At 49.8% G+C, this 285,359-nt stretch overlaps 6 protein-coding genes across 8 annotated transcripts; 3 read left to right on the plus strand and 3 right to left on the minus strand.

Moving 5' to 3' along the window:
- Positions 1–11,627: 11,627 nt before the first annotated feature.
- Positions 11,628–129,568, plus strand: Ctdspl (CTD small phosphatase like). 2 transcript variants are annotated; one of them, XM_038322380.1, is made up of 8 exons: positions 11,628–11,726; positions 99,014–99,168; positions 107,103–107,135; positions 114,282–114,383; positions 117,512–117,568; positions 120,843–120,935; positions 124,653–124,838; positions 126,112–129,568. In XM_038322380.1, the coding sequence occupies exons 1-8, from the start codon at positions 11,648–11,650 to the stop codon at positions 126,235–126,237; spliced, it is 831 nt and encodes a 276-aa protein (XP_038178308.1). In that variant the 5' UTR covers positions 11,628–11,647; the 3' UTR covers positions 126,238–129,568. The 2 variants fall into 2 exon arrangements, with proteins under 2 accessions (XP_038178308.1, XP_038178309.1); XM_038322381.1 differs by lacking the exon at positions 107,103–107,135.
- A 12,422-nt stretch (positions 129,569–141,990) lies between these two features.
- Positions 141,991–156,452, plus strand: Vill (villin like). The gene is made up of 19 exons (XM_038323296.1): positions 141,991–142,115; positions 142,249–142,323; positions 142,593–142,798; positions 144,468–144,576; positions 146,017–146,127; positions 146,427–146,626; positions 146,979–147,057; positions 147,140–147,238; positions 147,717–147,852; positions 148,189–148,289; positions 150,616–150,753; positions 150,858–151,016; positions 151,623–151,802; positions 152,256–152,401; positions 153,614–153,758; positions 155,236–155,421; positions 155,612–155,683; positions 155,806–156,063; positions 156,253–156,452. Exons 1-19 carry the CDS (start codon positions 142,050–142,052, stop codon positions 156,364–156,366), a joined length of 2,580 nt encoding a protein of 859 aa, XP_038179224.1. The 5' UTR covers positions 141,991–142,049; the 3' UTR covers positions 156,367–156,452.
- Positions 156,453–156,658: 206 nt separating this feature from the next.
- Positions 156,659–178,486, minus strand: Plcd1 (phospholipase C delta 1). 2 transcript variants are annotated; one of them, XM_038322357.1, is made up of 15 exons: positions 178,346–178,486; positions 169,933–170,097; positions 166,299–166,527; positions 161,141–161,270; positions 160,808–161,039; positions 159,944–160,145; positions 159,703–159,847; positions 159,479–159,628; positions 159,234–159,392; positions 158,850–159,009; positions 158,523–158,639; positions 157,591–157,769; positions 157,367–157,499; positions 157,135–157,284; positions 156,659–157,015 (listed from the first exon to the last, which is right to left on the minus strand). In XM_038322357.1, the coding sequence occupies exons 1-15, from the start codon at positions 178,377–178,379 to the stop codon at positions 156,930–156,932; spliced, it is 2,271 nt and encodes a 756-aa protein (XP_038178285.1). In that variant the 5' UTR covers positions 178,380–178,486; the 3' UTR covers positions 156,659–156,929. The 2 variants fall into 2 exon arrangements, with proteins under 2 accessions (XP_038178285.1, XP_038178284.1); XM_038322356.1 differs by lacking the exon at positions 178,346–178,486 and adding an exon at positions 173,166–173,319.
- A 7,952-nt stretch (positions 178,487–186,438) lies between these two features.
- Positions 186,439–232,888, plus strand: Dlec1 (DLEC1 cilia and flagella associated protein). The gene is made up of 37 exons (XM_038322290.1): positions 186,439–186,849; positions 190,219–190,369; positions 193,516–193,626; positions 194,994–195,181; positions 195,314–195,534; positions 196,482–196,560; positions 198,549–198,636; positions 200,075–200,248; positions 201,082–201,218; positions 202,619–202,711; positions 203,205–203,295; positions 203,806–203,968; positions 207,548–207,740; positions 208,427–208,485; positions 208,798–208,966; positions 209,279–209,372; positions 209,529–209,659; positions 209,808–209,966; positions 211,308–211,447; positions 218,931–219,084; positions 219,588–219,698; positions 221,617–221,747; positions 222,193–222,387; positions 223,176–223,246; positions 223,640–223,791; positions 225,538–225,656; positions 226,024–226,094; positions 229,073–229,275; positions 229,353–229,466; positions 229,562–229,687; positions 229,812–229,906; positions 230,053–230,137; positions 230,287–230,496; positions 231,013–231,174; positions 231,881–232,034; positions 232,261–232,384; positions 232,470–232,888. Exons 1-37 carry the CDS (start codon positions 186,439–186,441, stop codon positions 232,591–232,593), a joined length of 5,253 nt encoding a protein of 1,750 aa, XP_038178218.1. The 3' UTR covers positions 232,594–232,888.
- On the minus strand, positions 232,727–241,988 carry LOC119809112 (3-ketoacyl-CoA thiolase B, peroxisomal-like). Its single transcript, XM_038321890.1, is given in 13 exon segments — positions 232,727–233,097; positions 233,443–233,536; positions 233,539–233,587; positions 233,676–233,731; positions 233,988–234,167; positions 234,314–234,492; positions 235,234–235,314; positions 236,291–236,389; positions 238,189–238,231; positions 239,033–239,112; positions 240,642–240,699; positions 241,524–241,617; positions 241,751–241,988. Coding segments are annotated over 13 exon segments (1,260 nt in total). The 5' UTR covers positions 241,922–241,988; the 3' UTR covers positions 232,727–233,021.
- Positions 241,989–258,500: 16,512 nt separating this feature from the next.
- On the minus strand, positions 258,501–278,029 carry Slc22a14 (solute carrier family 22 member 14). The gene is made up of 11 exons (XM_038323749.1): positions 277,901–278,029; positions 274,231–274,743; positions 273,088–273,191; positions 272,721–272,875; positions 271,713–271,881; positions 263,749–263,869; positions 263,414–263,511; positions 262,920–263,134; positions 261,636–261,744; positions 260,043–260,237; positions 258,501–259,485 (listed from the first exon to the last, which is right to left on the minus strand). Exons 2-11 carry the CDS (start codon positions 274,741–274,743, stop codon positions 258,888–258,890), a joined length of 2,277 nt encoding a protein of 758 aa, XP_038179677.1. The 5' UTR covers positions 277,901–278,029; the 3' UTR covers positions 258,501–258,887.
- Positions 278,030–285,359: the final 7,330 nt, after the last annotated feature.

Here is a 285,359-nt window from a genome sequence, read left to right on the forward strand (position 1 = left end):
CAACGTTCCTCCAACCTCTTTCTGTGGAATGCTGAGGTGGCCCAGACCACAGCCAGCTTCTTTTTTGATGTTTATCCCAAAATAATTCCCCAGATTCCTAACCCACGCCTTCTGTTCTTCAGGCTCAAGGTCAACCTTTCCCTGAGACTACCTTCAGCAAAGCTTCTGACAGCTTCAGGGGCTTTGACGATGTGTGACCGCCCTGCTAGAGCTGCTTCTGGGGCGGGAGAGGAGTCCCAGAGCGACAATGGATATGTCCAGCAGAGAGGAGTCCCAAAGCGACAATGGATATGTCCATCTTAGCCCTGCACTCACTGTGTGAGCAAGGAAGCCATCCAGCCTCACTAAACTTGGTTCCTCATCTGTGAGACACCACCGTTGGGCGGGGACAGGTCCCCGGTGTTAGAGCGTTTGCCTAGCCTGCAGGAAGCCTTGGGCTCCATCCCCAGTGCTGGGAAAACTGGGTGTGGTGAGGTGGAGACAGAAGGCTCTGGAGCTCCAAGTCCTCCTCAGCTACATTTGAGTTTGAGACCAGCCTGGGCTCTCTGACATCTTGTCGCGGGTGTCTGGGAGATGACTCAAGTGCAGACTGTACAACTACGGGGACCTGAGTTCAGGCCCCACCCTTCCAGCACCCGGTATACAGCCAGGTGTGGCAGCAGTCAACTGTAATCCTAGTACTGGAGAGTTAGAGGCAGAGGGTCCCTGGGACTCATTGTACAGCTGATCTAAACAAAATGCTGAGCTCAAGGGTCAGTGAGAAACCCTGCCTCAATAAGACCCAGGCCATGGAGGGAGACACCTGGTGCTGACTGTGGCCTTCACATTGTGCACACGTGCACACGTGCTGGGATTAAAGGTGTGCGCCATCACTGCCGGGCTTGTTGTTTTATTTAGTAGGTCCGTGCGAGTGTCTACATGCCTGTCCATGCACAGTGTGCGTGCCTTGTGCCAGTGGAGACCAGAAGAGGCTGCCAAATCCCTTGCCACTCGATTCGTAGCCAGTTGTAAGCTGCTATGTGGGTGCTGGGTCCTCTGGATGAGCAGTCGGTGCTCTCAACTGCGAGCCATCACCGTGCTCCGGGTTTTCTTTTTCAAAGGCACTAAGATTTGGAGTAATGATTTGCCCAATTATAACTTGGTAAACGGTAATAAACTGAGCCAAACTGATCTCTCTCTCTCTCTCTCTCTCTCTCTCTCTCTCTCTCTCTCTGTCTCTGTCTCTCTGTCTCTCTCTCTGTCTCGCTCTGTCTCTCTCTGTCTCTCTCTGTCTGTCTCTCTGTCTCTCTCTCCAGAATTTAAAGTAGAATTATTGAATTGCTTGCAAGAGGACTGGGGTAGGGGGTGGGAGCACACCCAAAGAAAATCAGAAACGAGAAGACAGAGGTATCTTATTTGTGACACATGCCTTACCTGAAGGAACTGGTTCTGGTCTGGAGTAGCCCCAGCCCTGTGACTCTATTTCTAGAACTTCCCTGGGGAACCTAGTCGTTCGGAAACCCACCATGCGGTGGACTTCCTCGTGGAAACTGGGGTGTGTTTCTGTGAAGCACTAAATGTGCAGAGATGCCCCCTCCTCTGCTCAAGGACCCTCAATGCTGGACCTTCCTGTGGGGGTCTATTTCCTGCAGCCAAGGGAGACTGACCCCTTTGGGGACGCATACTGCCCCTGCAGAGCTCTGTGTACTTGAGCAGGCAGGATGAATGTCAACTCCTCATCCCTATCAAGGACTCCCAGACACAGCAAACAGAATGAGTTTAGGGAGCTCTCAGAGGTCTAGCCAAAGCCAGCTGGCTAGGATTTTCATTTGCCCAAAATATTTTGATGTCATGTTTTGCAAATACATTTTAATGGTTCCAGAATTTCCATAAATTTTACTTCTTTGGACCCATCTAAAAGCTCAGACCAGGACAGGAATGTTCTTCCATGTCGCACACCTTCCAGAAGCTTATGGGTCACAGACCATGGTCTGGGTGCCCCTGCCCACCTCCTCTCTATGCACCCTAGCCAGCCATCTCTCAGGTACGGATCTTCCAAGGCAAAGGACTATCTAAGCCTGCCAGGGCGGACACGGTCATTCTGTGGGATTGGGAGCCTCACCTAAGAATGAAGGTTAGCAATGTAAGTGGGGAAATTGGCAGCGTGCGTGGCAGTTTGTGAGACCATTCGCTGGAACAATTAATGAGGCATGAGCTCAGGTGTGAGAGGAAGCCAGCAGGCTCGGCCCTCATCACCCAGACGTCTGTGGAACCCCGGGTGCCCGTGGGAGTTGTTGGTGCACACCTTTAGTCCCAGCACTCGGGAGGCGGGGCCAGGCGATCACTGTGAGTTTAAAGTCAGCCTGGTCTACAGAGTGAGTTCAAAGACAGCCAGGGCTACACAAAGAAACCCTTTCTTTCTTTCTTTCTTTCTTTCTTTCTTTCTTTCTTTCTTTCTTTCTATTTCTTTTCTTCTTCCTCCTCCTCCTCCTCCCCCTCCCCTTCCCCTCCCCCTCCCCCTCCTTCTCCTTCTTCTTCTTCTTCTTTTTCTTCTTCTTTTTTGTTTCTGCCTGTATGTATGCTGCAGGCCAGAAGGGGGAACCAGATCTCATTACAGATGCTTGTGAGCCACCCACCATGTGGTTGCTGGGAATTGAACTCAGGACCTCTGGAAGTCTTCTTAACTTGCTCCTCACCTCTGAGCCATCTCTCCAGCCCTGAGAAACCCTGTCTTTAAAAACAAACAGACCCCATGTGCAGAGCCAAAATGAAATCGCCATAGAGACTCCCTTCCTCTCACTTGCATGTGGAGTCTGAGACCTAGAAGGCTGGATTCAAAAGCAGCTGGGGGAGTCAGGTCACGCTGTCAGGGCGGACACATGGAGGCCCAGGCAGGGAAGATGGTGATGTATAGGCAGTGCCAATGCAGAAAAACCAGCTGGACAGATAACCTCATCACGTGTGCCTTGTGCCTGGTATGTAGCTGAGCCTGTGTACAGTTGAGCATGTGGCTGCTTATGCCAAGGTGTCTGCCTGTTGCCAGACCTGCTCAGCCAGGGCCCTGCCCCTGGGAATGATTCCAGCAGGCAGTGTTGCCAGGGCAGCCTGCTGTTGAAGCTGATGTCATGAATGACTGGAGAAGACAGTAGCCTTTTCAGATAGGGCCACACATGCAGGTAGATACATCAAATCACACGCATGAGGCTGTGTGTGCATGGGACTGTACATGCATGGCTGCTTCTCATCAGGAGCCTGGGACAACACAGTGTGGGGGACAGGACATAAAGGGTGAGGTCCCACCTAAGGAACTCCAGACATGAAGTCAGCTCTGGCCTCTCTGGTCTTTCAGGACTCAAAGCCACTTCTAGGTTGAGTGCAGATGGGGGCTGCTCACTCTGCTCAGGAGTTAGTCCTTCACATGGGGGTCAGGGTTGGGCTATGTTCTCTCCCATCTCAGGTAACCATTCCTGTATCCAAGTTCCCTGGGTAGAGAAGATTGGAATTTTGGAGGTAGTGGGGATTTCTTGGGTTTCTAGATATGCTGAGAATATTCCATCTTGGATCCCAAAATTTTCCAAACCCTTCCTGAGCGATTTTATAACAAGTCTCCTCCCAGCTCCCGTGCTCATCAACCGGGCTGCCTTTCCTTTGCCTGTGGCCACCATCCACATCCATCATCTCAGAGACTGGATGCCAACAGAGCACATCAGTCGGCTTCCTGTTTTCTGACCTCTCCAGGTCCTCATATTCCTGAGGACTTTTCTGTTAACCTCTGAGGGAAACCAAACAGACATGTCAATCATGTCAGCTGGGTGCAATAGCACAAGCCTGGACCCTCTGTGGCTAGTAGCTAGCTCAAGGAGCCTAGTGCCACACCCAGTGTGACATGGAAAGGAACTTACAATATTCAGCCACCAGGGGGCAGGCTGCACCTGCCCGGCCACTAACTCATTTCTGGGCCCTTCTTGGGCATGGGTATCTTTATAAGTAGGATGTGGCATGTAAGTCCCACCTGGGGTCAGGTAGAGGGCATCCGTGGGGATGTAGGCAGAGGGGAGAAGATGTCTAGAAAGCCCCCGGACACAGAATTCAGTGGGGAGAATCTATGTGATGAGGATGGTGGGTCTTGGTAAGTGGATGGACCATGATGCTGAGAGTGAGCGGTTGAAACTTTAGGAATGTCATGCCCCAAATCTCAAGCCTGCAGCCATTCTCTGGTTACATAAGCTAACAGACTCACTGCTGTGCCTCAAGCTGCCTTGGGTTCTCCTTTCAACCCACAGACATGCTCTAGTTATGTTTGTTCCTTGCACAAAAAAAGTTACCAGTGTGTGGGAGCTGGAGAGAGCTGGAGAGATGGCTCAGCAGTTAAGAGAAATCCTGGGTTCCAATCCCAGCACCCACATGGTGGCTCACAACCATCTGTAACTCCAGTCCCAGGAGATATGACCCTCTTCTGGCCTCTTCAGATAGTAGGCACACAGACAGTACACAGAAAGACATACATATAAAACACTCATGCACATACATTAAAAATACATCTTTTTGTGCCGGGCGGTGGTGGCACATGCCTTTAATCCCAGCACTCGGGAGGTAGAGGCAGGCAGATTTCTGTGAGTTCAAGGCCAACCTGGTCTACAAGAGCTAGTTCCAGGACAGGCTCCAAAAGCTATAGAGAAACCCTGCCTCGAAAAACCAGGCTAAATTCCCAGCACAGCCTGGCCATCTGGAGTTGGTCACACACAGCCTTCTCTGGACACACTGGATGTGGAAATCCACTAGCCCAGAAAACTGAAGCCCAAAGAATGGCTCCACGTAACATCTCTGAGATGGCTCCACACAGAATAATCAGCTCTCCTTGCCCTCCGTGGTTACCCCTCTGCCTCTTCTATCTAGTATCTAAGCCTGCAATACTGAAGCACAGAGATCTAGTGTGGGGGAGGCATGACCTGCCTGGCTGGAGTGGGGCTCCTTGGAACTTCCTGTAGAACCCTGGCCTGGTACCTGCTAGGAAAGGAGAGATGTTTGCTGGAGAAACCTCACCCAGGTCCTAAAGTGTCCCCAGGAGACAGGCCTGAGGGCAGGCTCTGCTGTGCAGCCACCTATCCAGCCACCAGGAGTCTCACTCTGTCCAGAAACTATTTCCCATCTTTCCCAACAGGAGAATCATCACCAAGCTCTGCTCCCGAAAGAGCTAAGGGGAAAGCACGGGAGACCCATGAAGGCAGACTGGGAAAAAGACAGTGACCAAGAGGCAGCATAAAGGCCACACATACTGACAGGACACAGGACCAAGAAACACACTGCTGCTAACCCACGTCAGCTGGATGTGCCTGCTCACATCATCCTCACCCTTCTCCCTTCTTAACTCCCAGTGTCCCGGATGTTGCAAGGCTTCACCTGTCCATCACCAGACCCCCATCTCAAACCCAGTCTCTTCCAGTGCTCCTCACCCACGGCTGCTCTCTCCACCCCCACTGAGAGCTCGTCTCCACACGCACCAGAGTGGAGGCCGGCTGCCCTCACTGGTGCTGCTCATCTGCCTTCCCATCTGCTCCCAGGCCTTGCCCCTCAGGGCTGAGCTCACCAATTCTAGCCTTGTGTGCATTGGGAATCTTTTTTTTTTTTTTTTTCGGAAAGATTTATTTATCTATTATTCCTCCTGCATGTACATGCCAGAAGAGGGCACCAGAGCTCATTACAGATGGTTGTGAGCCATTGTGTGGTCGCTGGGAATTGAACTCAGGACCTCTGGAAGAGCAGCCAGTGCGCTCAACCCCATGCACTGGTACTCTGATCTCTGATCTCCCACTCCGTGTGCACTTTTTCTCAGCTCATAGACTCTATGTTTCCCATGGCCCTGTTTCTGCTGGTAGTGTTTCATTTGTGTGTCTTGCCTTTTCCAATCTTTCCTGCTAGTTTCCAATTCAAGGAACTGTATTTTAAAAAGCTTGGGGTAGTGGTGTACATCTTTAATCTCAGCCCATGGGAGACAGAGGCAGGAGAATCGCTGTAAGTGCCAGACTGGCTTCATCTATACAGGAAGTTCCAGATCAGACAGGGCTACATCTTGAGGTCCTGTCTTTAAAAAAAAATTGAGGATGACCACCAATGACATATGATCCATGCATCGTGACCACTGGTGGCATAGGATTCGTGGGTGGTGACCACTGGGGTGGCATACGATCCGTGGATCGTGACTACAGGTCTCGAAGCCAGAGGTCCACATTAGAAAATATTTAGATTATATATGAGATCCCAGAAACAGATATGAGTAGTAGTCTACTTTTACAGATAGATAAAAGCTGGTATGGCATCTTTAAATTTGGTCTGACTTCAGTGGGTGAGCACTAGTCGTATATACTAGAACAAGGTGAGGTTGCCGCATGAATGCTCTTGGTAGGGTCAGAGCCATTGCCGTTGGTTTTGTCAAGAAGGACAGGAAATCATGTAACGTACTTAGATGAGAATTAAGAAGGGGAAGGAGAAGAATTAAGAAGGCTATACAAATGGGTGAACCCAATACCAATCTCTTCACAAGCTCTTCTTGTGCTCTCAGAATGGACACCCCTAGGCTGATTTACACTCTCTCCCTTGGTCATGAGCTTCTTGTTCGTAAAGACAGACGCAGTGTGAGTATAGTCCCTGTCCTTGTGTTGGCTTGGGGTGCTTTACAAAGCTGATTGATAAAAGACTATCATCTGGGAAAAGCAGCTGTCACTAAAGGGTTAATGTGGTACATGCATGAAAAGCAAAAATTTTGCTAAATTAAGAATATGTGCTAGGCGGTGATGGCACATGCCTTTAATCCTAGCACTTGGGAGGCAGAGGCACACAGATCTCTGTGAGTTGGAGGTCAGCCAGTATACAGAGTGAGTTTCAGGACAGCCAGGGCTACACAGAACCCTGTCTTGGCAAACACACACACACACACACACACACACACACACACACACACACCAGAAGAGACATCATGGTGAAAGATTCCAGGGAGTTCTGAAATATACTCAAAGATCTGTTCTTATACTTTTTGTTTCATAATTTCAATAGCACTAGTAACTCAATCAATACATAAAATTGAATCAACAAAAGGCGGGCTGATGTTGGACCAATGGCAATACTGCTTGCATATGTGTCGTGGATCACGGCTACAGGTCTGGGAGTCTAAGGTACACATCATAAAAAAGAAGGAAATAGGATTGTAAAACAATGCAGCTGAATGGCAGCTTGCCTGGGAGTATACATGAAGCCCTGGGCTCAGTCCCCAGGACTTGGAAATAAGAGTCACGTGAAAGCTGTTTTTATTTATTTATTTGTTTTGTTTTGATTGAGACAGGTTTCTCTGTGTAGCCCCTGGCTGTCCTGGAACTCACTCTGTAGACCAATCTGGCCTTGAACTCAGAGATCTGGCTGCCTTTGCCTCTGAGTGCTGGGACTAAAGGCAAAGGCCACCACGCCAGATCTAAAGCTGTTTTTACATCACTGGCACAAGAGTACTAAACCAGTATTTCATATTAGGGCAGTATTCCAGGGAAACACGACTTCTCCTCATCCTTTCAACTGTTTCTGAGCCTTGATGTGGTTGACCTCCAATGGCTGCCATCTGTCCTCTGGGTACTGGGGATGAGTTACTCAAATTGGCAAAGAGCCACAAACAGGAAGAGCCACACTCACGCCTGATCTATGGGAGAACAAGGTAGCTCAGCTCCATAACCCCCACTGCCTAGATCAAAGCAAACAGAAGGCACTTAATAAATGCTTGCTGAAGCCAGGTGGCAGTGGTGCACACCTTTAATCCCAGCACTCAGGAGGTAGAAACAGGCAGATTTCTGTTAATCTGAGGAAATAAATAAATAAAGAATTTTCCAACATTTATTTTGGTGCATTTGCTATGTTTGATTCATCTTGTATATATAGTTTAATAACTAAGGTATGTATATATTCCCATCATGGTTAATCTGTGGGCACATACTTTAATCTTTCATCTGCAAACCAAAGTACTGTGTCTTCTCAGACTCTTCCTAGGATACTATGAAATTATTTATTATAGTTATAATAATTATGTCACCACATGAAAAACACACTTAAATTTTTAAAAATTTACTCCTACAAATAGCTGCACAAATGATACCAAAAGAATGGCACTATCAATAGACACACTAACATAGAAGAGGGAAATTTTCATAGGACCCGCCCCTAGACAAAGAATTATGGGCAACTAATGCCTGCTAGAAGAATTAGCCTCTCTCAGGGATGAGCCCCATATTGGTTATCCAAGACGAGCTGGTCATTTCTGAAGCCATATACACACAAACAACAAAGATGGACTCTGTGGGTTGTATTTATAACATGTGCATACATATCCACATATTTTGTGTGCAACAAAAGTACTCACGTAAAATGTATTTTTTTTAACTTATGTGTGCTTTATCTGCATATATGAATGTGCATCATGCATGCACAGTGCCCTCAGAAGCCAGAAGAGGGCAGCATATCCCTCTGGGACTGGAATGACGGTTGTGAGCAGCTATGTGGGTGCAGAAAACCGAACCCCTGTCCTCTGGAAGCACAGCCAGAGCTGACAACCACTGAATCACCTCTCCATCCCTGCCTCCATCATTTTAAACATGTGGTTCAATTTGGATTTTATACCTACATAAAAATCTTGTCCGCAATGGCAAGGAGAAATGGAGGAAAGTAAAGACTGGTTTAAGGGTGGGATGGGACGATGGGTAATGCTTTTCTTTGATTTCTGTTAATAAATTGAATTCTTAAATGAACTGACGATGGGAGAGAAAAAGGACTCGGAAGAGTTCTTCCTCCCCTGATGCGGGATTTGTGCTGCTCCCAGCCATGATCAGGAAGCTACTTATGGGCAGGGGCAGTGGTCATAGATGAATTGCTATTCAAAGTGCCCAAAATAGGCAACTGTGCGTGCTCAGCCATTCATGGGCCATCTCCATCACCCACCCACCCCCACACCCCCGCACCAAGGCTCAGGGAACGCGTGGAAAAGGAGGCAGAGTGTGAAAGCAGGATAGGGGAGAGAGCTCTGATGTTTCCCTCTTTCACAAGTTAGCCCAGGGCAGCTGTGGGTGTCTGCAAGGCCAGGCAAGAATTCCAGCAATGAGTAGGGAGGGGCCGGGGGCCCACAGCACCTAGGAGCTCTGGGCAGTTGATGGCTGCCGGCGCCGTAAGAGTCGGTTTTCTTGAGACGTGTAGCCACCGGTGAGTTCCCCACGCCTCAGTGGCTGATCCCACAACCATGTGTTCAGACTAACAATAATCAGGGCAAATAATTATAAAGGACACGAAACTGGATGGGGGATGGAACGGGCTGCTGCGGGGAGCTGTGGGATGAAATGATCAAGATATAGTGTATACATATGTGAAATATTCAAAGAATAAATTTAAAAAGAAAGGAAGGGTGAATGGGTGAAGATGGTGGGGTGGGGTTTGAGGGACTTGCAGGTGATTTCAGACCCGGAGAATGGTAGAGGATGCCCGTAAGGAAAGAATTGTTACTGCCAGGTCCCCCTTCCCTCCCCCGCCCCGCCAAAATCACTGCTACAGAAAAAGCTAAGCAGGAATCTCCACACGTGTGAAAATCGCTTCCGGTGGCCCTTGATGTACCAATCCAGGGCTTAAACACATGCCCAGGTGAGCCCAGATACAAGGTGGGACAGGCGTTAGACTGAGAAGGCAAGTCCTGGGCGCTACCTGGCTTTAATGAGTCTGCTTCTGCGAGGGTTAGCGAGGTCGTGCCGGGGGCGGAGGGCGCCACACGCTAAGGCTCGCCTTCCTCATCAAAAGGACCCTTCGCGCTTCATGGCTTGGCTGCCCCTAATACTCATCGGAGTCCCTAAGGTGCTTTGAGAGAAGAGCAGTCCTGGGCGAGCGGCTCCAAGGGCACCTGGACGCCTTCTTCATGCACAGTCCCAGGATGTCACTTGCTTGGGTGTGGGAACAAAACGCTGACTTCTGGATCGGCAGCTCGTCCGCAGACAGGCAGGCCTTCCTCGAGCTCCGGGTGCAGAAGTCCTGCCCCTGGGCAGTTTCCCACAGTGGGATTCTCCCGACACCACTCGCTCACACCCTACCAGAAGCGCTTCTGGAAGGTTCTTTCCAACTTTGCGGATGCTCGCCGGTGAACACACGGCTTGCCTACTGCCGGGATCCCACCCGCGTGGAAAAGTAAGCTAGTTCCACCGGACCTCCCCTCTTGAAAGCCACCGCGGGGTGGGGGGGAGGCAAGTGCGCGCGCAAGCGGGAGAGGGGGCGGAGCCAGATTGTCTTCTCCAGCCCGCCCATACGTCACGAGGCTCGGCCCCGCCCAGGCAGCGGTGATTGGTAAGCAGGGCGCGCGAGCGCCCGAGGCCCGCCCTCCCCGCAGCGGTGCACCGCCCACCGGTTGACAGGGATGCAAGTCTGGCCTGCAAGTTGGAACAAGAAGATGAGGGCGCCCAAAGGCTCAGCCCCTCCAAAACTGGTGGCTGTTACCCCGGACCTGGCAGCAGCCAGACGCCCCAAGTTCTTGAGTTCTAGCCCAACTCCGCTCCCGCAGGCCACATTCCACCCTCAGCCACCCACATCCTCCTTTCAGTCCCCAGAGACACCCACAGCCCCACGTGCCAGGAGGTCTAGCTTCGAGGACGCACTGTTCCGCACAGCGACTCTCATCCCTATTGCTTCTGCGGACTGCACAGTGCGAACCGGGTCTGCGGACTCCCCACGCACCACTCACCGGCTCCTCACTCCCGGCCCAGCATCCCCTCCTCCTGGCCGCACACCCTAGCTCTGCATCACCCCAACTCTGTGCTCGAACCCTTCCGCAGCCCCGCTCCCCTGCGGAACCCTCCGTTCCCAGTTCGAGCGTCAGGACGTCCCTCACCCGGAACCCACTAGCGATTGAAAACGTCTCCCACGGCGTCTGGCCTCCGGGTGAATAAACCTCCCTGGGCCTCAGCCGGCGATCCCGCTGCACCAGGGCCTCCACCGCGCGCGCCCCGCTCATCCATTCCACGCTCCGTGGCCCACACCCCATCGCTGAGCCTGCTCCTTCCCCCGGGCTCCCCTGCACCCTCCCACCTACCCCGACGCCCCTCGTGCCCCGCGCGGACGCCGCAGCCCTCGGCCACAAACCACACCCCGCGCACTGGGCCCCCGAGTCGGCCCTGCACCCCTCTCCCGGGCGGGCGGGCGGGCAGCGCCGGCGGCGGTGGAGGCTAGTCCTCGGGCCGGGACACACCCACCCGCCCGCCCTCCCCGCTTTCCTCCCTCCCTCCTGCGCTCCCTCTCTCCCGCCCTCCCGCCCTAGCACAGCGCTCGCTCCTTCCCTCCGTCTCCCGCTCGCGCTTCCCGCGGCGCCGGGCCTCCCGCTCCGCCTCCCCGAGCGCGGCTCTCCCGGGCGCGGCTCCGGGGTTCATGCTGACGAGGCGGCGGCCGCTCCAGCCCAGCGGCGGCGGCGGCGGCGGCGGCGGGAGCTGGGGCGCGGGCCCCGGCCTCCTCTCTTGGAGCGCGGGGCCGGGCGGCGGGCGCGCCCCGGCGGCGGCGGCGAGCGCCCCACCGCGCCGCGCCCCTGCGCGCCCCCTGCGCCGCGCCCCCGCGCGCCCCCCGCGCCTAGCTTGCGGGGGGCCGGGCCTGCGGGCGGCCGGCGCTGCGCGCACCCATGGACGGTCCGGCCATCATCACCCAGGTGACCAACCCCAAGGAGGACGAGGCCCGATCGCCCTGCGCGGGCGAAAAAGGTGAGGAGGGGCAGGGGCAGCTGCCGCGAGGGGCGTGAGTGCACCCCGCGTCGCCGGAGTTATTGGTGTGCGTCCGCACGGGCGTGGGGGAGGGGTACACCGAGCCGGGAAGGTGCGTGGGTGTGGGGTGCGCCTGGAGCAGAGGGAGGCTGCGAGGGTGCGTGTACCAGCTAAGCTCGTGTGAGTGTGCATGAGCGCCCGAGAAGTTGGGATCGGGTGTGTGCACACTGCACAGAGCTGTTTTAAGTGTGCATGTGGTGCGTGTGACAGGTTGTGGGTGCACCTACGTGTGCGCGCAGGCCAGCTGGAAGATTGTAAGGGCGTGTGTGCTTCTAACAGATTGTGTGTTGCTGACAGGCTGTGTGGAGTTTGTGGTCTTATGTGGAGGTCTGTATGCATCTGAGAGGTGACCGAGTGTGTGCAGAGCCGGAGCCTGGGGACGGTGGATGAGTATGTTCACTCCTGATGGAGTTGGTGTGCGTGTGATCGTATGCCTACACTACCCGACTGGCAGAACGAATGCACTGTGTCTCTCTACTGTAAGTGTGTGTGTGTGTGTGTGTGTGTGTGTGTGTATCCGCCGCCCTGACCAAGAAACTGTGGGTACAGGAGTGCACACATGCTTGTGCACAGCACAGTGAGGCCATGTCTTGAGAATAGTTGGTTGTGCAAGTGGAAGAGGAGCTGTGCTGACCCCACAGCATCACATACGTACAGGCACACGCGCACACTTCCTTCCTAGCTCTTGTCTCAGAGTGTGAGGAACTCCAAGGCCTCTGGTGATTAGGGTGGGGGTGGGGGCTCTAAGCAACACTCTGTTAGAGCTTTGGGGAACTGGTCAGGGACCCAGCCGGCAATGCAATGTTGCTCCTGGTTTGTTTGGGGGCATATTCTGGCCCCAGTCTTTTTCTCTGTTTACTTTTTTTGCTCTCTTTCTTGGTCTGTTGACCCCTGGGAACTGCCTGGAGTCACTGTGTGTCCTGCAGGTTGGACAGACTGTTTTGAAGAGCTGACCAATCTGGCTTGGTTTGTTCTAGCGACTAACTCTTGCTTCACTGTCCTTCTGGCATGTGCAGGACAAACACCCTGTCCCCCTCCCCAAGGACCTGCTTGCCCCCTCCAGCCTGTGTGCCTGTGCAGTGAACAGGGACTGCAGCCCTCCTGGGAAATAGGATGAGGATGGAGGAACAGTCCAGCACTTACCCCCAAGTAGGATCCCCGGACAAGCCAGGAGAATACAGAGACTCTCCAGAGGTCCCCTTGGGTGGGGATTTGCCATCCATTTCACCCCGTACACTGTAAACACTGCCTGCATCTACAGACTGGTTTTCTAAATGTAAAACAGAGAATTCAAACTCCCCAGAAGCCTTTCGTGCCCTATAAAGGTTTTGAAAACCCTGCAAGAGGGTTTGGAGTGAATTCCACGCCTGCCTGGGGCCTATGTGGATAGCCCCTCTGGAGTCTAGCCTTCCCACCGTAGGAGCTGGAGTTTTGGGGACCCTGGCTGGGGATGTCCCCTTGGGGAGGGTCTCTGAGCTTGGTGAACCCAGTGGTCCTCTCTACTGTGGACTTGTAGCAAGAGCTGTGGCAGGCAGCTAGGGGATACTTGCCAGGACCCGGGCCCTCTTGCCGCTCCAGCCTCTGAGCTGCAGTTTTGCAAACTCCCTCGTCCTCTGCCGGCTCAGGTTTCTGAAGCAGAGTCAGTCTATAGAAAAGCCAGACCTTGTAGCGTTCCTGGAGTTGCTTGCCTCGTTGGGCTTGTTGACATTGCTTTTCTGGACCGGCCTTTCATATCGTTAACAGTCTATTTTGTTTCAGTGTCAGCCTGGTTACTTGTTAACTGATTAGGGGAATTCCAGGCCTGCTGTCCTAGGGTGGGGTGCCTGGCTAGTAAAAGCCTTAAAATACCACTAACATGAGTTTTTTACTCCAAAAAGTTGATATAATTTTGATTATATGTGGTATAACAAAATACTTGAGAATCATTGTTTTATCTATTTATTTTTAAAAATATTTTTGGCTTGGTTGGGGCCTGGCAGTGTTGGAACACGCCTTTAATCCTAGCACTTGGGAGGCAGAGGCAGGATGATCTATGTAAGTTCAAGGCCAGCCTGGTCTACAGATCAAGTTCCAGGACAGCCAAGGCTATATAGAGAAATTGGGGGGGGGGGGGGGAATTCGGCTTGTGCCTTGAGAGTCCCACAGGTATTCAGCTTATCCTGATCATATCCACCCCCAGTTCCCCTTAGCCCCCTCCAACACACGCTCCTCCCACCTTCATGTCTATTCCTGAGAATCAGATTTGAAACAGATTCTTTAGAAGAACAAACCACCAAACGGGTTCAGCAGTGTTTCCAGATTAAGTACGCTGGTATCTTTAGATAGGCAGAACATATTTTATATAATTTAAATGAAGACAGACAGTCATTTTGTCATTAAATATTGGACCTGCAGTGTTTGGAAGTGTTTGTGGTATGAAATTGATTGATGGTTTTTTAAAAAATGTTTGCTTCCATTATTTATTCTGTCAAATAGGCATGACAGAGACCAAGCACTCTTGGGTTTGATGGGAGGGATGAAAGAAGCCGTATATTGAGGACTCTGCCCTGTGTGCCAGTGTGCCACTGCTCCACAGCCTTTGTCTCAGTGTCAAAGACACTGAAAAGAAGCTGGATGTGCTGGCAGCAAGTTGAATTACTTCTTGACATAGTACGTGTCACCTTAGCCTGTCTCTCTGGGCTGTTCCTCCCCGTTGTATGTGTGAGGCTCCGAGGAACCGTGACCCCCGACAGGCTAACTGTCCCCACTTTGCTGTCACATAGCACCCAGAAAAGTAGTCAAGAGGTAGGAATGAGAAAGCCATGGGAGAAGAAAACCAAATGACAAGTGTGTTTGTGCACGACCATTCCCAGGTCATCTTGTTAAACACTTAGGTGACTTCCAGGGTTCAAAGCTGACATGTTTTGGGAGAAAATTTAAAAAAAAAAATAGCACAGGTTTTACTTGTCGTTAGCATTTATTTATTTGTATTTCATTTCTGTGGGTGTTTTGCCTGCATATATGTCCATATGCCATGTGTGTGCCTGCTACCTGTGGAGGCCAGAAGAAGGTGGTGTTTGATCCCCAGGAACTGGGGGTAAGGATGGTTGTTGTGAGTCACCATGTAGGTGCTGGAACTGAACCCTCTGAAGGAGCAGCCAGTGCTCTTAACCAGCCCCAGGGGTGCAGGCATTTTCAAGAGTAATTTAATACTTAAAGCGTAAGGAATGCTTTTGGCTGCAAGTAACAGAAAACCAGGCTTCCGGCAGCCTAAGCCAGCTCCTCCTTAATGACAAGTGACTCCTGTGGCCCTCGGCAAGCCGCTCTGATGTTAGAGCCAGCATCACAGTGAATCTCGTGGCTCCCCCACCCCCACGTCGCATCCTGGCTGCAGCCCAGTACTCACTGAAGTGTCATCCTCAAGGCAGGAAAGTGGACAGAGCCACTCATGTTTATCCCTCTTACCTGGAAAGCCGACCATTCCCAGGGGCTGCTCAGTAAACTTTTGTTCATGTTTAATTGGCCAGAACTGGATCACGTACCCTCCCTTAGCCTCAAACAAAATCAAGGAAATTGTCTAGCCCACGTAGGGAAAAGAGAAGACCATAATAGAGGGGACCAGTGTCTCTGTGTCTCTGTCACAGAGGTATTACCTCCTCTGCACTCAGAGACACAGCGCGATGATGTCACTGCTGACGGCATGGCTTGCTATAGCAACATTCCCAGCCATCCTGTGTCAACAGGTGAGTAAGGCTGGACTGTGGGCCCTCAGTCCTGCAGAAACAATGCTCCCAGGCCATCGGACCAGACAAGTTCAGTTACATCTGAACATATAGACATGTGACTTTCTGAGACATTCCAAAGTGAGAAATCTCAAGAATGACATAACAGTGTGATCCTATCTTGTTTTTTTTTTAAATCAAATACACAAAACTGAACAAATGTCTAGGAATGCACATACAAAAATGAGACAAATGTACAGAGATGATTCCCTTGGGGCAAAGGCTGAGTGGCAAGTGAGGCAACTTTGGCTCTTTGTTTAAAAATTGATGAAAATGTGCTTTTGTTTTATGGATGAATTTTTTTTAAACCAAGAAAGGACATTTCCCCTAGCTCTTTGGAAAGAAATAATTTGAAAGAATTATACAATAACAAAACAAAACCCAAAGAAACCTCGATTAATATGCAGAAATACCCAGAACATTTCAATGCTAGCTAAACAGCTGATTGTTTGTGAGCTAATAGGCTTGCTAGAGGTTACCACAGGCTGGTGTATTTGTGCAGCTATTCGGGCCCAGAGTCTTGTGTCTGCTTCTCATAAATGTTTGTGACCCTTAGTCTTTTATTAAATATCATTCTAAACTTTTAAATTTTTATTTCATGTGTATGGTGTTTTACCTACATGCATGTATGTGTACCCTTTGCGTACAGAGGCCAGAAGAGGGAGTCAGACCAAGGCTGGAGTTACACACAGTTGTACATTGTCATGTGGGTGCTGGGACTTGAACCCGATTCTCTGAAAGAGCAGTTTTTAGTCATAACTGAGAGTGTCCAACCTTGGAGGTACTGACAGAATTACAACTAAGAGAAGGTTCTTCTAAGCTATGATCATTTCACAGACAGGATAGGCTGAAGGGAGGTTCACACTAACACTTTGTCGAGGGGTGTGTGAGACAAGGTCTCATGAAGTTCAGGCTGCCCAGGAATTTTCTGTGTAGCCTTCAGTTAGCCTGTACCTCCTAAATGCTGGGGTTGCAGTCCTGTGCCAGTGTACCCAGTTAATTCAGTTTTTAGAAGTAAACATTTTGTCACGGTTGCTGCTGTTGTTGTTGAGACAGGTTTCCCATGTAGCCCTGTCTGTGTAGATCAGGCTGGCCACAAGCTCAGCAATCCCCTGCCTCTGTGTCCCAGTGCTGGGATTAAAGGTGTGCACCCTGCACCAGACTTAAGTTCCCCATGCCCAGCTTACACTTTTATTTAGGCATAACTGTAGATTATATGTTGTTACAAGAAATCACACAGAGCCAGGTGTAGTGTACCCTCTATACTTGGAACTCCTGAGACCCAGATCACAGATTCCAGGCTAACCTGTGACAAGACCCTTCGAAGAGGAAAGAAGGGGAGGGGTCACAGAGATCCTCTGTCTCCTCTGCCCTGATCCCCTCAGTGTTAATATTTTCAAGACTTTGAATGGCTTCCCAGCCAGGATGTTGAGAATGGCCTTATCGAGGCAGAAGTTACATTACCAGGAGACAGCCTTTTCCCTCCATCCCTGCACACTGGCAACCCCTACTCTGTTTTCTCTTTCCAAAGTTTTGCCATTTCAGAAATGTTGGCTCGGTGCGGTCAGACAAAATGTGGTCTTTTCAGTTTGCTCTTTCCCCCCAGTGTGATTCTCCACGGAGTCATTCGGTGGTTGTTCATGCTAACATTTGGGCTTTTCTTTTTCCTTGCTGTGTATTATTCTGCGGTGTGAGCAGCCTGCAGTCTGGTTGTCCTTCCTCTGAAGATAATCTGGGTTATTTCTACAATAGGGGTATTTTGATTAAAATTACTGTATACACGTATTAACATTTTACTTGGGTCATGCGACGACCACATGTTTATTCATGGTTTTTTATTTAAACTAAACTACTGTTTCCTTGAGTAAACACACCATTTTGCTTTCTTAATAGCAAGTAGAAGGCATCTGTTTCTCTAAAGCCTCTCGAGTATTTCATGTCATTTTTAAAAATTATTTTATTACATGTATGTATATGGTATGTCCTGTGCTGTCACAACTGCCTCATTCCCTGGAGACAGGGTCTCTCGCTGAACCAGCCTAGTGACCAAGTCCCTACTACCCTTGTGGCTCTGTTGCACACAGCATTGGGGTTTCAGACTTGTGCAGCCACATCTGGCTTTTTAAGCGGGTGCTTGGGTTTTGAGCTTGATCCTCATACTTGTACAGAAAGTACTTTTCCCCACCAAGCCATCTCCCTAGCCCCAGCCATCACATTCCTAAAGGCAGGGAGTGGCCACGAATTGTATTTAAGATTGAATGATGCGGGCTCAGAAACAGTGGAGTAAGACACAGAACTCAGAAACAGACCCACACAACAGATTTTAAACAAGCTCAGGTGAAGAACAGGGTCCGTGAAGATGGCTCAACTGTTCAGAATAACTCCCCAAGCGTGAGAGTCTGTCAGTCACGTAAAAAATCCGGGCATGGGTTGACTCGCATCAGGGTTGTGTGATTCTCAGTAATGTGGGATGTCCGTCTGTATATGTGTTGCTCTTATTGGTTAATGAATAAAGCTGCTTTGGCCTATGGCGGGGCAGAATATAGCCAGGCTGGGAGCAATATGGAAAGAGAGTAGGTGGAGTCAAAAAGAGAGGCCATGTAGGTGCTGAAGGAGAAGGATGTGTCAGAACCTTACCTGGTTAGAAATGGGTTAATTTAAGATGTAAGAGTTAGTTAATAAGAAGCCTGAGCTAATAGGCCAAACAGTGTTGTAATTAATATAGCTTCTGTGTGATTATTTGGGTCTGGGAGGCCAGGAAACCGAGCAGTCTCTGTCTACATTTTAGTAAGCAAATCTTATTAATGTTGCACTGTGCACTCTTCTTAAAGCACTTAGAAGTTTGGATGTGGATGTTCATGTGTTCCGTGTTAGCATGAAGACATATAGTTGCAGTTGTATACTTATCCTGTGTCCTTGTCGTTGAGCTCACTGATTTGCTGTGAGCCTTTCTGTGGATTCCTGCAAGTTTTGATGTAAGCTATCTTGTCAAATAAGAATATTTGTTTTTCTTCGTTGGGGCTGTTTGTCTTTTATTTATTTTTCTTGCTTTATCACACTGACGAGAACGTGGAACAGTAAATTAAGTTACTGGTGAGGATGGATGGATGTCTTTGCTTGCTCCTATCTTGGTTACTTTCCTGTTGTGGTAAAACCATGAGCGAAGCAACTCACAGAAGAAAGGGTTTATTTGGGCTTAATGGTTCCAGCGGGATAAGAGTCCCTCATGGTGGGGGACAGACAGCAGCAAGCAGCAGGCTTGACGGAGGACTAGAAAGCTGAGAGCTCACATCTTCAGCCACGTGAAGGGAGAGAGCCGACCGGAAATAGGCGAATGACTTTATATGTCAAAACCCACTACCAGTCATGTACTTTCTTCCAGCCAGGCTTTACCATCCAAACCCTCCCCAAACAGCTTCACCATCTAGGGCCGAAGTGTTCAAATGCCTGAGACTGTCGGGACGCTTCCTCTCTAAACCAGGACAGCTCCCAGCTCCCAGAACCAACAGTTTCTACAGTAGCTACAGTGTCAGTCGTCAGAGTTTGTTTGCTTGTTTTGAGACAGGGTTTCTCTTTGTAGCCCTGGCTGTCCTAGAACTTGCTCTGTAGACCAGGCTGGCCTCAAACTCACAGAGGTTCCTGATTTAATCCTGAGTACCAGAACTAAAGGCGTGAGCCACTACCGCCTATTCCAGTTGTTAATTTTTAACTCATTGGGTTGGTGAAGTTCTCTCTGTCCTGGGTTTTCTGAGTTTTGATATTGAAATTTTCCATAGGCTTTGCCTGCATGAGTGAGGACAGTCATTGCTAATTGATGACAGAGCACGTTGACTTTCGACTAAAAACCCAGCCTGATCTCCTTGAATAAACTGCTTCTCTTGCGTACCTCTTTTCCAAGCCTTGATAAACTATCTGTGGCCCTGTCTAGAGTTTCACTTATTTCTATTCTCTTAAGTCGACTCTTCCTGACATCAGCCCCATGAAATACGTCAGGAGCTCTCTGTCCTATGTTCTGGAACCAACTGTGTGGAATTAGCATGTTTATTTTCCACCGAAATCATCTGGGCCTGGAAATTTCTTTGGGGCAGTTTTTAAATCTCCATATTCAATTGTTTTTCAGTAGTTGCAGAGCTGTTTAAATAATCTCTTCCATACGGGAAGACTTGCGATAGAGTGGGTTGCTTGAGGTTCCATACATTTCATTTCTGCTGACAAATGTCTGTGCATCGGGCCTTCGTAGTTCTAATTCCCTTGCCATCTTGCTGATGTGAACAGAACGAATAGCAATGAGGGCAGTGGTCACTTGTGACCCCGTATTATTGTTTTCTGTCAGTCTTGTTAGGGGTATCTCAGTTTCCTTAGACTTTGTTCATGTTTTTTTTCTGCTTCTCTATTTTCTTGTGTTCAGTTTTCTCATTTCTTTCTGCTGCTTGGTTTGATTTGGGTTGGAGAGAAGTTCTGAGACCCAGGTGCCCTTTGGCCTTCCTGGTAAATGCGTTTAGAGCCGCGCACGTCTAAGCACTGCTGTAGCAATCCCCACGCATTTTGACATTTCCACTTTCATTCAGTTCCCTGCGATTGTTAAGTGAACTTTAATGTTCAGAAGAGCACCGGGCTCACGGTCAAATTGAGCAGAAAGCTCGACACAGCCCCCAGCGCCAAGTGTGGGGCATCCTCCCCCACGGTCAGCATCCAGAGCTGAGCTGTGATTAAAGTTTTATGACCCTGCGTCTGCTCATCATTATCGCCCGGCACAAGAAGTACACATTAGGGCTCACTGTCGCCATTGTCCGCTTTATGAGTTTAGATAAAGATGCAGTGATATGTGTCCACCGTTACAGCGTCTAGCAGGATGATTTCACAGCCCTAAAAAACTTCTGTGTTCACCCATCCTTCCCAACCCCCAGCCTCTGGCAACTGCTGATCTTTTCTAGTGTGTCCATAGGTTTGCCACCTCCTCCTCCTCCTCCTGCTGCTGCTGCTGCTGCTACTACTGCTGCTGCTGGTGATGGTGGTGCTTCTTCTTCTTCTTCTTCTTCTTCTTCTTCTTCTTCTTCTTCTTCTTCTTCTTCTTCTTCTTCTTTCTCTTCCTCTTCCTTTCCTCCTTTTTTGTGGTTTTTTTTTGTGTTTGTGTGTGCGGTTTTTTTTGAGACAGGGTTTCTCTATATAACAGCCCTGGCTGTCCTGTAACTAGCTGTAGTAGACCAGGCTAGGGATACACCAACCCACAGAGGAATTATTTTTTAAAGATTTACTTTATTTGTAATTCATTCTCTCTCTCTCTCTCTCTCTCTCTCTCTCTCTCTCTCTCTCTCTCTCTCTCTCTCTCTCTCTCTCTCTCTCTTCCTCTGTGTGTGTGTGTGTGTGTGTGTGTGTGTGTGTGCATGCGTGCACATGTGTATAGGTGTACATGTGCGCAGATGAATATAAGGACCAGAAGGCAGCATCAGGTGTCTTTCTTCAGGAGCTGTTCCCTTTGTTTTTTGAGACAGGGTCTGTTATTGGCCTGGAGCTCACCAATTAGGCTAGTCAATGGCCACTGAATCCTAGGAATCTGCCCCTTTCTGCCTGTCCAGTGCTGGGCATACAAGTGTGTGACACCATGTTCTGCCCTTCAATCTGGGTTCTGATGATCAGCTCAGGTCTTTGTGCCTCACAGTGTATGGCACCGTGCCCTGCTCTTTCATCTGGGTTCTGATGCTGGAACTCAGATCTTCATGCCTGCTCTTTAATCTGGGTTCTGACAATCAACTCAGGTCTTCGTGCCTCACAGTGCGTGGCACCGTGCCCTGCCCTTTAATCTGGGTCAGCTCAGGTCTTCATGTCTGCACGGCCAACACTTTCCGACAATGCTCCCTCCCCCAGCCCCGCAGATCCTCTTGTTTTTGGTATTGAGTAACGATGTGCTCTGTAGATATGCGACAGTTTAGTCATAGTTCACTCCTGGAGGGACAGCAAGGTCACTCTGAGCAACTGTGTCCATGTCTTTGGTAGAGACGAGTTTTCAATTCATTTGGGTCAAAACCCATATGAGCTTGGTGTGCTAAGCATATTGGGTTTAATTGTAAAGGAAACAGCTGTGCTGTTTTCCAAAGAGGCTGTATGATCATTAGTTTTCATTAGTTTAATTATGATGCATCTTGGCATAGATTTCTTTGATTTGTTTATTGCCAGTTCATTTTGCTTCTTGGGGTTATGTCTCTGGCCAAATTTGGGGAGTTTTCAGCCATTATTCCCCTGAGTCCTTTTCAGCCCTACCCGTTCTTATCCCCTGAGATGCCAGTGACACCATTTTTTTTTAAAAAATTAAAACTCAGTTATTTTTATTTTATGTGTATGGATGTTTTGCCTGTATGTGTGTGTGTGTGTGTGTATGCGTGTATGCATGCATCACAAGTGTATCTGGTACCTGTGGGGGCCAGAGGGCACAGGACCCTCTGGAACTGGAGGTGTAGAGTATTGTGGGCCACTATGTGGCTGCTGGAAAAGGAACCTGGGTCCTCTGTGAGAGCAGCCGTTTTAAGTACTGAGCCGCCTCTCCAACCTCCACGGTCCCTTTTGTTACTGTAGTCCTGAAGGTTAGTCAATGCTGTTCTAGTGACTTTTTCCCTTTCAATCCCCTCTTGTTCAAACTGGGTAGTTTCTGGTTCTCTCCCTTCGAGCTCTGCTGTAGAAGCTACTCACTGGGATGTTTTCCTCACACTTCTTTCATGGGTGTAGCGTGGTGTGTGCACATGGGCACGAGGTGGACACCAGCTGTCTCCACATGTCCTCCACTTACATCCTGAGGCAGGGTCTCTCACTTGAACCCACAGCTCACTAAGTTTTTCTAAATCTAGCTTGCTATCATGCTCCCGGGAGACCCTTCACCCTCTGTGCGCTGGGATCACAAATACATCACCATGCCCACCCAGAGTTTACATGGCGGCTGAGGAATCTGAACCCTGGTCCTCACACTAGTGTGGAAAGTGAGCCATCTCCCAGGCCCCAGCCATGGGCCCTTTCATTCTAAGTTTGTTTCTTCTGTATAATTTGTTCATTGCTGAGGCTTTCTATCCCCTCCCCTCCCTCCATTTGTTTCCAGTGTGCTTCAGTTACTTGTTGGGGCATTTTTGTCATGGCTGCTTTGACGTCTTCCACCATCTCTGTTATCGTGGTATTTCCATCTGCCGATTGCTCTTTTTCGTTCAGTTTGAGATGTCCTGGGTTTGGTATAACAAGGGAATTACAGTCAAAACCTGGAGATCTTCATGTTATGACAAGACTCTGGGTCCTGTTTAAGCCTTCCGTCTTAGTTAGGTTACTCCCACTTGGCTCTAGCCAGAAAGGGGAGCCCTGCCTTGTTCCCATTCTTTCCATTGGCCTCTTCTGACGTCTGCTGGGCAGAGGAGGGAAGTTCAGTGTCCACGTGGTCTTAAATAAGTTACAAGGGACTGGCCTCTTTATCTCGATGGGTGTTGAAAGCCTTGGCGCTTCCCACACCTCCGGTGATACCATCCTAGTGGACAGGGAAGCGTCTTCCTACTGGGTCAGGGTGGGAGGCCCCACTGGTCACGTGGTCGCCACTTACATCTCTGGGCTCATCACCAGCCCTGAACTGTACATGGCCTTCTTTGTCGCCATCAGGGCTAGTGACTTAGCTCACTGCTCCTGATGAGAGTAGAGTTCTTGGTTAGTAGTCCTCAGCTATTTACTGGTATTTAAGGGGCAGGTCCACAAGGGCATGTGTGTGTGTGTACATGCGTGCGTGTGTGTACGTGCGTGTGTGTGTGTGTGTGTGTGTGCGTGCGTGCATGCGTGGTGTTTGATTGCAAAATGGTGATTATTATCTGGAATATTATAGTTTCACCAGATTTTCCTTTCATCTCTGAAATTTTTCTTTCATTCCTTTCATGGCCTCTGGGTTGCAAAGAAAAGCTTTTCTGGGACTCTTATCTGCAGCTGCGCTTTTTGTCTTTCATATGAAACTTCTTGAGCAGTGGGTCTTGGATCCATGAGGCAGAAGGGGTCCCCAGGGAAATCGCCATATTGTTCTTCAGGCCTCATGGTCGCTACCTGATTTGCCTTCTCTCTGCTTTCCAAGATTGGCTTGTTTGTCCCTCATACAAAGTCCAGAGGGTTAACTGTGTTGGGTGGGAAGGAGAGGAAGTGAGCGCATCTACTCTGTCTTCCTGGAAGGCCCTCAATTAATGTTTAATCTCAGCCAAATTAAATACTAATTTATGTAATGGTTTTGACACAGGGTGTCACTCCGTGCCACCAAGTTGGCTGTTCTCACACCTCAGCACTGAGGCGACAGGCACGCATGAGCAGCCAAATTAGATACTTCAAAGACTGGAGTGGGATAAGTTGTCCTTTTGAGGCTCATTGCAAGGGTGGGTGAGATGGCTCAGCGTCTAAAGATGCTGTCCACCCGCCTGACAAGCCGAGTTTGAACCCCAGGACACATACGGTGGAAGGAGAGAACCAGGAAGTTGTCCCTGACCTCCATACGTGTGCTCTGCTGGGCGCCCACCCTGGAAATAAATAAGTGTAAGAAATCTATATATACGTTTTAAAGATTTGTTTATTTTTAATTTATGAGTACAGGTGTTTTGCCTGCATGTATGACTGGGCACCGCTTGCATGCCTGCTGCCTACAGAGGCCAGAAGAGGGTGTCACATCCCTGTCAACTGGAGTTCCAGATGGCTGTGAGCCTGCATATGGCTGCTGGGAATAGAACCAGGGTCCTCTGCAAAAGCAGCCAGTGCTTCCCCTCACTGAGCTATCTCTTCAGTCCCAAATACTTATGCTTTTTTTTAAAAAAAAAAAAAAAAATAAAGCCGGGCGGCGGTGGCTCACGCATTTAATCCCAGCACTCGGGAGGCAGAGGCAGGTGGATCTCTGTGAGTTCGAGACCACCTGGTCTACAAGAACTAGTTCCAGGTCAGGCTCCAAAGCTACAGAGAAACCCTGTCTCGAAAAACCAAAAAAAAAAAAAAATTTATTTCAATATTATGCAAGTGAACATGTAAAAGTCAAATTCTCTTAGTACTTTCAATATCTTAAAAATTCTTAGCTGGTTTAATCCCAGCATTTGGGAGGCAGAGGCAGGTGGATTTCTGTGAGTTCGAGGCCAGCCTGTTCTACAGAGCAGGTTCTAAGTCTGCCAGCGTAAAATAGACACTGTCTATGAAAACAAAAAACAAAACAAAGAGCAAGAAGATAAGAATGGATTAAGTCTAAAGTCAACTATAGACCAGTAGGGCTACCGGGACACCAGTAATTTGACTGGCCTTGAAAGGGTTAATTTATAAGCTTTAGCCTTCACACAAATTAAACTCCAAGTTCCCCCACTTTCCTAATATAAAATGTGTTTTTAAGCTGCTGTTCTGTTTGGTTAGTGAGAATGTTCAGCTTTGTACCTTTAATTTTATTTCTCAGTTAAGGAACTCTCCATTTAATCAAATAGAAATGCCTTTTTGGGGTAAACACAGAATAGTGGGTCTGCATTTAGTGTACGTGGCCATCAGAGAGAGAGAGCTTCCTGGCAGGTGACTGGGAAAGTCTGCTTCTGGCTCAGACTGCCTTGGACGTGGGCCTGTAGTCTCCAGAAACTTGTTTCAGGATGATTTGCCGGAGCACCCCCCTGATAGAGACACCCCGCCCTGTGAAGAAGGACACTAAAAGGAAATCCCACACTAGCTCAGAATCGAGTATAATAAAGGGTTATTTATTTAGGGGTAGACTCACAGATCACAGTCCTCTGCTTGAACAGGGAACAGCAACGGAATTCCGTAGAAGGAAGAGAGAGGGAATGCGCTTAATATCGGCATATATAATATAAGAATCCCCGCCCAAGGGGGGGGGGTAACTTAAAGGCTACTGGAAGTAGAATTTCCTATAGCACCCTGCCACCCCCGCCCTTTGAGACATCAGGATGGGGTTCTCAGAAAAGACCTCACACCGTAGATTTTAATTTTCAGCCAAAGGGCTTTTCCCTTTTTGTCCTGTAGAAGGGACAGGCTGGCAGTGGAGGAAGAGACAGGGTCATGTGAAGGGGGCTGCAGGTCACTAGACCTTCAAGCCGGTAAGTGGCAGAGAATGGGAGAGAACTGGCCACAAGTGCGTCTGCACACATATGTAAACACTGTACATGTAAATATCACTCCACCACTGATCCAGAGGAGATACAGTACACAAGCCAGAGGTGTCTGGAAAGGACGATGGATCCTCTTGGGTAATAGTGAAATTATAACATACACCTTAGAACTTATTTTCCATGTATTACATCCTTACTCATCAGACATTTAAAGTTAAGAGTTGGGCATGGGTGTATGTTGGGGGGGGGCTTTTTAAAATCCCTTTTGTTGGGCTGAGAAGATGGACTCAGTAGAAAAAATCATTTGCTTTATAAACTCGAGGACCAAAGTCCTACTCCCCAGAACCCATGCCACTGCCAAATGGGAGTGGTGACTTGCCTCTAATCCCAGCAATCCAAAGGTGGAGACTGGATCCCAAGAGCAAGCTGTCTGGCCAGACTGCCTGAGAGACCCTGTCTCCATAAGTAAGGTAGAAGCAGTCAAGGATGCTACCAACGTCAGCCTCCACACACGTGCACACACATGTGAGTGTGAGCCTCCCACACACATATACACACACTCTTTTCTCCTTACCTTTAAATACATCTTTCCTCTCCTTTAGTATAAAAAAATGGGAATACATAAGTGATTTGACATGAAGTTAGGTGACTGCTTGTCTTCCCAGCTCCGTGCTAACAACGTACAGCAAAGCAAAGGCTCTGGAGCCCCTGGAAGCTGTAGGTTGCCATGTGGACATTGATATTTGGAATCACAGCAGCAAACATGGATGGTATAATCCTCCTGAACCAGGACCCAATCAAAACCCGTCTTTATGGTGCCTAGGATTACGCAATAGTGCGTGTTGGTTCTGAGGAGCTGTGTCAAATCAAAAACTGAAAGGTTTCTTTGTAATTATAATTTGTATTAAGGCTGTTTGCCAGAATGTTCCCAAATCCTTGTACTGTAGAGCGCTTTAAAAATTGAAGCAAAGTGGCTGAACATTTGATGGCCGGAGCTATTCTTGCTTTTCAAAATTAGTACGTAACCAAAGACCGCATGGCGATGTTCCAGCACCCTGAAGAACAAACTGCTTTACCTTGTCAACATGGCTTGATAAATGTAGCCTCGTAGGGCCAGGAAGAAAGAATATAGTGCTCCAAATTGTACTTTATGTATTCCAGGCCAGATTTGGCTTCCATGCTTGGCTGTTTGTTCTGTGTTGAACTTGCTGAAGCCCAAGACAGAAACCATTGACTCTGAGTCCAAAGACCTCAGTCAAGGCCGAATTTTCTTTCCCCTTCTTCAGGAAATAGAATATATCCACTTTTGTTTACAGTCGTATATTTAATGGCAGTCATCAAGCAGTTCTAAAATCTGTATTGTTGTTAACTTTGTTTAATGTATAAGCACCAGCAACTGGGTGTGTGTGGGGGGGTGGGGGAGTGTATTCATGTATGCATGTGTGCAGGTGTGTTCATGTGTGTGCATATACAGCTGTTTACACGTATGTGCGTATGCAGGTGGAGACCAGAGGTCACCCTAGGTTTGCTTCCTCAGGTCCTTGACACCTTGCTTTTTGAGACAGGGTTTCTTGCTTAGCCTGGCTGTCATTAGTTTAGCCGAACTGGTCAGGTCGCCAGCCCCAGAGAGATCCCTGTCTTCACCTTCCCTCCTCTGAGATGACAAGCTCTGCTGTTGTGCCCAGCTCTTTGTGGGTGGTGGGGATCTCACTCCAGTCCTTGTGCCTCCAGACCCTTACTAACTGAGCTAACCACCTCCCCAGCCTGAGAGTTAGTTTTTCTACTCCATGGGAGGCCCTAGCACTGCCTTAGGACTGACTTCTTCCCTGAGTGATTTCAGGGCTTCTTTTTGTCTTTGAAGCAGGGTCTCCCTGTCTAGCCTAGGCTGGCCTGGAGCTCGCAGTTCTGCTTCAGCCTCCCAAGTATTCAGCCTCCAAGTACAGGCATGTACTTGTCACACTCGATCGCCTTGATTGATCTGACGTTTAATAGATGTGTCAAGGTAAATTTACAGAGAATAAAAATACACATTTACAAAGCTGCGTGAGTCTTGACAAAGACAACCATGAAACCACCGTCTCTATCAAGATAAAATGTTTCCACTGGCCCAAGATATTCTCCCTGGCAGTTCCGTTCTGATTCCAAGCCAGTGACAGTCCCAGTTGATAGGCTGCTTATCTGCCTTTGATATTGTCATTTCTTTTGAGTGGCTAATGGCGTCTTATCAAGCTGGGCCTTTTGGTATTTTGTTTTTATTGGCTCTGGAGACCGAACCCAAGGCTTCGAGCTTGTTAAGCACACATTGCTGTCCCAAGCCTGACATCCCGATGATGATGCCGAGAATCTTACTTTAATTTTAAAATTTTCAACTAGGTTGTTGGATTTCTTATCATTGATGTCTTTTAAATATAAATTGAGATTCATGTACTTTGTTATCTATGTGTTTTGCGAATGTTTTCTCCCAGAGAATGCAGCGCTGGAGAATAATCCAGGCCCTTGTACTTCACATGCTAACCCCCCAATCCTACCTCCGCCAGCCCAGCCAAGTCTTTCCTTTCTCCCATGGGAGTACATGTGGTTAAAGAAACACACACACACACACACACACACACACACACACACACACACACACACCCTAGCTGGAGCAATAGCTCTAAGTCCTGGGCTTAGGTCCAGTAGATCAGATGTCCTCTTCTGGCCTCTGTGGGCACTGTGTACATATGATGCACAGACACACGTGCCGGTGAAACACCCATACACATAAAATTAACATAAATCTTTTATGTTAGAAAACCACATAAGGTCAAATTTTACCATCTTAAAGTATACAGTTCATGGGTACCAAACACAGTCCTACTGTTGTACAGCCATTACTCCATCCATCCCGTAATTCTTTCATATTGTAAAACTGAAAGTATCGGTTAAGTGGTAAATCGGTATTTTCCCTCTTTCCATGTCCCCTAGCAACCACCGTACTGCCTTCTGTCTTTGTTCTTTGATTTTCCACCCTTCCTTTTATCTTTCGGGAACTGGTTTGTGACCCTTTAGCAGAACACCTTCGGACTCCATCCATGATGTAGTTATATGTCAGAATTTCCTCCCGACAAACAGTGTTATGTCAGAAGAGTCGTGATTATTGTCCATCTTTAATTTTAAAGGTGGATGATGGCATTCTCTTGTCTGTATCTGGCTTCTTTGCTTTTCCCGGTTTGTGGGCGCTTTGGTTGCTTCTGTGGTTTAGCTTTCATGAATACTGCTATAAACCTTGGGGTACAAACATTTTGACTTCTTGCTTTGAGGTTCAGGGTTTATGCTTACGTGTAGAATTGCTAGACCATCTGGCAGTTCTGAAACCCCTCCATGCTGCTTTTCCAGGCATCCTGACAGCACGAGGATCCCAGCGTCTTCTGAGCACGCTTGTTCTTTTTCTGGGTTTTGTTTGCTGTGCTTGCTTGCTTCCTTGGAGTCAGGGAGGGTTGGGACAGAGGCCCTGAACTCCTCTGGGTCTTCCTGTCTCCGTCTCCCAGAGTCCTGAGGTTACAACATAAACCACCAGAACTGGCTTTTCTGGGTTTTTTGGTTGTAGATATCCTCACAGCTGTGAGTGCTGCTGGTGCCTCTCCAGAGTGGGGACTTCTAATTTAGATCAAGTCTAGCTTGAATCATGGCTATAGTGTCATGATGGCCTCACTATTACAAAGACTCTCTCCGGGCACGCCTTTAATCCCAGCACTCAGGAGTCAGAGGCGCACAGATTCCTGTGAATTCAAGGCCACCTGGTCTACAAGAGCAAGTTCCAGGACAGGCACCAAAGCTACAAAGAAATCCTGTCTTAAAACAAAATAAAAACAAAGACTTTCTCCTAGGTTTTTTTGGAGGGGGGGGAGGAAGATAAAAGCAGTTTACATCATTCCATTTTTTAAACTGTTTTAAGTAAAATATGTGGTGTGGGTTGAGGGCTATTTGTTTTCTTAAAGGTTTTTGTTTGTTTGACAGGGTTTCTCTGTATAGCCCTGGCTGTCCTGGAACTCACTCTGTAGACCAGGTTGGCCTCAAATTTAGAGAGATCCTCCTGTCTCTTCCTCTAGAATGCTGGGATTAAATTCGTGGGCCACCATGCCCAGCTCTTAAGGATATTTTAAGATAGGCTTAAACATAAGAATTAGGAAAGAGCTGTGCAGAAGAAAACAGTCACCCGTAAGGAAGGGAGGTTCCTGAAGGGAGAGTCATCCACCTTGGTTTATTGAGATAGTATCTACCACTGACCTCATTAAATAGGCTGGACTAAAAGCCAGCAACCCACCTGTCCCCACCTCCCCAGCACTGGGATTTCAAGTGTGTACCATCAAACTGGACTCTTAAAAAATGGATTCTGGGGATCAAATTCAAGTCACTTTACCAACTGAGCTATCTCCTCAGCCCCAGGTGTTGAATATCTTTGAGCCTTCATTTCATAGCGAGTGGTAAATACCATATAGAGTTATTACGAGAATTTGTGACACGTGAAAGGCATTTGCCAAACATATAAACATTTAGCAAACACATCCTAGATTAATCACTATTGTTATCTCTGATTGCTTACTCGGTAAATATTTGTTGAGCAATCCTCTGTCCCGTTCAGCCCCAACAGGTTCCAGAACGCACATGCCAATAGACCTAGCTATTTTATTTGAAAAATTATTTGTTACATTTTGTGTGTGTGTGTGTGTGTGTGTGTGTGTGTGTGTAAGCGTGCATGTGTGGAAGTCAGAGGACAACCTGCAGGCATTGGTCTCTCTACCATGAGGGTCCCAAGGATCAACTCAGGTCATCAGGCTTAGTGGTAAATGCCTTTACTCACTGAGCCATCTCTCTGGTTCAGTCTAGCTTATTTGGCTATTTACTATGCTTAATCATAGTGCTCTAGGATGTACAAAGAGCCACGGATGCTCTCACTTCACGATTGACATGTGTTAGGCTCACTACACGTGCGTCTTATTTCATGCTACTTTGGAAGGTCAATACCATCCACCATGTGGCAGAGGAAACCAAGTCTCAGAGGAGTTAAGTAACTTTGATGTAGCTGTGCACCTACCTGATTGGAAAGCCAGGAGTTAAACCTAGACTGTCGGGCCCTGACATTAAAAGGAAACTTGAAAAATACATGGGAACTACCACAAGCCCTTCCGATTTATGTTTTGGAAAATAGCAGCTACCCTTCTCTGGAAGATGCCTCTCCTTTGCTCCTTCCACAGGCAGCATTTTTAATGGGATGTGTTCTTTGGCTCACCCAAGATGACAGAGCACATTCTCTTAGGATGTGGTTTCTTCTGTCTGTTATCTGTATAATGAACTGTTTCCTTGATTCTTGCGCTGTCTCTCGACACTCTTCAAGTTAACTTACAAACCATAAATGCTGGAAGTTAGAGACACTGAAATTTATTATAAAAGTCAAGACTCCTAGGGCTGGAGAAATGGCTCAGCTGGTATTGTTCTTGCTACACAAGTATGAGGACCCACGTTCAATCCCCAGAACCGTGTAAATAGCCAGGCTTAACTGCATACACCTGCCCTGGTGAGGCAGAGACAGAAAAAGCCTTGGGGCTTCCCCAGCTGGTATAGCCAAACCGGCCAACACTCAGATCATTAAGAGACCCTGTCTCATAAAACAAGGTAGAGAGCAATTAAAGAAGATACCTAAAGTCAACTTCTGCTCTTCACATGCATATACAGGCATGCACACATACACACATACACCCCCCACACAAAGATCCAATACCATTGATTTCTGTGTGCATTTGTGTTTTGCCATGGGTGTCAGGTCCCCTGGAACTGGAATTACAGACAGTTATGAGCTGCCATGTGGTTACTGGAAATTGGACCCTGGTTCTCTGGAACAGCAGTCAATGCTTTTAACCACTGAGCCATCTTTCCAGACCCTACCATTAATTTCTAAACCCACTGAAGAAGTGATTCCCTAGCCTTCATGTGTTCCAACCACATCGCTTCTAGGTATATAATTAAACAAAAGAGGAAGTTTGGGGTGTTTTCTTTTTTGTTGTTGTTGTTTTAGTTGAGCCAGGGTGTCACTGTGTATCTTTGGCTGTCCTTGAAGTCACTGTATAGACCAGGCTGGCCTTGAACTCACACAGATCCGCCTGCCTCTGCCTCCCAAGCACTGGGATTACAGGTGTATACCCTGCACCTAGGTGGGATGTTCTCAATAGGGAAACAACACACCAAGGTGACTCTTAAAGACAGTCAAGTCCCGTTGTATTGGTCAGAGTTCTTTTCTGGAAACCACAGACCATGGATTCCACCTGCTCATAATTCAATGTAGGATATCTCTATTACAGTGCTGGCATTGTCTGAAGTGAATTTATTTTTATAATTTTATTATAAAAATAAAAGAAGATCATTTCTCAAAAGCCCACTGGCTTCTCTTTGGAGAAGCAGGGCTGAGATCTGGTTAGAAAAAAATCATAGAAAAGCAAAATTCTTAATAAATACATTGAGGCATACTTAATGAGATGAAAAAGGAATGTATGAGACTCTCAGTGTTAGTAGTACAAAATATTTGATGTCTGTGATGTGTATACATATGTGCATGCATATGTGTTTATGTGTGTGAGTGAGGGCGTGCCCCAGAGCATATGCAGAGGTCAGAGGACAGCAGATATTGTTCCTTGATGCCCACCTTGGCTGGGCCAGGCTAGCTGGCCTGGGATTCTGTCTCCACCTCTTGTCCCGCTCTAGGAGTGCTGGGATTGCACATATGAGCTGCCCTGCCTGCCTGTGTGAGTGTTCAAGGGATTGGAGCCTGCACAGCAAGCTCATTTTTAAAGACAACTATAACAAAACACTAAAATTCTCTAGAGATGGGTAGTTGGATACATAGATCCAATATGTGTTTGCTAAATTTATTCCCTGTATTTCTCATAGGTTTAAATTTTTCATAATGAAAAAAGATTAATCCTGGACTCTAGTTGAAGATTAGCATCAATTTTTAAAGACTTTACCTCTATATAAGGACATGAATTCCACAAAGTGGGGAAGATGCAATCATTGCATTTAGTTGGTTCTTCTCCCAAAAGGAGAGTGTTCAAGAAGATTGTGGGCAGTTTAGGAACTCCTCAGGGAGTTGAGCTCAGTGCTAACACAGCTGTCCCGGGCTGTGCAGTGGGCCACATCAACCTTCAGTCTTGGTTTTCTTCAGGTGACCTTCCAAAGGATGTTGTAAGGGTTTGCTCAGTAGCTTGACTTTGTGTCAAGCACCAGCTACAAAAAAATGCCTTGAATGTCCTGTTTACGAATGTGCAGTCTGATGGTCTGAGTGTGTCACCAGAGGGTAGATTGCCTAATGTGCTGGTTCCACTCTGTTACCCTGGGGGTTTATTTTAGGAATAAAGGACTTGAACTGTTCAGTCAAGTTCTTTATATTAAGGAAGGCAAACATTATTTTAGAGAGGGAACAAAGACATCTGTGAAATAAAAGGTCAAGACAAGTCCACTTGAACCAGAGGTTCTCAACCTTCCTAATGCTTCCTAAACCTTGAATTTCTCATGTTGTGTTATGAATCATAATGTAAATATCTGCTATGAGTGATATCTGACATACAACCCGTAAGGAGGTCATTGAGAACCACTGTCTTAAGAGCAATTCAGCCAAAACAAAAACAAAACAAAACAAAAATTCCTGTTTGAAGACCCTTACTGTCCATAGCACGGAAGCCCGTTATGACTAACCGGATGGGTTTTCTGTTTGGACAAGGGCTCTGGTCCCTGGTGGTCCAGGTTACCTCTAGCCCTGTTTCTTTAGGGCAGGAATTTTCAAGCCAGAGCCCGCAGGTTCCCCAAGAGGCCCAGGGGCCAGAACTTCAGGGAGTTCTGTAAACTTGAGTGGAAGGTGGGCAACAACTCCATGCCGTGCTTACCAATGCTGGTGACCCTCCGTCTTGCTCAGAAGAGGTCAGCTTGGGGTCTTCCTCTTTTCGAAAATATCAGGATCCTGCTGGGCCTCAGAAAACATGTTTGGGAATTTTATTCTTTGGAAAACTTTGTGTGAAGCCAGTGCTGTTTCTGTCTGCATTTTTGTGTGTTTTCATGCACACATGTTCACGTGTATGTGTGTATGTATGTCCAGGTGCACATGCATGTTGTGTGTGTGTGTGTGCATGTGGAAGCCAGATGTCTTCCTTGGGTGCTCTTTTCCTTGTGTTTTTTCCATTGAAGCTGGAACTTGCCAGTTGGGCTGGACTACCTGGCCAGCAAGCCCTAGGGCCCTCCTGCTTCTGCCCTCCCCCTTCCCACTCCTCCCTCCCACTTCCTCCAGTGCTGGGATAGCAGTTGCATGTCGTCGTCACACCTGTTGCATGTCGTCGTCACACCTGTTGCATGTCGTCACACCTGGCATTATAGTTCGTTTTGGTTTCTGAAGCACCAAACCTTGGTTCTCTCACTGAACTCCCCACCCCCCATGGTTTATTTCATAGATAGCAGAGTGTATTTGTAAAGCCCTTGGGTCCTGGAGTTTCTTTGTAAGCAATGTTTTCAGTGTAGATTTAATTTAATATCCGTTTTAGCAAGTTTCTTCTTCCTAGGAATTTGTCCGTTCAGACTGTGTTTTTGAAATAATAGGTGGTGGAGCTGGGCTTGGTGGCCCATACCTTTAATCCCAGCACTCCAGAAGCAAAGATTTTCCTTTTTTCTTGAATGAGGCACAGCCAGACAGATCTCCTTGAGTTCAGTGACAGCCTGGTCTACAAAGCAACTTCCAAGACAGCCCAGGCTGCACAGAGAAACCCTGTCTGAAAAAACTAAAATTAATTAAAATAAAAATGAGGAGTATGCATTGTCATGTTACTCATCTTTAATGCCTACCGGATTATCATCTTTCATTCTTGATATTTGTAATGAAAATGAAGTAATGGCCTCGGGATCTGCGTTGAAGAGAGTTCTAAGAGCTACCTACCCAGAGACTGTTTACAGTCTATACTACGCAGGAGCTGAGAGTAGACTAATCTGTCAGCTTCTTTCAAGAAATCTGCCAGAGGAGCTAGAGGGCTGGCTCAGCAGTTAATAGCACCGACTGTTCTTCCAGAGAACCTGGGTTCAATTCCCAGCACCCACATGACAGCTCACAACTGTTTGTAACTCTAGTTCCAGGGGATCCGATACCCTCACACAGATATATATGTATAAATATATATGCAGGCAAAACACCAATGCACATACAATTTGAAAAAATTAAAATTAAAAAAAATCAGACAGAGGAGTCAGTGGGATGGCTAGGTAAGTAAAGTCATTTGTCACCAACTCTGGACTTGAGTTCAGTCTCCAGGACTCACATGTTGGAAGGAGAAACCTAACTCCCACAAATTGTCTTCTGACCTATGCACCCACACCATGGTCCTCCAACTCACCCACGCGCTCTCTCGCTCCCTCTCCCTCACACACACAATAAAAATATCCTAAAAATAGTTTAAAAATTACATTTGCCAGAAATAATCTCCTTGACCCACAAATAATGGACACAGAGTGATAAGCTTATCAGTAGGGGGCAGGGAAGCAATTGTGTTATGTTATTTACTCCCCGGGATTCCCCCAGTTTCAGAATGTAAAGCGTTGACTTGGAGGGCTAGGGAGTCACTGGGCCTACAGAACACCAGTCATATACAACCAGGTCCCCTGAAGTCTCTGCTGAATTAAACCTTATATCCCTCTGCATGTGACTGTATATGTATTCGCTTCTGCTGTGATAAAATGCACATGGCCAAAAGCTACGTGGGGAAGGAAGGTTTATTTGGCTTAGGTGTCTTGGTCACCTCCCATCAGTTAGGGAAACCAAGGCAGGAGCTGAAGAAGGCCATGAAGGAATGTTGCTTACTGGCTTACTCTCCACACTTCACTCAGAGTCACTGCCCACAGTAGGCCCCTCCCTCCCATGTCAATCACTGTTTGTTTGTTTTGGTTTTCTTTTCTTTTTTGTTTGCTTGTTTGTTTGTTTAGATTTTTCTCGCAGTTTTAGAGCCTGTCCTGGAACTTGCTCTGTAGACCAGGCTGGCCTCAAACTCACAGAAATCCACCTGTCTTTGCCTCCTGAGTGCTGGGATTAAAGGCCAACACCACCCAGCTTGTTTTGGTTTTTCAAGACAGGGCTTCTGTGTGTAGCTTTGGCTGTTCTAGAACTTGATCTATAGACCAGATTAACCTCCAAGTCACAGAGATCCGCCTACCTCCAGTGGGATCACGTGTGCCATCACTGCCTGTTCCGCAACAGTCATTACTCAACAAAAAGCCCCCCACCCCAGACTTGCCTACAGGCCCATGGGATTGGGACACTTCTCCACTGAAGCTCCCTCTTCCCGGATGCCTCTAGCTTGTGTGGTGTTGACGAGTTAACAGCACGGTAGCACAGAGACTTGTTTGAGGCACATTATCTCTGGGTGCTGGATGTTAGAGGATGCTTATTTTCTTCCCAATCTTCTGTATTATTTAAAATGTTTTGCATGAGCACGCATCATTCCTACAAAAATAGCACAACTTTCTAAGGAGCTTGGCAGGAACAAGAGGAGAGGGTGGTAGGCACGGAGTGTGTGTGCGTGCATTTTTGTTGTGTCTTAGGGAAGAAGGATTTGAAGTTCTGAAAAAAGAGTGGCAATCAACAGAGTGAGGAAGACTCCGGCCCGGACTCCAGTACAGACATCAGCCTTAAAGGGACAGGACACTCTCGTCTTCGTGAGGGACGCAGAGATGAAGATGCTGGGGAACTCCGGAGCTGCACGGAGGGAGAAGTGAGGGTGTTTATAACCCATGGCTTCCAGTGTCTTGGTGAAGTGGGAGAAGAACATTTGCTGAGAATGGGAGCAGTAAGACCAGGGGTGGGGTCTCCAGTGGATCTGATGGACAGTGGGGGAGACATCTGATGGGCGTGGCCAGCTGGGCTGTGGCTCCTGTGTGGAGCTATAAATACTACACTGGCGAGGAAGGCCAACAGTGTGGCTGGACAGGCCTTCTTTCAAGGAGAACCGTGCTTGGATCTGGCTGCGGGGAGCAGACAGGCTTAGCAGAACGTCAAAGGAGGAGAGAATTCAGAACACTCAGGAGCGACCCTGAGATGGCTGGCCCTTGCATCAGGATGCTAGGAACAGTGAATTGGAGAAATACTTACTTGGAATTTGGAGCACGAATCCAAGCCAGTCCTTTGGCCAGAGGTGCATGGTGCAAGAGGGGCGTTAGAATCCACACATTGCAGGAGTTCCTTGGGTCACAGAGGCAGCAATGGAGTGATCCCGATGTGCTCTGGCCTTTTGGGCAGAAAGAGCGCAAAGCAGGAGCTAAGATGTTAGCTCCAGGGGCGGAAAGACGGCCAACTCCTCAGAGAAGGCTCCGTGAGTCCACTGACCCCTCACTCGTGGGGCTCTGGTGTTTCCTTGTCCTCCTGTGAAGGGCAGGTTGACCAGAGGGAGGGCAGAAGAATGGTCTCAGAAGGGAAACAGAATGCTCTGCCGAAGTTTCTTACAGAAGAGAGGGAAGTGGGATGAGGTGGGCGCGCATACCCCCCCCCCAATGAGAAAAGGGGTACGCAGAGTGGGGAGCAGGATTGAATGGTGGAGGGCCACTTGCACGCAGGTTTTCCACAGGAAACACTGCCCTGGGTATTCTCCGTTTGCTATCACAAAGTGCCGTCTGCTCACTTCAGAAGAACCTACAGACTAGCAAAAGCAGAAGGAAATAAACAGAGGAGCCGAAAGAACTACCCATAATTCCCAGAGTGTGGGAGCTTTTCCCATTGATAAGTTCTTCCCCTGCAGTTCCCACCGCCACAGCTTTGGGCCTTGGAATCAGCCTGACCTCTGGCTCAGTGTCTCTCCCTAGCTGAGCCTGGGTGCCTGCCACAACCACACTCTCAGCCTCTCTGTCCTGTGTTCGGCCACAGTCATCTTCCTGGTTTCCAGTGCACCTGGGAACCAAACTGTTTGGTAGAGTTCTTGTTGGCTCCGTCTGTCTGGGGTGTGTGTGTGTGTGTGTGTGTGTGTGTGTGTGTGTGTGGTCTGCACACATGCACGCACGCCTGCGCTTGCCTGCCAATAGTCTACAGCCAAGGACACCCAGGCCAAGCAGACCTGACCTAGGCAGTCTTGGGCAGTTAGAGGAGATAGGCCTGTGGTGTGGCTGGGATAAGGCACTGGTGAACTGTGAGTTTATGTCCCTCAAAGCCCCCATTTAACCTCCCTCTGCCTCCTTTTTTCGTCTGTAAAATGAGAATAAAACTCATTAAAAATCATCACAGTTATATTATAAAAATAAAAATAGTCCCTCCCTGACCAGGATGGACTATCAGATCCACGCAGGTAAGGCACTCGAAATGGCATTTGGTATGTAGCAAGGGATCCATGAGGGTTTGCTGCTAAGATTATTCCACAAACACTGTGAGGAATGATGAGGCTCCGGAGGGCACTCTGCTGCACGGGTACCGGTGGGGAAGTTATCAGTCCCTGCCTGGTAGCAGGAGCACACATCCGAGGAATGACTGGAGGTGTGGTAACAGCTCTTCACAGCACTGCGGAGCGCTGGAGGTAAACACGCTAGGTGTTTGCCAAGGAGAAGGTCAAGCCATGCATAATTTAAGAAATACACAGCCGTTGTGACTCCAGGGCTTCGATAAGGTGGCAGTTATGTAACAGGCTGTAACCATGCAGATGAGCAGAGAGGGATGTGGGGGTCTGGGCGTTCTGAAGAGTAGTGTGACTGCCAGGGCAGAGGCTGTGAGGGACGGACAGGCTGCACTAGGTTTCATACAGTGTGGGTCTAAGGAGATCCGTGTGCTCCCATGTTGTATGTGTTACCGTGGCAGCAGGACAAACAGCCTGATGATCCTTGCCAGGCGAATGCCAACAGGAGGATTGAAAGTTGGCCTTGAATGAGATAAATCAGCACTGCTTTCTTCCTTCTTGTTAATGTTTGTAAGCCAAAGTCAGATTGCATCAATGTGCTGCTTGGTTTGGGTCAGCTGTTAAAACCTAGACATCTCTGGAAAGAAGAAATCTCAGTTGAAGAATTGTACCTATCAGATTGGCCTGTAGGCAGGCCTTTGGGGCATTTTTATATTTAATGATTGAAGGATCAGTGCCACCCCTGGGCAGGTGGTCTTGGGGTACATTTGAAAGCAAAATCAGTAAGCCACGAGGAGCAAGCCAGTAAGCAGTGTTCCTCAGAGGCCTCTGGAGGTTCCTGCCTCCAGGTTCCTGCCTCGAGTTCCTGCCCTGACTTCCCTTCGTGATGGAGTATAAGTTGTAAGGTAAAGTAAACCTTCTTCTCCCCAAGGTGCGTTTGGTTATGGTGTTTATCACAGCAAGAGATACCCAACTAAGACTAGGGGCCAAGGAGACAGCTCAGTGGGTAAAATGTCTGCACAAGCCTGAAGACACGAGTTTGGATCCCCAGAATCCATGTGACCCCAGAACTCCTGTGGAGGGATTAAAGATGGGCAGGTGAATCCCTAGAGGATCATAGGACAGCGGTAACAAGACTCTGGCCCAAACAAGATGGAGAAGAAGGATGGACCCCTAAAGGTTGCCCTCTGACCTCCACACACTATGGCACATGTATTCCCACACCCATATGAGCATGCACACATACCTGTAACACGCACACACACACATATTTTATGATGCTCCTGTAAAGCCACACTTGGGTTGATGCCATCAGACGCAATGATGCTAGCTTCCTGATTCCATGCATGGGTGAGTTAAGGTGTTGGGAAGCAGATTCTAGTGGCTTATTTCCATTTGAGGGTAGAAGATGTGAGCCCTTGAGCACTTGCCGAGTGGTCCCATGCTTTAGACTTCCCTGTGTGAGTCATCGGTACCTTTTGAGATGGAGACTGACTGGTTTAGATAAACTTTGCCGTTAGTCATACCACGAAGCCCAAAATTTCAGAGCCAGTTTATTTCTAGAACCATCTGTAGAGTAAGCATAAACCTCACATCCAAGGAGCTGCCTGAGCAGCTCTGCTATCGCCAGGCTTTTGGAAGTGATATCCAGGCAGGGATGGTTCTGGACTTGGGGTAGAGTGAGTGAGGGGGCTGCAGCCCACTAGGCCATGCTGGAAGCTCTGCTCTGTCCCAGAATGCCATAACTTGCTATCTCCCTTAGCAAGAAGCTGCTGAAGAATTAATTAGTCCCTGGGAGTGGGGAGGCCCAAAAAAGCTTTGTTGGGTTGTATCCATCATTTTAAATTGGGTGTGGTGGTGCAAGCCTGTGAATCCCAGCACTTGAAGGCTAAGGCAGGAGGAGCATGAGTTACATGGGAGCCCAGACTATGGGACAATCCCGTAGCTCAAAAGGAGGGAGGGAGGTGGGCGTGGAGGGAGATCCGTAATATTCCTCTGCTGCTTTTTAATTATTTTTATACGTCTATTTGCTGTATGTTTATGTGTGTGTGATGAAGTGGGTGGCGGGGACAACATTCCGGAGTCTGTCCCCTGCGTCCACGGTCTCCAGGGACTGAATTCAGGTGAATAGGCTGTGCAAGCACTTTTACCTGCTGAGCCCCGAGTAAACAATTTTAATATTTGTAAATGAGAACAGAATTTGGAATGTCACTGCCACCTGATCGCGTCGTGTGGGAGATGGGAAGGCCGGCTTGCAGGCCAGGAGGAGGCAGCGAGCCTGGAGACTTAGCAAGCGCGCGCCAGTCTTTATTGAAGGCAGGGACTGGGCCCCGCGGCTGGAAAGGACAGTGGCTGAAACAGTCCCACTCTTTGAAAGTTTTCAGAATGAAGTTTTAAAAAGTGACAGCATATTTGAGGACAAGGAGAACGTTTCGGAAGATAAAAATATAACTAGCCACTTTAGAAATGTAAAGTAAAGGCTAGATATGAAATCAAGAGTTTGCAAAAGACAAGAGAACAGCCAAGCATGGTAGCCAAGCCTCGGGCCTCCAGTGCTGGGAGGGGTTGGGGGCAGGGCCCAGTTCCACTGGCCAGCCATTCTAGCCAGTTGGTGAGCACAGGGCTCAGCAAGAGACCCTGCCTCAAAACATGAGGTGGAGCGCAAACAAAGACACCTGCTGTTGATGTCTGGTCTCCACAGACACATGCACGCGTGCGTGCACACACATACACACAGGTGACACAGATGAGGAAGAAAATTAGAATGTTAGCCACGTAAGTTCTAAGGTAGAAGATCATTGAAAATAAGGAAAGGGACCGGAGAGACAGCTCAGTGTTTAAGAGCACTGGTTGTTCTTCCAGAAGACCCAGGTTCGGTTCCCAGCACCCACGTGGCAGCTCACAACCGACTGTAACTCCAAATCCAGGGCACCCACTGCCTCCACGGGCACCACACACACACGTGTTAAACAGGGATACATGCCTGCCAAATAAACATACACATAAAATAAAAATAAAATCTCGAAAAAAATTTAAGCATTAAAAACTAGAAACACTGAGTAGTAAAAGCCGTTTGTCAGTAATTACTTTGTGCCATGGTGGCACGGTCCTTACAGAGCGACTTAGAGCAAGGAGGATTTTGTTTCGGCTAATAGCTTCTGGGGGTTTCAGTCCGTCGTTGTGGGAACGGCCAGACAGAGGCTGTGCCAGAGTTCACAGCGTGGAAATGGAGGGCAGAGTCTGCTCACGTCGCTGGCGCAGCAGGACCAGGAGAGAGACTGGAGCCGCGGCCAGGGCACCACCTTCAGAAGCCTACTCCTACTGATCCACTCTGCCAGCTTGCCTCCACTTCCGGAAAGCTCTGTAACCTTCCAAACCACCCCCGCCAGTGGAAGCCAGGCATTCCACATGTAAGCTTCCGACACTTCAGGTTCAAACCACAGCCCTTCAGAAACAGGGGAGCCATGTCACAAGCATAAATAAATGAAAACCAGGACACCGTCAGACTTGTAAACACAAGTGCCAGGAGCCAGGAGACAAACTCAGCAGAGTTCTGGGACAGAATCATTTCCCATCTAGAACTCTACACTCCACTGAAGCTTCAATCAAGTGTGAAGATAGAAAAAAGATGTTTTTAAATCCTCTTCTGTGAAACAAACAGAACAAGAACTTCAGCAAAATAAATAAAAATAAAAACAGAAACAGAACCTAGGAGGCATGGAACAATCCATCATAGAAAAGCAGGCAGGAGACGCCCAGTGTTTTGTAAAATAGGCTCAACTGTGAAATGCACAGGTACCCGTTCCACTTGGGAAATAAAGATATCAGAATAGGCAGGTGGTGGTAGTGCACACCTTTAATCCCAGCACTTGGGAGGCAGAGGCAGATGGCTCTCAGTGAGTTCGAGGCCAGCCTGGTCTACAAAACAAGTTTCAGGACAGCCAGGGCTGTTACACAGAAAAACCCTGTCTCAAAAAACAAAACCAAAAAAACCAGAGTATTTGGAAAAGGTGGATTGCATGGGAAAAAAGCAAGTGAAATAAAAAAGAGGGGGGGGGGAGGTTAATTAAGGAAAAATAAGAATATGTAGTGAACAATTATTAATTATAATGTAAGGGGCGGGGAGATGTAGATGGTTTAAAAGAGATAAAACATAAAAAATAAGACGTTAGTAGAGAATGGATAAAATAGATAAATCAAGACACGCATGGGAGATACCAGGCTGGAGCTCACATCATTGTCTCGCTCAGCCCTCGGAGGCTGCTTCTTGCAGTAGATGGGAACCAACACAGAGACTGTAACTGCACAGCGTGCAGAGAGTGAGAGATATCGGTGCACTCTGTCCTAAATGGGATGCCTTCATCAGAGCCCTCCCCTCAAGGCTTGGGGAAGATTCTCAGAGCAAGCAACCAATATGACTCCAAGGAGTTGGTCCAGGCACACAGCAGTACTAATTATATGAAAACACAGAGACTGTACATACATAAGACCTGCACAGGTCCACACCAGACAACAGGACTAATTAGATGAACTCACAGAGACTGCACATTCGTGAGACCCGCACAGGTCCACACCAGACAGACCCCTGCACCGAGAAGGGGAAGTGGATACCAAGTCCACCTTAACCAAGAAGCTGTGTGTGCAATTGGTACCTACTGGGAAAGGGGAAAGCAGTTTCCTCCAAGGGGATGTCTTGGGTCTAAACTACTACACTCCAGGGCAGGCTTCATACCTCAGACTGGTTGATCAACACAAAATAGACTCCACGTGGGTTTTTTTTTGTGGCTTTTTGTTTTGTATATTTTCGCTTTTTGTTTTTGTTTGGTTTGGTTTTGAGAGAGAAGGAGAGAGAAAAGACATGGAGTTTGGGGGCATGATCAAAATATATTGTATGAAAAACATTTTTTAATAAAGAAATTCTTCTTGAAAGAAAGAGATGGATGGATGTGAGCAGGTAAGATGGCTGGGTGGGAAAAGCACTTGCTGCCCATCATGATGACCTGAGCTTGCTTCCCAGGACCCACATGGCAGGAGGAGAGTACAGACTCCCACAAGTTGTCTCTGAACTCCTCACACATCCTGACATACATGCATTCTCACACATAAACACACCCTCTCACACAAAATAAGCAAGCATAAAAAGCAGGAAAAGAAATGGCAATATCAGTATATTATCTGGTTTAAATAAAGCCAAAAGAATGTTCAAAGGGGAAGGACACTTCTATTTTTGAATAGTTTGATGTAAAACATGGTTTGCTCTGATTAAAACAATGAAGAAAGGGCCTAAAGAGGTGGCTCGGTCGTTAAGAACACTCTTCCAGGAAACCCAGGTTCAATTCCCAGCACCCACATGGCAGCTCACAGCTCACAGCTGTGACTCCAGTTGCAGGGGACCCGACACCCTCACACAGACACACCGAATGCACATAAAAATGACAAAAATTCTCAAAATGAAGAAAAATGATAAAAGGTTGAAGCTTTGTTAACAGGAGACTCAAGCCTGTTCCATCCAACGGCATTTGCCGCCGCAGGCATCCGCAGCATGCAACCGAAGTCTTCCTCGGGTTTATGCTTTCTGTCTTGAGGTCGTCTGTCACAGGATGTCCCTTGGCAGGTGGCCAGGCTGTCACCTGCCAGAGTCATACCAAGTTTCACACGAGGTTATAAGGCTGAGCAGGGCTACATTCTTCATAACAGGAAACAGGAGAAGAGGAAGCAGGAAGGAAGGAGACAATCCCCTTCATAGGAGGATTTAGGAGAGGATTTGCCACTTTGTGGTTGAGACTGCTCCAGGGAAATCCTAGCTGAAACCCAGCCTGTGACTGTGACATTGCCTGGCCTTTCCACGCCTCCTCCATCTTCTGAGGCTTGCCTAATCCGACCCAACGGTATGTTCCCAAGGCCAGCCCTGGATACAGAGATAACCAAATGGACACAGCCCTTTCCTTTCCTGTCCCTGCTGCACACTGGGCTGGATGTGCCGAGGACTCCGTGCAACCCCAACCCAGGCACTGGCTTGAAGAACACAGAGTGGACCAGATTTCCTTTTCTCCCTACCTCTCACCCTGAGGTGGCTTTCTCTCCATCCATCACTGTTGCTGACATGCAGTGCCTTTTCGTGAGCCAGACAAGACTAATCCATGCCTGGGCTCACTGAGTCCAGCTCTAATTGACCGTAGGAGATGTCAGTTGTTTGCCTCTCTCTGCTTGTACTATCTGAATGCTGTGATTGTGGAGAAGGTCCTTTGTACTCCTCCACACAGATGTGTAGAACAGCAGCCCAGGTGACAGCTAGGCCACAGCTGTTGAAAGAATGTTTTTTAGCTTTTAGGTATTAAGAGACCTTAAAAACGCTTACCCGTTTATTACAGAAATAATGCATAGCCAGGCATGGCTGTGCATGCCTGTGAGACCAGCATGTGGGAGACTGAGGCAGGAAGATTGTGGGGTCCAGAAGTTAACCTTAAGTGATGTAGTTTGACACACGGTATCCCTTTTGGCCTGGCAATCTTCCTATCTCCATCTCTGTAGATGCTGGGATGGACAGATACTGGCCACCACATCAGACTTTTCCACGTGGGTTCTGGGGACCGAATTCAGGTCCTCGTGCACTTTACTGACTGAGCCATCTCCCCATCCCAGTCCCTATACTTTAAGGGGCCCCAGAATAGAAAGACCCTTAAACTTGAGTCCTTTGCAGGGTGTCAATGGGTGACCCTAAACAGCTCATTGAAAATGATCAGTGGCGGCTTCCCTGCCTGTGTGGTGGTGTGTCATTTGCAAGAGGGAGGGACAGCATCAAAAACACTGCACGGGTGTAAGTGTACGCGTTTGCAAGGCGTATTTTAACTTTGTTCCCTGATGTTCGCTCTCACGCCACTCTCGGTGGTAGCTCTCCGACATGGTCACTGAAAAGGAGTGCGCATGGGAACGAGAGCGGCAGCGAGCGTGCAGGAGGAAGGGCAAGGCCTCCACTTCCTGTGCAGGGCGGGCTGGACATCTAAGGCCAGTGAAGGGCAGCCAAGGGGAGGAAAGGGAGTTGAGGGACAGTCTGTTCCGTTGTGCCGACATGTGCCACCGGCCGTGGGGTGGACTTGCTGCTGCAGAACACAGCTGACCTTTGGGAGGCCCTGGGTGAGGCACCCTTTCTCGGGACAGAACCCAGCTGCTCTTTAGATTTCAGAGACGAGTTCATAATGAGTTTGGCAGTCAGCTCAGGATATGAACAGTTTGGAAAACAGTCCGCTTGTAGGTTTACAGAGGCCAGGACGGTATGAAGGGAATCTTTGTGTTCCCAACAGGTTGCAGAAAAATTAGCGCCTAGCAACCACTTTCAGAAAGAATGGAGAGAATGCAGGAAGGTCAGAGCAGGTGTGCAGAGGTCACACTTACTGACTGCTGGCGGAGGACAGGGACCATTCCTAAACCAACAAGTTCACCAAATAGACTGATTCAGGTTGAGATTTCTACCACAAATATTGACTCCTTCAAGTTAGTTCTCTGGCCTGGGTGTAACCCTCGAGGACAGCCTGGCCTGTTTTCTTTCTTCATCCCTGTTCTTTTACCTACCCTCCCCTCCCCTTCCTTTTGAACTCTTAGCAGGTGAGTCTTCTTAATGGCCAGCTCTGCATTCTCTCTCCCAAGTCTTAATGTTGAGATGAATAGCAATAGCAAATCCATTTTCTCCAAGTGTGGTTGTGGGGAAAGTGAGAGAAGAGGCCGGGAGAGCCTAACAGAATAGAAATGACAACCAGATCACATCAAAGTAGCTTCTTGCCTGCCCTTCAATAGTAAAAGAAAAAGTAAGGGTAGATTATTATGTTGTTTCCCCCCACCAGTTTTAGTTGCTTTTTAGTTAATTTTAAGACTCGTATGAATTGGTATGCAGAGTACCACACGGCTAGCCAATGTTTAGTATAAAATCAAAGGGTACTAGGGTAAAGAGATGGCTTAGTTTGTAAAGTGCTTGCTACATAAGCTTTCAGACTTGAATTCAGTCCCTAACACCCAAGCAAAAAGCTATTGCACCTATAATCCCAGCACTGGGGAGACAGAGATGGTTATTTCTGAAGGTGCTGGTCAGCCAGCCTAGGTGAATTGGTGAGCTCCATGTTCAGCCAGAGATCCTGTCTCAAAGAAAATAGTGTGGAGAGTAACTGAGAAAGGCACCCCATGTCATCCTCCGGCCTCCACTTACGTGTTTGTGTTTGCATGCGCGTGCGTGCATGCACATACACACACACACACACACACAGTTTTACCTAAAGTTTACAACAGCTGGGTATGGCATGGTGATGTATGCCTATAATCTCAGCACTTGGAAGACAGATGAAGGAGGATCAGGAGTTCAAGGCCAGACTATGCCACATACTCAATTCAAAGCCAAATGAAAGAGCTTGCCTCGAAGACATAAAACATTAAAAGTAAAATGTGTGATAAAGGTAATGCATATTTACTTGTCTTCATTTTTGAGGGTGTAGAATTTCAGTTGAAGGTTTTTCTGTAATGCTATATGCCGGCACTCCAGGTTTGTGACAGAAATCTTCATAGTCACCACAGTCCTTGTAGGGTCTGTGTTATACGCAGTTTTCCTCTGGCTACCGTCAAGATCTCCGTAGGTCTTTCTCCTTCTGGTTTCTTTGTATTTATCCTGCTTTAAGTTCCTTGGGCTTCATGAATGTTATCAATTTGTTGATCTTCTTAAACCCATAAAATCAAAGAATTTCCAGCCATTATTTTTTCAATAGTTATTCTGTCTTGTTCTTTCTCTCTTTCTTCTTCTTCTGGGGCTCCAGTTACACTCAGGGTCCTTTGAAGTCCTGCAAGTATGTAATATTCTTCATCTTTAAAACATTTTTTCCTTTTTCTTCTTCAGATGGGATCATTTTCGTCAGTGTTAACGCCATAGGCCCTATCTGTGGTCTGAGTTGTCACCCTTACCCGATGATTTAATGATGATTTAATATTTTTTCACATATATTAGGAGGTTGTTGTTGTTGTTGTTGTTGTTGTTTGGGTTTTTTGAGACTACTGTGTCTCTCTGGCTGGTCTCACAGTCACAGAGATCTGCCTGCCTCTGCCTCTGCCTCTCCTATGCTGGGATTAAAGGTGTGTGCTGCCACACTTAAACACGTTACAGATTTGCGGTCTAGAATTTCCAGTTGGGGCTCTGGCATAGTTTCTAAGTCTGTGCGAAGGTTTCCCACACATGTCATCTCTTACTGTTTTCTTTAAGCCAATGAGCACAACCGTAAGAGTTACTTTGAAGACGCTCACCCGTTAATTGTAACACAAGGGATATGCGGAGGTCTCTCTTGATGGTCTCTAATTGAACACGGGCTGTCAAATATCCTGTGGTGAAGAGCCTGGATTCTCTGCTGTTCTTCTGAGGAGCTTTATTGAGGAGTGAGGGATTGTTTGTTTGTTCTAGGTACCAGTGATTAACTTGGTTAAACTAAAACCACAAGCTCCGACTCCTGCTCGGGCACCTCCTCATTCCCCAGGTATTTTGTTTGGAGTCCGCTGAATGCATGTGTGATTCAGGGTCAGCCAGAGGTGTGGGTGGTTCTTACACTGAATGCGTTTACGGCTTTCCTGGCTCTTTGCCGTCTGGATTGCTGCTGCAGCTCCCAGTGGCCATGGCTAACAGGAAATGTCCCGAGAGCCAGTGCTCTCTGCTGGGCTTCCAGCACCAGGCCAGCTGCAGCGCCCGCACGGCTCAAAGACAGACTGAATAGGAAATCTGCATCTCTCCCGTCTCCTAGGTGTCAGCTCCTCCAGAGTAGACTCACTTTCTGTCTCGTAGTTTGTCTGGAGTTCATGTAAACTTATTGTATATCATTATATTTTTTGTCCTGAGTTCTTAGTTGTTCTGTCCAGGAAATCAATCTAGTATCAAAAATGTGGTGGGTGGAGAGTGGGGATTAAAGCAATAGCTCCCCCATGGAGGAGTAAGGGTTGCTCAAATGTATACAGCAGGCAAAACGCACTGAGCGTACAGCTAAGATTTGGGCTTGAGACCGTGGAGATAATTCAGGGGGTCAGTGCTTACTGTGCAGCCATAAGAACCCAAGTCCAAATCCCTCCACAGAAAAGCTGGGTACACGTGTGCGTGCCTGTAACTCAGCGATAAGCCCATCCAGAGTGCTCAATGGGCAGTCATTGAGATTCCACTTCAGTGAGAGACCTTTCTCAATGCAAAAAGACGAAGGGTAGAGAAAGATACCCAGCTCTGGCTTCCACATGTATGCGCATTGGCACACACACAGACAGTTATGTGCATGCATGGCACGCATGCATACCAAGACGTGGGCACCAAGATGTAAAAACCAATACTAAAGCATTGCTAATTTACTCAGTTGTGCTGAGTTACTCAAGGAAAATAAAACACCTATTTTGCAGTGTGTCAGGGAGACTGGATTGATGAGCGTAGAGGAACGGCGGTGTGTGTAGGGGAGGATAAAGCGACTGTAGGAAAGATGTTGGTGGTCGAATCCACGTGGCCTTTGGAACTTTGCCGAGGGCTTCAATTTTTTCGTCCAAGATGCTGACTGAGATGTGAGAGGGCTGCTTAACCTGTCGCAGACTCGGTGAAACACCATGACTCCATCCTTCCTGAGCACCCGCCTTTGTAAACAGGCAAGAAAAGCGTGGCACAGACACATGACAAGGGCCTGTGTACAAATCAGTCATGTCCTCCCTACACTGGAGGTTCGCGGTCAGAGGACACGTGGAAAAGAGCCTGTAATAGCTGAAGGCAGGCGTGCTGGATTCTCTCTGAGGTGCCCAGTCGGGGTGTTCGGGGGAGTGAGGGCGTGTAGAGGGTTAGAACTGCGGAGGCTACATGGGAGGGGTGAGGGGCCGTCACCAGGACATGGGAGCCCAGATGCAGAAAGGAGCCTGTGTAACTGGCGTGATATGAAACAGAGCTAGAAGGAAGGACCAGAGCCTCAAAGACTAGCTTGGATTTTCTTCCTAACAGAAGAGACTGCATCTTCGAGCAATGTGAGAGATGGACACCCTAACATGCAGCTGTTTATCTGGTACCCAGCAGTGCAGGGCACCCAGATACAGTTGGCCCCCACCCGTGGTGTGAAGCTTCATATTCCCTTCTGTGCATCTGGCGGAGTGCCCGTGCCACCGTGAGTTAGAGTGGCACCTGAGGGTTCCTCGGGCCTTCCAGCTGTGGCGACTGGTGATTGGGTGGCTCCTTGGAAGCACGGCTTCTGAAGCAGAAGAGCGTTTTCTTCTGTAATAAGGCTTCGCTGTGAAGCCAGCTCACCCCCTTCAAGTCTTGCCTGTCCTGAATGAGGATGAATCCTACATCCAGAACCCACCGTGTCCAGTTGTTAAGGTGGACGGGATCCTCGCGGAAGCTTGCAAACTCTCGCTCACGTAGAGTCCCTCTGACTTGTTTCTTGGCTCTAATTCACCTCACCGCAAACACATAGGAACCACAGTTCTCTAAGTCCCTCACGTGTCTGTTCTCTAAGAAGCGGACAGAGATGGTCCACATTCACGCTCGGTCATGCAATGAGTCCATCAAGACCTTTTAGTGGAGAGGGTCTTCTCTCAGGAGACCCCAGGGGAGGGAGGATTCCCCAAGTTGCCTCAAAGAGAGGAGAGTGTTTCACTAGCCCTAGGCTCCAATGAAGAGGAAAAACGCATTATTAACTCTGCTGGGGAATGAAGGCTGCCGCCGAGGCTCCGTGAGCAGTGCGTGAAGTGTGTTCTGACGGAGCAGACAGCATGCTTTCCAGCCACATATCCTGTCAAACAATGATCATAAGTTGAGTTAGACCATATGAAGCTGCTGTTCTGTGGGCAAAGTGCAGATATTAGCAGTTTCCTATAGGAAAGCCCAATGGCGATAATAGCTATAACGTGGGTGCTGCTGCCCCTGCCGCTGCTGGTGCTGCTACCGCTGCTGCCCCTGCCGTCTCCACTCCCCTGCACCATGCCCAGAACTCCGCACAGATGCTTTCACTTCTGCTCGTTCTATTAAACGCCGCTCGCTGCTGGCTTCACTCACATTCCATTTGGTCATTAAGCAGGATCGCCAAGGATCTGCTGTGCACCGAAGAATACACACCGATGGCCAGGACAGAGTTTTTACTCTCACAGATGCAGAGCAGCTCACAGGGAGGGCAGATAATAACAAATGAATAAAAGATTAGAGACGAGAGGGTCAAGGCACTTGCCACACTGACAACCTATGATTGGTCACTGGATCCCACAGCAAAAGGGGAGAACTGACTTCCAGAAGTTGTCCTCTGACCTTCAGACACACACATGACACAAGCACATGCCTTCTCACATACATGCAACAGTAATAATTACTAATTTTTTGTTTGTTTTTTTGAGAGGGTTTCTCCATGTAGCCCTGGCTGTCCCAGGACTCACTCTGTAGACCAGGCTGGCCTCGAACTCACAGAGATCCTCTTGCTTCTGTCTCCTGAGTGCTGGGATTGAAGGTGTGCACCACCACACCTGGTTAACAATAAACTTAAAAGTGTTGGTTAATTCATTAGTTGCAGAGTACAATGGGTGTAGGAAGGCAGTAAACTAGTTTCATCCTTGTTGCTATGACAAAAAGCAGCTTAGAGGAAAAAGTGTTTAATTTGCCCCACAGTTCTAGGGGACAGTCCATCACAGAGAAGTTCAGGACGTGGGGACTTCAAACAGCCAGTCACATCACACCCACAGTCAAAGCAGAGAAATGGATGCATGTGTGCCGCTTGCTTGTGCTCAGCCTGGTTTCTCCACTCCTACACAGTTCAGGACCCCATGAATAGGGAATGGTGATGCCCACTGTGGGCTGGATCTTCTTACAGTTCCCCCAAAAACTTGCCCACAGGCCAACTCAACGTAGACAATCCCTCAATGAGGTTTCTTACCAGCTGATTCTAGGTTGTGTCAAGTTGACAATCAAACATACAGCAGTTATCTGTGTTAACAGTGCCAGGGTGAGCCTGGTGTGTTTTGTCAGTGGTTGGAGAACAAAGGAGTGTTGATATGCCATAGAAACTAACAGGTACTAACCTCTTGCCATAACCAAAGCTTGACATAATCCGGTACCCAGAGAAATCCCAGTGAGTAAAGCAGTCAGATCACCGACAGGACTGTGTGGGTCTTCTGTCGTAGACATAGGGAGGTGAGATACCAGAGACACTTACAGAAACAGTTGCTGCAGAAGCAGTAAAGTCCCAGGCTGGAAGACAAAAAAAATGGTCTTGGCTAGAGATGTCCATTTGAGACCCACCAGTTTAGGTGATAGTTAACTCACGAGAGTACAGGAGCTGACCTGATGAGCAAGAGTCAGCCCCAGTCTTAGGGAGATCACAAGGTGAAGACAGGCCTTCCGTATCAGGGGCCCTGCTTTTTCTCCCCTGTGGGCCGAGGTCTCCTCACTGATGCCTGTATCCCAGAACCACTCTGACGTATGTCCTCAACTGTAGCTGTCCTGTGGTCTGAGGCACGAAAAGAGCTCCTCAGCTGCTTCCTCTGTGTCTGGCATTAGGTGTCCACTGCAATAGTGAGTGGACTTGAGATGAGTCTAAGTCAAGAAAAATGGAAAGGACAGGTTAGCCAAAGGTCCGAGGGCCAGAGATGAGCATGAAGAGAGATGGCCAGGGCTCTGCAGAGGATTTCGGAGGCCTCGAATTCCAAACACCATCCACACCGGGTCTCCCAGGAGTCAAAGACAATCATAGGAAAGCATTGCAAGCTGAGGTTCCCATTTTTAATGGCTTTTCTTTGCTTTGCTACTTTTTCTCTAAGTGGCCCTAGTGGGTTACTTAATATCCTGGGCCTCAGTTTGCCCATTTGTAAAACTGGAGTAATCATGGCACAGATTTCTGCCCGTAAAGAGCGTCAACCATGGCTGACATGTGGTCAGTGCTCAGATGTTTTCTTTGAAGAATTTATGGAATTTTTAGGACTGTATCAGAGTGAACAGCACATGCTACTCTTGCAGAGGACCAGGGTTTGGTTCCTAGTGGGTGGCCCATGTCACAACACCTGTAGATCCAGCTCCGGTGGCGTAGAGCTGATGCCCTCTTTTGGCCTTGGCAGGCAGGGCGCACACATGCACAAATTCATACACAGGCATACATGTACATACATAATCATTTAAATGATTTTGATTTAAAATTTTTAATGCATTTAATTAAAAAGAGCTTGAGGAATCTCTCTGCCCTATAACTAGCTCTGAGACTCCGGTGTGCCGTGTCCCTTGCCTTCCATGCTTGAGAAGACAGACAGGCTCAGAGAGAGAACTCACTGTGGCCAGGCCTTTCACCACAGTGACATCTTGCCTACTAGGAAAACAAGAGTGTGCTGCCTGGGAGCGAGGTCACAGAGCTGTGCCTGGGTTAGAAGCAGGAAAGCACAGCATCCCTGAGAACCAGGCGAGAGAGTGAACGCCGAGAGGATGGAGCTTGGGGCCATGTGACGGGGATGTTACACATAGGCCCTAGCTGTGCAAGTCATCTGGGGTCGGCATGAGAAGGAACAGATGGTGCCGACACCAAGCCAAGGGTGTCTGGTAGGAAGACTGTCTCACGGGTGGAAGGCAAGGGACACAGCCACCTTAGTCTCAGAACCAGCTATGGGGCAGAGAGATTCCTCAAGTTCTTTCTAAAAATTATTTCATTTTCATTTAACAAGTTTTAAATTAAATTAAAATTAAATTCATTAAACCCGTTACGTTTGGGGGATACTGTTTATCGATGTCAGCAAGGGTCACTTTTGACAGTGAAGGAGATGTTTAGCTTCTGTGGCTAAAGACTTGAAGGAAGAAAGGGAACAGTAAGGTAGTCAGAGTTTGTGACATCGCTTCTGAAACATAGAGGGTCTTCCTTTTGGTTATATAGAATGTTGTAAACATCACATTGGTTGGGCGTGAATATTTTGTCTGCATGTATGTATGTGTGCCGCATGCGTGCCTGGTGCATGTGGAGGTCAGAAGGCAACATCGGGTCTCCAGGAGCTGAAGTTAAGGATAATGAGCCAGGCCGGGCGGTGGTGGCGCACGCCTTTAATCCCAGCACTCGGGAGGCAGAGGCAGGCGGATCTCTGTGAGTTCGAGACCAGCCTGGTCTACAAGAGCTAGTTCCAGGACAGGCTCCAAAGCCACAGAGAAACCCTGTCTCGAAAAACCAAAAAAAAAAAAAAAAAAAAAAAAAAGGATAATGAGCCAGCCATGGGTGCTGGGAATCAGACTCAGGTCCTCTATAAGAGCAACGGGTGCTCCCAGCTGCTGAGCTGCTCCCCCAGCTCCCTGTGTTAGTTAGACTTGCATGGCCATGGCCGCAATACAGCCTCTCAGGGTTTCAGAGGACGCTGCCATTGGCAGAGAAGCCACTGCCATGGGAGCGTGTGGGAGTCTGCACATAGCACAGAAGATGATGAAGCAGAAAACAAGTTTGGAACCAGGGGTCAGGTTCTAAAGACCTCTTCTAGTGAGTCCACCTCCTAAAGGTTCCACAGCTAGTGTCCAAGCAGGAACAAAGACAGGAAAGCTGAGGCACTGGGTCCAGCAGTGAGGGCATTTCCTCCCGTGACCTAAGGACTAGACCCTACCTCTTAAAGGGCCCACCATCTCTCCTATTGCCATACTAAGAGCCAAGCTTGCATCACATGAACTCAGAAGGGGACAGACATACCCCAGACATAGCCATTAGGCTAAACAAGCAATTTTTCTGGTACAATGAGAAACCTGGAGAGAGCCTGTCTGGGGCTCATATGGTACATCTATGGCCCCATCTGTTTTCGTCCTACCTGTCCTTGGCAGTGGCTTTTACCCTTGTGCACACTACACGGCTCTGCCTTTTCTCTGAGCTGAGTTGGAAGAAGGAGAAAAGAGAGAGCCCTATGCCATGACAGCGAAGCTCTTTTCAAGACTCTGGGCAGTACTGTGTCCCACGGTCACCTGACTATAAGTCAGGGAGATGTCTTATCTGGGCACGTTGCCATGCCTAAAGATACGGAGAATTCTGTTACGAGGGAGAAGAGGAGGGTGTTTGATGGGTAAGCAGCCATCAGTGTCTGTATCAGTGGGTCGTTTGAACTTTTTGAAGCTCGGTTTCGTCCAGTCCCGCCCTGTGCTACCCCATCTCTTTCGGCTTATCAGAGCGATGCCTCATTTGTCTCTGGGATGAAAACTCTCCGTGAAGATCTCTAGGGATGTGGGAAAACTCGGCTCACATCACAGCAAACAGTCCATTCCCCGCGGGTCTCTGTAGCTCTAGTGGCCTCTTGGGCACCTCGATGTTCAGAATGCAAGGAGTTGTGGGGCCACACAAACACATTTAGAGTTTGGCATCCACAGCTCCCGACTCTTGGTGTTCCGTGCAGAGATGGAATGCTCACCACCACTAGCCGTCAGAGAAATGTATATAAAAATTACACTGGGACTCTATCTCATTGCAGTTGGGATGGCAGTCCAAAAGCAACATGCCAGTGAGAAGGAGACAAAAGGGTACACTGATGCACTATTATGAGAAGGTGAGCTGGCCGCACCACTGTGGAAATCAATGTGGAAAAATAAAAATAAGAACTAGAAGCACACCTTCTGTATGGCCCAGCTATAGCACTTCTCAGTATTCACCCAAAAGACCCAAGTCAGCACATCCCCGAGATCCTTGCACATCAGTTGACTGTGGCACCATTCACAGTAGCCGAGTTTGAGTGGCCTAGGTGTCCACCCACAAGACTGGGTAAAGAAAACAGGTTGATGTATACCATGGAAAATAGGTTGATGTATACAATGGAAAATTTTTTCAGTCATGAAGAAGGAATTTAGATCATCTTCTGGAAAGTGGATACATGTAACATGAATGGGGCCAGCTTGTTGGGATTTCTGTCCTGCCTGGTACCCCACAGACGGCAAGCCCCAAAGAAAATCACACAGAGATCTCTATAAGTTATAAAGCTGATTGGCCCATTAGCTCGGGCTGCTTATTAGCTCTTGTAGCTTATATTAACCCATTATTCTGATCTATTTTTGCCATATGGCTTGGTACCTTTTTCGGCTGGCAGGTCACATCCTGCTTCCTTGGTGATCTGCACAGAACCGGGAGGAATCTACTTCCTGTCTGGTTTTCCCGCCTATACTTCCTGCCTGGCCAGTCAGCATTTATTTAAAACATGATTGACAGAATACAGACAATTCTCCCACACCAGATACAACTGAAGATCCCCATATCAAGTAAGTTAAATCAAACTCAGAAAAGCAAATATCACGTTTTCTCTCGTTTTAAAGATACGTAGAATTATTTATACTGATGATGCAAAAATAGCGATAAGGCCTGGACTTGATGAGTTTTTTCAACTTGACAGACATCTCCAGAATCACCTGGCGGGGGGGGGGGAGGGATGTCATCTATGGCTGACTATGACTGTGGAGTTATCTGGACTGCATTGAGTTAGGGAGACCCATTTTTATTGTGGGCAAGAATCGTCTTCATCGGGGGATCCTGGGCTGTGTATGATAAAAAGAGGGAGCTGAGCATTTGCGTCTTGATTGTAGACGCAGTGTGACCAGGGTCTTGCTACTTTGGCTTCCTATCTCCATGGACTGTGCCTTTGACTGAACAAGAACAAACTCTCACTTAAGTTGCTTTTGTCTGGGTATTTTATCGGGGCCACAGGAGAAACTCAGACACTGGGGAACAAAAAGGTGAGAAGGTGAAGGGCAACATGGTGGGGGGGACATGCTCAGATAACATTGTCTATATGCGAAAATAGTCTCGTGTAATTCGGTGGTGGTGGTTGATTGTTGGTGGGGTGGTAGTGGTGATTGGCAGTGGTTGGTTGGTTGGTGGTGGTTGTTGGTGGGGTGGTGGTGGTCATGGTTGGTTGGTTAGTTGGTTGTTGGTGATGGGGTGGTAGTGTTTGGTTAGTGGTGGTAGTGGTGCTTGGTGGTGGCAGTTGGTTGTTGGTGGTAGCAGTGGTGATAGTGGTGGTGATGGAAGTTAGGTCGTTTTCTGGGAAATGATGACAGTGAGATACAAGGACTTGGGGAAGAGCAGCCAGAGACCCTGCTGGCCTCCTGAGGCAGACCTTTTCATTAGGGTAGAAAGCTGCTGCTGGTACTCCCTTTATCTCCAGCTGCCGAGCAGTGCAAGGCAGTTTTGGGGACTTACGAGGAAATGTGTGTGCACAGATTTCGAAATGGTGCCTCGTGTAAAAGCTTCTTTGCTGCTGTTACTATAGGTGCAGCAGCAGGGCAGCACTGGACCCTGAGGTGGGAGACCGGCTTGGAAAAAGTTATGGGCCACACAGCATGAGTGCTCACACTCTCAGTAACTGGGGGAGGGGTCGTGGGGAAGACTGATGTGTAATGTTCCTCCCGTCCTTCGGTTGTGTAAGTTTGGACACCAGTAGAGTCTGCCTGGAGCCTTGGGGTCAAATGCTAAAGGCAAGCAAGACTGTCCTTATCACAAGCCCATCTAAGCTTCTCACTTAGCAAGTGATGTGTCACATCCTGACACAGCCCTACCAGATGTCTCCTGTGTGGCTCTGAGGTGGCTTCCTAAGTGCCAGGCACAAGCTCAGCCTCTTGCCATGAGAGCCAGGTAGGTCCCCTTATTCACATCCCTATAGAGAAGCCACCGCGAACCAGATGTTGTCACTGGTGGGGTCAGAGTGCTACTGCTTCTAGCTGGTGCCAGGTTCCCGAGCCTGCCGGCACTACCGCTAGGTTAGACAGAAAGTAAACATGGGACCCAATCTTCCTCACTATATCCCTGTCACTTACTCTTGTGGCCTGCAAACTGCCTCAGTCTGTCCAGGGCTGGAGAACTTGATAGAAGAAGAATTCCTGTGAAGAATTATGTAGAAGAAAGTAACCTGGCTGGCTGCTAACAGAACAGCCCTTCATGTGACCACATATAACATTTGCAACCTAGGCAAAGAAGAAAGCCAGATTGAGACAAACCACGCTCTGTGTGTATGTTCGCGTGTGTATATGTGTGTGCATGTGTCGGTGTGTGTGCGTGGTGTGTGTGTGCGCATGTGTGGTGTATGTGTGTGTGGTATGTGTCTGTATATGTGCAAAGGTAGAAGCCTGAAGCCCACATCAAGTGTCTTCCTCTGTCAGATCTCCACATTTTTTTTGAGATAGGTTCCCTTACTGAACCTGGAGCTCACTGATTGACTAAACCGGCTAGCCAGTGAGCCTCAGGCTGCCTCCCCAGCCCTGAGATACAGCAGTGCCCACCGTGCCCAGCTCTTTTCATGGTAGCTGGGGCTTGAACTTGAGTCCTCATGTTTGTGCAACAAGGAATTTACCAACTGAGACGTCTCGGCAGCCCCTCTCTTTAGAGTGTGAATACGAACTCCCTTTAGAGGAGCCTCTAGACCCTAGAGTTCTGACCTCCCCAAATCTGAGAAAGACCCTCAGTGTGAAGAGATGTGCAGAAGGAGACGTGGTTCCCCAGGGAGAAGAGCCACCAGAACAAAGGGGGAGTCTGAGCAGAATGGAGTCTGCTTCTGTTTTGTGTGTGTGTGTGTGTGTGTGTGCACCAGCATGTATGAACGTTCATGAGTGTACATGTACGATATGAATCATATGTGTGTCTCTGTCCCCCTTGTGTTTTGAGACAGAGCTTCTCACTGGGATCTAGGCCACAGGGGTCAGCCTGTCTCTGCCTTCCCAGTGGCCAGATTACAAGCGTGTGTCACCATGCCCAACTTTTTACATGCGTTCTCAGGCCACACATTCATGTCCTCATGCTTGTACCACAAGCACTGTACCACATGCCCTACCTCCAGCCTGGGAGGTTATTTTTCTGTTCACCCTTGCACCCGGACTGCAGTATCGAAACAGCCTCTCCGCTCAGCTTCCTGACTCTGGGTTGTTGCTGCCTCCTCCTCCTTTTCTCCCCTCACCCCCACCATCATCACCATCTCTTTGGTGACTTATCCAACACAATGGAGTCAAGTCACTCCTCTGCTCCCAAGCCTTCAGAGCTGCTCTACTGCCTGGAAAAAAAAAAAACAGGAAAAGGTGGGAGAATCTTCCTCTGTCATCTGCCCCCACCTACCGCTCCGAGTCTCATGACTTTGTTCTGGAAAAGAATGGAGATGAGATGAATGAATGTAACAATCGGGAGGCCCAGAGAGAGTTCTGGAGCGTTCTGCTTTGTCGATAGAGCTGTGGTGATATCTGATGGCAGCGATCGTCAGTGGCCATCGCCGCTCCTAGTGATGCCGTGGCCACTACTACACTTATTGATACAAACGTGTTTTTCAGAGAGTTAGGGAGTTTGTCTTGCTTCAGAAAGGGACAAGGTTGATAGGATTTCTGCAGGAAACCGAGACTCATAACATTCTGGTCTTTCCCTTTGAACTCCTCATGCAGATAGTGTCTTCATAAAGGATCTCAGTGACTCGTTCTTTTTTTAGCCAGCCAGTCCTCTAGTCAAGTTTTGAGAGACTTGGGAGAACATGTGATTTTTTAAAATATCCTGGAGTATTTTTCCAGGCCTGGGCAGCTCGTGGGTCAATGCACAGTTATTTCCGTATGTGGGTAGGGTGGGAGAGCACAGCCAGGTCACCAGGGGCCAGGGCCAGGCTCCTCGAGCTGGTGGCTGAACAGAAATGCTCCTTCTCTCCCTCCTCCTGCTGCTCCTAGCATCGAGGTGCAGATTTGTCTTCCAGACCCCTCTGAGTCAGCATGCCTGTACCTGCTGCCTGGTGTTGACTCTGAGCTCAGATCCCTTTAACTTGTGAAAGCCTGGACTTTCCACTCCCAGCTTGTCACAGGCAGGTTTGAACCTCCGGGCTTTTGAGGAGTAGCTGGGGGGAATGTGGACTGCCTCCGGGAGGGGTGGCTTTGGAATGCACCATTCAGAAAACAGACACCCACAGGCCTAACTGAAGGCGAAAGCCTGTTATGTTTCTAGGCTGGAGCCTGAGTCATAGAGTAGGGTACCTGTAAGGGGGCGTCCTGGAATCAAAGGGAATAGTGTGGATTGGCCTGGCTGCTGGGTGACTTCTCAGACCAATTCTACCGCCGCCACCTGTCACTTCCCACCTACGTTCCCCTTCGTAGGCACAGAACTTTTCAAGGCAGAGGGTGAGTGAATTAGTTCCTGGTCTAGATGTTCTCCGCCCCTCCCCCCCAAGCTTTTTCCCACCCTGTCTGTGTCCGTCCTGGAGGGACTATAAGAATGGACTCCCTAGCTTCCTGACATCCTCTTGTCCTGTTTTTGCTCAGTGGGGAGCAGGGAGAGCTAGAAGGAAGTATTGATTCTCCTAGCTCCGCCCTGTGACATCACCAAAGATCTGGACTCCTGCCTGGTACTGTGCAGTCTAGTTCCAGTGAGCTCTCTTCCCTCTGACCGTGTACATGTGCCACTGAGACAGGTCCCAGAGACCTGCAATCAGGCCCTGAATAAATGGCACCCTGATTAGACTCCTCACTGAGAGTTCCGTCTGCTTGCTGCCAGAACGCTGGTGGATAAGATTCCTATGATCTTTTCGGATTCGGAGAGAGCAGAGTGCCCAGAGGGAGCAGCCAGCCCTCTGGGGCAACTGGTGTTTCACCAGGATCCCAGGAGACAAAACCTGATGAAAACAGACCTCTAGAGCCAAAGTTCCCAGGATGCGGGCTCTCTGGAACTCTACCTAGTTAGGCACAGACTGTTGGGGTTTGGTTTCCAAAGAATGCACAGAGGAATGTTGTCACTGAGGTGGGGAGAGAGCCACGAGGACCACCCTGCTAGGCTGGCTTGTCACCCGCCTTTGCTTTTCCGCTGAACTTTCCCGGTGTTCCTACACTGAAACTGCTCTTACCCTAGCCCACCATGCACCGGCGCCGTGAGGTTCCCATGATGGTGCCTGTGCCTGCTGTGTGGAATGAGCCGTCCGTGTGGACCTGCTGTGTAGCTGGCATGTGCGGTCCTATGGACGTGCCTGTGTAGCTAGCATGTGGCCCTGCCTGTGTAGCTGGCATGTGCAGTCCGTGTGGACCTGCCTGTGTAGCTAGCATAGGAGAATTGCAAGCATAAACTGCCCTCATTGTGATGATGGAGCCTGTGTCCAAGTGGACTGTCACCCATGTTAAAAACTTCCTTTCCTCTTCTCTGGAATGTGCATTGCTCAGATAGATGTGAAGCATAATCTCAGAGACATCAAATTAGACAATTATGCCATCAAACAGCAGCCAGATCTGGAATTTGTGTTCTGCCCTTAAGGGTCTTAGAATCATTCACACACAGCCCTTCTAAGAACAGCTGCTTCAAAACGGGTTCAAAGGGAGGGAAAAGGGTAAAAATTAGGAATTTTTTAAAAATTTGGACACTCAATTATTAAAGTTAGCATTTTTTAGAGAACTATGTTATTGTTTGTTTGTTTGCTTGTTTGTTTGTTTGTTTCCGAAATAGGGTTTCTCTGATTGGCTGTCCTGGAACTCACTGTGTAGACCAAGCTGGCCTCGAACTCAGAGATCCACCTGCCTCTGCCTCCTAAATGCTGGGATTAAAGGCGTGCGCCGCCACCACCCAGCTGAGAACTATGTTCTTAAAAATTATGCCACCTGCAGTTTTCTCTTAAAAACAGAGACTTAAGGATGTTTGCCCTACCCGTTTGACCCTGTAGAAAATATGCCGAGCCGTGTGTGCATGTTCATGTATGTTATGCATGTGGGATGAGCAGAAAAGCTAAGGGAGACAGGGCTGGGGTGGCAGCCAGGCCTGGAAAAGACACCATGAAGTGCCTGGAGGGACACACACTGTCCTAGTTTCACTTCCGTCCCTGACAAGCAGTGTAAGGGGGACAGGCGTTATCTATCTCTCTGTTCCAGGTGACAGCCATCAGAGCAGTCACAGGGACACGGCTCAGGGGATCTGGTCCCATCACATTCATAGCCAGGAACAGAGAGCAAGGAACGCATGCGTCTTTGCCGTTCAACTCACTTTCTCTTTTATACCGTCCAGGACCCAAGCCCAGGGAATGATGATGCCTCCCATCGTGGGCAGGTCATCCTACATCCATTGCTGTAATTCCTCATGGGCATGCCACCCAAACACCAACCTGATTGACCCAACTCCTCATTGAGACTCTTCCCAGGCGCTTCTAGACTGTGTCCCGCTGACAGTTAAAACCCACTGTCACAGAACACCAAGGGGCGTTTATCAGGCAGATGCTGGGCCTTGCCGCACATAGCACGAGTGACTCTGAGATCAGTGCGTAGTGGATAAAGAATAAAGTACATCAGGTCGCTTCTCTGTAAGCTGAACACGGGTGCTCGCAGACATGCAGAGCACATGTTGGGAGCACGACACGGACACTAGCTTCACTCTGAGCACATCCTGAAGTTTTCCTCTGGGTTGAGGGAGGTGAAAGTTAGCCTATAGGCCCTACAGGGAAGCTTGGATACACAGGGTCTTTGCGAGGTGTCAGCCCTGTGGCTCATGGTAAATGGAGCCCTCTGTTCTTAAGGTGGAAAGCAAACAAAGTCCTCAGCATGTCGCCCCCGTGACTGTGCATCGCAAACCACAGGTGGTTAAGGGAAACAAAAGTCCCTTTTGTAGGGTCAGGGCATGGACGCAGCACAAACACTGCTGGAGACCACATGAAAGGCGGGATACCGTGAGCCAGCCTCCAGGCTCGCCTCTGAAAACACATCACCTGGCAGCACCCGCCAAGTGGGTGAGCGTCCATCGCTGCCTGCAGGAGTACTCCAGATTTGGCTGTGCATCAAAAAATGCCCTATAGGGAGTGGAACCCATGGCAGACACATGCAAACCCGTAGGAAAAGGATGCTCGGGGCATGGTGAGCAATGTACTCGCGCCTCCCCCGCCTGCCCTGCAATCTGTCTCTGTGACCACATTTTACCTAAGCTATCTCTCTATATCCTTATCTTTGTTATTTTTATTTCTTGGTTGTATGTGATTACGTGTGTGTGTGTGTGTGTGTGTGTGTGTGTGTGTGTGTGTGTGTGTGTGTGTGTGTAGGGCAGAGATTTGACACCGAGTGACTCCTACTACTGGTCTCCATCTTTTCTTTGGAAGCTGGGATCTTTCTCCAGTGCTCACTATATGGCTAGACTGGCTGACCAGAATGGTCCAGTACACTTGTCCACACAAACACGGACGCAAACACGCACATGCTCATGCTCATGCTCACATGCACCACTCCCCACCTAGCACTAGAATTAAGTGCAGGACCGGGCCTCAGCCGTATATGGGTCCTAGGGACTAGAGTCAGGTCCTCATCCTTGGGACTTTAATACTACGCCGTGCCCCTGGGACCCCAGTTTTCTTTCCTAGTGTTTCAGTGAGCTATGTTTTCATTTGCTATATAGACCGTATCAGTCAGGCTGAAGAGGTGGCTCACTGGTTAAGAGCACTTGCTGCTGTCCCTCAACTGAAGAACAATGGATAAGGAAAATGTGCTACATTTACATAATGGAGTACTACACAACAGAAAAAACTGACATCTTGAAATTTGCAGGCAAATGGATGGAGCTAGAAAACATCATATTGAGTGAGGTAACCCAGACCCAGAAAGACAAATATCATATGTAGTCACTCATAAGTGGCTTTTAGACATCAAGCAAAGAAAAACCAGTTTACAATTCACAATCCCATAGAACCTAGACAACAAAGAGAACCCTAAGAGAAACATACATGGATATAATCTACATGGGAAGTAGAAGGTATCCTTGGTGCATATAGCTTCTTCATAGTTTAACTGAAAACCTCAGGATATTAGGACCTGGGATTGTGGAGTAAAAACATACACAATAGTGATGTAGGAGTGTTTCTATCTATCTGCTGTTTCATTGGTTAATTAACAAAGAAACTGCTTGGCCTGATAGGTTAGAACATAGGTAGGTTTAGCAGACAGAACAGGATGCTGGGAGTGAGGCAGATGCTTCAGGCATTCGCCATGCCTCTCCTCTGTGGGACATTCGCCATGAAGCCAGCCACTAGGTCAGACATGCTGAATCTTTCCCGGTAAGACACCACTTTGTGGTGCTGCACAGATTATTAGAAATGGGTTAATCAAGATGTGAGAATTAGACAATAAGAGGCTGGAACTAATGGGCCAGGCAGTGTTTAAAATAATACAATTTGTGTGTTGTTATTTTGGGTGTAAAGCTAGCCGTGTGGGATCCGGGCGGGATGAAAAGCAGGCCTGCTCACCTCATCACTACACAGTAGCACCAGTGGGCTAGCATAGTAGCACACACCTTTGATCCCAACACTCAGAAGCAGAGGCAGGTGGATCTCAATTGAAGGCCAGCCTGGTCAGCATAGCGAGTTCAAGGCCAAACAGAGCTAGACAGTGAGACGCTGTCTTAGAAAGGGAAGAAAGAAGAAGGGAGGAAATCTTCTACTCTTGGGACAGGCTGCCAAATTGTTCTCCAAAGCATAGTAGCAGTTACAGTTTCCCTAGAGTAACAGCAATTATTGACATTATATGCTGTCTTATTGCCTTTTGTCATTGGTGGGTTACTGCATAGTTAGACAGCTAGCTAGCTAGTTTGTTAAAAACATGGGCACTCTAGCCCAGACTAACCTGAAGCTCACTTTGTAGCTCGAGCTATCACACACACACACACACACACACACACACACACACCTTTCTTCCTCAGCCCTCAAAGGCTAGAATTCCAAGCATGAACCGCCAAACCCCATTAAATGTTTTTCTTTATGAAGAAACTGGTTCTAACTTACTGGTTTCTCTGTTTGTTTTATTAGTCAAATAAAAATCAAGATACGCTTTTTTGGCCAAATTTAAGAAATTTCCCAACATTCCATAATGAAAACCACATCAAACTTGGGGCCTCGAAAGTAGGCGAGCCAGGTCTACACTCTGCAACTGTGATGTCCTGGACCAACACATCTCCTGAGCGCTCTGTTCTCTACATCCATGAGGCAAAAACTGTGAAATCCACCTGGAAGGTGGTGGACAGAGACCAAACGGACACCTATAGAGTGACCTTGTTGCTCCTAGCCAGTCTGTAGCTCAGGACTGAGCAGGAGAACTGAGCAGCAACTTTGGAGAAACTGTCGTTACCCAAGACTGCCCAACACAGCCCTGAGGCTGGCTGTTTGCACAGGCAGCGGCTCCTGCACTGGCAGCGGCTGCCTCCTGCCAGGAGCAGGGAACAGTGGGGCTCTTGTTCTGGCGTGGCTGGAAACCAGCTTCCTGTTTTTCCTGGTGTGGGGCTGGCGTTTTAATCAGCGGCAGGAGGAAAGGAACGGTTCTGGGTGGGTAGCCTGTGTCCCACAACCCTGCAGCGAGGAGGAGTCTGGCTTTCCCTCCAGGGACTCCTGTGGGTCACAGAGTCAGAGCTCGGTGACCTTGACCAGGACTGCACAGCCAGGCTAACCAGGGGAGGGAGCTCAGGGCAGCACATCATCGTCACTTCTCATAGGTCAGTGCCTGTGGAAGCCGATGCTGGTGCGTTTAAAATATAAGGCCGATTAAACAGGAAGCTTCTATTTCCCCAGAGTCAGTGCACCACACATTCCTGCTCACTTCACATTCTTGGACAAGCCAGACTCCTGGTTCTCTCGCCAGCCACAGAAGGGACTCTAGACAAACGGCTTACAAAAACGGGAAAATAACCTGTGACTGCATCACTGGGTTACTGTGACGTGTAAATCAGGTCTTCATAGTTTTGAGTCCCACACTAGCCGTGCAGTACTTAACACACAGTCTAGAAATTTCACTTGCTAAACACTGGACCCATGCCTCAGCGGCTAAATTTTAGTTAGAGACCTGGCAATCCATTTTAAAGATAATCGGAGGAAGTTTCTCAGCTCACTAAAAGTGGAAAGTACAATGGCTTAAAAATTCCACAGGAGTCAGGCAGGCGGTGGTGGAATCCAGAGTTTTTGGGAGGCAGAGGCATGTAGTATAGAGGAGTGTGTGGATCTCTGAGTTTGAGGCCAGCCTGGACTACAGAGTGGGTTCCAGGACTAAGCCAGAGCTACACAGATAAACTCCCCCCCCCCCCCCCCGCAAAAAAAAAAAAAAACAGCAAAAAATCCTCAGGAGTCTATCAAATGTGTCTGTTAGTAATAAAATAAAAATACTTTCTTCCTAACTGCTCTGGTTTAAAAAAATTCAGGGGGAAACAAAGTTGGCTTGGTGCCAACATTGGTGTGCCTTGGTTTCATGAAGACACAAACTGCCTTGCTCCCCTCCAAGGGGCGGGGCTGGAGAGGCGGGTGCGAGGTGTGAGCTCACCATTTGTGGACATGGCCCCTGCTGTCTGGTAGGTAGACTCCTAGCCACGGCTCTTTAGTCTCTAGCTTTGTGAAACTGGGCTGGCCTGGTTTGCAGCTAGGAGTAGGTTTGATAGGTGTTTGCAGTACTGTCCTGTTTCCTGTAAGGATATAAATTGAACACATATGGCCACTTAAACCACAGAATTTTGCCCTTCTACAAAGCATGTTCACATCATGGATGAGCCATGCAATGTGGCCTACTTCTCCTTGGGCCGTCAGAGCCAAGCATCCACAGCCGGTTTGCTCGGTCCCCAAGAGCAGCCTGGGGCACGGCATTCTCTGGGTTTACAAATGGATGAAAATATAATGCAGCTGCAACCACAGTGCATCTGAAACTTCAGAACGGAGTCAGGGCCGCAGAGGAGTGATGTCCCTTTGGTTGATGATTTTTATTTCTTCTTTGAAAATGCCGCCCTTTTAATCCACAACAGTCCACCACCACTACTCTCTAACACCCAGCCTCCCTCCCAATTAAATGCTCTCCCTGCTTTTTTGAGACAAGGTCTCACTAAGTAGATCAGACTAGCCTCGAATCCACCCATCTCTGCCTGCTAAGTGCTAGGAATAAAGATGTGCTGCACCACATCTGGCGTCTCCTTTTTTGCTGTCATTAGTAAAGCCAGAGTCCACTTAGTGTGGCCCACGTGGGTATGAGACCGGCTACTGTAGCACGGACAACCCACCAGTGGCCATATCCCTAAAGGCCCTCAGCAGCCATCAACGGCCAACAGGTCTTCCACCACGGGTGGGACCTCAGGGGCTCCTCCTTGTCACACTGGGCTTTTGCCTGGCTTGATCTTGTGCTGGCAGCCACACCTGATGTGAGCCGATGTGTGCAACGGCCATGGTGTGTCTGGAAGCCACGGTTTCCCATCCCTCCTTCCCCTTCACCAGCTCTTATATCCTTTCCACCGTATCCTCTGAGCTTTGTCTGGAAGGAGGTTAATGATATAGTTGATTAATCCACAGCTGAGCACACAAGGTTATTTTTATCAGACTTTGATGAGTTCTGAGTCTCTGTGGTAGCCACTAGCCACTGCCACTGCCAGGAGAGTAACAGAGATTTGCCGAAGAACAATGTTTCTTCTGGTCTGTTTGGTTTAACATGGTAAAGGAGTCCCAAGGCAGGTTTCAGAGTCAGTCTGGGAGAAGGAAGAGAAAGGGTAGCAGCAGAACCAGAAGGTGGTTGATCACCATGCAGCCCTGCACACTTCTCTGCAGAGAGGCAAGAGGAGGTTCTGGGATGCCGAGAGTGAAAGTTGAATTAAACTCCCTGGGTCACACAGAAGAAAGCATGGAAATAGAAGGGGACTTGGGGACAGGGTTTGGCAAGGAGAATGAAAATGACCAAAGCTTATTACACACACACATACACACACACACACACACACGCGCGCGCGCATCACTGTCAAACAAACCAAGACTAAAACCTCTGTCCTAAAGCAAAGCTCTCGAGTTAATTATGCTTTATTATATTCATCTATGCCTTCAAAAGCATCTTGGCTGATGTCTTTGGAGGAACTGGAGGGATCAAACATTGGGCTTTCACAGCTCCGTGGTGAGGCTCAGAAGTGAGGAAGTGTCTGATTGGCGGAGAACCCATAGACGGGAGGCCAGGTCCTCCCTGCAGTCGTCGGTCTGGCTCCCTACCTTCCATGCAGGCCCTGTAAGTCCAAATCACAAATCTGTAATAGGGTTTGGGTAGAGAACCTCGATGTTGGTTGACGTTAAGATCATTTCTTTGTAGGCAGTAATGAACTACCGAGTCTTTGTGTGAGAACCAGGCCCAGGAAGGCAACTAAGTATTAGCCAGGGTTGTAAGGCTCCCCTAGAGAAAGAGGAAGGGTTGCTGCATATTTGTGAAAAAGAAAGAATGTTAGACAGTGTGTGTGTGTGTGTGTGTGTGTGTGTGTGTGTGTGTGTGTGTAAGGGGGTGATATGCTCTTGGTCTCTCTAGTAATAGTGCAGAAATGTGTTAAGTACCTAGTTACTGTTGGGAAGGAAGTCTGCCACGAAGTAAGTGGATCTCGTCAGTGAATTAACACTGTCCCAATTCCACAGATGCTTACTGACCTTCAGTCACCCATTAGTCACCAGATGATGGCTGACAATCTAGTTGGTTACTGTCCCCACTTGTCTTCAGCGGCACCGGCACTGTAGCCCAGCCTCTGGCTCTCCTATGCTGCCCTTAGTTTAGTAGGCTCTACTTACTAAATACTTGTCTGAGCTAGCCTCTCTGAGTGCTTTATAGGCAGGACTTGAACTCATCTTCATGACTTTCCTCTCACAGGTATGGGCCCCAAGGTTCCATGCATGGTTTAGTCAGAAACTTCACAAATATGTAAATGAGCACAGAGCGCTGGCTCATGCCCATCATCCCAGCATTCGAGTGACAAAGACAGGAGAATCAGAAAATCAAGGGCAGCCTAATGGATGTATGAAGTCCTAGGCCAAGGTTGCATGAGACCCTACATAAAAAGAAAAAAATCAGCTGTGTGGTGGTGGCACAGGCAGGTAACTACATACTACAGAGTGAGTTTCAGAACTGCCAGGGCTACATGGAGAAACCCTGTCTTGAAAAACTAAAAAGGGGGGAAAAGTACATATAAATGAAAAAATAGTATTTAAAACCTAGGTTCTATCTACTATGTTATATTATGTACCCTTTAACCCACATTTTTGGAGACATGGTCTTACTATGTAGTCCCAACTGGCCTGGAACCTGCTATGTGGTCCAGACAGGCCTTGAACTCACAGAGACCCAGCTGCTTCTTCCTCCCAAGTGCTGACATAGAGCCCCACATCACCATGCTTGGCTTCTATGCCTCCTAAGGGGGCCATCAAAACAAACCATAGCAGCCCATACCCTAGGCTGCCTGGGCTATTTGGGACTATAAGGACACAGGTCCAGAATCCCAGATTCTGTACCGACCGTCACCCCGCCCCCCCCCCACACACAAAATGATGTTTGGTTTTGTGGGAAAGTTATCTTGTTTGTGGGTAGAGGTAGGAACTAGAAACTCTGAAAACTGGAGATGTTTAAGTTACTTAATTCTGATTTCAAACCTGAATTTTGATGACCTGGCCCAGGTGCTTCACAGATGAGGAAACTGTGATCTTCAGTGGATGATGAGTCTTACCTAAAGTACACAGAGCAGAAGGATGCTCTCAAGGAGCCCAGCCCAGGGTCCCTTCTCTGAACATCTTGGTACTCCAGGCATTTTCTGAACTTTTTATTCTGTTGCTTGATTTGTTAGTTCTTTGGACCAAGGCACCTTTTTTTGTTGCTGGGTAGCAATCTCCAGTAATCCCTGGGACAAATGCCTTTCGGCCATCTGCATCTCTGTTTGTTGGTGTGTTTGTTTGTTTGTTTGTTTGTTTAAGGCTGCTGCTGGGCTGCAAGCTCCAGTACCCACTGGGACAGATGTCTTGCCACCATTTGCATTTCTGCATGAGTCTTTAGGTCAGTTTGACTGCCCAGTCTCCAGAAAGTGAACAAGACTTGCTCTGGTTTTCATTGAAATGGCATCGAATTTGTCGTAGATCAATTTATAAATATTCTTTACAGTATTGAACCTTGACATTCACAAACATGATATATCCTTCCATGTGTTTATAGACTTAAAATTCCTGCAGATAATATTTGGAATTTGTCTATGGAGAAGTCTGACATCTTTGGTTTACTCTTACATTTTGTATTTTGATGTTAGCATATGTTATGACTTTGAGTATCTTCCCTTTTCTAAATGCTTTCTATTCTCTTATGTATGGGTGCAGTGTTTATGTGGTGTGTGTGTGTGTGTGTGTGTGTGTGTGTGTGTGGTATATGTATGTATGTAGCATAAGTGTTTATGTAGCATATGTGTGTGGTATATGTGTATATGTGCTATACGTGTGTTTGTGGTATATGTGTGTGTGGAATATGTGTGTATGTAGTATATGTGTCTGTGTGGTTTACATGTGTATGTGGTATATGTATGTGGTATATGTGTGTATATGGTATATGCATGAGTGTGTGTTTATATGCGTGTGTCTTGCTCTATCACTCTGCCTTGTTCCCTTCATTAAGGAAACCTGGGCCTGGCAGCCAGGAAGTCCCGGTGTTCCTACGACCCTTTACCCTCCATCCTGCACCCCAATGCAGGGTTATTAGTGTGACCACACCAGCTTTCTATACGCATGCTGGGGATCTGAACTCAGGTCCTTTGCGTGCACAGCAAGTGCCCTTACCCACCAAACCATCTCCTCAGCCCTGCATGTTTATTATTTGTTAAACTAGCCTTCTGTCTCCCAGTTAAGTATATGTGCAGATTCTCTTAGATCACCAGTATGCAACATCAGACATCTGAGCGAGCCCCCCACACACTTCTTAGCGCGCTTGCACCGACTGATGCTTCATGCGGGCAGTGACAGCCTCCGTCTCAGCAGGAAGCGCCAGTGTTTCAGCGGAGGATGATGGGTGCTATAGATAGTTATTTATAGTTACTTACCAGATTCCAGAAGATTCTATCTCGTCCTCCTTTACCAAGACTCTGCCATAGATGGCTGTTGACGTTTACCACATTTTTTTTTCTCTCTGAACCCGTGAATGGTCATTTGGTTTTCCTCCTTTCTTTGAGTGTGGTGGCGTGGACCCATGGGTTTGGGGTCTGGCTTGGTTAGACTCAGAAAGTGAATTTGTTCCTGATTTCTGGAAGGGTGTGTACAAGATGGCTGCTATTTCTTTGGAAGGAGTTATGTAATATCAATGCTGTTTTCTTTCCCGTCTACTGGCATGCCATGAGTTCATTCAGGAAGTGACTGCTGTTTCAAGTGTGGTGGTGCACTCAGGAGGCAGAGACTGGTGGGTCTCCTGAGTTCATAGGTCAGTACTGTTACTTCTTTGGAAATAACCCAAGCCACCCTCCCCGGCTGCTTCTAAGACTTTTCTCTTTGTTTTTGAGTATTTTCCTGGGTACTACCTCATCGTCAGCTAGTCCACTGGGGCCTGTGCATGTAAGGTGTAAAGCCGTGCTTGATCATATTCTTGTTTTAAAACATTCTTGGTTGCTGTTTCCTTTTGTTTTTATAATTGCATTTATTATATGTGCACACACCTGCATACCTGTGTGTGGAGCTCAGAACACAGCTGGCGGGAGTCGGTTCTGCCTTCCCCGTGAGGGTCCTGGATATGACGCTTAGTCAGGCTCAGAGAGCAGCAAGAGCCTTCCCCTCCCGAGCCATTGCACCGGCCTTCCCGCCGTCCCTCTGCTCTGACCTATGGCCTCTTTATCTTTGTAGTGGAGTCACATGCCTCTTAGTCTTCCCGCTGCATACCCCTCTATCTGTCTGTTGTCTGTCTAAGATGGGTCTCATGTAGACCAGACAGGCCTTGAACTCAGGATCCTCCAGCCTCCACCTTCCCAATGCTCGATGCGGTTCCAGCTGTTTCCCTGTATATCTTCCCAGCTCCTCTGTTTTCTACCCTTCCGTGGCTGAGTTTGAAATAGATTCTCCTTTTGATCTCTCAGCGAGTTCCTTGATTTGCTCTTTCTCACTGAATTTCAAGTGCTGAATCCTTGGTTTTAGGTTTTGGGGTATTTTTTCCATCTACAATTTCTACTTGTTCTTTTAGCTTGTTCTGTTTCTGGTTTCCCTGGAAACTATCTTTTACCTCTTTGAATTCTCTTAAGTACAATGTCTTTTAAAAATTGCATTCATGTGTATGAGTGTATAGGTGTGCGTGCGGCTCACCTGTGCAGGGCAATTTTGGAGCTGGGGATTGATGTTTGAAACGTCTTGTTCACTTGCTTCTCCGTGTTTGTCTGTACGTTGTGTGAGGCAGGGTCTCTCACCGAACTTGAGACTAACTATTTCAGCTAGACTGGCTACCAGTGAGCCTCCTACCTCCACCCCTACCTCCAGCGATTCTGTTACAGGTGTGTGCCACACCCCTGGCTTTACCCAGGTTCTGGGATCCAAGCTCAGAACCTCATCCTTGCATGGCAAGCACATTACCCATTGAGCCACTTCTGCAGCCCAGAGTGTAATTTTTAAAAATTCCCTGTTAATATTTACATTAAATGCTGCTCCCTTAAAGGCTGTTTTTATTGCCCGTGGCTATACTTGTCATATATTTACATTGTCTTGTAGTCTTGGTTATTCTTGGTTAAATGGCAGACATCATAGATAATACTTTATAGAAATAACCAGAACCCTGGGTTGATGCTGCCCTTCTTCAGGGAAATCTCTCCCTGCAATCTGGAATCGGGTTCAGGGGGCTGCTATGCCCGTGAGAAGCAGCCTGCTTAGTGGTGTGGCCATCTGGAAAGGAGGCTTTGGTTGTGGTCAGTTCCACAAGATGTCCAAAGCACTACTCTTAGACTCCTCTTCCAGAAGTGGCAGACTCCTAAGAAAACAACAGCACCCAGCGCCACACACCTCTCTGGATTTCTCCTGAGTTTTGGTTCCATTATTCTTTACCAACTGCTAATTTGCCATATCTTCAAGGAAGATCTTTTAACATATATTATGTATGTGGGGGAGGGGTGTGCGTGTGTCACGGTCTTCTTGAGGTCAAAGGAGAACTCGCAGTGGCCAGTTCTCCTTCCGCCACGCGTGTCCTGGGAACGAGCTCAGGCCATCAGGCTTGGTGGCAGGCACCACCATGCCATCTCAGAAAGCCCCAGAAATGTTTTTAAAATAGTTTCCCATATTTTCTCATGTCCAATAGGTGGGTTACGCTGAGTTACCTAAGCTGATACTTCCTAGTAGGGTTTCAAGTGGCCCGTTTACTCAGTGCTTGTGAGTTGAGTTATGGCCTGCAGAAATCTGTGCCAAAGTAGTAGCCCCCGGCATTGCTTAAGATGACCTCATTTGAAAATAGGGCCGTGATGAGGCGTGAATGATCGGCAGTTAAAATTAACCAGACTAGCTTTAATAAAGGATATTCAACTTTAATAAAGGGGAAGAAGGGGAACTAACAAAACCAGGGTTCCAGAGATTCAGGGGCGCAGGAAAACAAAGAGAAGGAAACAAACGCACATGGGTGTTTTATAGGCTATTTGGGGCCCCGGGGTGGGGGGGGGACATACCCTACATGGGTATCATACAGCACATGATTGGCTGAATCCCCCCCATCAGGGCCATGGTAGATTTAAGTGGCTAAGGAAAGGCTAAATGGGAAGAGCGCACCCTTTATTTGTGTGACACTTGTCCTTAGAAGAAGAGGACCTGAAGTAAGCAAAGGCAGAGTCATGGGGAGAAGACAGAAGCTAAGATTGGAATGGTGTCTATTAGCCAGGGGACACGGGACAGTCTCACAGGTAAACAGCAGAAGCTAGCAGAGGCCAGGAAAAGGCACTGGCCCCACCAGCCTGGCAGCAGACGCCTGGCCCTCAGAACTGGGAGATGGTGAATTCAAATCACCTGGCGTGTGGAGCTTTGATGCTTTGAGTCTATTTCACCTAGGAAATAGACTCAGCATCTTATCATATGCTGAGTGCATGCCACAAGCCACCTTGTTAGGCGCAGACCTCTTCATGGGAAGGAGGGAGGGCAGCTGGTGCCTGAGAGAATCATGTTAGAGACCCAGAGGCTGAGAGAAAGCCTCAGCACTATGTGTCCTGCCTTAGTTTATGTGTATGCTTGTGTACATCTTATGTGCATGTGGCCATACTGTGTATTGCGTGTAAGAATGTGCATTTGTGTGTGGAGCCCATAGGCTGACATCAGCTGTGTTCCTCCATTGCTCTCCATCTTGTATGCCAAGGCAGGCTCTCTCACTTGTACCCAGAGCTTGCTGGCACACCAAGTCTAGCTGACCCGCATGCTCCAGGGATCCCAAGTTTCCACTTCTCAAGGGCTGGGATCACAGGTTGCCATGCCTACCCAATATTTCTGTAGGTGCTGGGGGCTCCACACTCTTGTGCACCAAGAACTTTACCTGCTGAGGCATCTCTCCAATCCAGTGCCTTGTTTCTTTAACTCCGAAGATAGAGCTCAGCAAGACGTGAATAATGCCGTTAATTCACAGTGAATTTTCCCCTGGGTTTGTAAAAGTAAGAAAGCACTTGTATGTACTATTTAATAATTATGGCACATTATTTCCCTAAAGGGTTAGATACTTTCATCATAATTATTTAGAAAATTGACTAATGGTAACTTGTCCTAAATTATATCCCCACATAGATGAATAAGTTTAGACCTTTGATGTCATCTAAATTGGAACATAGCCCCCTCCCTCAGATAGCAGACCACAGACTACCAACAGCTTCACCAATAAATGTTTCCATTTAGTACAGTGTGTTGAGTCATCAGATTCTGGGTCACAGCTTTCTGAGGGGTCTGACAGGTTCCCGCCCTCAGTCAGAGGCAACTGTAAGCAACACGGCCTCCTTTCTTTAACCCACCAACCCTCACTGAAGTCCCAGGCATCCTGGTTGTGGTGTTGAATAACACACGATGATGGGTACACTGTTGTACTTGGCAGCAGATGTCCAGAAAATAGCCAGGTGAGCCCAGGGCAGTTAGGAATTGAGAATGGTGTGCATTGGCTGAAGGTTCTAGGAAGGCATTTCCAGGTTCAGAAGCTAAGGATTAAGGAGTAGGGAGGATAGAGAGGCGTGGGGGTGCTCCAGGGGAGCTTGCTTAGTGTATGCCTTGGCATGATGGACTAATGGGACCGTCTTCAGTGCCTAGATTTAAGCCACCTCTTTCTCCTGTACCTTTATTATAGAACTCTTTAAGGAATCCACCTGGCATCAGGAAATGTCAAAGTCTGATGTCTTAAGAGCCCCTCCCCTTCTTACCCAATGGGACTCCGTGATGGTTTTAATAAGAATGGCCCCCACATGCTCATATATTTGAATGCTTAGTCATCAGGAAGTGGCACTACTTGAGAGGGATTAGGAGGTGTGGCCTTGTTAGAATAGGTGTGGCCTTGTTGAAGGCAGTGTGTCACTGGGGCTGGGCTTTGAGGTTTCACTCTCTTCCCTGCTGCCTTTGGATCTGAATAGAGAACTCTCAGCTACCATGCTTGCCTGCATGCGGCCATGCTCCCCACCATGATGATCATGAACTAAACCTCTGAAACTGTAAGCAAGCCCCAATTACATGCTTTCTTTTTATAAGAGCTGCCGTGATCATGGTGTTTCTTCATAGCCATAGAACACTTGATTGCTGGTCAGTAGTGGTGCAGCCCTTTAATTCCAGCACTTGGAGGCAGACAGGTGGGTCTCTGTGAGTTCCAGGCCAGTCTGGTCTACATAGTGAGTTTCAGAACAGGCTCCAAAGCTACAAAGAAACCCTGTACTGAAAAACCAAAAATAAGTAAATAGATAAAATAGAACACTGACTAAGATCAACCCTATAGCATGTCTAACTGAGCTAAGGCCTTTGCCCGTTTTGAAAGACCCCATTATTGTCCAGTTCAGGCAAGCCGGGATCCTGGTGGCTTTGTGCTAGCTATTCCCCCCAGGGTTTCCAGAATTCAATGAATCTCTTGAAACCTCTAGCCTCCAGGTTGCTGTCTGGATGGGTGTGCCTAAGACGCTACATCTCCTTCCACTCACTTTCCACATTCCTGTCCATTGTCTTCCCAATGGTTCCTATCTCCTTCTCTTGATTTAATATCAAGACTTTGATTGGCTTCAATGATTCACAGGAGCCGTATTCTTTTCTTGTGGGTGGATTTTATACTTTGTTTGAATTTGTTATCCTACCAAGGAATCAGGTCCCATCCGGTGTTGAGAGCTGAGCACCCTAGGATCTGTGGGAACAGGAAGGACCTGTAATTGTGATCCTCCTGCCTCTGCCTTTTCAGCATATACTATTGACGTGTTCCCCCATGGAGAGAGTGGGGCCTTGAACTGTAATAGAATTTGTGGCTGTGGGATTATTCATCATTCAAATGATGAAATGTATTATCAGTAATATATTCAGCGTCCTGCCAGTGGTCTTCCCTCAGCTCTGCAAACCCCTCGTGGCTTGACTGGATCAGGCCCAGCTGCCTTTCCTGGACAGCACACACAGCAGCTCCTCTCAGGGTTTAGCGTTCCACACAAGTGTCCTTGGAGGTTACTGTTTTAAAAGGCTACCTGGTGATGTTTTAAACATTTGAAGTCTGTTCTTCCGCATAGCAGGCCTGTCATCCTTGCAGGTATTTAGGGGACCCATGTCTTCCAGCGTCTGCCGAATACTCTCCCACTCTGGGAAAACAGCGTTGGAACTTTGCCTTGCATTGATAGCACATGACGGGGCGGAGTCTCTGAATACATTCTCACCCCTATCTTTATTTTAAAAGTGATGTGTGAAGTAGAAACTAGACTAGGAAACCAGTGTGGCAAGTGTTGGGGGCCACTTGCAGGAGGGGTTATTTAAGGACGCTATGTGTTTTCTGATCTGGAGCCAGGTCCTGAAGAAGCTGAAGGATTGGGAGGCTGTGGAGAGCTGAAGAGTCGGTCATCCAAGCCTGCAGCGGAGGGAGAAGGGATGGAGAGAGGCCTAGGGTGCCCCGCCTCGGGAGAGTGGAGTGTGTTTGTGGGGCCCTCTTGGTTAAAGAGAGGTGCTTTGTGAGGTCCTGTGGGAGACCAGGATGGGGGTCTAGCTGGTTCCTGTGAGCCAAGTGCCCGAGAGCCACAGAGGAACTGATCAGAGCAATCAGGGCCCAGAGAGAAAGCTAATTTGAAGATGGGAATTATGGCGGCACAGACACCTCCCTGCCTTGATGGGGCTTATGTTTCCTCTGGCTACTTGAGAGAGAGAGGGAGAGGGGAGGGAGAGGGAGAGAGACAGAGAGAGAGGGAGAAAGAGAGAGGGAGAGAGACAGAGAGAGGGGGGAGAGAGACAGAGGGAGAGAGAGAGGGATGGAGAGAGACAGAGAGAGGGAGAGAGGGAGAGACAGAGAGAGGAGGAGAGAGAGGGAGGGGGAGAGAGGGGGAAAGAGAGGGAGGGAGAGAGAGGGAGAAAGAGACAGAGAGAGGGAGGGAGAGAGACAGAGAGATAGAGAGAGAGGGAGAGAGAGACGGGGAGAGAGACAGAGAGAGATGGGGAGAGAGGGGGAGAGACAGAGAGGGAGAGACAGAGAGAAGGGAGAAAGACAGAGGCAGAGAGAGGGGGAGAGAGTGGGAGAGAGGGGGAGAGACAGAGAGGGAGAGAGACAGAGAGAGAGGGAGGGAGAGAGAGACAGAGAGATAGAGAGAGAGGGAGAGAGAGACGGGGGAGAGAGGGGGAGAGACAGAGAGGGAGAGACAGAGAGAAGGGAGAAAGACAGAGGCAGAGAGAGGGGGAGAGAGGGAGAAAGAAAGAGGGAGAGAGGGGGGGGAGAGGGAGAGAGAGAGGGAGGGGGAGAGAGAAGGGGAGAGAGAGAGACAGAGAGAGGTGGAGAGAGAGGGAGAGAGAGGAGATGGAGAGGAGAGAGAGAGAGGGAGGGAGAGAAGAAAAATACAAATGACACACTCTGTGCTTAAAGCAACACAGATTTATTCTTTTTTAGCTCTGGAGGTCAAAATTCAAATACTCCCCCCAGGTTAAGGATGAGGTATTATGGGCTGGCTCCCCGGGTCCTCCCGGGAGAGTCAGCATCTGTACCTCAGGTGGCTTCTGGCAATTCCACTCTCTTCCTCTTTTGACCTTTGCTTTCTCGCAGAACCTGTGTGTGTTGTGTTTCGTGTTCAGGGGTGCTTGTGTGGTTCAGGAGAGTTCCACCATCCAGTGATCGCCAATCAAATCAAATAATTGTCACATTCCTAGGTTTCTCAGGAACGGTAGCGTAACAGTGTTAACACAGAAAGCCAGGGATTCGTGATGTCTGATTGAGTCTTGGGGCTATGACCGGTACCAAGTCTCAGGGCTATGCCGGCCTGGCATGTTGCCATTGGTCACCAGACTGCGCTTCCATTCAGTCAGTTGGCTGCTCCTGGCCTATGCTGAGTCTCAGGAGGTTGAGTACTAGGGGGACCATTCTCCACAGTGGAAACAGGGCTGTGCATGCCTGCTCTGGGTCCTTAGCATGGACAACTCCATCTCCAGCTCATTGACAAGTTGGGTTGTTCTGTAGCTTGCTTCCGGTTTTGACTTCATTTCCCCGGGCTCCGGAGCACCTGCCTGATGGGATGGGTTCCTATGGGTGCTGAATATATCCTTCAGGGGCCCTGCAGAAGGCATGGGGCTCTCTTACCTTCTCCCACCGGGAACTGTGGTGAGCAGTTAGACACCAAAGACTTTTCTCTTCGAAAGCCTGCTCTTCAAGGGTGGAAATTTGAGCTGGGCATGGTGGTACACACAGAGACAGTAAACTGAGGCAGGAGGATCATGAGTTTGAAGCCAGTGTGTCTTGAGAGGAAGGGAGATAGAGAGAGAATAATGGACACGTGAGAGCAGGAGGAAGAGAGAAGGCAGAGGGAGAAGAAACAGAGATGGGGAGGAAGAGGAAGGAGGAAAGAATTCCAGGTGTAGTGGCTGTGAGCCCAGGCCATAGTGAGCTACACACACTAAAACCCATCTCAAAAAGCAGAGGAGGAGGGTGAAGAGCTTTCATTAGGGAAGAAAAGCACTGGGTGTATCCATATGACCTCTTCACCCTGTCACCCTTTGCCCCATCTTCCCTTCACCTCGTCACCCCTTCAGCCCTCGCCCCTTTACCCCATCACCCCTTCACCCCACACCCCTTAAGCCCCTTGCCCCTTCACCCTGTCACTGCAGAGCTTTTCAGAACTCGGGGGGGGCTAATGTGCTGCATTCTACCAACTCTATGGAATAGGGCAAATGATCTGGTCTAGAGCGAGCTAATAGCTCTGCCCCTTCTGGTCTCATCCTCTCCCCTGAACCACCATCAAAACCTTACCACCACCACCACCACCCCCCCGCCCTTCTCTATTCTGTGGCACCACTGCCTTATTTGAAGTCTTGATGTCTCACCCTTTCGGTACGGGAACAGCTGGCCTACAGGAAGGTGGTCCTTAACACTTTCCCACATCCTGGAACAAGATATACAACTTGTGGTTTCCTCTTTGGCCCTACAGTAGTAGTCCTCGCTTCTGCAAGGTCACGGGTCTCTGAAAACTTCATACCAGGTCATGGGGGTGAGGACCTCAGCTTGAGGGAGGACCTAGCTGAGATCACTCTATCTGATATCCCCTGGAAGCTACTGTCTGGGTTTCAGTCCCAAATGCTTTCCTCCCAATGAAGTCCTGTGGTGTAGGATGCCAAAGTGGTGTTGGTCTCTCTATAGAACCCCACTGGTCTGGAAAGCGGTTCCCTGGGCCTTGGGAAGCTGGAGCAGCAGCGACTGTGAGATTCCCTAAGGGAAGGTAAATGGTTCAGAGCTCAGGCTGCTCAGTCTTGTGTGACTGCTTCTCCTGTCATGGTAGAAGGAGGATGTTACTTCATTAAAGGAACCAGCAGGCCTCCTCGTAACAGGTGCCAGATGAGCTTTGAAATAGATGACCACTCCTCCTTGCACATGGCTTTGTTGAGCTCCTCATCAGCCTTAGGGTCCGCAGGGAGCACCTGTTCCTCGTTATCATACGCTATTGGTGGAAGATGGTATTCCAGGTTCCAGACGAGAGGTGTGTGCGTGTGGCCCGCTCACAGCAGAGGCCTGCCCCTGTCTGGCTTGGCGCTCTGTTCTCTCTGGGGACTTCCTTCTGGTCCCGTGCTCAGCCTGCAGACCTGGCAGCCATCAGTACTGCTGGCGTTTCCATCACGAGAATGCTGAAGGCTGAGCTCACCAAGCCTCCTTCCAAACCTCAGTTGCCTCGTCTTGTACAACATCACAACAGCTCAGAGCCACGGAAAGCCACCCGAGGAGCTGTGAACAGGAAGGCAGCCAGCCACAGCCCGGTTTCAGAAACATCACTCTGCAAGAGTTGGGGCCGGGAGACTTGTCATCGGGCTGCTGCAAGGCTCAGGGATGCAGGAGCCATGTTTGTACTGGGAGCCTGCTGAGCTCTGGAAACAACCAGGCTCCGGTGGTCGACAGGGGGGGGGGGGGGGGGGGGGGGGGGGGGGCGGTGGGTGTGCAGACAAAAATACAGGATGTGCTTGTTCTTGGGAGTGACGTGTAAGCAGTCAGCTAGAAGAGCCTTGAGTCCTTTTGGGAACCTCTGAAAATGGCTTGAAGACTTCCAGAGAGCTGCTGTCCCAACCGGTTCAAGTGTATCTTAAAATACCTGATCTCGGCAGAGTGGAGCGCTGTGTAGGAAGAACCACGTGTTATTTCTCATTCCATGTTCAGTCCCCAAAGTGTGGAAGCTATTTTGAAAGATGAGCTTTATGTGATTTCATCTAGAGAGGTTTCTCAGGGTCATTTGTTAATTTTTTCCCCATTTGTGAAATTATTGTGTCTTAGAAAATTCATGTTAAAGAACAAATACCTATATAAGTTCTTTAAATTATCTCTTTAAAAGTCCTACTCATAGCCAGGAGTTGGTGGCGCATGCCTAGGCAGAGGCAGGTGGACCTGAGTTCTAGGCCTACAGAGCGAGTTCCAGGACAGCCTGGATTACACAGAGAAACCCTTGGCGGGGGTGGGGGTCATACTCATAGAAATTTGAACTGGATAATTAAAAACTGAAAGCCCTCAAAGGTGACATTCTGACATGCACATTCCGTGTGAATTGCAAAAACTGTTATGCCTTGCTGTCTATTGATCTATTTTCTTTTTAAAAAACAAAACACCATGCTTGTAAGCCCATGCTGTGTCTAACAGCATTGAATCGCCCATGCAGGCTATCAGAACTGGTGCCCGGAAGGGAAAACACTGCCCATTTGATATCTGCTAAGCTGGTCTGAAACACCTGGTGTGCTCCTGAAGGGTGAAGCTCCACATGGAACCAAAGGTTACAAGCAGCAACTCCTCTGTTCCAGGGTCAAGGCACTCTGGTCAAGCCTCAGCCTGAGTTCCATCCCAAGGACCCACATGACTGAAGGAGAAAAACCATGCCCGTGGCTCTCATAGGTTGTACTCTGACCTCTGCGCTCATGCTGTGCCATGTGCCTGCATACAGCACACAATCGTGCACACACATGTGTGCAATAAATAAATAATGTAAACACATCATTAAAAAAAATTCTCCTATTCCACTTTCTCCTTAAAACTAAAAAGCAGAGAGATGTCCATGTTTCAAAACTTAGAGAAGCCGGGCGGTGGTGGTGCACGCCTTTAATCCCAGCACTTGGGAGGCAGAGGCAGGCGGATCTCTGTGAGTTCAAGGCCATCTTAGTCTACAGGAGCTAGTTTTAGGACAGGCACCAAAGTTACACAAAACCCTGTCTCGAAAAACAAAAAATCTTGGAGAAAGGATACTGACTGTGCCTGGGGGCGGAGACCTCATGTCAACAGAACTGTTACACGCTCCCAGGAAGGCCAGAGATGAAGGTCAGCTGTAGGCCTCCTCATCTTAGTTTTGAGACAGGGTCTCTCCCTGGCTCTGGAGCTCACCATGTTGTCTAGACTGCCTGGCCACAGAGCCCCCAGGAGCCCCCTCCTGCCCCTGCTCTCCAGCCTGGGGTGAGGAGTACATACCTAAGCACCTTCAGGCTGGCATGACAGGCACTCTTCTCACCAAGCCCCCTCCCCGCCCTCCTGAGTTTCTTTAGCTATTCAAAATTATCTGTTCTGTTTTGGGTTTATTTGGTTGGTGGTTTATAGGGTTTGCTGTTGCTGTTTGTTTTAAATTATTGAGGTAAGAATTTGATAAAAATTCAAAGTAAGGGTATTTCGTAAGTTGGCCTTCAGAGAAGTACCGCATGTGCTGTTTGTATGATAAAAATATATTTCTCTTGACCTGCCATGTACTCCTTTGTCTGTTTTAGTCACTGCCCCATGATTAGAGCTGTTTACCCATGTAAAGAAGGAAATTGAGGGGGCTGTGAGGTCCAGAAGCGGTAGGCCATCGAGAGACTGGGTATGTGCCAACTTTACTTCCATTTTGTTCTGTCGCTGCCAGCCTTGGCAGGGAGGATGTCCAAGAAAGAAGGCATCCTAAGGAATGACCCCCCAGCAGGCAGCAGCTACGATGTCCCAGGCTTGTGTTTATCTTCTTATCTGCGCAATTCAAAATAATGACAAAAGTAAATATTTGGGACCAGGTTTATTTTGGTCAGACAAATTCCAGCCTGCTTTCTAAAATTAGTGAGTCTGTGGGATGCACGCGGCTTGGGGCATCCTGCCGGAGAAGTTTGTCTGGGAGTTACTCTGTTCTCTTCCTTACTGTTGCTGCCTTGGGAAAACGTGCTTTTTAACGTCCCTCGTGTCTGCCCCCGTGTGCAGACCCCGGACTGGTGGTGGAGCGGCTCTAACCAGCTACTTTGGTAGGCTCCCACCGCCTGCCCTCACCAGCCGATGCGGAGTCGAGCCGCCTCTTCTGCCCTTCGCTTCGTACCCTGCCAGACCTGCCTTCAAAGGAAAGCTTCCGTCCTGTCCCTGTCCCTCGGGGGAGCGTTCATAGACCACCTTCCCACCGTCTTTCCCCTGGTGGTACTTGTCAGTCGGCAAGTTATTCTCATTACCTCCGGAACACATTGTAACTTTCCATTTCTCCCATATAAGTGTCCCTTCTTATCTACCCGCCTCCGTGGCTCCGGCTCCAGGCTCTGCTACTACACTCCACTTCCTGGGCAGGCCGCTGAGCCCAGGGGGGTCGCCTTGGCTGACTAAGTATTCTCCCTGACTTCTCTGTCACTATCTTTTCCCCTCCGTCCCTAGCACAAAGGAAGTCCCAGAAGACTTTTCTGTTTCCCCGTCCCTAAATTGTCCTTGACCCCGGGGAAAGGCAGGCCCTCCCTGCAGGCTTCTGGGTGTCTAGATCCTTCAGCCCTTTCGTAGGACGTAGCAGAAACAGCTGCCCCACCTCCCACAGTCACTCACTCCCAGGGCCTCACCCTGCCCTTACCTCCCTTTCCTCACTGAGCTGACTTTGAGGGCTTGTGACTTGTGCCCTCAGGGAGTTCCTTGCTTTATTACTCTCCTGCCACAACCCTGAAAGTTTCTCCATTTTCAAACCTTTGCACTAAGTTATCCGAACTGTATCCCCAGTTCTAGGAGCAGAGAAAGTGCTGGCAGTCAGTGAGAAGGAGGGAGGACTGGGGATGTTACTCTATAAAGAGTGAAACGCTTGCCGTGGACCTGCCTGTGTGGACTATATGGCCTGAGTTCAGATCCCTGGCACTCTTGTAAAAGTGGGGCGTGGCAGCACGTGGCAATGCCTGTCACTCCAGAGTTCAGGGGAGATGAATAGATTCCTGAGACTTGCAGACTAGATGAATCAGTAAACTCCTGGCTCCGTGAAAGACCCTGTCTCAAAATAAATAAATGATTAAATAAATAAATAAATAAATAATGATGAATGGATGAGAAAGGAGGACAGATACCAAACACTGCCACATGCATGCACAGGCAAGCTCATGCGCGCGCACACACACGTGTGCACACATACCAGGCACAGGCCAGTACACATATGCACATACATGCACAGGCAAAAACACACGCATACATGCATGCACAGGCAAACACACACAGAGACACACATGCATGTACAGGCAATCACTCAACACAGGCAAGCACAGGCATGCACACATGAGCAGACACTACACACACAGTTGAGGGTAGGAGGCAACACAGAAGGGAGCCCGTGGGGGCTGGACGTGGAGGAGGAGGATGGGAAACGCAAGTCGATATGAAATGCCTTTCCTTCTGGTTGGAACATTCTCTGATGTGGAAAGCCAGGGCGCTCCTCACCAGTGCTGGCTCTGGGACCTGTGTTGAGCAGTTGAGCAAAAGGCAGCCGTTACTTCCTGGGACACTTGGAGGGAAAAGCTGCTCCTGTCGCCTCCAGGACCCTAACTAGCTTGTCCTCTTCTCCATCCACTGCCTCCCTGATCTCCCCGCTGTAGCCATACGCACCTTGCTATTGGTTTTGAGAGACCCTCCTCAACCTCTAGAGTTTATTTTTGCCTTCCTTCTGCTAACTTTGGGCTTTGTTTTTATTTTTTATAGTTCCTTGACATGTAAAGATAGGTTGTTAGTTTGAAATCTTTCATTTGTAAAATTTATTTTGTGTGGCTTGGTGTTTTGCCTGCTTGTCTGTCTGTGTACCCTGTGTGTGCCTGATGCCTGGGAAGACCAGAAGAGGCCTTCACATCGCCTGGAACTGGAGTTACAGGCAGTTGTGAGCTGTGAGCTGCCATGTGGGTGTTGGGAATCGAACTTGGGTCTTGCTCTTAACTACTGAGCCATCTCTCCAGACCATCGGTCTTTCTCCCAGTTTCATGTAGGCATTTACAACTATCAGCTTCTCTCGGTACCACCTTTGCTGCCTTTGTCTTAGGGTGTTGTGGTTTTGTTTCCATTGATTGCTTCTTTGGCCCACTGGGTGTTTAAGAGTGTGTTGCTTTGTTTACATGTGCTTGTGGGCTTCCAGTGTTTCTCCTGCTGTAGATTCTTAGTTTCGTCCCACTGTGGTCAGAGGAGACTTATTCTGTGACAACACGTGATCTGTTCCAAAGAACGCTCTGCGTGTGCTTGAGAAGAATGCGTGTCCCGTGGTGTCTGGAATGTTCTGTCTGCGGCTCCTAGATCCGTTTGCTCTCACTGTTCAGTCTTGTTTTCTTATTGGTGTTCTGTTATTCAGAACGGGATTGTGAAATATTGTGATGTTATCTGCTCTTCAGTTTTGTCAGCCTTGGCTGCTCTCCCCCCACCCCACCCCCGACATTGGGAATTATAGAACTATTGTATCTTCCTACTGAATTTATAGAGTGTGCGTGTAGTGGGCCAAGCATGTGAATGTACAGGTGTGCATGCCCATACAAATGTATGCAGAGATCATAGGAAGACATTGGATGTCTTCTGTGCTCTCTCTCTCTCTCTCTCTGTGTCTCTCTCTCTGTCTCTGTCTCTGCCTCTCTCTTTTTCTCTATTTATATATACATATATACTCATATGTATACATACACATATAATTGCCTTGCAGCAGGATCTCTCTCACTGACCATCTGGTCTAGGATAGCTGACCAATAAGCCTCAGGTTCCACCCATCTTTAACCCCTGAGTGCTGGAGTACTATCTAGGTAGGCACAACTGAGGTGCTGGGAATTCAAACTCAGGTCTTGTGCTTGCACAACGGGTGTTCTTGCTCACTGAGCCATCTCCCCAGCCCCTTCATCAATCACATGATGCCGTCTCTCTCCTGGGACAGCTCTTGACTGAAGTCTGTGTTGTCAGCTCCACTTGGTTTGACCCTGTTTGCATGGACCATCTCCCCGCCTTTTGCTCCTAGCTTGTGTATACCCTTCTAGGGACTCTGAGTCTCGTGTGATTGGATCTTGATATTTCTTTCTGAGTTCAGCCACTTCATGTGTTGTGATTGGAGTTTAATCTATCTATGCCTAAAGCAGTTATCGATAATTACCATTTCCCTGTTTTCTGCCTTGCATGAGTTCATTTGTTCCTCTTTCTTTCTGTGTCTCATTAGTGTTTTTGTGTGGTGACATGGTTCAACTCCTTTCTGTTTCTTTAGTTTCTCCTCTATAAGTATTGTTTCTATGGTTACCATGGAGATTGCAGGAAACACCATTCAGTATCATGAATCTATTTTTGGCTGGCAGACGATGCCATTCAACCTTGACATAGTTTTCAGGCATATACAAAGGGGATTTTTAAAATCCTTTTCACTCTACCCCTTCATTAATAACTTCAGATAGAATTAGCTAGAACTGGTGGATAAATATCTTATGAATCTAAGGCAAGTAATTCCCGGTAGGATTTGTTTTTAGAATTTGGTAAGTAACTCTGACATTTGTCTAGAAGTATGAAAGGTTAGACCAGCCAAGACATTTTCAAATAAAGGGCTTCTGCCATTAAATATAAAATAGTAAATCTGTAGTCACAAGACTGCATTTTACTGGCACACATAGGGAACTGGGTTAGATTAGAATACAGAACAGAGCTACAGGCTGAAGAAGTGCACAAGGATGGGTTGTTGAATAGATAGTAGGATACTGGGTGTCTTTTGGGGTGGGGGGAAAAGGCTCATTAGTATATCCGAATATTAGTATATTCAAACCAGAGATGACCCCAAACAAAGAGATGTTTACTTTAAAATATACTAGCAGAAAAATATGAATAGTGTATCAAATTGAGTTAGAAAAGAATGTCTTTAAAAGATTGTTGGACTTAGGGGTAGGGAAGGTGGAAAATGCTCACACGTGCATTTGATACCCAGTGCCTTAGAACAAATGGCAGGCATGAAGGAAGGACAATGTTAGAGTTGACTCTCTGGAAACCTAAAGGTTCTACCTATCCATAGCTACTCTCTCCAGATTCTCTACGGCCTATCACAGATGCTGTTTGCAGTGCACAGCACAGTCAGCATGACAGAGGAGCCCGTGATACAACGCCAAGTCATCCCCACTGGAACAAAGGGGAAATGAGTAGAAACGGGCTGCCCCGAAGTGTTGGGTTTGTCCCCCATGATTCTCAAAAGAGCTAGAAATGCCACCAAGCCTGCCGGAGGCTGCAGAGCCCGACTGACCACCAAAAGCGTGCGAATTAAGCACACAGCAAGTTGCACTTGGCGCCTTTCAGACAGCAGAGGCTGTGAGCTCTCCATACCGCCATCGGGCTCCTGTTCTGGGTTAAGGTGCACATCCTGCATGTCCCACTGGCATAAGGGACAATGTTGTAGTCCATTCTGTCCTTCCGTTGTGGGCCCTGGGAATCAAACTCGGATCGGCGGGCTCGTGAGGCAGATAGATGCTTTTGCCCACTGAGCCTCCTCTCCCGCCCGCAATACTTTAGAGGGATAACGGGCACAGAAAGGCTGTGTGTGCTGCGTTAGTGAGCACAGGAAGACTGCGTGTGCTGCATTAATGTGCACAGGAAGACTGTGTGTGCTGTGATAATGTGCACAGGAAGATCGTGTGTGCACAGGAAGACCGTGTGTGTTGTGTAAATGTGCACAGGAAGACCGCGTGTGCTGCGTTAATGTGCACAGGAAGACCGCGTGTGCTGCGTTAATGTGCACAGGAAGACCGTGTGTGCTGCCTAAATGTGCACAGGAAGACCGCGTGTGCTGTGTTAATGTGCACAGGAAGACCGCGTGTGCTGCGTTAATGTGCACAGAAAGGCTGTGTGTGCTGCATTAGTGAGCACAGGAAGACCGCGTGTGCTGCGTTAATGTGCACAGGAAGACCGCGTGTGCTGCGTTAGTGTGCACAGAAAGGCCGTGTGTACTGCATTAGTGAGCACAGGAAGACCGCGTGTGCTGCGTTAATGTGCACAGAAAGGCTGTGTGTGCTGCATTAGTGAGCACAGGAAGACCACGTGTGCTGCGTTAATGTGCACAGGAAGACCGCGTGTGCTGCGTTAATGTGCACAGAAAGGCCATGTGTACTGCATTAGTGAGCACAGGAAGACCGCGTGTGCTGCGTTAATGTGCACAGGAAGACCGCATGTGCTGCGTTAGTGTGCACAGAAAGGCCGTGTGTACTGCATTAGTGAGCACAGGAAGAACGTGTGTGCTGCGTGGCCTTCATTGCACTGTTTTTGTGTTACTGTCTCTTTCAGATGTAGAACTCACAACTGTTACTTTAATACATGACAGGAAATCCTGCAATACCTGGAGCAATGACAACTCCCCCTCCTTTTCACTGCCCTTCATACTCCTGGTTTTTTTTCCCAGAAGCTGTCCTCTGACCCCAACATTAAAACAAACACACTAACAAATGTCAGGCCATAATTTTTTTAGTTTATGGTAGTGTGCCGCATGTGATGTATGTATTGTGCGTTTCTCATTGAGGCAGCTCCACATCACTGGCAAGCAATATCGAACCAGGTTGTGAGCATCGATCTCTGGGTTTTGAGAAAAATGCTTTTTCCACCTTTGTCATCTTCTCTAAAACTTCTTAACATCTTTAGGATATAGCAGGTGGCCCATCAAAATGAGGCTGTGGAAGGATCCGCTTTATGAAATAGAAACTAACATTTCAAGTAATATTTACTACATTTTCCTATAATAAGTATGATATAAATTGTGGTCATTTAGAAATGGTAGCTCACAATCAAGAAAAGCCTAATATGCCCTCCAGTCCCGTGAGCCAGAGAGCACTTGACATAATGATGCTTTTTACATGAGCTTGTATTAATTATTTTATAGGAAGCAGGAATTACCATCTTTGCTTAAAAAAAAATAGTGGGGAGGGGGAGGTAGCTCAATGGGCCGTGCTTGTCGTGCAATCACGAGGATCTCCCTGGACCCTCAGAACCCAGGCAAAGCCATGCGTGCATAGCTGTGCGTGCAGAGACATATGGGCAGAGATGCGTGGATAGAGACAAGCCTGTGGGCATGGTGGTTCTTAGTGCTCAAGAGGTGAAGACAGAATCCCCAGGACAAGCTGGCCCTCCAGACTAGATGCAAGGTGAGCTCCAGTATCAATGAGAGAATCTGCCTCAGTGAGTAAGGTGGAGAGAGACCAAGAAGAGCACCCAGACTCCACATCCATGCACAACATGCACACATACAAACCACACACATACACACGCCACATGCATACACACATGCACACATGCGTGTGCATACCACAAATGCACATCTCAAAAAGAAAAAGAAGAGGCAGGGAACTGTGAGCTTTGTGCCCAGTCCTGGGAACTGATGTGAGCAGCATGGATGAGGAGTGCTTAGCAGGACTCTCACAAAGGGGTACTGTTTGCCCCTGCTCTCCCCAACAGACTGCAGGAGCTCCGCCTTTTCAGTGTTCTGTGCTTTGGTTCATTCATCCATTCATTAACATCTGCGATGTCTCCCCCATAGTCTCGGGCATTTGAGCTCTTGGTCCCCAGTTGGTGGCGCTGTTTAGGGAGGTTTAGAAGGTGTTGATTTGCTGGAAGATGCTGGAAGAATATCATCGCTGGGCAACTGGGCAGGGTTTATAGCTAGAAGCGCATGACGCTTGATGTCTCTTTGTTTCATGTTTATAGTTGGAAGGTCTGAACTGTCAACTTCCTGCTCCAGCTGCTGTCTGTGCTCCAGACCCTTACCCTCTGGAGCCAAAGCCAAAATAACTTTCTTCTTTTAGTTGCCTTGGCCATGGCAATGGTGTCTTAGCACAGCATTGAGAGTAAACCATTGAGCGTGTACTTGGGCAGGCCTGTGGTATACCAGTACAGGGATGTGAACAAGATTGCTAAGGCCCCATAGCCCTGTTGCTCACACCTGCAGAGCTTACCCAGCCCATACTGCTGATACAGACAGGGCTGGAACAGGTCTGAGATAGTCGTTGATGCTCATGCATGGCACACACACACACACAAACACACCAAGGCGAAGGTTCACTCCTCCCGGACGCACAGACTTTCAGTGGTTGCCTTCTGCTTATAGACCAAGGGCTGCAGCAGCAGCTACTCCGCTGGACTGCCACATGGCTTGCACTGTTGCTGCTCAGACCTCATATCTGCTGCTGTGGTAAAACACCCTGACAGAAAGGAACATATGGAAAAACGAACTTGTTTTAGCTCCCAACGCCAGGTTCCAGTCTCTCATAGAAGAGAGGTCAGCGCACAGGAAGTTAGAACAACTGGTCCCATCCACAGTCAGAGCAAAGAGAGAGTGGATGCTTGCCTGCTTGATGCTCAAGGACCCAACCCAGAGGACCATTCACCCACTTTCAGGCTGGGTCTTCTCGCATCAGTTAAGGAAATCAAGGCACCCAACCCAGGCATGCTATCCCCCCTCACCTGCCCAGACATGCCCACAGGCCAAGCTGACCTAGACAGTCTTTCAGTGAGACTCTTCCCACCCAACTTGTGTCAAGTTGACAGTTAAACTAATTATCACAAACACCTCCTGGCATGTGACGTGTTCCTCTTCTGCTTCTCAAACAGGTTGTTGCCGGTTAGAGAGTGGGCACTGTGTGAGTGGCTGGGTCTGCGTCCCTGCGCTCACCTCCATTTGCTGGGTGGCTCATTTTTGTTCGGTTAATAAGCACAAAAGAAGGGCTTGCTTTTTAAAACACCCTTTATTTGATGACTGTTAAGTTTTAACCTGTTTCCTCTTTAGTGCATGAGCTGCCTAAATCCCATGCGCGGTTAGTTATTACAGCTCCCCGTGTAAAAATACGCTGTGCGCAGTGATGGCTCAGAGCTCGGACCCCAGCCTCACACAGCCCAGCTTGTTTAACCAGCCCTGCTACTTAGGAGCTCAGTGAGTGGCCCTGGTGACCAGGGCCAAGACAAGTGCTGAGGCAAGGAAGGGGTTCCCCGAAGAGTGGGGGCTCCTAGGCATCAACCCTGAGAGGCTGTGCTCTGGGTACGTCTACCCGCTGCGTCTTCCTAGCAAGACCTGGCTCCCTTTGTAAGTCATGCTCACTCTAAAGGGAAGGTAGAGCTTTGAGGGCTCAGATGCAGGGAATGAGACCCAACGAGCCGGAAGAGTGCTCGGAATCTGGGTGTCTGTGTTCTCGTGGGGGAAATGGGCTGGTTATGATTCGCACTACACACTGTGAGGAGCAGAGATGGCGTATCTAAAGGGCCTTGCACAAACACACTCAGCAAATGGAAGACCGGGGACAGGGAAACAGCTGTCATCCCAGAAGGAAGCGGTCAGCTTCCTGCTGGGGAAGCCATCACAGGCACCGTGTTCCCAGAGGTGGCTCTTTCAGACTGTCCTATGGAATTCCCTGGGGAAGTTTGTCTCATGAAAATAAAATGGGCACTGATTGGATGGACATCTTGAAAGCTACCTCTTTTCTTGACTAAATCTTTTTTTTTTCCCTAGATGTTTGGGTTCTCTTTTGGACTGTGTGGTCTGCAGCCCAGCCTCTCTGGCCTCTCTCTACTCTGAACACTCCCCTTTTATCCCAACAGAGGGATAGTCGTGTTTGTTGACCGCTCTTTCAGGGCGGATAAAGGAATGTGATGTATGCACACACTGCCCAGAATTTCCTGTTAGACACCCATTCTAGACCACGGCCTGGGAGGCGGTCCAGAGATAGGAGCCCATTCTAGGAGGGAAGAAATAGTGCATTCATTTCTTGGTTGGCCTCCGGAAAGGGCCTCGCCCTTGCCTGCCTTTTAAGAGGGCATTTAGCTTTCTCTAGCATGATGTAGTTGTGAATTCAGCAGTATGGTCTCTCTAAGATTGTAATTAATGCGCTCAGCTCTAACATTCCTGTGTGTGAAGCAATAGCTTTACCTAAGGCACGTTTGATATTCCATTCCAAAGCCAGCACCATGGACGCGTGGACATCCACAAGGATGCCGTGCACAGGGCTTATTGTTCTGAATCTGCTACGGATCACTCCTGTGTGTGTGATGGGGGTATGCAGGTTCATACCCCCCACTAAGAATGGTGGGTTCCTGTTCTGACACCATCCTCAGCCAGCAGGCCTCAGCAAGCCTTCTGCCTCCGTCCTTCATAGTGCTGGAGTTGCGGTCGCTTTTGAGATGGGAGCGGGGACGCAAACTCTCACATTCACGCTTGCACAGTTAGTGCTCTCACCCGTTGAGCCATGCCAGCCCCCCAGCCCTCAGATTACTGTGCAGCCATTGGTCGTGCTCTATCACATCACTAGTCGGATGGGTATGTTGTTGGAGGAACCAGGACCCGGGGGGTGGTTGAAATGGCAAGAGATTGTCTTCTGGACTGTCGCAATACGGGAAGAGCCCTCAGTCTGGATCCTTGGTGCACTCTGAATGTGGCATGGACAAGCGGTGCTCATAGCCGAGCAGAGTGGAGGTCCTGGGTGGACGGTTGCTGGGAGAAGCCAGCGGTGTTGGGGGAGGGATTTCCGGCCGACTAGCTGTGGGATTCTTTGTATGTGGTGGGTGTGCCCACAGCAGGAGTGGGAGGGTCAGAGGGCAGCCTGTAGGAGTCCGTTCTTCTTCCGTCATATAGTTTCTGGGGGTTAAACTCAGGTCAGGCGTGGCCCTAAGCACTGTCACCAGTCGACCCATCTCTCAGCCTGCCCATCAAGATTTTCAGTGAAGACGGGCCAGGGTTGTCACCTGAGGAAGGGTGGATGTGGGGCGTGTGCCAGGGAAAGGCACAGGAACTTTGCTGAGGTCACCGCGTAGCTCTGGTAAAGACACAGACGGACCCAGGAGCCTCTCTACCATCAGGGTAGGCGAAGGTTGTTGGCGATATGTGAGCTTTCCTCTGGACTGTGCTGTCTTGGGTGATCCCTGTGCCAGGCACAGGCGAGCTTCGTGTCACAGGAACTAAACGCAGCCCTTCGCGTTCGCTGCTGCTAAGAGCCAGCCTTAATTTTAGAGATACTTACATCGCGTAGCAAAGTCGGCTCGCTGCCCTTTATCCTAACTCCTTATTTTTAATTACATTTGCTCTTGGACCTCTTCACCCCCACCCACCCTCCCTGCTTCCCACAAATCTCTTTCATGTTTATGTCTATTCATTTGGTTTTGTGGCCCACTGAGACAAGCCAGTGTCATCTGTGTGGCCATGGGTTTGGAGCTCTCCATTGGGACCTGGAGGCTTTACAATGGTACAGTCAGTCCTTCTCTCCCAGAATCTGATCAGTTGGTCTGAGGTCGTGCCCCGAGAGCCATTCCTTGGAGTGTGAGCCAGAGCAGAGTGGAGGGTGGATCACAGCCCATGTGGTAGCTATGCTCAGGACGGTGAGCACACAAAGCCTGAGTCAGTGCAGACCCCAGAAGGTTGGTGGTCCTGAAGCTTCCTCACACCCTAGCTCTAAACCAGATCCAGTCCACAGAAAGTGTAAGGTCAGCGGTTGGGTGGCATGTGGCTATTGCGTGGCATGTGGCTGGTCTGGGGACGTTTCCACATTTCTGGGGACTGCAAGGAAGCCATAGGATCAGGAAACATAAGATGGTGACCAGATATTGCCCTCTGCTTGTGTAGATCCAACTCCACTGTAGTCTCCCCCCCCCCCCCCCCCCCCCCCGTTGGCATAAACTCAGCCAAGACTCTAGTCACGTGATCTTTAGACTACTCTCCTTGGGCCACTGGAGAACCGAATGCCGTGCTCCATCTTGGTGAACTTGCTCTTAGACACTTGGTGTCTTTGATGAGCGCACGTTCTGAACACATTTTATACACGATCTCCTAGAAGGGATCTAAGGCCACGGCTGACACTAAGCCTCACGCGTTGAGACTTTTCCTCATTGCCTGTGTTATACTGGTGTTTGTGTATACAGACATCTTCTGTGCTCTGGGGGTAAGACTTGAAAGGGCCACTTAATGTCCTAAGTTTAGAATTCACATCACCAAAACCAAAATGGGTCTGCCTACATGTTTTCTCCTAAAACCCGGCTGTGTCTATGAGGACAGTTGTCTGGGTACAAGCTAAATTCTTACTGTGCACAATGAGATGCTGCACAGAGCCCAAGTCAGCTGCCATTTTTACTCTGTTTCAAGTTGCTGGTGGGTCTTTGCTGTTATGTGAACATACATGCTTTTGCTGCAGGCACGCTGCCGTGGCAGGCACGGTGCTGCGGGGAGCGGGGAGCTGTCGTTCTTGCCGTTTAAGTAGATGAAGTCATGCAGCTAACGAGAGGGCTAAGACAAGCACCTCCCACTCCCTCCTCCTCAGTACCTGATGAGCCCTTTCTGTTTGAGGGAACTGCATTGTTTATCTGTTGTCTGCACATGCGCGAATGTGTGTTTAATGTATTCACAAGTGTGTGCGGGTCAGAGGTGGACATCAGATGTCCTCCCCAATCAATGTTCCACCGTATTTTTTCAGTCTCTTACTGAACATAGAGCTCACCAGTTTGGCTAGATCCAAAGCTCTCCTACTTCTGCATCCCCAACCAGGGGGATACAAGCATGCACTCCCACATACTGGGGACCCAAACTCATGTACCCATGATTACAGAACAACCACTTTTTACCAACTTAACCGCCTCCCCAGTCCACAAATACTTTTAAAAAGTTCCAGGAGGGGCGGGCAAGGAGTGCCTTGCAGCGCATATAAGTCAGAAAACAAATTGGAGGAGTTGCTTCTTCTTCCACCTCGTTGAGGCAGGGTCTCTATCATGCTGCGTTCTCCAAGCTAGCTGGCCCACAATCTGTGGTTCTCAATCTGTGGGTCTTGAACTCCAAAGACCACCAGAAAACACAGATATTTACATTACAGTCCATAACAGTAGCAAAATTACAGTTATGAAGTAGCAACAAAAATAATGTTATGGTTGGGGGGGTCACCACAACATGAAGAACTGTATTAAAGGGTCTCAGCATTAGGAGGTTGAGAACCGCTGGTCTAGGTCCTTCCGTCCCCACCTACCATCTCTCGGTAGGCGTGCTAGGATTATAGGTATACACACTGCATCTAGCTCTATTATGTGGCTTCCAGGGATTGAGCTCAGGTCGTCTGACTTGTATAGCAAGTTCTTTCGCCTGCTGAGCCATCTCCCTGGCCCCTGCACCCACTTTTAAATAAGTTGACTTCTAAGGGAGAAATCCCACTCTAGACTCTTAAATAGCCCGTGGGGCTGGATTGCAGTGCCCCATGCTGCCCACATCAAAGCTTCGCTTTTTGTATCTTGATTTTTTTTTTTATTCAGTGTTTCTCGTTAGACTTGACGCTCCTCAGACTGTGAGGATAGTTAGTGCCTAAGACGTTGACCACTGCTCTCCACTGCCTAGCATGAGAGCTTCCTTTCCCAGAACTGAGTGTTGCCATTGAAATCCGGTGAATTAATGGGCAGTGGTGGTGCACGCCTTTAATCCCAGCACTTGGGAGGCAGAGGCAGGGGGATCTGTATGAGTTAGAGACCAGCCTGGGCTACAGAGTGAGTTCCAGGACAGGATCCAAAGCTAGAAGAAGAAGTTGTTTTTTGTTGAAGAAACTCATGTAAACCTAGCTTAAACTAGCTTAGAGTAGAAGGGAATCTGTGGTTTTACATAGCTAAAAATTCCACAAGGGCCTGGTCTTGATAATACTCTATCTTGGGAGCTCTTTCAACTTTGGCTTCCTGCACAAGGGTGGCTACCAGCTCCAGGTTTCTTAGGAAACCCAGGGAGAAAGGACACCCCTGACAGCTCCAGGCACGAACCTGCTGGACCGAGTTCAGCTGTGTGGACTGAAAGCTAGTGAGGTGGGAGGCCATGAAATAAACGGAGGCACATTTTTTAAAGATTTATTTATTTATGTTATGTATGTGCTCTATCTCCACATACACCTTTATGCCAGGAGAGGGCATCAGTTCCCACTACAGATGGTTGTGAGCCACCATGTGGGTGCTGGGAATTGAACTTAGGACCTCTGGAAGAACAGCCAGTGCTCTTAATCGCTGAGCCACCTCTCCAGCACCCTAGGGAGAACTTTTTAGTATAAAGCTTAGTGGAGTCCCAGCAGGCGAAGCCTGTCAGATGAATGCCATGTTCCCCTTTAATGATTTTAATTTGTTAATGACTTCATGAGGTCACTTCTTGCTTCTATCCAAAGAGACCGGGAGACATTCTGGAAGCTTCCCATCCTGTAGGATCAGGCACTCATTTCCTCTGAGGAAAAGGCAGCTGCCACAGTGTCCACTCCAAGCCTTATCTGTAGATGCTTCCAGAAGTTCCTAGCCCAGGCAGGAGAGTGAAGGCCATATCCAAAAGCAGGAAGTGGATCTCATTTGTGGAGGTGAGGTCTAGAAAGAAGCGGTAGGGTGTGCCCAGAAAAAGAGCCTGGTTTCTGTTTCCCTCTGTCACCCCCTCCAGAAGACACGAGGGTCATGAAAGCCAGACCCACCTCCAGCACTCCTCGCTCACGTGACTTCCCTCTAATGCCCTAGGGGACTGAAGAAGTTGAGCCACAGATTTGCTCGTCTGCGTCTGCCAAGTGTTCACCTTTAGAGGAGATACCCCGGGCGGTGGTGGCGCACACCTTTAATCCCAGCACTTGGGAGGCAGAGGCAGGAGGATCTCTGTGAGTTTGAGACCAGCCTGGGCTACATAGTGAGTTCCAGGACAGGCTCCAAAGCTACACAGAGAAACGCTGTCTTGGAAAAAAAAAGAGAGAGAAACACCCATAGCCTAGCCGACAGGTAGAGAAAATGGCCTTGAGCATGGTCTCACCTTCACAATGAAGAAAGAGATAGAGGGTGGTCCCTCACAGCCTGTGCTAGAACCCCGCTGGGAGAATGTGCTAGATCTGCTGGCCTCCTCGGTGGTCCCTGCCAGTGAGCAGCTTCAGGCTAGGACTCCAGGGCCAGCCTAGGAGGCAGTGCTCAGCAGAGAGCTAAGCGTAGCCCTTGAGGGAAGTGAGCTGTGAGGGGTGAGATAGTGGGGACTCTGCCTCTTCTCTCCTGAGAACCTGCCCTTTCCCTCAGAAGACAGCAGCCAGCAGCGCTCACTGGACACTCAACCCCCTCTTTACCTTGCCCATCTCTGCATCCAATGTTGAAAGCAACTGAATAGAATTATTTCCTGAGATTTGTCTAGCTTTGCTTTTAAAGTGCAGTTTATATAACTGAGACCTATTATAATAAATGTGTTTCTCAGTTGGCAAATGCCAGGAGAAAGAAAAAAAAATTTACTTTCGCGACATCCAGCCTTTATCCAGAATTTACCAGCAGAATCATTTCTGCTCCACCAAGCAAACGTAGATAAGACCTGATGAGACGGCTCAGCAAGGAACGGTGCTTGCTGCGGAGCCTGGAGACCCGAGTTCAAGCGCCAGGACCCACATGGTAGAAAGAAAAAACTGACACCCACAGGTTGTCCTCCAACCTCCACACACACACATGCACGCACGCGCAGAGAGAGAGTAAATAAGTAAATAGCACGTGTTTAATAATGGGAGAAATAAGAAAAACAGAAAAGAAAAGGAAGTAAGTGCATTGCTGAAGAGACTCCAAAAAGAAATTAAAGATTGACTTTTTAATTATGTGTAGATGTGTGTGCAGTGCCCAGAAAGGTCAGAAGAAGGCCTTGGAGCCCCTGGAGCTGGCGCTACAGGTGGTTATGAGCTGCCAGCATGGGCACTGGGAACCACACTTGAATTCTTTACAAAGGGATTCCCCACTTTGACCACTAAGCCATTTCTTTTAAAAAAAAAAAAAAAAAAAAGCCCTAATTTTTTTTAAAAAAAAAGACTACTGATGGTTCCAAGAGCTAGCATTTGCTGGATACTTATTAGACTCTATTATCAGTACTTATAATAAAACATTTAATTCTCACAACAAACTTGCAAGGTATGGCCATGTCTAATGTCCTTATTCTATGGACACAAAAACCCAGGCTTGAAGAAGTATGAGAACTTCCCCAGGCCCCGTGCTGTTTCTGGTTGAGCCATTGAGAGTACCTATGCAAGTGGGCTCCAGAGCCTGTGCGCTCTCTCTCTCTCTCTCTCTCTCTCTCTCTCTCTCTCTCTCTCTCTCTCTCTCTGCATTTGGTAGGCTTAGTTGTCACGTGGGTCCTGTGGAGAAGTTACTGTGGGACAAAGATCTGTAGCAAATCAATTCAGGACACTACCTCAGCAGTTTAAGGCCTCTGCCTGGGGGGGGAGAAGAGCCGCTGAAGACAGATGTGACAGCTACTTAGGATTCAGAAGGGCCTAGTGAAAGAGAAAGGGGTGATGATTAGAGTTGGGGAGCGGGGACCGCAAGCCCCATTTAGCCGTGTCAAAGACTGGGGGAGCGGAGACCATGAGTCCCATTTAGCCATGTCAAGGGGGAAGGCCAATGAGACATCCAGAGACGTCCATCCCACATGTGGGAGAGAGATAGGGGCCAGAGGCTCCAGCCACTCAGTCTTACGCTCACTGGTCCTAAGGAATTCTGTCTTCTCCCTACTCCAAGAAGGGAGGCAAGGAAACCTGTGCACTCCCACCAGCCTCCATACAGCTCAGCCTAACTTCTCCTGACTCTAGACAGCGAGGGATCCAGTGGTAGAAATGTAAGTGCCTACTGGTTCCAAGTCTCAGGTTGTTTGATTGATGATTGATTAGATAAATAGTTGTTTGTTAATTAGTGTGAGGAATGGTTGTGTGAGCCAAAAATGAAGACAGACCTTGGAAGGCACTCGCTCTTGGGCTGCTCAACATCTCTGAGACACAAGCAAGCCATAGACTTGCAGGGAAATGTACCATCAGCTAGAGACCAGCATGTTGTTGGGCTGGGTTTGCCTTCAGTGGGGCGCTTGGGAATTCATACATTAGAAACAGGCCCACTTGGGTTCCACTACTGGCACCAGCAAGTGCTAGCTGCTCCCTGTCAGCAAGGATGGAAGCAGTGACCCCTATAACCTCTGGGAGTTGTGAGGAGTCCAGGAGGTGGGGTTTAGAAAGTTGGCTGTCAGTCAGCTTGATGGTAGTCATATATTTACCAACACTGTTCACATGTGCTTGGGAGGCCACCACCTGTTGGTCCAGTGGCCTGACCCAGCCTTTGAATCCTGAAATGGGACCACTGGGGCGCCATGATGTACCCTGAAGGATTCATGAAGAAGAAAAAAACATCCAGCTTCCCCAGGATTTATCATTTTATAATGCATCGGGTGTGTTTGTGTGTGTGTGTGTGTGTGTGTGTGTGTGTGTGTGTATACACGTGCGTGCATGTGTGTGCGTGCACACATAGAGGTCAGAAGAGGGCATCAGGTTTTCTCTGTCAATCTCTGCTTACTTCTTTAAGGCGTGGGCTGTCTCTGAACCTGGGGCTTGAGTTTTCTCAGTGAGGCTGGAAGACAGTGAACCCCAAGAGGATGTTCAGAGCTGGGGTTACAGGTGTGTGCCGGATGCCCGACTTGTTCCACGGGTATTAGAATCCAAACTCTGGTCCTTACTATTGCGTATCAGTGCTCTTAACCACTGAGCCATTTCCCCGGCCCCTAAGGGTCATGCATGGGGGCTGCAGACCACCCACGTCTGAGCAGTAGCTTGGAGATCATCTTCCCAGAATCCCCTGGATGCATTCGGTTTTGCTGTTACCAGGAAACTAATTCCTAGGATTGTGATCACTTGGGAGGAAGGGCGCTGAGCGAATCACTAAGTTCACACAGTGAAGAATAGTGCCAGATGGCTCGTGAGGAGAGGCGTGTTCTCACAATTGTCCTACTTTTAACACGCTTCCCACATCACTAAGCTTCAGCAGGGTCTCTTCTCTTAGACTACAGCTCTGAGTACTGCAGACCCACCCAGCCATGGCATGTGGTAGGACTGCCCCGGCCACATTCCCAGGCAGAAGCGCCTGCCCATCCAAGTTGTCAGTCTTCTGCCCTGAGGTGTGCTTTCCATCTGTGCCAGATTTTGCCTTTTATTTCTGACTTGTGGCAACCTGTCCTGAGCCCTAGATAAATAGAAAGACCCATCCCTCCTTCAGATGCCTCCCATCCAGGGCAGGCCGGGGCACAGCGTTGGATCTTGAGAACTTTCCCTGACTCTCCAAAGCCCGTGCTCTGAGCATCACACATGTCTTTGAGCTGTTTGACCCCTACAGATGACCATCTCCATAACGCATGGAAGTGTCCAGGCTCCGAGCCTCTAAGTGGCTCTTGCTTGTTGTCCAGTGGGAAGATGCTGCTGAGGGAGGGTCAGGTCTGGTTTATTCATGAAAAGACTGATTTTGAAGTGTCTTGTTGCCTGGTAGGAATGCTTCGCCTCCTCAAGCTGGGGAGCACAGGTGGCAATGCCCCTGAGGACTGTGGCGCCAAGGAGCCAGCAGCCCCACAGAGCTGAAGTCCCAGTGATTTGTCCCGCCTGTGGGTTGGGCTGCAGGGCCCCTGGAGTCAGGTCTGAGAAGCAGCTGCACATGCCAATCCTCGCCCCCACGTGTTGCCTCAGTCATCCACAGTGTGCTCTTTTTCTTTCAGCTTCCCAGCGCAGCATCAGCCTGAAGAAGCAGAGGGGTCGTAGCATCCTCAGCTCCTTCTTCTGCTGCTTCCGAGACTACAATGTGGAGGCCCCTCCACCCAGCAGCCCCAGTGTGCTTCCGCCACTGGTGGAGGAGAATGGTGGGCTTCAGAAGGTCAGTACCTACGGAGAACTGCTGTCAGTAAAACTGCAGCAGCGTGTCTGTCCCGCCGTGGCAGATCCTCCCCCAACAGTCTGTGAAATGTGTGCGCAGCCATTGAAGACGTGGGTTCAGTCTTTTTAGAGAAAGGATTTCTGGTCCTCCCATCTAGCAACTGAAGGGCATGCATGATGGAAATTTATGGCCAACGAGATGGCTCAGCTGGTAAAGGGGCTTGCTGCCAAGCCTGATGACCTGAGTTCAAGCCCCAGAACCCACATGGTGGGAGAGAATTGACTGCCCCATGAGGCATCCCCTGACCCTTTCATACACACTGTGACATGGGTGGGCATATACATAGATCTGTACATACACGTGCGCACGCACACACAGCAGAGATGAATATAACTTTTAAGAAGGAACCAGTAGCAGATATAGAAGCAGGCAAAGTAAGATAGAGACAGAGCAGACCTTGCAGTGAGTATAATTGTGTAACAACATGTGTTTAACAACAGCAAAGTGGAAGGGCTCCATGTATAGTGTTTGCTGGGGTGTGTGTGTGTGTTAGATTGTCATAATAGGTCAGAACCCAAAACCACCCATGGGCTGTCTGACAGACACATCTGAAACAAAATGACTCAGAACAGTTAAGAATATAAGGATAAACAAAGAGACACCATCCAGGAACAAGCAAAGAAACCAGGTTATATTAATTTCTGTCAAAATTGGATTCCAGATTAAGAAAAAAAAACAATATTGAAAAATGCAAAGGAGATTATCCATCAAGAACATGGTTAAAAATTACAGACACGGAAGTCATAAATAAAACTTTATGTTCCAAATAACATGAACAAAGAGCATAAGCAGAAGAAGAAGCTGCTGTGGGGCAGGAGAGAGGGCTCGCATCTCTGCTGTTCGGAGCAGAGGGTGAGTTTAGTTCCCAGCACCCACGCCAGGCAGTCACAGCAGCCGTGATTGTAGTCCAGAGGCTAGAGTGCCCTCTTCTGTCTTCCATGGGTGTGTGTACACATAAACTAGATATTTAAATAAGGAAAAATACAACTAGTCAAATGTCGGATGGATCAAAACAACTGATTGTTTTGGTGTATGGCTCAAAATATGAAAAATATTTGATGCGGCCAAATGAGTAAATTAAGACTATCCTTTTCCTGTCTGTGAGGTTTTTAGAAGGTGATATTTGGGTTTGGTGTGGGAGTGCAGGGGGCAGCATAGCGTTAAGTGATGTAGAATGTGTGCTAATTGGTTTACATTTCCGAGAGGACATTTGGCAATGCGCAATTAAAATCTTAGAGTATGCCTGTTGTTGATGAAAGCAATTTTATTTCACAGTTAAAAAAATATTGTTATAAATGTACAAAGATTGATCCAGAAGATGCTATCCAGCATGGCTTATATGATCCAGGAAGGTGCCTGATGCAGACCTCTCACCTACATACATGCACACAGACACACATACGTGTACAGACACAAAGCTAGCATTCCTTGAGTCAATGGAGGTACATTTTCAGACACATAATGATTTCAAGAAGGGGTTAAAGGAAAAAAAAAAAGAGGTCGTTGGTTAAAAGAGCTACATCATAGCCACACAGTCAGTTACCGTCTTGGTTAACAGTGACATATCCTGAGGAATGGCATGTCATGATTGTTGACGTAAAGAAATATTCCCAGTAGGGCTGGGAAGATGGCTCAGTGAGCCCAAGCCTGACCGCCTGCGTTCAGATCTCCAGAACCCACATAAAAACATTAGTGCAGTATCTTCGGGGAGTCAGCAGAAGCCTGTGGGCCAGCCAGCCTGCTGTACACCTCAGCAAACAGCCATGGGCCAGCCAGATGCCAGACACTGCGGGAACAGCAGAGGGCCAGCCAGCCTGCCGTATGCCACAGCAAACAGCCATGGGCCAGCCAGCCTGCCGTACGCCGCAGCAAACGGCAAGCAAGACTGGAAAGACACAAGACAAACGCTTGTTTTCTCTAGAGGCCTAAGAATGACCTGAAATGCCAACCACCAGAAGAAGCCCATGAACTCCCTTGGGACTGATTTAAACTGCCCACTGTAGTGTAGCCTCAGGTCCATGTTGGAAAAACTAGCGGCTAAGACTCCTTCGGGGAAAAGCCAGCCTCCACGGACAACTCAGGACAGCCATTGGGATGGAAGAGACTTGTGGGGCTCCAACATCTCACAGCCCTAAACACAAAACCTCAGGAAACAAGGGAGACGGTGAGAGCAGCCATTTCTGAGGACTGAGTTTAAATTCTGGAAAAGCAAAATTCAGACCAGAAACGCAAAGATGGAAATTGTGAGGAAGGAGAGGAGCCATCTAGACCAATCAGCAAACAGGAGTTCCAGAAAGAAAGATGAGGCAGATTTTTTTTTCTTTAGCTGAAAAAGACAGATTGCACCTGCACTGCTAAGCTCACTGCTTCTCCCACAGGATCTGGACACAGCAGTGCACACGCCCAGGGACCGGGCGCTGCTGGTGGAACTCCCTCAGTTAAAGGAGCGCAGCCTTTTGTTTGTTTTTTTCAAACCCAGAGACAGGGTTTCTCTGTGTAGCCCTGTCCTGGAACTCACTCTGTAGACCAGGCTGGCCTTGAACTCATAGAGATCCGCCTGCCTCTGCCTCCCGAGTGCTGGGATTAAAGGCGTGCACCACCAGCACCTTTACCCCCTGGCTAAAGCAGCACATTTTACAAGCTACCAGAACACTTTATTCCAGTGAAAGCAATTATATTAGTCTTGGTTATATTTGTCTTAGTGCAGGTTACTGAGAGGGAAAAAGCTAGCCCTGGCTTGGGAGGTACCGTTAAGTATGAACGTCTGAGTTCAGGCCCTTATTTCTCCAGGGCAGCTGAAGATAAATAGAAGCACAGATTAAACAGAGAGCACAAAACAGAGTGAACCAGTTTCTGCTCACAGGTGAGCAAGACGCCGTCTCCTGGTTTGACAGATTCAACCATGCGCCATTACCAAGAACATGCCTGCCATCAAATGGCGATGGTTTGGGCAACAAGTAAAAGAAAATCAGCAACCAGTAGCTTAAACTGATTGCTTTTCTCACATGCAAAGACTGAGTCAGTCGGGTGCTACGCTGGTTTAGATCCCAGCGATGACATAAGAAACCCAGACTGTGTTCCTCCACTAGGCCATCTCTCTGCTCGGCTACCGCTGGCCTCATTGCCTCCCTCCTCGCACCTGAGATTGACATTCATGGGTGATGGGGAGCTCTAGCATTGTCCGTCTCCTTCACATCTTGCTTTCATGGAAAACCCAGAACGTGGTCGGAGGGCTGCCCACTTGCAGCAGGGATGACGTGCAGAGGAACTCATCTGGATGAGTTTCTAATCTCAGCCAAAATGAGGAATGACCCATGAGTATGTGGCCCAGTCAGCACGAGTGTAGTTGTATTTCAGTGACAACCTTGGGCCAGCAAGATGATTCATTGGAGAAAGATGCTTGCTACTAACATTGACGACCTAAATTCTTTCCCCAAGACTGTGACAGAAAGAGGACTGCCTCCTGCAGGCTGTCTTCTGATCCGCATACACTTCAAGCAGTGGCTTATGTTCACCCCCAAGCATGCACACACAATGCTAGAGAGAGGGGTCAGTGTTAAGAGCGTGTGCTGAGGACCCAGGTTCAGTTCCTGTTACCACCTGTTGGCTCGCAACCATCCGTAACTCCAGTTTAAGGGGTTCTAGTGCCCCTTCTGACCTCTACAGACACTGCAACATGTGACACACTCACACACACACACACACACATGCAGACGAAATAGCTCACACACATAAAAAGTAAATATTTTTCATCTTAAATTTCATTTATGAAATAGTTTGGAGAGCTATTAGGAGGATTTTATGTTTCCTTTATCCATCATTTGTCATAGATTAGCTGAGTCTTCTATGGAAATGCAGTAAGATACAAATCTAAAACATTCCAGTCACATTTCAAAAAATGTTTCAAAAGAAGTGCAATTAAATTTAATCATATTTTACTTAACCCAATATATCCAAGGTTCAAACATGAGATCAATAGAATATTGTGGAGATAATTTCTTTTTATCTTACCAGTTCAGGAACTAATGAGTGCATTTTATATTCGCACACATCTTAGTTTGGGCTAGCCACGTCTCATGGACTCAGTGGCCACCTGTGTGCCGCTGTGTGCAGCAGCTCCACGCATCTCTTTCATGGGTGTACAGTGTTGATGGCCTAGTGGCTTGGCTTCCTTAACTGTCACATCCCTGAAGGTTTTGACCCAGAAGCAAATGTATGTTGGCTTTAGTGGCAACAGCAAGACACATAACTATACCTACCTAACTTCAAAGGCAGTGAAGCAGAACCTTACCATGTACCCAGAAGGGAAGCTGGGATGACGGGGCACAGAGTGGCTAATGCCTATTACAATGAGTACTGGATCGTTTCCATAATAGCGTCTAACATGGTATAATAAAGGAGAGCAGGAAGGAAAGAGAAGGGTCCAGTGTACAGGAAGACTGAACTGAAGGCAAGAAGTCTAACTGCTAAGGCAATATTAGTATCAGATCGAGCAGAACTGAGTCAATATCTTAGGGGCTGGAGAGATGGCTCAGTGGTTAAGAGCACTGGCTGCTCTTGCAGAGGCCCTGGGTTCAGTTCCCAGCATCCATATGCAGCTGCTCACAACCATCTGTAAGTGTCCCTCTGGGGGTTCTGATGCACTCCTCTGCCCTCCACAGGCACCCACACACATCACGTGCACGCACACAAATAAAAATAAACACATTTGAAAGCATTAAACACAGTGAAGACATTGGCAGTGATAAAAGGTCTAATAAATGAGGTATTTCATGGCCCTGCCATCCTTCCGCATGACCAAATATATGACCAAGTACAAGAAGAAAGCTGTGATAAAATCATGATATAAAGCTATTCTGTCTTCTGAAAATGAGCAGCAAACAACACAGGCAAATCATTGGTAGGTTCTGGCTGGTGGAATAAAACAGGAAAATGAAACAGTTGTTATAAATATGGAAAAGTTATAAAATTAGCCTTGCTTGTGGACGGCGTCACTGTTGATATAACCGACCGAGAGAGATAAAACTGATTTGAATGGCTGAGAGCTTGCTCTGTGTGCTTCTGGATGGGCTTACATTCGCGTGGAAGGAAAAAATATCAATGATACTGAAGAAAGCTTAAGGAAGAACACACTGAAGGACAGCTCGCCTAGCAGATGTGACTGTGGTGTGTGTAGCTGACATTAACATACAAAAGGAGAGTCCACTGTGGCTCGTCTCCTGGCCCCAATTCTAAGCAACTCTCTCCATGCATTTCTGTCCTGCCCTGCTTAAAAACGATTGCTGCCAGTGGAGACCAGGGCTCGGCTCAGCAGGAAAAGGCTTTTGCTACCACACCTGACAACGTGAGCTCCATCCCTGGGACCCACGTGGGGAAGGAGAGCATCAGTTCATGCGAGTTGTCCTCCAGACTCCACGCGTGCAGTGTGGCACATGCAAAATGAATAAATAGGTGTAATGAACATGTTTTTAAAATAAGAGAAGTAAGACACTGTCCCTGTGGAGAAGTGACCTAAGTGAAGGGAACTGGGATCCTCAGTTGTCCCTTGAGATGAACACCTTGTCAAGGTGTTCCTTTGGGAGCGGTGGTCTCAGAATTACTGTTTATTCATGGCTTGTCTGTTCACAGTTGCAAAAATGTCTTTTTAAATAGCTCAGGGTTGTTGTTTGTTTGTGTGTTTGTTTGTTTGTTTGTTTTTGTGGGTGGCGGGGCTGGAGAGAAAGCTTAGAGGGTTAGAATTGGCAGCTCACAACCCTCTCTAACTTTAATCATGAGATCTAGCACCCCTTACTGGCCTCAACGGGCAGCAGGCACACATGTGGTATGCAGACATACATGCAATCAAAACACCCATACACATAAAATAAAAATAAGTCCTTTTAAACTTAGTTAAACCTAAAGTGGTGCTGTCTACAGAGCAAGTGGGACCCTGTGAGTGAGGGAAGCTGCCTCCCACCAGTGCCCACTGAAAACAGGCCAACAAGCCCACCCATGGAAGTCGATCTCAGACCTGACTCTACCGAAGTCTCCAGGACTTCAGTAGAAGACCGTGGGCAGAAGGGAACAGGCAACGCTGAGCTGCCTTCCGCACTGTAAAGAGGAAGGTTTGGGACCTTTTTCAAACATTCTGCAGTCACTGGAGCCACCTCAGCTACACCCTGGACCTGCAGGCCAGCAGCATCCAGAGACTAAGTGACCGGAAGACTCCAACAGCAGTTACCATGGAGGACCCCAGGAGTACAGAGAGCATAAAAGGGATTACCAGAAACACAAATACATACCCCCATCCACCATACCACACACACATAATCCATACATATACCTACCCTCCCTACACACACCCCTCATAGCACACACATGCTCACACATACCCCCCCACACACACGTATATGTACACACACATGCACTCCTCATCCCCACATACCTGTGGCTCAGTACTTCTGTGTGTTCACCGTCCATGGTCTGTCGGCCCTTGGCTGTGCTCCCGTGGCCACTCCACACATACACTCAGCTCATGACCTGTGTTTCTGAGGCTTACTGAGTGGGGCTCTGTGGTCTCCGGCTGGAGCAAGGCTTCCTCCATGGCTTTGCCTCCAGGAGCACTCGTCCCTGCTCTGGGAGACGCCCTGGCGAGGCAGGCCACAGATGCTTTACCTGTGCCGCTGGAGGACATCCTCGCCCAGTCATCTCCCAGTGTCACTGATCTTAGGGGCCAGCACTTACGAGCTTCTGGTTAAAATCTCCCTCCCAAATCCAGACACTGGGAATGAAGTTCCCTGCGCCAGCTGTTGGACACCACCGGGATTTGATTAGCGTGTGCTGTTGTGTGGGAGAGACGAGCAGCTCCCCTCTGATGGAGGCTGCTTAGAATTGTAGAGAGGCCCCTCTTGGGGGCCTCCTGGCAAAAGAACAAGCCATTCAGGTCATCTTCGGAGAAAAGAGGATTGCAATTATCCCCCCCCACCCAGAGGTGATGTCGAGGGGCCAGAGAAAATTGGGAAGTCACCTTGTGAGTCTTAGCAAAGCTACCAGGAGGTGCCAGCCACTTGCTTTTGCCATCAAGTTTGGCCTTCACAGGAGACCATGACGCTGGTGACCACCTTGGTAACCATGGATACATCTTTTCCCAAGTCCTCCAACTGGAGACATGAAGCAGCACATCTCCCATATGAGAAAGAAAAACACACAAAGTAAATATGACTTTTTTCCCCTTGTATTAACATTTATCAGGGCTATAGTGTCCCTGCCAGCCTGCAAGGCTGGAATTCTGGGCTGAAGCTCCTTGAGGCCCCTCCTCGGGGAATGAACATTCTTAAGGCCCTCAATGAAAACAGTGCTCTGTTTCCCTTAAAGGGGAAAGCTGCATTGGTAGCCTGGGAGGGAACTTCTTGTACCTTGCCCTGTCCCCCCTTTTCCCTTCTCTCCTCCACCCTAGGACCTGGAGCGGTCAGGCATTCCTTGTGATCCGATCAACCTACCCCCCTATCCCTGTGTGTTCTAATCGTATCCTTTTAGGGGGGAAGTTGCTTGAAAACAAGAAACAAGCCAGTTATTAAAGGGGTGGGGATCAAAATCAGAGTGTTCGGTTTTGTTTTTAAGTTACAGTTGTATTCCTGGGAGCAGGGCACACACTGTTTAAATAAACAGAGAGGCCTGAGCCTCGGAAGCCCTGCCTTCTTGTCCGGGAGGGGTCTGGAGGCAGCTTGGGCCTGTTCCCTCCCGGAAGTCCCTGGCTTCCTCTGCTCGCTGCCACCAGGGTGCAGGGGTGGGAAGGCCATCGCTGTGTTTCTGCTCAAGAGAGCTTAGAAGTTTTTTTGAGAATGTGGTCTCTTTGTTTTCCATCCTGACAGTGATTTTCTTTTCTTTTTCCTCAGGGTGACCAGAGGCAGGTCATTCCCGTACCAAGTGTATGTATCTTTATCCAGTTCTATTAAAGCAATGCATGAAATCCTTCAGTGCATTTCCTGCTCAGGGAAAGGTTTTCCAACGTGCTTGCTTTTGTTGAGTTTTATCATGTGGTGTAAACAGCTATATTCTGCTGAGAGAGAGAGAGAGAGAGAGAGAGAGAGAGAGAGAGAGGCAAGAAAACAAAGTTAGCTTAAGCTGTGTACAGAAAACAGACTCTGCGGCGTTCACCCACTTCGCCCCTCTTTTCTGCAGTCCTCACCTCCTTCCTCCCAAGAAAAACCTCCCAGCTTCAGTAAACCAGATGGCTTGTGCCCACCCCACCCACTGTATTGCACTGGGCCAGCTCCTCTGATCAGGAGAGCAGCACACACTGCCCAGACTCACTTCTTCACAGCAGAGTTGGGCTCACTGAACCTGCTCGCTCTTCTGGGGCTGCTTGGCTGCAGCTCTGGACTGAGAAGAACTTTTGGGCTTAATCTCCTTAAACTCTGAGGACCCAACCAACTCCTCGGAGCCCTGGGCCACCTGCTCTGGAATTGTCAGGCCACTTCACTAACCCTTTGAAAACCTTGAATTCCAGAGCGTCCCCAGGCCTCCGCTGGGCCTGTCTTCCACTCTCCTGTGTGCCCCCCCTCTCCTTCTGCGCCCCCCTCTCCTCCTGCTCAGCCAGCATCACTCCATATCCAGCTACTTCCCAGAGGAAGCCCCATGTCCTCAGGGAAGGATCCAGTTTCTAGAACAATCTGTGAATTGGTCTTTTAGTCTGTGAGGATTACCTGATTCCTATTATGGGATTCCAGTCTGTGTGTGTGCTTTGCCATATTTCCTGAAGCCTCCCAGAAGTACAGCCACCCTACACTGAATAGAGTGGGTTTTATGAGTTTGGATTGCCTGAGATTGCAACTGGCCCAAAAAAATCAATCACTTTGCTTTTCTCAATGCCTAGGGGTTGGGCTTCCCTGGGGGAGAGACTGACCAGGCCAGGTAGCCTCTGAGCCAGTGTTTCCAGCAACACCCAGCAGGCTCCATCACGGGGCTTCCTTTAACCTCTACGAAGGTATTTTCGTGCATTTTTCTTGCACAAGCGTCTGTATTAAATGGGTGGCAGCATCTATTGTCCTCTGAATGTCACTGCTGCACACAAAGGTAACTCATGGCGGGCTGTAAAGCTGGCCAAAGGAAAGTAGCTGTGGGCCATGCAAACTGCTGAGGAGGAAACCGGGCACAGAATTCCAGCATAAAGTAAACAGGGCCGAGAAGGTTTGTAGTGAAGAGGCGAGCAGGCCTGTTTTTCATCCCGCTCGGCTCCCACACGGCTAGCTTTACACCCGAAATAACAACACACAAATTGTATTCTTTTAAACACTGCTTGGCCCATTAGCTCTAGCCTCTTACTGGCTAACTCTTACATCTTGATTAACCCACATTTAGTAATCTGTGTAGCACCACAAGGGGTGGCTTACCGGGAAGATTCCAGCCTGCATCCATCTCGGAGAGGAGAGCCATGGCGACTAACTTCCCTTCTTCCCAGCATTCCCTGCCCTATCAAAAATCCAAGGCAGTTTCTTTGTTAACCAATGAGAGTCCTCCATCAAAGGTTCCTTGTGTAATTTGTCTTAGCATCGGATCGATGAACTCCAGGCTCTGTCCTACATCTACAGCAGACAGTGGGGCACATGTGGCTCTTGGGACAGGTTTCCGAAGAGGCAGCACCTGGCTGAAGTAACTCTAATCATGTCTTTGTGTTGATGCCCCCCAGCCCCGTACTGGGAATTACCTTGTGCACATTAAACCAGCTCTCTACCACTGAGCGACATCCCCCCCCAAGCCCCAGTTTGCACCTCTAAATGATGATATAAAGGAAAACAGTTCCACCATTGGGCATGGTGTCACCTCCACTGCCTGCTCAGCATGCGGAACTAAGGACAAGGTCAGCTAGGCTCAACTCAGTCCTGAGGTTTGCGTCTTGGCATCTCTGGTAAAATCTGTGCTGACTTCCCAAGGCCCCAGTCACTTAAGTAGAGTGACCCTGTGGAGCAAAGGGTGTTCTGGGTAATACTGAGTGACTGAAGCTAGGTCCGCATCAAAGGACTAGATACCTAAGCAGCTTCAGGACCAGGTCCCCTGGACTCCTGAAGGCTTTCTCCAGGAAAGACGAAGGGCCATCTGAAGCCACGGGTGCCCAGAGCAACTGCTGGCACAGAATCCCCCATCTCTGCTTCAGGCCCCACCCCCACTTCTCTCATTCATATGCTGGTGTTTTTGCATGTGCAGAAGTTTCAGACTTTGAACTTTTTATTCAACAACAATTCAAGCCAGTAGTTAAACTTTAAATGATGGGAAATTAACATAAGGGGAAAAAGGCTCTCCGAGCAGTGCCCACATTCTAGCATAACTCTTGTTAATGTTTGTCCCACCCTCTCAGAAAGCTCCCAAGCAAGCATGTTTATACACATGAGACTGTGTTGCTCCCGCCATTCTGCAGGCCGTCTGATGCCAGTCACGGACACCCTGAACATCTTTGCACAGATCAGCATATGTACCTCTGCCTCATTGTTTTGCCTGCCGCTGACCGCATTCACGTGGCTGTTTGTGTAGTCACAAGCGTTTGTACAGGAGTGGCTGTGCATCCATGGGCCTATCCGTTGAGTCCTAACGGAAAACACTGGGTCCAGCAGCCTAATCCGCATTGTGAGCTGTCGAAGCCAAACTGCCCTCTAACACCGATGACTATGAGATGACCCCATTCCCGCTCAGAAATGCTTTTCAGAAGCTTCGAGCCTTTACTATTCCAAAAGCGAAGAATGCTGTTGATTTATTGCATTGACTGGCATCTGTGGACCAGCGAATATGAGCAGTCTCTCACTGGCCGCACACCTTGCTTCCATCCTGCCTGTCTAAGATTTTTCTTGTCCTCTCTTTTGTAAATGTTCAGGAAGTGGTGCTTGGGCCTAAGAGAAGGAGCTCAGTCGGTAAAGGTGTTGCCAAGGCCAATGACCTGACCACATGACAGAGAGAGATCACCAACCCCCAGAGTTGTCCTGTGACCTCCATATGTCCACATAAACGCATGCACGCGCACGCACACACACTTTTTAAGGTTTTAATGTGAAAAGACTATAGTGTATCTTTTGACCGTGTTTTCAATCATTTTGGCCACAAAGAAATTTTAATCTTCTATAGGTAAATTCATCTGATGTTTTATGAGTCCTGATTCTGTGCTTTGGGAGATCTATCCACTCTGTAGCTGTGACTCATGACCCATGTCCTCTGAGATTTTGATGTCCTTCATTCATTTAGAAAGCATGGGCTAGTCTCCAGTGGCCGCTCTGCTGCCCTGAATCTCTACTGAGCCCTCATCTTTGACACACCACTGGAATGACATGTTTACCGGACTGTTGAAATTTTCAGTTATTAGCTTTTGTATCCCACCTGTGGGCTTGGGAGTCAGGGCTTCCTCGCTGGGAAGCTTCATGGGGTTTGTACTTATGGTCGAATGTTGACGGCTAAGGAAGAAATGTAGGGGATGGGAAGTTCACATGGCTTGAGATGAGCTTGTGAACGTGGCGTCCTCCGTGAAAGAATCCACAGGGTCTATGACCCAAGTCCTGTTGTCCCACACTCTTGCTGAAGTTCACACTCAGAGGCCCGACGGTATAGCTGAACATTGAAGTAAAAGGGAACAGCGGGATTGACTTAACAGTCAGTCTGTGTTGTCTGCCAAAAGCTTTTAATAAAACTGGAATTTCATTTCCAGACTTCAGATGGCAAACCACGATGCCTTTCTAAACTTCTGTGTTTTTGCCCCATCTTGCAAGTCCCATACGTGCATTTGTGTAAGTGACTTTGTATAGAAGAGGCCATTCTTGCCAGGCAGAGGTGGTGAACGCCTTTAATCCTAGCCCTCTGGAGGCAGAGGCAGGCGGATCTCTGTGAGTTCAAGGCTAGCCTGGTCTGCAAGAGCTCGTTCCAGGCAGCTCCAAAGCTACAGAGAAACCCTGTCTTGAAAATCAGAAAAGAAAGAAAAGGCCATACTTTTATCATACTCAGTGGCCTGTGCTTGTAACCCCACTACCAGGAGGGTGAGAGTTCCAGACCAGCCAGAGCTAAATGGCCAGCAAGGTGAGTTTCACAACCCGCGTTCACCCCTAGAACCCACATACAGGTGGAAGAAGTCAGCAGAGCCCAGAGTTGTTCTCTGACTTTCACACATAAGCCACGACACGCATGCATGGCATCAGGTGCCCACACGCAGTAATGATAATTAAAAAGGGTTTTGTTATGTTTTAATGACTAGCCTGGTGGTACAGGCTTCTAATTTCTGCTATTTGGGAGGCTGAGGTAGAGTGAGTTCAAGGCCAGCCTGGGTACCTTGGTCAATCTTGTCTCGCGTTTTCAGAAGGAAAAAGAGGATAGGTGCGATTCCGTGCTAGGGTGTTTACTCAGCCTGCATGCTGCTCGGTTCAGCTTACAGTTCTACTGTAAATATTCACGGCACTTCTTGATGTAATGGGAGTTTTCCTTGTTCTTAAGCTTTATGATGACCTCAGAGATTTGGTTAAATCTTCAAGTGACTGATTCAACACACTATGGTGACTTTACCGTGTCTTTGTATTGCCATGCACATGGCTGGCTGACCAGAGGTCTTAGCACGGGCTGAGGGATCTGCATTCCTCCCGAGGAGACCCCGGAGAAGCTGTGTGAAGGGCTGGATTGATGGAGCTCTCCCTCCTTCCTCTCTACTGTAAAATCAGTGGCTTACTTAGCCAAGTTTCACCCCTCTGACCCCTCCTTTCCTGCATCATGTGGTCAGAGCTGTTTTTCTTAATTACTCTTAACTCAGTCAATGCTTATACAGTGTGGTACATATGCTGAGAAGGTCATTTTTAGTCTCGGGCTTGGGAAATCTCTGAGCCCTTTGGGCAGATCTTTGATGTTTTCAGATCTGTGAGGGGTAGAATTGCTAGAGCCTTGTTTCCCAGGCTAGCAATTTAAGTGACTGGAGTTTTAAACATCGCTTTAGTAGCAGTGTGTGCAGCCCAGAGGAAGGCTGGAGGGAAGGATGCTCGACCTGGGTGGGGGAGATCGAAAGGGGAAAAGTCTTACCTGTCCGTAGTCTTCACAGTGAGACTGTGTCTGTCACAGACTTGTATGATAAAATCAAAGCAAATTTTACCATGGTCATGCGCATACCTTCTGCTGTGGCACAAAGAATTCCCTATCTTTTGGTTGTGTTCAACCCTGCCTTTTTAAAAAAAAACATGTTCTCGTACAAAACTTCTTGAGAGTTTATCTTTTTTTTTTAATGCCCTGCTGACTCCGTCGTTTATAATGATGGAAACAGGTCCCCTCTCAGTCCCTGAATTCCACATCAGCAACCAGGGCACATCCTACCTCCCTTGCTAGTGCCGGAGGCCGTGGGGGACAGGAAGCCAACTTCCGTTAGAGCTCTGGGAAGTGGGGCCTTCTGGGCTTTCTCTTCCCCATGATTTAGAAAAAGGCATCAATGCCAAGCACCCCGGCGTTAGGACTGCTTCTGGCCCCACATGTCACCTCTTGCTCAGCCCCTGTCCTGGGTGATCATGGTACCTGCCTCTTTAGCTAACCTGCCCTGTGGCTTGCACTCACTCTGCAGCTAGCTAGGGTTCAATTCTATTGTATTTGCAGTCCTGGAACTAGCCCTAATGTCCCACACATGCCAGCACTCTCTCACCGAGCTAGATCCCCAGCCCTACCCTTGGGCCAGGGTCTCGCTAAGTTGGCCAAACAAATCCCTGAACTCATTGTGTAGCCTAGACAAGTCTGGCTCCTCCTCCTGCCTCGGCCTCCTGAGCAGCCCTCTTGGGATCACAAGTGTGTACCATCCAGCTTCAAAATTACTATTCTTTTTCACTTAGCTAATGTTCAAAAGTGAAAGGAACCAACCACTTCACAGAAAATACCTCTGATTTCATGCTTGCTTGTCTTGCTTGAAAAACTCCACTGTTCATTCTTCCGTGGCTGAATCTAGATATTTAATTATGTTTTGTTTTGCATCAAATATTAAACAGTTTGCAGGAAAAAATTAACTAGTTAACATTAGCCTCTGAACATACCACAGTCAATTAAAATACTTCACATTATCTCTGGAATGAGGCACGGCCCAAAGAAATAAATACTCGGAACAGAGCAGGCTGGCTGAAATCACAAAGCATTGTCGTTAGCTCTTTACGACCCCACCACAGGACAGGATAGGAGTCAGCTGCTACGAGAACAGATTGGGGAAGTGGGGGGCGGGGGACTGGCTTAACACAGCAAGTGGATTAAAGTCTAACCTGATGTAAGAGGTACAGATGCTCCAACCATGGGTTTCACGCCACAACAGTGGAGGTGCTGTGCCCACCATTTTCAATTTTAATACTTGAAGGACAACTGTTGGTGGGTCAACAGCTTCTCTTCAGGTATTTAAGAATGCCAGCCATGAGGCTGGAGAGACAATTAAGACTTTGTGTTACCTTTGTAGAGGACCTGGATTCAACTTCCAGCACCCACAAAGGTGGTTCACAGCCCTAACTGCAGTTCCAAGGATTTGACGCCCTCTTCTGGCCTCTACAGGCACTGAATGCACAATGTGCACATACAGACCAGCAGGCACACATGCGTACACATAAATAAAAGTATCACGGGTAGAAGATAGCTCCAAAGTTTCCTGACATGTTACAGTGAAATTTAGGCAAACCATGAGCCCAAGAAATAGGCTGTGACGTCAGAATGGTTGTTACATGTAACTGTTCATTTCTTATGTGATTCATCTTAATAATAATGGCCACCCTGTGGGTGCCAGGGAAGTGCTGGGTGGTTGAGTACATCTGATAAACATCTGTTTTACATGGAGCTATAGTTGCCTCGACTGATAACAATAATAAGTGTCTGAGGTGATATTGAATGCCAGGCACAGAAAGACACGGTTTCAGTGGGACAGAATCCCCATTGCAGAATCTCTGTTGTTATTGCTTTTAGTAAAGGGACCTGATAAGCCTGACCGGGCCTCTAAATGTCTGCTTTCATTTGCACCCTCGTTAATGTAATCTCTGCTGTTGTAGAGGTGGGGGGAGGGTCAGCCTCTTATATTGAGTTTATAATATTGATTTTTTTTCTTCCTTTAGCCACCAGCTAAATACCTCCTTCCAGAGGTGACGGTGCTCGACTATGGGAAGAAATGTGTGGTCATTGATCTGGATGAGACCCTGGTGCACAGTTCATTTAAGGTAAATTCCACATTCAGAATCTCGTGGGGGTCTTTTTGACATCATAACCACTGTGTGAAAAGGGTGAGGGCTGTGGCTGTGTGCGTGTGTGTGTGTGTGTGTGTGTGTGTGCACCCACGTGGGCACATGACTCCACTCTTCATGAAGAAATCCCAAGAACTCAGGGTTTGCCCAAGTGGACATGAGCTATGATAGTTGAATATTAACACATTGGTTTGGGGAAGAAATTGCTGGGCTGCCAGTATCACCAAGTACTTCCTTGAGGTCTGGGACTTCTGCACTCTCAGCCCGGTAGAAATGCTTTTAGGTTCAGGTGGTATGGACAATCAGTGCCTGGGGATGTGATGTTTTTGAGGTAACTGGAGCACTATGCATCTTATTGGGTGGGGCATGGGGTGGGGTATTGTTGAAAACTGTTGGGCACCCTGCTGCCCTGGTTATGTTTCCAGGTTAATTTTTGAATGAAGCCTTGTCCAGTGGACTGGGCCATTCATTCCTACTGTTCTCCCGCTGGGGTTGCTTGTTTCCTTCGGCTAACTGAGTACCCACCCTCACAACCCCTCTCTGTGGGCGATGAGCTGCCACTAAGCTCTGTCTAAGTGAACGTCACTCCACCTCCCGGCCAGGGACAGTTACAGCAACAGAGGGCCTCCGCACCTACGTGGCAGGAGCTACGTTAAGACAATGAGTTCATTCATTCCTCCTCAAAGTAGAAGAAATTGTTTAAGGGAGGCAGAGGCTGCCAACATTTGGAATAGGTGGTTGGTGTGCTGGAGAGAAGCAGTGGGTGTTGAGCCTGGTTCTGGTCACCGTGGGCTATTCCCGTCAGTGAAGCTGCTCTACCCTGGCCGGTGCCACTACATTCCTCCTCCCCCACCCCCTACCCTGAGATGCCTCTTGCTTCAGTGAGAGATGTGACTGGCGCCACCCGTGATGAGCTGGGTGTCTCACCCGAGCCCTTGGCATTCCTGTCAGGCCATCAGGCGGGAAGAACCATCAGATTTACCATGCACCTTCCTGTTGGGAACAACATGGTACATGGTGCCTTCTCACTGAGCAAACAGGACAAGGCCAGGAGGCAGTCCCTGAAGGCTTTGGAAGGTAACTAACCTGGCTTGTAGGACCACCTCATTACCCAGCATTCCAAGGGCTGGACTCTTCCAGGATTGGTCCTGGGGCCACGGTGGCCTTGTGTCCAAGCTCGACTCCACGGTGGCCTTGTGTCCAAGCTCGACTCTAAATGTCATTGCAACATTTCCCCTTCCATGAAGCAAGCGGCTTGGGGCTTCATGCACAGAGCAGGGTCAGTTACTGTCATAGCATAGAGAGCACTCTCCCAGGGTGCTCTGGACAGACTGCCCAAGATTACCAAAGGTTCCTGGCTCCAAGGCAGGACCTTGGCAGCCCTGATGTCTCTGGACCCTGCTCAGACTGCCACAAGCAGTAAACATAATTTCCTCATTTCTTTCCTGACCTAAGTACATTTTAGAATTATCTCTTACTTTTTTATTTATCTATTTTTGTGAGTTACATGTATGCCATGGCACTTGTGTGTGTCTGTGTAAGGTCAGAGCACACTTTTAGGGTCAGGTCTTTCCTTACACCATGGGTTCGTGGGCTCAAACTCATCAGGCCTACCCAGCACTGAGCCATGTTTCCTTGATGCCCCGTCTCACGGGCTCGGCCTGAGCTACTTTAACAATTCAGGTTAGGGTTTTTCACGTCGTGGGCATCTCAGTCTTTTGGGAAGTGAGCGCTGTGGCCCTCTGATGTGACACACAAGCTCAGGACTCCATATGGCTTCCATCGCCCTGGCACATGAGAGCCTAGCAGCCGTGCTTGGCAGCTGAGGCTGATTCTCCTCTTACTTCACCGTGTGGAGTGTGATTTCATAATCCAGAGCCTTGTGACAGTTATTCTTCTATCGTTTTTCTCTGTTTCTCATAACTTGATATTTCAGTGGTAAAGTTATGAAATTTTGAGTTTATCCCTTGCTTTTCTACCCTGGGAACAGATAAACTATGGTCTTAAACCTCAGCAGCACCCCCACATCTGGGTGCTTTGTGGCAGGATGTTGGTCTAGCACACTGCACATAGTGATGGGGCAATGGTCTAGCACACTCCACATTTTTCAGTTTACATGTCAATGAAGAGTGTGCGGTGCACGGATGAACTTAAAGGCAGATCCGGTTTACGGTCTAACCAGAGGTTCGGCACACCCTCTCCACCCAGTGGCCACCATGCACTTCCTCTGTGTTCTGTGTCTCTCTTGCCCGCAGGATCTGCATGCTGATGAGTCTTTTGGACTGTTCCTTAATTTTCCTAGCTTGTGAAATTCTGTTTAGAATACATATGAGCCTGTCATTGAGCTACGATGACTGCTAAAGTCCTATTTTATTTCCAAACGCGTCCACTATTCCCCAAGAGTTATGCCCAATGCCTGTGATGTTGTGGGTAGGATGGGTTTTGTGTTTCTTAGAACAGAGCAGTTGAGAGGGTGGCTGCCTTCCAACCCCAGAGCAAGAAACCAGGCCAGGCCACCAGGCAGGGCTTGAGGCTGCTGATGGAGCCATGGGGACCTATCATGCCCACCACCACAGCAGCTGTACAGGGCAGACACTGGAGTCCAGAGCGGGAGGTCTGCCCAGGCTCCTGGTAGGCGGCATCTGTCTTTCTGCTCGCTGTGGGTCGGTGCTCTGTGCACTGCCAAGCTGCCCACACTGTGCGTCCAAGGACAAATTGCTTTTCCAGTGGTGGTGACTCTGGCCAGTAGGCTTTCATCGCTGCCCCCTGGTGGCCAACATTGGTTCCCCTCATCCTGTCTGGGCCCCAGGCAAGGGCTGGACTCTCTGAAGAGCCGGTTCTTTTGCCAGGCTGTGCCACCCTTTGTGGTGGAGGCAGGGGAGTGACCAGGAGGTTGGACCAGGATGCTGAAATGCCACGACAATCAGAAAGAAACGTGCCTTCCTGCTTGTGTTATTTCAAGGACCCAAGGCATATGCCAGCACCCTCCTGAACTGTTTCCCCCAGTTATCAAAATATTGGTCCAGGCAAGCTTTTTTCTTGCTAAAATTTCCAATTTTCTTTCCCCTTTCAGACGTATTAATCACAGTTCCTTTTCTCTCTAGCCCATTAGTAATGCTGATTTCATTGTTCCCGTTGAAATCGATGGAACTATACACCAGGTAAGAAATCGAAGCCAACCTGGAGTTGTGGCGAGCATTTTCTTCTTGTGACCACATTCCCTGCAAATGTCATTTCTAAATTCTCATCTCCGTGGTCATTTTATTCCAGCCACAGGAAACAAACTTTGTATAATAAATACAGTGACCCAGGCGTGGAGACAGAGGCAGACGGATCTCTGAGTAGGAGGCCAACCTGGTCTACAGAGCGAGTTCCAGGATAGCCAGAGTTGATACACAGAAAAATCCTGTCTCAAAAAACCAATAGGAAATAAATGAGTGCAGTAAATGAATTCCTACCTCACACACATTTGTCTTACGCCAGGCTAATGAGGGACCTTTTCTGCTCACAATCGTTAAATGTGATTGTTCTTTGGTTTGATTGATTTAGACTTTCGGGAGTTTCTATTTTCATTATTTTATTACTTAAAAAAAATACCAATCCAAATTCTCACTCCCTCCTCTCCTTCCACTCCCTCCACAGACCCTCCCACCCCACCCCCTCCAATCCTAAGAGAGGGCCATGCGCCCCTCGCTGTAAAAAGTCCAAGCCCATCCCTACTACATCTAGGTTGAGCAAGGTTTACATCCAAAGAGAATGGGGTCCCAAGAAGCCAGTACATGCCGTGGAGACAATCCCAGTGTCACTATCAGTGGCTCCTCAGTCTGCCCCAACTGTCACCCCCCTTCTGCCCACCCCAACCCCACCACAGGCTTGACATCCAGTTAATGTCCTCCTGTGATTGCTTTAGGCCACTCTCCTAGCATGCAATAGGGAAATACCACAAATCAGCCATTATGGGACATCTTGGGAAGAGGTGTTTTGTTTTTGTTTTTGTTTTGTCTTTGTCATCAGCAAGATTTTCTGGAAACGGCTTCATTTATGAATAGATTAGAAGCGTGGTAGAAGACCTAGCCTTGGAGGTTAAAGTAGAGGCAGCTTTTGTCAGATTCCCCTTAGGAATGATGGGACCGTCTCCCCTAGTGACATCAAGGCCTTAAGGGGAGAGTATCTGGCCTCAGATGGCAGGAGGGAACATCTAGTTCCTAGGCCACATGGGATATCGTTTCTTAATGATGTCAGTAAGGCCCCGTGACGCTTGAATGCAGTTACAACTGTCCAGGCCTGTAACAAAAGTCAGCAGTGTAACCACCTCACTGCCCAGATGGGGAAACTAAGGCTTAGAGAAAGGGTTGGCTCAAGATATGTGAAAAGTATCAAAAGGAGAGTCCTGACTCCCGAGCCAGGGTTCTTTTCCTTAGACTTAGACTTAGCTTTGCAGGAAGCCGGACCTGGGAAAGGCGGTGTCTCCACATCTCACGCTTTAAAGCCATGGTAAAGCCTGAGCTGCAGGCACCTGGGCATTAACATTCGCAACCAGCATCTGCTAGTTAACCCGGCATCCGACAAGCAGTTCGGACTTCTGCACTGAGTACTGTGGTCGGAGAGAGCTTGAGATGAGGCACGGGAGGGCTGCCCAGTGGCGTGGAGAGAAAGTAATCCACCACACCATGTGACCGCGAGCATGCGCAGCTCCCCCAGCCCCTTCTCTTTGGCCCTAGACACCCCGGGGCTGGGATTAGAGACTCCGAAGTGGGAGGAAGCCACAGGTGCTAAAGCAAGAGGACCAAGGCCCTGGCGAAGGCCGTGGCCTCGTTCAAGTAATCCAGGATAGGCTGTGCAGGTCCCAAGGGGCCTATTCTTGGTTACTTGCACGGGGACGCGGGCCTGGACGCCGGCATCCGGGCCCAGGACCCTCCTTTCTGCCAAAGGCGCCAACGTCAGAGTTCCCTGTCAGTCTCCAGCTCTTTGCACGTAGCTAAGCGTGCTGTCCAGGCACAGGACGGGAGGCCACGCCCAGTCACTGGCTCCAGAACCAAGGAGTGTTGCGAGCAAAGGGGGTCCTGCGGCTGCTGCAGCCACAGCTCTGTCCTCAGCCCGAGCCCAGCACCCCAGCTCAGCAGGGTCCTATTGGTACTCAATCTCACGTCCCTCTGGCCCCAGACCCACTTTCAGCTAGCCGGGCGGCGCTCTCCCACCTAGCCGTTGACCGGCACAACACCTTTTTCTGGCATGCTGCGAAACAGTTGTTTCCACGTGGGAATGATGTCGTCAGCGGCAGTGTGTTCTCTCTCTCTCTCTCTCTCTCTCTCTCTCTCTCTCTCTCTCTCTCTCTCTCTCTCTCTCTCTCTCATTCTCTGGCTGCCTATGATTGGCTGGGCGGGCGCATGGGCCCCAGCCCAACACCACACGTGTTGTCAAGCCTCCAGGTCCCGCGTTCACACTTTGCTCAACCCATAAGCTTGATTCCTTACTCAGTGTGAGAACTCCTATTGATCCTTCAAGGTCAAGGCCAGATGTGATTCTCTGTGACTCCCTCCTCTGGAAAGGAGAACTGTCTTTAATGTAAATGCCACCGCCCTGCTCTGCCCCCACCCACCCCCTGCCCCATGATGGGTGTTGTATTTGCTAATTTCTGTAAGCGTATGTTCAAGGCTGTGAGCCTGGCAGGGGTAGGTAGGCCTGTGTCCATCCCATTCAGCCTTGTAGCGGTACCCAGCAAAGCGCTGTGGCCTAGTAAATACGTTGCGTTTTTAAAGAGATAGGCTAACTTAAGTGGAATTTATTCAATTTTTAATCTGGTCCTCCCTCTTCCCACATCTTCTCCCTGGCTTTTCTTTCTTTCTCTTCTCCCAGTTCCCTGAGACTCACTTCACCTCCAGAGACAGGAGCCTTGTGGTCCTGTGTGGCCCGACTGTGGGAAAGAGGCGCCCCTTGTCACTCTGGAGTACTTTCTGTGTTCCCACATAAGCAGAGTAACCTCCATGGTGTTGAGCAGAAAATCTTCAAGCATTTTAGCCCCCGGGGCCTTTTTATGGGTTGGGGGGTAAGGGGTACATTCAGAGTAGAAGGCAGCAGCCAAGCCTCGACTTCCAAAAGCACAGCACATAGGCTGTGGCCTGCGTCCACCTAGGGACTGACTCACAGTGGGTATCTAAACCCACATGGGATGAATGAGTGGCTTTACCTGAACACGGCACAGCTGTGCCCCACACTAAGACACTAAGACACTCGGCACCGTGGTCAGCTTCCCTTTCTCCTTGTGAGGAGTGTCTACTGGCATACCTGGAACCTACAACCAGGTCTCCAGTCCAAACCTCAGCAAATCGCGCACAGATAGGCCTGGCAGCAGCAGGAGGCCCCCTGGGGCAGCTCTGGATGCCCAGGCCGTCCAGCTGCTGTGTGGCTGATGCCTGTTTTCTCCTCCCGTTGCAGGTGTATGTGCTGAAGCGCCCACACGTGGACGAGTTCCTCCAGAGGATGGGGCAGCTCTTTGAGTGTGTGCTCTTTACTGCCAGTTTGGCCAAGGTGCGTCCTGCTCCCCCGCTGCAGACTCCCAGCCGTCGCCCCAACCCCTCCATCCTCCACTACCCCCCCAAGCTGCCAAGAGCCTTTTGTTAAGGTGGAGGAAGCTATTTTTGCGGTGACAGGTTCCCACCCCAGATGGGATGGATGCAGGCCATGTGCATACTGCCAGGCTGAAAGGCTTCTGGTTACCATGGTGACAGGGAGCATTTAGAACAAATGCTCCATGAAAGTTGCTGTATGCAGCCACCTGAAACCAGTTATCCACAGCCGAAATCACAAGACCTGTCCATTGTGGCTACAGAAGGATGGCTGCCCAGCACAGGCATGGTGGAACATCCCTCACCCACTGACTGGCAGCCAGATGTTCGAGGTCTCGGTGTCCCTGGGTTTAGTGGCCACAGGTCTGGGGGAGGAACAAGTAGAGACAGGTATCAAGTGTCCCTTGTAGGCATGGGCTGATGATCGTTCTGACTGGCTTAAGGAGCTGCCTGGTTTCTGGTGCCGCCTCGGTTTCCTCCTGTTTAATTGGGGCTAATTCCATCTGCTTGATGGAGTGGATTAAATGAAGTAGCCCACGTGGATGGTTAAGCATAGCTCCCAGCTCCTATTAGGCAGTCGTTCATTGAGCCCCTGCCATCTTCTATGCACTGCTCTGGGAACTGTCACGGGGTAAGCATTCCTGACGTTCAGTGTATAGGATCGTACGTGTTGGTGAGGCTGATAGCATCCCGACAGGGCTCATTGGTACCATGCTGTGGGCAGGCAGAGCAGGCCCCTAGCTCCTCCGAGGTCTTCCCACCATGAGTCTCACAGAGTCACGTAATCCACTTGGTAGCATCCACAGTGTCTCCATGAGCACCTCAGAAACTCTGAGTAGCCCCAAAGATGAGCTCTGTGGTGTGCAGAACTCCAGGAGCCACCAGCAGCCTCCTCCTTCGTGGCCTGTCTGGACAGCACCCACATTCTTCTACATGTTGAACCTGTGACCTCGGGTCCTCAGCACTGCTCCGCTGGCTGAGGCATTCCCGTCTGGGTGTGTCCTCTGTGCTGACCAAGGCAAGGGCCACCTATAGAGCACACCGCCAGCCTCATCAGCTGGCCTCACCATGAGCTGCTGAGGAGAGATCCCACACGTGGGCTTTGTTCACTTGTACAGAAATCAGAGCATGGCCTCAAGGAAATAGTCTTCCCCAGTGGTGCCAAGACTAATTGTGTGCGCAGCCTCAATGGTGCCTCTGATGCTGCTCCGGGATGCTCAAGAACCTGGAGTAATAAACAGCCAACTAGCAAGGCGAGGATTGCACCAGTGCGTTGGACTGGGGCTTGTTTTTCCCTCGGCAAGACTGAAAACACTCTTCCCTGGCATTGTCCCCAGTGTTCGCCTAAACATCCTTGTTTGGGCTGCTCTTCCTGGGCTGCTCCCGCCTGCCCCACCATCTGTTTCAGTATTATTCTTGCCCTTCAGAGCCAGACCCAGTCCCCAGTGCAGCCCTGTATGTAGCCTTTCCAACCCCAATGACCAAGTCGTAGCGAGGCGTGGCCAGAGTTCTAGCTCTTGATGATGAGTTTAGCTCAGTGCTCAGCCTGCTGCATCTATACAGTGAATCTCCCTGCCTCCTGCCAGGGCCTGCAGGTGCAGCCCACTGCCTCCCAGACTCCACGGTATCTGCTGCTTGTCGCATATCCTGTCACTCATCCTCCCTCCACACGTGATAGAGCACCAAGGACACAGAAGAGAAGAGATTGTGCCCCTGCCTCGGGCGCCTGTAGGCTTCATCCTAATCTTGCAAGCCTGGAGACCCAGACACTTCCCTAAAAGATGATTGACAGGACTGGAGAGATGGCTCAGCACTGATGCCCTCTCCTGGATTCTGTGGACACTGCACACATATGGTGCCCATACATACATACATACATACATACATGCAAGCAAAATACACATAAAAACAAATCAACCTTTAAAAACATTTGAGGGATGATTGCCACTTCTGGAGGTAGCAATGAGGAGAAAGTGATGTCATCTTTTTTCGTGCGAGTCAACCCTTTGTAGAGCGCTCACATGCCCCTTGGCCAGCTTCACCCTAATAGTGCTCTGAGCTGCTCGGTCAGTGGGAAAGGCAGCTGCTCCTGGACTCTGCCCCACTCAGGATGTCCTTGGAGTGGAAAGGACTTTCCCACGGATCCAGCTGTAGCGCATCTACTACGGCCTTGGTGACTCAGCCTCAGGTGTTCTCTCCCTCCCTGGAAGGGTTGCAAACCCTGGCTGTGGGCCTCATTTTGGCCTTGCTGGTGGATCCAGGCCTCGAGTGAGGCCTGCAGGACAGGGCAGCAATGGGATGTGCCGTGTGCCCTGTACCGACTCTGAAGACAGCAGGTCAACACTGGGGATTCTAATCAGGGCAGCGGTAGGATATGCTGCGTGCCCTTCAGCAGCCACTCTGACAGCTGGGGGTCAATGAGCTGGGAGGGGAGGCCAGCAGGAAATAGGAGCTTCCCCGGCCAGGAGAACTCGTCCAGGAAGATGCCTTAGATCTAAAGAAATGAAGGTGGGAGTCAAACTATTTTTGGAGATGAAACTGACAGGAACTGCTGACGGATTCGATGGGAGAGACCTGTAAGAATGCAGTGCTCTCTGATATACATGGAGAGGGAAATACCACAGTCCTAAAATACTTCCAGCTATTCGGTCCATCTTTTATAAGTGGCCTAAGAGGCTGATAGGATGGCTCCGTGGGTAAAGGCACCTGCCGTGCAAGTCTGGCAATCTGAGTTTGATCCCTGGAGCCCACGTAGAGGTGGTAGGGAAAAATGGTTCCATAAAGGTGACCTCTGACCTCCACGTGCACGTCATTGTGCACTTGTGCACGTGAACATAAGCGGCAACGATAATAATTTTTAAGTAAAAAAATAGAAAGTAAGTCCGAGAAACTGGGAAGGTGGCTCAGTAGGTAAAGTGTTGCTCACGCTTCCCTAGAATGCAGAGAACCAAGCGTGGCAGCCAGCGTGGCCCCTGCAGGTCCAGCACTGGGGAGACAGAGACGGGGTTCCTAGGGCTACTTAGCCAGCCAGTCTGACTGAATTGGGAGCTACAGGTGCAGGGAGAGACCCTCACTCAAAAACTAAGGTGGGGACAATGGAGAAAGACACCGACGATGACCTCACGCGTCCGTGCACACCTGTACATGCACACGACCAAAACAAGGAGTAGTCTAGGCAGTTTCTTACAGGGCCACAGATCTGCAGCTTCGTAACGCTGTCCACTTTTCTGAATTACTCAGAAGAGCAGGCCTTGCCCTCCTCCCTCCTCCCTCCTCCCTCCTCCCCTGACACTTCGGGCCGCCTCTCTTCTCTCTAAAGCTCCCCCACCCTCGCCCCCACCCGCCATGAAGCTGCCTGCCTCTGTGTGACTTCTTTTTTTTTTCTTAACATGATTTCCTCCAGTCTCCTCTGAACAGCTGCCAAAATTTACAGCTTGCCAGACCTGGGGTTTTTCTTTCCAAATCTAATAAAATACACCAAACAAAAAGTCCAGCCTGATATCATGACTCATGCCTGTGATCTCAGCACATGGGAGATGGTGGCCCAGGAGGACCCTATCCTGGGCTGCTACGTGGCACACATCTTGCTACCCTACCTCCCCGCCAAAAGGGGAAGTGTGTGCTGGTGTCGTAGGTGGATTTCTGGCTCTTCCGGCTTCATAGAGACTCTTGTTTCCAGTATGCAGACCCTGTGGCCGACCTCCTGGACCGCTGGGGCGTGTTCCGGGCGCGACTCTTCAGAGAATCCTGTGTTTTCCATCGTGGGAACTATGTGAAGGACCTGAGTCGTCTGGGACGGGAGCTGAGCAAAGTGATCATTGTGGACAATTCTCCCGCCTCCTACATCTTCCACCCAGAGAATGCAGTAAGTAGTCCAGAGAACGGGCTGTGTCTGCCTCCCGCTCAGGCGCCTGCCAATCAGGAACCACTCTGAACACCTGTGCAAGGGGGGCTCTGGGCATTCTTGGGTTTTGGTTTTTTTGAGACTGTGTAGCCCTGGCTGTCCTGGAACGCTGTAGACCAGGCTGGTCTGGAACTCACAGAGATCCACCTGCCTCTGCCTCCCGAGTGCTGGGGTTAAAGGCAAGTAAGCACCTTATGTCCCTTTTTAAGTCTAGAATTGTATGTCTCTACTATTATAAGGGGGACACGACCATATTCAGCTAAAAGGTAAGAATAAACCATCAAACTACTGCCTCACAGTTAAATATGTTCCTGTTGCCAGGTGTGGTGGTGCCCGCCTTTGATCCCAGCACTCTGAAGGCAGATGATCTCTGTGAGTTTGGGGCCAGCCTAGCCCACATAAAGAGCTTTAGGCCAGCCTGGCCCACATACTGAGACCCTTTAAATAAGTAAAGAGATTCATGTTAACGAGTCAATCCAGTTCCACCTAGTGCACCTGGCAGTTGTCGCCAGCAGATAGGGGTGTGTCCGCCGCTGCCATGGTTCCCTTCCACACCTCTGTTCCTTTTTTAAAAAAATATTTTATTTATTTATTATGTATACAATATTCTGTCTGTGTGTCTGCCTGAAGGCCAGAAGAGGGCATCAGATCTCATTTAAGATGGTTGTGAGCCACCATGTGGTTGCTGGGAATTGAACTCAGGACCTTTGGAAGAGCAGGCAATGCTCTTAACCACTGAGCCCTTCTCTCCACTCCCACCTCTGCCTATTTCTCCATGGAGAACTAAAGGGAGCTCTCTCTCTTTGCTGTATCTTCCGAATGCCCTCAAATTCGACATTCCATGTTTACCTGGTCACTGCTAAGCCTAGGCAGGAGCTCTGCTTCTCTTTGACACAGCTTAAAGCAGTGGCCCTAAGGAGAGTCTGGACCCATGTGCGTGGACTGGGCTCTGTGGTTGGTGGTTGACAGGTAACCTCTGAGAGGCATCCAGGGCTCCCATGGCAGTGGGGCCAGCGCAGTGCCATAAAGAGCTTTGAAACGGGCATCTTTTCTTCATCGGGAGCACTTCCTGGGGCTCACTCACACGCCCTGGGGACGTCTGCCTCACTGAGCCACCCCCTACCCCTGTGTCAGATCCAGCACTGACTCCGGACCAGCTGCTCTCAGTGCTCGGGAGCAAACAAGGGACGACGGTGACGGTGTCGCCCCTAGGTCCTGACACGCTGTCTTGCAGGTGCCTGTGCAGTCCTGGTTTGATGACATGGCGGACACAGAGCTGCTGGACCTCATCCCATTCTTCGAGGGCCTGAGCAGGGAGGACGATGTGTACGGCATGCTGCACAGACTCTGCAGCAGGTAGCCCCTGGCTCGGGACCCTCCCGGCCTCCGGGTCACAGGGTGAATGTCGCCATTGCCTACCTGTTTCGTTTTGGGTTTGTTTGTTTTTTCTTTTTTAAAGAACAGAAACAACTATTTTAAAGGAAAAAAAAAAAACTCTTTTAATAGATTTCATAAAAGGACATGCATTTTACCAGATTCGATTTTCTTAAAACATACCAAAAAGAAAAAAAAAAGGAAAAAAAAAAAGAAACCTTGGTCTCTTTCAGACGCCCTTTCAACTGTCCTCCCTCCCAAGAGACAGCCCGTCCCCTTTGTCACGAGTTGGGGCAGCTGACCCAACTCAGAATCTCTTTCCTACAGGATGAAGTGCCTTTTTGAATGTTATTTTAAGCTGAGAGTTACTTTTTGTATACGACCTATTTCCAGACATCTTTTAGTCTTTTACTGTCTTAGGTATGCTAAGACGACAAACAGGACAGTTTTCTAGAACCTGGGAGCCTGTGAGTGGTGGGGTGAGGATGTGGCCAGGGAGAAAGCGGTCATGGGAGCCTGCCTCCCAGCAGGTGCGACTGTCAGCCTGTGGCGTGTGCGGGATCCCGCTCCCTCTTACAGGAGTCTTCTCGTGACGCTCGTGGTCCCCATCCATTTCTGGCCAGTCCAGAATGTACCTTCCCATGGCCCCATGCTTTATGAAGCAACCAATTCCTTTTATTATGATTTCCCATGTTGATAAAATTTGTCTTGAGGTTGCATTTTCCCCTTGAACGGTGACGTTAGGGTCACATCTGCTTTCCCACAACGGTCACACGTCTGTCCCGTGTTGTTTTCCTGTTGTCAATGGTTTGAGGAGAATAGTTACAGAAAACCCTAAAACCCTTGGACTATCAAGTCTTTCCTTCCGAAAGCTGGGTACACGTGGAGCTGTGTGGGACTTGCTGCTACTGCGCTGCCACCAAATGGAACTGACCAGCGGCTGTTACACTGTTCTTTGCCACTGTGCCTATGCTCAGAATATGCTCACCGCTAAACTGCAGGTTTGGACAGGGTCAGAAACGGGGCCCGCCCGCCCCATCAAGCACGGCACCAACTGTCTCCCTTCCTTGGCCCTGGCCACCAAGAATGCTGAAGGGCACAAAGGGTTTTTTTTTTTTTTTCCTTTAAATAATTAAATAAATAAAGGGCCAGACCAGCGCTCAGGTGTGGATCCACTTCACACCGCAGCCAACATCAGAGCCTATGGAAGAGCTCCCCTGTCTCGCCTGAGAACCTGTGGCCTCGACCAGCCGCCACCTCCATGTGGCCCAAGTCCAACTCAGCCTCTTTGGAAGCACAGCCTCTTCAAGCCAAGGGTTGGGGAAGCCTGTCTAAATGGGAGACTCGTTGCTCCAAACCAAGGAGAAGGGCTCCTCGCTGGAGCACAGGGGTCTCTTTCGAGCCATTCCCTGTTGGGTGTTCAGCAGTGCTGTGTTAACGTCGCTCCCCCGAAGAATGAAAAGAGCCCTTTCGTGTTGGCACCGTTGCCTTAGTCCTCTGGGTTGGGCCTCAGCTAGATTTCTGCTGGGAGTTGCTGGCACTAACAAGACTCAAAATCAGGGGTCAAACTTTAAAAAAAAATTTTTTTTTTCTTTCACAAAATAATGAAGCCAGCTACCTGGCCTACCTTCCCACAGTGCTTTGGTCTGGGAAACCACTGTGCATTCAGAGCAGAAAAACAGAGGGATCATCAGATCTCCTGACTTTCTGAGTGTTCCGAACCCAGCGATCCCTGTGCCAATCACAACAGAAACTGCCCCTTTGCTAAGCATCACCACAGATAACAAGTTACGTGGCAGATCCACATACGCCATAAATCCTCACGGACACCAGTCATTAGCCGATCCCGCTGCCTTAAGTGTCTTGGGTGTTGCAGTGTCTGCCGCTTGTTGATTTCCACGCAGAGTGAGGCCCGGATGAGAACCTCAGGTCATCTGTCACCCGTGCCTCTTGCTGTACCGGTGTCACGGGCCTCAGTTTGGAAAAGGGGGCAGAATGGACTGAAATTCCAGAATATTTCAGGGGAAGTGAGCCTAGAAACAGTGCTCCGCTTCAGACAGGTTCGAGTTCTGGAGCTGCGCATGGCCCAGCCCTCGGGGTACCGGGCGGGGAGCCCTGTTCCTACCACCGCAAACATGGGATGTCTCGGGTGCGTGGCAGGGCCTCTGAGGCTTCTGAAATCCGCACCTTATTTGACCAAGCTCCAAAATGCCAATTTTTCTTTCTTTAAAAAAAAAATCTGCTTTATGTACATAATTGAAAAAAGTCTATATTTTTTAATCAGTTACTTGTAAATGAAGCAATAGAATTCTAACAAGGCCAAGAAAGGAGACGAATGTGTGAGGTTTATTTTCTTAAGGTAAATACGGGTATTGCTTTTAATTGTTAGTTTATTAAAAGTGTGGGCTTGAAAATTTATCAGCCACTTCTGTGTGCCATATCCTCCCCCACGTTACCAAAACACTCCATCTCCTTAGCCAAAAGAAACAGCTGACCTCCCAAGTTCTGTGATCCTCTCAGCTCCACGTTCGGACCACTCTCCTAGACATGTGCTTCCCATGTGAAGGTCTGGGACAGGACGGGCTTGGGATTGGGGACTCCAGCCTATGCCTTCTGCATGACCTCAAATGGGGGCTTCCTGGGCACCCTGACCCCTGATGATGTTAGTGTTCTGTCTTCCATTTGTTCTGGAATCCTCCGTGTTGGTCTGTGGTTTCATGCACTAGCTGTTTGTAAACAATGTGTTTGTGCCCTAATAATACCGCCTGTCGCCCATGGCAGTTGGTGGGGATTCCTTTGACGCGGCGCAACGTCGATGAGATTGGGGACATGAGAATGTCCAAATGACACTAACTTGTCATGGTTACAGCATTTGAAGTTGGGGTACGAAATGAAACCTGGAAGTGTGTATAGTCTGGCAGCGTTTTACAACCCTGGTTTCTAATAAAATCCGGAAACACACAGCCCTGTTGGTCAAACACTCGTGACGTGTGTGCCTCTGCTTCTCATGGTGCTGTGCTGGACAGCTGGCACGCCAGCGGTTGGGAAGAGTGGATGGCCTCCCCTGTGCAAACGTGCTGGCTGCCTCTGCTCCCATGTCACTGTATAACTGACGGTGTCTGTCCCTGGAGCCGCCCTGCAGATGGACACCCCAGCTGTCGCGATGCTGGTGTCTGGGGGCTTATGGTTTTCTGCCGGATGCTTGTGACCATCCGGCGCTGCTTGGGAAATACTACATGTGGAATATGCACGATTCTGGGGACAAGTATTGTCAATCAGTGATTTCCCTCCTGCCAAAAAATAAACTCATGAAACTGCACTGTCTCATGGTTGACCTGCTTCTCCAGAGGTAGGGCCTGTTGTTGGAGTTTTTTATTTTTATTTTTTCCTTCCCCTGCACACCACACCCTTCTCTGGACACTGTGGGTCTTGAGGTCGTTCTCACTTCTACAGAGCAGGGTGGAAGGGAGCCGGGCCACAGCACTCAGTGCCAGAGTTACTGGCACCTAGGGTAAGAAAACCATCCAACCCAAATTGCTCATAATTTGAAAAGGGGCAGCTGCTCAGCCCTCTGGCCCTCTTTCCCCAGACAGGGGGCACGACTCCATCCTCCCATAAGGACTCCAGCCCTACCAGCTGAGGAGGGTCCTGGGACAGTCCCCTTGGGATGGAGATGGAGCCCTGAGGACCACATTGCCACCACAGGTCCTGGGTACCTCCCCATCCCAGCAGAACTGCCCAGCCAGACAGCAGTCACTTTGCCTTAGCCTGACTCTGACTACTAGCGTGCCCTCAATCCTTTTCTTCAGTCTGTTCCCCAGTCCTTTCTGCTGCCACATCCTCTGCTGTTTTACACCCCACAAACACAGGCTTAGTGAGTGCCCAGGCAGGTGGAGAGAAGACCGTTACAAAGAGGACACTAAACTGGGACTCGGGGTTCCCTGAAATGTGCCCTGCTCTTTCCTAGTTATGACAGGAAGAATGGGAAGGAGGGAGCAGAGCAGGCTAATTGTCAGTTGGTGAGATGGACAGGAAGTGCCTGTGGACTGTGGTCAGGGTCCCTGGAGTATCCAGGCCTGTTCATTTCCCTTTGCTAGAGATCATCAGGATGCTCGAAGCCAAGAACCTCTAACTAGTGAGGCATCAGGCTAACCCCAGAACAGGCTGGACCTTCAGGCTATGAGACAGAGGCATACAGGCCCCTAAGCTTTCCAAACAAAACCCCATCATAGCTCTAGTTGTAGCTACACCGAGAATCACCAAAGGTTGAGTGCATTCCTCAACACTGCCCCCGCCCCCCCACACGCACACAAACACACACATCGCCTGGGGGGTCTTAAAGGTACCAGTTCCTGAAGGGTGACAGCTCTGTGGGTGACGAGAGTACTTGCTGAATCATAAGGCCCCGATACTGAAGTCCCAGCTCCCACATAGGATACAAGCTTCTAAAACAAGCGTAAGTCCCTTAAATACACATAAATGCCAGGAGTGGTGGCATGTCCTTCCAATCCTAGACCTAGGGCAGCATAGCCTGGGGGATTCCTGGGACTCCCTGGAAGTCCAGCCTAGCCTACCTAAATGGTAAACTCTAGGCCAATGAGAGACCTTGACCAAAGGCGGTAGACAGCATCCTGAAGATGACATTCCAACCTCCCACATGCATGTGTATTCATGCGCCTACAAATGCAAAACACAAACATGCTCATACACCCAAATGCATGTACAGAAGGAAAGGGCTAGGCTCTTCAAAGCCACCGTGGCACTTTGACTCAGATCTCTCAGAAGGGGAGCCTTCCTTAAAAAAACTCCCAAGTGACTAGAATGTGCAGCCCAGGCTGGGAACAGCTGACTGGCTACAGAGGAGTGGGAAATTTGTCCCCCCCACGGTCCCAGGTCTGGTGCCCACACAGTGCAGCTGCCGTGTGCAGGGTTTGGGGAGTTGCCATACAGCTTTCTTGGGAGATGCTTTATACATGGTCACTGCTAAAAGGGAACCCAGAAAAGCACAGGAAGTCCTCCCTGGGTGCCAGGAGCCTTTCCATGGCCAGAGTATCGTCGGTGCTAGCTGAGAGTCCTGGTTGAGCGTCCGGAGCGATGGCTCAGCAGTGAAGAGTACCGCTGCTCTGGCGGAGGTGGAAGCAGTTCCCAGCCCCCTTATCAGGCGGCTCACAACCTCTAGCTCCAGTTCCAGGGGTCCAGTGCCCTCTTCTGGCCCCTGTGGGTACCAGGTACATACATGATGCAGAGACATATATGCAGGCCTTCACACAATACAGGTAAAATAAAAATATTTTTCTGTAAACCTTGGCTAGGTCAAGTGAATGGGAGCCCAGGTCACCTGCCGGGAGCAGAACACAGCTGTTCACTCTCCTGCATCAAGGGTGGGACGGTGCTCTGCCCCAAGCTGTGTCCTAGCTATGTCCTCGTGGACATACTCCACTCACCGCTACAGTGAAGAGACGGTGAGGCCGTTTGCACGTGAAGAGGCCAACGATTCATCTGCCCTGAGTACCTTACAGTCCCCTGACACACACAGGACCTGATTCCCCAGGAATTCCTGCCTTGGGGTTGAGTCATTTCTATTTCCTTGTCCTGCAGCCAAATGTGAGGACCCAGCAGTCACAGAGGTCGGAGTAGAAGGGACAAGAACTGGAGGATCTCCAAGTGCTCCAAGTTGTTAACAAGGCTAGAGTCAGGTGACCCTTCCCATGCCCCATCCTCCCCCTGCAGGGAGATTGCACACCAGCCTGGGGGAGACTAAGCTGAGATCACCAGGGGGCCGCGGGGTGGGGGCCTACCGCTACTCCCTCACCTAGGTCAATATTGACACGAAGAAGGTAGGGCCCTGGAGATAAGCTGGCAAGAGCATAGAGCCCCAAATCCCTGGAAACCCACGGATGTTTTTGCAGAGCCACCTGGGCCAGAACTCAGTGGGATAAGGAACTTAGCAGACAGCACAGCCAGGCAAGCCCAGCTCATCAGACCCCAAACTAACGGCTAAGGATTAGGGTGGGTATGTCCACAGGGGAGGGGTGACCAAGAGAGAACGTGAACCAGAACCCCTTTCTTGCTCTGGGGAAGGAGAGAGAAAGAGTAAGTACCCTGTCCTTCAGCACTCAGTACTGAAGGAACTGAGCCTACCCCAGTCTCAGTCTCTTCTCTTCTTTTCTCTTCTCTGCTCTTCTCTTCTCTTCTCTTCTCTTCTCTTCTCTTCTCTTCTCTTCTCTCTCTATCATAGGTGTAATGGCCACAAGATGACCCAAGCCAGACACCAAAGTCAGGTCCTAGTCTGCCTGCACATCTCCAGGCTCTGCAACCACAGGTCAAGGGTTTGGGGATGGGGATGGGCACGTGAGGGGTGGGGTGGTTTTGACGCAGAGAATTTTGAGAACTTTTGGAGGAGCTTTGTGTCCACCATTAAGCTTCTGGGGCTGGACTGCACTAAATGGGGCATCTTTCCCAAACTGGGGATTGGAGGGGTATCACCCTGGGAAAGAAATGCCAGTTCGAGAGGGAGAGGGAGAGAGAGAGAGACTGAGGTCTGTCATCAGAGGGCGCCAGAGTAGGAGCAGAGAGCAACTGCGGAGAGAATTCCATGCCCTAGTTCCATACAGAGCATCTGCCTGCTTGCATGCATGCACACACACACACACACACACACACACGCACACACACACATACCATATCTCATGGGACAAATCACAGCAGCGCACTATCTGACTAACTGCAGTTGCCATCAGCTGCTATCCTTAAAGGCACAGCACTAACGGGACCTTGCCCTCAAGGGGCCCACATTCTTCCTGCGCCCACAAGTCCCGGAGAAGGGCTCAACTGAGTTCCAGGGGAGGGCATGAAGCAGGAAGCAAGAAATGAGTGGGTCAGGAGGCTGCTTCTCCGTTGGCAGTTACGTTTGAGCTAAGAGCTAGATTTAGGGGAGGCGGGCAGGCCCTCAGGAAAAGACACCGGGCAGATAAGCGGTGTGCAGAAATTGAGAACAGAATGTGTTAGGTGCCTTTGAGCTATGGAAAGCCCCACACAGCTAGAAATCATGAACCGTGGAAGAGCGCCCAGTTGTGCAACTGGAGAGAGGTCCAGGTAACTTGGGCCTCGTTCTTGCTCTAGCATCGGAGGCTTGGGGACAACAGGAAGAGGTGAAGATGTTTAGGTGAGATGCCTCCCTGTAGCTGATCAAGATCATAGGAACAGAAGGTGCGATGGTGGAGGGGGCGTAGGGAGTGTTGCTCAATGAGTATTTAGAATTTATAGAGTGTAAGCTCCAGTTTTTATTCTCTGTGTGTGTCTGTGTGTGTCTCTGTGTGCCTATGTGTGTCTGTATCTGTCTAGGGGGAGTGGAGGAGTGGCATGGGCACAGGTGTAGCTTCCCTTGCGGAGGCCAAAAGCTGACATCCGGATGTCCTCCTCAATCATGGCTCCACCTTATTCTTTGAGACAGAATCTCTCACTGAGCCTAGAGCTCACCTAGGATCCGGTCACAGATACCCCACTGCACCCCCAGTCTCAGTGCTGGGCTACAGGTGTGTGCACCACACTCAGCCTTTATGTGGATACCAGAAATCCAAATTCAGTTCTTCATGTTTCTGCAGTAAGTGTTCTACCCGCTGGGCAATCTCCTCAGCCACGTAAAGTTTCTATTTGGGAAGCCAGAGAGGTAGAGATATGGATGGATGGCAGTGACGGTCAGCGTCCCCATGCCACAGAATTGTACACTTAAAAGTGTAGGGTGACCGGGTGGTGGTGGCACATGCCTTTAATCCCAGCACTCAGGACTGAGTGAGTCCTCTGTGAGTTCGAGGTCAGCCTGGTTGATGTACTGAGAATCTGTTTCAAGAATAAACAACAGCAAAACTAAGCGATGGCCTAGATAGTATAGGGGAGGGTGTGGGGGCTGTGGGTCAACACTAGCTCATCGTCTTGCAGGAGGGGCTTAAGCAGCCCTTGATTGTGATTGTTGGAGTGTGGTAAATATTTTTGTTTTGTTTTATGAAACAGGATCCTGCGTAGCCCACACTGACCTGGAACTTGCAATCATCCTGCCTCTACCTCCCCAGTGTTGTGATTATAGGCAGGTGCCTCTATGCCCTAGGGTGGTTTTAAAAAATTTAATGTAATGTGTTGTTTAAGATTTCATTCAAAGCCAGGCGGTGGTGGTGCACGCCTTTAATCCCAGCACTCGGAGGCAGAGGCAGGTGGATCTGTGAATTCAAGGCCAGCCTGGTCTATAAGAGCTAGTTCCAGGACAGGCTCCAAAGCTACAGAGAAACCCTGTCTCAAAAAAACCAAAAAAAGGGAAGGAAGGAAGGAAGGAAGGAAGGAAGGAAGGAAGGAAGGAAGGAAGGAAGGAAGGAAGGAAGGAAGAAAGGAAGAAAAGAAAGATTTCATTCAAGTATACAATGTATTTCGATGGTATTCAGCCACTACTCATCCGCCTGCCTCCTCCCAAGCCCACCGCCACACTCACCAGTCCAATAGGAAGACAGATTTGATGTGTTCAGTTAGCCTTCTAGATATGCAGGTTTCGCAGCTCTGGATTTGACTAACCTGAATAAGAAGACTTGATGGAAGGCTATGATTACTAACCATGTTTAGCTGCTTTTCTTGTCTGTCCCCGGGTGTGACAACTGTGTACAGTGTTACATTGTTTTAAGTGTTACCAGTAGACATGATTGATTAAGTATAGGGAAGGGGCAGGGGCTGAGTGTCAGTACTAGCTCATCATCTTGTGTGAAGTGCTTAAGCAGCCTTTGATTTGGGTATCCATGGAGAGCATAGTCTTCTTACAGATAACAAGGCATGGCTGTATTTTTAAAAAATTATGGCAGACTTACTGGCACAGTCCTATAATCAACATTCTGAGGCTGAAGCAGGATTGCTGCAAGTATGTAACAGGTCCAGCTCCCAAATAATGACACATAGATTTCTTATTAATTATGAAAGCTTGGTCTTAGCTTAGGCTTGTTTCCAACTAGTTCTTATAACTTAAATTAACCATTTATATTAATCTATATTTTGCCATATGGCTTGTTACTTCTCCTCCCATCTGGCTGGCAAATTCCAACTCTCTTTTCCCCAGAATTCTTATTTCTTCCCAAAAGCCCCACCTGTCCTCTCCTGCCTAGCTATTGGCCATTCAGCTTCTTATTAAACCAATCAGCAGGAGTCTTGGCAAAGACACTTTTTCACAGTGTACAAAAAGAGTATCCCACAACATGAGGATGAGACCAAACTGGGCTGTATATGGAGACGAGAAAGAGAGAGAGAGAGACAGAGAGAGAGAGAGAGAGAGAGAGAGAGAGAGAGAGAGAGAGAGAGAGAGAGGGGAGAAAAAAGGAAAAAAGGAGGGAGGAGGGAAGGAAGGAAGGAAGGGAGGGAGGGAGGGTGGGAGGGAGGGAGGGAGGGAAAAAGGAAGGAGGAAGGGAGGTAGGAAGGAAGGATGAGGGAGGGAGAGAGGGAGGAAGGGAGGAACAGAGAAAAATGAAGCAAAAGGGGACTGCAAGATGGCTGAGTGGATGGGTAAAGATACTTGTCGAGCCTGATAACTTGAGTTTGGCCCATTGGGATTTATGTAGCAGAAGGGGGAACCTGCCTGCACAGATTATCTTCTGACCTCCATATACATCCCATGGTATGTGCGTGCGTGAGCACACACACACACACACACACACACACACACGTAATAAAAAATAAATCCAAGTCCCTCTGGCCGCTGTGTGAGGGGGGAAGATGTGGGGCCAACTGGTCGAAGCTGGCTCCCAGAGCAGGGCGGTAGGCAGGAAGCAATGTGACTGCCCGGTTCAGTAAGGAGACTGAATCTAGGTGTGGGGACAGGGGATGAAAATGAGGCCCCAGGACTTGGAGGAAAAGTAGAAAATTGAGAGGGACCAAGGCCTGAGCTGTGTGCCTGCTGACTTTCGAGACCCCAAAAGAGACAGAGGAAGGAACGTCGGTGACAGAACCAGCTGCCCCTGGCAACGTGGAAGTGTGGGAACAGAGACCAGCAGACTGGTAAGAAGGAAATGGGAAGGAGTGGAGACTCAGGGACACAAAGAGGTCAGGACAGGCGATGGGTGCATAGGTGGAGCCCAACACACAGAGATACAGGTGTGCCTTGACTACCGCGACCCAGACCCAGAGCTGCACACGTGACTGTGACGCAGACAGTAGACTGGACCTGTTAGGTATGCCCAGCACAGTGGGCATTCCCAGAGGGCTCTGTTTCCAGCACTCTCGTACTCCACAATCAGGAGGAGTAAGAGGGGCAGCCAGCGTGTGGAAGAGATTTCTTTGCTGCCGGGACTCCATGGCCTCTCCCACGATGGGTATCAAGGCTCCCCAGGGAGGGCTATGCTGGGCAGCCAGCCCGAGGTGGAAGGTGGGGGACTGGGAGATGCTGGGAGGCAGCCCCGGCCATTTTCTTCACCTGCTAAAGTGACCTCAATATCACAGTTGCACTACAGTGGGCTGAACCCCTGAATCCAGAAGACCCCTCCCTCTGGGGGGACAGTCGCCCATTTGAGCTCCCAGGAACAGAAATCAGTGTTTTTTCTGCCCAGCTCAGGCCTCCACCCCTTTCCTTCCCTGCCCACTGGTATCGAAGAGGTGAGTCTACCAGGCCATGGGAAGGGGGCTGGCTCCCAGACGGCTTGGTCAATATTTATCAACTGACTAAGTCTGAATACCCAGTCCATGCTGCACAGATCTCTGGGGTGTGTCCTGCAAGGCAGGAGCTGGGATTGAGTTACAGAAGAAGGGAGGGGCGATGGGCAGAGCCTGGTAACCTGCCAGTCCTCGCACTGCCCACAAGCAGGGTGAAGGAAGGTGCAGGAGCAGTTCCCAGAAGGTAGGCCTTGGCTGGAGGGGACTTGGGAACCAGGTGGGGGTAGAGGAGCTGGCCTTCCGGGGCTCCGGGTCACCCAGAAGGGCTGAAGGCTGGCAGAACTGAGGACAGTCCCAGGGTGAAGCGGCCCTGGTGGAGGAGGGCTACTCTGGCAAGCCAGCGTGAGGGAAAGAAGTGGCAGATTTTGCATGTGGGTGAGGTCTCTGTCACCCCTAGAGTTGGTTTGCCTAACTCCTCCCCACCCGCCTCCAGCAGGCTGTGCTCTCCCTCCTGGAAGTTGAGCAAAGAAGTCTCAGGGTTTACCCTCAGGTACCCAAGGAGGAAAGAAGGTACTGGGAGGGGGGCACCTTGAGGAGAAGGTCCATCTGGGAGGGAGAAAGAGAGCCCTGGGGAGAGAAGGGGAGAGAAGTCTGCACAGTGGGTTAGAGCCCCTGGGGGAGGGAGAAGGAAATCAATGTAGGAGATACAGGAACCCTGGGAAGGTAAGAGGGCTTCTAGGGGGGACGAAGGTCAGAGGGCATGGGATGGCAGCCTCTCTGGGAAGGTACTGGAAAATCAAAGGGGGTATCCAGGGGTGGGGGCTCGTTGGCCACAGGTGACCCTCTGGGAAAAGACGGGAGCTCTGGAGGAAGGCACCTGGAAGAAACCATGGGGTGTTTGTTAAAGGAGTAAAGAGACCCCACACTTTAAATGTCTCTGCCCTAGCAACAGGGATGGGGTTGCAGCCCCAGTCTGACTCTCCACGGGGCTATCAGGGCACCTTCCCAGCCACCCTTGGGATGATGCTGCCCCTCCCACTGAAGCCAGCTAATCTGCCTGTCCTCTCCTCTGTGGCCCTGAGGATGGGCAGTGATCTTCCCACCTCGATGCGGTCCGTCTAGTTACATGACCTGTATACCTTCTAGCTCTCGTCTCTGTGCCTCGGGTCCCTGCCTGTCTGGGTACCCGGTCACTCTCCTGTCGCGCTGGTTTTCCATATCAACTCTGTGTCTTTGCTGAAGGGTCCTGTTGCCCGTCATCCTACCCGCCATGGTGTATCATAACGTTTTCTGTTGCTGTCTGTCATGTATGTCATTACTGCACAATGGTGACAACTGGAGGTGCTGTTAGCATGCCTGGTGACTCCCTTCCGCGCCCGTCTTGCCCAAGCCTCAGTCAGTCAGCAACTGTCTATGGGTTTGTCCCGCTCCATGTTGGGAGACCCAAACTGGCTCATGATTTCCTCAGGGTGGTAGGAGAGGCTGGCACTGTGTTGTACCTGGCTCCTGCCGCGCACCGCAGCCCCCATCTGCACTCTAAGCGCTAGAACCCAGTTCGCGAGCTTCGGGCAAGGGGCTGGAGGTTGAGAATACACACGCAGAGACAGACCGACACACAGACCTTCAAACACTGGTACCAAAAGCCCCTCTTTAATAGCACCAATGAGACTTAAATACACTGCAGTCAATGGCCAACAGGTGAAAATCCCATCCTCTGATCCTCTAAGCTAGGCACAGCTTCTAGTGACTTCAATTAGAAGGTTCTAGCAGGGAAGAGTTGCTGAAGGCCAGGACTCATTAGTCCCAACAGGCTCCCATCACTGCCCCAGCTCACAGCCTCCCCTGGTGTGGCTCTGCATGGACAGCCCCCTGCCCCACTCCCTTCCCAGGCCACCTTGTTCTGAGCCCAGTCCTCAAGGGCCCTGGACAAAGGAGCAGAGAACGTGAGCCACCTAAGGTTCTGTATCTCTCTTCTCTCATCTTGTCTGCTCTCCCCTGTCACAGAGGGCATCTTGCTGTTGATGGGGCCGGGCTGGGGTGCCCAATCAAGAGAATGCGGTCACTGCTGCATCAGGGCCACCCATGGGAGAGACTCAGAACCCAGTGACTGTGTCTGCAGTGAGGAGAGGCGGCTGGCAGGATTTCGGTTAGATGTGGAAGTCACACCGAGGAGTAACCAAAACTTCCCTCTCCATGCCTGTAGAGCCCATAATTGTTTGCCATTTCCAAAGCAGGTGTGCAGGGATGTGAGAGGACAGTGTTGGCACACCCCTTCTCCACAGCCCTTGGCTGTGTTTCTCCTCTACCCGCTCAAAACGACTGCGCACGGACTCCAGCGAGCTCAGAGGCTGTTTGCAGCACCTGTGTGTATATCCGGCCATCTTTCAAGGCTGGATCAGGAAAGCAAATGCTTCATTGGCCCGACCCTCTCTGGTCACCTGAGCCTGTCACTTGCTGTAGATTCCATCACAGTCGTGTATGGAGTCTCTGTCCTGAGTTAACAGAACTTTTGTCTTGTTTGTCAAGCCTGTAGAGCCAGTACCAGTTTCCAGTCTAGGTGTCACTCCCCGCGTCTAAGATTCGCTTTTATTCCAGATGCTGACGTGCACGCACAGCCTGTCCTGGCTACAGAGCCGTCCACAAAGATTTGTCTGCTCATGGTGCCTGTTCCTGTCTAGGGACAACTGTTTACTTTATGGTAATGTTATCAGAAGTTTGAGGGTCAAAGCTTCATCCCTGAGGGTCCTGCAAGCGAGGCTCAGTCACCCACACTCACCAGGCCAACCAAACAGATAGTAATGAAAAGCAGTGAGAGGAAGTTTAGCCAGTGCAGCCACAATGAGCTGAGGAACAAACAGAGTAGCAGTGGCCACAACTATGAGGGTTAAATGGCGCACACGAGGTTTGCACATGAGGTTTAGTCCTGCTCAAAGTGCAGCCCGGTCCGCCACTGACCCACCATTGGCTTTGTTCTCTTTGCTCCAATCTGCCCAGCAAGGTGTTGTGACAAGTTGTCAGACTGTGTGAACTCTCTCTTTGGGAGACAAGCCCTCCCTCAAGCCGACCCTCCCTCCAGAATGAAATTCCTGAGGACATTCCACTTGGGAGGGGTGTCACAAGTCACAAGTGTCTCTCTAGAATATCCTCGCATTTGCGGGATGGCTGGCTTGTCTCTACGACCTGATGGCAGGGCCTCTTCCACTTTAGAGCCATCTTCTGTCTAGGTGTGTTATGCGAGTTTGAGTCTCCCGTGTGACCCCGTGATCTTTTTAGGGGGCTCTCCCCTTTGCTCTGCCTGTCTGAACTGACCTGGGTGGAAACTCGTTCGGCATGTTCCAGTGGAGCATTTCTCACAGGACAGAGGTTATGTTTGTCTGGCGACACCCACCTGCTCCTGCAGACATCACTCCTGCTTTCAGAACCCTAGCCGCTGTATGCTCCTGCTTGCCGGTGGACCTGCGGGCGGGGCTCATCCACTTCCAATCTGACCTATATAGTCTGTCTGCTTTGCAGGACTCAGGGGTCCCCACATTCCCCCACAGAACCCAGGCCTACTTCAGAATCCTGCTTGTGTCCAGAGTGACACGTGCCTGCCCACAGTGCTGGCTTCCCTGTGACTCAGCCCGCAGCTCCGTGCCTCTCTGGTGACGTCAACACCTTTGGCATAACCAGGCTGTAGATCCTCTGCAGGCTTACGGAGCCTCAACTCTTGGGCAAACTCCCTGACCTGACTGCAGGGCAGGCGTCTTTTTACAGACCTGAAATCTCTTTGCAAGGCCTCATGGTGTCCCCACCTAGTCTCATCGTCTATTTGCTGGAGGTATCCTACATGCGCGGCTCTGCCATGTCCTACAGGGCTCTTCCAGGCTTTAAAGATGGCCACGGCAGCACTCGGGAGGCAGAGGCAGGCGGATCTCTGTGAGTTCGAGGCCAGCCTGGTCTACAAGAGCTAGTTCCAGGACAGGCTTTAAAAAAAAGCTACAGAGAAACCCTGTCTCGAAAAACAAAAAAAAAAAAAAAGAAAAAAAAAAAGATGGCCACGGTGTGGTTCCTGCCTGCGGAGCCTTCTGTACTGGTGTGCTTGCCTGTAGCTTCAGACGCTGCGCCTTCTACAGAGTCCTTTCTTATCCCCATTAGCATAACCATCCCCAGGCTGCGAAGCTCCTGTGCGCCTGCAGAACCCATACCTGTTTGCGGAGCCTTTCTCAGCTTCCGGTCTTTGCCTGTTTGCCAAGTCTGTCTGACCTTTCCTGGGCAGTGCCTGGGTCTCCCCAAAGCTGTCCTTGTATACATGGACAGCCCCTGTTTGAAGCTCTCCTTTCTCTCTGAGAGCTTGAGCCGTTCAGTGCTTCCTCAGTCTGCAGAAGGCGTGGCTGTTTGTGAAGACCCCATCTACACAGCCTAGGCCGGTGTCTCCTTACGCGCTCATTTCTAACTCTGTCAGACCTTTGTGTAGCCGCTGCCTTTCCTTGAGGTCAGAACCTGTCTTTCCATACAGCCTTGAGCCCCACTGCTTCCTTTTGTAAGAGTCTAATTTGGCACTATCTGCAGTAACTGTCCGGAGTCTGCAGACCCTAGGTCTGGCTAAAAGCTGTCTGCGTGTTTCTTTTTCCCTTTGATTCTTTTAGACAAGATCTCCTGTAACTCAGTCTGCCTCAGATTCTCTCTGTAGCTGAAAAGAATCCTGAACTTCCGATCCTCCTGCCTCCACCTCCTGGGTGCTGGCATTAAAGCCATGCAGCACCACACCCGGTTCTGTGTGGTGCTGGGGGTCAAACCCAGTGCTTTCTGCATGCTAGGCATTCTACCAGCTGAACTACACCTCAAGCGCTTGGTGGCCAGTTTCTAACTCTGTCTCCAGATGTTGCTGCTAGCTGAAGGGCGCTCCTGGCCAGAGAGCTCTGCCTGCTGGAAAGCATTCCCACAGACAAACCAGGTTGCTGTATACCTGTCACTGTGCCTCTCCCGGTTTGCTGAAGTTTACCCAGGCCCCTGTAAGCCCATCCACTGTACCTGCCTGGTTTGCTGAAGTTGTATGTTTAACAAAGGTTACATTCTCTCGTGAAGGTGCTTTGGAAGCTTTGGGTGGCAGAAGAACTCTTGCTCAGAGCCTGTAACATACACCTGTGTTAGCAGAGGCTATCCCCCAATCTCTGCATCACCATCGTTCTTGCCTAGCCAAGGATGGACACCAACCAGGACCTCCCAGCCATTGACAGCCACAGAGCCCTCCAAATATGGATTACCGAGGTGAGGAGCAAGACCAGATAGCACAGCCTGGGACATGAATTAGTGTCACCATCCTCTCCCACCTCCCGGCTACTATCGCTGGCCGTCATAGGCAGAGGTCCCTAACTTGCTTCTTGGTGACCTCCTCTCTCAGGACCTAAAGATGCTGCCACTGCCTGAGAGGGCTCACGGGAATTTCTTCGAGGAATGCTGCTATATCATCCTTCACGTAAGTCACTCGGGGAGTCTTTCTGAGGGCTGGCATGGTCCAGAGCTGAAGAAACTCAGGCCTGGAAATAAACTCTGTCTTGAGATCAGAAGCCCCCATATCAAACGCCACCCACCAGGGGCTGCCGCCTTGGGGCCTTCTAGTCCCATTTCCGTCATAGCCTCCATCCAAGCACCTGTGCACTGGCTCCACCTCACTCACTCTCCCACCACGCCCTGGAGCGAGCCTAGTCCCTTCCCCCTCCACATATACAAATGCCTGAACCCTAGGTCCCTCAGAGCCCAAAGGCTAACCAGCGAGGATCCAGCGACCTGCACTACTGGATTGGAAAGGAGGCCAGCGCGGAGACCCAGGGGGCGGCAGTTACTTGTGTGCAGCGCCTCCAGGAGGTTCTAGGAGACCAGACGGTGTTGCACCGAGAGTCACAGGGCCATGAGTCGGACGGCTTCCACAGCTATTTCCACCCGGGAGTCGTGTGAGTGCTGAGGAGCGGGGGACAGAGAGAGGGGACACAGTGTGCGAAATACTCTGGTGAGGGCACCCTGAGATGCTGGCTTTTCTTTGGCTGACCAGTAACGTGCGTGCGTTTGTGCGTGTGTGTGTGTGTGTGTGTGTGTGTGTGTGTGTGCTAGTGTATGTACTTTGTTAAGATATGTAAGCTCACATACATTCCACCCATCTCTAGCACACAATTCAGTAGTATAAGATGCAGGTAGCCAGCCGGGTGGTGGTGGCGCACGCCTTTAATTCCAGCACTCGTGAGGCAGAGGCAGGCGGATCTCTGAGTTTGAGGCCAGCCTGGTCTACAAGAGCTAGTTCCAGGACAGGCTCTGGAAACTATAGAGAAACCCTGTCTCGAAAAACCAAAAAAAAAAAAAAAAAAAAAGATGCAGGTAGCCATTACCACAATTAGTTTTAAAATATTTTCCTTACCCTGAAAAGCCCCCTGACTTTGGGCAGTCTCCTTCCGGGTCCTGCTTGCATCCTTTTCCCTGCCAGAGGCAGCAACTAGCCTGCTCTCTGTCTATGTTTGCCATTCTGGAACTAGACAGAAAGTGAACTTCCATGGCTGACTTGCGTTCACTTTGTCTTAATCTTCTCCTGTTCCATTGCCCACCCATGCCAAGGATGGAAGCCAGAGCCTTGCCCACATGGCAGGCAAGCCTCGACCACTAAGCTCCACCCCTCCCTGACCCTGTTGTCAAGATTCACCCATACTGTGGCATGTGTTACTTGACTTCATTTCACTGTGAAAGGCTCATCCGCTGTATGAATCTACCATGTGTTATCAGCTCAACAGCTAGTGGACATGCGTGCTGCTTCTGTTTGGAGTTATGAATAGCGCTACTGTGAATATCTGTGGAGCAACTGTGGTTGATCTCAGTCTGTACCGGGAGTGGTCACCAGTGTTACCTAGGGCTTGCTTGGTCGTGCTGGGAGAAGTGTCTCTTTTACTTTTCCTACAAGCCTTTGTTTGTTCATTCGTTTGTTTGTTTGTTTGTTTGGTTGGTTGGTTGGTTGGTTTTTCAAGACAGGGTTTCTCTGTGTGTAGCTCTGGTTGTCCTGGAACTCACTTTGTAAGCCAGGCTGGCCTCAAACTCACAGAGATTTGCCCGCCTCAGCCTCCCGAGTGCTGGGCTTAAAGGCGTGCGCCACCACACCAGCATTCAAATATTTTTTTCATCGTCACATTTTTAGATTGAAAATGATTAACCTAATTGCCAATATTAAATCATTTTTGTTTCATATCACTGGGTTGAATATTTGCATATAGTGCAGACAAGTCTGTGTGTGTGAAATATACATGCCACACCATGCATCCTGTAGATGGGCATGCATACCTGAATATCTACCACCCAGATAGGCCCTTCCATGTACACACAACTAGTCTCACCTGAGCAAAAAGTACATATGAAATCCCCAACTTTACCCCAGTCTACACAGTTCTACATGCTAATAAGCAATGCACACTTGTGCTTCATGTACGTCATGTGCTCATGCATACACATACTTACATGTACTCAGACACATGTATCACAGACACATACCTTCCCACACATACTTGCACATGAGCATATGCTCACTCCCACACTCATTCCTACACAAGGTGTGTTTTCATTCACGGGTCCCAATTCCTTCCTCAGCTACAAGAAGGGAGGTCGAGCCTCTGCCCTCAAGCACGTGGAGACCAACGTGTACAATGTCCAGCGACTGTTGCACATCCAGGGAAGGAAGCATGTGTCTGCCACTGAGGTGAGAGCAGGCGGGGACACGGTCTGACCTCCAGACTCACAGGGGCTGAGTATCCTGAAGCATGAGAAAGGCAGAGAATGTGGAGAGTGTATGGAGCGGTGAGGAACAGTTCCCCAGATGTCCCATCTCACTAAAGAGACTCAAGGCAGCCTTGGGTTCCCGCCCGACCTCTGCTCTGCTGCTGGGCCCCTGTCTTCCCTCATGCCTTGTGGGCAGAGGAGGCAGAAGCGGTGTGCACTGGGCCCTTGAAGGCAGCACGATGGGAGTGTGATAGCCTCACACCTTCTCTCACACCATCCATCGTCTCACACACACACACACACACTCACACTGTCTACCCCGTCATCCATCCATTGTCACACACACACACACACACACACACACACGCACTCACACTGTCTACCCCGTCATCCATCCATTGTCACACACACACACACACACGCACTCACACACGCACACTGTCTACCCCGTCATCCATCCATCGTCACACACACACACACACTCACACGCACACACACTCACACTGTCTACCCCGTCATCCATCCATCGTCTCACACACACACACACACATGCACGCACGCACACACGCACACTGTCTACCCCGTCATCCATCCATCTCTCACACACACACACACACACACACACACACACACATACACACATGCACTCACACTGTCTACCCCGTCATCCATCCATCGTCTCTCACACACACACACACGCACTCCACACACACACACACACACACTGTCTACCCCGTCACCCCCGGGTGGCACCCATCCCTCTAGTCTAAGCAGTGCCCTTTTGTTCACGCACCAGAAAATGAACAGAGGTGCAAGGCATTCTGCTCGCGGCCAGAGTTTGGCACAATGAGCATCATCTACAGTGTGGGGGTGACCCTTTAGTCACCCCCTTTATATGACAGTCAGCCAAGCTCACAGCAGCCCTGTGAGGTACATAATCCTTCCCCTCAGAATCCTGGTCAGGTGGGGATGGGCGCTATGTAGCCCTTGGTTTGACCCATTATGCCGTTGGGATTATTCCGTGTCCTCAAAATGTGTCTGTTTCAATAGCCATCCTTACGTTCCATTTCATACTGTCACCACACAGGCACATATATACCGTCCCCTTGAGAACATACTCCTGTTCATACATGATGTGTCCCATATACGCATGTATACATGTTCATACAGAGATAAGCAGTTGCCTATGTCCCACTTCTGTATAACCACACAAAAGGTCACATGTGGCTATGATGATGCAATCCTGCATGCTGTGGCAGGCACTGTCACACACACACATACACACATATACAGCTGCACACAACCTTACGCATACAGGCGACACCCCCTGCCTTGCCCGTCCCCTCTTCCCCCTTCCTCAGCCTTTGGTTCTGGTGGTCTGACACCTTTTCCCTCCACACCTCTCTCCTGGCTCTGGAAGGTGACCTTGTCCTGGAACAGCTTTAATAAGGGGGACATCTTCCTGTTGGACCTGGGAAAGGTGATGATCCAATGGAATGGACCCAAAACCAGCATTTCTGAGAAGTCACGGGTCAGTGCCTGCCCTAAGAACCGGGAGTACAGGGCTTGGGGAGAGGAACTCTCTAAGCGCCCATCATCTGACCACCTCAAGGGGTAGGGGGCTCTGTCTCAATCCAACAGGTCCCTTGTTAGGTAGAGCTGTGCCACTGGCAGGACACAGCAGACCTGGGAACACTAAAATGACAGGGTACCAGCTCCCCTGCCCCTATCCCCGTGCCTACGGGTACCAAGCAGTAAGACCGGACTGGGCTGTGTGTGGAACGAGGGGCCGCTCCCAGGAAGACTTGAGCTCTGGCTCCTCTCCTGCAGGCGCTGGCCCTGACTTGCAGCCTCAGGGACAGGGAGCGTGGTGGCCGTGCCCAGATCAGTGTGGTAGAGGACGAGAACAAAGCCACGGACCTCGTACACATCATGGAGGCTGTGCTGGGCTGCAGATCAGGCAGCCTGAGTGCCGCTGTGCCCACCGACAGCGTTAGCCAGCAGCAGAAGGCCAACGTCCGTCTCTACCAGTGAGCAGAGCTGAGGGAGAGCACGGGAAGAGTGAGGGGGTCACAACTGTGTGTGGTTATTAAAACAACAAAGCATCTCCACGGAAACCTCTAGTAAACACACGGAGGTCTCCATGGAAGGTCAAGTGGGGTGGCAGTAGCGTCGGTGAAAAGCCCATAGTACAGAAGGGGAAAACTGAGACACTGTGGGGGGGGAGGGTCAAGGAGCCACCTAAGCCCCAAGGAGAGGCACAATAATTGAGTTGACAGCTCATGACTTCAGTCTCTGGGAAACCAGAGGAGTTCAAGGGCGCTAGGATGGCATCAGGCCAGGAAGAGACCAGCTGTCCACATCTGGATGCCTGCCCCACAGTGTCTTCGAGAAGGGAACGGACCTGGTGGTCCAGGAATTGGCGACCCGCCCATTGACCCAGGACCTCCTGCAAGAGGAAGTAAGGAAAGCCTGGGTCTGGTACCCCACCCTTTCCCCTCATAACCCCAGTCCCTGCTGACCAGACTCAACCTTTTCCCTAGGGCTGCTATCTCCTGGACCAGGGTGGCTTCAAGATTTACATGTGGCAGGGACGGAAGTCCAGCCCTCAGGACAAGAAGGCTGCTTTTACCAGGGCTGTGGTGAGGTCCTGGGGCCCCTCCGGGGAAGCAAGACAGATCTGATGCAGGATGCCCTGTCTGCGGTCAAAGGGAAGACATGGCTCTCTTGGAGCATCTTTATTCCGGGGTCAGGAAGTGAGTGTGTCTACCCCGGAAGCCTTATGTGGCGGGGAAGATTCCTGACAGCCAAGATGTGACGCAAGCAGGTCTCAGCCTGGCCTTGAGGCCTGAGCATCTTCTCCACTGGGGGCAGAGGAGGTTTATGGGACAGTAGGGTATGTGCTTCACCATGTTTGGACTAAGGGACCCCTGCCTACCTTCAGAGACTGTGAAAGATCAGTCGTGAGGGAGCCGGCTTGTAAAATGGGTCTCATGGTTAGTTAATTAACGTAGTTCAGAGCTTGGCTGTCTTGGTAGCCACAGTTGAAGGATGTTTCTGGGGTTGAACGCAGCCTAGAGTCCTTGAGCCTCAGGCCTGCCTGACAGAGTCGTGTCCCAGGGCTTCATCCAGGCCAAGGGCTACCCAAGCTACACCAACGTGGAGGTGGTGAGCGATGGCGCAGAGTCGACCGCCTTCCAGCAGCTGTTTCAGACATGGTCGAAGGAGCCAGATGGGAAAAAACACAGAGGGGGCCGTGAGTAGGGGGTGGAGCCTGGGGGTGGAGCCTGGGGGCGGGGTGCGGGGGTGGAGCCTGGGTGTGGGGTGCGGGGGTGGAGCCTGGGGGTGGGGGCAGGGGTGGAGCCTGGGGGCGGGACGGGGGTGGAGCCTGGGGTGGGGGGGCGGGGGTGGAGCCTGGGACATGGGCAGACCTGGATGGAACCAGAGGCTGCTGTGGGTACTTAAATCAGGAGGGGGCAGAACAGGTGAGGATGAGCAGAAAGAGGACGTGCCCTGGGCCCATGAGATGGGTGAGGGAGGAGTGGGCCCAGTGACGATGAGGAATGTCACTGACTCTAAACTCCATACTCAGATAAACGGATGCAGGCAAAACTGGATGTAAGCAAGCTGCACACCCAGCCTGAGCTAGCGGCCCAGCTCAGAATGGTGGATGACGGCTCTGGGCAAGTGGAGGTGAGGGTACTGGCTTGGGGGTGGGGGTGTGCACACAAGGATAGAGAACAGCTGATTGGGGACACAGTTGACTGGGGGTCACGCCTGTAAACCCAGTACGCTGGCCAGTCTAAATGACAAGAGACATGTCTCAACAGCTAAAATGACCCAGGAACACCCACACACAACCAGGGATGTATTCAGGGAAACAGAAACATACATGTCCACTCTCCAACAGCTGGCTCACACACACCATGGACACTCGCTCACAGGCACGCAACTGGACAACACCTGGACAATAAACCACGCCCTGTGGCCAACTCAGGTGCAGACACATAAATCACGGTCCCAAACATACCTAGCCCCTGCACACTTGTTACGAACCCCTTATCTGGCCTCAGTCCAGTGTTCTCATGCTGACCTGTTGGACATAGTAAGGCAGAACCCTTAGTTCCCTCAAGCCTGTTTTAAGTCCAGCTGGAGAGATGACTCAGAGGTTAAGGATACTGGCTGCTCTTCCTAGAGGTCCTGAGTTCAATTCAATTCCCAGCAAACACACGGTGGCGCACAACTATCTATAATGAGATCTGGCGCCCTCTTCTGGTGTACAGGCAGCCACGCAGGCAGAACACTGCACACAGAATAAATACCTGGTCTACAAGAACGAGTTCCAGGACAGGCTCCAAAGCTACAGAGAAACCCTGTCTCAACAAACAAAGAAATTAAATAAATAAATCTTTTAAAATAATGGAGGCAGAGATTATGGTCCAATCTGGCCCTCAAGCTAATGTGGGGATGCTATGAGCCTATGGGAAAGGGAACAAGGCTACTCAGCCTGTGTGTGTCAATGTGTGAGGAGATAGGAGTGTAGTCTAAATTCTGTAGGTAAACTGAGGTCAGAGGAAATAGAAGTCCTGCCTACATTTGCCTTTATATGGATGACCAGAAGTGATGTGTGAGAAGAGATGGAGAGAGGAGAAGAAACGGGAGAGGGGAGGAGGAGGAGGAGACAGAGGGAGTGGGTGGGAAGACTGGGAAAGCTGGGACTGAGAGGAGACAGAGGAGACAGGGTAATGGAGGAAACCTGGGGAGAGGAGAAAGGAGGGAGGCTGTGGAATAAGCACAGGTAAAGGAAGGGGCCGGGTGGACAGAGCAAGAGGGAGATGAAGGCTGAAGCGGGAGGATGGAAAGGAAGTTGCAAAAGGGGTCTGGGATCAGCTCCAAGCACAAAGGCAAGGGGCCTGTGGAAGTAGGGATTCCTCCCACCCAGGTAAGTATACCTCTGGGGAGGTTTTGGGCTGTGGCAGTCTTTTCAGGAAAACACGGGGTTCTGATGTCCTGGTCTAGAGGGGAGGTCCTTTGGTGACGCTTGCTGTCAGTCTGTGTGGGTAATGGACACCAGGTGCAGGTTCCAGGCTGGGGGGATGTGCAGTGAGGTTGGTGGGTGACGGACACCGGGCGCTGCAGTTGATGTGCAGTGGGGTTGGCTGGAAGAACTGGGGCTTAGGAGAGCCAGCCTGCACAGACCCGTACTTCCACCAGTCCTGTCTGGTTCTAAAGCTGAGGTGTGGCTCCCATAGCAACAAGCCATCATTCAGACAAGTATGAGCAAGCACTGTCCCTTCGGCCTCTGTGCAGCCGCTGGTTTTCTGTTTATTACACAGGGTCTCACACATCCTAAGCTGGCTTCAAACTCACTTAGACAGTCAAGGCTGACGTTGAACTTCTGATTCTACTGCCTCACCTCCCCAGGGCCAGGATTACAGGCAGAATGCTGGTTTTGAGGGGTTCCAAGGCATTGTGCATGCTAGACAAGCACTCGACCAACTAAATCACACCCCAACCCTGGTTTTTATTCATTTAGGGGTTTGTTTTGTTGTTGTTGCTGTCAATGACACTACAAAGAAAAGAGAAAGTTCCCCTCCAGAGAGCCAAGGCCTCTCTTCCTGCCTTGCTTCTGCTCTCCTGCCCTGAACAGAGCACCTCTGCGCCTGGGGGAGGGGTGCTGTCTGTCTGCCCCTAGCCTGAGCCATAGCTAGTGGCGTCTAGACGGAGGTGGCCAGGGGCCAGGAGCTGGGTCCGTCATGTAGATTCCAGTCTTTCACTTATTTTCCCAGGTGCAGAAGGCAAACTAAATCCAGGCAGAGGGGAGGCCGGCAAAGGCGTGGGGTTGCTGAGGTCTGTGGGGGAAAGGGTCACGCACAGGTCCAGTGTGAAGCATGAAGTCACAGAACTGGGCAAGCGCTTCCTGACACAGAGGAGCCATTAAGAGCTTCCCAGCTGGGTGCGGGTGGGCAGGCTGCTGCAGGTAAGGTTCATCTGTGTCCACCGGTCCCTTGGTCCCCAGGTGTGGTGCATCCAGGACTTACAAAGGCAGCCTGTGGACCCCAAGCACCACAGCCAGTTGTGCGCAGGAAACTGCTACCTTGCCCTCTATACATACAAGAAATTTGGCCGCGTCCAGTACATCCTGTACCTATGGCAGGTATGCGTGCCTGCTGGGGTATCAGTGGCCTTCCAGCCCTAGACCTAAACTCTAAGAGTGAAAGAGGAAACCCCAGGCCATTAATGTCCCCCTCCCTTCTGCAGGGCCACCAGACCACCATAGAAGACACCAAGGCCCTGAACAGCAATGCTGAGGAGATGGACCTTATGTACCATGGAGCCCTGGTGCAGGCACATGTGACCATGGGCAGAGAGTCCCCCCACTTCCTAGCCATCTTCCAGGGGCAGCTGGTAGTCTTCCAGGTAGAGCCCACGTTGGACTTCCCTTTGACACGGGGGCTGGAGAGATGTGCAAGCCTGGGTGTGAGCGACTCCAGCCTCCCCGTAAAGATGCTGGGTGTGACGCTGCATGCTATGATCCTAGCCTGGGGGAAGTTGAGACAGGAGGATTCCCAGAGCTCAATGGCCAGCCAGCCTAGCGTCACTGGTGAGCTCCCTGCCATGAGAGACCTTATCTCAGAGGAGGTGGAGAGCATTCCCGATAATGACATCTGACATCCCAGGACCTTCTCGAGCGCGTGTACATATGCATGCACTCATTAATAATCAGTAATGATAACAACAATCATCATCTATCTAACATAAGCCACAGAAAATGCAGGATTCATTTTAGGTCCAGTTCAGAGGTCTCATGCCCCCTGGCTCTGTTGGTTCTCTGCCTAGATGGTGAGGTGACACACCATGGTGGCAGGAGCCTGCTCTGGGCCCTCTGAAATGGGTGACAATCTAATTTGAAAGGGGCCACAGGACAGTGGTAGCCTTTGTCCTGAAGCAGTTTGTTCACCTCTAAGGCAGGGAGGTGGTCCCCCAGGAGCCCTTGCCTCAGCCTGGGCCCCCATCTTCTTCTAGGGGAGTGCAGACAACACAGGGAAGAGGCCGCCAATCTCCAGCACGAGGCTGTTCCACATGCAAGGGGCTGACAGCCATGACACCAGAACTATGGAGGTGCCAGCCCGGGCCTCCTCCCTCACGTCCGGTGACATCTTCTTCCTGGTCACAACGGATGTCTGCTACCTCTGGTTTGGGAAGGTACCAGTGCATCAGTCACCACTTGGGAAAGTGTCGCTGGGTCAGGGAGGGGTTCCCTCCACCCGAATGCGGGCTTGAAACCCAACTAGATAGAGGCTAGTGGGATGGTGTGGGTGGTGTGAAGTGGCCAGAGGCAAGCCTGGCTCTAGCTGCCTCCCTTCCTGTTTGGGGACTTTCCCGAGAGAGGCCTAGTCTCGTTTGCTTGTGGGTTTTGTTGTTGTTCTTGTTGTTTTATCTTTAGCATAAACCGCAAATGACTCCCAAACCTGAGTGTCTCTCATCCACACTCTGAGCCCAGAGAGGCTCAGCTGAGAGGGAGATACCTTGCTCACAGGGGTCTCCCGCACAGCCCTAGGCCTCCCTTGGCTCAGGTCCAGCTCCACAGTGAATGGACATGGGACTGGAGGCGAAGCCCTGCCTGCTGCAGTGTTTGACCCAGCCTCTGCTTGCCAGGGCTGTAACGGGGACCAGCGTGAGATGGCCCGGATGGTGGTCACCACCTTTGCAGGAAATAACACGGAGACGGTGCTGGAAGGTCGGGAGCCTCCCCACTTCTGGGAAGCCCTCGGAGGCAGGGCCCCCTATCCCAGCAACAAGAGGTAATGGGATTACAGGAGAAAATATTTATCTTGAGGAGGAGCTGATGCCCGGAGGTGGTGACTAATGAATCACACAGAGAGCTGGAAAGATAAGCCTAGAACGGAGGGATTCGCCGTCCTCCACATGCAAGGGCACAGGAGCCTGCCTTGCAGTCCTCCCGCCCTTGGTAACTTGGATGGGGTCAATGCCAGGGCAAATGGAGAAATGGCGCCCTCTGCTGGCAGAATCTACTTTCTGCACCGCCTCTAGGGGCAATGCCTAGCAGGACAAACGGACCAGGGGTAAGGACAGACTAAGAACTCGAGGACAGAAGGAGCTGAGTCCCTGGGCGCTGCCGTCCACCCAAGTCTCCTGGGCTTTCATGTACCAGGCTTTCTTTTGGGCCACCAACCAGCTCCCAAATCATGACACAGAGACATATTATTAATTATAAGTGCCTGGCCTTATCTTAGCTCTTATTTTAATCTATTTCTTTTTATCTACGTTTTACCTCAGGATTTTTTACCTTTCTTTCTGTATGTCCTACTTCCCTGTGTCTGGCTGTCTAGCAGCTGCCTGGTTTCTGGCCCCGACATGTTCCGTCCCTTTCTTTCTCCCTCGCTCTCTTCTCTCTTTTCTCTCTTGAGCCTGGAGTTCCCCTCCTACTTACTCTCTCTGCCCAGCAACCCCTCCTACTCCTCCTTTGCCTAGCTATTGGCCATTCAGCGTTTTATTAGGTCAAATTAGGTGCCTTAGGCAGGCAAGGTGAAACCAAATTTAACACATCTTTACGTAATTAAACAAACACAGCATACACAAATGTAACCCATCTTTACATAGTTAAATGTTCTACAACCCTCCCAGACTTGCTCCCCTCCTCCCACCCTGGACCTAAGGCTACTTACTCCCTGGCTTAATTGAATGCAGGTGACTCCCATTCTAAGGAGGATGGGGCCTCAGCTCAGCTTCTCCCTATTAGGTCTCAGGTCCCCTTGCTCCATTCATGAAGCAGCTGACAGACTTTCAGTCACCTTCTCTATTTGTCCCCTGAAAGAAAGTCACCCTGGCCCAGAGTGGGCACTCCCAGAGAAAACCAAGGTGTGGGCGGAGTCCAGAGCAAAGCCCAGGTCTCCTGTCCAAGAGGACGGCTTCCCCTGAGGTGGGGGTGGGGCACACATGCCAAGGGCCAGTATAGCACAGACAGTACCCCTCACAGCTCCTCCTCTGGCCAGGCTTCCCGAGGAGGTCTCCAGCACCCAGCCCCGACTGTTTGAATGCTCCAGCCCCTCGGGCTGCCTGGTCCTCACGGAAGTGGTGTTCTTTGACCAAGAGGACTTGGACAAGTATGACATCATGTTACTAGACACCTGCCATGAGGTGAGGCAGTCACTCCAGCTCAGCTGGGCTGGGAACGCTAGGCGTGTCCCACATTGCTGGAGTTGGGTGTGAAGGTGAACTTAGCCTGTGACTGATTGTTGCTATGGATTGAGAGTCTGGGTGTGATAGGAAAACCACAACAACATACTAGGAACAAGAGTTGGGCTGTGTGTGATTATGACCTTGCATGTAGTATGTATTACTCTGTGTCCTATGATGCCATGTATGACTCCCCATGAGGGCCTGTGGCTGACTGCATGGCAATGGCAGTAAATGGAAACACTGATTGGATAACAGCATACATGCAATGATTCTCTGAGCCTGCACATTTGACTGAGCAGACGATGCCAGCGATTGTGTGATCTAGTACGACACAGAACCGGCCAGACCAGTTGTAGCTGGTGGCGCTGCCTGTGCACATGTGTCTGTGTGAGACAGAGAGAAGGAACACATGATAGGCTGTTGGCGTGACTGAGCAACTGTATGTGTGGGGCTGTGCAGTTCTGCGTGGCTATGAGATGGTATATATAACCAATGTGACGTCACTGTGTGTGTCTGTGTGCCACTGTGTGTGTGAGAGACTGTGTGTGGTACTGTCTGAGTTCTGAGAAGGTTGAGCTCCCAAGCCCAGACTACATCTCCCCCCTCTTCCCCACTTTACAACCTCTCCCATTACCTAGCCAACACTCTCTGATCAAATCTCCGGACTCCACCTTGCTGGCCTTTTTCCAGCCATGGTGGCTCTCACCGTCCCGAGCATGCCAAGCACATCCTGCTTACGCCCTCGGCACTGCCTGATCCTTCTTCACTTTCTTCTGAAACATACATGTGGCTTGCTCTCCCATGAAGACTCTGAGAGTAGAGATTTTTCTCAACTCTTTGCTTCTTTTGAGACAGAGTCTCTATAGCTCAGAATGGTTTTAAGCTCACTATGTAACCTGAACTTCCTCTGACCTATGACTCCACCTCCCGAGTGCTGGGATTTGGGGCCTGCTCACCCCCTCCAGTTTATGTGGTACTAGGGGTCGACCCAGGACTTGGCTAAGCAAGCAACCCCAGGCCCTCTTTTTTTGAGGCAGGGTCTTGTGTTACCCAGGCTAGCCTCAAACTCTCTGGTAGCCAAATATGGCCTTGAACTAACTGATCCCTCTGCCTCTACCTTGTCAGTGCCGCCATTACAGACACATGCCACGCGTCCTGGTTTAGGGGACAGTAACTTGGATTCCTTTCACTGTTGTGTGTTTAGTTCCTAGCACACGCTAGTGCTTCGTAACTCTTTATATTAGATGCATGTATGCATGCCTGTGATGGCAAGTGTTCACGGGTGTGGCGGCATCTCAACTTGCTGGGCGAGTGCTCTTGGCCAGGCATATGCATGCAGGATTTTGAGGCCACCTGGCAGCATGGAGTCGGGAGGAGGTGACTGAGTCAGGGGGTGCCTCCGCCTGTCCCAGCCCAGGCTTTCTCTGTGACCCAGATCTTCCTGTGGCTTGGGGAAGAAGCAGGTGAGCAGAGGAAGGAGGCAGTGGCCTGGGGCCGGGAGTACCTGAGGACACACCCAGCAGAGAGGAGCCTGGACATACCCATCATTCTGGTCAAGCAGGGCCACGAGCCTGCCACCTTCACTGGGTGGTTTGTCACCTGGGACCCCTACAAGTGGATGGTGAGGCCTAGCACACCTCCCCCATCTTCGTCTTGGGGAGCGTTCTAAGAGCCCCCCCTCCAGGTTGAGGATCTCCCATGAGTCAGGGGGAGACCTGACCTTGTCCTTTAGGCTCCTGCCTGGGTTTCGGGGAGCTCCTTCCCTTGCCAGTCCCCCAACTCCCGCCCCAACTCCTGCCCCCCCCCCCCAGAACAACCAGTCCTATGAGGAGGTTGTGGAAGGAAGCCTGGGCCCAGCATCTGCCATCTCTGAGATAACAGCAGTAAGTGACCAGCAGTTTCCCTGGTCTGGGTTCAGATGGTGCCAAGAGGCCTGTGGGTTCAATGTGATCTTTATGGGTGCCAGTCCTCCATCTTCCGGACTATGAGGCTTCTCTCTGGACAGGAAGTACATAATTTCCAGCTAACTCGAGGGCCGGGTGACAACAAGGCAGGTCCCTCGACCCTACTGACCTTCAAGAGTTCCCAGGAAAGCCCAGAGAATATTCTGGAGCTGGGCCTTGGAGTGGATGGCAAGAACCCCAGCAAAAGCCCTAGCAATGGCTGCAGCAGCTCAGCAGCCAATGGGAGCCTGCCCCGGGAAAGGCTGATGCACCAGGCCGTGGAGGACCTGCCACAGGGAGTGGACCCTGCCCGCAAGGAGGTAGGTACCAGACGCTGTTGTCAGCACTGACCTGCGACCTAACTCTGCACTGGAGGGTTCCAGGGTACCCTGCCCCCGTAGTGGTCACAGACAGGCAGTGGGCAGACTGGAGAAGTGTGGATAGATCACACCTCTGGGTGGCACAGGAATCCTGTCCCTCCCTGCCGCCACTCCTACCCCCTCCCCCAGTTCTATCTCTCAGACTCTGACTTTCAAGACATCTTTGGGAAATCCAAGGAGGAGTTCTACAGCATGGCCAAGTGGAAGCAGCAGCAAGAGAAAAAGAAGCTGGGCTTCTTCTGAGCTGGGGTACCCCTGCTCGCCACACCCCAAGTCTCCTCCTGGAATAACTCCCCGTTCCTAATAAAAAGCCAGTTGGTTGGTGTCAAGTGTTGCCTGTGTGCCTTCAAGCTGCGCCGTCTGGTGGAGTCCCCTTCTCAACAGCAGGGCCCTGTGGCACTCTGGGTAATACCCTCCTAGGTGGAAAGGGCTCCTTCTGCCTGCTCACTCCAAACAACCCCATGATGGCGGGAAGAAGGAGTGTGCATGAGGCCTTGTGGGAGTCTCTAATGTCTATGGAAAGAGACTCTAAGACTTTATCTTGTGATTTTTATAAAAACTCACAACCTAAAGACAGCTAGAGGGTAGGGGGAGGGCTGCAGTGTTGTTCCTAACGGAAGTTTGGCCACTCCAGGGACTGGACTGCTCCTGGGTCCCCAGAGAGGCAGGAAGCACAGCTGATGTATTAGAGCTAAAGGCAGTCCAGGCCCTCGCGCTCCACACCAGAAGTCGGCGCAACAGTGCCAGCCTCGCCCCAAGGTGCACACAGCGTGGCCCACTCAGGATGGACCTCACCCACCCCAGGCTTAGTCCTGGAGGGAGATCTTCACAAAGAGCGTGGCTGATGGATGTTGGTCTCCGTTCTTAGACAAGAGGTGGACGTGGCGGTACCCTGGTGGGAAGGACAGTTCTGGTCACTGGGGGAAGATGCTCCAGGCGGAGTGATCTGTAGGCTGAAGGAAGCCAGGCCTGCCCGCTGCTGCCGGCTGGCCCCTTCCCGCCAACACTCACCCTGCTTGAGGCTGCTCCAGGGGATAGTACTCTGGCCAATAAAGTCGTTCTTGGAGGAGGCATCATAGTCCTCTACTACAAAGCGCACAAGGGCAAGGTCAGGCACGGCCACCTCAAACTCAAACTCCGTGTCCCACCAGGGGTTGAAACCTAGAAGGACAAACACCATGTCAACAGCAAGACCACCAGCACCATCGGCCGCCTGGCCCAACCCAGCCGGTGCGCACTATACCATTATTGGTAATCACTGCGGTCTGGCGGCTGGCCACGTCCCGGCTCACACCGTGGATCTCCACTATCACCTTGGGGTCCACGATTGAATTCTTACTCTTGTTGACTTTTGGCAGCTGCTGTCCCGAGATGATCTAAGGAAAGGTGGGGACAATGAGCATTCGGAGACGGCAGCGAGCAGGACAGATCCCCATAGGCGGCCGTCCCTTCTGTGTCTGGCCATACCCGGACACGGAGCCTCTTCCGAGCCCACCAGGGCCCCTGAGTCAGGGCACGTGAGTTGAAGGTGGTGTTGGGGTCTCTCAGGAAGGCGGGTTTCAGCACATACCCACAGGCTCCATTGTCCTGGAAGCGGCCCAGGTATACATCCATCTCTGGCCCAGGGGTTTGGAAGTTCAGAGCCACTGCAGGTAGATCAGAGTATACACAAGCTATAGGCTGGATCCAGAGTCCTCAAGCCCAGCCCACTCAGAACGCACTATAGTCTAGTTCCTGTGTGCGCTGGGAGCAGGATCCAATGATGCTCCAGTGTCTCCTGTCTTCCCATCATTCTAACTGACCCACCACACTGATCGCATGTCCTGTTTATTTGTGTGTGTGTGTGTGTGTGTGTGTGTGTGTGTGTGTGTGTGTGTGATATAAGTGTGTGTTCACATGAGTGTGTGCATGTGTTTATACATACAGGGAGGTCAGTCATTTCCCCAGCCTGTTTTGTTGGGTTTTGAGGCAGCGTCTCCTGTAGCCCAGTCTGGCCTTGAACTCACTATGTGGCCAAGACCTTGAGCTCCTAACCCACCTACCCTACCCCATCCCTGCCTCCTCCTCAGAAAGGCTGGGAGGATGCATAATACCACTCCTGTTCTCTGCAGTGCAGAGGATTTAACCTAGGACGACGTCCTGCAAGCCAGGCAAGCACTTCAACGGCTGAACTACCTGCTCCATTTCTGATGGCAAAATGCACAGGGCTGGAGTGCACACCGGGCACAGACTTGCGGCTGGGCAAGTTCCATGCTCAGCTCTTGGCTGGCACGCAAACTTTCTCAGGTCCTCAGACCTCTCTCATGCCGCGACCTTCAGGGCTCTAGGCCACTGGACATCGAGGTCAGGTGCTCTTTCTAACACCCCCTCCCCCGCTGTCCATCCCAGCTGGTCCATACCGATCTGGCAGCCCCCATTCCACATCTCCACAGGGCTGTAGTTGGAGGAGTCTGTTCTTCTCCCAGCTGGGTAGATCCTGCTCAGGTGGTTCACATTATGGCGGACAAAACTATTTCCTGAGGAAATGTGGGGTCAGCAGTGAAGGCCTTGGTGGGCTAAAGACACACCTACCCACCCCACCCCACCCCACCCCACCCCACCTCGCCAGTTCTGTCCGGGCATAAAGCAGGGAGTGCTAGCTTAGGGCCCCTGCAAGGGTGGAGGGCAGCCCGGTCTTGACCAGTCCAGATGGCCAGGTTCATATGCCTGCGAGAACAGGCGCTCACCTGACTCCTGAAGCAGCCGGAGGGCACGGTTCTCAGAGAAGGAGGCCATCTCATAGAATGCCTGCCCGTAGGTGCTAGGATTGGAGAAGCCACCAAAGTGGACACTCTTGCAGTAAATGACCAAGTCAGAGAGCTCCGGCGCCAGCTTTAGCTTATCCTCCTGGAGGCCACGGGGACGCCCAGGTTAGAGCCACAGGGTAGGACAAGGTGGGCACTGAGCGCCAGAAACCCAGACAACAGAGAGAGAGAGAGGAGACAGACAGAGAGAGGGGGCAGAAGGTCTGAATGGCAGCCACAGAAGAACTAAGACGAGACAAACGTCCCATGGGCAATGGGAGCGGGACGGACCCGGGGCCACCCCACCTCCACAGCTTCCCCTAGAACCTTGGGCTTCTGCTGCACTTGGCTCCGCACGGTCTCGTCCTCCATTTCCGCGGCTTCATCTTCATCGGACACGTCAGTGGCCTCAGGCCCGTTTTCCCCTCCAGCAGGAAGCAGCCCTCCAAACTTCTTCCCTTTCAGCAGGATCTTGCCCTTCAGTTGCTGGGGATAAACAACTCACTGGTGAGGACCCATGTAGGCCTCCCAGCCAGGTTCCCTTCCCTGCCTTCAGGGTACCCACTCTGTACCTCAGGGGAAGGCAAGCTCGTGGTAACCCCCTCCAGGCGCTGGTCCAACAGCATGGGCCCCAGGATAGCCTTCAGGTGATACGCCATCACTCGCTGCTGCTCCAGACTGCAGTGGTTCTCCAGGGACAGGATGACGGGGTAGGGGGATGCCTAGAAGCCCCAAGATGAGTTAGAAGGGATCATCCACCTAGTAGCCTCTCCTCACTCCCATGGGCATGCCCAACCTTGAAGGCATAGTCCCGGATGGCCCTGAGCACGTCACAGAAAAGAATCTTAGAGGTGAAAGTGTAGCCGTGGTAGATGATGGGTTCCTGATTGGGTCCATCCCAGCAGTCGAGTTCCAAGCAGCGACAGCCTTTGCACAGAGCCCTGCAGGGGGTGGTGACAGCTGGGCTAGGACCCTCTAGATCTAGGTCCCAGATCCCACCCTGCCCCGCCCCTAACAGCTCCGCCCCTGGACCACACCGGATGTAGGCCTCCGTGCTGCTGGGCCCTCTGAGCTGGTCTTCCAGCAGGTAGGTGTTGTGGGAAGAAGACACTAAGTAGTGGCTGAGTGGCTGGTCCATGTCCTGGTAGACACGGCGGTGTGCCAGGTTGAAGGCGTTGCCGTCGGCGGACAGCAAGTACATAAGGAAGCCGTCCTTGGTCATCTGCCGCTGCGCCTTGGCTAGGTAGGAAGAAGCCACCATTTCCAGTCAGAGACAGTTGCCTACCGCTGTGGAAAGAAGTCTCTTCTCCACTCTGCCTGCCCACCCGCCTTCAGCTGGTGATCTGCAGCTCTGGGGAGCAGACGTCCTGGGCTCCTCCTCCCCACCCCCCCATGAGATTGTGGTTACAGTGGGGTGAGGCCCTGCCGCTTTCCCTTCCCTCCCTTCTAAAAGCCTCCGAGTCCACAGAGTTGACTGCAGGGCCTTTCCTGCTACCACGGAGCGGTATCCCCAGTCCTCTTTAACGCTACACTTTGAGACTGGGTCTCACTACATTGATAGGCTGGCCTGCTGAGCGGCGCTGTGTCTTCTCTAGGTCATGACTCAAAGCTGATCCAGGACAGACTCAAAGAGGGAAGTAACAATGACCATGGCTTCACAGGTCACTTCTTTCTATGTCTTGGGGTAGGGACACTCAGTGCCCCTGAAGAAGGAACTGAAGGGAAGTGAAGCCCAGATGGGACAAACACTGGGGCTCTCTCTCCCATGCACCTGCTTACACAGGAGAGTCACACACTGATCAGCGACCCTGGGGCTGGCTCCCTGCAGCACGTCTGTCTGTCTGTCTGCAGTTCCATCACAGTCTCCCAGTCATGTGGCTCCGGGATGGCTGGGCCCTCACCAGTCTCACTGGGTTCGTAGCGCTCAATGAGGGAGAGGGCCAGCGCTGGCCCCGCGGCCTCCTCCCGCTGCTGATGCTGCAGGAACGTGACGAGCTTTTCTACCGACAGGGTCTCCGCGGATCCTGCAGCCTCGGCAAAGACGCGGTCGATCTCCGCCCGCTGGGTCAGCATCTTGTAGAAGGTCTCAATCTCCTCATCCTCCAGCGAGTCTGTCTGGGAGTGGTCACATTCCTGCAAAGCCAGCACAGAGCACGGGCTCAGACCTGGCTCAGACTGGGCGCGGGGTGCAGCCAGGACAGAGGAGGCCCCGCAGCCTCTCTGGGCCAGCTCACCCTGAAGATCTTCCTGGCGTAGCTGTCGTCCACCTGTATGTTGAGTTCCTTCAAGAAGTCCTTCAGCTCCTTGAAGTTCATCTTGTTGTCCTTGTTCTTGTCAGCCTTTCGCAAGCAGGAGTGAATCCAGCTGGGCAAGCCGTCAGGAAAACACACAGCAGCCTGATGCCCACAGGATCCCAGCCACGTGAAGCCGCAGCTGCCTGTGGCACAGCATCCTGCAGGCCAGATGACCAGGAAGCAGGAACCTGGAGGTCCTCCTTACTAGGTGTCTTTCCCCCTCTTTTCCCCTCCTTTTCTTGCTCTGGTTTGTTTGGTACAAGGGACTGAATGCAGGGTCTTACACAGTACTCCACCCCAGTCCTCTCTATGTGTTAAATCAGGAGCTCCCGAAATTACCCAGAGCGACTATAAACTCACTCTTTAGTTCAGTTATATCTTGAACTTCTAATCTTCCTGCCTCAGCTTCCTGAGTAGCTCAGATTACACTCAGAGTACCACTAGGCCCAGCTAGAGGTTTGTTTTTTTTTTTTTTTTCTGTTTGCTCATTCTGAAACCTGATGATGTCTAAAATAATCACCATAAAAAGACTCACTGTAGACAATTCGAACTACAGAGAAGGAAATCAGCCATTCGTTCCCCACCTGATGGGACCATCTCTCCCAGGGCTGATGTCAGCCCTGCCATTATCACTGCAGTTCCCCCAGTTTCTCAAACCATCAGCCAGCCTGCCCCCAGTGCCTGGGGGTTAATGCACAGAAACACAAATTCCCAGCCACTGATCAGAAAGTGGAGATATCCCACAGAAACCCAGCCAACTCCAGGGTAGCCTGGGCTGTAAGAGACTGTCGCCAAACAGACAAATCAAAACCAAAACCAAACAACAATAACAATCTAAGAAATGCTGGGTGGCGGTAATGGTGCACACCTTTAATCCTAGCTCTTAGGGAGGCAGAGGCAGGAGGATCTCTGTGAGTTTGAAGCCAGCCTGGTCTACAGAGTAAGCTCCAGGACAGCCAGGGCTACATGGAGAAACCCTGTTTCAAAAACCAAAATAATAATAATAATAATAATAATAATAATAATAATCTAAGAAGCAATTCAACTTACAGTAGCATTAAAATAATTAAAATTATCTTATTTACTTTTGGTTTTTTTGAGACAGGGTTTCTTTGTAGCTTTAGAATCTATCCTGGAACTCACTCTGTAGACCAGGCTGGCCTTGAACTCAGAGGGATCTGCCTGCCTCTGCCTCCCAAGTGCTGGGATTAAAGGTGTGCACCATCACTACCCAGCTTGAAATGATTTATTTTTGAAACAGGGTTTCTCTGTAGCTTTGGAGCCTGTCTTGGAACTAACTCTTTTAGACCAGGCTGGCCTCGAACTCACAGAGATCTACCTGCCTCTGCCTCCTGACGCTGGGATTAAAGGTGTATGCCACCACCGCCCAGCTGAAATAACTTTTTTAAAGTATAAAACTTAAAATTCTGAAAGCCACATGACATTGTTAAAAGAAATGGATAAAGACTAGGGGCTGGAAAGATGGTTCAGCACACAAGATTATGGGAACATTCAACAGAATGCTGTTCTTGCAGGACCAGGCCTAGGATGCTACCATCCTCCAGATGGCTCACAACTACCTACAACCCCAACAGACACACACGCACACACATACATACACACACACAGAGGGGTAGAGAGAGAGAAAGAATCTTCAACAAATGGAAAAAGGAATAATCAAATGTAAAGACATCTATCCATGCTCATGGATCAGAAAACATTTTCATGCAGAGAAATCTCCAAATTAATTAATCTATGATCCTCATCAAATGCTATTGGTTTCTTTGCAAGAAACTGACAAATAGATCTTAAAATACGGGTGGGAAGTCAAGGGACCCAGAGCAGCCCAACCAATCTTGCAAAACAAAGAACAGACTTGGACAATTCACACTTCCTGGTTAGGAAGCTTACTACAAAGTCACAGGAGCTAAAAGAGTGTGGTACGAGGACAGTGCCCGAAAGGACAGACAGACAGACAGACAGACAGACAAATGGAATAGAACTAAGTCCAGAATAAATACCCACTTTTGCAGTCAATGGACGATTCAGTGGGAATACTCAACAGAATACTATTTTCAGGCCCACGAGGTGGCACAGCACTAGAGATCCCCAATAACTAAATTTGTTCCCCAGGACCCATATGGTAGAAGAAGAGAACCAGCTCCTACAAGTTATCCCCTGACCGCCCCACGCACTAGGAGACAAGCGTGCAAACACACAATAAATAAGTTATACCAAAAAATAATTGTGAAAAATAAGTCTCAGCAAACAGTGCGGGATATTCAAATGCAAATAGAAAAGAAATAGATTTCCTACGTCATACCACACACCAAAGAACAGAAAGTTAACCAGAGATCTACCTCACATCCGAGACAGTGTCTATAACAAGAGAGAAAGACGAAAACTAATGCTGTGATTGATGGAAAAATGCTACCATCCCCCACCGCAGGTGGGGTCTAAACCGCTGGAGTTCCTTTGGGAAATGGTTCGGAGGTTTTCAAAAAAGTCAAGCATGGATCTGGAGAGAATGGTTAGAGCCCAGAGTTCAGTTCTCTGCACCTACTCGGGCCTTTTTACAATGCTTAAAACTGAGCTGCAGGCGACCTGGTCTCCCGCCCTCTGCAGGCATTGCACACTAATGGACTTGTGCACACGCACAGACAGACACATGATTAAAACTAGAACAAGGGGCTGGAGAAATGGCTCAGTGGTTAAGAGCACCGACTGCTTTCCCAGAGGATCTGGGGTTTAATTCCTTAATAACCCACATGATGGCTCATAATTGTGTGTAACTCCAGTTTCGAGGGATCTGACATGCTTTTCTGGTGTCCTCGGGCACCAGGCACGGACATAGTACATGGACATACATGTAGGCAAAACACCCATATACTTAAAATGATAAAAATAAAATCTATTTTTTAAAAAGCCAAACATAAAAGTTACCATATAACCTAGCAATTCTGCTTCTAGTATGTACTCAAGAGAAATGAAAACATAGTCACACAAAACATATGTTCTAGCTTTCACGGCCGAGTAGAGTCCTAAAGAAGAAGCCACTGAGGATTCCATTAACTGGTAAGTTAGGAGTTACAGGATACAGTGTAGCCATACAGTGGGGTACTTTTAGGAAGCCGGAAGGTATAGAGTACAGATCCACGCTACAGGGTGAAGGAATGTTCACACACACTAGGAGTAAGAAGCCCTTAGGGAGGGGTTGCGGGCTCAGCTTATATGGCAAATCCTCAGAGGGCAGAGAAGAGATGGAGGCTTCTAGGCCTGGTGTCGGGAGAAAATATGAAAAAATCACTAATGGTTTTTCCCCCCAGGGGTGGGGAGGGGAATAGAGCTGTTCAAAAAATGACGGTGGGGAGACAGCACAAGTTTAAATGTGTGAACACACACTACATGGGGCTCAGCAATTGTATGTGCACATATGTCTGTTCACGTGGGTGCAGATGTGTATGTGGAGATCAAAAGCCAACCACAGGCTCTGGTCCTCAGATGATGCCCACCTTGTCTTCTGAGACAAGATCTCTCGGTGGCCTGGAATTCACTTTTTAGTCTCGGCCTGTTGGCCAGGAAGACTCGGGGATCCACCTGTCTGCTATGCAGTGCTGAGATTACAAGTACGTTCACCATATCTAGCTTTAAATAAGAGGGTTTTTTATGGTGTGTGTGTGTGTGTGTGTGTGTAGATACCCCTCATAAGTCAAAGGCACCAGGTTCCCTGGAGCTAAAACTACAGACCATTGCGAGTTAGCTGACCTGGGTGCTGGGAACTGAACTGTGGTCCTCTGGAAGAGCCATACAAGCTCTTAAACGCTGAGCCAGCTCTCCAGTCCTACTCCTGGTCTTTTCCCGTGTGCTGGACTCAAACTCAGGCTTGCATGGCAAGTTCTATACTGACTGAGCCATTGTCCCAGCCTTAGGTTCACCGCTTGGGTTAACTTTTTGGTATGTGATCTATCCCTCCATAAAACTGTCATAAAATGGGGAGCCACAGGGCCTAGTGGGGCACACGGGAGGCAGGAAGATCACAGCTCCAGCCCAGAGCCTATCTCAGGCAAACAAAAGTGGGAGCTGGTTCCACCCTCATCTCATGCGAGTTGGAAGCGGGATCATGGCATCAAACTGACCCACAAGTTACTGCCTCCAGCTTGCCGCAGGCTGATCTGAACACTGGCTCCAGTATCGCTCCCGAAAGCATGGTTCAGGAGAGTGCCACAGCCTTCCAGCTCCTAGAGTGTAGTAACCCCAAAAGAGTGACTACATTTCCCCCCCCCCATCACTGGAGTGACTCTCAATCACCTACATCCACGCTGCTTCCAGAGAGAACCAGGGAGACACACAGTTCCTGGCCCTGGATCCTTCTGCCACGGACTAAAACATGAACCCTAAAATTCCTAGTTGAAACGGCAACCTCCTAGACGATTTCAGAGATGGGAACCGGTGGGTTAGGTGAGGACACGAAGGTGTTACCCTGACCTGTTACTGTCTGTAAAGAGAGCTAGCTCTGTGCTCTTGAGGGGACAGGGTGAGAAGGCAGCTGCCTGCGAACAAGGGAAGGACCCTCCCCAGAACTAACCATGCTGGTACCTGAAGAAATAAACTAACTAGTATTGTGTAAGCTACTCTGTTGTCATTCTCGACCTGCCTGGATTTGGAGGATGCCTCTGGGTGTGTCTTGGAGGGCATGTCAAGAGGTTTAAAAGAGAGAACTGGGGGTCACACCATTCCTTGAAGTCCAAGGTTGAGTAAGAAAAGAAAAGAAGGAAATGAGCTGGGCACCCGTGTGTGTTCGTTCTCTCTCTCTCTCTCTCTCTCTCTCTCTCTCTCTCTCTCTCTCTGTTTCTCCCTCCTTCCTGAATGCAGACACAATGTAACTACATGTATCATACTGCTGCGGCAGCCATGACTCTCCACCTTGACTGACAACATTCTCTCAAGCCTTAATAAACCCTCCCTCCTGATTTGTTTTCATCAAGTATTGCAGCAAACAGAAAAGTAACTAATACATACTGGTGTTTGTGACAGCAGCACTAAACTGACCGCCACACACTCCTCACCCAGCCGGGACACCCTGCCCCCAAGAGGATACTGCTGTAGCTTCTGACGCTGGTCCATGGAGCCCGAGTGATGGATGATCTTACGCAGGCCCTGCACCCAGTGCTGCGCGTCAGCCGATGACGGGGCAATGAGGTCTAGTGTATTGCGCTGGTCCTTGAAGACGATGGAGAAGCAGCGGTCTTCGGGTATGTCACGGGCAAACTTCTCCAGGCCTTCGGTGCGGTGCCCCATCCGTACCTCCTGAATGTCCTCGACAGAGACTGCATAGGGGAGTGGCGGTGGAACAGACCGTGAGATGAACAACTGTCTCTGACACAGCCAAGGCCACCAGGGCAAAGAGCACCACCTAGTGCCACAGTGTCCCAGCCAGACTGGGGGCTCAGACTGAGGGTCCAGGCAGAAGGGCAGGAGTGGAGAACAATAAACAAAGACACAATACAGGCAGGGTACAAGACAGTCAACAGCCGCAGAGTGGGAACACACAGGGAGATCTGAAGACAGACATTTTAGAATAGGAAGGGCAGCAAGGACCTAGGTCCATGGTCACAGTAAGGAATCAGGTAGCAGGGGAAGACTACATAGAACAGGCCTCTTAGGGTGAGACCATTCCGGAGCCTGGCATCTGTGATGAGAGGTCATGAACCCTCCAGGCCACGCTGGACTTTGGGGCCCAAGCATGAGAGCCTCCTGGCCCCTCTACTGACCACTTAGTAGATGGGTGGCCACCCTTGGTCAATCCTGGCCCTGGGGTCAGGGAACAGAAGCCCAAAGTCAGAGAGAAAACTGATGTATTTACCCTGTGTGAGTTCTGGCTTCAGGAAGCCCTCTGGCAGAAGGGTGTAGAAAGGCCCCAGGGTCCCAAGAGGCAGAGTAGAGGCCAGACTGCATCACTAAGAGCGGGCAGGAGGGGGATAAAGAGGAGGCAGAGTTCTATCCTCCTGGGCTTGTCTCAGCTCGTGAAAAGACTGAGCCCTGCATTAGAGCTACCATACACTGAGGGATCCCAGATCTAGGGGGCTCAGCAGTAAGGAGCAGGCAAGAAGAGGGAGGACCATCACAGCAGGTTAGACACAGTGGGCTCATCATGTTCACCTCAGGTCTTAGAGATTACATCATTCTGCTCTTAGGAGACTGGTGAGCCCCCCTCCGCCCCTCATCACAGCCAGTCTTCCAAGCTTCAGGGACAAACAAGACCTTATACACTGCCATCCCAGGCTGCCATCCCAGTGTACCTGCCACAGCCTGGCTGAGAGCCAGCCTCCCCACAGTAGGACTGCCCCTACCCATATTTAGCCATTCTGGGTGCTAGAACGGGTCTATCTATACATCTTCATGTCCCTCACAAAACTCCGCCTACTCCGAGGCCCCAGGGGCCTCCCACACACGTACAGGACCACTTGTGCGCTTGAGCCACAGGCTCTGAACAGTGGGACACGTGACCCCTACAGCTTCTGGGATGTAGAACAATATCCTTAGTTAATTCTTCTTTGCCCCAGCTGAGCCGCCCCCAGCCAGGAATGAAAACCGGAAGCCTGGGTCATGGAGCCCCCAGGCTCACACCTCCACTTGCCCCTGAGAGAACCAGCTGCCTTCGGCTGCTGATAAGATTCCTGGGAACAATGGGTGAGCAGTAGGGAAGCCTGGGGAGACTTAGCTAGACCAGAGAGGAATGAGGGAATGTAATACTCCTCCATCATCTGGACTCAGTTTCCCCATGGGTAAGGGGCCACTGGGGACAAGAACCTCAATTCTTATCTGGAAAAAACAAAACAAGTGCAAAGAAGGCCTGCTAAGCATGGGACCTGTGGCAGTCATCGAAGCAAGCCTGGGCTCCTGCGAGTCTAAGGGACAGTTGCTGTTGAAAGGGCATAGGGAGGGGCCTTCTCTTCTTCTTGCCTCTTCCCCACCCCTCTCCAACAGAGGCAAGCAATTCATATGTATCCACCGCTCAGATGAAAGTCCTCTGTTCCCACCATGCCCCCATCCACCAGTAGCTAACAGGAAACCCTGTATCAGGACAGGAGACCAATGTTGGAGCCTGTCTGGCGCCACAGACACAGGCACGGTCAGGGGTCACTCCTGTACTGGGAGGCATTAGCTGGGCCTGGGCAGAATCTCTAGGTGGTCTTCTTTTGTTTTTCTTTTTGTGACAGGAATTCACATTCCTAAACTGGCCTTAAACTCACTGTACAGACGAGGGTGACCTTGAACTTCTGATCTTCCTGCCTTTACCTCCCAATACTAAGATTACAGGCAGCTGCTACCACACCCAGTGTATGGAGTGCTAGGAATTGAACCCAGGGCTTCATTTATGCTAGATCAGTGTTCTACCAAATGAGCTACAGCCCAGCTCTCAGAGTAATTTCTCTTAGAGTGATTTTTTTATCCTATTATTTATTTATTTATTTATTTATTTATTTATTTATTTATTTTGGTTTTTCGAGACAGGGTTTCTCTGTAGCTTTGGTGCCTGTCCTGAAACTAGCTCTTGTAGACCAGGCTGGCCTCGAACTTACAGAGATCTGTCTGCCTCTGCCTCCCGAGTGCTGGGATTATAGGCGTGAGCCACCACTGCGGGGCTCTCAGAGTAATTTCTGAGACACTTCCAAGTCCAATCCTCAAACTGAGCACCTGGGAATATACAGTGAAGGGTCAGGAATTCACTCATAGCAAGGGCAGGACAGCCTTCCTCAGCTACAGCAGTAAGTTCAAAGCTAGCTCAGGCTGTGTGAGATCCTGTCCTTAAAAACAAAAACAAGCAAACAAATACCAGGCATGGTGGGGCGAGCCTTTAATTCCAGCGGAGGCCCGCCCAACTCTGAGTTCAAGGCCAGCCTACTCAACAGTGTTTTTCAGAACAGCCAACAAAAGTCCCTCAAACCCCTACATTTGTGGGTATAGAAACAGGAGTTCCTCAGTCACAGCGGCCACAAGTCTAGAGCCCACTGGCCTCTAGGAGCTGATGGCTCCCATACTGGACAGTGCAGCGGTCCACTGTTGTGGGGTTCCACCACTCACACCGGTCTCTGCACGGGGTATCTCGCACTGAAGGGCGTGTCTGCAGAGCTACCCCCAAGGTCTCGGGAGGCTCTCTCCATTGCACACCCATCCCCTCAGCATTGGGTACCCGGGCCTTTGAGAACCTTCTGGAAAGACAGTGCCTGGCCCTGTACACTCTCACTCTCTCTTTCCCTCCCCTGCTCCACCCATGCCTCCCACGGCTCTAGTCCAGGAGAGATTCCCTGAGCCCCACCTAAGGCCACTGATACGGAAGTACCTTATCTGTCCCCGGACTTTGGGCCTAGCTTTTGGCGCTAACATGCCTGGAGTGCTGATTCACCCATTTTCTCTCCTTTACAATGACCTGGGTGGAACCTACAAGTTCAAACAAACCTGCCCAGCTCCACCGTAGCTTCTGAGCCTGGCTGTCCCCATCTGTGGCCATGGTCATATATCTTCACCCTCTCTTAACACCCATGATTGCCCTCTGTGACCAACCTAACCTCATTTTCCCAACAAACAATTGAACTCGAATATTTCCTTGACCCCAACCAGCCTAAGTTTCTTCTTTTTGGTCCTTATTTCGGGCATGGCCCACCTGTGGTCACAATCCATGACTGGCCTCCACCCTATGCCACTCCTGCCACAAGACCCAGGGCACTCACACAGCTGGGACTCCGGGGACCTCATGACCTTGCGGGACTCCTGCCAGATGGTCTTACAGTCCTCTTGTAGCTTGTAGAACCGTTCTCTCCGCCACGAGCTGGACTTGACCTTCAGAAGCTGGCTGCCTTTCAGAAGGGCCTGGAGGTCCTGGTCATCCTGCAGCCCTGGGAGAGCCAGTACTGGTAAGAAGCCGTTTTTTCTACCTGTGACCCTCTTATTGTCAGGGACTGGCTTTGCCCCTCTCTGCCCCCTCAGAACCCACTTCCGCCAAACTCACCCTTCTCAGTTAATACATTTCTCCTCCTTTGACCCTGCCAGCCAGCCCAGACCCTTGCCTCCGTCAGGGAAGACTGCTACCCACTTAAGATCATGTTTTGCCCAGCATTGGGTATGGATCGAGCACAGGTCATCTGTGCATAGCATCTGACTGCTGTGCTGCATTCTCTGCCCAGCCATACAGACACTGACTTGTCGAAAATCTGAATGAGCTGAGTTTAAAACCTGTGGTTCTTGGGGACCTGGGAAACGGCCTGGCTCAGAGAGAGATGAAGGGAGCCGGCACTAAAAGAGGAAGCAGAGGGACCACAGAGGGACCACACAGCTGGAAATGAACCCAGGCCTTCAGAGCCAAACAACCTGCGTCTCCAATGGCTCCAACGTTATCTGTCCCTGGGTTCCAGCACACTTCCTGACCAGCTGTTTGTGTGACCTGGTGACTTCATGATTTACTGCCATGGGAACCCTCGGCCTCTGCTACTCCAGCCACACTCTTCCCTGTTTCTATCTTTGCCCCGCAAGTGAATGATGAGCCCACCAGGGACTACGTTTAGCCGGCTGGGGCCGCCAGCTACTGCGTGTCCTGGGTCTAGGCTCCTTCAGGGAACAGCTGCTTTAAGACAGAGCTCAGTCTCTTCAGAAGCTAAGCTGGGCCCACAGGGAGGGCAGAATGGTTCTGCATGCTTGCCTGGTCCCCGCAGAGATGCGGGCTTGACCTCAGTCGCGGGCCTCTCCCTTGAAAGACCCAGAAGGACACCAGGCCCCTCCGGAGTCATCATCGGCAAACAGATCCTGTGCTGATGATGACAAAGGAGACACCATGTGCCTTAATAACTCTCAGTGCGGTACCGAGATAGATACACATGGTTATGTCCCATACAGCTCTACAGCCAGATCTATCCAAAGCCAAAGGGACGCCTAATTATGTCCCTAAAACTATGCAATACAACAGAAAAGTGGCATCCAAGACTCCTACTGTCCCGTTTGGACCAGAGCCTAGGCCTAGGCTTCCAGTCCTCCCAAAGTCACAGGCTTCTTTCTTGAGCCCACATCCTCCACCCATGACAGTCCCTCCCAGTTTATCCATTGCTGACCTTCTACACATTGCCTAGAAGCATATATGGACAGGCCTCACTCACCCACCTTACCCCTCACCAGCTTCCCAATTCCACTGAGGGAAGATCCAGGGCCACCATCCCCGGCCCCGTCTTCCCCGGCCTCCTTCCCTCCCTATGGGCTCCCTCCTCAGTCCTGGGGTAAGAGCAGCATTATCACCAGTCCTTAAGAGGACAGTCATGTCACATGCCACCACCTTTGTCCCATGTGTCCACCCATTGCTAGAAGATGCTCTACCTCAGTATGGGCGGCTTCCTCTCAGTGTGGGAGATCTGGAAGAAGAGAAGGGGCTCACATAGAATGTTCTATGTGGAGGGAATGTTAGGGAGTTTCCAGATACTCAGAGCAGAGGGCCACCTCTGGCCTCTGCTGGGAAGATCCCACTGTCTCTTCTGAGGCTAAGGTACAATTAGGAGGGGGCCCCCTCTGACCATCTGGAACCCTTCCCCCCAAGCTGGACACAGCTAAGCAAGCTCCTGCTAACAGCTCGGATAGGGATGGGGGCTGCTGGGAAGTGGAAGGCAAACCCCCTACCCTCTCGCTCTGGAAAACACCATGAAGAAATGACAAGCTCATCCTGCCCTGGGGTTAGCTGTGGCCTGGTATGTGAGGTCAGACATGATAAACTCTTACTGACGTCCTGCTTCCCAAGTGGACCCAGATAACTCCAGTAGGGTGACAGCTACCACCCTCCAGGAACTGGGAAAACTGGGCAGGGACCTCCGTGGAGTGGGAAGGGTTTCCTGATTCTGAGGCCTCAGGCAGAAAGGGTGGGAAGCCCTCACCCAGCTCCACTCACTCAGCCTTGGAAGGGCAGGTGGGCTCTGAGCTCAGGGGTTTCACCAACCGTTTCCAGGCTAACTGCCCACAGGGAAGCGACCATATAGAGGACATGGAGGGCATTACAGGTGCCAGTGGGAATGCCTGGCATTCTGTCTGTGTTTCCAACACCATGCATGAAGACAGTATTGGGCCTGGAACCCACATCAGTACACAGCCACACGGAGACATACATAGACATGACCTCGCACCTAGGGACACAGTGCCCCCAACACTACCCGTGTCTCACGGAGTGGGTGTCTTTCACACACAGCGGAGGAATGCTGCCATCATAATAACAGCAGCCGCCATAATGATAGCTAATATTGGAACAAGATACTGTTCGTAGCACATGTATTTAATCCCCTCAGCAACTCTGTGAAGAATGGCAGTCGTATTATTATCCCCATTTTACAGATGAGGAAACTGAGGCTGAAGGAAGTTGCACAGTGGAGTTGGGACTCACAAGTAGGAAGCATGCTCACAGGATGAGAGCTACCAAACAGGCGGCCACCACTCAAAGACACAGAGCCACCGGGTAACCGAATCAGAAAACCCACACCACCTTAGGTCATGTAACTGTCAGCTGCACACTGTCACACAGGGCTGCACACAGACACCTTAGTACCACAATGTCACACTTGGGTACACAACATGACAAACTATCACCCCCATACTATAGTATCACAATACCACAAGTGTGACAGAATCACTCGCCTGGGGTCACGAACTGTCACCTGTCCAGGTACACGTTTGCCACCCTCATACTGGACCTCATTGGTCCAGTTCTAAGAGAGTCACACACTCAGGGGTTAATCTGTAACCAGGAGGGAGTTTGAAGATCGGGTTTCTGGGGAAAGGGTATCTGGTCCCCCCAGTCCTCGCTCCACGCTCGCACTCTAAAAACACAGCCCATAGAAGAACTAAACAGTCTAATCCAAGGCTCAGAGGGAGGAGCGTCCTATCCCAGCTGCTGTCCCATTTCCCACAGCAGGCTCTCAGTGTCTCCTGCATCCCTTACCCAGCCTCTGCCCATTGAGCGCAGCCACTTTGAGACTCTGCTCCTGCAGGTAGAGCTCCCGGGAGCGGCTCACGCTTCGCCGCCTGCAGCTCGGGACCCCGAGGCACTGCATGGTGTCCTCCCAAGACTCCGCCGGGGTAAATCCTAGCTTAGACGTCCGGCGGTTTAGCCCTGAGTAGGCGGAGCCAGAACCTCAGAGGAGGGGCGGGTCATATCTCAGGGGCGGAGCCAATCATGTGGGCGGGGCCGATGGTCTACAGAGGTTGGAGAGAGCGGAAAGTAGGCGGAGGAAGTGGAACCCAGAAAGTAGGAGGCGGGACAGGGGAGGCCCGATGTGGCCCTGACGGCCTTGAATTCCGATCCTTGTGCCTTCACCTCCAGAGAGTGTTAGGTTAGCAAACAAGGCTGGATGGTTGGAGAGGCAGATCCTGCCAGACAGAACCCAGGCTCAGAGGCTGGCCGTCACCGTCTGGACGCGACGTGGAGGAATCACAGACAGGAAGCACCCTGGAGAAAGAGGAGGAGCCCAGGAGAGGGAGCTTCTCCACGGGAAAGGCGGAGCCCAGGAGGGAAGGGAGAAACTTCGACTTGGGAGGGTGTGTGAGGGTGGCGACTGGGCGTCCGTGTGCTTTCGAGCCTGGCCGGGAACTCCCCTGCCAGTTCTGCAAGATCGACCAGGCACCAGTACGGACACTAAGCTGCGCTACCGAGGGAATCCTGGTGCCTGCGGAGTTTAACAGAGTTGCGGAGATGGTCAGGCGAGCGAGCCGGGGCTAGGCAATCGAGCCCGCCAAATCTCTTATCCTCAGTTCCGCAACTGATTTGTTATGACGAAGCCTGCTGCTGGCTCTCTGGTTTTCATCTTGGTTTCCCATTTAATCAGGGAAATCCCCAAGGTAACAGATGCAAACGGAATTCTTTTTGTTGTTGTTTGTTTGTTTCTTTTATTTTGGTTTGGTTTGTTGTTGTTGTCTAGGATTTTTCAAGACAGGGTTTCTCTGTGTAGCCCTGACTGTCCTGTAACTCATTCTGTAGACTAGGCTGGCCTTGAATTCAGAGATCTGTCTGCCTCTGCCTCCAGAGTCCTGAGATTAAAAGCTTGTCACACAAACGCAGTTCAGTTTTTTCGAGACAGGGTTTCTCTGTAGCTTTGGACTGTCCTGGAACTATTTCTTGTAGACCAGGCTGGCCTCGAACTCACAGAGATCCGCCTGCCTCTGCCTCCCGAGTGCTGGGATTAAAGGTGTACGCCACACTGCCCGGCTACAAAAGCAGTTCTTAAAAAGGAAAAAAAAAAAATGCTGACCTCAAAAGGCGTCCTCAGGCTTGCCTAGAATAAATTAGAAAGACTGCAAACTGTGTGCTGAACTGTGCAGCCAGAGTGCTAGGGAACACTGGAGCCTTTCATGTGTACAACTTCCCTTTCATTCACTCTGCAATTACTGAGTCCCTGTTGCAGGAGGGTCAGGGCACCACCCAGAGGCCTGACTCAGTCCTGCTTTTCCCTCCTCTGTCCTGAAGAGTTCCCCAGGGGGTTCACTGCAGCAGGGGTTCACTGCAGCAGCCCCAGCAGCAGTGAGTCATGGGCACAGCCAGTTTGGGGCACAGACAAGCACAGGAAAAACAAAAAAACTGAAGCACAGAGCAAGTGGGTTGCCTACAGTCACACCGAAGAATAAATATTGAGCAAGGCACATTAATACCGACAAACTGAACTGTGGACACAGGAGAGCTTTTAATTTGGAGTGGGGATGAGTAGAATACAGGCTAGCCTACCCAGATTGTAAAGAAACCACGTAGGGGCTCTTAACCAGAACAGCGACCCCCCCCCACACCCGATGTGGTCACATCTCAGTATGCTATGTTTCCTTTGAATTCTTCAGCACATGATGTTATGCATCTAAAAACACGATGCTACGTTTGTTATGGTGGCTCACATCTGTAACTGTAGTACTCAGGAGTGCAAGGCAGGAGGATTGCTATGAGTTCAAGGCCAGGCTGGGCTACGTAGTGAGCCCCAGACCAGCCTGGGTTATAAAGTGAGACCCTATCTCAAAAAACAAAACAAACAAACCCCTCAAACAACAACAAATGCAAACAACCCACAGGAACAACAAAATGCAGTTTTGAGAAGGTCTACAGACTTTTCCTGACTCCCCACATGGCCTGGGACACACAAAAAGTTTTAAGACCAACATGGGTCAATGTGTGTATATCATGGACCCAGAACCCCTGAGCCAGACAAACTGTGAGACATAACTCCCATCAGTGGGGAACTGGCGACCCCTTTTTGCTGTGATGGCTTTTCTTGGAGGCTCTGACTTTTTAAGCGACCCAGAATTCCTAAGCCCATTAATTTTGTTTAAGATAGGATCTAGTGTGTCCTAGGCTGACCTCCAACAGCCTGCGTAGCCGAGGATAGCCTTGAACTAATGACTGTGGCCTTCCAAATGCAAGAACTGTAATCACGTGCCACTATGTCAGGCTTATAAGACCTGAACCCAGGAATGGGGCATGCCAGGCCAGCACTCCACTGAGTTAAATCCCCAGCCCTCACTAACAATTTATCCTGGCAACATCCTCCGTGGAAAAAAATATATTGTAATTCCCTGGATGAGAAACGAGCTCAGAAAGGCAAAAGGTTGTACAGTAAATAACAAGGCTGGGATTGGAGCCTGTGTTTTCGGGGCTAAGAGGAGGCCTTCTCCTTCCCCTCTTACAGAATGCCAGTTCTTTCCATAGGGCAGGGGCCGGGTGTAGGGAAAGTTAGTGTGGATGAACATCTTCAGGGAAGGGAAGGTCCCAGGAAGTGATACCTTTTCAGGCACAATTTTGGGACCTGCTGAGGATGCCAGTCCAGGCTTAGCTGGACTAAGAGTGGGGGATATGGGGTTGGAGAGGAAGATCGGAACTGTCAGGCCTCGGAGGTAGAAAGAGCCCCTTGGTTCATGCATCTGATTCAGCCACATTTGCTCTTGGTAGTGCTCTATCATCTCCCACCCCTGCCAGACAACTCCTGGCTTGTGTGTGTGTGGGGGGGGTGGTTCCTGTGAGATTAAGATTGGATACCTGCCAGATGTTATCTCGCCCTACCCCCACAGCACCCCTGTGAAGTAGGTGGTGTTTCCTCTCATTTTGTGGATGAAGAAACTGAGGCACACAGAAGTCAGACTTGGAAAAAAAAAAGTTTGGAGTCTGCCTTTATAATTCATGCCTGCCTAGAGCATTGCCTCTGCATGGGTAGGAAGTATGGACTCACCTCATCTCTAGGTGAGTCCATTGGTCTCCAGCCAATGGAAGGGACTAGGGACATCCCCACAGCAGACTCCCAACTGCCCAAGCCAGACAGTGTGGTCAGGCAGCTTGTGAGCAGTGCTGGGGGACCTGCACTGTGGAAGTGGGTTCAGACCCCCCCATCAGAAGTACCGCTAACAAGCGCACGCCACAGTGACCACACTGCCCCCCCAAGTTCCCTTTGGACACTCTTACTTCCCTATCTTGTTTGCAGTGTAGACAGAATGTGCTTGATGGAACTCACTGTGGAGGACACGCTAGAGGCGGTGGGCCCACAGGTCCATCGGCTTGGCCATAGCATACATTCCAGTCCCGCAGGAAGGGCTCAGCTGAGTCACACATTCAGGGGGCTGGTCTCAAACAGGACGAACCAGGCTGGCCAAGCCTATGCGTTTAGACTAAGGCGCTGTGTCTTCCCCTATGGGCAAAACACCAGGGCTGACCCAGGAAAGAAATGGGAGGAGGGTGCAGACACTGAGGCTGGAGCCTGTTACAACACAACCCGAGGCTGTGTGTGTCAGAGGCAACCAGAGGTCTCAGAGGGAGGCAGGCAGGTAAGAGGTGCAGCCTGGGAGCCTCCAAGCTGCCAGCCCCCTGTTCCCACCATTCTGTCAAGAGTTAAAACGTTACCTCTGGCTTCTGAAGAGAATGGGGGAGCAGGGGGAAGGGCACGAATCCAGCCTGGCAAGGTGATCTTGAGAAACCCTAGTTTACTGGGCTCTGGCCACACGGTCTAGGTCAACTAACAAACACAAAATAGATTGGGGACTGGCTGCACGGCACATATCCAGGGGGAGGGGGTGGATGACTGGTGAGCACAAAAATCTACAACCTAGTCAGCAAGAAGTCTCAGGGGTGAAGGAGATTGCTGCCAAGCCCAGTGACATAGGTATGAGCCCTAGAATCCACATGGTGGAAGGAGAGAACAGATTCTGCAAGTTATTCTCTCTCTCTCTCTCTCTCTCTCTCTCCCTCTCCCTCTCCCTCCCTCCCTCTCCCCCTCTCTCTCTCACACACACACACTCACACACACGCACACATTACGTGCAATTTAATTTAAAAAATCCTACAGTCTCAAGGATACTAGAGTAAATTAAGAAGTACTGTTAAGCAGCGGATTGGTGTGAGAGGGCAGGGTTTACTGAGGAGACACGAAGGAAAGCCCCCGCCCCAAATCCCTCCCCGCCCCTTCCCTGGAGGCTTCTAAGATTTGCAGCAGGAACCTGGGCTTTCTTCTCTGCTAGAGTGAGAGAAGGAGAGGAAGCTAGCCCAGATGGAAAGAAACAAAGCCGGCTGGACAAAGGACCAAGCCTCAAGGCAGTCCTCGCTGAGACCTGACCCACTCCTACCAGAAGAGTCAGCAAATAGGATCGCGCTGGTGCTCCAGCCTGGCATCGTAGTTTTCCGTTCAAGGCAGTGAAGGCTGCCAGACCGACCTCAGCCAAACTTGCACACCTCCTCCTCGCCCCACCCCCTTACACCCACATCTGCCACGCCCGCGCGGCCTGACGCGGTCCGGGCACACCCGTGTTTTGGGAAGCCTCTGAAGGGGCAGGGAGAAGTCGGTGGTCCAAGGATGCTGCTCTTTTCCTTCCCCGACTCCTTCGGTGCCATCTGGACCGTGGAGCCCAGTCTTTTATGAACAGGACAAGGGGAACCCCCAAGAGAAGTTTGCACTGCTCCCCGATCTCTTGGGCCAGATTTGGGGAAAAGTCTGAAAACGCCCACGGTCGTGCCCAGCCTGAGCTGAAGTTTTCCGAGATCCCGCAAGAGGCCAAGGCGTTAGTCGCTCTGGTGGCACAAATGCAGCAGAAGGAGCTACTATCCCTGTCGCCGGAAAGGGGATAGGCTTTCCCGAGGGTCCCCCCTGTGGGCGGGACACTCACCGTGCAGGGTCAGGAAGTCCCGACCCGAGTCCATGCCCGTCGGGGCCGCGGCGGAGGGGACGCGGCGTGACTCACGTGAACAGCAACCGAGCGACTAGGGGTCCCAAGCGCAGGCTGGTTCAGGGACCCGACTGGACTGCGGTGGGAGGAGGCTGGGGGGTGGGTCCACGGCCCCGCCCCGCCCCCCGAGCCCGCCAACCGGCGCTTCTCCCCGCCCCTCCAGGGGACCGGGAAAGGACGCAAAGCGGGGGGCCGGGAAACCTAGCCAAGCCCGGCCCGGGCTCTAGCCAGCTGGGTGCGCCCGGGCCAGAAATAGTCAGATTCCTCCTGCTTCCTCCACCGCCGCCACCCACAGGCCCTGTCATTACGGCGGGCTGCCGGCCCCACGCCCTGCCTGTGGGCGCCTCGCCTCTCTGGGGTTGTGGGTGATGCGGGAAAGAATCAGAACCCGGTCTTAGCGGAGACAGGAATCACTGCTTAAGCGGCATTCTGGCTGGGCAGTCCGGGTTTTCTTCTGAGAAATGGGTGCATGCACGCACCCACATTGCGAGGTTTAGGGAGCGTAATATCTGAATTTTTGTCAGGAGGGGATCCCCTCCCTTTTTCTGGGAGACTTCTCACTTCTGGAGGGTTGGAGGGCGCGGGGAGGGGGGGCGCGGGCGTGCGGGTTGTTAAGGTAGGGGTGATAGCAAGCCGGTGCTGGCCTCTCAGTGAGGGAGGAGGCCTGCCATGAGGCTGTCTGGATAAGGGTGCTCTAGTGAACTCCACCCCTGATGGTGAAGGCAGTTAGTGTCTGGCAGGAGTTAGCATGGCTCACCTCAGCCCCTTCTCTTCTGGCACTACCAGGCCTCTTGTGGCTTTGGCCATTACATGTAAAACAGCTGGAAGGGTGAGATTGGGCCTTAGTGAGCCAGGTACCTGATGTTCATGTACCCAAACCCCACAGTGTGTTTGTGTGTGTGTGGGGGGGGGGATCCTTGTTTGGCACTCAGCCGGCGACCTGATGCCCTAGGAAGGCCTCCAGGGTTTCCTTTCCACGAACTGGGGGTGTAGACAGAGCCTGGGAGGGGGAAAGATGAGGAACTCCTTCCTCTGCCCTCCCTCCTCTCCAGATTCTTGAGCCTCAGAGCCTCCCACCTAGATCTCCCATCCTGCCTGGGGGCCTGCCAGAGCCTCTCATCAGTGAGTCAGGACTCCACAATCCAGCTCCTCTCCCAGACCTGAGACGAAGATTCCTGACACCAGCAGTTGGCGTGGCTTCGTCTCCAGCGTCATTGCTCCTTTTTGTCATCCGTGTCTCCATTCCTGGGCTCCGAGCCAGGCCATTATCCAGCACTAGGGCCTCTCCCTCCACCACAAATGACCGTGGTGGGGTTTACAGAAGGGTCGCCCTCTGTGTACTACAGACTCACTTGAAACAGGCCCTTTTCTGGCTTCTGTTGCACACATAGGCGCTAATGTCCCCTCCCTGGCCTGGGGTTGCCAAACAGAAAGGGCATGCTGACTCAAAGCTAGCCCAAGCAGCCAGGTTCTGCCAGAAACGAGGTATGCCGCACCCTGTTCCAAGTGCTGACCTGTAGGATGGCACTCTCTGCCTCTGGACCTTCCCCCCTCCTTTCTCTTCTTCCTTTCTCACAGGGTGGGAGGCCCTCATCTGTTCTTTGCAACTAGTATGGAAGTATTGTAGGTCTGGTGACTGTCTATCTAGCAGGGGAAAGTTCGGACATGTAAGGCTCAGCAAAAGACTTTGTAGTAAAGGGCTGGACTCTGCCTCTCTCTACTCTCAGCTTCCAGGGGCAGCTGTGTGGGCCTTGTCCTGTCTGGGACCCTCGTTTACCCTACTCAGAACCTTCGCGAAACCTCCTGAGACCCTGGTGACTCATAGGGCGCAGTGGCAGGCTTTCTCTAGAGCATAGGGCTTCTGAGACCTGTTCTGTCTAGGCAGAGTTCCAGGCTTTGTCCCACCCCTGAACCCTGGCTGTCCCAGGGTCAAGAGTCTGTGCAAAGGTGGGTGTGGGGGAGGGGCTTCTGAGGTGACTGTGCAGGGGAAAGAGGTCCAGGATTGCAGCCGGCACTGTCAGGAGTCTGTGAGCCCCCACACCATGCCTCACTTGGAAGGTGGGGCATGCACACACATGTGCACTTTATCAGCACAAGAATGCTAAATTTCAGGATGGTCAGGCTCCAGGGCTGGCCTTGTTCAGCTCCATTTCCCCCATGAAACTCAAACCAAGACTAGCCTGGGTGGGTGAGGCCAATGAGGTTTATTCAGTCCCCTCCCAAGTTCAGAACCCAAGTCCCTGAGCATCAGGGTGAAAGGGTTCTTCAAATCTCGGTTCTGCAGTTCCCTGATGTGAGGATCTGAGCAAGTCGCTTTGCCTCTCTACAGCTGGGAGCAACCATGGGCTCTGGGATAAACAGAAGCAGCGGTGTCGAGCCGGTGGCGCCAATGCTTGCCTGCCAAAGCATCTGAACTAGAATTATCTATATGAGCCACAGTCATTCTATAGATGGCCTTCTCTAACATGTGCTGCTGGTCACAGAGGCTCTTGGTCTAAGAGCGCTCTCCTGCTGTCTGTGAAAGCAGGAGCTTCACCTGGGTTCCATGCAGAAGGTCCCCAACCAGGTGCAACTGCATCAATAAGAGACGGGAAGGCCACCTGTCCAAGGAGGCAGTGATGGCAAGGAAGAGTCTTCAGACCATACTGGGCTGACATCAGTCAGGGATACAGGGATCTAGACACCAGCGTGGGCCACGAGGTTGCCATCATCCCGGCAACCACAGGACAGTACAGGGTTCTTGAGGGTTTCTTTTCTTCCGAGATAGGGTTTCTCTGTATAACACTGACTGTCCTGGAACTCACTCTGCAGCCCAGGCTGACCTCAAACTCACAGAAATCCACCTGCCTCTGCTTCCATGTGCTGGGATTAAAGGAGTGCACCCCCAGGCCCGGCCATTGAGGGTTTCTTTTCTCACTGCTCACATCCCCCCCCACGCCAGCCACAAGTAGGTGGAAGGCTTCATGGGTACTGAGGAGAGTGTTCTGTAGCTATCTCCTCTAAACTGAAAAATTCCCTATTGGAAGGAGAGGGAGGGTCTGAGGACTCAGGAAGCTAAGGAAACTTGGAAGGCTCAGGAAGTTACAATCTACAAGGCCTCTTTGAGGTTTCTCTAATCAGGAAACAGACCTGCAGATGGAGATGAGGCTCCGGTGGAGCTGCCTGCATGTTCTTCAGGGTTTTTTAAGGGTGACTCTTCATGCATCCTCATCCAAGCTGGAGTGGGCTTTACGGTGACCCCATTGCCTCTGAGTCACCCGTGCATCTGTGTGTTACCCCAGAAAGCTCACCAGTTCACCACACTAGTCCTGAATGGAGTCATTTCTTTCTTTCCCATTCTCTTTTTCCTCTTTTTTTTTTTTTGGGTAAGTTATTTTTTTTTATGTGTATCGGTGTTTTTCCTGCACGTATGTCTATGTGAGGGTGTCACATCTTGGAGTTATGAACAGTTGTGAGTTGCCATGTGGGTGCTGGGAAGTGAACCACGGTCCAGTGCTTTCAACGGCTGAGCCATCTCTCCAGTCCCTGGAATCATTTCTTTAGTCTGCCATTGGTGCCCTATCTGAGGTGACTAGAAGGTTGGTCGGGTCTCCCCAGAAAAATGTCACATGGCAGGGAGACACAGTCCACCTGAGCTGAAGAGAAGAATGCCCAATCTGAAGAAGGCACTGGAACCCCTGTCTGAAAACTGTTCTACTTGGCTTTGTCAATAAATATTTCTTAAAGAGATTCCTACCATCAATCAAGCATGCGGGGGTAAAAGGTGCCTCAGCCCTTCCATAGCAGGGCTCTCTGCAGGGGAAAGGGGACAGAAGTCCAGCAAGTTTCCAAACGCAGAGAGAAGGCTTAGAGACATGACAGAAGGCGCTGGAGAGAAGGCTTGCTGGCTGAAAGGTTGAGAGCATGTGGTCGTCCTCCGGAGGACCAGGGCTCAGTTCCCAGAACCCACCTCAGGCAGCTCACAATAGCCCAGGACTGAAGGATAATCCGACGTCCTCTTCTGGCCTCTGCAGGCGTCTGCATAAACACAGCTCATGCAGACGTTCACACATGACACACAAATAAAAATAACTGTTTTTAAAGTAGAGCCAACAGGATTGAGGGAGGGAGCTGTAAGGGAAACTGAGGATGAGCACAGGGCTTTGGGCAGGGATCTGGAAGACAGCGCTCCCTTTAGCATTTGGTTTGGATACCTTGGAGGCTTTCAGACCTCCAAGAGAGAATGTCCAGTACAAGGCAGTTCAGGGGGGAGACATGGGGCTCATGATGAAAATCGAGTTACGAGACAGCTCAGCCATTAAAGTACTTGTGCAAACACGAGGACACAAGTTAAGACCCTAGGACCCGTGTAAAACGGCCACATGTGGTGGCACATGCGTGTAATCCCAGTGCTGAGGAGGCAGAGATGGGTGGATCCTTGGGGCTCACTGGCAAGGCAGCCTAGCCTGCTTGAGAGTTCAGGCCAATGAGAGACCCTGTCTCAAGAAACACCGTGATCTCAGGATGGTGGTGCACACCTTAAACCCAGCACTCAAGAGGCAGGGGCAGGGCGACTCCTGAGATTGAGGCCAATATGGTCTACACGATGAGTTCCGGGTCTACCAGGGCTGCATAGTAAGACATGATGATGTGGGATGCCCTTTTGTGAATAAGTTTTATTACCATTGGTTAATAAAGAAGCTGATTTGACCAATAGCCAGGCAGAATAGAGTAAAAGGGAATCCAAGCAAAGATAAAGGGAAAAAGGAGGTGAAGTCTGGGAGACACCAGCAGCAGCCAGAGAAGCCAGATGTGAGGGTAACAAGCATGAGTTTCATGGTAAAATATAAAATGATAGAAATGAATTAATTTAACTTGTAAGAGTTAGTTAATAATAATCCTGAGCTAATAGGCCAAACAGTTTGCAATTAATACTAAGCCTCAAGAGTGGTTATTTGGGAACTAGTGGGTGGGAGAGAAACCTCTAGCTACAACACAGTCTCCAACAAGCACACACATAAACAACAAGAAAACAAGATAAATGGCTCCTGAGGAACAAAAGCTGAAGCTGACCTCTGGCCTCGACATACACGTATACACCTGCACACACACAAACACAGTAAGCACTCACAGTGCTGGTGGGTGTCTACTGTGACGAGCCAAGTGCTAGAATGGACACATGTTAGCGGAGGAATTCTAGCATGTTATCACACATAACTATCAGACAGTGGACAGAGTATGTACAAACATGGGCAAGGTTCCTCAGGATGACAGTGTTTACAGTGAAACCAAAACCAACCAACCAAACAAACAAACAAAACAGGCCCTGTAACTTGCTATAGAGTAAATGAAGAAAGGGCATCAACACATAGCATAGTATTTTGTTTTTTTAAATAACAAAAACTTACTTTACAGATAGAAATCAGTGTTTGTATAAGCAGGAAAAAATAGCTATAGCAATATGGTAATATTCTAATCATTTAGGGAAGAGGGGCTGATGATACTTTCACTAAATTATTAATTCATCCTCAGTCCTGGGGACTGAACCTAGGGTGCGGTGAACATCGGGTAAGCACTCTCCCACTGAACTGCATCCCAGGCATCATTCACTGTTATTTTGAGACAGCATCTTGCTAGGTTGCCCGTGCTGACCTTGAGCCCTCCCTGAAGCCAAAGCAGACACTGAATTTGCTATTTTCCTGCTTCAGTTTCCTAAGTAGCTGGGATGTCAGGCCTACACCACCAGGCCCAGCATTTTCTTTTCTTTGTACACTGTTTGAGGTTTTGTTTTTGTGAATCATGATATTAGAGAATATTTGACATATGAAAGTTAAAAAATAATAATAAAAGAAGGTGTGTGAAACCAGACAGACAAGCTGCAGGCTACAGAAGAGACCACTGAGATGGGCAGACAAGCTCACTGGGTCCCCATGGGGTGGTGACGGGACTCATTCAGACACTGAACAGTTACTGACTGCTCTGCATGGCAGCGTCAGGAGTGGGTACAGCTCAGCCAGGCACTGAACCCTAGAATAGAGGCAGGAGGCTGAAGAGGGGGTGAAGAGGGGAAAAAAGAAAGCCAGGGAAGCCAGTGTGGCAGAGCCACCCACATTAGGACTGCAGTGGCCTTTGCCAACAGAGGGACTGGACATGGTGAGAGACATTGTCTCAGACAGGTCAGCTGAGCAGACAGCAGTAAGATGGGGCATGCAAAGCAAAGGGGTGGAGAGTATTTCTGTGACGGGCTGAGACATCTGCACAGAGAGTGGAGAAACAAAATAACGGTAAAAATCAAGTGTCCTGCCTTCCTGTAAACCATGGGAGGACACCAGGAGCCTCCACAGCGGAGCAGCTGCTAAGGACAGGGCCGCCGTTCTGGAAAGACCCTCCCTTTACAGCAGGGCTGTCACACTCGGGCCATGCACACCCTGCTACCATTCTGCAACTCTCCCATGCAAAGCACTAACATGCACCTTGGGGAACCTGGAAATTGGACAGATGGCCTATTTGCCCATGTTCCTCCCATGTGCAAGCTGCCCTTACCACACATACCAGTGAGCACTAGAGCAGGGAGCTCACGGGACTTTTAGTGGTCCTGGAAACGGGCTTGGGATATCTGGGCAAATACTTCCAGGGTTCCAGGTGCCTGGAGGGCAGGCATGGGCATTTCATCTGGCTGGATGAGCTCTTTACCTGCAGAAAACAATGTAGCAGGAAGAGACCCGAACCTGGGCCTTTCAAACACACCCCTTGACACACACACTCTGCTTGACCTACTGTCCGGATTGAAAGGTCCCTTAAAGAACAGATGGGGGAGCCAACCAAGGGTGGCGGAAATGTCTCAGCTGTGTGGGCGAACATCCTGGGACTCAACTCAGGAAGTGGGTTTGGGGTTGTAAAGCAAGCGCATTCATACCTGAATAGAAAGTGATTATTTCGGCACCTGTGTTAGGCAAGGGTATCAGGAGGTACAGCACTTCCAGCATAGAGTACATACATACATGCAAGCAAAACACCCATATGCATAAAATGTATGATAGTCTTTTAATTTTTTTCTTTTTGAGACAGGGTCTCACTACTCAATCTTGCCTGTCACGGAACTTGCTATGTAGATCAGGTTGGCTTCAGATGCAGAGATCTGTCTGCCTCTGCCCCGAGCACTGGGATTAAAGGTGTGGGCCATCACACCAAGCTAGATGTCAGGCTGTGTAATGGCTGGGGTTCTCCAGAGGAATGGCATCAGCAGAATGAGCACAAATTACAAAGGAGGTTACCAGACTGGCTCAAACACAGTGGCCATCTGTGCCTGGTAGCTGCTTGGTCCTTTGGGCTGATGCCTCAGCAGCCCTAGCCTGGCAGTGAAGAACTGGAGGATTCTTGGAAAGCCACAAAGCAGGTCTCTATAGTAACCTTCAAGACGGCCTGACTCTAAACACAAGCAAAAACAACCAATTGTTTTTTAAGAACGAGTATGTGTAAAGAACTTCTGAGCAAATAAAAGAACGGAAGGAGGCACTTAGTAAGGAAGAAGGCTTTGCAGTCAGACCGGACGAATCCCTTTGTCCTTTAAACTTCATAATAAGCTCACCTTATGAAGGGCAATGCTGGTTGGGAATGAAGAGGTGGCCCAGCCTTTAAGAACCCATATAGTGCTCTGGCAGAGGACCAGAGTTTAGTTCCCAGAACCCGTTCAGGGGTCTGATAATTGCCTATCACCTCCTGGAAATCCGACGCTCTCTTCTGGCCTCCATGGGCAACTGAACTCGTGTACACACACACACACACACACACACACACACACACACACGTAAATCCTTACCAAGAAAAAAAGCGTGCTAGCTGGCACAGTGGCACACACGCGTGTCCAGCACTCGGGAAGCTGAGGAGAAAGCGGTAGGATGGTGCGTTTGAAGCCAACCTAGAATACCTAGAACACGTTAGGAAGGCAAGCCTTTGCGATGACGACACGAATGACGTTTTACTAGAAAAACTAGACGGAAGGGGCGGAGCCGGAAGCAGAAGTGGGCCGCGGAGTCTGCAGCGTCTCCGTTGCCATGGAGCCGGGGAGCTCGGAAGAGCCGCAATCTGCATTTTCTCCGGTCGATGTGTCCCCAGAGACAGTGTGGACATCCACTCCGCACCGGGCCGACTCTGGCACCCCCAGCTGGCCCACCAGGAGGTCCTCCTTGCCGTCCTCGCTCGCCTTCACCGATGGTTTCCAGTACGGCTTCCCCACGCGGTCTCTCCGCGCTGGGTTCCAAGCGCTCCCGCCGCTCCCGGAGCCGCAGATGCTGCGTCTGCGCCCTGCCTCGCTGCGCACGCAGGACATCTCACATCTGCTTGCCCGCGTCTTCCGAAACTTGTACACCGCCCAGGTGATAGGAGAGGACTTGAGTGACAGTTTGATCAAGGCCCGAGGCAGTGAGGATGCTCGCCACGAGGAGTTCGTGGACCAGCTGCAGCAGGTATATAGCGCGTGCTGACTCTCCCTGGATGCGCTCAGGATGCAGCCGTGCCGCCGAAGAGAAGGATACTTTCCAGACTTCACACGTACACATGTAAATCACATCTCCAGCTCCTTTCTCTGCACACATGCACGTCATATGTTGCAAATATAAATGAAACGACTGTAGCAGACAGCTCGATAGCTTTTTCCTTGGCGGTGATGAAAACCCAGTCACCCTCCTCCCTTGGCGTGGCTCTATCACTAACCACGATCGTGGCTGAGGCGTTCCTACCTACATTTCGGATCTGTGGGTCAGCAGCGTGGTTTCCTCCTCTGCACCTCGCTGACCTGGGTCCTCTTTGTTGAGCTTGCCTTTGCCGGCCCAGTGCTGAGGCTTCCTTTCCCAACTCTCCCCTACCTAAGTCTCTCGGTCCTTTTTCTTTTCTGCTCCTTTCTGCCTCCTTCTCTTGCCCCTTACATGACACGTTCCCAGCTTCATTCATTCCTTGCCGAACACATTTATTAACTACCTACTGTGTGCCTTGCTCAGTTCTAGGCAGTGAGGATTCAGTAGCCCCAAGTCCATCACCAGTGGCTTACAGCTCAGAGGTAGAGTGCTTGCCTGGTTAAGGCGAGGCCCTCAACCCCCAGCAATGCAAACAAACAAACAAAACTTTAAAAAGAAAATATAGAAGCTGGTAAGATGGCTCGGCAGCTAAAAGTGCCTGCTGCTAAATTGTGACACCCTCCCCTGAATGTTACCCTCCACTGGCAAGATATTGACAGACTATCTTGGACAAGTGATCGCGGCAGAGTGAGGTCAGGAGTGAAATAGCCAACTCGTTCCATCTCACGCCATCCTTCCTGCGTTGTTTTGTTTGTTTGTTTCTACCCAGGCTTCTGTGGTTGTCCCTGAGTCTTGGGGGGGGGGGAGAGGGAGGAAGGGAGGGAGGGAGGGAGGGAGGGCAAGAGAGAGATGGGGGAGAGGGGAGAGAGGAGAGAGAGAAAGAGAGAGAGAGAGAGAGAGAGAGAGAGAGAGAGAGAGAGAGAGAGAGAGAGAGAGAGGAGAGAGAGAGGAGAGAGAGGACTAGAGAATTCCGACGTTGGCTCGCGACTCAGCAGTCCTGATTCCCCGTTCTCTGACCAGTTATGGAGCTCCGCAGTTACTACAGAGACGAGCCCCCATCTGGTTTTTGAAAGCATTGGGCTCTCTTGACCTGAGGGCTCCACACAGTCTCGTTGGCTGTTGGTCTCTATAGAAACGGTGTGATGATGAAGCACACGCTTAAAACACACCCTCCTGCTTGAATCCTGTCCCCACTGCATAGACTTGTATGACTTCGGGCGGTTTTTTGTTTGTTTCTTACTTCCGTCTGCCTCAGCGGTTTCCCTCTGTAAGAGGAGGGGAAGGTGATGCTGGGAATGGTGGAACACACCTTTGATCCCAGCTCCAGGGAGGCAAAAGCAGGTGGACCTCTGTGAATTTAAGGCCAACCTGGTCTACACAGTGAATTCCAGTCCATATCCAGGGCTGCATAATAAGACCAAAACAAAAGCAAAACAAAAGCAAACAGAAAAACATAACAACAAAACAAAAACTTAATAATGACAAAATCTTCCCTGGATTCTTTTGAGCATTAGGCGAGTCACTTCAGGCTGATTAACTGATGGCTTTGGGTAGGATCTTAGCTCTTACACCCGAGAATTCGGATCTGGGCTTTCTGGAACAGCCCAGTAACTGGACACCCGACTTAAGCACAGAACTTTATGTTCAAGGCTGCCCTGGTTACTGATTTCCCAAGAAGACGTAGCCACCACCCCCATCCTCCGCTGTATCCCCTTCTTCCTCCTTCAAAGAATGGCCCGAGCTGGGGAGGTGGATCAAGGCATTTGCTGCCGAGCCAACGACCCGAATTTTCTTCACCAGGATCCACACTGCAGAAGAGGAGAACTGGCTTCCATAAAGTGTCTTCTGGCATCCCACACACAAGCTCACAGAAGCATCTGTGTGCTCACCAATAGACAGGCAAATGGGAAAGAGATCAGAATGACTAAAAACAAACACCTTTGAGCTCTAGAAAAATCAGTGAGGATGTGCTACTGAGTATTCCCCACCCCTGTGAATACTTTCCTTCCACTCACAAGAATATGGGTAAGAACCCTGGAGGCTTAGCTTGTCAATCTAACTAGTCTCGAAGTTGAAACATATGTTGGGGTAACCAAATTGGACTCTCTCGATGCAGATGCTGTGGCAGAATTTGGGGTTTGCTAGAGTTTAAAAAAAAAAACTAAGATTAAGTCGCAGAACGTGGACTGAGACAGGGGCCCAGTAACTTGGAAAAGTCAGTAGGTCGGGCCTGGAGAGAAGGTTCAGTGGGTGAGAACTTGTGGCACAGTTCAGGTCCCAGCACCCACATAAAACACTGGGCATGGCTGAGTGCCTGCCTGTAACCCCAACACTGTCTATTGTGAAGGTAGGGGGGTCACTGGGAATGTCCATCAAGCCTGCATCCAAGTTCAGCGGGAGACCCTGTCTCAATAGAGTATGGTGAAGGACAATAAACAGAACACCTAATATCTTCCTCTGGCCTCTGCATATGTGTGCACGCACACATATAAACACACAGCATTTAAAAGGTTTCTTTTATTTTTATGTACATGTATGTATGTGTGTCTATGTGAGTGTGAACACGCGGAGTGGGGGCAGAAGAGGATGACAGATTCCCTTGAGCTGGAGTGACAGGCAGTTCTGAGCTGACTGGTGCTGGCGCTGGGAACTGAACTCAGGTCCTCTGGAAGGTCAGCTGCTAACAGCAGAGCCATCTGCGCAGCCTCCGCCATCCCTTATTCTCCTCAGTGCCCGCCAAAGAACACAACAACTTTCCCTGGGTACCATACCACATGACCATGTTTCTCTTAGGGTCAAAATAGCCACGGTTTTATGTACACTAGATGTGGATGCTACAAGAAAGATGCCGTCTCAGATGAGTCCTTTCCAATGGCTTAAATAGACGTAAGAGGCTGGCGGCTGGAGGCTGTTCACTGGCTGTGTGTGATGGAGCAGAGAACAGGGCCTTTCCTGAATCGAGACTTGGGTGGCCTCACTTTGGTGTACCAAAATGGGTCTGCGTTTCACCGTATGGGCAGTGTCTCTCTATTGTGAAACCCAGGAGGCAGTGCCAAGCTTGACTCTGACTGACCACACTAGGAAACTGTCCTTTCCTTCTATTGACCTCGGATTTGACATCCGGTAGGCTGGACCAGAGGGTTTCAATGGTTCTGGAGCTGCCCTGTGCTTGGCTGAAAGCCCTGATGCAGAAGGGCATAGGGTAGCACCACTATGTGGGCTCTCATCAGATTTCTGTGCATTTGAATGCCCACTCGCCAGGTTCGAGCCATCTATAAACAGCGTCTGGATGAAGTTACCATGTTGGAGAAACATATCATCCAGGCTCGTGCACGGGATCTTGCAGAAACAGAGCATGCCACCAGACAGACCGGACTACATGTCCTGGAGACCCCTGTCAAGCTGCCCCCAGGTAAGTGCCCCTGCTTCCCCAGCTGTTGGTGCCGAACTTCCTGCTCTTCTCCGAACATCAGGAGAGCGAGTTGCAGATGTGAGAGCTGATCAGTACAGAACACTCCAGTGTGTTTGGTCTCTCCAAAAGCGCAGGGCTTCCCCTGGGTGGCATTTAACTTTCCGAGCCAGGGACCTGACATTGGCGTGACTCTTGAAGCAGGGGTCCCACTTAGATCCCACCAGTCAGCTCACCATGGCTTCCTCTCTCTGACCTTTCATGCCAGGCTCTCCTGGTAGGCTGGGCTGGCTGGCCAGTGACCCCAGGAATTTACCTGTCTCTGCCTCCCAAGCGCCGGGATTACAATTGTACATCACCACAGAAGCCCAGTTATGATCAGACATCGCCCACTCTGATTTCTCCTCCCCCTGCTAGTAATGTGTTTTCTTTTACTTCAAAAGTGGGAGAAAAAAGAAAAAAAGCTAGGCCATCTTTCCAGACATCATCTGGTCCCTGCATCTCAGGGCCGGGCAGCCAACCCCAGGATGTCTTTCCCCATTTAGTTAACTGGTGATGGAGACATCCTGGAAGGAGAGCCTCAAGAAGTAGCTCACTGGGTGGCGGTGGCGCACACCTTTAATCCCAGCATTTGGGAGGCAGGGGCAAGTGGTCTACACAGTGAGTTCCAGGACAGCCAGGTCTACATAGAGAAACCCTGTCTTGAAAACAAAAAACAGAACACAACAACAACAACAAAAAGCAAGCAAGCAAGCAAGCAAACCAAAAAGATGTGTAGTGGTGGCGGTGGACACCTTTAATCCCAGCACTCATGAGGCAGAGGCAGGTAGATCTCTGTGAGTTAGAGGCCAGCCTGGTCTACAGAATGAGTTCCAGGACAGCCAGGGATACACAGAGAAACCCTGTCTGGAAAAACCAAACCAAACCAAACAAACCAACAAGAAGCAATAGCTTACAGGTGATTTGCTGGCTGTCGGTTTGTTTTGTTTACTTGTTGGTTGATTTTTAATTATTTACACCTAAGTGTCTGTGTGGGTTTAAACACGTGAGTGCAGACACCTCCAGAGGCCAGAAGAGAGTGTCCAGATCCCCAGCAGCTGGAGTGTCAGGCCGTTTGTGGGCCACCAGATGCAACCCTCTGCAGGAGCGGCAAGCCCCCTTAGCCACGCCCTGTCTCCAACCTTGGCTGTTGGTTTTGGATCTGCCTTCAGATGATTTATTGAGAAACTTCTGCTTCCCCTGGCCTCTTCTTCCTTAGCCTGTAATACCCTGTATGCTGTCCTTTTGTCTGCTTCTGCTTCAGGCTCTGGTGGTTAACTTCAGGCCAAATCTCAGGATCCTTGTCAGCACCCATGAGGGCAGAAGCAAGTATTCCTTCTTCACTGGGCGCTGGCGATTGGCCCCCGGGCTTTATGCATTCTAGGCCATGACTCCACCCATGGAGCTACGTCCCCAGCCCCTAAAGGAACAGGTAACACAGCACAGGAAGGCTCCACCCACACCTAGCATTACAGACTTGTTTAAATACAGACTAGCGGCAAGGGTGAACTCTCCCTGAAGACGTGGACTTGGTGTAATGGTGCTAGGCCAGTGGAGGCTCATTGTGTGTAGCAAGTGTGCTGTCCTGTGGATGCCAGCACCGGGGAAAGCTGTGCACACACAGGGCAGAGGGACATGGGAACCATCGGGCCTTCTCTAGCTCCTCTACCGTACCAATCTGGCAGGATGGCTGAGCGGGTAAAGGCACTTGTCCTCCGACCTCCGCACAGGTGCCGTGGCACCTACCTGCGTTCCTCCAACACACAACAAACAAACAAATGTAGCCAAATTACAGTGCAAGTCCTTTTAACAAAAACCTTTCTCTCATGTCCAGAGAGAGATGGCATCTCCCTCACACCGCTTGCCATCCATTTCAAGTTAATGTTTCTAGACACTAGTGTTATAATTTATATATATGTAAATTACATATGTGTGTGCTTACTCTATTTCTTGACTCAACCACAAATACCAACTCCCCTCTGTGAAATGACTTTCTCTGATGTGTCACTAGGCCAGTGGAAGTCAGCGGACACCGTGTTTATTGCTTGCTATAGATTGGGCTCAGCTGTTCTCCATGTGGCTTTTATGCTGGTGTCTGATATGAAGGCACAAGGAAGCTCTTCTCTGTTGATGGCCAGAGTTCACCGTGCAAGCACATCTCAAGCCCTTACCACCATTAGAGTCACAGGTGGAGAGGCAGGAAGCATAGGGAACACCCAGCCACTCAGAACTCTTGCTCAGGGTCAGTGCTAACAATGAGCAACCCAAGACTTCCACCTTCTTCAAGCTGCACTGTACACCCCACTTCGAACAGTGCAATAAATTGTCCCCACAACAATAATTCCCTGCTGCCACATGTGTCTTGGAACATGTCTAAGAACGAAAGGCTACCTGTGACAGTTTTGGGTGCATGTGCAGTAAGGCTAATTGTCCTCGGAGGGAAATTTCCCATGGACCATCTTGCTTATATGCATAATAGGCATACATATGCTAAAAATCAGACACATCATGGGAAAGGACATGCACAATGAAGAAAAGCTTGCATAATCCAAGTCTATCAACGAAAACAGACCCTCTCATAGGATGCCCGCTAGCCATCAGCTCTTCCTCCTGGACTTCATAAAAAAAAACACCCCAAACAATACCAAGCCGCTTGGGCAGCTCAAGTAGCCCTTGTGTGTGTGTCCTGTACTGTCTCTTTAAATAAAACTTTCTGCTTTGCTACTTATGTGTGCTTTCCTAATTCTTTTCCACCAACCCGGAAACACCTGGTCAAGACTGGGTCCATGGGTAACACTGTCTCTAGTGACATTGCAAAGAGCAGGCATACACAGAAGGGTGAAGGACTGGGGCTGAGGTTGCAGCTACGATACTTTGTCTTATGTCATCCTGGACTCCATGTAGAGTAGTTTACCTCAATAACCCCCTGCACAGTTGTTGACCTTGACCGAGCAGCTGAGAAACCTTCGATCGTTATTTCTTAAATCTCAGTTTCATCACAGCTCTAAGAATTTGATGGGGAAGTGGAGGTGTGGACTCCAGAGGCTTGAGTTCAGCTGCTTCTCCCTGGGTCTGGCCTAAACGCCTTTGTCCCGTCCCCTTCTCTGCAGTGAAGACGGTCTTCCGGTGGTGTGTAGACAGCGAGCTGCTGCAGAAACATCGCTTAATCAGCGTAGAGGATTACTACAATGACCCCGTGCCTTTTTGCTCAGCACCCAAAGGTATCTGTCCTCAAACACCGCGGTAGGGTGCAGGGGCATCCCACGGTAGCTGCAGGGGCATGCCGCGGTAGCAGACCCACCTCGGTCACCCTTGCTGCTATTTCCTCATGACTGGCTTTCCTTTCCTTTCCTTTAGTAGTTTAGCATGTTGGGCTGGTCTCGTCTGAGTTGTCTCTTCTTCACGAGCTCAGCACTTTCAAAGTGAAAGTCACATCTCCCCCATATGGGATGTGATGCCCTTGTTGGCTGCCTAGCACCTAGACATCCAAAAATGTTTAGGTGTAGTTGAATGCATCAGCAAGGGGCAGGGTCTGAAGACTCGGGTAAGCGAATGATCGAATTCCTGATTCAGGCAGAATGAGCCAGGGTCTTCTCCACTCAGGAAAAAAGAGTAGCTTTTTCAAATATTGAGAATACAAAGGATGGGCTAGGGGACAGACAACAAGGGAAGGGAAGGGGTGTGTGTGTGTGTGTGTGTGTGTGTGTGTGTGTGTAGGGGTGACTGTGATGCTGGGCCAGCCTCCTCTAATCAGAAGGCAAGCCCTAAGAGTGAATAGGGTAGGGAGCTGTGTGCAGGCTTACACAAGGAGGCAGGCAGATTTTGTAAGAGTCACTGTATAGAGAGCAAGATGTCACCATGAATCCTGTGTGCCAGCATCAGCCCCGTTTAACCGTGCCAGTCTGGAAAGGCAAGCTCCCAGCAGCCCCAGGGCCTGGGACACTGTGGTGATCTGTTTGGAGCTTTGCAGCTGCCCCTGTTTGGGGTGGGAAGATTCAGGTCCAGGGACCCAAGGGTGGCAATAAGAAAAGAGGACACAGAGAGAAAGACAGAACACAGCGGCAGGATCAGCTGTGCCAAGAGGCTGCGCCGTTTAGTATTTTATAGTTGGGTACTCCCCACCTGTCAGGTAAATAAAGATGACACTCACTCCCTGAAGGCTTAGTGGGCCTTGTGTGGAATGTGTGTCTGGGGTGTTCTGTTACATCCTCACCAGCCACAGAGGTCTTCATCCAGCCTTGAGGGCATGATCTTAGAGATATAAAATCTAACATGGTGCTGGTTCCTCACGTGAGGCTTTGGAAGAGCTGCTCACACTTGGGGTATGTGTTTAGTAATGGTCCGCTTGCTTTTGTTAATTAACCATGCTGGAAAACGGAAAGATATTTTAACCCTTAGCTCTGTCTCAAATGCGTGGAATAAGTACCAGGAACTACTCATACGCTGAGTCGTAGCATTCAGTGTTGTGAACACGAACACTCAGAAGAGAATAGGACCCGACGATGGCTCTGGCTTTATGGGGTCTCCTTAGAAGCATCCACTTCCTTGCTGTGGTATAACTAACATGTTTGTTTCCATGGTGCCATAGGCACCTCCATCCCTGGATGTTCAAAACTGACATTTAGCTGTGAGAAGCGTTTGATGCTAAAGGCCGAGCCGGACAGGAACGCTGAAGAGTCCTGCAGGAAGCTTGTTGAATTTGACGAGTTTGAGTACACCACAGACAGCTTGACCTCAGCGCCTAAGGCTAGACAAAAACCCAAAGACACTGTCAAGGTCAGACCTGAATGACGTAGGACAGCGGGTGCAGGGAGGTGGTGGGAAGGGAGTGGTCCCCATGAGCACTGGTTGGCTGTCCCTTTGCTGTCCCCTTGCCTGTTATCAACTGTACTTTCATGGGCTTTGAAGAAGGCCAGCACACCAAAGAACAAGAAGTGGATGAAACACCTCCGGGTGCCACAGAGGGACCTGGAGAGACTGCTGCTCGCCAGGATGGAGAATCGGAACCATTTCCTAAAAAACCCACGGTTTTTCCCGCCTAACACACCGCATGGAGGCAAGTCCCTAATCGTCTCTTCAAGGAGGCCAGCGAGAAGAGGAGGCTCCCAGACTGCGGAGCCCGGATGGAGGTGTGTTCTCCCCTGAGAGTCCCAAGGACTGTGACCCATAGAGTGAGGTGGGAAGGTTCTGTGTGGGTCTAAGGAGGTCCCTAGACTTCGGCAAGTCAAGGCAGTGTCTCAGGGGAACACACACCTTCAGGGCGACCCACAGGTATGGCCTTTGATCCCCAGAGGCCCAGGGTTGTGGCTTTCTCACTATCAAGAGTCAGAAATAGAGGACTAGAGCCCTGGGGCTGCTTTGGGCTTCTTATGGGCATAAGAGTGAACTTGGGCCAGGGAGTCCATAGTCATGTGACCTTTCCACAGTGCACTGGTTACTTTTTTCTTCACTGTGATGAAATACCTAACAAAAACAACATGGGAAAGGAAGGTTGATTTTGCCTCCGGGTTCAGAGCGTTCAGTCTGTCATGGCCAGGAGGATGTGGTAGACCAGAGCAGTTCACTTTGTGGTGGCTAGGCACGGGGAAAGGGCTTGTTCGGCCGGCTTCCTGCCTTTGCCCTTTTCTTTCCGTTTTGTCCCAGCCTGTGGGACGATACTGCCCACATTCACCATGAGCCCTCTCCTCTCAGGTGGTTGTGAGCTGACGATGTGGGTACAGGAAACCAAGCCTGGGCCCTCTACAAGAGCAGGACGTGCTCTTAGCTGCTGAGCGATCATCAGCCCTAAAATATGCTATAATCTGCTTAGTAAACACCAGCCAGCAAACCCGGGGAACAGCCGATCGTGTACACTTTTGGTGGTGTAGATGAGTTACTTCTTTACTTTTCGTTTTTTGAGAGGGGAGTAACCGAGGCTGGCCTTGCATTTCTGGGAGTTCCACCTCTGTGTCCCAGGAGCTGGGATTAAGGGAGCATGCCACCCCTCCACCCATATGAACATATGAACAGAGCAGTCACTGCTTTGTGCGGGTCAGACAGATAAACTCACGTCCTTTCTTCCCCCTCACTCCCACAGTTGTGCGGACACCCCTGTGTTTCTGGCTAAACCGTCAGTTGGATTTTTCACAGACTATGAGATCGGACCAGTTTACGAGGTAGAAATCTTGCTTTACTTCGTGGAATTTCTGAGCCATACACTAGAGATGGGAAAGACTAATGCCCATGCTGTCGCCCGCTTAGGCAGCTGGCCAATGTCAGTTTCCTCTACGGTGTCTCCTCTGGATTATGTTCAGGGAGGCGTACACAGCACATCATTAAGTATCCCTAGCACATAGGACCTTAAAAATAAGTCATAAACTGGGTAAGGCGGTGTACTCCTATCATCCCTGTGCTTGGGACGGGGAGGGGAGAGTTCCATGCCACCCTCAGCTACATAGGATATCAGATGCCAGGCTAGGCTACATGAGACCTTGTCTTAAAGAACAAAACAGGGCTCGAGAGATGGTCAGCAGTTAAGACCACTAAAGATCTTCCAGAGGACCCGCGATTGAATCCCAGACTCCAGGTAGCTCACACTGCCTGTAACTCTAGCTCCGAGGGATCCCAATGTCTCTGACCTCCACAGGCGCCCACACTCACATGTGCACACCCACACATAGACACATGCACATAATTAATAAGTCCTAAAAACAACATATGCATTTCTATGTATATGTGAATGAGAATAGCATGTCTTATAGCTGTGGGCATTTATAAATAAGGAAAGAGGGGAGGCAAGAATGAATTTGTTGATGCTGGATTGTGGTGAGATACAAACATGGATTTATGGTTTAAAAATAGTGTTTAGAGCCGGGTGGTGGTAGCACATGCTTTAATCCCAGCACTCAGGAGGCAGAGGTAGGCGGATCTCCATGAGTTCAAGACCAGCCTGGTCTACAAGAGCTAGTTCCAGGACAGGCTCCACAGCTACAGAGAAACCCTGCCTCAATAGTGTGCAGGCTGGGAAATGACTCGGTGGGTAAGGCGCTGGCTGTGCAAGTGTGAGAACCGGCGTCTGGATCGTCTGCTCCCATGTGAGCAGCAGGCATAGTGGCGCAGGTTGCCTGCTTGCTTTTGTCTAGCCGGCTCCTTTCCTCTACAGTTCAGGATCGCCTGCCTAGGGAAGGCTGCCACCCAGTAGGCCGGATCTCCCTTCATCAACTAACAGTAAAGACAGTCCCCCCAAAGTCAGCCCACCGGCCAACTGGATCTAAATAATCCTGCACTAAGACCCTTCCCAGGTCATCTTAGGTTGTGTCAGGTTGTCATTTGAAAAGAACCACCACAGCAGGTTATATGTAAACACTGTGCCGTTTGGTATAAAGGGTCTTAAATGACAGATCTGGGTCCCTGCTGGGTTCTTGAGCCAATCAGAAGCCCCTTGAGCCCTGACAGTCAGGACAACTGCAGCTATCACTTTAAATATCAGGAAGACGTGTTGCATTGGCTCCAGTTCTCATTTGACTTTGTTTTAACTGGGGAAGGAAGGCTTTAAAAACCTTCCTCAGACAGGGTCTTACTCTGGTCTGCAACTCACTACATAGCCCAGGCTGGCCCAAAGCTCATGGCAATCCTCTGGCCTTGGCCTCTCAAGTGCTGGGAATACAAGTGTATGCCACCGTACCTGGCTTTGTATTTTAATTTTACTATGGAATTGTCTCTAAATAAAAGTAATAGATGAGCAAAATGAATCCCCCATGTACCTGTCACCCTACTTCAGTAATTACCAACATGTGAACCCTCTTCCTTCCCGTACCATTGGGATCGGGGTGCTGAGATGGTTCAGCTGATAAAGGTGCTGGCCACCCAACCTGGTAGCCTGAGTTTTATCACAGAAGCCACACGGAGGGAGAGAGAACTGCCTCTTACAAGTTGTCCTCTGACCTCCCAAGAAGCATGTGCACATACACGTGCGTGCACGCGTGCGCGCGCCAGCACACACACACACACACACACACACACACACACACACACAGAGAGAGAGAGAGAGAGAGAGAGAGAGAGAGAGAGAGAGAGAGAGAGAGAGAGAGAATGAGAGCCACTCAATCCTGACCTCATACGGCCTGTTGATGACGGATGGGATTTTCCCCCTACCTTTGCACAGATGGTGATTGCTCTCCAGAACACCACTGCGACCAGCCGGTACCTGCGAGTCCTCCCACCGTCCTCGCCACACTTTGCTCTGGGGCTTGGTAAGTTCACCCCAGTATCACTACAGCAGCGTTCTCGACGGCCTCAAGACGATGTGCAGGTCTGGACGCTGGTCTCTGAGGAGCTGGCTCTCAGGCCCTGGCCTGAACTCTGTCCGTGCCTTCTTCAGCAGTTCCCCGGGACCCCTCAGGCTCAGCCCCCAGCCTGCCACTCTCTCACCTCAGGGTCCCAGAGTCCCTTCCCTCAGTGCGCTGGGTCTGCCAGACCCCCACCCTTCACACTGTGGCTACCCTCCATCAGGTCCTCTCCAGTGCTCGCATCACCATGGCAACCTTCCATCCAGCCTCCCAGCTTAGGTGTCTGCTGGGTCTCAAGGTCTCGGTCAGGTGTGATGGCTCCCACTTGTATCCCCAGCACTTGGAAGGCTGAGGGAAAAGGGCATAAACCTGAGGCCAGCCCGAGCAAAAGAGTGAGAAATTGTCCAACCAAGAAGAAAACCAAACAAAACCCTCTTGCCGCTCAGACGCGCAAATGTCAAAGAGCTCTCTGCTGCCCACGAGATGATCCCTCTGCCACAGAGCCAGACTCACCCATCTCGGTTGTCACGGAGGGAGATCCCACCAGAGGAAGCGGTGAATGGACACTTAGGAGAAATCCCACACTAGCTCAGAACTGAGAGATAGATAGTTATTTACTTAGGGGTAAACTCACAAATCAGGATTCTCTGCTTGAACAGTGGATGGAGATCAAATCCAAACAATCCGAAGGAGCAATCGGCGAAAAGGAGCAAGGGGAAGGAGAAAAAGGGGCAGACGCAGGTTGTGTGTCTGCATCTATAGTATAAGAGGCCACGCTCCAGTCGGTGGATAATCACAAGTGACAAGTGACAGGTGACAAGTGTCTTCCTACAGCACTCAATAGGTCATCTCACTCCCCCTTGGGCCTTGACACTGTTACCTTGGTGCCTAGGCAGCTCTGCCACGGGCCTGCCCCAGCTGTGGTCAGTGTCTGCTGCGTGACTTTCCCTGGGAAGATACGAACCGACATCTCTTCACCCCAGAAGGGTTCCAATGACAGAGTCAAGGGACCATTCCCACCAATCTGAACTTGGCGAACCAATAAGTTCCCTGGGGATGCAGAATCACAAATGAAGAGTTACTTACAAGCACTTGTAAGTGACCAAGAGTGCCATCCCAGTGCTAGTGACCACACAAAAGCTGCATCCCTGGAGCTCAGCATCCAGCTGGCAGGCAGCTCCACAGAGCAATTGCTTCCTGCCTGATTACCTAACCTCGTGGAGGGGCCCCATAAGCCTTGTAGCTTGTGCTGGGTTCCCAAGTCTCAGGGAGCGCCTTCTTCCTCCAGAGCGAATACTCAACTGGACAGAAATATGAACGCTATAATTTCTGAGGTGGATCAGCCCAGGCCCCGGTAGGCAGCTAGTCCATCATCCTCACTGGCCACTTTTATTGTACACAGGGATGTTCCCAGGAAAAGGCGGAATGGTGGCGCCAGGGATGACTTGCCAGTACGTTGTCCAGTTCATTCCAGACTGTCTCGGGGATTTTGATGATTTCATCTTGGTCGAGACCCAGTCTGCCCACACACTGGTGATCCCCCTGCAGGCCCGGAGGCCACCCCCAGTGCTGACCTGTGAGTGTATGCATTGCACCTTCAGTGGGAATCGATTAGGGCTGGGGAGCCCCTGTAAGGGCAGACTGCACCCGAGGACTTCCCAGAAAGGGCACAGACCTTGTATCTCTTGGGTAGAGGCTTCAAGTCCGGAAAGGAGCCTTCTAGCGGCTTCCATGCCAGCAGGCCTTCATTTTCCTGTCTGCAGGGATTGCTTCTGTGATGCAGTAGAGGAGGGTAGAGGTCTCTGTAGGTGTTGACTCTGAGGCTGGGGAGGCAGGAGGCTGGCTTCTTTAGGAAAACCAGCTTCAGCTGGTCCCTCTCAGGCATGAGCCCCTTCAGCTGGAACTCAACTTTCCTTGATTTGTTCTACAACGCCCAAGACCCTGTTGGGGGCTAAAGTGAGTGTTGACTCACACAAGACTATGACTATGTGACCTGGCAGCACCCTGGACAGAGCCTGAGGGACGGGGGGGTGGGGGGGTGGGGGGTGGGGTGGGGTGGGGTGGGGTGGGGGCGTGGTCAGGGCATGCCCTACTTATCCTTCTTTCTCAGTATGGGGGTGCTCTGAGCTCTGTCTGCACCTCAGAAGAACAATGGCAGCAGGGCCCACTCAGAGCCATGTGTTGTCCTTTCTTAATTAAAATTTGTGTTAGATTTGTTACACTTGTATGTGGGGGTGGGGGGGACACATGTACCGTGGTGTTCACGCAGTTGTCAGAGGACGACTTGTAGGACTGGGTCCCTGCTTCCACTGTGTCTATCCGGAGGATTGAACCCAGGTCACCAGGCTTGGTAGCAAGCCCCCTTACCTGCTGAGCCGTCTCACCAGCCCCACGTTCCCATGGCTGCAGTGTCACCGGTACTGGACTGCGGCTACTGCCTCATCGGAGGAGTGAAGATAACCAGGTTCGTCTGCAAGAACGTGGGCTTCAGCGCTGGCAAATTCTGCATCATGCCCCAAAAGAGCTGGCCGCCGCCAAGTTTCCGGGTGAGTGGCCGCAGATTGCGCCCTGGGGAAAACAGAAACCACCCAAGGAAGTGAGTTCCCTGGAGGAGGCTGCTGCATAGTGCTGGGGGCCAGAAACTCACACAAGGAGAGCGTCATGGCCCCCAGATCCAACTGCCGTGGCCCAAGAACAAACGTGTCAAAGTTAGGGTGTGCTCGATCCTGGGTGAGATGCAGCCTCTCTCTTGTTTGTAATGTGGTCGCTAAGGCGACCACATGGGCTCACTTCGCCCAGCTTTACTATAGCAGATCTGAGCATCATGAGAGAGAACAGGACAGGCAGCTTTGGTTGAATTCTGCTGGTATTAATTTGGCACCACACTTAAAAATAGTTTTGGGGTAGAGAGATGGTTCAGAGAGTGAAGTGGAAGAACCTGTTTGAGCCTCAAAACTCACATAAAATAAAAAAAGCCATGTTGGCGTAACTCTGAGGATGTGAGAAAGAGCGAGCTTGGCTCTCGCTGGCCGGTCAGCCTAGCCTATGTGGTGACTTCCAGGTCCGTGAGAGACCTTGTCTCAAAAAACAAGGTAGACAGCATTGTTGGAAGACAATATTTGAAGCTGTCCTCTGGCCTCCATGTGCACACATGTACACATGTACACCACCACAGGCATGAATACAGACATACGTATATACACACACTATGTTTTGAACCAACCGCTGAAAGTTTGAGACTGCACAAGAGCATGTGTACCTCTGGGTTCTGCCCTGAGACCCTGTGGGACCAAGAAGTGGAGTTCTGTCCTGTTGTCTCAGCTCCCCACTGTCCAGGTAGCTGCAGCCTGACACCAGAGACATCATACATACACCGTAGTTTCTGTTACGGTGTGTAGATTGTCCCATGCCTTCTGGCCTGGGAATGTGAGACAGTCCCAGAAACCTCCCTTCCCGGCACGTAGGGTCTTGTGAGCACCAGTCTGTGCCTGGAACCCAAAGGTTTAGTGTGAAATCCACAATTCTGTTACCAAGATGGGAGGTGTCCTCATGACTCAGAAGCTGAGAAGCACTCGGCAGGGTTGGGGGTGTCAGGGACAGAGGCAGAAGCAGTGGCCACCACAGGATCAGGCATTCTGGGAAGCCCTTCTCCTGAATCCTGTGTCCCGAGCACTTGGCAGTAGGATTGCTTCCCAGCTCTCAGTGACTTACACCCCCCTAACCTTTGAGCCTCGCCTGGTGCCTGGCAAAGGTGGAGTGAACACACCCTCAGGGTGCCTGGGCCCTTGTTTCCTCACTGACGGGGCTCTTGGAGGATCCTTAAAACTCTCAGACAGCAAAATGAATATTTGGAGGTGTTTTCAGTGTAAGAGCTAGATTTTTGCAATTTCTGCCACACCATTGTGTGACCTCCTGCTTTTTTGAATTATTATTATTATTATTTTAGGCTGTTGCCACCACTGGCTTTGTGGAGCAGCCTCCCTTTGGAGTCATGCCTTCGGTGTTTGAGTTGGCTCCAGGGTTCGCGATACTGCTGGAGGTGGGTAGCCAAACCTGTTCCTTATGCTCACCCTTGGTGGTTTCCTCAGACGTCCTGACATCGAATCCCCGTCTGTGCCTTCATAGCTCACCACCACACCATTCCGCCCCCGGTGCCAGCACTGGCGGACTCGAGACAGGTGTATGAGCTTGCACTCTGCAGGGCAGTGCGTTCTGCCAGCTTATGACTTCCTCAGGTCATCCTCCACATTCCTGCTGTGGCACACCCTCCCACATACTCCCCGACCCCCACTAAATACATCAATTTAAAAAGCCGATACAGGACATTGTGGTTTGAACCCGAAACATCTCCTATAAGTTCATATTTCATAGTCCTGTCCCTCGGCTGGTGGCCCTGTTTCCCAGAGGCCGCAGAGCCTCTGGCGGAAGGCCTCGCTGGTAGAAGCTGGTTGTCAGGGGCAGACCTCTGAAGGTGACACCCAGCCCTCGGTCCTCGCTTCTACGATACACGTCCTTTCTCTCCTCTCCTCCAGGTCTTGTTTCTCCCGACGGGCCTCGGAAAGGTGAAGGAGACCTTCATCATCGTGTGTGACAACTGTCAGACACACGAACTGGTTATCTCAGGTGGGCAAGCGGCTCCAGGAGCTGCTTTATTGCCTGACCAGGAGGGTGGCGGTCTGAGGGGGACACCGCCTTGAATGCCTGACCCTCCTTCCCCTGCTTCCCCGGTGCTGAAGTTACAGGTGCATTCTCTCCTTCTTTACCTCTGAATCTACTTTGATCTTTGAGAGTCTTCTGTGACTCATGCACTGGTCACACTGCTAGGTTTTTTTTGCAAGGTTGGGGAGGGTGTTTTCCTGAATTGCACCAGATGCACGCAATCCATCCTTCCTTCTCGTCCTTCCATTTGTCTGTCCAGCTCCACTCGGTAGCTGAGTATCTGCTTGCTGCATGCAAGGCTCTCTTTGTTCTGGGAAGACCTGAGGGTCTCTATGGGTGCTTAAGACCAACTTTCCCTTTCTGTGAGCTTTGGGGACCCGAGTAAGGTCAGCTGCACGGGGATGTGGCAGTCTGTGGCCTGGGTGCTGACTTCAGCCTGGTGATACCTGACAAATCACCACTCTCCTTCCTCAGGAACTGGGCAGCTCGTGGCTTTGGATCTGATCTATATTTCTGGTGGAAAGAGTGAACCAGACCCAGGAGAGCTGAGAGATTTAACGGCCCAGTACTTTATCCGATTTGAGCCCGAAAACCTCCAGTCTACTGCAAGGAAACAGCTCATTATCAGAAATGCTACGTGAGTGGCCCTGGTGTCTCATTGACACAGAGCTCCCGTCCTCCCTCAACTAGCCTCGAGTTCCTCAAGAGGAGAGAGGGCCTTCTAAGAGTCAGAGGGAGTTGGGAGCCCTGAATGGATCCAGACTGCACCGATCCTGGTTCACGTGGCCCACCGTGCAACCATCACACTGTTTCCATTTATCTGGGTGTGAGGTGTGTGTGTGTGTGTGTGTGTGTGTGTGTGTGTGTGTGTGTGAGTTGTGCGTGTGTGTGTGTGAGTTGTGTGTGTTCGGGTGTACATTTTGGTGGGGTTTGTGATGGGTGTGAACAGGCTAAAAGACAAGCTTGGCTTTAGTTATTCAGACACTACCACCTGGTATTTTGTGAAAGAATCATTGTTCTGGAAATCACCAGTTGGCCTAGGCTTGGCTGGCCAGGAAGCCCAGAGGATCTGCTCGTCTCCTCCCACTTCCCAGCACTGGGATTAGAAGCGCGTGCCACCACACCTGGCTTTTGTTGTTGTTGTAGCCTTGCTTGGTCTTGAACTCACCACGTAGGTCGAGCTGACCTTGAATCTACAAGGACTTATCTGCCTCTGAGTGCTGGGATCAAAGGCCTGTGCCACCATGACCATCTCATACCCAGAGACTCTGTATTTTGTTCAGTGGATCCTGAGATCTCACTTGGGTCCCCATGCTTGCCTGACAAACGCTTTATCAATGAGCGATCTCCCCAGCTGGTCATTTCTAGTCAAATTGATTAAAATGAAGTCAATGACAAGCACCTCTTCAGTGCATTGGCTGCATTTTAAGTTCTTGGTGGCCACTGATAACCAGTGGCCACTGTACTGGTCAGTGTGGCCATGTACGGTCTTCATCCCCGTGGGAAGGCAAACTGCGCTGGGCGTTGGACACCCCTCCACCACACTAAGCCAGGAATGGATAGGTGGTTTTTTGTTTCCTTTTGTTGTTTTTAATTGAGATAGAATTATAATACTTTCTCCCTCCCTTTCCTACCTCCAGCCTCTCCCAGTCACCCTTCATCAAGCCCCTCCGATACCCAATGCCACTCTCAAGTTGATAACCTCTTTTTCTTTATGAGCGTTAAATAATATACATATGTATGTGTGTATGTGTATGCACAAATCTATGTAAATACATCCTGCTGAGTCCCGTTTGACCACACTGTATTGGACCACCAACGCTGGAGCTCATCCCTGGGAGGGGCTAATTCTCCCTCCTCCAGCAGTCAGTAGTTGCCCTCGATAGTTCTTTGTCTAGGGGTGGGGACCCCCTAAACTTCCCCCCTTTCAACATTAGCAAGTCCTTACCCCGCCATTGTTCCGGTCTGGGAGAGATTATCTCATGGCAGACTTGCTGGTGTTCTGGCTCTCACAGTCTTTCCGTTCCTCTCCCACGATGTTCCATGAGGCATGGATGCAGGAGTTGTAGTGTAAAGGTACTGTGATGTGCTGATCTCTGCGTGTGTCCAGCTGTGGTATCTGTGGTGGCCTCTGTCTGTCCGCTGAGCGGGAGCTGCACTCACCTGTGGGATAAGGAAAAGTTTTGGATGCTAGTAAGGAATTACGCTGGTCTAATGAAGCAATGCCAGTACATTCTTTTCTGAGGTCCGTGACCTCGCTAACCCCAGGAAGTCATCTGGGTCTCCACTGCCTGACATGATTTCCCTCCTCTTGAGTGGACTTTAAGGCTGATTAGACAATTATTGGTTGCCATCTACATGTGAGTGCCATTTCTGAAAGGATTGGATCAACTCAGGGCCCCATGACCAAGTTCTCAGCACCAAGAAGATTTATTTGCCCCAGAGGGACAAAGGGCAGGGAATGAGAGACAAAGACAGGAGACTAAGGACTAGGGAGAAGTGGAAGGGAACAAGGGAGAGGGGGAAGGGTATTGTCTTGTGGGGAGACAACAAAGGACTGTTTCTGGATAGAGAGGAGAGAGATGTGGCCCATAGGCAAATGGTGGTTTAGGAAAAAGGGGAAACCCCATGTGTCTTAGTTAGGGTGTCTATTGCTGTGAAGAGACACCATGACCACGGCAACTCCTATAAAGAAAACATTTTGATTGCTGGGCTATAATGTTTTGATAGCTGAGCCTTGGTAGTCAGTCTCAGCAGGAAGGATTGGCCAAATAAGGGACCAGATCCTGGTGACTAGCTTTAGGAATATAATCTAACAGCTTTTAGCTAGGCGGAGGGAACGGGAAAGAAGGGCAAGGGCTGCCAGAGCCACGTGCTCGCCTGGACTGGTTCCCCTTGACTTCCTTCACCTTTATGCCTGTCTCGCCAGGATGGTCATGGCGGCTCGTAAGCATTGCCACTGAAGAAGGTTTAATTGCTTCCCTCCCTTCGTAACTTGCATGGTATTTTCTGGAACCATGGAAGCTAGACCGAAGGGAAGATGAGATGCTTCCAGGTCAGGCTCAGCTCAAACTGGCAGTCCTGTGTCCCAAGTGTGCAGTGTCTCCAGCAATAGGGGCCCACCTCAACCTTGAGAGGTGACCAAAGGCCACATCTATCATCTAAATTGTTTGGGGAATCACCTGAACTACCCTGACCAAGCATTTGGAAGGAGGTTTCCTGTACCTGGGACTGGGTTGTTATTCTATGGTTCTTGTGGAGAGCATTGCCAGCCCAAGTAGCTTAACTTCCTTTAAGACGTAAATAGGGCATGTGTGTGTATACATACACTTATGTGTATTGTATATATATTTTTAGGTAAACATAAAATGATTCCTCAAGGCTTTATTAAACAGCTTTGGTGTATTTGGCCTGTGTCTGTCCTCCTTCTGTACTGACCCCTCTCCTTCCCCATTATTCCACTTCCCACTTCATGTTTCCTGTATTCTCCTATTTCCGTTTTGTGGTGCTGAGTGGGGGTCTGGGAACAGTTTTCCAGAGAGGTCATTCCGTGTCCATGTCATGGAAGCCATTCCGATCCCAGGCAGGGTCTTTTGGCTCGGCCCTCACCACCAGGTCCTTCCTTGGCCAACCTTTGAACAGCCCATTCCATCAGCCTTGACCTCACTGAACCTCCCAGTCAGGGACGCCCTGGGACATGGATAGGAGGGCACCCCCCTCCATCCCACCATCCAGCAGCGTGCCTTCAGTCCTGTCCACTGTGGTGCTACAGAGCTGCACTGTCCTTGTTGGTTGCCAGTGGGCACATCTCTGAGTACAGCCATCGTCCCAGGAGGCGTGGGTGTGGTGTGTATGGGAAAGCTAGAAACGCTCACGTGGTCGGGGGAACTTTCAAGAATGTTCAGGGACTCCTCTAGAGTGTGACATCTCATGTCACCCGTGTCCCCCGATTCACCGTGGCTTCAAACTCCAGCTGCTGAGGTGGGGACTCTTACATGGTCTCCACTCTGGACCCCCGGCTGTCCTTACCTAAGCTGCCCTCAGCTCCACTGTGGGAAAAGTGTGATGTCTGACCTGGTCACTCCTTGTCTGGAACAGAGCAGACCAATCACAGGATAGGAGCCTCAAGGACTGAGGCGTGGCCTTGGATGCACCGCCCACTGCCCACCGCCCACTGCCCACTGCCCACTGCCCACTGCCGCGGTTGCTCCCACAGGCACGTAGAGCTGGCCTTCCACTGGCAGATCATGAAGCCCAACCTGCAGCCTCTGATGCCCGGAGAGGAGCACGACTTAGACAGCATCAAGTGCCACCCTGACAGGGAGACAGCCTTCTCCATCGTTCCCGAGAAGGGCGTCCTCGAGGCCCACTCAGACCACGAGTTCATCCTGAGCTTTTCACCCCATGAGGTTAGCGATGGGCTCATTAACTTTTTGTGTGTCCCAACCCCCGTGTTCTTGAAGGCGCCAGAAACCACGGCTGGGCCTGATGAGGCACCTGGGCGCCACACTGAGCACAGCGTGCAGCTCAGAGGATAGCTGGAATGCAGGTGTTGTGTGCAGCTCAGAGGATAGCTGGAATGCAGGTGTGGTGTGCAGACCTTGCTTCCTGGTTCTGTCCCTGGAAGTGGCCCCTGCAGCACAGCCCTCTGCTTGGTGACTTCCACAGTTCAAAGCACTTAACAGTCCCCACCCATCCCCCACAGCCCCTACAAGCAAGGCCTGAGCTCCTGAGTGAGTGCCACCGGTGCGGTGCACGGCAAGGGGCTGGGCCAGAACTGTTGTTTTAGAGTCTGAGACTACATGTATGGCTACCTCTGGAGCCAGCATGCTGTTACTTGTCCCTAGAAAGGTTTGGCATCTTAAACACAGCAAGGGTACTAATTGGAGTTAGTGTCAGACTTGGGAGACTGGGGCTTTCTTTGCTGGCCAGTAGGTCCCTGCCCTATAGAGAGGACAATGGGAAGCAGTGTACCTTTCAGAGACCCCCCCCCACTCCTGGCTTGGAGAAATCCCTGCCCTGTCCCCTAGCTCCCTGCAGGCAGGCAGCCTGGCTGGAAGGCGGGTCTGGGTATCATACTGTGTTTCCCTTGCAGCTCAAGTGTTTCCACAGTGTACTACAAATGGTTCTGGAAGCTGTTCCTGAGCCCTTGAGGTGAGTAGGTGAGCCTGCGTGAGGGAGGCTCACTGCTACCCCTGGGCAGCCTAGCTGGTAGCCCCCGGGTGCTCTTGAGTACTGTAGGAAGATTTGCATGATGCCCTGGCGAGAGCCGGGTCTCCTCAGGTTCCTGGAGGTGGCGGGCCCCACGCCTCAGGCTGCTCTACTGTCGCCGTGCACTGCCATAGCACGGCACTGTCACTGTGTCACTGACTGCAGGGTTGGGGTTGAGGGTAGGGGAGCACTTTGTGTTCACAAGCCCAGACAAGGGGGGCTAGAGGCAGGGGCTCACAGCAGGTTTGTGTTCAGCTCAGGGGTGGAGAACCTGGGGGACTATTCCTACTCAGTGGATGACGTCATCGTCCTGGAAATAGAGGTGAAAGGCTCAACAGAACCCTTCCAGGTCCTCTTAGAGCCTTACGCCCTCATCATCCCCGGAGAGAGCTACATTGGCATCACGGTGAAGAAGGATTTTAAGGTAAGGAGCGCCCTTGCCCAGGTGATGCTGTCCTGAGCTCAGGAGGCCACAACACAGAGCCGGTAGTGGTTCCTACTCCTGGGCCAGGCTTGTTTGACTCGCCAGAGCCCTGGAATCTTCTGAAGTCAGGGCTATGGAACTCATTCCCGGGGCTTGGGCAGGATGTGGAGCCAAGGTGCTTCTTGGGTAGGGAGACCTGGGGCTTCAGACGGTCCGGCGATCCCACCGTCCCTGAGCAGGTTCTAGATTTGACATCCATGTCAAATGCCAGGGCAGTACCCAGGCAGCCCACACTGGCATTGTGTCTTCCAGATGTGGAACAACAGCAAGTCGCCCATCAGATACACGTGGGGCAGGATCAGCCACTGCCACATCATTGAGGTGGAGCCCTGCACGGGTGTGATAGGTAGTTCACCTGCAGAAGGGTGTGGCTGGCCTGGGGCTGGATGCGGGGTGGGAGGGGCACACAGGACCCTGCTGTCCTGTGGTCAGAGCCAGCCTTGGTCTGGAAGGAAACTGTGCCCACCTCCGACCTCCTCCTCAATGTCCTCCTCTTCCCTAGAGCCCAGTGAGGTCGGAGATTTTGAGTTAAACCTAACTGGTGGAATCCCTGGCCCAATCAGCCAGGACCTGCAGTGTGAGATCAAAGATTCGCCGTGCCCAGTGGTGCTTCACATTGAAGCCGCCTTTAAGGTACTAACGGGTGGGAACTGGGCAGCTGGGAATGCCTGGAGAGGTTAGCAGTGTGTGTGTGTGTGTGTGTGTGTGTGTGTGTGTGTGTGTGTAGCAGAACCCAGCCGCTTCCCAGGCAGGCAGTGACAGGTCCCCTCTGGTGTTTCAGGGACCTGCCCTTGTCATCGATGTCCCAGCCCTTCAGTTTGGTCTGCTCCGCCTGGGCCAAAAGGCTTCGTGTTCCATTCAGATCCGGAATATCAGCCAGCTCTCCGCTGTGTGGCATTTGAAGGAGAGCCCAGTATGCCTGTCAGAAAGAAATGAGGATGTGAGTGGGACCCTGCAGGCTCCCTAGATGTGGCCTCCACACGGGACCCTCCCCTTTGGCTCCTCTCTGCACTGGGACACTTGCTCTGAGTCAGCAGTCTCCGAGGTGGAATTCATCCCTCAGCCCCAATTTCACAGGCGTTTCCTGTTCCCTTTTCCACCACTGGATGCAGAAGAGGGTGGTGTGGGGGTTCTCCTTCTTGGACGCAGCCTGAGCCCAGAAGAAAACAGGCAATGCAGTGAGAAGGGTGCCTTTGGCCAAGGCCACATTCCCTCTCCTCTGGCTCGCCTAGGAAATGTGGTTGCAGTTTGAGTACCTGCCACTAGGTGGCGGCTAGAGGCTCAAACCTGAGTCTCTACAGACAAAATCAATTTCTGTGGATGTGAGCTGTTAGCTGCCCTGCATTCAGTCCCCAGCACTGTACAAAACAGGGCATGGTGGCACATGCCTGCATTCCCAGAGGGCTGAGCCAGAGGGCTCAGGAGTTCAAGGTTATCCTCTGACAAGGTTGGAATGGGGTCAATCTAGGTCTTGGGGCAACTCCAGGCAGTTGTGGCCTTCACACCCATTGTCCTGGTCCTAGTGAAGGGAGAGACAATGCCCTTTCTGATATGACTTCCCAGTGACGTCACAGAACCAATGTGGCCCATCTGGAGCCCAAGGCTTCTTGATCCCACAGGTGCCTCTCTCATCGGTGCTGGCAAGGGATAGAGGCCCCTAGCCAGAAGCAGACACTTTGAGACACTCTTTGGCGTCTCTTCCCGTCTGTACTTTGGGACACTTTCACTGGTGTCTTTTCTCATCTGTCCGCTCCTCCCTTGTGTGTGCATGTGGAGGGGTGGGTGTGCTGATAGGTGAGTCAGTCCTGGGGCGTGGGGTGGGAGTGGGGGGAAACCGGGATGGGGACAAGTGGAACATCCAGTCTGCCTATAGCTTCTGCCCTCCCTAGCAGGGTGAAGATGTCGGAGATTGACCCGGGCCTGCCCGGAGCCCCTTCTACAGGGCACCCACGCACTCCTCCTGTTCCTCTTTGGTCTTCTCAGCTCGCCACCCCCACTTCCACCCCAGACATCCCCTTCTGCCTCCCACCTTTTAGATCTGTGCCAGGACTGTGGGAACCTCTGTCTTGTGTATTCCTTTACCTGAACACCCAGGTTTTGTTCTCTTGTCCCTGATGTCCTCCTCACCAGCTGTGTTCCCATGCTTGCTCATCTTCACCTCGGTGTCATGCCCGGCAGAGCCAGCGGCAGCCTGGGGGTGATCCTGGTCAGGCATAGTCAGCCTCCAGCACCCCGGTTGCCCCAGCCTCACTTCTCACTGTACCTTCTGGGTTGACCGTAGGTGTCCCCCCTCGACATTGAGCCTTTGAGCGGCCAGCTACACCCTCTGGGGGAGTGCAAAGTGACTGTCACCTTAGAGACCTCACACTGTCAGCGGCTGCAGACGGTCCTGGAGCTAGAGGTGGAAAATGGGGGCTGGAGGTATGGAGGCACGGGAGGGAGGATGACCATGGACCGTGTCCTTACCTTGTGTTATAGTGTGTATTAACTGTATTTATCTAGAGAGTCTTCTGAGCTTAAAACTCCAGATGCAGGGGCCTAGAGGGATGGCTCAGCGTTAAGTTAAGGGTGCTTGCTGCTCTCCTGGATAATCAGGGTTTGATTACCAGCATCCAGGTCAGGTGTCTCACAACCACCTGTAACTCCAACACCAGGGTAGCTGGTGCTGTCTTCTGGACTCCCCGGGCTGTTTCCAGGGTAGCTGACGCTGTCTTCTGGCCTCCCTGGGCTGTTTCCAGGGTAGCTGACACTGTCTTCTGGCCTTCCTGGGTCGTTTCCTAGCAAGAGGAAGCATACAAATGGAAAACCAGAAGCGAAACACTTACGCTCATGGCCAAGAGAGTGGGCCCAATGTTGAATGTGCTGAGACTGTTGTATTCTGGTGGAACACACGCGGCTTGGAGGGCAGCGAAGCCCCTCCCCCTTTCTCCCTCTTCCCTTCCCTCCCTCTCTTTCACTTTTGCAGTGGAAGTTTCCTCATGTGCATAGAAAAGTTTTACCATCCCCAACAAACTCATTGTCTACCTTCAACAATCACCAACTCAATGCAAGCACTAACTAGTCCATATCCTCTAACCCTCCCTACCTCTTCCCAAATTCTCCTAAAGCAAAATATTTTGATCCTCCTCCTTCCTTCTATCCCTCCCTTCCTTTCTGGTTGTTTTTTTGAGATACCATCATGCAACCAGGGCTAGCCTTGAACTCACTCTATAGCCTAGACTGGTCTTAGATTCACTGTGCAGCTGAGGAGGGTTTTAACTTGTGATCCTCCTGCCTCTGCCTCTCAACTACTGGGATAGCAGGTGAATACCACCATGGCTGTATAGAGACTATTTTGTTGTTTTTTTTTAAATATTAATTCTTAATTATTTTACTTTTTGGGGGTGTGTATGTCTGTATATATGTGTGCATCTCTTTCTGTGTTTCTGTGTGTGCCTATGTGTGTGTGTCAATGCCTGTGTGTATGTGTATCTGTGTGTGTGTCTGTGCGTGTGTGTCTGTGCGTGTGTGTCTGTGTGTATGTGTATCTGTATGTGTCTGTCTGTGTGTACCTGTGTGTGTGTCTGTCTGTGTATGTGTCTGTGTGTGTGTGTGTCTGTGCGTGTGTGTCTGTGTGTGTCTGTGTGTGTCTGTCTGTATGTCTGTATGTATGTGTGTATGTGTATCTGTATGTGTCTGTCTGTGTGTATCTGTGTGTGTCTGTCTGTGTATGTGTCTCTGTGTGTGTGTCTGTGTGTATGTGTGTGTCTGTGTGTATGTGTATCTGTATGTGTGTGTCTGTGTGTATCTGTGTGTATCTCTGTGTGTCTGTCTGTGTGTGTGTCTGTCTGTATGTGTCTCTCTGTGTGTGTGTCTGTGTGTATGTGTCTGTCTGTGTGTGTGTGTCTGTGTGTATGTGTCTGTCTGTGTGTATCTGTGTATATCTCTGTGTGTCTGTCTGTGTATATGTCTCTGTGTGTGTGTCTCTGTGTGTGTGTCTGTCTGTGTATGTGTCTCTGTGTGTGTGTGTCTGTGTGTATGTGTGTGTCTGTGTGTATGTGTATCTGTATGTGTCTGTGTGTATCTGTGTGTATATCTGTGTGTCTGTCTGTGTATATGTCTGTGTGTGTGTGTCTCGTGTGTCTTTCTGTGTGTGTATGAGGTGTCAGGTGTCCTCCATCACTCTCCACCTAACCCTGGAGGCTGCACTGTCTCCTGTGAACAGTACTTCTCTGAGGATTGGAGGGCACCTTCCTCATGGCAAAGGACATTGAACATCATTTGGTGCTCACTGGTCATTTGTGAGTTCTCTTTACAGAAGTATCTATCCAGATAGCCTGTCCATTTTCAGAACTAGGGTACACTCATGAGACCCCTCCTCTCCCTAAAGGTTTATAGTGTCTTCAGTGGTATAACCACTGGTAAGGGGCCCACGCTCCTGTGAACGGCCCCTAACCCATGTTCCTGTAAGCAACCCTAATGAAGCTTACTTCTGCCTTAGGATTTCTATTGCTGTGATGAACCACTGTGACACAAAGCGAGCTGGGGAGGAAAGGGTTAACTTCACTCATACTTCCTCAGCCTGCTTTCTTATAAAACCAGAACCACTAGCTCACGGGTGGCCCCACCCACAATGGGCTGGGCCCTCCCCTGTCAATCTCTAATTAAGAAAATGCTCTACATGCTGGCCTACAGCTCTATCTTAGTGGAGGCGTTTTTCTCGATTGAGGGTCCTCTCAGATGACGATAGCGTGTGTCAAGCTGACATCAAACCATGCAGCACAGCCTACACCCCCCCAAAGACAGTAGAAGGGAGAACAACCCCCCCCAAAGACAGTAGAAGGGAGAACAACCCCCCCCCCAAAGACAGTAGAAGGGAGAGTAGATGGATGGGAAGGGGGAGCAAGAGAGTCAACAGGTGGACAAATTAAAACATAAATACATATGTGTGAAAATGCTATATAATAAACCCATTGTTACAAATTATTCGTGTATGCTAAAAGAATTAAGAATAGGATTCTCAGCCAGCTGGTAGTGGCTCACACCCTGATCCCTGCACTCAGGAGGCAGAGGCAGGCAGATCTCTGAATTCAAGGCCAGCCTGGTCTACAGAGCGAGTTCCAGGACTGCCAGGGCTACATAGAGAAACCCTGTCTTGGAAAACAAAAGCAAACAAAAAGAAGTAGAATTCTCTTTTTCATTCCTGAGTTTGTAAGAAATCTTTATAATATATCCGACATACAAGTCTCTAATTAGATACACTATTTTCAACCAGTCTGTGGCCTGGTTCTCTTGATAGTATTTTTTTTTTTTTTGGTTTTTTGAGACAGGGTTTCCCTGAGTAACAGTCCAACCTGTCCTAGAACTAGCTCTTGTAGACCAGGCTGGCCTCCAACTCACAGGGATTCACCCGCCTCTGCCTCCTGAGTACTGGGATTAAAGGTGTGCGCTGCCACAGACCGGCCTCTTGATAGTGTTTTTAAAAATGATTTATTTATTTTTAATTTCATGTGCAATGGTGTTTTGCCTCAAGTATGTCCGTATAAGGGTGTCGGAGCCCCTGGAACTGGAGCTGCAGACAGTTGAGCTGCTTGTGGGTGCTGGGAATTGAACCCAGGTCCTCTGGAAGATCAGCCAGTGCTCTTACCCACTGAGCCATCTCTCCAGCCACCTCTTGATAGTATTATTAAAGTACAAAAGGCATTTAACATTGTTAGGTTTGACTACTGAGTTCTCTCCTCTGTTGAGTGAAGTGTTGTGTGTGTGTGTTATGCTGGTTGGTTTTGTAGTGGTGTTCATGTCTTCCATTTCAATGTGCATCTTAGTTCTGCTCCCTCTGAAGAGAGACTGTAAGGTCTCCAGCCGTTGTAGTCTAATTGTCAAATTGTCATTTCCCCTTTAAGGCTTCCAGCTTCTGTTTACGTGAGAATGATCAGCACAGGTTTAGTTACTGGTTTATGGATATCTCTCTCTCTCTCTCTTGGCTTTTCAAGACAGGGTTTCTCTGTGGAGCCCTGGCTGTCCTGGAAACTTGCTCTGTAGGCCTAGCCTTGAGCTCACTGAGATCCACCTGCCTCTGCCTCCTGAGTGCTGGGATTAAAGGCGTGCGTCACCACCACCTGGTTGTAGTTCTCTTTTAAATCAAATAAAAAAAATTAGTTACAGGAAAAAATTAACTTATTCCATCTTTTATATTTATTTATGGGTTTTCTTTGATAGTATCATGTCAGTCCAGACCCCACCAGAGAAACAAAGCAATAACATATTTATTAAAAAACAATGTTGGAGTGGGGGATGGGGGATAACTAAGTTGATGAAGTGCTTACAGGAAAAGCATGAGACCCTATAACCTGAGTGTGGATCTCTGGTGTCCACATGAGACCCTAGATCCTGAGTGTGGATCCCTGGTGTCCACATGAGACCCTAGAACCTGAGTGTGGATCCCTGGTGTCCACATGAGACCCTAGATCCTGAGTGTGGATCTCTGGTGTCCACATGAGACCCTAGATCCTGAGTGTGGATCCCTGGTGTCCACATGAGACCCTAGATCCTGAGTGTGGATCCCTGGTGTCCACATGAGACCCTAGAACCTGAGTGTGGATCCCTGGTGTCCACATGAGACCCTAGATCCTGAGTGTGGATCTCTGGTGTCCACATGAGACCCTAGATCCTGAGTGTGGATCTCTGGTGTCCACATGAGACCCTAGATCCTGAGTGTGGATCCCTGGTGTCCACATGAGACCCTAGATCCTGAGTGTGGATCCCTGGTGTCCACATGAGACCCTAGATCCTGAGTGTGGATCCCTGGTGTCCACATGAGACCCTAGAACCTGAGTGTGGATCCCTGGTGTCCACATGAGAAGCTGAATGCAGCAGCATTTGGTTTTTTTGTCTTTTTATTTTATATTTTTTAATTTTTTCTCATATATTATATCCCAATCACAGTTCCCCCCTACTCCTCTTAGTCTTTTTTCCCCTCCCCTCTCCCCCCATATCTACTCCTCCTCCATTTCGCTTCCCTGGGAGCAGCCCTCCCAGGAGCACCCACCGAATACAGCACATCAAGGCTGCACAAAGCAACCCAGTAGGAGGAAAAGGGTCCCAAGCGCAGGTAAAAGAGCCAGAGACACCCCCACTCCCACTGTCAGGAGTCCCACAAGACACCAAGCTTCACAACCTACAGCAGACCCACACAGGCTCCCTGATTGTCGCTTCAGTCTCTGTGAGCCCCTGTGAGCCCTTAGCTGATTCAGTGAGTGTGTTCTCCTGGTGTCCTTGACCCCTCTGGCTCCTACAATCAATCCCTCCTCTCCCTCTTCTTCGGGATTCCCCTGGATCCACCTAGGGTTTGGTTGTAGATCTCTGCATCTGCTCCCATGGGTTGCTGGAGGACACCTCTCTGATGGCAGTTGGGCTAGGTGCTGATCTATGAGGATAGCAGAATATCATTAGGAATCATTTCATTGCCTTTTTATTGCCTTCACATTTGGTTTTATCCCGGGTCTCTGGACTGTCCTGCCTCTGGTTCTTGGCCATCCAGACAGTGTCAGTCATGGGCTCCTTCTCATGACTTGGGACTCAAGTTGGACAATCATGAGCTCACGGCGTGGGCCTCAAGTTGGACAGTCAGTCATTGGTCACCCACTCCCACATGTTCTGCGCCACCATTGCCCCAGCACATCTTGCAGGAAGGACAGATTTTAGGTCAAAGGTTTTATGGATGGGTTCATGTCCCAGTCCCACCACTGGGAGCCTTGCCTGGTTATAGAAGATGCCCAGTTAGGGCTCCATATCCCCAATTACTCTAGAAAAAAAATCAGCCTAAGTGAGGTAACCTGGACCCGGAAAGACAAACATGGTACGTCCTCACTCATAAGTGGACATTAGCTATTATGTAAAGAATAATTATGCCACAGTCCACAGACCCAGAGAGGCTAACTGAAGGAAGGCTCAAGGGGGACACATGGGGACACATAGCTCTCCCTGGGAAGGGAAACAGTAGATTCTGGAGGTGGACGGGGGTGGGTGAGTATGGGAGCAGGAGGATCAGGCTTGGGGGTGGGAGGAATGGAGGGAGAGAGTACTGGGAAAGATGACTGGAATTTGGGGGTGATGTCAATACCTAGCAAAGTGGGAACTCCCTGGAATCTATAATAGTGACCCTGAAGTCTCCTCTCCTGGTAATGGGAGCATGTGTCTGTAATCTTAGCACTGAGGAGGCAGAGATAGGCAGGACTCTAGGGCTCACTGGCTGGCTAGCTTAGCTGAGCCCTGTCTCAAAAAACAAAGTAGACAACTACTCAGGAGGACACCTAACATTGACACTGACCTCTGAAGTACACACACACCCGAAACTTTGTTATAGCCAGACATGGTTCATGCCTACAATATCAGCACTCAGGCAGTTGAAACAGGAATATTGTGAATTTAAGCATGGCCCAAGATACAAAACAAGACTATGTATTCTATTATATACACTACCTAGTACATAGAATATATAAACTATATATAATATTATGTGTGTATGTATATATAATTTCCTGCAAGGACTCAATCAACTCACCGAACTATGGCTGGCCAGGCAATCCCAGGCTCTTGCTTTTAAGGCCTCTCAGATGATTGACAGGCCCATCTAGACTCCCTAGGATAACCTCCTTTGCTTACTACACCAGCTCACCATAATGTTATGTCCGTCAGAGAATTGAGGATGTACCACCCCAATCCCCCTGGGGAGACAGTCAAATGTAGGAAACAGGGCAGTTTCCCCAAGCAGCAGTGGTTGGAGGCAGTCATAGAAGGACCACTCAATGGCTTCAACAGATTCTGGAGGTTGAGTGTTCCCTGGGAGAAGACGCTTGAGAGATGTTCAGTTGACTGTTTGTTGCTGTGATAAAACATTCTGACCAGCCTGGCGGTGGTGGCACATACCTCTAATCCCAGCACTCGGGAGGCAGAAACAGGAGGATCTCTGTGAGTTTGAGGCCAGCCTGGTCTGCAGAGTGAGTTCCAGGACAGCCAGGGCTACACAGAGAAACCCTGTCTTGAAAAACGAAAAACAGCAACAAAACACTGTAGCCAGGAGCAGCTTAGAGAAAGAAAAGATTTATTTGGCTTACAGTTCCAGGTCATAGTGCATCACTAAGGGAGTTGGGGCAGGAACTGGAAGCAGAAACCACAAAGGCACACTGCTGGCTCCCTCGCAGGCTCCTGCCCAGGGAATGGCGCTGCCCACAGTGGGCTGAGTCCTCCTGCTTCAGTTACAATCCAGACAGTCTCCCCTAGACAGGCCTTCTCAGGTGCCCAGGCTTTGCTAGACTGACAGTTGGCTAGGACAGGTGCACACAGATTCTTGTGGCAAAGACAGAAGGAAAATGTTTTCATTTGGTTACGGATAGGAAGAGGTGAGGAACAGTTCTGAAGTAAGCCCAGAGTATTCTCCATAAAGTTTCCCAGATATTTCGAGTGATTTAAAATTTAAGTAGTTTGTTTCTACAGGCTCACTGTTAAAGAATAGGAATATGGTTGTGTTCTGAATGACGATCTTGTATTTTGCTGCAGTTTTGCCAAACTCAATTTTTAGGAGTTGTGTGTGTTTGTTGTTTTGGATTTCTTGAGGCGGGGTCTCACTGTGTAGCCCTGGCTTGCCTGAAACTCTCTCTGTAGACTAGGCTGGCCTGGAACCCACAGTGACCCTCCTGGGTTCTGGAATTATAAATGTGCTACCCTTATCTAGGTTTTTTTGTTTGTTTGTTTGGTTTTGCTTTTTGTTGTTGTTTTGTTTTGGCTTTTGCTGTTTGGTTTTTTTTTTGTTATTATTACATTAGTGGATTCCTTGGGGCTTTCCCCATCCTCACACCATTTGTACATGAGGACAGTTTTATTTTCCTCTTCTGATCAGTGTGCCACATGACTTCCTGTGTTCCAGCTACCTTCCTGTGTATGCTGAGGTGCAGCAGCCTTATGTGTACCTGCAGAACAGCCACATGGAATTCAGCAACCTCTACCTGGGTGTGCCCATAAAGTCAACCGTCATGCTTGTCAATGGCACCCTCCTGCCCACCAGGTTCCACTGGGGCAAGGTAATCTGCAGCTCTCAGATGTGTGGCCTCATCCCCTGAATGACCACCCTCCAGAATAAATGTCCAGAATCCCTCCCAAAGTCCATGGCTCCGTCCACGGTTTGCAGCAAAGCGTGGCTCCTTAAGTTCACCTTGTCTGACTTTCCATGGCTCCATCTTTAGGAAATTCTAGTTCCCTGCCCAAGAAGGAGTTCCTGGTGAACACAGCTGAGACCTCCCACCCAGCACAGCCCATAACTGGTCTGCACACCTGTTCAGAACCTAGTCATACCAATGCCCCTGTGGTTGACAGTGGAGCTTGCTCTGAGCACCATGAGAGAAGCCTCAAGGCAGCTGCCTTCTGCTGTCCACCATAGTGGGTTGCCCAGTTTGTCCAGGAGAAGAGGAGGCTCTGTGGTTTCTTCCTGAGGTGCCCAGCCCTGTAGGCTTGCTGTGTTAGCACTCTGTGTAAACCCAGATCCACCTGGTAGCCTCACAAGACAACTCCATCCTGTGTCTTCCAGCTCCTGGGAGCTCAAGCAGCCTCGTGCACAGTAACGATCTCTCCCAAACGTGGCCTACTGGGCCCCAGTGAAGAGCGCCAGCTCTCCTTGGAGTTTACAGCCCACACACAGGTGAGTAGAGCAGTTTGGGAGCCCCTCGTGGCTGGGAAGGTGCCCTGTCCAACCACTGATACCGATGCTTCCAGGCAGGGCTAACGGATCCCACTCCTGTTCCTCATGAGTGGGAAAGAGATTTAAAATATTTGCGTTTAGGGTCCTCCTTCACCCTGGATCTAGTCTTTGAGGCTGCAAGGCCAGAGAGCCTAGAGTCGGCTCAGACGTGGTCTGAGACCTACTGACCACAGTGTCACTGGCCCTGCCCTTCTCTAGGCACGTCTCTGTGGCCTCAGGAAGCCCAGTTTTCCAGTGTGCCCAGGGCGAAGTCATTGCTCAAGGCAGACACTGTTCTGGGTGCTACCGGGAGACGCTAACAGGTGGCGAGTATCCTCCTAGGAGAGGCTCTGCTCCTCCCCATCCCTGGAGGATCTCAGAAGGATGCCGTCACAGTGGGACTTGCTCAGTGTTTGGGTGTTGTTGACCAACTGTTTATGGCTCTTCTGGAAAGAGAAATATCCTCAACCTTTAAATAGGTTTCTTTTTTTCCATTTTCTTTTTTAAAATTTATTTATTTTTATTTGATGTGCATTGGTGTTTTGCCATGAGTATTGGGTCTCCTGGAACTGGAGTTACAGACAGTTGTGAGCAGCCATGCAGGTGCTGGGAATTGAACCCGGGTCCTCTGGAAGAACAGTCACTGATCCACCTCTCCAGCCCTTTTGTTTTTCTTTTTAACATTTATTTATTTATTTATTTATTTATTTATTTATTTATTTAGTGTATATATATGTGTGTGTGTGTGTGTGTGTGTGTGTGTGCTAGAATGTGCGCACACGTGCCACTGCATGTGGAGGTCAGAAGCCAGCTTTCAGAGACTTACAGGACCAGCTTCCTCACTCCTTGACGGCAGACCTGGGGTCAGTGAGCTTTCTTACACAACCAAGCCTGGCTGCCAGGGTGACAGGCAGATAGGCCCAGGCCTGGCGTGGCACAGCTTCCCAATTCCCTATCAAAGACAGGCGCTACTCTCCAGAGTCGTTTTGAGGAATCTCCTGTATCAGTTACTGTAGAAGGAGCAGCGGGCTGCATTCCCACCCGGCTCCCAGCCGCCTGGCTAGCTTATGCCCCGAAATAACAACACACAAACTGTATTCATTTAAGCACTGCCTGTGGTGGCTTACCGGGAAACATTCAGCATGTCTGACCTGGCGGCTGGCTCCATGGCGTCTGCCTCATTGCCTTCTTCCCAGCATCCTGTTCTGTCTACTCCGCCTACCTAATTTTCTGACCTATCAGGCCAAGCAGTTTTCTTTATTAATTAACCAATGAAAGCAGCACATAGAAAGAACACCCACGTACATCAAGTTACTTTTCTCCCTGATGTAGCAATAGCAACCTAAGGAAGGAAAGATGTATTTACTCCTAGTGGGAGGCTGCAGAGCATCATAGTGGGGAAGCCAGGGCTACAAGAGCATGAGGAGGGTGGTCACATCTTCAGACAGGAAGCAGGCAGAGAGGGATCCTGGTGCCCAGCTCACTTCTCTATACTCAGTCTAGGGCTTTCACCCCTAGAAAGGGGTGCCCACATTTAGGACGATGGGTCATCCCACCACAGCTAAACCTGTTTCCTTCACAGGCATGACAAACATCCATTTCTATGGTGATTTAAATCCCGTGAAGCTGACAACAAAGACTGAACATTATCCCTTCCTGTGGATATATATGAATATGTAGGGCCGACACATGTATCGGTGAACCTAGAGGGAGGGTCAGACTCGAAGGGCCCTGTCTGGGCTGGCAGGATGGCTCACTGGAGGCACCTGAGGCCCTTCCTCAGAGAGAAGCAAGGCCTTCATGCTGTCACCCATGGGAGTGGGTAAACATCTGGGCTCCTCTTCTGAGGTTCCGGCCCTGAAACTGCCACTTCTGGCAGGAAACGCTGACCGATTTGGCCCTCCCTTGTAATGTGTCTGGCATGGAGAAGCCCCTGGCCCTGGGCATCTCTGGGAAGCCTCTGGGACTGCGAGTGACCCTCACTATCTCCTTAGAGGACTCCGATGGAAGGTGAGTCCAGGGTAGGGGAGGCTGCATGGAGAGCTGGCATTACACGATGGTACTGGTCCCCCTCCTCCTGAGCAAATTGCCAGAGCTAAGAGATTACCAAGCAGTCACAGGCCCTCGCTATCTCTGCAGAAACCACCCCCACTCTACCCTGTGTGGCATTTCTGTGCACACTGCGAGGCAGGCAGGAGGTGGCAGGGGATCCTCAGTGGGTTTTCCCAGAAGCTTGCACCCGTCCCATTCTGACCCCATGGGGGGCAGTTCATGCTGTTCGATCACTCCTTTGGCATGGCAGATTGGCAAGAAGTTTGGGTCTCGGGTCTGGCACTCCATGAGGAGAGAGTCCATATTAAGCTGGGTTTCAGGACTACTCCCCCACCCCACCCAGGGTGGCTCTCTGAACTGAAACAAGAGCAGCAGGTAACATAGTGCCCATGGCATGGGACAGCGCTGTCAGCAGCAGCACGCAGTGGCCAGCCCACCCAGAGAATCTCCGCTTGGACTTTGGCTCGAAAGTGCCACTAAGGACCTGTGTGACTCGCCAGCTCATCCTGACGAATTGCTCCCCAATACAGACCCCTTTTACCCTCAAATTTGAGTACTTTGGAAGCTCCCAGGACAGTCTGAACAAAAACATCAGCCTGTAAGTCTCAATCTCTTCCCAGGGCGTTTCCCAGGGTGCGTGAGGTCAGATGGATTATCCTCACGGGGGGGGGGGGATGTTTCCCCTTGGGAGGCTAGAGGCTGATTGGTGTGGGAGGGTGAGTGTGTGGGTCGCAGATGGACGTAGGGAACTGCACAGAGGGGAAGAGGGGATAGCTCCTACAACCCACCCTGAAGACCTCAACTGACCCGTGGGAGAGGCCAGGCCGGTGATGCCTCCTCAGCTTGGCCTTGGAGGTCAAGGACTTCTGAGACCAGGTAGGGTAAAGGCGGGAGACGCTACTGTGGACAGCGGAGCCAGGCGCAGAGGTGTGGGGGAAGCACTCAGAAATAGGTCTTATCCTGAACACAGGATGGTGGGTCTGAGCTGACAGGTGCAGGGAGGAGCTTTCTGCTCCCGCCTGTTGGTGCAGCCTGAGGTCAGACAGCAGCTGGGGAGAGTGAAGCCTGCAGCTGAGGATGCCCCAGATCTGGGGACCCAGAGCTGGGTTTGCCTCTGGGATAGCAGATCTCCAGCTCAGAGACCAGTCTGTGGATGTCTAGGGAGGTGGTTCCTGTGACTTTAGGGGTAGCCTGCAGCTAGAGCTGCGCTGGATGTCAGAGATCAAGTGGGAACAGAGATTTCCCAGGTGAGGAAGAGGGGACCTGATCAGCTTCCCTTGAGAGGAGCAGGCTGCCTTCCCCCGCTGGGTACCTATCCAGATGTTTCTGTGGCTTCGGGCATGGGAAGGACTGACTGCTCCCACACTGTTTTCTATCTCTGTGAAGCCCTGACATGCCCCCAGCCCTGCTAAAGACGGCACGCATCCAAGAGCACTTGGCCAAGAAAGAAAAGATGGGTAAGAGCCACCAACATGGGAAGTGTTGGGCCCAAGTCATGGCCAGAGTTGGGCTTTTCACGGCCTTCTGAGGATGTGATGTTACATTTTGACGCCAGCATCCGCATGGAGGGAAATGGGGACCAGCGACTCACTCCCTCTCAGTGAAGTTCCCAACAGGGCTGAGCTGTGTACAGGACATGGCTTTGTTTTGGTTCTGGTGGCAGCTCATAGGGGAGGTCTTGACCTCATAGGAGGTACCAGAGGCTAGCCCAGCGGGGCCAGTCTCGGCTGGCTTCCCGATGAAATAGAGGCCATGCGACAGCTCCACCAGGATCAAGCTTTGCTAACCCCTGAGGATTTAGCCCTCACCCTCAACCCAGGGCCCTGACCCTCGTGTTCTGTTCTCCGCAGACTTTATGGAGAGCATGTTATCCCACAGGAAAGGAGCTGCCTTCTTCCCCCACATTTCCCAGGGCATGCTGGGAGCCTACCAGCAGCTGAGTATTGACATCACGGGCTGTGCCAACATGTGGGGCGAGTACTGGGATGACCTCCTTTGCATGGTAAGGACATGCATGCAGGCATGACAATGATGTACATGTAGGCATGGCAAGGGCATGCATCCCATATAGGTATGGTAAGGACATGTGTGTAGGCATGGCAAGGATGTGCATGTAGTTATGGCAAGGATAAGCATGTAGGCATGGCAAGGATGTGCATGAAGGCATGATATGGACATGCATGCAGGCATGGTAAGGACATGCATGTAGTCATGGTAAGGACTACATGCAGGCATGGTAAGGACATGCATGCAGGCATGGTAAGGACATGCATGTAGGTGTGGTAAGAATGTGAGTATAAGCACACAGATCCTAGTCTCCTCTCCACCAGCTGTGCCCTCAGCCTTTCCAAGTGCAGCTGCTGCCGCATGCTGCTCGCTCACACTGCTGCAGTTTCTGGGCCCAAGGCTGACATGCTTCCAGCAGAGAATCCTTTTGTATAGCAGAACCTTCTGCATCTCTGTGATGTACAGGTCTGGGGCCACCATGACGAGGACAGGAAATGGTAGGCTGGAAAGAACAGTAATGAGTAAAGAGGAGACAGTAACAGCTTCCCAGTAGTTCAACCTTACCCAGCTCTCTGCATTTGATCATTTGCTAGGTCCCCTATACATACATGCACACACACATACATACATATATATGTACACACATACATATATACACACACATATATATACACACATACACACATACACATATACACATGCACACACATATGTATACATACACACATGCACACACATATATACACATACACACATCACACATGCGCACACACATATATACACATACACACATGCACACACACATATATATATACATATACACATGCACACACATACATATATACACATACATACACGCACACACATACATATATACACATACACACATGCACACATACACACACATACACATATACACATACACACATACATGTACATACATACGTATATATACATACACTTGCACACATACATATATACACATACATACATGCACACATACATACATGCATAAGCACCACACACATGCACACATGCACACATGCACACAAGAACACACGTACATACACACATATAACACAATACACATACACACACACATATATATACATATACACATGCACACGCATACATATATACACATACATACACGCACACACATACATATATACACATACACACACATACACATATACACATACACATACATGTACATACATACGTATATATACATACACATGCACACATACATATATACACATACATACATGCACACATACATACATGCATAGGCACCACACACATGCACACATCACACACAGGCACACAAGAACACACGTACATACACACATATAACACAATACACATACACACACACAACACACACACCAACATAATACTCACACACGACACTCACACAATCTTTAACAAACTAAAAGATATTTGAACAAATAAATTTGAGCAAAGGGGCCACAAGAGGTCAGAGGCGCTGCGGCTGGATCATCAGTAGAGGGTAGCAGGCTTATGAGGGAAGGAAGGGCAGACAGGAGCTAGGGCGAAACAGCTAAGGATAAGGGTGAAGCATCCGGGGCTAGGGGTGTCTGGGTTAGGAACTGGAAGTGGGTGAGGCTGGATTCAATGGGAACCAACTTCTGGGAATCCTGGACTGGTTGGACACGTGGAAACTTTGCCTGAAAGAAACGCAGAGGCCCTCATTGACAAAAAGCTGGTGTGCTTGCAGGTGGGGGACCTGCCAGTAACTGTCATCCCGGTGTATATGGCCGTGGTGGGCTGCCCCATCAGCTCCCTGAGGAATACATGCTACAGTGTGGCCCCATTCCAGAAGGAACCCATCATCAGGTGCCCAGCTTCAGCCCTGGTCTCCGGCTCCTGGCTGCTCCTCTGACTATTGGTCTTGGTTGTCTGTGCTGGCTCCTGGTTCTCCAGCTGGCTCAGGGCCACCTGAGCCACCCACACAGAGGCTCTAGGGCGGGGCTGTTCTGGGAAAGAGACATTGGTGTGTCCCTGAGGGCTTTGGGGTGGGTGAGTGGGCGGAGAGTGGTCTGAGGAAGTGGCAGACCCTAGGGCTGACACTAGGCGCCACCTGACGAGTCCAGGCAGAATGTCAGCAGTTGGGGGATGTGACAGTTCACCCAATCCAATGCAGCCCCAGGTCTTGGTGTTACTGAGGCAGAGGGTGCTAGCTCAGGCTGCTCTCTCCCTCCAGATTTGGGACCCAGATCTCTGGAGGAGACACAGTCACCAGAACCCTCCGTCTGTATAACTCCAGCCCCTGCGGTGAGTTGCTCGTGATGGTCAGGGTGGTGTGTCTGGGAGGGAGAGGAACTGACAGCCACAAACAGCACCCAGGAGTCCGAGTGACCTGGGTCCCTTGAGACAGACCCAGAGGTCTAAAGTAGAGAGGTGACCATGCCAGTCCAGGGTTACAAAAGAAGAACTTCCATCCTTGAGTATGGGACTCATCCTTGCTTAACTTTGCATCCCCAGGGTCACTGTGCCCAGGGACAGACACTTCTGGGAACCCTTTTCTCAGCCCTTTAGCCAGCAGTATCTGAGCTACATGACAGGTGCTATGTAAGGAATTGGGGGTCCAGAGAGAACAGGAAAGGGGGGTTGTGCCCCAGGGGGTTTCCATCCCGAGGGCAGTGTGACCGGGTGCTGGGGGCCTTTGCAGTCTCTGAACTTCCTTGTGAAGGGCGCTTGGGCTGCGTCTGAGTAAAGCCAGAGAGCTGAGGGTATCCGTGGTGTTTAAGGGAGGATAGTGGACAACTCGGAAGTCAGACGTTTAACCCTCTCTAGGCGCAGCCATGGGTGAGAAGCAGGACTCTGTGACCCTGCTCCTTGTGGGATCCCGCTATCCTGAGAGGCATATCACCATCACTTAGGAGTCCCCTCGCCTTGTATAAACATTGTTGGCCTGGGTCACATTGTCACACTAGCATCCCTGACTTCCTATCACTTTATTGTGACTTGTTTCTGTTTTTAAGTTTTAAAATTAATTAATTTATTTGTGTATGTGTGAAGGGTCATCCGTGACAGGAAGAATGTGGGTGGGGGCGGGCAGAGGGCAACTTTTAGGAGTCTGTCCTCTCCTGTTACAGGTGGTTTTGGTAAACGATGGGTGGCCAAACTTTTGATGGTCCCAAGATGACCTTGTCTGTGGAATTTGTTGTTGTTGTTGTTGTTGTTGTTCTGCATTTGTAGGGAGTCAGCTGGATGTCTCTCATGCTAGACCAGTGCTCTGCCTGTGGCCACCTCACCCACCATTCTCTCTCCATTTGTTTAGAGACAAGTTCTCACTAAGTTGACTAGGCTGTCCTTGAACTCACTCAGGAAAGACCTGAACTTGGGATCTTCCTGCCTCATCTTCCTAAGTAGCTGGGCTTACAGGTCTGTGTCACGAGCCCAGCTACTCCCTGAGCCTTCTCTTTGTCTTCCGTTCTCCCCATGGTTTCCTTTTCCTCCTCATCACTGAAGATCTCTGCACACTGTTCTGGTCCTCTGGATGCAGGAGGTGACCTTGATAAAGAGCAGACAACAGGTAGAGACAGGAGATCCACCCAAGGCTGGATCCTGTGGCATTCCCCATCACCATGACCAGAGACACTAGATCCAGAAAGTCCACGCTAACTGACACATGAGGAGGTGACTGAATCACTGGCCCTGGTACCCTGCTGTGGAGAGGAGCTGTGGCCCAGCTGAGGAGGTGGGGTGGCAGAGAGAAGCGTTTGCACGGTGGGAGAGGTCTGAACTAGCTTAAGTACAGTTAGGAAGCAGCCAGGTAGGGTGCACGGACAGGCAGAGGACAGAGGGGCCCTGTGCTTGGTGGGTCACTGCTGGGTGGGAGCAGGTTTGCAGGCAGGTACGAGTCAGGGCCGCACTTCTGGCAGATGAAGTGAAGCCACTACTGGGTGTGATGGGTCACATAGGAGGCATCAGAGGAGAACAGGCGCATGGGAAAGAGGGCAGGGTGGCAGCCCAGGTTGGGGAGCAATGGGGTGCACTCTCTTCAGCTTGGAGGACTTACCCAGTGCTATCGAGGGATGATGTGGTTGCTTCATCCAGAGTTGGGCTTTGCCTCGTGGGTAGAAGGATGGGGTACAAAGGGAGGTAGAGAGTTGCTGGGAAGATGGCCACGAAGGTTAGCTTGACTTGGGGAGGAAGTGAAAACAGATCTGGGTCGATGGATGGATGTGGAGAAGGTGGAGAGTGTGGGACTTGGAGGGTCAACCATCACACAGAAACCGAAGGGATAGGAAACGGCAGGAAGCCAGGAACGCCTAGGTTCAGGGACTTGGATATGAAGGCTGGTCTTGTGACCAACCGCGAGGGCATCAGGTAACTGAGCTAGGTGGCAAGAAGCCTGCGGAGAACTGCTTATGTTCCTGTATGCATCTGTTGCATGCGCGTGTCAATGTGTATGAGTGCACGTGTGTTCACATGAGTGTGTGCCCACGTGCGGAGAAGCCAGAAGACAGCCTTGGGTGCTTCCTTGGCTCTTCAGGTGCCACCCACCTTGCTGCTTGAAACCGGGTCTGTCACTGTCCCAGGACTCGCCAGGTAGCCCAGACTGGCTCAGCATTCCCAGGGCTGCCTCTGTCTCCTCAGGGCTGGGGTTACAAGCGTGTGCTACCACACCCTGCTTTTCAAGTGATCTGGTCCAGACTCAAGTCCTCATGTGTCCACAGTGGTTGATGGCTTTCAGATGCTCTGATAAAACGCGTGAAAAGAAAAATCCACTTGGGAAGGAACGGGTTTATTTCACATAACAGCTTACAGTCCATCATCATGCAAAAGCAGGGCAGAAACTCAAGGCAGGAACCGAAGCAGAGACGATGGAGGGGTGCTACTTACAGACTTGCTCCTCTTGGCTTATTCCCCTTGTGTTCTTATACAACCCAGGCCTGCTTGTCCAGCGGCGACCTTGCCCATAGCGGACGGGGCCCTCCCACATCAACCATTAATGGTGAAAATGCCCATAGACATGCCCATAGGCCAAACTGATGGGGGCTGTTTCTCAACTGGGGTCCCCTCGTCCCAGGCACCTCTAGTTTGGGACGTTGACAAAAACAAACCACCACACACAGCAAGTGCTTGAGCAACTGAGTTCGCTACCCACCACCAAGAACTACTTTCTAGAACTACGGCATTATAAAAAATAGCAAGGGCCCCCTCCACCACGAGAACGGGAGTCTAGGGAGGTGGAAGCCAGGGGAAGACCACCCACTCTCCTTTGTCCTCCTTGCTTCCCCCAGACATCCGCCTGGACTGGGAGACCTACATCCCAGAGGAAAAGGAGGACCAGCTGCTGGAGCTGCTTGTGTTTTATGGGCCGCTCTTCCCACTGCGGGACCAAGACGGGAATGAGCTCGTGTGCCCTGAGACCTCTGAAGGCAGCTCACCAGCGTCCCCATGTCCTTCCAATGTGTCAGGGTCTAGCCATGCAGTCCCCTCATTGGTGAGCAGGGGTATGGGGCGTGTGAGACGTGGCCCAGCTCAGCTGAGCCCACATGAACCTCCAGGTCTCATCGGTAGCAGGGTAACTGCAGTGGCAGTGCCAAGGCCGAGGAGCAGATCATCTCGGTCATTCTGCAGGGGCACGAGGGGGTGCCCTCCGGCAACATGTACCATATCAGCCCCAAGCAGGTGGTGAGTAGACAGGGGTGGGCGCTCTCTGATGGAGCTGCCCCGGCAGGCCCGCAGGTGAACACGGGGCAGCGCCGAGGCTACTGTGTTCCTACCAGGTCATCCCGGCAGGCGGCCACCGCACCCTCTACATCTCCTTCACACCCATGGTACTCGGCCTCGATGTTCTGCACAAGGTGGAGTGTACCGGCTACGCCTTGGGCTTCATGAGTTTGGATAAGGAGGTGAGCCTTCCCACCCGGGGTGAGGGTGCCATGGCCAGCTCCTCTTCCCCCGGGAGTCACACTGCCTGCTCAGCCCCCCCCTCCCGGGATCCACCGGTGACCTCTGACGGATTGGGCTCTACAGTCGGAGAGAGAGATTCCAGGCCAAATGCGCCGCCTTCAGGACTTTGCCGTGGGCCCCCTGAGACTGGATCTGAATGGCTACGTGAGGCGGGCACAGTGAGTCCAGTAGATCCCCCTCCCCACCCCATCTCCTGGAGAGAGGAACCTCACTTCACCAGCCGGGTTCTCAGAGCCAAAGGACAGAGACGGGATGCCGCGGGACCCGGATCCCGGCTGCTTGAGCGGTGCCTGTCGCTCTGCAGGCTGAACACCGAGCTGGACAGCAGCGGCTACTTGGACTTCTGGTGCCAAGCCAGCGACCTCATTCCGAAAAATCCCTGCTGTGGGGTGAGTGTGATGTCACCCTGCACCAGCCAAAGGACTTGGACCTCCCATGTGCCTGGGGGTCCTTCAAGTCGTGAGTCCCTTTTCCAGACTCCCAGCCTGAGGACTGGGAAGGGATGCACCATGCCCACCCCCTCCTCCTGTGGCCCCAGGTGCTGAGTGACCGGCTTACCACCCGCCATCTGAAACTGATCAACACTACGGAAATCGTTCACTACTTCCGGGTCCTGGTCTCCAGGCCCTTCTTCATGTCTCAAGGTGGGGCCAGCGGGGACAACCGAGCCTGTCACCAGCAGCAGTGTGAAGAGGAGACGGCCTCCTCGGGCCGGCAGCTGGCCCTCCGCCCACAGGAGAACATGCTGGTCAGTGCAGGGGCGCATCGTCTCCACCCCCACTGCACAGGCAACACACACCCATGTCCTGCTCACATCTGAGCACCAGGTACAGATGGACAATCCTAGGTGCATGCCCCAGACATGTCCCTTTCGACACACGGAGTCCCTCTGCACAGGTTACACACAGATGAACCTACTGCACATAGCCACATGCGTCCCAGAAACTTGTCCAGACCTGCTAGTGTGTGTCCCAATCTATGGACCACCGCTGACGGCCCGGTGGAGGCCAGTGCACACTAGTGTCCCCGCTTCACACCACGCTCCCTCCCTTCTCATGTGCCAGGTGCTGCATACACAGCAGACATGTACGGGGCTTGGGAGCCACATGATCCACGCGGGGGCACTGCTGAGCCATGTGCTGGGCAGCTGGGCCACTCTGGGCTCCACAAACCCCATAAACTGGGGGTTGAACAGGACCTGGCTGGGCGGGCAGGCCACCTGCCTTCAGCAACCTGGAGTGACACTGTGTCCACACCCGCTCAGGTGGACGTGTCCTTCTCCCTCTCCCTGGAGCTGCTGTCCTACCAGAAGCTCCCAGCTGACCAGATGCTGCCCGGAGTGGACATTCAGCAAAGTGAGAACGGAGAGAAACAGATGGTGTTCACAGGGAATCTGCTCCTGGGCTTCACCAACCAGACCTTCCAGGCACGTGCTGGGCGTCCCACGGGTGATGGGCTGGAGGGGGAAATCCAGGGTGCTCCCTGGAGGGGGTGGCCAGTGAAGCCTGGAAATGACACAGAGAGACCTAGGGTATGCCGGGTTGATGGGGACAGTGAGCACCGAGGAAGCCATGAGGGGCACTACCTGGCTCCCTAGAGCTTTGAGTGCCACTGAGCGGGTCACACACAGGTCAGTGTGGAGCTGAGGGAATCAGACGGTCAAGCTGGGGATGCAAACAGAGAGCTAAAGTGTAGAGCTTGTGGGATGACAGAGGGACCAGGAGTAGAGGAGGGTAGTGGAGGCCTGCGGTCTGGAAACTGGCAGCAGCCGGGGGCCACAGTGAAGCTGACCACGCCAGTGCCTGGGTGATTCGTGAACTTCTGGGGCCTTTGAGCGACCTGGCTCAGGGTCTGATGAACCCCATGGGAGGAGGGAAGGTGATGGAGGTCGGACGGCTGACTGGCTCCCTGGGAGGAAGGCTGGTAGAGAAGCCGAGGGTGTACCCTGGCCCTGCCGGATTCCACCTGCCTGGCTTGGGTGGCAGTGCCAAACCCCGGGTTGCCCACCGACCTGCAACCCTAGCTCTGTTCAGAAGTGTCAGTCCTCGGGGGAGGTGGGTTTCCCTGTGTCCCGGATCCCCAATGGGTAAGGATGCTTCACCCCTCACTGGGACACGGGCGTGGGCTCCCAGGAGGTGCCCCTGCGGGCTGTCGTGGCTGTGCCAGTGCTGCAGCTCTCCACCAGCTGGGTAGACTTCGGGACCTGCTTCGTGAACCAGCCGCACACCAGGGAGGTCTACCTCACGAACCTCAGCAACTGCCTGAGCTACTGGACAGTGATAATGGGTACGTTGTCACCCCCACATTCTGCTGCTCCCCGATGGGCCCAGGCAAGACCCCAGGGCTGGTGGCATCGGACACCTCCTGGAGTCTACCAGTCCTCCAGTTCCTGGCTGCCCTGTCCTGGGTTGCCAGGAGGACCAGAGGTGACACCTGAGAGACTGGTCTGGTCTCGGGGACAACGTCTGGAGCAGCCTGTGCCCATGTGTGGCCTCTTTTCTTCTCGGTGTAGGACAGGAGGAACCAGCCAGGGAGGATAATGCCTTTGGGGTCTCCCCAGGCAGTGGCCTGCTGGAGGCCCGACCCACCAATGCGCCCCCAGTTTCCGTCCCTCTTGAGGTCTTCTTCAATCCTAGGTAAGAGTTGCTTCCTGCCTCCGGGACACCGCCCATGGGGCCTGGGCACTGGACGGCACTGCCTAACCCCCCTTCCATTCCCCAGGAGCAGCCTGCTGTATGAATCCACGCTGGTGGTGGAAGGGGTGCTAAGTGAGAAGCCTTGCACCCTGCGGTTGCGGGGCCGAGGCTCTTACGACGAGAGATATGTGATACCCCACCAGTTCTGAGGCTCTGCCGTCTCCAGGGCTAACCAGCTTAGGCCACCACCGGGGTGACTATGATCACTATCACTAGGAAGATGGGCCACAGATTCCGGCAAAGCAAGAGCTGGACTCGGAATGAAAAATGACTGACACGGAATCAGATAAGACACATTTACTTTGCCGATCACAACCATCATTCACGAGGCCACTGTCCCACAGAAGTACACGCGGTCCTGCAGTCAAGAGTAATCTGCATTGACTGTGATCCAGCTGGGAGGACCAGACTGGAGACCCCATGCCCAATTGTCCCCATTTTGCGATGATCACATTATCTAGATTAAAGTGCTGTGATGCACCCCCCTAGCGCTGAGTGTCTCATGCAGATGGCTTCTGTAGAGTCCCCCTCTGGCCACCACTGTAGGACTCTCTGGGCAGTGCCTGCAGTCAGGGCTTCAGTACCCAGAGTATTCAAAGACAGCAGCGGCTCCCATCCCTGTCCCGATGCACATGGACACCACTCCATAAGCCCTGGGGAAAGAGCCTGCATTGGCTGCGCAGAGCCTGCCCAAGCCGTGCCCTCACCAGGCAGAGCTGCGGCAACAAGGCTCATGGACAGATGAGCAGAGCAGATCTGTGGGAACTGAGCCGTGGACCGACACACAGCCAGGTGGCAGACACCTTCCACAGGTTATGCTGCCTTTTAAGCAAGCCATCAGGAAGGCAGGTCTCACCCCTCCATCCCTACTTCAGAATACCTGCGTGTGTGTGTGTGTGTGTGTGTGTGTGTGTGTGTACGCTCATCTCCCCAGGCCCCAGCCATCAGACACCCCAGCTCCAACACCCCCCACACCACTCCACAAGGAGCAGCCTTACCGTTTCCCACGGCGCTTCAGTTCATTGAGCAGCGTGACGACCTGCCTTGCACCAGTGCAGCCCAGGGGGTGGCCCAGGGCTATTGCGCCCCCAGGGGGTTCACCTTCTCTGCAGGAATTCCCAGCTTCTCCACACAGTAGAGGGCCTGGAAGGAGCCAGAGCAATGGCTGGAGCCTCCCTCCATCTGCTCTGAACCACGGGCCCAATTGATCCCACCAGACACCCAGGCTCACCTGACTGGCAAAGGCCTCATTGATCTCAAAGACGTCTATGTCATTCACAGTCAGCCCTGCAGGCGAGATACAGAGCAGAGCTGACAGTCATGGCGGGACTCTGGATTTCCTCTGGGCTCCACCCCAACTACAGCTCTTGTGGTCCATCTGTGCCAGGCGAGTGGGTCCCAGTGGTAGGATAGGGAGGCCTTGGCTGTGGGGCGCTAGCCTGACCCACCTCCATTCCAGAGCATCCATAGGTCAAACCCAGCACACCCCAGTCCAGATACAGGTAACAGGGGTCCAGGTACAGGGTGAGAAGGGGCCATTCACCTGCTTTCTGCAAGGCTGCAGGGATGGCATAGGCAGGACCGATGCCCATGATGTCAGGAGGGACGCCGACCACTGCATAGGACCTCAGGACCCCAAGGATGGGAAGGCCCAGTTCTTCAGCCTTGGACCTCCGGGCCAGCAGGACGGCAGCTGCTCCATTGCTCACCTGACTGGAGTTTCCTGGTGGGGGAAGGGTGGGATGAGGAGGCCTCAGACTGAGCTGAAGAGAGCCAGCCCTCCACCATCACCTTGCCAAGGGGCCTCAGCTCCACGTCTTGGAGAAGAACTGGTCACCTCCATCAGCCCTCTTCCCGGCTCACGCTCACCAGCTGTGGTAGAGCCTCCATCCTTGAAGGCCGGCTTCAGCTTGGCCAGGCCCTCCATGGTGGTGCTGGGACGGACGCCCTCATCCTGGGACACCGTGTTGCCCTTGTCATCAAGGATTGTGGTTGTCATAGGCAAGATCTCAGCTCGGAAACAGCCCCTGCTCTGGGCTCTCGCGGCCCTGCCGGCACCATGGACAGCGAATCTCAGGCAGGATCATAGTCTTTTCCTGTCTGTCCCTGAGTGGCCTTTGCTAACTCAGCAAGACACAGCCCCCGGCAGTTCCAACCCAGGGACTGCTGTGTTGTCTCCCCCCCCCCCACCCACCATGGAGCTGTGAGAGACTGCTGAGGGCTCCTCAGGACACCACTTTCCTCCGGGAGGGAGAGGCATGCCCAGATTTCTAGATTCTTCATCGCATCCCAACAGAGAGTGGGACACGCAGAGGTGTCCTTCTGTTCAGTGCTCTTTAGGCCACTCAGCCTGCTCAGTGCCCTCTTCCACAGGCAGGCTGGTGCTTCCCACAGCCTGAGGCTCTGGTTTTCTTTAATGGCAGCCTCGGGTCACCACCCCAGGCCCAGGTCTGCCTCTTACGCTAGGAAGACTAGGTTTTAGCACCACTGACCCCATACTCCAGGCTCAAGGATCACCAGTGGCCACCATGTCTGGTCACAACAGGGTCCTATTCCTTATGTCTCAAGGAACGGAGTGGGGGAAGGGCTGAGGCCCTGCTCAGGAGAGGACCCTCAGACCTCAGAGTATACAGTTAAAGAGGACTGGGAAGACCTACCCAACAGTGGTGCCGAAATGTTCCACCTCCCACCCAGAGGCATGAGGCTAGCCAACACTGTCGTGCCATTTTGACAGCCCCAGTTCAGACTACTTCTCCACCCCATCAATAGCCCACCCCAGCCACACTCACTTCTGCTGGGAGGCCAGAGCAAAGGCATCCTGCTTCTGCCGTGAAATGCCAAACCGCTCGGCCACGATCTCCGAGGTTATCCTAGACACAAACAGCAAAGCAGGAGGTTGTGGGTCTGCTGGCCTGAGGGCCAGGGCCGTACTGAAGGCCTGTGCTTGCACCTCTGGGCATCCGGGTCAGAGGTAGGATATCCAGTCCCTGCCCCAGGGACAGAAGTAAATTCTCAGAAGGTGGCACTCCTGTCTCCTCTTAGTGAGGAGCACCCCTACTGGTCATATCCTCAGAGGCACATACCAAAGGAAACATTCTTTATGGGGGGCCGACAGCCTGTGTGTGAGGCCTGCAGAAGGCATGACCTCCTACCCAGTGACATCCCAAGGAGCGGACCAGAGGACATGCTGGGCGCACTAGCTTGCCACACTTGGTCAGCTTCTCCTATGACTCCAAGCTGTCTCTGGAGAGAGGATCTGGACAGCCAGATCACTGCCCACTGCAAGCTTTTCTCTGTATGGCTGTGCAACCAGGGATCCCTGCCCCTGGATGTTGGCAAAGGCCAGAGATCACAGATATGACTGTAGCTGACAGAGGTATAGAGAACAAATTTCCCAGGCTACATCTCAGAGGCCTGAGTCCCCTCCCCAAGCATGTTTAGTGCTCCCTACATCCTTCTCAACAGGAGCTTGGGGGGACATCTGGCACCATCCTCCTTGTGCCTGGGCACCTTGGGGTGGGGGAGGGGAAACATGGGATATGTTTTGATACTCAGGGGCTCAGAGAGGACTCAAGTGTTTAAAGAAAGGAAAGCCAAGGATCATGTCAATCCATACCCAGTCCTTGCTGAGTACATAGTTCTCAAAGGACGGAGGTTGAAGGGTTCAAGGCCAGGCATTGCCAGCCACAGAGGGTAAAATTCCGTGGTCTCTGGTAGAGTACATAGTGGTGAGTGGACACATGCACACACACATGCACACGCACACACACACACACACACACACACACACACACACATGCATGCATGTACACGTGCACGCACACAGAGCCACCTGTGGACACTCACCCCATAGGAATCAGGCAGTCCCTGGCCTTCTCGTTCTCCAGCAGGCGTGAAGAAATGTTCCCAGGGTTCCCTCTCTCGGACATGGTCATGGACTCCACCCTGAGGAAGGAGTGAGTTCTCAGCCCTACCTAGTAGGAAGCCCCAGGGATGACCAGCTGTGTGGCAAGAACTGGGCAATAAATAGCCAGGGATCCCTCCAGGCATGCAGCAGATACCTGGCCAGTGAGCAGGGATTGCAGTGGCTGAGCCATCTTTCCCTCCAGCCCAAGACACCGCACTGTACCAAACCCAGACCCAGCTCTGGGGTCCTGCCGTATTGTGTATTGCTGAGTTACGTGAGCAGTGGATCCCAGGGATGACCTTCTGGTTGTCCCTCTGACGTGGGACATATCAAATCAGCCTGATTCAGCCTCAATGTCCCCAAGTCAGAGAGAGAAGCAAGACACGATGAACACTAAGTTTACATCAAAGAAAGCCCTGGCCTGCGTCGATTGGCCAGTAAATGGGATGGCTGAGAAAAAAGACCAGGTGGTCCGTGCAGAGAGACCAGACATTGCTGGGGAGGTGGCCATGAGGCCACACGATGGCCAGCAGTCCTGGCTAAGTTCTCCCCAACTCTGGCATAACATGAGCCCTTTTCATTCTTTTTGGGAGGACTGGGTGCTAGTTACAGGACCTTAAATGTGCACTACATTGCTACGCTGTATCGCTTGGCCTTAATTTTCTCTTTAGTCTCATTTTGAGACAGAATCTTGATAGACAGTCTCAGTCCCAGATTTCAAGTAGCTCCAGCGGGCCTTGACCACCAATCTCCTTGCTTCAGCTGAGATTACAGCCCTGGCCGTTGTCTAAATCCTGTTTAGGCTTGAGAACCTGTCCACAGTGTGACCGAATCACACAAGCCCCACAGCCAGCAGTGGTTGTGTCTCTCTCTACCTAATCATTCTACAGCATCCACAGAGCTGAGGTGGGGTGAGGATGTGAAGTCCTGGCAAGGAGGAAACTGGTCATGGTCACCGGCATGAACCCAACTCGACGGTTCAATCCTGGGCAAGCTGCACTCTTAGAAGCTAGAGGCTGGTCAGGTGATGTGGGCACCCGCCAGGCACAGCTGCTTTGTCTCCAGCACCACTGTCCTTGACCTGCCTGGGACTGGAATCCTGAGGACCTCGTGGAGCCCCAGCCTGCCCCCTCAGGCCACCACAGCTGCTGTCCTCACTATGGCAAACAGGAGATGACTGTGACCCTTGCCTACCATAGTCCCCATTTGTGGACTTTAACACATGGGTCAGGAAAACCCAGCGCAGGCAGCCAGGACCCAGCAATGCTTCCTATCAAAGCTGTTCTACAGAACCTGGGGCAGCTCGCTCCAAAGCCTGCCAAGACTATCTTCCAGGCACGCCTAGGCTGTCTTCCAACATCAGATGTTCCTTCCTGAATCCACCATCAGGCGTAACTTCTGCAGCCCTCGGCCCCAGTGTCAGAAACAAAGGGGCTGAGTGGAGAAGACAGTGAGCAGGGGTCTCACCCTGTCCCTCAGAACAGTCTCAGATGGAATATCTCCCTTGGTGCTAGAGTGGCAGACAAGGCAACAGCCTAGGAAGACGAATGTTTATATTATAAGGAAATGTCCCTGACTTGAGGGCGCCTTCTCTGCCACCTCCCTCAGGAGCATAGGCAATCAGCCAGTGCAACAGGCAAAGTCCAAGTGCTTCAGATTTCCAAGGTGACAATCGGATTTGCAAGAAAGAATGAAAGAGACAACTATGCTCATCATAGCTTCAACAACTCCCAGGCTGCATCTGTGTGAGTCCAGCCCAGTGAGACGCTGCGGTGGGCAGGGAGAATCACGGCTTGAGGAGAGCAAAATTAGTTTGACGGCAGGAAGACCATCTTACCCACAGTCCATGCCAATGTCATAAGACCCATTTCTGATGCCACCTGCAACGAAAGCACTTCATAACCATCCTTGGCCAGAGTGGGCCTGCCTTGGAGCAGCACAACCCGTTCCCTCCCTGCTCTCATGGTACATTCACCAAAGCCTCACAGAAGACCCAGGGGCACCCAGAAAAGATTTGGAGTGTTGTACCAAGCAACTCAGCTTCCAAATCATAACACAGAGACTTTTATTAGTTTTGAATACTTGGCCTATCTTAGGTTCATTTCTGGTTAGCTCTTTTAATTTAAATTAACCTGTTTCTTTTTATCTACCCTTTGCCTCTGCGCTTCCTTCTTCCTTCCTTTCTTTCTTCCTTTTTTTTTTTTGTATGTCTTATTTTCACTGCTTATTCCAGAGTCTGGCAGGCTGGCGCTTGCCTGGCTTCTTGCCACAGGCATATTTCTCTCTTTCCTGTTCTCCTTTCCTTTCCATCTTCTTCTCTTGAGCCTACATTTCTCCTATTAATTCTCCCTACCTGCCAGCCCCACCTATCCTCCTTTCTCTCTCTCTGATTAGCTATTGGCCATTCAGCTTTTTATTAGGTTAATCAGGTGCCTTAGGCAGACAAGGTGAAACACTTTACATAATTAACAAATGCAGCAGAGATAAACGTAACACACCTTTGCACAGTTAAAGTTATATCCCACAGCATAAACAAACATCACACATCTTTGCCCAGTAAAAATAATACTCCACAACAGGGTGTGACAATGGGTGTTCCTCTACTCCTCTCTGCCTAAGGTCCTGAGGGACAAGGATCAAGGACAGGGTCCACTCCTGTGCACCCAGCAATCACAACTCACCAGCGATGTTGGCCACTGCTTGCAGCCCCGATGAACACTGTCTGTTGACGGTAGATGAAGGTACTGTCTCTGGAATACCGCTGAAATAGAGGGGGGAATGGCTGTCAGCCCTGGACGTGACAGTGTCTCACAGGAAGCCCACTAGACTTCTGAGCCCCGTGAGAGCCCCAGCAGTGTGTGTGCAGATCAGAACTACGGGGAAGCCTGCCCCCACAGGCACAGTTCCATAGGAGCAGAAGTAGGTGCTGAGCACGCCTGTCTGCACAGCTCCTGACTCCCCACAGCCCCCAGGCACACTTATTTGTCCTACAGTTCCCAGCACAGACAATGAAAGCCTATTGTGGGCCACAGCCAATCTCCTTCCTCCACCAGTGATTTCTGTGGACCCCTGAGGATAAAGCAGTGGGCCTATGGCCGGGCTAGGGCAAAACAGCTGCATGCCAACATTGGACCGCCATTCATCCCCATCCCTTGGCCTTCCTAGTGACCACAAAGTTGGTCCAGTGTGTCCATTTTTCTCTTCTGTGGACTGTTTCCCCACTTGGCATGTTCATTCTTCTACTCCTTCCTCTGGGTGCCCTGGGTTCAATCATTCAGGCTATTGGAGCTGCCTTCCAAGGTGGCATACAGGCCTTGGCCAACACAGCAAAGACCTAGGAGCATTCCAGGTCCTAGGCTGACACACCAAGAACCCCAGAGGACACGCACATAGGAATTAGGATGGTTCTGGTGTGCAGGCACTGAGAGCACTGAGTTTTTAGTGGACGCACCAACAACACAGAATCAAACAGTAGAGCCTCATGCCAAAGCCACACCATAGGGAGGAACGAGGCCATCTTCTGAGCAAGAACTACACCATTTGAAGCCTGAGAGCTTGGGTATATTAGGTTAGGGTTTAGCCAGGGCAAGGAGAGCTGGCTAAAATGGGGGGCAGAATGGGCAGAGGGAGGAGAGAAGCAGGCAGACAGCCGGTGGTCCACTGAACCAGCTGATTGGAGTCAAGAGTCTCTGGCCAGACTAGTGAGAGGCATGGAGAGCTTGAACCCCAGGCTAAGACTGACCCTTCCAGCTGCCAGTCGCTCTGCCAGTGATCAGTGTTGCTATTATTTCCAGCCCATGCAGCAAGGACTGAGGGAAAAAGGCCCTCATCCCCAAGTGGCAGTGAATGAACCACTGGTTTGCTGTCTTGAGAGGACCAGGGCTCTTCCTGGGGTACAACCCCACCCCATGCTACAACCCCCCCCCCCCCCCCCAGCCACTGAGGACTGGACAAGCCTGGGCTTCCAGATGCTCATCTGAGAGGGGAAACATACACTGCCCGGTCCTGGTCATGTGATTCCACCCACTAAAGGGTCTCTGTTAAGTCAGATTTGTTTAAAATTTAGGCCACCGAGAGGCTCTGCCCCAGTCCCCAAGCCCTGGGTGCCTTGGCGGTTGGCCCAGTGACACACCCCCTTCAAGTAGGGAAAAGGTTATGCTCACAGGACAGAGTTCAGTGTCCTCTGGTTGCCTCAATATCTTCTTTCAGCCTGATCTTTCACCTCACACTCCAGCACCAGCACCCCCAGCAGTCACGGTGGACAATTAGAGGCAGAACGGGAAGGATTACCTCAGGAACTGGGTGATGCGTGCTGTGACCGCTCCGGCCCCCGGCAAAAGCACATTGCCTGTGGGCAGAAGAGCCCTTACTCAGTGCCGGGAGAGTGGGGTGTCCTGAAGCCTAAGGTAAAAAAAGATGTCCCAGAAAGGAGACATTCCAGATCTCTCCAGGAATCTAAGGCCTCTGCAGAGAGGTTCGTGAGAAGCTGTGGCGGCTGAGGTTGAGGAACGGGGAGCCAGATACCATCCGCTCGTCACCCACCAGCCCAGCGCTGGAGGGCCACCAGCATGCTTGCTAAGGCATGCTCCTCCACATCAGCAAGCTGGGCGGGTGGCCTGCTCGCCTGGCAACAGGTGCGCCTCTAGGGTAAGAGACACGGGGCAAAAGCCTCAAGGCTGAGGGAAGTAGGGCTGTGGGGGAGCGAAGCGAGTCTGCAATGGCTAGTGTCCCCAGGTGTCCTCCCCCAAGCCCAGTGTCACCGCGGGAGGAGGAACAGGCTGGCATCCCGGGATAGAACCATGTCCTACACGATGTTGTTCTAATTCAGGGAAAAGCGGAGGTTAGGGCAGGGACGGGTGAACCCTCTCTACACCTGCAGCCGGGCTGACAGGCAGAATGTCGGTGTAGGTGTAGAACCATGGCCACCCACCTCCTGGGCTTTAGAGCATCTATCTCAGGGCTTTCCTGCTTTTCCATGTCCACTCAGTGGGCAGATGTGCCTCGAGGGGGCGCCCGAGGTTCTAGGTTGAAGACTGGCTGTTAGGAGCAGTTTCATTCAGATCTCTGTGGTACAGTCCTTCCCCTCAGAAAACTCAAGTCTGTGTTTTAGAGAGAAGGGTCCCGGGAGGGAGGGCGAGGAGGACCCGGCGCGGGCCTGGCAGGTGAGCTCACCCAGGGAGATGTCTCCCAGCTGCTCTGGCCTTAGGTTCACGTCCTGGAGAACCGCGGTCAACACGGCCGACAGAAGCTCGTCTGGGGTGGTGTCCTGCAGGGCGAAGCGCAGCGGTAGTGAACCCAGCTCCCGCATCCCCACCCGGGGACTCTGCAGTCACCGTAGCCCAGTGGGCAAGATCGCACTGGCCGCCTTCTGCGACCCTTGCCCGTCGGAGGGGTCTCACCTTGAAGCCACCGCGGCCCGAACGGCCGATGGGGGTGCGCCGTCCGTGCACCACCACCACGTCGGAGGCCAAGGCCTGCGGGAAGCCCGCGGAACAGGGCGCGGCTTGCAGCACGGAGCTCGATTCGGGCCTGCCTGCCAGGTGTCCCAGCACTACCTGCAGTCGATGCATCGCAGAAGTGGGTCCCGAAGATTTGCCTGGGTTCTGGGTGCAGACCCAAGGGGATAAAAAAACCGTGGTTTGCAGGAGGTCAGAGCCAGTTGGAGCCTTAAGTCTTTCACAAGTCCTGCCTACCCCTTCTGCAGCCAATCAGAAGAGGAGTCTTCCTGAGGTCACCCCACCACAACCTTCCAGCTTCTTAAAGACAGGTCAATGAATTCCAAAACCCCTCTTTTTGATAGTTCATCCATATACAGCTGTGATGGTGCAAGAGAGAATGGCGCAAGTTCAAAGCCAGTCTGGGCTACAGAATAAGAATTTGCTTCAAATATATATATAAAGTTTGTGCACATTTCTGAAGCCTCTCCCAGAAGTGTAAACTGGAACTTTCCGGTCTTTCACAGCATTTTGCAGTCAACATTGGAAGCAGGACCTCAAAAGTTGTCTGGGTTTCTGGACATAAACCAGAATTCCGTCTTCCAAAGCACGGCCTTTGCATAACGTCAGGTAAAAGGCAGGAGGTTCTGGGGCCGTGGCAACAGCTTCCCACTATGGATGGAACTGGAGGTCCCGACTCTGATTCCTGTCCTCTTAATTGGCTTTTTTCTCTCCTGGGTCCCTGGACCCAAGCTTGAGATTCCCAGTCCTCTTCTTGGACAGTTTTGGATTCCTAGACAGCGGGAACAAAACAAAACAAAACAAAACAACAAAATGCCCTTTTGATCAAGCACTGAAGGGGTTCAAAGGCCTCTGAGCGTGGTCTGCAGGTCGTAACACCTCTGTACACTGTTTGGGATGCCCTCATTAGTCCTGAACACCTTGCAGTCCCATTCCCCCTCTCCCCAGCAGAGGTATCTACCAAGGCAAAAGGAGCCTGCAGCGACTGACACATGAGCTTATCAATGACTTCCTGTCAAAGGAATCAATCAGGGCTCCCTGGGTCTAGAACCCGGTGCCCACTTAAAGAGTAAGACAGGGTCTGCCCAACCACAGTGACATGTCAGGCAAAAACCATGGCTATCACAGCATTTTTCTCGAACCCCAGGAGAGCCCAGAACACAAAAGAAGGAGAAACAGAGGGGGCTCAGTAAGTAAGGTGTTTGCCCCACAAGCCTGAGGGCAGAGAGCAGACCCCCAGTGCAGATAGCAATGCTGGTCAGGCTCCACAGCAGCCCGAGACCCTTCGTGCTCAGGAGGGGAAGGCAGCAGCTCCTCTGGGCAAACTACCCAGCTGGACCAATCAAATCATTAAGAGCCTGGCTCAGAAAGAAACCTGGCCTCAGAAAACAAAGTGGAGAGGATGTCTCTAGTCATCCAGGACGACATCCAACATTTCCCTCTGGCCTCCACGTGCATGCGCACACATGTGCACATTCACCTGCACACACATGCCCACACACACTTGTGCACATGTCCATATACCAACACACACATATATATGAGGGAGTGCGAGAGAAAGGTCTCTGCCTCTTGAAGGCAGATCTAGCTTTCCTACCACCGTCGTGAAAGGCACAGCCTGCCTTCCCACTTTCCTCAAAGCAGGCTCCTAAGCTCTTTAGAGACACCAGAGGGCAGGCTGCAGGTGCCTCCTCCCTATGCCCTCCCCACCATCTTCCACTGCTGGCCTTTGTGAACCTCTTAGAAGCCCCGGAAGACCTGTAACTCCATCAGCTCACACACACACATCCACCCAACGGCCCACTGATTGCATGTGCTGGGGCACAAATAGGCATATTTACTGCCCAAGACAAAAACCACAAGCTTATCTAAGGCATGAAAAGAAATGAGATTTTGTGTTTTCTTTGGTAACTTGATGACGTGAAGGCTGAGTGTGGACCTCGTAGATGACAATACCATGTCCCAGTGTCAAAATGTTGCATACTCTGCATTGAGCAAGGGCAGAGAGAGCTGAACAACAGCAGAAGTACAGGCACACCCTCCTACACATCAGGGATAGTGGATCTCAAAGATCATTTCTGAGTGCTACCTCGCTGGCTCCAGAGACCTCAAAAGGAAGTGTGGGAGGCTCCCGTCCTAGCACAGGTGCAGAGAACTGCAGACTCCAAGACAACGACATGGAAGGCAGGAGGGCTGGCAGGGGGAGAGGATACAGGACAGAGGAGATGGTACAACTACCAGCTCCAAAGACCCAACACAGCTGTAGGAGTTCCCCTAGGTATGCACCCCATGTGAGGGGAACTGCTGTGAGGGGAACTGTCTTTCCAAAGACTGAAGCGTTTACTTGTTTTTTGTTTCGTTTTTTGAGACACTGTTTCATGTATCTTGGGGCTAGCCTTGATCTGTATATATAATTGATAATAGTCTTGAACTTCTGCCTTCTGAGTGCTGGGGCTTGTAGACAGAGACTGCTTGTTCATTTCCCAGCTGCCCAGACCCACAATAATCACACAGAAACTCTATTAATTATAACTCTGTTTGGCCAATAGCTTATGCATATTAACTCTTACCTTTTTAATTAACCCATTTCTATTAATCTGTGTGTCACCACGAGGCTGTGGCCTACCTGATAAGGTTCTGGCATTCTGGCATCTGGTGTAGGAGGTCCTTCTGTTTATGTGTTGCTTTCATTGGTTAATGAATAAAGAAACTGCCTTGGCCTTTTGATAGGGCAGAAATTAGGTAGGCGTGGAAAACAGAACTGAATGCTGGGAGGAAGAAAGCAGAGTCAGAGGAGAAGCCATGGATCTTCTGCCTGAGATGGACACCAGTTAGAATTTTACCTGGTAAGACACTGCCACGTGGCAATACACAGATTAATAGAAATGTGTTAAATTAAGATGTAAGAACTAGCCAATAAGAAACTAGAGCTAATGGGCCAAGCAGTGATTTAATTAATACAGTTTCTGTGTGGTTATTTCGGGGCTAAGCTGGCCTGGTGGCTGGGACAAACAAGCGGCCCCTCCCTGCAACAGGCGTCTGTCTCTTTAGGTAGCTACTTGGCGTCTCCCAGACTCCACCTACTTTCTCCTCTATCTCTGTTCAGATTTCCCGCCTGTCTTTATTCTGCCCTTCCATAGGTCCAATGGTAATAAAATATATTCATAGCATACAGACCGGAATTTGTACCACCACACCCTGATTATTTAATGCTGGGGGTCAGAACCCAGGATTTCGTGCATGCTAGGCAAGCATTCAAACAACTAAGCTGTATTTCTAGCCCCAATTTTGCATTTTGTTTTAATTTTTATTATTTTATATATTATAGTGTGTATGGGTGTGTGAATGTGAGTGTGTGCACGACACAGCACACCTAGGGAAGTCAGAGGACAATCTCACCAGGACTCGTTTCTCTCTTCTCACTGTGGGATCCAGGAATAAAATTCCGGTTATCGGGATTGCCCAACAAGTGCCCGTACCCACTGAGCCATTCTGCCAGCCCTCAACTTTTCACTTTCTTAGTGGTATTCTTTGAAGCATTAAAAAAGTGGTATTTTTTTTTGGTCCAACCTCTTTTATTTATAAAAACATCTTTGTACAGGATTCATCAGTCTTTCTGAGTTCGCCCTCTGTGTTCTATGGGAAGATATACCTCCTTTTCTCATTCAGTATTGAGTCAGCTCATTATTATTTTATATATGATTTTTTAAATTTCCCCTCATCTTCATGTTTTCTCCTCCTTTTTTACATCTCTCTTTATCCTTGTCTTTACCGTTTTCAGTTTCTTCTGTATGTTTGGAGCGTGTTGCTTTTCTTTCTGTGTATGTGTATATGGCTGTATTGGTTGTGCGGATGTGCATGTGTGTCAGGCGTGCTTGTGTGTGTGTGTGTGAATGCACATGATAGCTGCAGGTCAGCCTTGGGTGTTGTTTCTCAGGTGCTGTCTTGGTCTCATCTCTGTTGTGTTTGTTCATTTATCTCCCAACTCCAGATTACAGCCCATCATAGCAAGGGGCCACAGAAGCAGGAGCTTCAAACAGCTGGTCACAGGGCTGGAGAGGTGGCTCAGCAGTTAAGGGCACTGGCTGCTCTTCCAGAGGACACGAGTTCAATTCTCAGCAACCACATGGTGGCTCACAACCATCTGTAATGAGATCTGGCACCCTTTTCTGGTCTGCAGGCATACATGCAGACAGAATATTGTATACATAATAAATAGAAAAATAAATATTTGTTTTTTAAAGATCTGGTCATATCATACCCACGGTCAGGAGCATACAGGAGCAAATTCATCCATGCTTACATGTGCTTAGCACCCTCTCGACTTGTAATGTACAAGATCCCCTGCCTAGGGGGTGATGCCACTTACAGTGGGCTGTAGATCTTCCCACATGAGTCAGCACAAGACTGTTCCCTATGGACATGTCCACCGGCCAATGTGATTCAGACAGTCTCTCACTGAGATTCTCTATTTCTTTTGATGGAAAAGCCAAGCATGATGGTCCATACTTGGGAGGTGAAGGCAGGAGGATCAGAGTTCAAGGCTATCTCACCTACTTTTCAACTTTAAAACCAGCCTATGCTACATTAGACCCTGCCTATCCCCCCTCCACTGAAACAAAGTTTAATGAAAAGCAAGGCTCTCAGGGGGTGGACATTCTAAATGCCTAGTGCTGATAGAACATTGTAGGAGCAACATTCTTGAGGAAAGCTGAGTTTTCCAGCCCCATGATGTGACCGGCGCCACCCAACAGGACAGAAGACAGGTGCAGCCATCAGGACAGAAGACAGGTACAGCCATCAGGACAGAAGACAGGGGCTGCCATCAGGACAGAAGACAGGTGCAGCCATCAGGACAGAAGACAGGGGCAGCCATCAGGACAGAAGACAGGGGCAGCCATCAGGACAGAAGACAGGGGCTGCCCAGTAGGCACGAGTATCTGTGACTGACAGGGAAGAGACTGTTGTTACCTTAAATAACTACAAACACAGCTTCAAGTGGTTTGTTGTTCCTTGTTCCTTACAAGGGCTTGCACAGAAAAAGAACCAAAATACAAAAGTCACAGTGGGTCATTCCCATAGGTGCCTTACAGTCACCTTTGCTCCTAATAAGTAACCTCTCCGGCCCAGCCCCGGGAGTTTGGTCATCTGGCATGTTATTTATAAAGCAACATCTGAAAACAGGTGGGATCAGGAATGTGCAGCCGTCTGCATCAACGGCGTCTTTCCCGTGTACGCACGCATACATTCCTCAGTATGATCCCATGGTTTCCTGTGTTCAAGCATGTCCTAGCTTTGGAAAGGATCTTGGGTGCTGTGGAAAGCAAATCTTCCGTTCACTCTGCCACCTCCTGATTGTGCTCATCATCAGCTGTGTGTACTTCAAGGCTGAGTGCATGGTGCTCCCTGGCAGAGGGGTTGCCACAATTCATTCTAGGCAGTGGTTCTCAACCTTCGTAATGCTGAGACCCTTTAATACTGTGCTTCATGCTGTGCTGACCCCAACCATGAAACTGTTCATTGTTACTTCATAACTGTGATTTTGCTGCTGTCACACATCGTAATGTAAATATCTAATGAGCAGGACGTCTGATATGCGATCCCTGTGAAGGCTCTTTCAGCCTCCCAAAGGGGTTGTGACCCACAGGTTGAGAACCACTGATCTTAGGGATGGCTCTGTAGTTACTGGTAGAGTGTTTGCTTAGCGTGCCCAAGTGCTGGTTTAATCCCCAGCACAGCATAAATGAGGTGTGATAGTGCACACTTGCTCCTAACCTGGCATCAGGAGGTGGAAGGCTGGGGAGGGTCAGAACCTGGAGCTTATCCTCATGACATGGGGATCTGAAGACTGCCTATGAAAGCCAGTCACAAAATAATAAATTTTAAAACTTTAAAATTTTAAACTAGTGTCAATCACTGTTTCCAACTATATATATTCAAACAAATAAACATAAATCTCTTTTAGTCCTGCCCCTGGTTTTTAAAAGTTACTGACTGAAGGCCAGTAACTTTGCAGGAGAGATAGGACCTGAATTCAGAGCCTTGATCTTTGACCTAATTTCCTTCCCCATCCTTACCCCTTGAACTTTGTAATATAACAGCATCATAAAAGACAAAATGTCATCTATCAAGTGACTCCCTCAGGTCTGGCACCACATGGCCCGCTCCCTGCCATGACACATTGAAGGATCTCAGGAAAAGAGCATGCTCTCTCTCTCTCTCTCTCTCTCTCTCTCTCTGTGTGTGTGTGTGTATGTGTGTGTGTGTGTGTGTGTGTGTGTGTGTGTGTGTGTGTGTGTGTGTGTGTGTGTGTGATTTATGCAGGTGCTGTGCATCTTGGCTACATGGAGATCCAGTCACTACATCCTGGTATTAGGACTTTAGGTCCACGTCTCCATGCCCCCTGTGCCTCCATGCCTCCATGCCCCCGTACTCCCTGAGCCCCGTGCCTTGTTACTGTATGAGTACTAGAATTCGAACTCAGGGCTTCATGTGTATGGGGCATATACTTTACTGGATGAGTTTGTACACTTTCAAAACCACATTCGCATGCCCATGACCCCATCCTGTTAGCTCTTTCAAGTGTTTTTATTCATTAAATTTTTATTTTTATTTACATTCATCTAATTTTGTGTACATTTTTTCCATTATTGTGCAGATTTTCCTTTGTTTTCTTTTTAAAAGGGAAAAAAGCCTTGTGTTTTTTTAAACTGTTTTTATTCCAAATATTTTTGTGTGATAAGAGACATTCATACAGAAGAGTGCAACCCCACACCCAGAATGTTCTTTAAACAGACTGAATAGTTTTCTCACCCAGTCTAAAGCCCCGGAACCTTCTAGAGTCCCGAGTCCCATTAAGAAAGTCATTCTGTTAAGATCAGTTAAAACTGGTAATATCCTTATTTTACCCCCTGAAAAATCTCTTGAATTTTTTTAATCTAGTGTTTTAATCCCTTGGACTTCCTCATTTAATTTTTTCATAGTGTATTTTGATCATATTCCTTCCTGTCCCCTCAACTCCTCCCAGATCCTCCCTGTCTCCCTACCCACCCAACTTCACACTAGTTCCCTGGAGGCTCCTTGCCACCTGGAAGGGCAGCTCACTCGACCACCAGTCTGCACTGGCTAAGATGGGCAGAGTGTCTCAGCGAGAGAGATGGAGATGCCACTCACAGCTGGTGTGTGTCTGGCGCCCATCCTTGGCCTCCACAGTCTCAACCCAGCCTGCCTTCCAGAGACGTGCCCTAAGGAAACATCTAGAATGTATCCTCTCTGGGTCACACGGCTGTAAGGTAGTCTTTTCTGTCCATGAGTGATGTGATCTGGCCTTGGACCAGGGCCACCATTGTGTGGATAGCCCCACTTCCAGCTGTTGGGGTGTCCTGTGGTCCAACCTTTTCCCTAGTTAGATGGGGTGTTCCCAGGCCCACAGCCAAGCACCCAGGGCTTCAAAACTAGAGCAAAGGCCCTCTGTAGTCTGTTTTTTTCAACCAAGGTGAGCCTGCTGCTTTCCTTGTGAAAGTATGGACTCTGGCCTCGCACATCGGGTAAATAACCACACTGAATAGTGCTTCCCCTTGCCTTGTTACACAACCCTGAACTCCCAGCCTGTTTGATTTTCAGATCTTTGGGACAGAACAATGAGTGGGGGAGGGGAGTCCAAGAGGGCCTGGGCACTTGACTCAGAAGAAGCAGTAACTCAACCACCTCCATCCCCACCCCCAACCCCACCTCCTTGCTGCCCCATGGGCCAGGATTAACAGGAGTGCTGGCTGGTGTCAGGACAGGAAGAGGAAGCGCTGGAGATGGGAGCGGTCTCCCCATCTCTCTGCTGACTAACTCTGTAGTTTCCATTCCACGTTTTCACCCTGGCTTTTCCTCCATCCGCCTGCATCTTCATCTTCCATTTCTCCTCACTGCCCATCTATCTTCACAGAGAGCCCTAGCTACCCTCTGTCCAAACCGCCTCTAACCCTTAGTGCATGGCTTCCCCGAGATCTCAGCTTAGAGGACCATGGTGAAGCATTGCCATCCAGCCCCAGTGTTTTCAGGTTCCTTGTCTGTTGGACGGGCAGCTACAGAGGCATAGTATGGTGAACACCCCAGCCTCACAGGTGGATCTTTGCTCAGGGGCTGCTGGATGACGATGTGGTTCTGTAGAAGGTGATGGCAATATGTAAGAGAATTAGGGGCCCATCAGGTGCTTATCGGGGCTCACCATCTGGCAGATTCCTGCAGAGCATGACATGAACAGGGGCTACTTACTAGGTTGACTGCACACCACAGCCATGGTAAGATGTCCATTTCTGGAGGTGAAAAGAATTTTAAAGTTTGGACAAGTCCCCAGGGCTCTGAACTTTGCAGCGCCTTGAAGAAGGGCCAGGTGTTTTTGCCCAAATCAGGGGCACCTTGAGCTGGAGGACAACTGAGGAAAGTATTGCCAGGCTCTGGAGCTAGCAGCTCAGGTTCTCATGGGCCCCCACTGTGTCTTAGATGCTCCGTGTTTCTTGTCAGGAGGTGTTATTAGCCTATGACCAGGTCCTGGCTGCTCTCCGTGGGTCATCTCACCTGTGGTCCAGTTGGAAGATAGCCAAAGTCCACATGCAGGGACTGGGGTAGCCAAGAGCCACAGCCAGCCTGCCCTTTGCTGTCTAGTGTGTTCCTGTCTTACTGGAGAACAGCAGGTGTGGTGACCTGAGGGGCCAGAGGGGCCGGAACTGAGAGTCACTCAAAGGCTATGATCTGTGCACCTAGATTCCAAAGGCCTGGACCTTGGACACACAGCAACACAATCACCATCTAACTGGAAACTCTGGGACCAGACTGCCAATCTGGAGTCTAAGCTGAGAATCTGCAACTTCCTCGCTTCCTAGGAACTCAGTGTGCTCATCTCTAAAAGGGGTCAGGTGACTCGGGTCAGTGGATATTTGAGAGGATTTCATGAGGTCTTAGCCACCGCTGACGCCATGAGGCTTTTCATGGCGCTGTTAGTCTCCGAGGGCTCTCAAACCAGAAAGCGTTCAGTTCGGGTCCTCTATCCTGGCCACTTGCCCTTCCTGTCAGCTGCCCCCCTCCCTTGCCGACTCTAGCCAGGTCTTATGGTCAGCTTTGTTCTTGCATTAATGGAATTTCTCTGTCCTGCCTGTGGGGGTGCAGAGGACCGGAGTTGGCTTACTGGTTGTGTGGCCTGCACTGAGGGCCACTGGAGGACTTAATGGCACCCGCCAGTTGGCAGGATCAACACGGTACCAGGCAGTGGGCCCTGGGCCTTGAAGGTTGGGTGTCCCTTACGTTAGGGAGAAACGCCACTCAGCTGCCCTGGAACCTGGCAACCTGCTTCGCCAGGCCTACCAAATGGCACCAGGCATCCCTAATCATCCCATGGGACCACTAGCCACCCCACAGCTTGCAACACCTCCCACTCTCGCTGGAGCTTCCCAAGAGTGCCCGGATCCCTGTTTCCATTCCTCCCTCTCTATTGTCTATGTCCACATCTCAGTAGCTTGGAGTTTGAAATATTATTCTCATGGTGGAGAATGAGTGGCAAAAGCATGCTGGATGTGACCGTGCCTGCTTCTTTTACAGCCACTGTCTCTGGATAGGTAACTAGACCAGACTCAAGGAGCTCTCAATGAGCCCTATCCCTTTCAGAATTTGTATTTTAATTTTATATTTGTTTATCATTTTATCTTACTTTTTAATTTATTTGTTATATTATGTACATTTATATCTTTTTTAGAGATTTATTTATTTATTGTGTACACAGTGTTCAGCCTCCATGTATGCCCGCATGCCAGAGGACGGCGCCAACTCTCATTACAGATGGCTGTGGGCCACCATGTGGTTGCTGGGAATTGAACTCAGGACCTACGGAAGATCAGCCAGCGCTCTTTAGCTCTGAGCCATCTCTCCAGCTCATAGTTTTATATATTAAAGACAGAGTCTGATTTATTCTGTAGCTTAGGCTGGCCCTGAACTCGCTCTGTAGTTCACATGAGGTCTTGAACTCCTGTTTTCCTATGTCCACTTCCCAAGTGCTGGGATTACAGGCATGCTATGTTACTTTTCAAATTTGAGATTTTAAATAATATAAAGTAATATTAGAGATTTTTTTTAAAGTTTCGAAGCGGCGTAAACGAACAACAAACAGAATTAACTAGGCTAGATACTCAGCTTTAATAAAAGAAGAAACTTACAAAACCATAGTTCCAGCGAAGAGCAGGAAACAAAGAGAGAAAACAAATGCACACGGATGTTTTAAAGGTATTTGGAGCCCCAGAGGGGTCACACCTCTCAGACAAAGGGATTGGTTAGATCCCCTGTCATCTCCCCCTTTTGTCTAAATAAGACAGATTCAAAACCAAATACAACTATGTACAACGGGAACAGATAATAAATATAAAATTACAAACAGCAAACAATATTAAGCAAGAAACATATAACAAAAGTTTTACTAAGCATTCTACTTCGAGAAGTCTTAATAATGTAGAGGGTAGCTACAATTATCTAATCTTCAACCCCATCAAAGATCTGAGAAGGGAAGTAATATTACTTAAGCAACCAGGAAGTACAAACGAGAAACTTCCAAAATGTGCAACAAATGACAGAGACAACTGGCTACCTGGGCAGTCACCCAAAGTCTCATTTGCAATGTTGAGGCAACCAGCTTTGGCTAAGGCCTAACACAACCCACATACCATTTTTCAAAGGCAAGGAACCTTTAGAACTATCCTACCCCATCTTGGCAAGATAAGACAATCCTGTTTTATCCACTTATGGATATTCTGTATCTTTGTCAGTAGTTGATATGGGCTTTTCTTTGCCCAAAGGCCAGTTCTGCCAAGAAGAAGACAAGCTCCCAGTGGAGTGTCTTTGGTGCTCAACATTCTCTCGGGAGTAGAGAGGAGTTGCCAGGAGTGATTGTGTCTCAACAGTACAAAACTCTAGGTTAGATTAAAGGCCATTTTCTACAGCTCTTCGAAGAGGTAAAAGATTATACTATCTATACTAAATATAATTGCTATGTATCTAAAAAACCTGAATATCCTAAATATAAATATGGCAAACACATATGATTATTGATTTATAATTCTCGATACCTATCTAACTTGAAGACTAAGAGAATAAACAACTGTGCAATAAATGAGGACAATGATCTCCAAATGTAAACAATGTCATCACATAAATAATATCCGAGGTAGAAATGTACATTGCAATATGGTAAATATCTCAATATAACAATTGTTTTAAACAGAGGTAGAAGCATACTCTTATACAATAAAAAGAGGTAAAAGCATACTCACATACAATGTTCAATATATCAATATACACGAATCAGCACCAATACAGTTTTCTAAAAACAATAACTCACAAATATCAATCATCCCATCAAACCAGTTAATTCCCCGTCTTTTTTAATAAACACCACTGAGTCCATATAATACCTCCCCCATCCCCGCAACCCTATACCAACCACCAAATGATGTCCCTAAACCTGAGGGCAAACTCTGTTGGGAGAGGGGACATCGTCCTCTAAGATTGTTTACAGCTGACATGGGGGTGACGTTCGTCTCAGGGGGTCCTGTGAAAGCAAATGATGGTAAAATACCCAGGTTAACATTTGGTCTAAGAAAATTGTAACTAGCCTCTGAGTGTTTTGAGGAGATCCAGCCAGAATGTTGTCAAAAATGTGCACCATTCGAAAATGTCCTGTGCAGTTGGTACCAAAAAACGGGTCTAATTTTAGCGCTATTAAAACATGACATCATAGTAACCATGTGGAGTTGATGTTTTGGGGGCCCCATCTTCATCCAGGAAACTTCAAAAATCACTGAAGGAAAATTTGTTGTTTGTTACAGAAAAGGTAAACATTATCTACAAAGACATATACAGACATTATATATATATATATGTGTGTGTGTGTATATATATGTGTGTGTGTATATATTTATATATGTGTAAATATATATAAAAATAAATATATACACACACATATATATTCAATGAAAGGTGTATTAAAGACAAACACAGATATGAGGAAAGGCAAAGAAAGCTTATCAAGTATATTATTATTATTATTATTATTATTATTATTATTATTATTATTTTGTCCCATAGCATGGCTCATGACCTGAGACAGAAACTCTGAGATATCTCTTATCAACAGGCTTGGAATTGAAGAGGGAATGGGCTAGAGTCCAACTCCAAAACCAGCTCTACGTATTTATAAAGAAATGTACATTGAGACACATTAAAAACTTTTTTTCATACTCACGAAACCTATTTAGTGTTATTGCTGATCCTTAGTGGGTAGTAACTAGTTTCCATCCATCAGTATTTATTCAGGGTTTTCCTGTGGAGAACCCTGCCCCCAAGCTATGTTTTTCTTACCATCAGTATGATCATCATCCTTGTGTATGAATTGTTATTTTTCCTTTCCAAGGGGCTTCTCCTCTTCAAACTGAACCTTTATTAATTTTGGTATCCACAATTTTTCTTCTCCTGTGGAGACAAGAGCAAAACCCCTTCCCCAACACAGCACATCTCCTGGCTTCCATGCGAGGTCAGAACATCCTTGAAATAAACTGGTTGATTTAATTCAGCAGACTTTTCCATTATCCAATGTCTTTCTGCAGCCGTTGTCCCCTTCTCATTAGCGCTGAGAAAATTCAAGGTTAATAAAGCACTATGTAACCTATTTCTAGGGGTATTTTCCACCCATTTCTGTTTGTTTAACATATCCTTTATAGTTCTATTTGATCTTTCTATGACTGCTTGACCTGTAGGATTGTATGGTATGTCTGTAACATGATTAATATTGTAATAAGCAAAAAAAAAACATTTCATTTTCCTAGAGACATAAGCTGGACCATTATCCATCTTTATTTGTGCAGGTACACCCATGATGGCCATAACTTCGAATAAATGAGTGATTACTGAATCAGCTTTTTCTGAACTTAAAGCAGTTGCCCATTGGAAACCTGAATAAGTGTCAATGGTATGGTGTACATATTTTAATTTGCCAAAATCTGCAAAGTGGAACACATCCATCTGCCAGATTTCATTCCTTTTTGTGCCCTTTGGATTAGCCCCTGCAGGCAGTGGTGTTTAGTTATAGAAAGAGCAAGTAGGGCATTTCTTTACAATCTCCTTAGCTTGTTGCCATGTAATAGAAAACTCTTTCTTCAAGCCTTTGCTATCGACATGATGTTTTTTATGAAATTCAGAAGCCTGCAGCACACTACCAATCAATAATTAATATCTGCATTACTTTGTGCTAGAGGACCTGGCAGACTCGAATGGGATCGGATGTGTGTTATATACATAGGGCAAAGCCTGTTCCTGATTATGTCTTGTACCTGGATAAACAATGAGGTTAGTTCTGTATCATCAGGTATAAATTCAGCAGTTTCAATATATAAGATAACTCTTTCTTCATATTGTGAGTCAGTAACTATATTAAGAGGTTCTTTAAAATCCCTTAGCACCATAAGAATGGCATATAATTCTGCCTTCTGGACAGAATCATAAGGACTTTGTTCCACCTTACTCAAGTCTGCTGATTTGTAACCTGCCTTCCCTGATTTATTAGCATCAGTATAAAATGTACGGGCTCCAGGTATTGGAGCGTCACGGATGATTCAAGGAAGAATCCAAGGAGTTCTCTTTATAAAATTAAGCCTCTTGCTTTTTGGATAGTTGTTATTAATTTCTCCCAAAAAGTTAGCAAAGCTCTTTACCATGGTTTATTGTCTTCCCATAATTTTTTTATCTCATCAGCAGTGAAAGGCACTATAATTTCTGCTGGGTCCATGCCTGCTAGTTGATGAAGTCTCAATTTGCCTTTTATAATTAATTCAGAAACTTTTTCCACATAAGTTTTTATTTTCTTACTTGGTTTATGTGGTAGAAAGATCCATTCTAAGATAATATCATCTCTTTGCATTAAAATTCCTGTAGGAGAAATTTTGGAAGGCAATATGACGAGAATACAACTGAGTTCTGGATTCACCCTATCCACATGTGCCTCCTGTAATTTTTCTTCAACCATTGTCAATTCTTTTTCAGTTCTGCTTCAGCTGTTAATTCTCTGGGACTGTTTAAGTCTTTTTCACCATCCAAGGCTTTATTTAAATGAATTATCATATCAGGTGTTATCCCAACAGATGGTCGAAGGCTGGAAATGTCTCCTAGCAACCTTTGAAAGTCATTAAGAGTCCGTAGTCGATCTCTCCTAATTTGTGCCTTTTGTGTCTTAATTTTTTGCAAACCTATTTTATAACCTAGATAATCAACAGAATCTCCTCTCTGAATTTTTTCAGGAGCAATCTGCAATCCCCATTTCGGTAAAACTATTTTTACTTCTTCAAACAGTCTTTCTAAGGTATCCATGTTTGAATCAGATAACAGAATGTCATCCATGTATTGAAAAATTATAGACTTGGGAAATTGCTTGCGTATTATTTGCAATGGTTGATTTACAAAGTATTGGCACAGGATGGGAGAGTTCAACATGTCCTATGGGAGGACGGTCTACTGGTATCTCCTGGTAGGTTGAGAGTTATTATAAGTAGGCACTGTGAAGGCAAACTTTTCTCTATCTTTTTCTTGTAAAGGTATAGTGAAGAAACAGTCCTTTAAATCAATAACTATGAGAGGCCATCCTTTTGGTAATAAAGAGGACAGAGGAATTCCAGATTGCAGAGAGCCCATAGGTTGAATAACCTTGTCGATAGCCCTGAGATCTGTCACCATTCTACACTTACCAGATTTTTTTCTTAACCACAAATACAGGAGAATTCCAAGGGTTGGAAGATTCTTCTATATGTTGAGCATCCAATTGCTCTTGTACCAGCTGTTCTAAAGCCTGCAACTTTTCTTCAGCTAAAGGCCATTGCTTTGTCCATATTGGTTTCTCAGTCAACCATTTTAGAGGCAGGGCTGTTGGTATCTCTGAAGGGGCATCAATTGCTTTGTGTTCTTGTACAGTCCGAATGGCTGGTTTTCGCTGTCTGTAATATCTTTTAATATTTTCCTCAGAAATATAGGCTCTAGATGTAGCAGGAATGTTAATTTGAGTATTCCATTGCTGCAATAGGTTACAGCCCCATAAATTCACTGCAATATTGGCTACATATGGCCTTAATTTTCCTATTTGTCCTTCTGTCCCTATGCATTTAACCCATCTCGTGCTCTGCCTTACTCGTGTTAGGGTTCCAATTCCCAGGAGCTGAACATTTACGGCCTGTAGAGGCCAAAACAGATGCCAAGATTCTGGGTAATGATACTTACATCTGCACCTGTGTCCAGCAGGCCAGTAATGAAAAGGCCACTTACACTCCATTACCTATCCTGTTTCATGCTCTTTTTCTCTTCCATAAAACAAAGCAAAAAATCCCAAGAATGAAAAGCAAGAAACACATACACATTAAAAAAAGAAAGAAAGAAAAAAGAAACAGAGGGGCTGGAGAGATGGCTCAGTGGTTAAGAGAACTGGCTGTTCTTCCAGAGGTCCTGAGTTCAATTCCCAGCAACCACAAGGTGGCTCACAATCATCTCTAATGAGATCTGGCGTCCTCCTCTGGCATGTGGGCATACATGGAGGCAGAATGTTGTATACATAATAAATAAATAATATCCACAAAACCAAAAATAACAGCAAGCAAAAGACCAATAAGAAAAAGAAAATGTGAAAACACAGAACACTGAAACAAACAGCCCACATGACTACTACCCAGGTCACTTGTGCTGGCCACCTGCTCCTGGGCATGGGACCTGCCCTGAAGTGCAGCTGACAGACCCAGGACCCAGTGAGAGTCCATTCAAGAAAAGTCACGTCCCCTTTGCCAGCAGGAAATCTACTGCGGGTAGTTTCTTCCTTAGGGAGCTTATTGGTTAGGAGAGGAAGCTTGTGTCTTTCCCCTTCTGCCCCTATGCAAGTCTCGGGCTTGCTCCACAGTCTGAGCTCACGTGAGCATCTGTCCTATTGTGTCTGAAAGGCATGGTTTCCTTGGAGACATCTGTACCCTCTGGCTCTTATAATAATTCCACCTCCTCTCAGACAACTCTAGGCTGTGTCGAGCTGACTGACTAGGAAGGTCGCTTTTCCTTTGCTGGGATAAAATGTCATGACAGAAGCAGCTTAAGGGACACAGGGTTTATTTCAGCTCAGACTTTTATAGTTTGAGGTCATAGCTTATCAGGGTGGTGACCTTGCAGATATTACAGCCACAGTCAAGAAGCAGAAAGGGATAAATACACACTGGCTGCTTCTCCGCTAACCTTTTTGCATGCAGTTCAGGACCCAGCTCAAGGAATGGGTACCACATACAGCAGGCAGGGTGCCCACGGCAACTCACCTGATCGAGATCCTCTCCTGCAGACATGATCCCCTGCTGATTCTAGATGGTGTCAAGTTGACAATTAACACAAAATATCCCAAGGACTTTTTCTTGGGGTGGTGGAGGTCAGAGGTCAGCTTCCCTGAAGCCCTTAAGAGGGCATCTCTCAGAACAAAGCCCAAAGTGGGTAATCTTTAACACCATACTTGGAATACCAAGGGGGAAGAAGTGAGACTGGCCTAAAGGATGAGGGACATCCCTGTTAACCCCTCACATTCTGTCCAGACTGTGATGGGTTCTGTCCTCGGCCTGGCATTGAGCTGATGGCTGGGCTGGAGGTTATGATTGATACCCTTGTTCTTGCTCTGGACTGCAGAGAGATTGTTCACCCCATACCCACTCCATCCAGAGAATTATTTGCTGTCCCTGAGGATTTAGCCAAAGATCCTGAAAAGCCTTGGTTGCATATCTAACCACCACCCCATACCTGTGTAGGCTGTATCCTCTAGGTTGTCGTGACGGTGACCTAACCATCTCAAGACTAACATGATATTTTATTGGATGAAACACAACTTAACTCCTCCTATACAAGGGGCTATTTTTAGCTCCTGAGGGCTGGCCTTCTAGAAGGACAGATTCTGTCTACAAGCCAGATTAGACCTAGAATTTGAGAGTCTGAATCCATGTCCCTCAAACCAGGCAGTAAACTCTACTCCACGATGTTCTGGGGAACCTGGCCCTCAGGGATCTGGACTGGGTTCTTCCCCATTGCTGAGCTCCTTCAAGTTTGTGTCGGAGAACCCACTTGCTTCTGATTTTAGCGGTATGGTATTGAGAAAGGTATTCTTTGCCACTTCATCAACCGCGTTTCTGGGTTCCTTCAAGTCTGTGTGTGAGAACCCTCTTGCTTTTGATTTTAGTGGCGTGGCGGTGAGAAAGGTATTCTTTGCCACTTCATCAACCGCGTTTCTGGGTTCCTTCAAGTCTATGTGGGAGAACCCGCTTGCTTTTGATTTGAGTGGCGTGGCGGTGAGAAAGGTATTCTTTGCCACTTCATCAACCGCGTTTCTGGGTTCCTTCAAGTCTGTGTGGGAGAACCCTCTTGCTTCTGATTTTAGTGGCATGGCGCTGAGAAAGGTATTCTTTGCCACTTTATCAACCACATTGCTAGGTTCCTTCAAGTATGTGTAGGAGAACCAGCTTGCTTCTGGTTTTAGCGGCACGGCATTGAGAAAGGTATTTTTTTCCACTTCGTCAACAGCAATGTAAGACATTGACTCTTCAGAGAGCATCATTGCAGTGACCTCCTGGCTTTTCCTCTTGGAGTCAATAGACTCTCTTTGGGTGCTGAAAAAAAACACGGGACATACTCAATCCTCACCTCTTATGGGAGAGATGGGCTTTCCCATTCATCTAGGTCCCCAGCTATACTTGGTCTTGGATCTTCAGGATCAGGCTGACTCCATCACCCGAACCCACTAGATCCCTTTCTTTCCCGGAATTTTGGAGCTTTTCTCAGCAACTCTGTCAACAGCTTTCACTGAACGCCTGCCACATGCTGGATCTTTTACAATGTGGGTTTAATCTTCTCAAACACCCTTCAGGAGAAAAGGTCCTAACACTGAAAGAATTTATGTCACCTTAGTTCCCTCATCTCCAAGGATAATACCCCAGTCTAGACAGGCATATGGGGCAGGGCAAAGAGAGGCTCTATAGGCAAGGAAAGGCAAACAGAGGGGGAGAACTGGCAGAACCTAAGCTGGACCCAGGCAAGTGATCATATCCAGAAGACCTGGGGAGACAGCTTTGAACAGGGTGATCTGTCATTGGGATGGACAATATCTGGCATACTCTCAGTTCCCAGCACTTGTGACAAGCAGGACCTATTCATCTACCTTGAATTGTACTCTATGCTATCACGAAAAGGCTGGTTTCCTGTTTCTGGCACCAAGGAGGAGAAACACAAGGCCACAACGCAAGAGAGACAGCAGAAGAAGACAGGCAACTGTGTTTTGATATGGTTGTAGACGGCCAGAGCTGTGATGCCTCCAACTGAGAAGGCTAGAGTCACCATTCCCAGACCTGTAGACCTGAAAGCAGAGTTGAGAACTGGTTTAGAAGATTTCTTAGGCTCAGGGGCTGGGTATAGTGAAAGGGGAAGCTACTTAAAATCAGACCCTCTGCTCTTTACCCCGTTCCATCCCACTGTGTGACCTTGAAGAACCTAGTTCTTCATTGACTTAAGAGGGGTAGTTATTTCTCCTGGGCTGCCTTCTTGCATATACAGAGTCAAAGAGCTATTAATCATGTATACATCATAATGGTGTATCATCACGTGAGAAAAGGATACAGCCCAGAGGTCAGAAAGATGGGGCTTCTATCACCAGGAGCTCCGTGGGAGAAGAGGCAGAACCTCAGGGTAACCCAAACACATTACAGGCATCTGGTATGGGCTGGTTAGTTTTGTCAACTTGGCACAGTTAGAGTCATTTGGGAAGAGAGAGCCTCGGTTGAGAAAATGTCCCCATCAGATTGGCCTATGGGCAAGTCTGGGGCCATTTCCTTGACCGATGATTTGATGTGGGAGGGACCAGCTCACTGTGAGCTGTGCCATCCCTGGGAAAGGTGGTCCTGGGTGTATAAGAACGCAAACTGAAGAATCCACGAGGAACAAGCATGTAAGCCGCATTCCACCATGGCTTCAGATTCAGTTCCTGTCCCCAGGTTCCTCTCCTGAATTCCCCATGAAGGTGTGCTGTGAGGTGAAGCAAAACCCCCCTTCCCCAGCTGCTTCTGGTCTCAGCATCTACCACAGCAATAGAAAGAACTGAGGACCAGGTGCCAGGCAGGGTCTAGAGTCGGACCCCACGGTATGGTCATTATTCTTTGTCAATCGGACAGAATCTAGAATCACCTGGGAGACTGACCTCTGAGCATGATTGTAGGGGATCAGGTTACCTGGGCTGGAAAGCCTTCCCTACTATGGGCGGCACCATTCCCTTGGCGGGGATCCTGGACTATGCAAGTGGGGAAAGGGAGCAAGCAGTGGCAGGGCATGCATGCATGCATCGCTGCTTCCTGACTGTGCTGTCATGGAGTCAGGTGCTTCGAGCCCCTTCTGCCTGGCCTGCCCCTCCATAAATGATCTGTGTCCTTGAACCAAGAGCCAGGATACACTCCCCTTTCTGTAAGTTACTTTTGCCACGGTTATTGGATCACAGTGACATATAAAGAAACTAAGACATCATCCCTTACAAACGCCAGCTCTGCTACCCGCTGTGCATGACTGACAACAGGGGCCTTTGCTGTCTTTGGCTTTGTCAACTGGAAGAAGGTCGATGATGGACAGCATTAGGGTTTTGTTCTCTGACGAGAGCTAGGTGAGCTAACCCATGCAAACAGTGTTTAACACAGCAATGGTTTTCTGGCAGATGCTCAGTCTTGGCGCTGTCTCACCCCTCCTCCCCTCAGCCCACCACACTCCATACCTGAGGACAGTGGGGAGGAGCTCACCGGTGTAGATGAAGAACACAGTCATACTGGCTGCCACGTTAAACTGTCCAAGAACGAGCATCAAGATTATCGTCGACTTCAGCTCTGAGTGAAGACAGCACGGCCCTGAGTCTTGGGCCACGCTACCTTTGGGGCCTTCCAGCCTTCTCTCAGTCCCTTATCAAAGGCAACTGAATGGCCCACCCTTAGCACTTAGTCACCTAGCCAGCAGAATCAGACATTCAGCCAGAGGAAGGGTTGATCTGCATAGGCCCAGTCAGTCCTGAAGTTACTACCATGGGAGAGTTGAATCGGGCTTGGGGCAGGCCAAACCCTATTTTGGGGAGGTAGAGTTTCTCACTGAATCTGGAACTGATTCAGTGAGATTAGCTGGGCAGCAAAAAGAGACAGAAACCTGTCTCTTTCTCCCCAAGAACCATGATGGGGAACTTTAGCCAATCATATTTCATTTAGTGTGTGTCCCCCTGGGACCACAAAAAAACAGATAAAACATCCAGGTGCGTTTGCCCCTTCCTCTTTTGTTTCCTGTGCTCCTGAATCACTGGAACCCTGGTTTTGTAAGTATTCCTTTCTTCCATTTATTAAAGCTAAATATTTTATATGAAGCTGGTCTGGTTAATTCTTACTACCAATCGACACTTAGGGAAGCATGCATTGCAGCCCCAAGTAGACAATGGCCATTGGTGGGTCACCACAGCTCTGTGCACTCTGGCCCCACAGACTGACCTGAGATCACAGCCCAGGGATCTTTGAGATGGTGGCAATAATACTAGACACCAGGAGCCAGGGTAAAGGGCCCCTGGGATAGCCCTCTGAGCAAGAATATTGGCACGGGTCCAGTATGCCACCATCCCGATGTTCCATGAATAGATTATCCTAGACAGCATAAGTAACCGGGAATGCTTGCCTATCAAAGGCTGCATATGGGAGGCACGGCCTGGGGCGTGAGTTCAAAGAAGACTCTGCCATCATCTACTCTCATTTACCCACTAGATCTACTTCCAGTGTGGACTGGAATGGAGTCCCAGAGACTGCCTGTCCTCACATACAAGGATAACTACTTTGGGAATAGCCGGAGTTCCTCTCTCAAGACTCTGAATGTGGATCCATGCTGTCTTGGGGGCTGGGGCTTCCTTGGGGAAGGGAAATGATACATGCAGGAAGCCACCTCTGGTATGCTTTCTAGCCAGCCAAGATAAGAGACACTAGGAAGCCCCAGAAGAGAGCAGACTGGAGGCAGCCTTCCTGGCAGGTTGTACCTTGAGGGAGGAAAAGGAGGAATAAACACGAGATGGTAGCCAGAATGAGGCTCACGAACAGGCCACATTTTCTCCCCAAATTCTCCAGTAGAATGATGCAAGACAGGTGGGCTGGCACCTCTAGAATGCCTGGGATTATTTGTCTGAGGTAGGTCTCTATCCTACAATCCTTCAGCTTGAGGTTCAGTGTGAAATAGACGTAACTGATGGAAAACCTGGAACAGAACAACCAAAAAGCAAGGGAGATGGAAAGGAGGAGGAGGTTAGAGAGATGGGAGGAACCGCGAGGGATAAAGGGAAGAGAATGGAGAAAGAAGTGGGGGAAAGAAAGGGGAAGAGGAAGAGAGGAAGAAGGAGGGGAGGGAGGATTAAGTGTAGGAGGAAAGGAACGGAGGCAGAGAAAAGACGTGTGTGGTAGGAATGACAGAGGTTGGCCCTCGGCCTGACCATCCTCCATGCCATTCCTGAGTTTGAAGCCAGCCCTAGCCACTCACCACACACAGGCCATGGTCAAGACCACCTTGAAAAGGTGCTGATTGCTATAGAAGTCCAGGATAGAGACCTTCTTCACCTTCTTTGCCGGTAGCTGCAGCTACAAGACAACAAGACCAGCCAATGGCAGACGGGACCCCAGGTTGCTCTCTGCCCACAAACACCAGGCAAGGCCTGCCCCTCCCCCAGTGCTGGCCACTCTCTGGCCTTGGCAAGCAGGGCTCAGGTGTGTTGCCATCATTCTGAAGCAGTAGACTAAGATCCCATGAGAGGACGAGGAAAGAGGCCTTCCCACAGTCTGCAGTCCCGTTCGCACTCCTGGCCCAAGGCTTCTTACCTCGTTCAGTAGACTTAAAGGGATGGTCTTCTTGTTCACCTCAGCTGCATAACACAGAACCTTTTTGGCCTCGTCCACCTTCCCTTTGACCATCAGCCACCGTGGGGATTCTCGGACAACCCTGTGTGACCACCTCTCTCTTACTTCACAATTCCAGGATGCCCCAACTCCAGCTGAGATGCCTCAGCTGTGGCCATCTGTATCAGCTGTGACCAAGGAACCTTTAGGCTACCACCAACCTCAAGATGCCTTCTGCTCCTTGGTGGCAGCCAACCCTTCTTACAAGCCTCCACAAACCCCACTGCTTAGTGATAACAGTCAGTCTCTTGATCCCTTTGCCCTGTGGTCTCTTTAACTACCCCAATCACCTCCCAGTTCTGCTTTCCAAGTTCAAGGTCATGCCTGAGCATCATCCTCCACGCCCACTCTCTGAGAACTATAGTGTAGCTAATCCATGCCAGGCTTGACACGACCACCACCACGATGAAGCAAAATGGCTAGGGTGACCTACAGCAAGCACTCCTTGGCCCAGGGTTGCGGCAACAAAATGAAAAGAGCTGACGACACCAGCTCACTCTGCAGCTGGCAGAGAGGCAGCTGAACGGTCCAGTATCCCCTCCCTTCTACCCACTGCTCTATAGCAGCGGTAGCTCAGAAGGTAAAAACCTGGCTGAGGGGTGGGATACTTGGTGATAAGGCTGCCTGTGGCTGCCTGTGTGCATGCACAGAATGTCAGTAAGCTTATGCACTTGCCAAACTGGGCTTGATAAACCTTTCTTCGGTCTGCTGGACTTTTCATTACTAGGGATGAATAAATGTGTCTTTTACACCTCTCTAGGAAAAGTACACACTAAGTGGTGCTTGCACAACAGGGACCTGGCAGTAAAATGATGGGAGATGGGCATGGTGGCATACTCCTACACACCCAGCATTTGGGAGACTGAGATGGAGGAACGTTGCAAACTTGGGGTCAGCCTGGACTACGTAAGAGTAGTAGGCTAGCCAAGACTACAAAGTACGACGCGAATTACAAAAAGCAACCAGATATAGGATGTGAGAAAAAAATAAATTTTCAATAAAAGGAGAGTCCGACAGATAATGACAACCAAACAGTCAAGGTCTAGAAATGATTCAGAGGTTAAGAGTACATACCGCTCTGCACCCATGTCAGGCGGCTCACAATCACATGGAACTCCGTCCCCAGGGGAACTGGCACCTCTGTCTGTCTTCTGCAGGTATGTGCACACGCTTACATACAATATTTTTGTTGTTGTTGTTTTACAGAAAGCAGCAAAGATGGCTCAGAGTGAAACTTCCATGGAAGGAATCCTGAGCTGGCCATCTTGCTCCATGTGGTATGGGCTGGCATTCCTTCCTTGATGAATATGGTTTACCACACGCACACAGGGATGCCTCCCACAAGGCTAGCGGACTAGAAAAGAGCTTGTGATCCCTGACAGTGGCAGTATATAGCAGAGCTGTCAGAACACTGCAGAGGCGGTTGCATGGCCGTTGCTGTGGGTCACAGGACATGCAACCGAAGCTAAGCTGACTGCCCAGAGGGAACCTGTCCACAGCAAACAGAGAAGCTGCAAAGGGCAGACAATGACTATGATTTGGCAGGAAAACTAGACAAGAGGGAAGACAGAGGGACATGCTGGCTGGGCATTATGCTGTCATTATTTTATTTATTGGGGTAGCATAAGGGGAAAATTAGAAATTACATCTTTGCAGAAAAGCCTCTCCTGGGAGTCAAAGGCTTCAAACTCAAGGGAAGGTTTGGGAAATGAAGAGAAAGAGCACAAGGTGGAAGTGACAGGAGATATCTCTGTAAGATAGCTCCAACCTTTAATACAGAGGGGTAGGCCACTGCTCTGTCCAGGGAGGTCTCTGAAGTCTCATAAACCATACAGGCTATTACCTCTGCAATGCTGCATGCCAAAACAGCATTTTCATTTGTTTCAGGAAACAAATCAAGCTAAATCTGAGAGTTCAGCTTTCTCCTTACTGGTGAGGTCATAGCTTTTTAATGGTGTTATGCAGGCTACTGTGAGAGAGCTGTCATCACTAACACTCTTGCTCAGTTCTGAACCCTGTTTATCAGCATGGCTCTGGCGTAATAGTAGCATAGAAGTTACAGATGCAGCCAACTATCTCCATATGGGACTTAATGCTCACTCTAAGGAGAGAACCCATGTTTGGTACAGGAATCAGACAAAAACCTGTGGCTTGGGAATTGCTAAGCTCCAGTGGGGAAGTTACTACTATGACACTGGTAACCAAGGCGACATGCCTGCCAAACTGTTCTGTCGGCATTAATGACGCTACTGCTGCTGGATGCACAGTTGAAGGAAAATCACTTTCTACGTTAGGTTACTGCAGAGACTCATAAGCAGCCAAACTGCAGAGAATGAATGTCTATTGCTACAACCTATTCTGTGGCTGTAGCATATGTGGGCCAATCCTCATGCCTAAGTGGAGGGACAATTCATCCAACAACCTCTCCCAGGCTCTGGAAACACTGCAGAGGAATGTGCCACAGTGTTCCACAGTGCTTTCCTTTGACATTGACATGACCATTACTACAATAAAGCAGAGCCACTGCAGTGACCTACAGCAGACCTGGGCCCATAGTCATGGCAACAAAATCAACAGAATATATAGCATATAACTAGGCTTATGGTCACAGGGCTGCTAACATCTCTTAGAGAAAGGATGGAAGGTCAAAGATCCTCCACTAACTCTCTCCTGAGACCATAACCACTGCTCCCTCCTGCCTCTGCTATATAATCTTGTGATATTAAAATGTGTAAAACATTAAGAGGCTAGCAATGCCATGGAGACGGACGTCTTGGCAATGTAACTAAGTGACATCAGTAAACTTGCTCATTCACCAAGGTAGACTTGATCTTTCTGTGGTCTGCTGGTTTTTTCCCTATTAGGAATGAATACAAATGTAACATGAATGGTCTAGGCTTGCTTGTTTGTTGGTTTCTGTTCTGCCCATTACCTCACAGCCAGCAAGCCCCAAAGAAAATAACACAGAAATCTCTATAAGTTATAAATCTGATTGGCCCATTAGCTCTAACCTCTCACTGGCTAACTCTTACATCTTAATTAACCCATTTTTCTGATTTATGTTAGCCATGTGGCTCAGTACCTTTTTCAGTAGTTGCAGATCACATCCTGCTGTTTCAGTGATCTGGGCAGGAGTAGGAGGAGGAATCAACTTCCTCCTTCCTAGAGTTCTCCTGTTCTCATTACTTCATTTCTACTTCCTGTCTGGTTTTCCCACCTTTACCTCCTGCCTGGCCAATCAGCGTTTTATTTAAAACATGATTGACAGATTACAGACAATTCTCCCACACCATACAAGTTTCTTTCATAATTCTTCAGGAAAGTCAAGCCACAAGACTCCTGGTAATCTTTATATTGATATTCAGCCTGCTCTTCAACATCATGGAGTGTTGATGTTGGCCTGGGTCTCAGCCCAGGTTGCAAGACTCTGCCTCAGGAATTTAAGCATGAGTGAGGCTTTACTCTGTCCTGCTTTTTCTGCTACCACCTTTATCTTAGATAATGTGGGGGTCTGGATGAGAATGGCCCCACAAGCTCATATGTTTGAATACTTGGTTCTCAAGTATTGGAACTGTTTGGAAAGGATTAGGAGGTGTGGTCTCATTACAGGAGGTATGTCACTGGGGGTAGGCTTTGAGGTTTCAAAGGCCCATGCTGTTCTGAGTCAGCCCCTCTCCTCTCTCTGCCTCAGACTTGTAGATCAAGATGAAAGCTCTCAGCTACTGCTCCAATGCCATGCCTGCCTGCCTGCTGCCATGCTCCCTGCCATGATGATCACAGATGCTCTCAGAAAGTAAACCTCCAATAAACTCTTTCATAAGTCACCATGGTCATGGTGTCCTATCACAGAAATAGGAATGTAGCTAATACAGATATCATAAAATATTGTTCCCTTTCTGTCTTCCCAATCCCATCAGTCTGTCAGACTCCACACAGATGACCAGTTGAAGCATTGAAGTGCAAGAAGGTGGGTTCAAAAATCATAGGGAAAAGAAACCTACTGGGTACTGAACATAGTGTACTTGTACAAAACATTGTGCTTATTCTAGGCCTTGCCCCAGACCTAGTATGACAGTGCATTGTATTCTTAGACATGGGAAATGAGGATGTGACAAGGGTCATAGAAGCAGAGCAGGTGGGAGCTGGATCCCTGATAAGATGTTCTCAGCTTTAGCTGTAAAACCTTGCAGCTCTTTTAAGAGGCCCTGTCATGAAACACTTAAATGGTGTTGATGAAAAACTGACCACATGTTTTTTTGTTTTCAGCCATAGCAGGAAAAAAAGCCATGCTGCCAGAAGCAGACGTGTCTCATTTTCATGAAAAGTCCTAAGTTCTTCAAACATTTTAAATGCCATAATCTGTTAGTCTTTGAGAGATTTGAAGTATAACTATCCATCTGAAATTTATCTCTGTACATCTAGAAAACCTAACATGACTACAAGCTTGACTATTATAGATAGTATCTACTAACTTAAATTTCTTAACTATACATTACATTTTTAAATGAATTGCACAAACACAATACCTTAACACAAGAGCATAAATACACATATAACAAAATTGAACTTAAATTTCTATCAGTAACCCAAGATCCATACCAATGTAAATCTTTATAGCATATCCACTTTTAAAATAAAGCAAACATTTAGGGAATTTGTGTGTAGTTCTCTCCAAACTGTTTTCTACTTTTTGTTGGGCAAAGTCTTGGGGGGGTTCACAAAGATCTTTTGGGGGATCTTGATCCATCAAACCACATTAGTCTGTAAGGAAGCCACAGGTTTTCATCTTCTGTGGAAATAAAACTAGAATCTCTTTTCTAAAGCAACATGTCCTTAGACCCAAATTTTGAAGTAAAGAAACCTTTTATAGATATGTTGGTTTAGCTTAGCAGCCTGTACAATGAAATGTCTCTCTGTAGTCAAAAAATTCAAAGAAAACACAATAACATTCATAATTCAGACTCTCTGTGTCTATTCTATCTTTATGTGGCTTATTTTATTAATTTTTGTATAAGTTTACTCTTTTATATTACTTTTACTGTCTCTTTACTCTTTCTCTTCTCTTTCTCAAGCCTATGTACATTTATCCAACACTGTGACTCATTTAGAGGTCTTTTTTTTTATCTGAAACTGTCTTTATCTGTAATCCTTTTCTGATCAGGGCTGCTTTTATTTTTTAATGCTAAGCGGGTATGGCTAGGACCAACTTCTTGGTCCTGTCTTCCAAAATGGTAAAAGCATGTTCAATGCCTCTGAGAGTCATGCGCATTGTCCCATTTTCAGGCACATAGAGGGTTACAAGTTGTAGTACTCTGTTCACAATCCCTATTTAAATGCTCCTTAGCTATACCACCCGAAAGAGTCAGAGCCGTTCGTGCTGGAGAACCAGAAGCCACCATTTTTAAAGAAGCAGGTAGCTTTTACTGCGAAAGCTGAGTCAGGAAACCTCTTAAAGGAGCCATGTCTCTGCTTTTGCCAGCAAACAGCAATAAGCAACATTAAACTTTGTTTTATTGTATCTAGAATACCATTCCAAGCTCTCTCAGGTTTCTAAGTGGATTTAGTTGACCACGTTGGTGCCAATTTGTAGTTGGAGGCTGCTCATTTGTTTCTGGGCCTCACAGACCCAAATAATCACACAGAAATCTGTATTAATTGCAATACCATTTGGCCAATAGCTTAAGCATATTTCTTGTGAATTCTTATATCTTAAATTAACCCATTTCTATTCATTCATGTATTGCCACATAGCTGTGGCTTACCAGCAAGGTTCTGGTATGTCTGTCTCCTGTGAGCAGCTACATGGCTTCTCACTGACTTCACCTACTCTCTCTCTCTCTCTCTATATATATATATATATATATATGTGTGTGTGTGTGTGTGTGTGTGTGTGTGTGTGTGTATTCTGTTAAGCTATTGGCCAAAAGCAGCTTTATTCATTAACCAATAAAAGCAACACATATAGAGAAGGACTTCCCACACCACCAACCAGTTTATTTTTTAAGCAGAGTCTCTCACCAGTGACTGGGACTAACTAATTATATTAGACCAACTTGACCAGCAAACATCAGGGGTCCTCCTGTCTGTGTCCCCTCAGTGCTGGGATAAAAGCTTTCAGTGCCGCGTTTGTCTTTTTACACGGATGCTGAGGCCCAATGTCAGGTCCTCACATTTGCAAGGCAGACATGGTGCCGGCTGGGCTTATCTGTCTACCCAGCCGTGTATTGGTGTAGGAGGTCCTTCTGTTCATGTGTTGCTTTCATTGGTTAACGAATAAAGAAACTGCCTTGGCCTAGCTGATAGGGCAGAACTTACATAGGCAGAGAAGAGAGAACTGAATTCTGGGAAGAAGAAAGCAGAGTCAGAGAGACGCCATGAACCCGCAGCTGGAGGTAGATGTGCTAAAAACTTTTCTGGTAGGCTGTGACCTCATGGTGATACACAGATTGATAGAAATGGATTAAACTAATATGTAAGAATTATCCAATATGAAGTTACAGCTAATAGCTAAGCAGGGTTTTAATTAACACAGTTTCTGGGTGGTTATTTTGGGTGTAAGCTAGCCATGTAGCAGGGACAAACAAGCCGCCTCTCCTTACAACACTGTATTAACATTTTAAAAAAATTCTTAAGAGATTTAAATCTTTTGACCCTTAAGATCAAGCTGTCCCAGATACATGAGAAACACATGCTACCTGGCACTAGCTACCACCCACATTCACTGGTATCTGGAAGACTGTCAAGGTTGGTCCCTAATTTCTGCAGCACTGGAAAGGTCCCTAGCCACTTACATGTCCCCTGTAGTAACACATTGCATCCTCTCTCATACTTACCCTGTGTATGGTGTGGCAGGTACAGTCAGAGGGTCGGAAGCCAGGCAGGCTGAGGTCACATCCCAGGTCCCAATGCTTCACCCATTTCCTATGTACCTTACCTCCACCCTCTCCTGATGCCCATCAGAGCTGTGGGATAATGCTCTTGCACATTGTAAAGATTTGTCACTTATATTGGTTTAATAAAATACTGATTGGCCTGTATCCACACAAGAAGTATAGGTGGGACTACCAGACTAGGAGAATTCTAGAAAGAGGAACGGCAAAGAGACAGTCTCCAGTCAGATGCAGAGGAAGCAAGATGAGAATGATGTACTAAGAAAAGGTACCAAACCATATAGCTAAACATAAACAAAAATTATGGCTTAATTTAAGTTGTAAAAGCTAGCTAGTAATAAACCTGAGCTAACAGGCCTACCAGTTTATAATTTATATAAGCCTCTGGGTGTTTCTTAGGAACTGAATGGCTGAGGCTCCTGGTAGGATGGAAACTTCCGTCTAGACATTAAAGTTGTTCATTTCTTGTCTCATAGCTCCTTCTCAGCTTTGACTCCCCTCTCCTCAGACAGCCAGCACATTGCTGTCCCCCCTCCTTATTTTTCCACACTTTGCTACATAAGCGGTACCGTCACAGCCCCATCTTAGATTGCTGTCTGTGGTCCCAAGATTTAAAAACTACAAACAGCTTGACCATGCCTCAGCAGACCACAAGAACCTCTTTCCCTTTTCCCCTGAAGGGTCATTTCTTGGGGGACACCATTTACTCAGCTTCAACTCATGTGTCATGCTTCTGGCTCTGCTCCAGTGAAGTCACCTCAAGAAAGTGACCATGGCCATCCCAAGCTTTCGTTCTCACTGCTTTAACCTTGACACTTCCCTGTCTTTGGACCTCTGTCACTCCCACTGTCTGACTACCTCTCAGGTTCTTCTCTGGGGATGGTGAACGGCTTTGGCTCCTTCTCAGGTCATGCATCTCCCACCCACTTCCATGGGCCCCCTTCATGTCTACCTATGAGATACACCCCCGTATATGTCCTGTACTGGTTTGCTCACCAGATATTAGAGACGATGGGAAACAAGGGAGCCCCAGCCAGCAAGAACACGAGCCTCCAGTGGAAAACCTTGGTGGCAACTCCCGACAGGAAAATGATCCCAAAGGCGAGGAAGGAATGCTGCAGGATGATCGCATGGGCCCGGTGCTCGCCCACCAGCCACTCCATGACTGTGCAGAAAACATGAGAACAAAACTGTGGTCAGTTTGCAGTCCCCGAACTGGCCATCCATGCAGCTGGCTGGCGTGGCCACCGTTCACTGGACGTGAGTTCAGAGTAGACAGCTTCTTCCACCTGTTCTGGATAACTCTCAGAGCTAGACTGTCTGCATCTCCCACCGCACACCCTAGACTTGATGAACCTCCTCAGACCCACACACGCCCTTCCATTTCTTCTGCCCCCAACAACTCCCTCTAAAACTTCTACCTAACTTGTTCAGGGCCTCTCACGGGACTAGGAACTACCCATCTTGGAGTGCTTTGGTGCTTTGACCTCCTTGGCCTGAGGCTCTGTAGAGGGTTAGTTCCCTTTGGCTGTGTGCTGAAAGATTCTCCATGGGAAGAGGAGTCAGAGAGCCCCAGGAAAATGAGGGACTACGTTTGAGTCTAGCTATGGCTGTATATGCATTCAAGGTGTTAGCATCACACAGCTCCTGGGGGAGAAGTCCCAGCTCCTTCCTGCTCTGTGGCCCTGAACAAGTTGGCTAACTCTGTAGGGCTCAGGGTGAAAGAAGAAAAACAATAGAGGGCTTAGCAGCTCCCTTGATTGTCAAGGTGCAGGGTACACAAGTAGCATGAGGGGGTACATTTGGGGTACAGGAGAATACTGTGAGGGATGAGGGTTGGGGGCACTCCCTTCTGACTCCCTCACACCCCTGGGCAGCCAAGAGGGGAGCCTCTTATTCCTTCCCCACTAGGTTTTAGCCTGTCAACCCCAGGTAGATCTGCCTCCTGCTCCCTCTTGAACTGAACCTATCTCCATCCCACCTTGCCCCTTGCAAATCAGTCACCTAAAGTCACACAGCTGATGACGTAGCCCACAGATGCCTGGGCTGCAGTGAAGCGGAAGAACAGATACTGGTTAAAAGACTTCACAAAGGCTGTTCCGAAGCCGAAGAAGAGGAGCCCCGCCATTGACATCAGGAAGACTGGATAGCGGCCTATCCTGTGGGTGTTAGGAGGAGATGCCACCAAAGGTCACATTTCCCAGACCAGCCATGGTGGTGCACTGGGCCAGGCTATGTGTTCCCTAAGGCTTTGGAGCATTCCTCCATTTGCTTTCCCCAGCTTGAGCTCATTCAGAGTTGGTGGGTAATGCCATCTCCTGAGGAAGGTGCAGGGTGTCCTAGGAATCAGTGGGAACCCCAGGAGACTCACGTGTCACTTAAGAAGCCGAAAAAGAGAGACCCTGTCAAGATGCCCGCCAGAAACACAGTCTGCATGTTCTCCTTGTTTGGTTCATTGCCACACACCAGGTCAAACTGCAGGTGAGACAAGGGCATTGTTCACAGCTTCCACACAGACCTAGCCCTTCAGGAAAAGAGACTGAGCTTGACCCGAGAGGAACCCTTAGGTCAGTGATCCTCAACTTTTCTAAGACTGTGGCCCTTTAATACAGTTCCTCATGCTGTGGTGACCCCAACCATAAAATAATTCTGTTGCCACTTCAGAACTGATTTTGCTACTGTTATTAGTCATGGTGTAAATAACTGATTTGCAGTATATCTGAAATGAGACCCTACGAAAGAGTTGTTTGACCTCCAAAGGTGTTGCAACCCATAGGTTGACAAACACTGCCTTAAGCAGATGACACTCAGGGAAAGGGACAGGAAGTTCTATGTAAAGTGTCTTTACTCTTTTATCCCTGGACTCAGTCTGCCCAGCACCTGGTAGATCCTGTATCGAAACCTGGAGAGAGGAAGCGAAGACATTGGGCAAAAAAGGAGATTGGTGGGGACTTATTAAGCACAAGAATGAATATTGATCCTGGGCTCCAACTTACAGCTTCCCATGGACTAAAAAGTACCGGGTTTCAACTCAGGGTATGAAGTTCTGTGAGAAATGCCCAACACAGCTTTTCTTTCCTATCTGTAGCTTCTGTGCATTCTGCTTGGTTGCCTCCTGACCCATACCCCTTGCCCTGTGCCTCTACTGTCTCAACCCAGGCTTAGATTCAAGGTCTGCCAGATGTTGGAGAGAATACAGAGGTGACAGAATAAAACACCCTACACACAGCTACCTATGCCCCATCTATGGGCCCTCCATCTAAGGGTCTTCCCTTACCAGAAGACAAGAGGCACGACATGATATGCAAATCTCTGGACAAGTGGCAAGGCTGTCTCTACACCAAAATGCACTCTAGCTTCCTGCCTAAGACAGGCAGGGCAGAGGGCTGGGAAACAAGAACTCCAGTTTCCTTTTCTGGTGCACCCCTGTAGAATGTTCTCAGGCCAATTGCTCCCTGTCTCTGTCCCCTTTTCTGGGTAGCCATAGTCAACACAACACCAGACAAAAGCATACCTCATTGATCAGGGAGCGCTTCTCAGCATAAGGGTAGATCCATCCATGTCTGCATGTTTCTGTATAATTGAGGCCAAAATGGATAATGGAATCGAGATCCCACGGCACTGGTATATACATGAGGCAGGTCATGAAACTGCCATTGGGTGCTCGGGGCAAGGTCAGGTTGAGCTGCTCAGCCACTGAGAGGTTGGGACCCACTTTCAGGATCCAGCTGGTGTTACAGTAGGGTTTCTGGGCAGTGAGCACGAAGCTGTCTGAGAACATGAAGAAGGATAGCAGGATGTAGGGGATGAAGGTGATGGCCATCAGCCTCCACTGGAATGTGCCGAACTCCCCCACAGCATCCAGAACACTGGCCAGCTTGTCGTCCCTCTTGAGCTCTATGGCCTTCAATTTGCGTAACAACATCTCCAAGGACCAGGAATGGGAGGGTAAGGAAATCTCATGCTGGTGTGTGGTTCTGGAATCCTGGGGTCCAAATTCTGACTCAGAATTCTGTTCTTCTTCCATCTGTTTAAGAAAGGCTGAAGTTCAGTCCCCTGTCACCGTTCCCCGTCGTCAGATCCCAGGATGGGAGCCAAGGACAGAAAAAACCCTCTGCCTTGGATCAGTGAGTATATGGTCTCTTCCTTGCCTTCTAAAGGCTCTTAGTTGGAATAATCCATTCCTCCTGACTCAACCATTAAATTTTCAGTGCAATGGATATTTTGGATGTTTTAGAGAACATTCTCCCTGTGAATGCCAGGAACTCTCTGACAGCTCCCTCACAGCGAGCTACTCACACACCTGAGGAACTCTCTGTCACCTCCCTCACAGTGAGCTACTCACACAACTGAGGCATCACTGGAATTTCCAAGGCAACCGGGAACTCCAGGGCTCCCCTTCTTCAAAAAAGTAAATAAATACTTAAGTAAGATAAACACCTGCATCAGGAGCAGCAAAGGCCTGGGAGGGAGGGGACAAAGGCAGTGGATTGGTGCCCTTACCAGAAAGCTCAGAAGCCAGGGCTGGACTGTGGAACACCGAACAAGGGGCAGAGACAGCTGGTAACATGGAGACAAAGCAGTGCAGCAAGCGAGGCCAGGGAGGGGTGTGAGCAGTACTCAGGATACTGCCCTGGGATAGAGGAAGGAGTGGACTCTAAGCCTAACCCTGTGTTTGGAGTAAAAATCCCTCCGCAGCACTAGAGAGGCTATGGGTTGGGAATGCTGCAGTCCCTTTCACTGTGGAAACATTCTGCAAACAGAGGATGCAAGATTCTCAAAGACCAATGGCAAACAAAGATTGTGTTCTGAGAAGCAAGGCACTATGAGATGACAACAGCTCACAGCCCAGAGGGAGTACTTCTAAGTATAAGAAGGGGTAAAAGATTGCTTGAAATAAAAATACTAGAAGGGAAGTTAGACAAATATTCAATCCAGAGAGTTAGCTAGCTGGAATGTGCAGCCAGCACGTGGGGTAGGAATAAGATTTGGTAGGTGAACGGTGGCATGGGCCTAAGCAGAAATTCAAAAGAGAAACAGAAAAGGCAACATACAGAAACATTTTCTTCTCAAAATTAAAAACCATAAGTCAATATAGGAACCCAAAGCTTCTCTCAAGCACAATGGCAGGAACTCGTGGTTAAACACACTGTAATTCAGTCTTAGGACCCCAGAGGCAAGGAAGGATGCTGAAGCACAGCCAAAGAAGAATGGAGAGCACAGCAGCCTGGATGCGCTGTGTGAAGAACCAGGGTAGAATATAGATGAGTGTTGCAATTGGAACTCAGCGGGCACAGAAGCAAGTTGCCTAATCTGACTGAATTGACAAAAGATCTCAGGGAGAATGCTTGAGATGCAAACACAGGTCAATCAAAATGACAAGCCTCTATAAGAATTTCACATATGGATTGTTCTAAGAAACAAGGGGACTGTCAAACTATGGAGGAGAGAAAGAAGAAGGTGGGGTGGCAGACACGGCCCAATGGTCAGAGCACACGCTGTGTTTACTGATGTTCAGTAAACTGATGTTCAGTTCCCAGCATCTGTGCCAGGTGGCTCACACCTGGAATTCTAGCTCTAGGGGATCCAATGACCCCTTCTGGCCTCCAAGGGTGTGTGTGTGCATGTGTCCGTGTGTGCGAACATATGCTAGTTGGGAGGGGAAGGCACCTATATTTTTCAGCGCTTCCTGTGACTGAGAAAGCATGCAAGGTGAAGGCTGTGGAGCTACCCTTGCCTACTACATGTTTAAAGTTTCTTCAATGGGTGGATAAATATTTGCTAAAGGGAAAACATTTCAATTCAGAAAAAAAACCTAAGGAAGAAGACACACAGACAAAGTGAATTCAGTAACCATAACTGGAAAAGTGAGCTCAAATTCAGTGTCAAAACTTATCAAGCCGTGCTGTTTCTGAGGACTAAGGAGCATTCAGAGCTGGGGTTCAGCTGGTGCAAGGAGGCCACTAGGCTCAAATACTTGAAGGTTGTAGCCGGACCACTAGTTCTAGCTGCCATCTGCTACAGATCTAGAGCAACGTGGTTAGCCAATGCCACGTATTCCACCATGCCCTTCCCACCACAGTGGACTAGAAGGTCTCAACCCTTGACCAAAACAAACCTTTCTTCCTTTAAGTTGTTTCTATCAGTTATTTGGCCACTATGACACAAGTGATCTTCCTATCTATCTATCTATCTATCTATCTATCTATCTATCTATAACATTATATATATTATATATCTATCTATACATTACCTACCTACCTATCTATCCATCACCCACCTATATATCATCATATATTTGTATCTATAACTTACCTATCAATCCTCTATTAACCATCTATTCATCTATTGATCATCAATCTATATATCAACTATTACCTATCTACATTTCATCTATAATTAATCTGCCTACCTATCATCTATAATATATATATATCCTATCATGTCTCTATAATTTATCTATCACCTATCTCTCTTCCATCTATATATGTACAGTAGAATACCATTCAGACATTAAAGACCAACATGTTGTCATTTGTAGAAACACGACAGAATGCTGGGCTGCGGAGGCATACGCCTTTAATCCCAGCACTCAGGAGGCAGAGGCAGGCAGATCTCTGTGGGTTCGAGGCTAGAATGATCTACAGAGTTAGTTCGAGGACAGGCTCCAAAGCTACAGAGGAATTCTGTCTCGACAAACAAAAACAAAAACAAAAACAAAAAATAGGAAATAAAAAGAAAGAAACATGGATAGAAGAGGTGGGCATTCTGCTGAGTGAAATAAGTCATATACACAAAGACAAACACCCTGTGTTGTGTTCTCATTTGTGTGGAAGATAAAGTTGATCTCAAAGAAATAAGCAGTGGCTTCCCAGAGCCTTGGCAGGCCAGGGGCAGGGGTGGGGAGATGATAGTTAATAGGGAGAGGGGTACAGCTGGAGAGAAGAATAATACCATCTGATGCTCTGTAGCACAGCAGAATAACTATGGTGGACAACAATCAGTTGACTAAGTAGCCAATAGCATTTTGATTATTCCCAAGGCTAAGAAATAATGTTATGTCTGAGATAGCGGATATGTTAATTAAAATGTTAATAAAATAAGTTAAAAATAAAAGAGAAATATCAAGTCCATGCTATGTTTGAAAAGGGTTGTTAGCATTTCCCAATGTTCTTGGAGTGTACCTTGTTTATATCTTCTGGGCTGTCATAGGAAGCCACCTTGGTCCTCTCCTCTTATTGAAATGTCTTGACGTAGATGACAATTTGGTCACCCTGTAAGAAGACATATTTAAGGCACAAGGACAAGAAAAGACAGAGAGTAACGGGATGGGAACGTTGTATTTGGTGCAGTAATCAAAAGGAAGTGGATATGGCTAAGTTTCTCAGGTAAATGCTAAAGGAACCAGAGGGGTGGCTCAGCAGTTAAGAGAACTGGATGCTCTTGCAGAGGCTTCAGGTTGGGTTCCCAACATCCTCATGGCAGTTACAACCATCTGTAAGTCCAGTCCCGGGGGATCTGACACCCGTTTGGTCTTTGTGGGCCCTGCACACATATGGAAAGTGCACAGACATACATGCAGACAAAACACTCATTTACATAATATAAAAATCTTTGGAAAAAAGAAAAAAAACAAAATTGGATATAACTAGGAACAGAGAGATTTACTACCTAAAGAAAGAACATTCAGAATATAGCTGGGCGGTGGTGGCACACACCTTTAATCCCAGCACTTGGGAGGCAGAGGCAGCTGGATCTCTGGGAGTTTGAGGCCAGCCTGATCTAAACAGTGAGTTCCAGGACAGGCTCCCTAACTACTGGGAAACCCTGTCTTGAAATTCTCCCCCCCCCCCAAAAAAAAGTTTCAGAATATAATGAAACTCTTAAACTATCTGAGCCTACTAACCCCCTTCAAATCCTTCAGACAGTGGGCAGCGAGGAGCCACAGCTCCAACACGGTGATGGCATTTGTAGCCCTTCAGGTTGACTTTTAATTGTGTACACGTATCTGTGTGGAGGTACGTGTCTGTGTGCAGTGTGTTTCTGTGTGTACAGGCACCCTCAGAGGCCAGAGCGGGTATGGGATGCCCTGAAGCTGGACTGTGAGCCCCTCGGTGCGGACGCGAGGAACAGAATTTGGATCCTCTAACAGCAACACGCTCCTAGCTACAGAGCTACCACTGCAGGCCCTAATGGAACTCCTCTAAGAGGTAAAATGTATTTAGCAATGATATAGACTAACACTGCTTGGGAGCTCTATCTCACCACCTGTGGGGGGTACATGCCTGCCAACCCAAACCTCTGTAGTGGGAGAATCCCAAGTTTAAGGCTAGCCTTGGCTATAGAACAAGATTCTGTCTCAAGAATGGGGGTGGGGAGGCTTACTGGAAAGCTTCCGTGGTCTGTGGGGTGCTTGGCACACATCCCGAAGACTGAAGTGATGAGCCTAGCACCCATGTAACAAACAAGCTAGGCAAGCATGCTTGCACCCAGCTAAAGGATGGGTGGAGACAGGAGCATTGCTGGGATTTTCTGGTTTCCAGTCTAGCTAAGAAAAAATGAAAGCACCAGACACAGAGAGACTCTGACCCCCAAAAGAAATAGTTGGAAAGCTCTGAGGAGATCATGTGATATCTTCTGGCCTTCACACGCATACGCCTGAAGAGCACACTCATACACACACACACACACACACACACACACACACACACACACACACAAACATTTTCAAAGCTGACAATCTTATTCTTTATTTTTCTTTTCTTTTCAAGACAGGCTTTCTCTATGTAGCTCTTCCTGTCCTGGAACTCACTCTGTAGACCAGGCTGGCCAGAAACTCACAGAAATCCACCTGCCTCTGCCTCCCGAGTGCTGGGATTAATGGCATGTGTCACCACCCTTGGCCACATCTGAGGGTCTTTTTCTATTGTCATTTATAAAATTCTGCAACACGCAACAAGAGAATATACGTTTTCCTTAAACCTACCTAGAGAATTTGTGAAATCATGGTTCAGGGAATAAGTTAGGCTTCAGGAATTTGGATATATAGACATTTGGATCCTTTTTCTTATGATTATTGTATTTAGGGCCTGGAGAGAAAGCTCAACAGTTAAGAGTATGTAGTGCTCTTATAGAAGACCCAAGTTTAATGACCATATTAGGCTGCTCACAACCACCTTTACTCCAACTTCAGGAGTTCTAGTCCACCTCCACAGGCACCAACATATATATATATGCACATATATATGTAAACAGAACTAAAAGTAGTATTACACATATTGTACAAAATGATGGGGTCCATTATGACATTTCCAGACATGTATGAGATGCTTGTTCATTCATCATTATCCTCTACCCTTTGTCTCTTTCCTTCCGACACCTCCCTCCACCCAGGAGCTCTTCCTCTTCCCAAATAGTCCCTTTTACTTTCATTTTACACACACACACACACACACACACAAACACACACACACACAAACACACACACACACAGAGTCCATGTTTAAGAGAAAACATGCAATATATACTTTCTGATACAGTGGAAATAAATCAGAAATTAAGAACAATTTTATAGCATTTGATTAAATTTAAATTTAAAAGTTGAATTGTATTAATATATTTATAGTAGTTAAATCCATTTGTCCCATTCTATACAGACTCTCTTAAATGGCTTTTAGGGTTTGTCTGGTTTATGCTCTGTGATGTAACAGTTCTCTGGGCTTTAGCAAGACAGGACCTGTTGTGTGTGCAGCTCTCCTTCATCTTCTAAGTCACGCATGAGGCACTCGGCGGGATTCTGCCTTTCCCAGACATGCCAAGCTGAACCCACACAGCATTCTACCCTTTTAGGGTTTTGTTCACTTTTAGTACTATTTATTTTCAATGTCATCATGTCTCTCTGTGACTTAATAGCATTTTTAATTAAAATATACTTACGTTATTTCCCCCAACTCTTTCCTCCCTCCAATCCTTCCCATGTACACCAACCTCTTGATGTCTCTCGTATTCACGGTCTCTATTTTAGTTGTTACATACACACACACACACACACATACACACACACACACATACACACACACATACACATACACACATACACACATACACACACACACACACAGAGCCCTAAATATATTAATACAACCTACTCAGCCAATACAGCATTACTTGTATGTATAAGTATATGATTTTAGTGCTTGGGGAAGACTGAGGTATATCTCCCAATCTCGGCACTCCTTAGCTGCATGTAGTTCTTTGTCCGTCCCGAGATTTCTCTCAGCACATCCGTCAGTGCCCTTGACACAAACCCACAGCTGATCAAAATGCAGAAGGCCCAGCGACTGTGTGGTGGCCAGCCCTCTCTCGTGTATCTACACCACAGCTCCTACACCTGAGGCTCAGGGATTACAGCACAAGGGAGGTGGGGAGATTGTAAATGCAGAGAAACAAAGTTCACTGTGAATTTTTATCTCTTAGAAATGTCAGAGAAACTGCAACCATGAAGTCTCATCAACATGGCTGCCTAACAACACGGTATAAAGGTCTCCCAATGTTACTTGGTTACGTGCGTGTGCCACAGTCTGTCTATCCATTCATCCACTGACAGAAACTCTACACGCATGTGCCACAGTCCATCTATCCATTCACTGGCTGACAGACACTCTACACGCATGTGCCACAGTCCGTCTATCCATTCACCAGCTGACAGACACTCTACATGTGTGTACCACAGTCCATCTACCATTCACCAGCTGATGGACACTCTACATGAGTGTGCCATAGTCCGTCTATCCATTCACCAGCTGACGGACACTCTACATGCCTGTGCCACAGTCTGTCTATCCATTCACCAGCTGACGGACACTCTACATGCCTGTGCCACAGTCTGTCTATCCATTCATCCACTGACAGACACTCTACACGCATGTGCCACAGTCCATCTATCCATTCACTGGCTGACGGACACTCTACATGCCTGTGCCACAGTCTGTCTATCCATTCACCCACTGACAGACAATCGTCTTTTCATTCTTTGGCAACTGTGAAGGAGGCCACCATAATCATTTCTATGGAAGTTTGTCTGCGGGCTTAAGTTTTCAAATAAACCTCTAGGCCATGGTGCCGGGGTGCTGGGATGCTGGGTCACAGAGCAAGATTAGGATTAGCTTTGTTAAAACTGTCAACTGTCTTCAAATGACCCGCATGACCCTGAAATCCCACCAATGATGAATGAGAACTCTGTTCCATTACCCTTGGCAGGAATTGCTACGACCAGTTCCCTTTTCTTACAGGCCATTCTGGATAGGCGAGTAGCAGTGGCACAACTGTGGAAGGCAATTGCTAGCGATATCTTTTTCTCTTCTCATTTCTGTCTGTCTTTCTCCTTAAAGATTGTTCTTCTTAGCTGGGCGGTGGTGGCGCACGTCTTTAATCCCAGCACTCGGGAGGCAGAGGCAGACGGATCTCTGTGAGTTCGAGGCCAGCCTGGTCTACAAGAGCTAGTTCCAGGACAGGCTCCAAAGCCACAGAGAAACTCTGTCTCGAAAAACCAAAAAAAAAAAAAAAAAAAAAAAAAAGATTGTTCTTCTTGTGCCTAAGTCTTAATTTCTCTGTCGGTCTGTCTGTCTATCTCTATGTTTATCTCTGGATCCTCTACGTGCTGGGCTCTGCAATCACCAGACATCTCTGCCTAGTTTTAAAGATTTGTTTTTAACAGTGGGTATGACTACAGGGCTCTGGAGTCAGACCCCAACCCCCCGCAGCAGGAGCTATACTGGTCATGAGCCATCTGACATGGGTGCTGGGAATCAAACTGGGGTCCGCTGTGAGAGCTATGCCTGCTCTTAACTGCTGAGCTCCATGGCCCCCAGCCCCTGCCTCCTATTTTAAAACCTGTAGTTTGGACATAAGCTCTTCTCCGATGCTCCTTTGGCCTCTGACTTTCTGCCCTTCTAGTAGGGGTCTTTGTAGAGCACGGTCTCAGTTTTAAACAGTCTCAGTGTACCTATTCTTTTTCTTTCTGAGGTTTTGCTTTTGGTGGTAAAGCTAAAAATCTCATTGCCGAACTCAAGAGCTCCAAGGTTTTCTGCTGTTTTTCTTCTAAAAGTTTTCTTTTGCTGTTTCACGTTACGTCTACAGTCTGATTTAATTTTTCTAAAAGGTGGCTGTCTAGATTAATATTTTCCCTATAGACAGCCAGTATAACTCACTCATTGAAGACTACATTTTCCCACTACATGTTGCCTGCCCCTTTGCTCAGGTGGCTGTATCTGTGCGAAGCTGGGGCCGAGCCCTGCTGTCTCACTGACCTGTGTGAACACCATCATTTTGTCAACGCTATGCTATCTCTGCTGTGCTAGTTTTACTGCAAGTCTTGATATTCTGATGCAAATGCCGACACACAGACATAGGCTCAATTCAATCTACTTCCTCATGGTCACAGTTGGCCACTCTCAGTCAGCTGAACGTGAACGTTAGGGCTCACTTGTTATAGCCACAAAATATTTGCCGAGCTGTGATTGAGACTCTATGGAATACTTAGAACAATAGAGAAGTATTACCATAACCTTGGTAGTGAGTCTTATTAAGGAAAAAACTTGTGGGCTCCTCAAACATCAAAGAAATCATAGAAAATTAAAATATTGATAAGTGGTAACAATACAAGTATCAAATGCATGGGTGGTTTAAAAGTGGAGTTTTGTGGGGAATGGACACCTTTAGCTGCTTTTTATAGAAAATGAAAGGCTGAATATTGATCAGCTAAGTTTCATTATAAAAGATAAAAATAAAAGAAAGAATAAATTCTAAGAAGATAAAAATTACAGTCAAAGTAAAGGAAGGAAGCTGGACCTGGCACTATAGGCCTGTGATTCCAACTACTTGTGAGGCTGAGGCAAGAGGATCACAAAGCTTGAGGCCAGCCTAGGGTAGAAGATGAGTTCAAGGCCAGCTTGGTTAATGCAGTTAAATTGGTTAATTTACTCAATTAATTTACTTAACCCCTCGCTCCACGGACTACCCATGGGGATTGGCAGTCTGCAAGGCCCCTGACCACACCACCGTCCTTAATCCCAAAGGTCCTGCTAGAAGAACAGAGAGTCCAGCACTCCACCTGCACACAGAAAACGGCCAGGTGCCACACCCGAAAGCCACAGTTCCTTGGAGGACAGCCTGCCATTTCCAGAGGCCCCACAACTGAGCAGGCTCAGGCACATTCCCATCCAGATCTGCGCAGAGAAAGTGACCCCAAACTCAGCAGGTGTTGTCATACTTACCACCTTCTACACCTGCCCTCAGTCCGTCCTCCCTGGAGACAGGAACACAAGCCAAAGCCAGGGCCCACCTGACTGTTGTCCAGACCCAACCATAGCCTTAGAAGCAGAATCTTGGGATTCCATTGGTGGCTAGGGAGATCGTGTCACAATGGGTCGGAGGGGGTGGACTAGGAATGTTGACGGCCGTATGCTACTCCAGACACACAGGTGGCCACGGTCTCAAGGCCAGAATTGGTTAAGGCAAGTATACAAACTGCCTGTGAGGCCACCTTGTGCTTCTCCACAAACTGTCTTCTATACTGAAAGCACTTCCCCTCCAAATGAAAGCCCACTCCCAGTCCGCTGTCCTTCAAGCCTTCCTGACCCAACCCAGGGAAAGGCCTCTCTCTGTGCTACATTGCTTTTGCCTCAAGGACATGACTCTGTCAGTTTGCTAGACCTGCTCACGTCTGACCCAACTTCCAGGAGCCAGGGCCCTTCTCTGCTAGTGCAAATGGGACTACAGTCTTTATGCTTGGAGTAGGGGTGGGGAATCAACACAGGCCTAGGTGCCAGAACTGGGGTGGGGAACAGAGGGCTCGTGGCTTTAGGACACGGCTCTGGATAAGAACCAAGTAAGAAGCAGGAATGACAGCAAAGGAGGCTGGGGACCAGACTTGACAGATGGCTCCAGCAGTGCAGGGTACTGGCAAAACTGGCAGAGAAAAGTCAGGAGGCGGGACTCAGGAGACAACTCAGCAGGCCAGGGCTCACCACACAAGCATAGAGGAACCGTGTGAAAGCTGAAAGAGGTGGCTTCTAAGCTCAGTTCTACAGAGACAGGAGGGTCCCCGAGGCTGGCTGGACAGCCAGCCTAGCTGATTGGCGTGTCTCTCGTCCCAGTGACAGATCCTATCTCATATTACAAGGTGGAGGGGTTAGGGAGAAGGCTCAGTATTTGGCAAAGTGCTTGTCACATAAACATGAAGACCTGAATTCAGATCTCCAGCTACAATGTAAAGCCAGGCCCAGGCCCAGATTCTTGTATTCCCAGCCCTGCAATGGTAGGAGGCAGGATAGGATGTGGACAGGGGATACATGGTGGGAGGATGGGATGGGGACAGGTAGACCTCTGGAGCTCAATAGCCAGCCAGAGTATCTGAATCAAAGAGCTTCAGCTTCAGTGAAACACCAAGTCTCAAAACTAAGGTGAAAGGGATTGAAAACAGACACCTGGTGCGGACCTCTGGCTTCCACATAGATACACACACATACACACAAATGAGAGAGTCAGAGAGACTCAGAGACAGAGAGACAGAGAGAGACAAAGAGAGAGACAGAGAGAGAGAAGGTACAGGGCTCCCAAACCAAGACACTCAGGGTCAACCTC

Source organism: Arvicola amphibius, chromosome 3 (assembly GCF_903992535.2).
Source record: "Arvicola amphibius chromosome 3, mArvAmp1.2, whole genome shotgun sequence".
In the NCBI taxonomy this organism is placed as follows: domain Eukaryota; kingdom Metazoa; phylum Chordata; class Mammalia; order Rodentia; family Cricetidae; genus Arvicola; species Arvicola amphibius.

Bases quoted from the DNA above. Each gene is read 5' to 3' on its own strand.
- Dlec1 (XM_038322290.1), top strand. From the start codon at position 186,439: ATGGAGCCGGGGAGCTCGGAAGAGCCGCAATCTGCATTTTCTCCGGTC. The intron at 203,296-203,805 runs GTGGGCAAGCGG...CTCCTTCCTCAG, and splicing joins ACACGAACTGGTTATCTCAG to GAACTGGGCAGCTCGTGGCT. The intron at 203,969-207,547 runs GTGAGTGGCCCT...TTGCTCCCACAG, and splicing joins CTCATTATCAGAAATGCTAC to GCACGTAGAGCTGGCCTTCC.
- Slc22a14 (XM_038323749.1), bottom strand. From the start codon at position 274,743: ATGGAAGAAGAACAGAATTCTGAGTCAGAATTTGGACCCCAGGATTCC. The intron at 272,876-273,087 runs GTGAGTCTCCTG...TAACACCCACAG, and splicing joins TTCGGCTTCTTAAGTGACAC to GATAGGCCGCTATCCAGTCT. The intron at 260,238-261,635 runs GTATGGAGTGTG...CTCTGCTTTCAG, and splicing joins CTCCTCCCCACTGTCCTCAG to GTCTACAGGTCTGGGAATGG.
- Ctdspl (XM_038322380.1), top strand. From the start codon at position 11,648: ATGGACGGTCCGGCCATCATCACCCAGGTGACCAACCCCAAGGAGGAC. The intron at 107,136-114,281 runs GTATGTATCTTT...TTCTTCCTTTAG, and splicing joins AGGTCATTCCCGTACCAAGT to CCACCAGCTAAATACCTCCT. The intron at 124,839-126,111 runs GTAAGTAGTCCA...GCTGTCTTGCAG, and splicing joins TCTTCCACCCAGAGAATGCA to GTGCCTGTGCAGTCCTGGTT.
- Plcd1 (XM_038322356.1), bottom strand. From the start codon at position 173,277: ATGCAGTGCCTCGGGGTCCCGAGCTGCAGGCGGCGAAGCGTGAGCCGC. The intron at 160,146-160,807 runs GTGAGGGCCCAG...CTTCCTACCTAG, and splicing joins CTACGAACCCAGTGAGACTG to CCAAGGCGCAGCGGCAGATG. The intron at 159,629-159,702 runs GTTGGGCATGCC...TGGGGCTTCTAG, and splicing joins TCCGGGACTATGCCTTCAAG to GCATCCCCCTACCCCGTCAT.
- Vill (XM_038323296.1), top strand. From the start codon at position 142,050: ATGGACACCAACCAGGACCTCCCAGCCATTGACAGCCACAGAGCCCTC. The intron at 144,577-146,016 runs GTGAGAGCAGGC...TGGCTCTGGAAG, and splicing joins AGCATGTGTCTGCCACTGAG to GTGACCTTGTCCTGGAACAG. The intron at 151,803-152,255 runs GTACCAGTGCAT...TCTGCTTGCCAG, and splicing joins GCTACCTCTGGTTTGGGAAG to GGCTGTAACGGGGACCAGCG.